Here is a 288358-nt window from a genome sequence, read left to right as displayed (position 1 = left end):
TGGCTGCTCCCGTTGGTGAGCTTTGCAAAAAAAAATTTTTGCGTTCTGGAGAGGGTACTTACTGTCAGAGCCACCCGTCTGGTCCCAGCTCACAAGAGACCCAACTCCAATCCGGTTTATTTACAGAAAGCCTTTATTGAAGATCATGGTTGCGTTTGCATTCCATCTTTGTGACTCTACGTCTGTAACGTTAGACCGCTGAAGTACCCTCTGAATCTGTACCGCCTCGGCACCAATTTAAGAGGCTTGTGCTGGACCACCTCTTCCTCTCCTTCCTTTTCCGCAGGGTCTTTCTGCCCCCCTGGGTTCCCCCTCGCCGGGACTCGCCCGAGGCTGAATCCTCTGATGCCTCTGCCCCCCTCCTTCTCGCTTTGGGGCCGGGCTCCTCCCCAGGGCTCTCCTCACTTCCGCGCGCCTCTACATTTGAACTTGGCGCGCGTACGTTGCTTCTGACCTTTCTCTCGACCGCTACACTGCTCCCGGTGCTACTCTCCACCCCCTCCGGCTGAGCGCCCTGCTCCGATCTCCTCCCCCTGTCTCCTTCTCGCTCTGCTCCCTCTGACACACTGGTAACTCCACCCCCTTCACTCCGTTCCGGCTGAGAAGCCGGCTCCTGTGTCCAACTCCTACTGGGGCTTCTCCCTTCGCTCCCCTGCTCCTCACTGCTTCCCCCTTGGCCTCCCTTTGGTCTGATCAGGGGGGCTCCCTTCTGGGAGTCCTCTGACTCACTGGACAGACTCATGGACGACCTTTGGTCATCGTCATCCTCCTCCTCATCTCTCTGGGATTCTTCCCCCTCGCTCTCTGTCTCCTCCCCCATCTGCTCTTCTCTCCCTGAAACCCTGACAACGTGTTTGCAAGCACACCTATCATATGAGTAAGGCGGTGGGAGATAAATTGCATTTCCCATCTCTTCCATGTTAAGCAGTTCCTTAGAGGATGCCTTGTCTGAGAGCCTCCAAAATCTTAAATAGAGGACCATCCAATCTCTATTTGAAAACCTCCAGTGAAGGAGTCTACCACCTTCCAAGGCAGTCCACTTCATTTTGAGACTGGTGTTTGCTACACCTTCTCAAAATTCCAAATAGCCCCTTCTAAACTTCCCAACTGCCCCAATCTACCCAATGGCAGGGCCAGACCTGTGATTCTGGACTGGCCCCAGAGAAATGATGATTAGGCACAAGAAAACACATGTTGACCAGAATTTTGCATTTTAGTGTACTAAGCAAACTCTTCCTTTAAACAAAACCTCGGCACTTTGACGTGGCACTTTGACGTGGTAGACTTTTAATTCTTTTCATCCTAGTCCATATCAGCCTTTGCAATCCTTTAAATGTCAGCTTAACTTATGATGTGTTAGCTAGGGAGAAAAAAGAGCTAGCAGGTTCACGTCTGGTCACATTTACCTTTGGATGAGTCATCACTGTTCCATTCCCAGACAGTTTTCTTTGGTTTTTGTCTGATCCAATTGGTTTAATAAATCACTCACTTAAAAAAAAAAAAGAGCAAACAGAACCTTTGGCCATGCTTGTCCAAGTCATTGGTAATCAAGACTGTGTCTCTGCCAAAGGAAAACACGTGGTTCGAAAAAGTTCTTGTTGGTGTTCCAGAAAAATATCAGGATCTTTAATCCTGTGATACATGCACGTATTGCAGTAACCTGCTTTGGCTTATCACTGCCAGTATGTTCCCCTTCCATGTGGAAGAATTGCACAGAATGCCCGTTAGCTCGTGGGCTAAGTTCAAGGTGCTGAATTTGGTGTCTAAAGCCCTATATAGGTTTGGGAGCAAGATACCTGAAAGATCATCTCACCCATTGTATATACAGCCAGTCACTGTGCTCTGCAGATGTGGCCCTCCTACGGAAACCATCTTACCATCGGCCTTGCAATAAAAGTTGTTTATGCTTATACTCTTCCTCTGCCTTCAGAAGCAGCCATAACTGTATGATAATGGTTGACGTGGACTGGCCCTCTTCTTAATACTGGCTGGCTCACTTTTTATATAACTAGTCAATCACTGCCCTCTGCAGATGAGGTCCTCCTGCACATACTATCTTATCATAGGGTTAAAAAGGTAAAGGTAAAGGACCCCGACAGTTAAGTCCAATCACAGACGACTCTGGGGTTGCAGCACGCATCTCGTTTTACAGGCCGAGGGAGCTGGCATTTGTCTGCAGACAGTTTTTCCAGGTCATGCGGCCAGCATGACTAAGCAGCTTCTGGCGCAACGGAACACCGAAAACAAAGCAGTAAATAGAAACGCCATTTACCTTCCTGCCGGAGCGGTACTTATATACCTACTTGCACTTTGATGTGTTTTCGAACTGCTAGGTTGGCAGGAGCTGGGACAAAGCAACTGGAGCTTACTCTGTCGTGGGGATTCAAACATCCAACCTTCTGATTGGCAAGCCCAAGAGGCTCAGTGGTTTAGACCCTATCATAGGGTTGCCATATTTCAAAAAGTGAAAACCCAGACACAAAAGTTGTTGAGCTTTTTTTCCAGACATTTCAGCAATTTCCACCTGGACACTGCTTCTGACTGCAGTATTCTGGCTATGTCCAGGAAATTTTGGACATATAGCAACCCTATGTTATGAGGAGGAATTGGATCTTTAGTGTGGTGGGCCTTGTTGGTGGGCAAGGGGGCGGAGAAGGTATATAAATGAAAATTCTTAGATGCCAAGATCCAAGTTGGGGGTGAGTATTTGTCAGGTTTAGCACTTCTTCCACACCAGACACAACATGCCGGCAGTTCAACTAGTTAAAGTTCATTTATCAACAACAGGCTTTCACCATTCCGAGCTTCCCACAACTCACACCTCACTGTCAGAGTCAGTTGACTCAAATGGCTTCCAGCCTCTTTCAAGGCCAGATATACGCCAAGCCCGCCCCGGCTTCCTGCTGGTCCTCCTTTGTTCTAATCGCTTGCTTCGCCTCGTACTTCTTGGAGACTCAGGTGCCGCCAATTCTTCCTCCTCTGGCATTGAATCCAACCCCTTACTACCACTCGCATCCTGCTCCTTCATCTCTGTGCTGCTGCGAAAACTTACAGGCAGCCATCCAGCATGAGTTCTTGTTTTCCTCGGCCTCTTCCTCCCCCTCTGGAGAGTCCTCTCTGCCGGCCATGTCTCTGACAGTACTCTTTGATGAGAGAACCCCAGCAGAGATTTAACATCACAAAACATGCAGCAAGGTAAAGTGTGAATATATAGGCTGTTAGACCTTTAAAACACACCCTTGGAATTCCTTCCAAAGGTTCCCTCTCCCACTAGCATATGAAAAGACCACACATTTGTTAAGTTAAAATGGTTTACTTACAAACTCTCCAAAGGTCAGATTTATGTGCTTTGCCATACAATGTCCGGGAAACGTTGCACAGGCAGTAAAACTTGGCTTAGTTACAGTGGTGAAAGATTCTAAATTATTGTATAGAACTCAAGAAAGTCTTGTTAGGGCCATGTGGTCTGAATGCATAGGTGAAAACAACAATGGCTTATGTAATACAGGAAATTGCTTTGAGAAATCATGTATATTAAGCAAAATCGCATGCATACATGTGAATATTACAGGACATTAGCACCAAAATGGTGGTGAATTTTTATGAGGATTAAAAAAAAAAAGAAAGAAAGCAAACTGGTGTGGAAATGTGAACAACTGAATTCAAGGTTGGGGGAAGGAGAAACTGAGTCAAAGTCAAAACATAAGTTCCAGTTACAGATAGGTAGCCGTGTTGGTCTGCCATAGTCAAAACAAACAAACAAAAATCCTTCCAGTAGCACCTTAAAGACCAACTAAGTTAGTTCTTGGTATGAGCTTTCGTGTGCATTGGTATCTGAAGAAGTGTGCATGCACACGAAAGCTCATACCAAGAACTAACTTAGTTGGTCTTTAAGGTGCTACTGGAAGGAATTTTTTTTTTGTCAAAACATAAGATTAGTCCATTCATACCTATGTGTCTCCACAGACAAAACCAAGAAAACATTGTGACCAGGGATAAGACATCAAAAGAGGGGGAATCAGAGCTAAATCAACTGTTTCATAGAAACCTAGAATTGCAGAGATGGCAAAGTTGTCTAAGTCAAGCCTTTCAGATTGTGGCAGAACTGTCTGTACCAGATGATGCCAAGCAGGTTTGCTCGTACTGCAGCTGAAGACAGAAGGGATCAAAGGTCAGGAAACTCAAGGAAAAGCAAGGCATGAATTTTATGCTGAGGCTATGTCAGGACTGGGGAATCTGCATGGCTCCAGTTCCAGGACTGTAAGCCCTACCTCCCCGTTCACTGCCTTGGTTTCTGAGGCTGATGGAAGGCTACAGATTCCTTGAGCCAACTGGACTTGTGGGGTGTCTGGATGAGCGACCACCTGGGAGCCATATTTATTTATTAGATTTTACCCTACCTGGACTCCCAACAAACTCTGGGTGGCATATGTGGATATCCTGTAATTATTAAAATGCCCTTCGCATGTGCACTCCCAGGTTCACCCCACTGTGGTATAGCGATTAGAATGTCAGGCTGCCCTAACTTTTCATTTCTGCATTATATTTCAGCTTTTGTGTGATTTAAAAGCCTCTTCTAGAAAACGAATGCAACATAGTGCATGTCTAGTGTTCAGTTCTGTGTTATTTTATTCCAGAATGGTTTAACAATCCATTCTTCTTCTCAGGAGCACTGTGAGGAGAATAGGGGTCTCCTAGCAACTATCCACGCCATTAACAAACCACAGTTCCCAGGATTCTCTAGTGGAAACCATGACTGTTTGAAGTGGTATGATACTGCTTTAAATGTTTAGCGCTGATAGATCCAAGGCTAGGACTTCAGTTTGTGTTGAAATTTACATTTAAGGCTACAATCCTTTGTACATTCACTCGTGGAATAATCTCTACTGAACACAGTGGGACTTATTTCAACATTTTTAGATGAATGGGCATCTCATCATCTTCTCCAGCTTCTCAAATCTGCAGCTCAGGAAGGAGCAACCTCTTGCAAATTGTCCAGTGTTTAAAACGATCACCCCAGTATCTTCATGGGACGTGATAGCATTTGTATGTCTGCCAGTTCTCTAATTTTCTCCAAAAGTGTTTTAAGGTTATGGAAGCTTGTTTATGTTTTATACCTCATGCTTGCAAGGTCTAAGATTTACTTGTCTGCTAACTGATAAAATGTTTTCGGTTCAGGGTGCTGGTCTGTGGAAGAAGAGATAAGAAAGAAAACCACATCAGCCTTCAGACTGTGACAAAGGGTTGGGTGGAATTCTGTTGTCGCACTCCTGGCATAAACCAGTAGAATAACCAGTATTCACATAATACATACTCAAACAAGAGTTTCTAGCGCTGGAGATAGCTGTGTCTGTTGCTGCTGCAATAAAGGTAAAGGTAAAGGGACCCCTGACCATTACATCCAGTCGTGACCAACTCTGGGGTTGCGGCGCTCATCTCGCTTTATTGGCCGAGGGAGCCGGCGTACAGCTTCCGGGTCATGTGGCCAGCATGACTAAGCCGCTTCTGGTGAACCAGAGCAGCACACAGATACGCCGTTTACCTTCCCGCTGGAGCGGTACCTATTTATCTACTTGCACTTTGATGTGCTTTCGAACTGCTAGGTTGGCAGGAGCAGGGACCGAGCAATGGGAGCTCACCCCGTCATGGGGATTTTAACCACCGACCTTCTGATCGACAAGTCCTAGGCTCTGTAGTTTAGACCACAGCACCACCTGCGTCCCTTTGCTGCTGCAATACTTGTTGCTAATAAGCCAAATGTGCTTTCAGGAGACGACAGTGTTGCTCTGCATTAAATGTGCTTTGTGTATTTTTTTAAAGGATCCAAACTGGCAGAGCAATCCAGAACCCCCCTTCTCTAGGCCTGAGGTAGATGGGGGATTTAGTGGAGGTATCCATCTGTCCAACCCTCCCTCCACCCAGCTTTGCTGGCTGTGCCAGCCTCCCACCAGCTGCTGGTCTCGAATTGATGCTTCTCTCTGTCAGGGCAGTATTCAACCTTTCACCCATTGAACGGGTGGGTGGGATAGCAGCCAGGCTGCCTACCGACAGCAGCTAGCAGAAGGCTCCCAAATGCAGTGGCATAGCATGCATTGGCATCGCCTGGGGCAAGGCAAGGATTGCACCCCCATACCTCCTTGCAGGCATTGTGTGGGAGTTTGCTGTGCCCCTGCTGCTGGTTGCTACTCACGGAGGTCGCTTGCTGGTCTCTGCATTCGTCCTCTCAGCTCTACGAGCTCCCGGAGGAGAAACTGTGTAGTTATGGGAGATGCATTGGGCTGTCAGTGGGAAGAGGGCATAGGGACAGAGCAGCTAAGGCCCAGGAAAGGGTGGGTTAAGGTCGTTGGGGGCCCTGGTAAAGTTTCCAAAACATGCCCCCTTCTCCTGGGAAGCAGGGCTTTTTACCAGTCAGAACTCACCAGAACTCAGTTCCAGCACCTCTCAGGTGGGTGCAATTTGCCATTTTAAGAGAATAAGGGACAAGTACGTGGTGAGTTCTGTCACCTCTTTTTCTAGAAAAATAGCACTGGGTAACCCAAAACAAGCCTTGTGCTATCTTCAAGACTAACAAATTTATTATGGCATATGTTTTTGTGGGCTACAGAAAAAATATCAGCATCATGGGTGCTTCAGAATAATTTCCTCAGAGAGGAATTCCTAAAGCCTGGTGCCCAAATAACCTGTACTCATCAATCACAGCTTTGACTTCACGTGCTAGCTTTTTGGCAGCCAAGCTGGTTCGTCTCACAATAATGACTTAAAATGATGGTTGCCAACTTTTTTGAGCCCAGGAGCACGTTCAGGTTTTTTGAAAGAGTGCCACAGACACCATTCACACAACTGCCGCCACAGGGTGTGGCCTAACACAAAATGGCTGCTGACAGGTCTCTCTTTTTCTCTTTCTCTCTCTCTTTCTCTATTACACACACACACACAACCTCTCCCACTTGATTGTCTAGAAATGATGTGGTTTTAGTAAAAACCAAGCAGGAATCAGATGCAGCAGAGAGGATGCAAGAGGCAAAATCTGGCATGCTTAAATTTTACACATTGGACAACACTGCAAACCTCATTGATGCAGAGATCTTAAAAGTCATCTGCTTACAGTGCAGTCCTAACCATGTCTACTCTGGAAATCTTTTTGCATGTGTGTGTTTTCCATTTCACTCTCATGGTGACTTGTTGCCTCTATTCTACGGAAAGACAAATCCCTAAAACTTTCCCCAAACTACTTCAAAAAAAAAAAAAAAAAAAAGGATCAGTACTTGGCTTCCTTTAATTTCCATCCACCAAAAATGTGTGATCAATAAAAGAACTGTTGCAACAAATATGACTTGAAATAGTAAGCTGGTTAAAATGTACTAATTTTGTACCCTCAAAGAGCACACTTACCCAACAGGCACATTAAAACCCAGTGGAAGAAAGAATGCTAACTTTAAAAACTTTAAAATAATAAATTAAAATTTCTAACACTGATGGATGTGAATTATATGCTTTTGTTCCAGGTGTCATACTTAAGAGAAATTAATTTCCGGAAATACTTCAGATTTAGTTATGAAGGCTAGATCCATCTACCCTGAAAATGTGTGAGCTGTCTGGTCTGAATAGCTGTGATTATAATTAGGTAATTGCTACAGCAATGTTGTACTCTTGTGCAAAATGAAGAGATGACCCTCTTCCTTGCTAGCTGGTTGCACAGCCTGGTGTTTGGTAGCGCTGTCTCAAAAGATGTCCATCAGTTTCCCCCCCCTGAAAGTTTTATTTCCCTGCGAACAAGGCTTCCGTCATTCACAGGGCACTTTTGAACTGCTTCTGAATTTCAGTGGTCGCAGGGCTAAGCTTACTCTCACGAGGCGGCTAGGAATGGACAAATCTGTCAATTTCATTTTCTCTCTGTGTCTCATTTTTCAAATCTCAAATGCAGTTCTCCACTTTTTGTAAGGAAAATAAAATATTCATGAAAATTCATCAGCATCTTGGTGTGAATTTCTCCTAATGAAAACACTTTATTGTAACACAGTTTTGATTAATATATATGTTTTTGCAATAAGTTTTCCCAAATACAAGGCATTTTTGCACGTCCTTTTCTTGTGTAGCTAGGTGGGCAAGGTGTCCCCATTGTGCAGGCCCTGAGGTCCTTGGACATAGTCCCCTTTCGTTGACCTCCTCCTTCTCCTCCTCTTTGTCCCAGAGATCAAACACTTAAGCAGCAGGCAGAGAACGCCAGAGATGATGGATTCCACAAAGTCTTGTTTAATAAGAATGAATTTCTCAACTACAATGACATTTAAAAGGTTAAGCAGGAGGAGGTTGAAGACAGATGGCAGCCATCTGAAAATGGAGATGATGTATGTACTATGGGAACCCAAGAAAATCTTTAATAAAAGCATTTTTTAAAAAAGATAGCCTAAATGCATGACTCACTATTTTCCCCGATACAATGCAAGCATCTCATCAGGGTGGGAGGAGAGACACTGTTCCTTATGATATCAAATCCTTGCCAATAAATGCTACGTTGAGGTGAAAGATAGATGATTTGTCTCACGCTAGTTTCCAGAACATGGAACTCCTGCACCCCCTTCCATTAACTCCAGATGCATTTTGAAGTGAACCGTATCGCGTCTTCTGTATAGCTGTATAATTAATGGTAATAATAAACTGGTTGCCTTCAGTCAAGTTTTGATGTCCCAGTCTAACTGCACAGGGGCTCTCCAATGTGCTCACAGAGGGTTGCAGCCAATTAAAGTCCAACTCAGAGTAGACCCATTTAAATTAATGAACCTAAGATAGCCACGTCCATTAACTTTAATGGGTCTCCTCTAAATACTCCCCAGAGCGTCTTTCACACCATACGTTGAAAGAACTATGACACCACTTTAAACAGTCATGGCTTTCCCCAAAGAATTTTGGGAGCAGTAGTTTGTCAAGGGTGCTGAGAGTTGTTTGTCCCATCACAGAGCTACAATTCCCAGAGCGGTTTAATCATCAATCCTTCTACCAAGGGAGCTCCAAGAATTGTAGCTTTGTGAGGGGGAATAGACATCTTCTAACAGCTCTCAGCAACTATGACTACTGTGACTACAGTTCCCATAATTCATTGGGGAAAGCCATGACTCTTTAAAGTGCTCTCATGGTGCTTTAAATGCCCGGTATGTGACTGTAATTTATTTCATGGTTGGTATTGAACCTTGATTAGTCACTCAGGTTCTAAATGCATGTTGACGATGTAACGAGTTCATTTTGCTTGCTTAAAATATTCTTGGGGGTGGGGTGGGGGTGTGAGATTATCTTATTGTTGTAACTGTTGTAATTGTTGTAACCCATCCTCCTGTGAGCTTAGGCACAAGAGAAATGAACCAAATACGTCACAGAATAAAACATAAAAACTAAAATATTTATAAAGTAATGATCATTAAAAACACAAATCCTCAAACTGCTTTTAGGAATAAAATTGCAATATCAATCTGGAAAGACCTCAGAGAACAGAAAACATCTTCAATGGGCATCTAGCAACAAAGCAATACAGTGGTACCTCGGGTTACAGACGCTTCAGATTACAGACTCCGCTAACCAAGAAATAGTACCTCATTCTCAGGATGAGAACAGAAATTGTGCTCCGGTGGTGTGGCGGCAGCAGGAGGCCCCATTAGCTAACGTGGTGCTTCAGGTTAAGAACAGTTTCAGGTTAAGAACGGACCTCCAGAACAAATTAGGTTCTTAACCCGAGGTATCACTGTAGTTGTAACCCCAGCAGGAGGTCAAAGGTGAGGACTCACAATGAGAAACACACTTTTACATATCCCTTATACAAAACAATCCCCCAAAACCTCTTGAGTGGACCACAAACATACTCACACCTGATCTAAGGTATTGAGTCAGGTGGTACTGCAGGAGGCACTGGAGCAATTTAGGGCTTTATAAAGCATCACCTACACTTTGAATCAGGCCCAGTAGTTCACAGGCAGAAAACACAGTTCTTTTGGGATTGATGTTACAATCTCCCATCTCTGCCTCTGCTAATAACCTGGCAGCCACATTCTTCACTAACTGCCACTTCTGGACCTTTCTTCAAGGGCAGCTGAACATAATGGGCTTTGCAATAATCCAAATGAGAACTTGCCAGAGCAAGAATTACTGATGCCAGACCGTCTTGGTCCAGGAATGGTTGTAGCTGGTCAACCAGCCATAGTTGGAAATGGGCACTGAATTTTGCAGCAGCAGCAACAACAAAAAACCTTTCCCAAGAAATTTTGACTCACAGTACTATCCCATGTCTCCTCAGAACCAAGTTCAGGGACACTTATTCCCAGGAAAGTGTGAATATAATCATAGCCAGTGCTGAGTGAAACTAGTGGTTGAAGGGAACAATGAACCAAGAGTGGGGATTAGGATTAGGGGCCAAGCCCATTGCTTCCTTTGGCAGTGTTAAAATAATATTAAGCAACCTTCAAACCGGATCCAGAGTTGCACCCCAAATTAACAGAATATTTCTAGAACTTTCCAGAATGTTCTCCAGAGGGCAGAAATTCTTGATCAGTTCAGCAGGTGATTGAAAAAGATTTTTAAAAAGCAAACAAACTGGGGAATTGTTTCGTGGAGAAATTTTGGCTCCGCTCAACTTGCCTCCTTACACATCAGAATGCAGTGCGTTTCATAATCTGCCTCAAGTTGTTTTCTTCAAGTGATGCCTGGAATGCTGCTACTATTTCAAGAGCTGTGTCTGTTTTCATTTCTTCCAGAACCCTTTAATTGAGACAATCCCTCTGCTTAACGCTTTTAAGCCAGAACCCTAGTTGGGACGTTTGTTATACGCTTGTCAGCTGCTCTTTTAAAGAGCTGCTACGGTCAGGGCTGGCTCCTGGTTTTGAGAGGCCCTGGGACAAGATGGCCTCAGGAGGCCCCTTCCCTTAGTGGATCCATGTCCTTCTTCCCAGGGTTGCCACTGCCCATTCATAGTTTCCTCATTTGGGCCCAATCCATGCAGCCACCCAGAGGGGCTAGAGGAGACTGCTCCTCCTCCTCCTTCTTGCTCTCATTGCTGCTTGTTATGTGGTCTGTGGTCTGTGTTTGCGTGAGTTTGAGTCTGGACTAAGGATTCTGAGCCCCTGTGTTCTGAATCAATACATGATATCCAATCACAGAACATATCAGGATATGGGCCTCTGTCGTTGGCCCTTAAACTCTTGAGTCATGATTTGCAGTTTGGAATTTTAGACAGCCAATCACGTTGGGAGTGGGAGTGGCTCAGGCCTTCAGAAATGTATATAAGAAGTTGCTTTGTCCCTGTTGTCCAGTTCTCTTCGTTCAGGCATGTCCAAACCAAAGTCCGTTCCCTGTGGCAGTCTATCTCCTGGAGTAAAATCCTTTAAAAAGCTCAACAACTTCAATCTTAAAAAGGTCAACAACTTTGGTCAGCCCTCACACATGTTCACTTCATCAAATCTGGCCCTCTTTGAAAAAGGTTTGGGCACCCCTTTTCAATAAAGGTTCTTGCTGATATCACTGTGTCTTGCTTTGTGCTAACCCACCTACATTTCACTGCTCACTTGCTTAGAGCAAGCATGTGAACAGGCAAGGACAGCAAGGAGGAGGAGGAGGAGCAGAATCACTGATTCCTCACTCCACCTTATAGATCTCCCCTCTTTTCTGGAGATGCCTGCTTCCAAAATAGATTGAGGGTGTGTTCAAGGCATAGCTGTCAACTTACAGATTTGAAAATAAGGGACCAGCAGCCTTGAAAATAAGGGATCAGCCGCCAAAATAAGGGACCTGCAACCTCACCTGTTCCAGGCACTCCAGTCTTCCTGTCCTCCTGCAGTCTGGTCAAATTCATGCTGGTAACTTCGAGAACACTGTCCAACCAACTTTGTAACCAGAGGTTCAACTGAATAGAATCTGAATCACATGCACCACAAGGCCTATGCAGCCTCACCTTAAGATGGCTCCCCGGCCTGGCTTTGCACTGCAAAGTTTGCAGCAGCACGTGCAACAAAATGGCGTCCAGCATTCAAAAAACCCCTCAGCTTGCATTAACTAGCCACACACACACAGCCTCCCCCCCCCCCCGCCACGAGATCGCCAGTCACACACCATTTTAGTCAACCAGCTCCTTTCTGTTCCCCCATAAGTCAATTGAAGGAGCCTCCAAAACATATTCAAAAGCCCCCCCTCCCACGAGATCTCCTTTCCTTTTCCCCCACCATGTGCCCCCACTCCAGAAAGACCTTTTTGCCGGCAAGGGTGAGTGGGCCGTCGATGACGTATCCATACGATTCCAATCTGAGCACTCAGCACAGGTATGTTCAACTTCTGAGCCCCTCTGAGCCAAAGGAAGAAAGCCCAGCCAGCAACCAAACGAAGCCTCAAGGAAAACCACCGTCACCTCTCCGCTGGGAAGCGCTTAGCAAAGGCGAGTCCCCAGGCAACGCAGCTGATTTGATTGGCACAAGGTATGCAAGCTCCACCCCCCAGTCGTTCTTAGATTTCTTATTGGGTGTGCAGCACAGCCAAGCAACACAGTTGGAGCCTCCCTCCTCCCTGGCCGGCAGGGAGGGAGGGAGAGGAGCTGCTTCCTTTGAAATTTAAGGGGCATCATTTAAGGGACATCCATCAATAAGGGACAGCAGCGGGACATGGCGCTGGAATAAGGGACTGTTTCTTCTAATAAGGGACGCTTGACAGCTATGAAGTTCAAGTAGCTGCCAGGTGTTTGTGGAAGGGTTATAGCTCAGTGGTAGAGCACCTACTTGTCCTGGAGAAATGAAATTGCAAACTGGCCTATCCCTCATTCCCAATGGCTGCACCCAGATTATGAAACACTTTGTGGGTGCTCCCCTCACTCACGCCCCCCACCCTTAAAAAAAATCTCAACAGGCTTCAATTTTAGAAGTCAGATGATGTTTGCATGTTTTTTGAAACTGCTGGCCCTGTCAGTCTCTTTTTGCAATTGTTTTATATATTGTTTCATGGAATTGCAATGTTCTGCCTTCTAAGCTGCCCCAAGTGGTGAGTTTGCACTACAGTGCTGGGATATAAATGTTTTAATAAAATAAAAGGTAAACAGCAACATTCAGCTCCTGAAAACAATGATAAATTGGACAAGCTGCGTGTTCTTTCCCATAAAGCAATATTGTCCAACTGAACAAATTTCCAGCCTAACTGAATTATGTCAGGCAAGTTGCAACAAGGCTGATTTAATAGCTTCATTTTTATCTCAAGCACAAGCCTATTAAGTGCCGCCAAACCCCCTGGACAGCGTTTAGCATTTTCACCGCACGGCATTACGGCATTCCAATTAGCAGCATGAGATTCAGATAGCCTTCTTAACTTGTTTTGCAAAAATTCTCAAAGGGGCATTTCAGCGATCCTGTTCTTTTGAAATCGGTTTGACAAAAAAATTAATGTCTCGTGTGGGATAGATGTGAAGAAAGCAAAGCAAGCAAATAAACAAACAAAACGTGGAGACCAAATTGGATGGAAATATCTCACATTTTTTCTGAGCCTCAGTGTGTGGGATACTCCTTACTCATCCAAAACTTAGCATTTTCGTACCTGGTGCTACTTGGGAATTTCAAGGAAATTCCAGAAATCCATGCTGTTGTGAAAGGTTCAGTCCACCATCTTGCTGCAAGACTACATTCAGTTGTATCCAAATATAGATGAAAATCTGCACCTTGATTTCAGGAACCACCATGTAAAATATGTTTTTTCTGTGGAGTGTGGGGTGGGAGACAGTCCCTATAGCAAGTTCTCCACTTCTGCCATGTGTGGTAAAACACCAGGACTCTGTCTTCTGCTGGTGCATTTGTTGCCCCCGCAAAATATGATAAGGCAAAGTTAAGCATCAGGAAAAGTTTCTCCTCCTTTATGTGGACCTTTGACTGTTAATTTAATTCACTGACATCTGGCTTTTGTTTCATTAGCCTTGGCTGCCCAATTTGCCTCATGGATATAGTTTATTGACAGTGGACCTAGAGCATTCTTCCATTCAGTTTTTTATGATGTCAGTTCTTGCTATTCTGCTTTGTGCTTTTATGATTCTTCTGAAATTTTGTGAAGCTTCCTTGAATGCCATTTACAGTAAGAGAAAGGTGGGGTGTGCTTTTAAAAATAAATAAACAAAGCAGGTTTGCTACACATCAGGAAGCGGGCACAGAGAGATACACCCACAGGTGTCATTTTTAGAAATATATTTTCAATATTTTTATTACCCTTAATATAGATAAACATACAATCATAAAATGAAATAATAGTAAATAATAGCAACATATAAAAAGGGGGTCACTTAAAATATGCAGTTGTGCCTCTGCGCCATTAATTCTCAAACAACAGGTGTGCTTTCCCAAGCCCATATTCCCAGCTTGTTCACAATCCTGTCTCAGCGAAGTCTACACTGGCTTAGTCATGTCCACAGAATGGAAGATGGCAGGATTCCCAAGGATGTGCTCTACGGGGAGCTGGCTTCAGTCATTTGACCCTGTAGCAGACTAGCTCTGCATAACAAGGTAAAGGTAAAGGGACCCCTGACCATTAGGTCCAGTCATGACCGACTCTGGGGTTGCGGCGCTCATCTTGCTTTATTGGCTGAGGGAGCCGGCGTACAGCTTCCGGGTCATGTGGCCAGCATGACTAAGCCACTTCTGGTGAACCAGAGCAGCGCACGGAAACGCCGTTTGCCTTCCCACCAGAGCGGTACCTTGCACTTTGACGTGCTTACGAACTGCTAGGTTGGCAGGAGCAGGGACTGAGCAACGGGAGCTCACCCTGTCGCGGGGATTCGAACCACCAACCTATTGATTGGCAAGTCCTAGGCTCTGTGGTTTAACCCACAGTGCCACCCATGTCCCACCTGCATAACAAATATGTCTGCAAACATGACATGAAGGCTGTCAGCATTAAACCCATCCTTGCAGACAACTACAGTGCTTGAAGACAGGCAGTCAGGTCATGCAGCCATAGCAGTGACCAGAGGAGGAAAGGCCATTGGGAGGAGCGTAGTGAGAAGAAATGTCATGGTGCATCTGCAGCAGCACAACCGGGTGCCTTCATCTGCAACAAAACATGTTTCTCCCACAACAGTCTCTACAGCCGCAGCTGGCATGGTAACCTTCCAACTGTTTGACTTCACCTCCATTGTCTGCTGAAATAGACTGATGCCAACAAGAACTAATTTTGCCTTTAGTGGTTACTTACTGCTTGACGTGGGTGGCGCTGTGGGTTAAACCACAGAGGCTAGATCTTGCCAATCAGAAGGTCGGAGGTTTGAATCCCCGCGATGGAGTGAGCACCCGTTCCTTGGTCCCTGCTCTTGCCAACCTAGCAGTTCAAAAGCACGTCAAAGTGCAAGTAGATAAATAGGTACTGCTCCGGCGGGAAGGAAAACGGCGTTTCCGTGCGCTGCTGTGGTTCACCAGAAGCAGCTTAGTCATGCTAGCCACATGCTAGCTGTACGCTGGCTCCCTCGGCCAATAAAGCGAGATGAGCGCCGCAACCCCAGAGTTGGCCACGACTGGACCTAATGGTCAGGGGTCCCTTTACCTTTACCTTACTGCTTGAACCAGCAACAAGTCTTCGGGTAACATAGCTTTCTTGGTAGAACACTAGCAACAATACAATTCAATTGTGATTCTTGGTGTATTTGATAAACACCTTGTTTATTTTCTCCTGCATCCCCAGGGATTTATTTTTAAAGGAAAAGTTCACATTACACTGTCAAAATACTCAAAATACCTAGAGTCAGAGCTCAATCATTTGTGTGCCAGCTTGACGGTATAAAAAGATTTGGGGGAAAATGTTTTAATCTATTTTTCACACCACTGACAAGGAATGGCCAATGACATCTAGAAAACAAGCCAGAAGAAATGGAACATAAAGTCTGTATTTCACAAACCAACCTCCTTCGTAGTTTGACTGCCGTGCCACTAATGTCTGTGGGAGTACATTTGCTCTGCTTGAATTGAGAGCAGTTTGTGGTTTGAAGGCTAGCAAGAACAAAATCCAGTCAAGGAGGGCTAGACCAATTCTGAAGTTCTGGTGAAGAGTTCAAGGTACATGCTTTAAAGCATGATTGGTGTGATCAATGCAAACATTAACACAAACATATACATTTCAACAAGTTTTTGTTTAATGCATCTGGTCCAATGGTACCACTAAAGCAGGACTTAGTGGGCTAATGCCCAGGACCACATTCAGCAGGATAAGCAGGAGATTCTTCCCCCCTCCCCCCGCCAAATATGCAGCTGCCTTACTACACTACGAAGTAAATGAAGTGATACAATTACCATCTAAAGAGCAGGCTGCCCTAAACCATTTAGCCCAGAGACTAAAATTACCTACATCCACCATTACTGATCATAGCTGTCAACTTTTCCCTTTTCTTGCGAGGAATCCTATTCGGAATAAGGGAATTTCCCTTTAAAAGGGGGGAAAGTTGACAGCTATGTTACTGATAGATCCATCTTGTCCAGAATTTTGTTTCATACAGCAGCCAATCTCCACCAAAGACGTTTTCAGAAGCTCACCTGCAGGGTTTGAAGATGATGACCAACCCCATCATTGGGTACCCAAGCTCTGAATACTGGGGTTCAATTTCACTATAAAAGCAAATAACAAGGTCCATTCCTGCACATCGTGGCATTTCACCAGGTGCTAGAGCCTATAGACTGCCTTAGCTGATTTAATGAAAGAGAATGATAAAAAAAAAGGTCAGTGTAGAGGTTAATTTCATCCACAGTGATGCAAAGATGAAGGTAGCACCAGCCTCCAATTACTTTACAGATGCATTATGTAATATTTGCTAAAGAAATATGGATAAATGCTAGAAACTGCCCTTTGCCCCTCAAAAACTCCCCCCCATTTATGTTCAAATATATCAACCAGGTAACAGGAAAAAGGGAGAGAAAGAGTCCCTCCATGTTGTATATTGAAGTATAGGTGAGGGTGTTGCTTGTGTTAGTTTTCCTGATTAGAATGCTAGCACTTCTGCCCGTTTTCTAATATTCCTTTCACACCACAATACTTGTTGTGTTATGGAACTGTGGCTTTTTGACCGACGTACCGCCATGCAGTGCTAAATTTCATTCACACCAATTTCATTCACACCAATTTCATTCACAACAGTGGGCATGGTAATCCACGACAAAAAACATCCTTGGACAACTGTTCCCTGACTCTTTCCACACACGCGTGCTTCTGTTCCTCCAGGATTTGACACCGGAAACTGCAGGAAAGAACCCCAAATTCCATAATTTTACTCCAATGATTTTCCAAGTTAAGGGAGCTTCAAGCGGATTTTTTTTCTGGAATGAAATAACACTGAACATGTGCTATATTCTGTTAGTTTTCCAGGAACGGCTTTTACATAACATGAAAGCTCAAATATAATATGGAAATTAACAGCTAGACAAATGTTGGGGAAATGGAATGAACAGGTGCATGCATGCAGACTTGATAATTTACCGTTCAAACCCTTCAGTGTTTCTTAACACAATAAATTCAGCAAAATGCTCACAGTAGTCTTTATTTTACTTCTTCCCCAGTCCCTGAGTGAAATACGCTGCTGGAGATCATTCACTTAGCAGAGTTCTTTGTGCTTGCCTTCTTGCTCAGATTAATCAGCCATATTCCCACGTGCTGCGTTGTAGCGGAGATTGCATCTTCCGAAGCATAAATACACAATAGATGATATGCACAAGATAAAATCTTCTATAATTTAATGATGACTCAGTGATGCCAAAAGATTGATTTTTCCAGTCTGAAAGAAATCCACGCTGAGAGTGAAGAGCTGAATGGCAGCAGCTGTCTTTCTGTTGGATAAATAGTAATTTTGCTTGCTGCTTGATAGTGCAATAGGACCTAGGGTCAGAGGGTTTCTAGCTATCAGCTTTCTCATAAGAACATAAGATGAACCTGCTGGATCAGGCCCATGGCCCATCTTGTCCAGCACCCTGTGGCCTATGGGAAACCAGCAAGCAGGATTTGAGCATAAAAAGGCTAGCAAGTGTTGGACAGAAGGACCACCCAACACAATCCCTTCACACTTCTTTTTCAGGACATGAGGAGGTTCAGGTGAAATCCCGTTTGATGTTGCTGTGATCATGAATGTAACAAAACCAGGGATGGAGAAACTGTGGCTCTGCAGATGCTATCAGACTACAATTCCCATCATGCCTGACCATCGATGAGGAGTTAGAATCCAACAACATCTGGCAGGTCTCATCCTTGTCTAAATGCTAGTTTTAGAATTTGCCCTTGTGGAAGGGAACAACAACTAATGACCTAGTCACCAGCTTTTCTGTGGTCTTTTTAAAGGCGACTTCCCAGCTATGTTCTGGGTAGAATCAGATACTTATTTATTATACTATATTATACTATATTTATTATACTATTTATTGTATTATATATATGAATTGATTCTAGAATGTATTTTAATTAATTGACTGTGCGATTTTATGTAAATGGTGCTATTTTTACCTATTGTTAGCCACTCTGAGCCCGGCTTTGGCCGGGGAGAGCGGGATACAAATAAAAATTTGTTGTTGTTGTTGTTGTTGTTACACTTTATGCATCACTTTTTCACTCCACAGCTGCTTAACTTCAGCTACCACACATCATTGTGTCAGCTGCTTAACTTCAGCTACCACACATCATTGTGTGTTCCTGTGCCATTTGCTAGACTCCCATGAATAGCCTGCAACTGAGATACACCTATCCAAGGCTCATTCTATTTGAATTAGCTAAATCATAGGTTACCTCTCTCCATTGCTTACAGGTATGAATGGAACAAGGTCTAAGGGCAGAGGGAGCCAAATGAGATCTGGAGACTCATGGGGATCAGTAGCTGAGAGGTCTGCCCTGAGGATAAAAGGCAATAGAGACAAGCTGCATGGAAGTTAAATAATGAATTTGCACCTGTAGGGTGCTGAGAGACTCTGAGAGAATTCTTGCTGCAAAAACGGCTAACCAAATGTATGACGTAATTAAGGCTTTTTCTCATTTTCTTTCCAGAGTAACAGATTAATTCAGTGCTCATTTTCAGTGCTGACACCCACATGTAATAGGTTCCCGCTGAGCCATTTGAAAACCCATTAGCCAGCTTCGTATAAATGAACACCGCATGGGACCCACCAAAAATGATAAAACTGCATGGGAGCTTCCAAACAGACTGAGCAATTTTTGAATATTCCGTCATGTGGGTAGTAATGAAAGATTAACATGGCCAACATACATAGACTGAAAGGTGAGATTAATCCAGCCCATTATGCAATCTGTGTGTGGGTATGCGTTTTTTGAGAGAAGCCCCCAACTGCGCTGAAAGAATATGATTCAAAGGAACACAAACAGCCTAATTAATTAATTGAACAGCACTGTTGGAGAATTGCAAATGTATAGGAATTAAAGGCTTTACAGTAAAGTCTGGTTGGCTGCACATACCCTCTCATTCGTGCAGGATATTGCCCTTTTAAGTGAGATAGGAGAAAAGTATCTAGCCCTTGGGGTACCATCAACAGCAATGTAAAATGTATCTCATCTTTGGAATAAAAACTACTTCTGGCTGATGATGAGGGGAGAAATTTGATTCATATCCTTTTGAAATTTGCTCTTCTCCAGATTTTGCCGTGTACCTCTCCAGCCAAGTGACGAGCACAAAAAACGGTGTATATTTGTGAAAATAACATGAAATGCCTTGTATATGGGGAAATTGCTTTGCCTTAATGTGTAGAATTAGGCAAAACTGCATTCATAAATATGTGTATTGGAGCAAATTGGCAATCGAATGCTTGTGAATATTCATGAAGGCTTGAAAAAGAACAGCAACAACATCTGGAAACTGATGTGGAAATCAGAGAGCAGATCTTAAGGTTGGGAAAATGAGATACTAAAAGTAACTGAAAGTGACAGATTCATCCATTTCTAGTTTCATCACAGTCCTTATTGATGGCGCTGTTCTCCCCTCTAATCCTGCTACACAACTTCCACCCCATATGAATTTCACATTTAAACAGAAAAATTTCTTCAAAGTTTTCGGGCGGAGAGAGAGAGAGACCATCTGATGCCTGTTTTAATGCTTGCCCCCTTTGCAGAGTCTCAATCATCAAGACTTTCATTGTGAACATGTATGGTTCAGCGTGGGCAAGTCAACAAGTCAGCATGCTGAAAAATCAGGCCTTGGACACATTGCCCCTCAAATCTTAGACTGTTGTGCGTAAGTCATTAGAGTTTCATTAGTTCAAGATGACCGAATCTAATTTCCGTCTGCGACCCACCTCTTCAAGTGACTCAGTATTATCTGTCAGGAGAACTGCTGAGATTGAAAAGCTTCAATATATATCTCCTCAGCCCACAGTTAATAGGAAAATGCCCTCATATGGCCTAACAATTTAGCCTGAGGCAAAAACTGATCAAGTTGGAGAATGCAAAGAAGAAGAAAGGCCCCTGAAAGCCAAGATGAAAAGGCCTTTCTAGCCCTTGTAGGAAGGGAAAGAGGGTAGCTAGTTGCCTGTTTTGCTGTAGATTGGTTGCCATGCCAACCAGTGGCAACGTACACGAACAGCTAACAAACATCCAAAAGCATATACTGTAGAAAGGTAGCATTCTTCCAACTCTACAATTCTATGATTCAATGATCCACTGGCTGTAGAACATATGCTTGCAACTGGTCAGAGATCCTTGGGAAATTTGGGGGTGGACAACTTGGGGCTGTTCCCAAAGATCACAGTTGCATATAGCCATAGGGTAGAAGTTCAACTGTGTTTGCAGTTTAATGAGAAATGACCTAATTTGCATTATTTGAACCAAAGCACAGCGAGAACCAAAATGCAGCTACCCATCATAACTGTGATATCATTCTCCAGTCAAAAAATATGTACAAAAAAACCCACGTACCTATCAGGGGAAAGTGCATACAATGCCTATATTAATGAATATAGATAATATTGTGTAAGATTGCTTGCAAAATGTGTATACTAGTCCAAACTACATACAAAACTGTGTGTATTAGATAAGATCCGCACTCAAGCACTGACAAATTTTAATAAGGATTTATTTTGTTAAAAAAATCACAGATTGTTGAGGAAATGTGGAGAACTGAATTTAAGATTGGGGGTGGGGAGAACGAGAGAAATGAAATTACATGAAAGCAGTTCTTCCAACTGACAGGTTTCAAATTATAATCTTAAATTCGGAAGTAAAACAATAAATAAAAATAGATTTTCCGTGGGAATGATGAAGAGATGACCTGCTTAGCCTAGAACTTTTACCGTTCCTGCTAAATTTCTCTAATAAAGCTTGCATTTAAAAACAAAACAATAGTTCTGGTATTTTTATCAGGACCTTAAGGAAGTAACATTGTTTTCAGATCCAAAGTTTGGCCAAGCCAAGTTAATTTCAAGGTTTCCCACTCTGCTGCTTCTTTTCCAATAGATTTTACCAGGAGGACATAGCTTCTTCTCTGCAACAGACACAAGATATTAGTAATGCCGACACCCAGGTAGCAAAACCTACCAGATAGTAATGAAAGGTCCAACACAGATTATAACTGAGCTTGTTCAGGCAGTGAAGCAAGGAATCTCCAACTTCCAAGACCAGTATGTTTTTATGTGTGTTGCTGTGATAGACCACATTCAAGATACATCAAATTGTATCTGGAAGTTGCTGCTGAAGCAGTCTAATCACCCAATCTGATAAAATATCAATTGTATTGCAGCAGATAAAATATGAGGAGCCAAGCCTGGAGAAGATGTTGCACAAATAATTTTTACATAATTTCCAATGTACACCATTATCTGGGTCAAGTTTGAGATGAACAGGAGAAGAGTATGGCATCATTGGAGTCTTCTGAGCTGGTGTTTGGGTAATATTCCAAACATTTGTTTCAAATTACCACATTCAGTACATTCCTTTAGAGCTGTAAGCTTATTAATTCTGCTGAACTATGGAAGCAATAAAGCAACAAAATTGATTGCAGCATGTCTCTCCATGTTTGGAGCACACCCCGTGAATATAATACAGATGCGCGCATAGTCTATTTTGCATTGTGAAAGTGAGGTCTGATCTAGAGATCAGTGTTGGGTAAACACTTAGGTAAGGCAGCAAGAAATCTCAAGAATATGAAGTGTCCACTCCAAGCACCGTGACTGATTGTTGCTTTGAGGGAGTGGAGAAGGTGGAAGAGAGACAGTGTACAACCTCTAGCTGTGCTCAGGCTCAGTTCTTTGCTGTAAAACCAAACCATGGTTTAGCATTAAGTCTGAACACATCCAGCAAGTGTGGGACTAAATAATTCTGTGCAAAGTTCACATTCAGAATGATAGCGCCTGCAACAGCAGAAGTGTGTGTGGGGGGGGTTACATGTACACACAGCTGCTCACACACCAGTGCACTGGTTTGAAGTGAGGGAAAGGCAAAAAAACATCCTTTCCAAGAACACCATTAACTCAGGATATTTTGCTTTGTATCAACAGCACCCTGCTTTTCAAAGTGGCAGTAAGTTCCAAGATAGACTCTTTACAGGGCCTGTTTTCTTGCGATGAAGCACCAAAGACTTACATAGTCTTTGTAATACCTGTTTACAGTGGTACCTTGGTTCTCAAACGCCATGTTTTTGAATGTTTTTTGAAAGCCGAATGTCCGATGCATCTGTTGGCTATTGTTTTCGGGGCATCTGCACCAATCAGAAGCTGCGCCTTGGTTTTCAAACATTTCGGAAGTCAAATGGACTTCCGGAATGGATTAAATTTGGCGCTTTTGTTTTTGCTATTTATTTTGCGTTTTTATTTTTGAAGATTTTCCGGTTAATTTGTTTTTGTGACTGTGTGAAATCCAGTTCAGCTATTGATTGATTGAGACTGCGGAAATGGATAAAAGCCCCCCACCCAAAAAATGACTATCATCAGTGCAGGTAAGAGAGGGGAAAAATTATTTTTATCATCTATAATTCTGTCTTATTTATTTTATAGTACAGTACATTGATTATTGCTTTAATTTAATGGATCAATGGTCTCGTTAGATAGGAAAAGTCACATTAAATTGCTGTTTTAGGGGTTGTTTTTAAAAGTCTGGAACGGATTAATCCAATTTGCATTACTTTCTATGGGAAAGCATGCCTTGGTTTTGGAACGCTTTGGTTTTGGAACAGACTTCTGGAACAGATTAAGTTTGAGATCCAAGGTACCACTGTATTTATAAATATTCAAGCAGAGCATATTGGAAGCAAAAAGTCTCCTGAACCAGGCAGCACAACTACTAAGCCTGTGTTAAATTCCCAGATCAATCTAAGTGCCCTTGAAGGTCCCAGATACTGTTGTACTGTATCTTCTTGCAAGCCAGCTGTAAATAAATAAATAAATAGATAAAAATCACGGGAAGCTGCCAGATGTCAAGTCAGACCACTGGCCTATCGAGCTCAGTATTGTCGAAACTTATCAACAGGAATCTTCCTACCCGTACCAGAGATGCCAGAGTTTGAACTTGGACCTTTTTGCACGCAACACATGTTCTTGCTACAAAGTTGGAGCCTGTTCCCAATCAGACCCAGCACTCCTACTGGCTCAATTCCACCTCTAGAAATCTTTTAGTGTCTCAAGAGGACCATAGTACACTGATAAGCAATCAAACTCCCAAGGTCCAAACGCTCAGCTAAAATCGAAGCAGGAGCGTGAGAGATGCCAAGACAAACAGGATGCCAAGACAAAATCAATCCTGGCCGTGTTGCTTGATTGCTTTGCCAGCTGTAGGGTTTTGAAAAGAGGCATCGTGTTTGAAATGGGCAGTATTCACATCTCCTTGAGAAGTTCAAATGGCCAGGCTAATAGAACTCTTAAACCAATTACCCTGGGCTGCGACAACTGGAGCTTGCCTGAATTGTGGATTTCTGCCTACTTTTATCCCAAGTGCTAAAAATATATATATCTGTCTGTTGCCTTCAAATCAATAAAGAAAATGGTGAAATTCTGAAATGGTCCCTCCTGCAAAGACTTTTTGTACTACCTAAGCCCTTTTAGTAACTTGTACTTTGATTATATGCATTAAAGTTGTCGTGGTCATGCAGTGATAATGCCTAAACATTTCTTGGTATGGATCTACTCCTATTTTAAACTAAACGAGTTTTAATTTTGCACCTTTTGCTTATAAATATGCTCTCAAGTGAATGTTCCCAATGGAAGGTCCTGAAGGAATTAGAACCACAGTAATTGAATGGATATGCATAAACAATAAACACAGAACAAGATGTGCTTTATGTTCACATTCTTCACATGATATGAATATGATAAATGCCAGAGCATGTCTGTGGGAAACGATTTTTTTAATCACCACTGAGCTAATATTTAAGATATATTAGGATATATTAATATTTAATATATTTAATATTTAAGATATATTAACGTCAAGCATTCATAACTGAAAAACAAACTTGCAAATTTATTGGTCATGGCTCAGGACTGTAAAACCTCAAGGACTGCTTCCATATTAACCTACCTGGACCCTGGGATTATCCTCTGAGGCCCTTCTTCATATGCCTCAATAATAATAATAATAATAATAATAATAATAATAATAATAATAATAATAATAATAATAATAATAATAATAATAATAATTTATTATTTATACCCCGCCCATCTGGCTGAGTTTCCCCAGCTACTCTGGGTGGCTCCCAATCAAGTGTTAAAAACAGTACAGCGTTAAATATTAAAAACTTCCCTGAACAGGGCTGCCTTCAGATGTCTTCTGAATGTCAGGTAGTTATTTATCTCTTTGACATCTGATGGGAGGGTGTTCCACAGGGCGGGCACCACTACTGAGAAGGCCCTATAAGTGGAAACATGAGAATGAGATTTTCCTGCAGCAGCTCTCAATTTGTGGAATGTTCTCCCTGGGGAGACTCACCAGTTGCTTTCATTATATACCTTTAGGCGCCGGGTGAAAATGTTCTTCTTCAAGCAATTAGCTGCTTGACATCTAATACACTTTTAGATGTGTTTGTGGGCATGGGGGTTCCTGTCTTCATTATGCATTTTGTTTTTTTAATCTTGTGAACTGCCCTGAGATCTACAGATGAAGGCTAGTATTCAAATTTAATTTATTATTATTATTGATTCTATATTACGGGATATAAATATAATTATGATTATTATGCCCCATGTTTCTGCTGTTTGGCTATAACCACATGATTATGGTCACCTACTGTACTAATTTTATAGATCAACTGGAAAGCTAGAAACTTGGTTCTGTTTACAGCATATATTCATTGTGGTGAGCTTTGTCCTCCCTGACAGATTGCACACATTGTGTGCTGTTTGAGAGCTACCTGCATTGGAGAAATAGTCCCAAGGGATTGTGCCTTGCTTCCTTAACTTTGCACAGTACATTTCCAAGCACAATTCAAAGTGTTGGTGCTGACCTTTAAAGCCCTAAACAGCCTCAGCCCAGTATACCTGTAGAAGCGTCTCCACCCCCATCGTTCATCCTGGACACTGAGGCCCAGCTCCGAGGGCCTTCTGGCGGTTCCCTCACTGCGAGAAGCGAGGTTACAGGGAACCAGGCAGAGGGCCTTCTTGGTGGTGGCGCCCGCCTTGTGGAACACCCTCCCATCAGATGTCAAGGAAATAAGCAACTATCTGACTTTTAGAAGACATCTGAAAGCATCTCTGAAACCAAGTTTCTAATGTTTTATGTTTTATCATGTTTTTAATATTCTGTTGGGAGTTGCCTAGAGTGGCTGGGGAAACCCAGCCAGATGGGCGGGGTATAAATAAATAATAATAATTTTTATTACAATCTACTGGTTCTGTTTACAGAAATACTACAAACCTTTCAGGTAGCGCCATGTGTGTGTTTGGACTTTTGCCTGTGTCAGAAATGCACCTGTGAGATCTGGAAATGTGTTCCAAGCTGACTTTTTAACCTTTCCCAGAAAAGAATGAGATCACATCACACCCAGTGAATGCATTGGGCCCAATATGTCAGCGATCGCATGCCCTGCAATATGCCTGAGGTTCTTTGCTCACCCCAAACCCCAGTCACTGGAACGTGCTACAGATTGAAAACAGCAATGACAACCACAACTGAGATAGATCTGGGAAGACCCAGAAGTCCCAGTAAAGGAAGAATGGATACAAAAACTTATAGAATATTCAGATATGACGAAACTTACTGGAAGAATAAGAAATCAAGATACAATAACAAACTTTTTATAAAAGAATGGAAATGGTTTATTGAATATTTACAGATAAATTGTAAACAGATAAAAACATTAGCAGGATTATTGTAACAACCTGCAGTTTTATAAGAGTATATATTTACAGTAGATAATTAAATGAGCAAGTTACGGTAAATGAATTTGGATATGCAGAAGATAAGAAAAAATAAATTTAAGGAAAGAGGGGGATGGAAGTCAAATTTTGAAATGTTAAATGGATTGTAAAATTAATGAAATGTATAAATAAAAAACTAAAAGAGAGAGAGAGAGAGAGAGAGAGAGAGAGAGATCTGGCCACGATCTTTTGCTGCCCACTTTGTGCTTCATCTGCATTTATAGAAATCTCCAAGCCAGTTTACATAAAATCAGCCCAATGGAAAATAAGATTCATTAAACAATGACAAAAGTCTGAACAAAAAAAGAAAACACAACCTGAAAACAAAGCTGTCCAAAAGCTTTTTAAAATATTGTTTGTCACAATAACTGCTGGCAGCTCTTAACTGAACAGCATTTCTTCCTCGATCTCTTCTTCCCACATACATACCGTATTTTTCGCTCGATAACATGCACCTGACCATAACACACACATAGTTTTTAGAGGAGGAAAACAAGAAAAAAAATTCTGAATGAAGCAGTGGATGTATCATTTTTCTGCTTCATGCTGTGGCCACAGACATGTGATTTGACGGTGAGTTTGGGGTAGCCCAATGCAAAAATCCTGAGAATCCATGTGGATCCATGCTTTGTAACCACGTTTTTGCACCATTGCAGCCCCAGGCAACAGTGGGTGCATGATTTTTTTGGTGCAGGCTGCAGCCATGGACATGCTATGTGATCTGATGGTGAATTTGGGGTGACCCAATGCAAAGATCCTGAGGATCCATGTGGATCCGTGCTTTGTAACCACATTTTAAGTGGGGAGGGAAGGAAAAACATAGAAGGGACAAGGAGCACGAGAGGGGTGTGCGGAGAAGCAGCTGGCTAAGAATGCAGGAAAGGGGTTTAACGGGAAGGAAGAAAGGAAGGCATGGAGAGGAATTAGAAGGAAGGACCCGATCCTTTCCTTTCCCCTCTGCTTGCCGGGAGGGGAGGAGAGGGGATTTCCCTGCTCTTTCTCCATTTGAGCAAACAGCAACCGAAACAGAACAGGGTGGGCAGTAAGACCCTGAGGCAGAATGCAGGAAAGCAGCAGCTTCCTCTTTTCAGGTTTCCCTCCTCCTGTGACGGCGCGATATGATTTTTGCCCCTGCACTCAGGACAGTTGGCTCCAGGGACCACACATTCGCTCAATAACATGCACAGACATTTCCCCTTACTTTTTAGGGGAAAAAAAATCTGCGTGTTATAGAGGGGGAAATATGGTGCTTCACATATTCAAGAAGAACGGCACACTTTGAGACGTCTGTTGACTCATCTAATTGCACTGCAAAATGCGTGTTTTTGTTTTCTGTAGCAAACTACTGGTATTCTTAAATACCAGTATATTAAGATGCCTGTAAGCTGCCTTTCATCAAAGCTATCAAGGTGACAAATGATAATTATAACCAAAAGCAGTCATACCACCTTAAAACATTAAAATGCAATCATAAAGTAGGACTGAAAGGCAGAATAAAAAGACAACTGGGCAAACTGAACAGCTTAAAAGACTCCAGCAACAGAAAAGCTTTAACCTGCTACTGAAAGCATTGCAGGGTCAGTGCTAATTAGGCCTCAAATGGGAGCATGTTCCAGAGCCAGCAACACAACCAGAAGGGACACCAGTTATTTCACTATATCTGAATTCAGACATAAGGCTTGTTTACTGACAGGCATGCCAACTCTAGGGAAGTGAAGGCCCTTTGGCCCCCTCAATATTTGTTTTAGGCCCCCTCAGTCGTGTGGGGACCCTCATTCCTCAACCCCTGAGGTAAGCCCTTGTTTGCTTCTGTGCCATTTCCCCACCAGGTATGGGCATATTATTTATCTTCCATTGCTGCCCTATTTTAACATCAAAGCAAGAGTGTGCGCACACAGCTGTTGCCCTTACAGGAAAGAAACGAAGAGTGCAGATGGCCCTGCTATGTGATCTCCTTGCAGAGTTGCCGACCAGCCAGATTTTTACGGGCCAGAATTTTATCCTTTGGGCTGATCGCCAAGATGAGAGCATGGAAAGCCAAAAATAAAGGTCAAGAGAGGGGTTTCTTGATGCACAGTGCCTGAGCAACCAACATATGCCAACATAGTATGAATGGTGTGATGCTTCCTTTTGCAGCACACTTTGAACACTGTACAGTGGTACCTCGGGTTAAGTACTTAATTTGTTCCAGAGGTCCGTACTTAACCTGAAACTGTTCTTAACCTGAAGCACCACTTTAGCTAATGGCGCCTCCTGCTGTTGCCCCACTGCCGGAGCACGATTTCTGTTCTCATCCTGAAGCAAAGTTCTTAACCTGAAGCACTATTTCTGGGTTAGCGGAGTCTGTAACCTGAAGCGTATGTAACCCGAGGTACCACTGTATATGCTATGCATACATTGCATGTTGCACGCTTTTCCCCTAATGCACGCTTCCAGAAACAGTGTGCATGCCAGAACGCAGATCTGCATGGAATTTTCTCTGAATTTTGCGATGCAGTTCTCTAATGAGAAAATGTGTACCAGAAATGTGCATATTTTAAGGAAAGGTGAGCACAAAAATGCACCCATTAGTGAAAATAGCATATTCTCTTCATCTGTTTTTAGTTTCTCGTTATTTTAATTTCTCGAAAGATTTAAATTGTAGTTGGTAATTTTTCACAGTGATATTCTTATAATCTTATCTTTTTTGTAAACCACTCAGGGTTTGTTTTTTTTGGGTTTTTTTACAACCAAGTGGTATATAAATTTTGTGAAATACATACATACATACATACATACATACATACAGCTTGGGCAAAACTGCAAGCAAGCATATGTCTATTAGGAGAAATGGACACTAAAATGCTGGTGAATTTTCAAACTCACATCACAAATTTCAGCTTCAGCCTGCAGGTTCCCTGCCCTTGTCTAAGCTTGCAGTGCAATGGAGTAAAAGTTCAATAGGACTCTTTAAAATTACCTCATTCCCCAACATCTCTTTATCAGCTCATCTTATATTTCTTGAAAGAGGTTCTTTCATCAACCAACTACATATTCATGCAAGAAAACAGAAACATTGCACCCATGTGATTCCTTGCTGTGCTCCGAATATGAATAAAAGGGGAATATATTTGTTGCGCAACAGCCTGGAGCAATATCCAAACATTATTTTTATTATTATTTTGAATGTGAAAAAATGTAACCCAGCAATTGCAACACCTCAGCTTACTAGGCAATGAATAATACATTCAGCTCACTAGCCAAACTGAATCCAATTGAGAAACGAAAGCAGAGAAATAAAGGGGGACAAGCCAAACCTCACCCTGCTAACCTGGGAGTAAGCCCCATTGAATACTTCAGGACTTATAACTGAGTAAACATGGTGTGCTGTTAATATAAAATCAGCACTTTGCAACCTGATCCTATGCATGTTTGCTTAGAGGTCTCTCTGAATTAAATGGGACTTACCTCCAAGTAATAGGGCACAGGATTACTGCTTTAATGCTCCACTGATTTCAGTGGGATCAATTTACTTGGGAGTAAGTGCCTCTGATCTTAAGTTATGTACTTTCAATGAAACATATAACTCCAAAACTGCAAGAATGTAAGAAAATGTATTTTGTGTGTTACACACCATTAACCATAAGATGGTGTCTTAGTTTGGTGATCTAAACTGCGTTTGAATCTGCACTTTAGTGATGCAGTAAGTCAAGGGAGAAAAGCATGTTGTTGTTGAGTCGTTTAGTCGTGTCCGACTCTTCGTGACCCCATGGACCAGAGCACGCCAGGCACTCCTGTCTTCCACTACCTCCCGCAGTTTGGTCAAACTCATGCTGGTAGCTTCGAGAATACTGTCCAACCATCTCCTCCTCTGTCGTCCCCTTCTCCTTGTGCCCTCCATCTTTCCCAACATCAGGGTCCTCCATCTTTCCCAACATCAGGGTCTTTTCCAGGGAGTCTTCTCTTCTCATGAAGTGGCCAAAGTATTGGAGCCTCAGCTTCAGGATCTGTCCTTCCAGTGAGTACTCAGGGTTGATTTCCTTAAGAATGGATAGGTTTGATCTTCTTGCAGTCCATGGGACTCTCAAGAGTCTCCTCCAGCACCATAATTCAAAGGCATCAATTCTTCAGCGATCAGCCTTCTTTATGGTCCAGCTCTCACTTCCATACATCACTACTAGGAAAACCATAGCTTTGACTATATGGGCCTTTGTTGGCAAGGTGATGTCTCTGCTTTTTAAGATGCTGTCTAGGTTTGTCATTGCTTTTCTCCCAAGAACGAGAAAAGGATAACAAGTACTAAAGATTGCAGACTCAAGAAGCATTGTGTATCAGTAAGCAAAGCACTCCCGAGTATGTGGTCTTTTCCACCAGTTATGCTTCTCTTCAGCCTTTGTCAACCAGCTGCCCTCCAGATGTGCTGGCTGTGACCAATGAGAAGCTGAACATCTGGAGGCCACCAGCTTGGGAAAGGCTTCTTTACACATTGATCCACGGGACTGCTGAATTTGAACCCAAGTTAGCCCACCAGATTAACTTAACAAATCTTACACAGTAAACACAGGACAGGTCTGTGTACTACAGATGCTCAACTCTACCACTCAGAACAATATGACAGGATCATCCACATGGGCTAGTTTCTACAGCCTCTTTGTTAGGTGCTACTAGAAGCAGTTGGTTTTCCCTTTTCCGATTTATAAGCATGTTTTCTCTGTGCGGAATTGTGCACCAGCAATTACTGTCCTCGCCCTTGCATTGCAAGTTCTCAGAGAAAATAATAATACTTGAGTCCATCAAGTTCCTTCTTATGCCCACCGAAGATTGCTTCTTGTAAGAGTTTTGTTTCTTCCATTTCCACTCAAGCTTTAAATGCTTTCGTGAACACAAAACATGAACCTTCAAGCTTTCCCACAATTTATTCACAGAATCATAGAACTGTGGAGTTGGAAGGGACCCGACGGTTATCTAGCCCAACCGCCTTGCAGTGTAGGAATCACAGCTGGGAATCTCTCCTGAGAATAGCAGCTCTGCAGCCGGGTTCCTTATCCCTGAGCCTTAGCCATGTGTGTCTTAATTCACAAAAGCCTGATGGCACATCAAGGACATGCTCAGCCTCATCAACTATCACTGTTGTAAATGGACACATTGCTTATCTTGAGCTTTACATAAAATTCTCAGAGACTATATTTTTTTGCATATCATGGCTATATCAATCTCACAGTTTAAATTTCCCCCTCTACATCCATGCCCAAGGGCAAGTGAAGCAGGGAAGAATTTGGCCTGTGCCTGGATGGATTCGGGGGCACTTAGGAACCCCATTTGAGTTCTACAATGGAGGAAAGGAGGAGAGAACTTTATTTAACAAGCCAACAAACAAGCCAGCCAACTGAAAAGAACACCAGGCAAATCTAATGAAGTGGATTCTAGGTTACAACAGCATGTATGCCGTAATAAATCTGCTGGTCACAAGCCTCTTGTCTTGTTGTTGTTACACGCCACATCTCTGTAAACATGGTGTCTGCCAGATGTTGTCGGACTCCACACCAAAAGCCCCAGACAGCCTGGCTATTGGCCAGGGATGATGGGAGTTGTAGTCCCAACATCTAGGGGGGCACCAAGTTGGGGGAAGCTGCTGCAGAGCAATGCTGAGCAGTCCTGCTTTTCCTTTGATTTTTTTTCTTACATTAGGAAATTCCATTATTAATACAATGCTGTAGGCAAAGCACAAGCTGGGGAGTGCAGAGGTTATTTCCTTTTATGAAAATAGTTAGATCATGGAAGCTGGAAAATAAAATCCAAAGTCGCTCTTGGAAGCTCTTTGTGTGTTGGCGGGGGGTTGGGGGGTTGGGTTGGAATGGCAGGGAAAGAAACTCTCAAGAAAGCAAGGCAGGCTAAGAAAGCCAAAGGGATAAGGCTTAATATTCAGTTTCCCAACAGCCGTGATTTGGCCTAGCTGTGTCTGTGTGGTTCTTCCAGAATGTGTATAAGCACAACAGCATGGGAAGTGTTTTTCTCTGTGATCTGATGCTGTTCCATAATTGCACATCAGTCTTACATTATCAGCATGACTTCATTCTCAGCCTCTACGGAAATTCTGAACCGCTGACAATTTTTGAAAGAAGATGCACTGCTGGTATTCATAACATGCAGTGGCGAGAGAGAGAGAGAACTGGAGGGTCTTTGTACCAGTTTATAAAACTGCAAAGTGTGAACAATTTGGACAGAGAGGAAGCTCGGATTCTCCAGCCTTCTAAACTGTGTGAGGAACCTCTGTAACTATAGGAGACTCCCCACTTCACAGTTGCTCAATGGAGGGCAACAGGAAAGTTGCAGAATCGTAGTAGAGCTGTAAGAGACCTGTGGGACATCTAGCCCAACCCCCTGCAATGCAGAAAACTCAACTAAAGCATCCCAAAAAATTCAACAGGGAACAGCTTGCATACTCATCTTAACGCTTTCATATTTCTTTATTGAACAGTTAATAGGAATGTCTCAAGATAGGTCATATAAATGCAGGAAGCTGGTAATACTGTTTGTTCGGCATTTTATTGTCTACTCTGAGCCCCTCCATGCATGATGATTTGTGCTCATCAGTGGCGTAGCGTGGGGGGTGCAGAGGGGGCCGGCCGCACCGGGCACAACATCTGGGGGTTAGGGTTAGGGGGCGCAAATCCACGGGTTAGGGGGCACAAATTACTTGCCTTGCCCCGGGTGCTGGCAACCCACGCTATGCCACTGGTGCTCGTGCTGGCACTGGGGCAGCTATGCAGGAGTCCACTTTCAAAGGTTTTTGGGTAGACATCCCTCTTCGTACCCTGTTGGTGCATGCCCATTGTATCCTGCTGAAAAATATTCTGCAGCACATTGTCCATTATTTCACTTATTATAGTTGATTTTTTTAATGCCAGAGGTGAGGTGTGGAGTTTTCAGTCTTGTGTGCAAAAAAATAACTTTGCTGGCCTTGGGTATGCTACATCTTGCCTTGGGAAGGGGTGGAAAGGGTGCTGTTTGCTGCCCTGACAAACTGGGCCTTTGGGGTGAAATAAAGCCTAGTTTGGCCCTCTGGGCCATAGAAAGGACTGTGAGTGTGTAGCAGCAGCAGCAGCAGCAGCAGCAGCAGCAGCAGGTGGGTCTTCCCCAAACTGTTAATATTCAACTCAATTCCTAGCCAGAGTGCAAAATGAGATCTTCCGTCCAATATATTCCCCATGTGTTCATTTCAAACGCACAAAGGAGAATTCAGGGTTATGAGGTTGGCAAAACACTAGAAGATCTGGATTGTTGTTTTCAAGTCTGCCTCCTAAATCTGTAAAGGCTTGAAAGGCCTTTTGACCCAGTAGAGCAGGAGTCAGCAAACTTGTTCAGCAGGGGGCCGGTCCACTGTCCCTTAGACCTTGTGGGTGGCCAAACTATATTTTTTTTGGGGGGGGGATGAACGAACTCCTATGCCCCACAAATAACCCAGAGATGCATTTAAAATAAAAGCACACATTCTACTCATGTAAAAACACCAGGCAGGCCCCACAAATAATCCCGAGCTGCATTTTAAATAAAAGGACACGTTCCACTCATGTAAAAACACGCTGATTCCTGGGCCGTCCGTGGGTCAGATTGAGAAGGCGATTGGGCTGGATCCAACCTCCAGGCCTTAGTTTGCCCACCCATGCAGTAGAGGGACTCTCCAGCAGACCATTCTACGCAGTCCTCCACAAGCAGAGGAGAACAGCGGCACTGCAAAGGCTGCCTCTACACAGCAGTGGCTCAAAGCAACTCAGACACAGGCTCAACAAATCAGGAGAGCTTTTGCATATAAAAACAACTCCCAGTCCTTTGGGGACCAAAAGTCAGCAACATTTAGGTGTCTGCTCGGTGCCATACAACTAGCAAGGAGACTAACCCCCCGCCCATGGAAGCTCCACAATCAACACCTTAACTTTTAAAATACATTTTTAAATGTATAATTTTAGGAGGTTTGCATGCCTGCAAGGGGAAATGTGTTTTCATTGCTGCAGCTATGGTGGGGAAGCGGGTCTGGATCCAAGCCAGCTAAGTGCACAAACTCTGTTGTTTGGATAAACGCTTCCTTTCCAAGCTGGCTGGCTGGCTGACTTTTCCTGAATCCGCTCGCAGGGTCAGCCAGCTGCAACATCTGAGGTTAACTCAGTCAGTCCTGGGCTACACCATACATTTAAAGCACAATGACACCACTTTGAACAGTTAAGGCTCCCCTATAAAAATCCTGGGAGCTGTGGTGTTCAGAGTTCTTAGGAGACCCCATTCATTCCCCCTATGGTATGACTATTTTTCACCTTCCCATTTCGACTCTCTGGCACCCTATCTGAATAACCTAGCAATTCCAAAATATAGGGGCGCTTTTACTCTTGCAAGATGAGCCCTTGGCTGTACCTGAGGGACGATTCCAACAGATTCCACACGAAAAGCGCTTATGTCCCTGTGGAGATGGCAGTACTGAATCGGTGGCGCATGCCCTTCTGGCTTTATAAAGACTTGAGGAATGAGATTATCACCCCTCTTTTATTGTCCATTCCGGGTCACCCAACCACTGCCACAGTGTCCTTTCTCTTGGCAGATCAAGATGAGCAGGTGACAGCAAAGGTTGCAAGCTTTTTAGCTGGGGTAATCAGAATAAGATCCACTATTGGACTATTGATTCAAAACCCTAAAATATATTTTATATAATTGACTTTTTATTTCTATTCTTTGTATATCATATTGCTGTTTTATTGCTATGGCCAATGGCTGACGCCAATAAAAATTCACTCATTCGTTCATTCCCTTCACCGAGTTACGATTCCCAGAGTTCCCTGGGGCGAGGGATTGGTTGCCTCAGGGAACTCAGGGAATTGTAATGCTGCGAGGAAGGAATTGTAAGACCTCTCACCACCCTGAACAAACTATGCTTTCCTGAATTCTTTGAAGGAAGGCACAGCTGTTTCAAGTGCTATGATACTGTTTCAAATGTAAGGTACAGAAGGGGCCCGAGTCTGGTTCAAAACTAAAGAGCCACAGAAAAGCAAAACAAGAGGGGTCATGAACTGCCCATCAACAGCAGCTGGCAAGCAGGTTGCTGCCTTCCCCAATAAGGTGAGTTGTACTTTATTTCTATTTTACTAGCAGCAGTTGTTTCTAAATCTAAATTTATACATATAAATCAGCACATGAAAATTTTATACAAATATTTACCCTTGTCCCCCATTTTGTTGATACATTTTCTCTCTCTCTCTCTCTCTCTCTCTCTCTCTCTCTCTCTCTCTCTCTCTCTCTCTCTTGGTGAAGTGGGGACTGCTACTGGTTTTTTTTCAGAGATTTATTTATTTAGAATATTTTTTTATATTTCCTGTAACAAGAAGTTCTCAAAGCAGTTTACATAGGAAAAGGTAGCAGAATAGTGAAGTTGCTCACAGTCTTAGTAAGGGTGTGTGTGTGTGTCTGTGTGTGAAAGAGAGAGAGAAATAGAGAGACTTTCCCTTCCTTCTCCCCCCCCCATTTAATATTAAAAGTAGAACACCACCCACCCCAATCTACAGCCAAAGGTCCATTTAGAAGGCTTCTTTAGTTCAAAACCTTTCAGTGATATGATTCTTAAGATGGCTTGCACAGGTTGCAGTTGTTTAATACAACTTCCTAAATAAATTGTCACTCAGGGTGTGTGTGTTTAAACCCTGTAAGTGGCATATATAAAACAACTAACAATGTGTGGAAGGGTGAATCTGTCAATTTCAGTTACTCTTTCATTCCGGTATTTATTTCGCAAATCAGTTTGTGGATATTTTTTTAAGTCCTCATGAAAATTCACCAGCACCTCTGTGCAAATTTCTCCTGCTATGCAGTTTTACCTCAGAGCACATTTTGACAAAGCACATTTCCCCTGATATTTACTTTCCCTAGCAGAATGCATGTTTTTTCTATTTTATTTCACTGCTATGTGCATTTTTATGCCCACTTCAGCAGAGTAAATACATATTTATATAAATTACTTGGCTGGAGAACTGCATTTGCAAACATTGAAGAAGTTGTGAAGGATGGCTGTACTTCAGTTCATATATTGTTTCAGAAAGTGGAAATTAGGTCTGTTTGCTTTTCAGTGCAAACCGAATAAAACAAATCTCCCATCCCTATCAATAATACACAGATAAAACCAGCAAATTTTAAAAATATGTTATCTCAGCTCGTAAATAACTAAATTATGTGTCTGGACAGAACTGCTGAAATAAAATAGTTTTTAGCAGGCAAGTAGAACATTATAGCATAGTCCCTTCCAAATGTTAGTAGACAGTTTCAATGCGTAGTTTCTCCTGCACTAAAAGATCAGCTTCCAATGCATTAAATCCACACACAACTCGGCAGGTCCTCCAGCTGATGGCAAAGGCTAGTACAGTATATGTTTCCCTTTGATTCTGTAACCCCAGGGCTACTGGCAATTGGAGTCAAGTGTCCTTTCTGGCAAGATGAGCTGGGAAAAAAGCACCCTATAGCTGTTCCTTCTATATGGCTGGTGAACAGAGTATTCCCCTTGCTATTACAATGTTCTTGAGAAGCAAGGAAGGCAAACTCCCAGGGACCTTTGGGTCATCTGACCGATGGATGGGGCCGGAGTGTTCCCCCCCCCTTCTGCTTTGCAGTCTCAGGGCAACTGGCTTCTGTACTTCATTCACTTCTGGCTTGACTTAAACGAGGCTTTAAATCAATTAATGTAACCCACGGCAATCAAAACCTTTTGGGGGCAATGGCACATTTGGAATTTCGAAAAAGTTCTGTGGGCACTAGTCAAAAAATGGCTGCCACAGGTATGTGGCATAACACAAAATGGTGGCCATATATAAAAGGGGGGGGGGGAAGGATACAGGATTTTGTGAAATGGTGCAGGCATCCCCTCTACTGATGGGGAAAAGCGCTTGTATCAGCCATTGTCACACTCGTTCACAGAGAGAAGCTCTATGCACTTCTACTCTCTTCAGAAATGAGGGCAGGTGTCCAGTGCTGTTATCCAGCGGCATATTTAAAGGTGTATGTTCAATGCAGAAGATTGCAATAAGTGCAAACACAAAGTGATCAGGAAGAGCAAGCATTCTCTCATGCACTGTGTATTTTTGAGGGGACCTTTCATGGGACCATAGGAGGTAGTGGATATACTGGTGCCCAAAGGCACCAATAATAATAATAAATTTTTATTTCTACCCCGCCGTCCCCGGCCGGAGCCAGGCTCAGGGAAGCTAACATCATAAAACTAACACAGTATACAAAGGACATAAAAAAGGCAATCAGTTAATTAAAATACATCTTTAAATTAGTTCAGAACAAATTAAAATCTGGACAGATGGCAGTCCACGGGTAAAATTGAGAGTGGTTAATATTCTCCAGGGCCAACTGTTACCACTGGTCTTTAAAGGACCTCTGAGTAGGCTAGGAGGCCTCTTTAATGCTTGTTCTTATACAGAAATAAAAGAATCAGACTGAACCCTAACCAAAGGCCTGGTGGAACAGCTCTGTCTTGCAGGCCCTGTGGAAAAATGTCAAATCCCGCAGGGCCCTGGTCTCTTGTGAGAGAGCGTTCCACCAGGCCGGGGGCCACGGTCAACACCTGATCTAACTGATAAATCCAACAAATAGTTATCAATAACATATCTATAACCACATAGAAATAACCTCTGAAGAGCAGGTTTCACATTAAGCATTGTCACAATGTGACTTTAAGGCCAGGCTATACAGGTGGCATAGAGGAAGAATGGACATGTGCCACCAGCCTTTGATTTAATGATGGGTTGTCTTGATTTGTATATTACAAATTTACTGCTGACCCCAGATTTCCCATCAAAAAAATGTCATTTTTGTTTGTTTAACCTGGCCCCGAAATGAAGCAATATTTGACTTTTCTTGGAAAGGCCAGAGTCTAGCCTCACCATCCAACCCTTTTATTTACCATTATGATAATTCTTCAATTCTTTATATTTGCCAAGGTGTCAAATCAATGCTACGCACCTTTGACCAAAAAACAAAGTGCACAAAGAACTGGTTGTTCCTTAAGCAGCAGCATCACAGGCAACACAGGCCAGCTATTAATATCATGTCATAAAAGCAGCATGTGAGTCTTGAACTCTACATCACAAAGTCCCTAGGGGACAATTCCTTACCCCATATCTTGTACACAGAATTGGAATACTTTTTAAACTGTTTTCCTGAGACGTTGAAGACTGCAAATATAAGATGAGGAGAAAGAATAGCTAGTCTGTAGCATTGCATCATAGCTAAGTGTATTCTTCTAAATTTGTGGGTGTCAGACTCCCCTAAATTCCTGGGTCCAGTAGTTTGTGTGCATTTAACCAAGTCTTTGAGAGTTAAACTGGATGCCAAACTCCTAATTCCTGTGTTCAGGAAATCACCTGGGGTGATGGGCCATTAGGAGAACATAATTAAGGCGATGAGCCATTAGGAAAGCCAACGAGAGGGGGCTGTGTGCCAGATGGCAAACTCAGAGTTCGTTAGAAGGAAAAGGCAGAGTGTGAAGTAGTCTGAGAGTTGGCTGGGATGGGACCTAGAAGGATAAGGTTGCAGGCTGGTAAAGATGGCAAGCTGGAAAGAAGGTCAGGACATGAGGGTTGATTTCTTGTGGGATCTAAGGCTGCAGCTGTGGGAGAAACAAAACCCCTCCACCGAAGACTCAGGTTGTATATAATAATAATAATAATTTATTTATACCCCGCCCATCTGGCTGGGTTTCCCCAGCCACTCTGGGCGGCTTCCAACTGAATATTACAAACAATACAGCATTAGACATTAAAAACTTCCCTAAAGAGGGCTGCCTTCAGTTGTCTTTTAAAAGTAAAATAGTTGTTTATTGCCTTGACATCTGCTGGGAGGGCGTTCCACAGGGCAGGCGCCACTACCAAGAAGGCCCTCTGCCTGGTTCCCTGTAACCTTACTTCTCGCAATGAGGGAACCGCCAGAAGGCCCTCGGCGCTGGATCTCAGTGTCTGGGCTGAATGATGGCGGTGGAGACGCTCCTTCAGGTATACAGGACCAAAGACACCACAGTCTCTGCTGTGGCTCATTTCCAAAAGGAAACACAGACCCTGGGCGAGTGCCTGGAACCCCTGGAATCTCGTACAGCTGTGAAATTGGGGTGGTGTGCAACGGTGATCAAATATACTCTAGTATTGAAGTATCTATGGAGTCTCTGTGAATACTGGACTCAAAGTTGTTCCAGACACTGTCCTATGTTTCAAGTTCAAAGCAGAAAGTGGAATGGAATGCTCGGTTGACTTCCAGTATATTTGGCCTACAGACCATAAACAAGTGATGATATGGAAGCCTCTTGAAAGGAGGGATTGCTGCCTGGCTGGAGCCCTGAACTGGAACATTCCATGCTGCAATATCTGTTGCAAGTCTCTCTTGTCGTGGCTAATAGCTATTGACGGAAGTGCCCTCCATGGATGTGCCTAATCCTTAATTTATTTATTCTTTGAAAAATAAAGCTCCAAATAAGGGGTTAGGCTTTTTTTTGCAAGAGATAAATTGCTATGTTGTGGCTACGCAAAATTATTCCAAAATACGCATTACACATCAGGACAAAACAAAACATTTGGTAAGAGAAAGGATTGCTCCTGTGGTTCTGTATTCTGCTCGATAAAGGACCAAGGCAAGGAGACTGGAAGATGCAGCCAATAAACACATGATCTTCTAGATGAGTGTGGGGGGGGGGAGAGGGAATGGACATCTTTAGCATGTCCCTGCTTCTGGTGTTCCAGAGACCTGTTCGGACTTTGGAGTTAACAGTTTTACCCATACTGGGTATGGGGTGGGCTTTTCAGGTAGGAATATGTATTAATTCACATATTTCAAAATGTGGTAACCAACCCTGGCTGTATTTGCTCCCCCTTACAGTGGTACCTCGGGTTAAGTACTTAATTCGTTCCGGAGGTCCATTCTTAACCTGAAACTGTTCTTAACCTGAAGCACCACTTTAGCTAATGGTGCCTCCTGCTGCCGCCGCGCCGCCAGAGCCCGATTTCTGTTCTCATCCTGAAGCAAAGTTCTTAACCCGAGGTACTATTTCTGGGTTAGCGGAGTCTGTAACCTGAAGCGTATGTAACCTGAAGTGTATGTAACTCGAGGTATCACTGAATCCTCTGAATGAGACTCTGGGCATCTTCCTTCCCTGATGATACTACTGCCAGAGTTATCTTTTGTTTCAGACAGCAAACATCCGCTTGCCTGCTGCTGGGTACAAAATCCCATGATTTGATAGGCCTTGGTCTGATTCAACAAGGCCATTCTTTTGTTACTATGTCATTTTTATACTTGGCCCTGGGAACGCGAAATTATTGCTTTTTTCGCTTCTGGAAGTGAATGCAGTCCTTCAGTAACTTGGGCTGAACGGGGGCCGGGGGGGGGGATTTGCACACAAAGATTGCACAGAATGGAGATGAAATAGCCCCCATTGATTGGTTCTCTCTGAGACCAAGATACTGAGAACAACTGGAATAAAGAGTGCTAGCTAGCATTAAACCTTTTGTGGAGTAATTGCTGTAATTTGAAACAAAATGGGAGATAGGAATGAAGGGCGGTGGTGGGGGGAAGCTGGCATAAATGCTGCTAATATAATTGGCCTGGTGGTATTAGTGCATCCTAGCAACTCCTGTCATTCTGGGGAGCCAAAAGGGAGACAAAGGGGGCTGATGTTCTGTGTTGTCGTTCAATCGAGCATTTGCTTCTGCCTTGCAAATACTCTCAGATACGGTAATTGAAAAGGCTTTTTTTAAAAACACACACAACCTAGCTAGACTTTAACTGAAGAATTCAGAAGAGCGTTTGGTGATGGAAAACTCATCTACAGTCACACCTCATGTTACGTTTGCTTCATGTTACATTCTTTCAGGTAACGACCCACGGCAACCCAGAAGTACTGGAAAGGGTTACTTCCGGGTTTTGTCGCTCGCGCATGCGCAGAAGCGCTAAATTGAGCTCTGTGCATGCGCACAAGTGGCAAATCGCACCGCGCACCTGTGCAGATACGGCACTTCAGGTTGCGCTCTTTTCATATTGCAAATGGGCCTCCAGAAGAGATCCCATTCGCAACCAGAGGTAGGTACCACTGTACTAGGGACCCACCATTTCAGCTTGAGAAGTGTAGCTGTTGGGGACGGATGCCTTTGGGGTAAACAAGTTGTGTACTGGCAGAAGACCAAAGTGTTAGGTTGCTTCCATATAGCCTAATTTGTATGCATGTGTCTTGATTTGTTTGTAAAAGGTAAAGGACCCCTTTTTACCTTACCTTTGATTTGTATGTACGACGTGCGTAGGGATGTTAGAACACAATGGCTCTTTCCTGAGCATGCCTTCTGATTTGTTTACTGGGAGACGAGTGGTACATTCAGACGTGGGGAACATTGCATTAGTTTTCTGGGCTATAATGCAAGTGCTTCTGTTTTCCAATGTTCCTTTCACACCTGCTGTGTTATAGAACTGGGGCTTTCTAACTGATATACCAGCATGTCACACTAAATTTCATTCACACAATAAGGAACATCATCGGACAAGTTCATTACTCTCCCATCCGCCGCTCTGAGCCTGATCTTGGCTGGGGAGGGCGGGGTATAAATAAAAATCTATTATTATTATTATTATTATTATTATTATTATTATTATTATTATTATTATTTCTGCACATGCATGGTTCTCTTCCTCCATGAATCATCCAGGACAACAGCAGGAAAAGACTGTATGCTGGTATACTGCCCCAAATTTTGTCTTTTTCTGGGTTCCTGGGGGCTGCAAATGGAAATTTTCTGGAATCAAATAACACAAAAGCAAGCGCTAAATACGGACTATATGCCATTAGTTTCCCAGAAGTGGCTTTTATGACACAGGAAAGCTAAAATATAATGTGGAATAGAATGCTGTCATTGAGTACCACACTTGTCAAGGAACAAGTATCGTGTACTTTTAAGATCCTGTTTGTTCCTTCACTGCTGTGTCTTCACAGCTGGTGTCACAAGGTGTAGGGCAATTAGGCATGGCTTACAGAAAATCAGAAGCACTGCAGGGCTAAAAAAGGCCTGCTGGCCAGAGTTTCCTAAGAGTTCATTACACCATGACAGTTAAAGTGAGATGTCAGTTTGCAGGGGACCCTTGTGAACTGGCCTATTGCAGGCTGGATTGTCCTCCTGCCAATGAATTGGCCAATGGCGGCAGGAATTTAGGGGGCGTTCTCCTGGGTGCGGTGCCAACTGACCAGTAGCAGCGCTTGGCACTGCGCCCATAGCAAGAATAAATGCCCAGCCTGCAGGGCCTTTTGGCCTCTCACCATGCTGGTTCTCCCACCTGCCCACCCTCAGATTAGGGTTTTTGTGGATGGTAGCCAGATTTAGGGGTTGGGCAGGAATTTCCCCCCATCTGGCAAACCGGCTCTGCCATGTGGGTTTTCGCGTACCTCATAGCAATTGTCACAACTTTGTAAAGAGTATAGGCATTGGGTAAGCCTCGTTTTGGTTGGGGGGAAGGTTGTAGCCTCTGCCTGCCCCTCTACGGGTTAGGGTATCCTGTTAAAAGGATCTGGGATGAGTGGCTCCTGTCCAATGCCCAGATGGGGACTAGGGCCATACCACTCCTCCAACAGGGACCACTTAGGAGATGCCCTGATTTGACGTAGGTCATAGACAGTGTGCCCCCCCAGCTGGCTTCACCCTTAGAAACACTCCCAGTGGACAGACAGAGGAGTGACATACACAGTTGCTTACCTCAGTGCCTATGGCCAAACCTCCACATCTGTAACCCATAAAGTTGTGTCCTTATTTGATCCCAAACCAATATTCTGTGTGTTGTCTAGTTATTTGCACCTTGGGGAACAGGGTGGTCACGGGGCCTTGCCACGCAAGCAGATGATGTCAGAACAATATAACCAAGAGTGTGAATTCAGTTGATCTCAAAGATGGCTGTCTGCAAGGCTATCCCTGTGTTTCTTTTCTTTTTGTCCAGGACATGGTCATTTACTTTTTTTTCTGGGGAACCAAAAATCAGAAGAGCAACTCCTCTGCTGAAGATTTTGTAATATATAGTGGGGATTTTGGTGTACATACTTTGTTTGCAGGTGCTGTGAGAGCCTGGCACTCAATAAAGCATAAACCTTACCCTTTATCATAAAACAAATATTGTCCTCCTACTTAGTTTTATTTCAGCAGCAGGCTTTTCTTCCACTGCTCAAACATATATCTGAGTTCATGAAACACTAGCTGTGTGATTCTTTTCTCAAAAAGCATGGGAGCCATTTATTAATTTGCAGAAAAACTAGGATGCTTTGAAACAGCGAGATCCAGCAGATGGTAATTTCTGCCCATTAGACACTGGTGCAGATGTGAGCTTTCTGCATCTATGTTAGTATGAGGACTATTCAGTTCCTAACTGCAAAGTGCAATGCTGCAGAGGAAAAATATTTTCAGAGCTGGGAGGAAAATGCTGGGCATTCCATTGAAAAATACAAATATATTGGCATTTGGATCTTTAGCTACATGATCACTAAGGAACTCTAAAAGACGGTGTATCCACAAAGATTGCAGTGACAGAAAAACAGATCTCTTCTGTCTTCCTCAACCTGGTGCCCTCCATATGTTTTGGACTTCAACCCTCAATATACCATTGGCCATGTTGTGTGGGGCTGAAGGGGGTGGTAGTCCAAAATTTCAGGAAGGAACCAGGTTGGGGGAGGCTGCAACTGTAACAGAATAACATAAAAGAGATCCGCTAGATCAAAGGGCTGTGTACACATTATAGCTTTAGAACACATTCAAAGCACATTCCTTCCCTCAAAGAATTATGGGCACTGGAGTTTACCCCTCACAGAGTTACAATTACCAGTATTCCTAAATAAAAAAATTCCTTCCAGTAGCACCATAGAGACCAACTCAGTTTGTTATTGGTATGAGCTTTAGTGTGCATGCACACTTCTTCAGATACACTGAAACAGAAGTCACCAGACCCTTATATATATATATATGATGGCAAAAGTAAAGGGACCCCTGACCATTAGGTCCAGTCATGGCCGACTCTGGGGTTGCGGCGCTCATCTCGCTTTATTGGCCGAGGGAGCCAGCGTACAGCTTTCGGGTCATGTGGCCAGCATGACTAAGCCGCTTCTGGCAAACCAGCGCAGCACACAGAAACGCCGTTTACCTTCCTGCCGGAGTGGTACCTATTTATCTACTTGCACTTTGATGTGCTTTCAAACTGCTAGGTTGGTAGGAGCAGGGACTGAGCAACGGGAGCTTACCCTGTCACAGGGATTCGAACTGCTGACCTTCTGATCGACAAGTCCTAGGCTCTGTGGTTTAACCCACAGCACCACCCGCATCCCTTTTAAATATATATATATATAGTGTGAGGGTAACCAGTATTTCTAAAAATACTACAGTGCTCAGAATTCTTTGAGGGGGAAATTTGCCTCAAATGTGTTGTAAAGGTAACCATTGAGTCTAGCATCCTGCTTCCCACAGTGGTCGACCAGGAGCCCTTCGACAAGGATGACCCTCCAGATGTTCCAGTTACAGATAGGTAGCCGTGTTGGTCTGCCATAGTCAAAACAAAAAAATTTCCTTCCAGTAGCACCTTAAAGACCAACTAAGTTAGTTCTTGGTATGAGCTTTCGTGTGCATGCACACTTCTTCAGATACACAGTGTACCTCCAGATGTTGTTGGACTCCAACTTCCATCAGCCACAGCTAATCATCTGGGATGATGGGCATTGCAGCATACTGTCAGGAGCTGGAGCCAGACATAGGTCGGCAATAAAAAAACCACAGTGACCGTGAAGTTTGCTCTTTATTAGAAGAAACCAAAACAGTGCAGGCCTAGTGATCTCAGCAACTCTCCCCACAGGTCTTGCTCCAATGCGGCAGTTGCAAGGACTGACTTAACTTAACTTAACTTGACTTAACTGCAAGGACTGATGGCAACTGAAATCCAAGAACAGCTGGAAGGTGAAAGATTCCCCGACCCTGTTGTATAGAAAACCAATGCTACAAATGTTGTGCTGAATGTGATTATGGCCATAAAGCTAACAGCCCAGTTATTTGGTATATTGGTTAGAGTACTGAACCAGGAAGACCATCAATTCAATCCCCTCTCAGCTCATTGACGAGCTTGGGCAGGTCTCCATCTTTCAGCCTAACCATCTTGTCCTTTCCCTTCAGATATCAAAATGTCTTCAGCCAGCCTTGAACCAATCTCATCCGCACCATACATTAAAAACACTATTATACCACTTTGCTAGTCATGGAGAATCCCAGAAACTGTAGTTTTCTAAGGGCACTGGCAGTCACAGCTCTATGGGACCAGTGCTCTTAACTACAGTTCCCTGGGTTCTCCATGACTGTTAAAGTGGCATCACAGTGCTTTAAATCTATCATGTGTTGTGACTTCACTTCTTTCCCTGGTGCAGTGGGTGAAATTTGAAGCCCCACCCCTGTGTTGAGAAGTGAGGTGGCTTCACAGCCCGTTAATGAGGAGCTAAGGTTGGTGTTTTGATTAAGGCCGCATTAAAAACCATACCTTTAAACAGCCATGGCTTTTCCAAAAGAAATCTGGGAACTGCAGCTTGCTGAAAGTTGTTAGGAGGCTCTCTTCATAAGATACTGCAGCTCTGTGAAAGGAACAGGACCCTCCTAACAACTGTCATTGCTTTAGATGTAGCCTTGATTATCCAATATGTAACTCCTGAAATCTACCTTGTTACACTGCCAAATACATAGACTTCCCTCTTCCATCTCCACTGAATACTGAAATCTAAGATGGCACCCATATTCGTATGAGGACTATGGGTAAAAAGCGGGTGAGATAGGAAAGATATATTCAAGAGCGCCCTCTGAACTGATCTCAAAGGCTGCAGTAAACTTTTGCTGGTTGCTAAAACCCAAACTTTGGAAGTAATTCATTGGCCAGCACCAGGGTGGGGTGATGACTTCTAATCTCGGGTTTTGCCCTAGCTGAACTTAAACCTTTGCCGAATGCTTTTGTTGAGTTAGCGCTTTCATTTGTCATTGAAACAACTGGTTTTCTATGGTATCTCCAAGATAATAATTCACCCTCATGGTCACTTGGCACAACTATGGATGGTAAATAGTAGAGAATGGTCGAGGAGACCATGCTCAGGGTGACTCCTGATTAGAATTCGGTTCAAAGCCAAGAACGAATTGGGCTCACAGTAGAAATCTTAGATTACATTTTTACTAGAGAAGGCCAGATTGTAGGCTGGGGGTGGGCATGGGGGTCACTTGATTTTCCACCAGGTAGCTCAAGTCCCTTAGGCCATCTGCCACTATGTGCAAGTCCTTAGCACGGTGCATTTCTCTCTGTTTGTTCTGGGCAGTGTTCCGGATTGTTAGGAACATCGTACCCCTAATCAGGCATTTACCGTGAAAGCACGAGGACACAGTAAGTTGCTACCAGACTACTATGTCATTAAGCTATTCTCTTATTAAGAACCTTCATAAAATCAGAAGAGCCAAAGGCCCATCTAGTGCAGTCTCATATTGGTCACCTTCCTATAGTAAACCTGCAAGCAGGACTTGAGCTGCCATATTTGCAAAATATGAAAGTCGCTGATACCTTTTATTTTTTTTATAAAAAATTTTATTGAAAGTTTTTTGATACAATAAGCAAAGAAAAACAACATAAGCAAAAAACAAACAAAGAAAGAAAAACAAACATAAAATTTAACATCTTATAATAACCAACTTTTCTTCATTTTTGGACTTCCTCACGTCTCTCGCTCCTACTTTCCAAATTTATAGAACTTTAATCAGCAATTTATCCCCTTATTTCCATTCTTATTGTACACATTTCCAATGTTTTATCCCTAACTTTGAATATTTCCATTTAAGTTTTAGATACCTAATTTTACCATAATATTTATTCAAAATTTATTTTTCTCATATAGTTCACTCATTCTCATAGTCTTTTCACCAAACTTTATGGTGCCCTGTTAATTTCAAATCTCTCATCCTTCTTAGCACTCATATAGTTTACAGTGTTTTTGTAGGTAGTCCTTAAATTTCTTCCAATCCTCTTCCACTGATTCCTCTCCCAGGTCTCGGATTCTGCCAGTCATTTCTGCTAGCTCCATGTAGTCCATCAGTTGCATCTGCCGAAAGTCGCTGATACCTTTTAGAGTTGCTAGTGAATTTCCCCCAGTACGAACTTTGGAGCAAAACTACAGGCTCCTCCTCTTGATGAAACACCTGTTAGGGATTTGGACAGAAGACGAAACAGTATGAGGATTTCTTCTTTAATTAGCTGTTTCAAGTGCATCAGAAGCGGAATGTCAATCTGGGATAGCTCTTGGGTCAGAACAAAGAGCACTGTCTTCTGCGTTTGAAACATACGTATGGAAAAGCAGTAGGTGCTGGCTCATTCTTCCTGTTAGATTGTCACATTTGGTCCTTTATATTTTTTCCCCTTGGTCTCTAACAGAAAAATACTAATAGAAATGTAGGAGGAGGTTTTGACTTTATGGGGTGTACCTAGATTTGGAATTAAAATCTTCTCCCCTAAAGCGCTTGCAGTCTCATTCAGTTTTGTGTCGCCTTTTCATCATCCATTTTTCATGCTTTTCCTCATCCATCATAAAATGGCCTCTAGGCTCTGCTGTTCCAAGAGAACAGCAGTATAACGTCATCCTGGTAGTATATGTGGTCCAAGAATACAATCAATACTTTAGCTTGGAGGCAGGGGGCGGGGAAATAAAATAAACATATAAAAATCATTTCCAGAAACCTTCCTATGGGAAGACTTACAGCAAACAAAGACCTGAACTTCATTGACTCCAGGATAGCTGCAACATATAGATTAGAAATAGCTCCCTGTGTAACAACAATAAAATCAGAATCTTCCCCAGCATCTATCTAGCATCTTAAGCATTGATTTTCCTGTTTTTGATGCTAGTACTTTTGCCATTTTTGAACATTATATTTCACACTGCAGTACCTGTTGCACCATGAAACTGTAGCTTTATGGCCAATTTACCAGCAGGTCATGCTTAATTTCATTCACACTAGTGTGACACAATGAACATCATTGGACACATCATTACCTCCCACTGTTTACATGCATACATGTTTCTGTTCCCCCATGATTCATCCATGAAAACAACAGGAAAAAATGGTATGCTGCCCCCAAAATGGTATGCTGTCATTTTAAATGGGTGAAACTTAATTTTTGCAAATTTCTTCAGTGAGGGGTCTTAAAAATATGTTTTTGGGTGTGAGGAATTCAAATCTGTTATTATTTTTGTGGCTGTACAACATTTAGCTTGGATGTTTACGGTTGATGAAGAAGCACATAAACCGCTTTCAGTAAATGAAATAATTTTAATTTTACCCTCTGAAAATGTCAGGCAATGCTTAATAATAATAATAAAAACTGCAAGTACATGGCAATAATTTTTAATGATTTCTATTCAATTTTACACACATTTTACTTATCAAGCAAAACTAAATAAAATTAATTTAACAAAAACATATCTTGAATTTGCAAGTCATGTTACAACTTTGGAGCACCCCTCACTTTGGGAATTTGAAAGTTGAAAAACTCAACATGCCCTTGACACACACCAAATTTTGTCACTTTATTCCTGCAATTTTCTGGATTAATGGGGTTGCAAATGGATTGTTCCTGGAACCAATTTCATGGAAATGAGTGCTAGATGCCCACTAGATTCTGCTATGTTTCCACGACTGGCTTTCACCTTATGTGAAAACTCAGATATAATACAGAAATTAACAGTTAGGGAAACAGAATAAACTGCTGTATGGATGCAACAAATAGCTATGCTGTCTTCTATAACCAAGCACTCTAGCTCACCCATCTTGGCTCAGAGGCTTCTAGCCGAAACACTTATACATGCTTTACTAAAGCACAGAAAACCTGTCACAGAGAAAACTCAGCTAAAGCTCTCACTGATGAATCAAAGCCTTTTTTTGCCAACCACGGTATGCAGCCACCATGACAACAGATACTACTCAATAAGTGCTTGCAGTTTTTGTAGTTCATAGGACAGGATCCAAAGAAACAGGAAACTAATTCCATGAATCTTAAGGGTCTACTTTTATGAAACAGCGGATTCCCACAACATGGGGCAAATTGATTTTAAAACAAAAGGGGGAAACGTTGAACAAATTCCACACGGGCTAATTCAGGATCTTATACAACCCAAATTATGGTTGAAACATTTGCTCCTAAAATGTTTCCTAAAATCTCTTTTGCTGTTGTGTCTGGTTGGGAGAATATTCACTGAACTTTCTCTGAATATTTGTTGCCTGTGTCTGAAACCCAATTACCGTCCCCTCCAGATGACCTGTCTGCTGCGCATTCATCCTGATGTGTTTGCACATATTTGCAAGTGGGGCAGGGGGAGTTATGGCTTTGCCACTGCTTATTCACCATTCATTCCGGGGTTTGCTGGGCGGCTATATGACATCACATCCAGCAACTGTAATCCTTTTCCTGTCCATTTCCCCAACACTTTCCTTGCTGCAAAAAGCACAGGGTTTTTTAAAAGTGGGCTTGATGTATAGGAGCAACAAATCTACTTTAATTGCACACCCCAAATTTGCCGCATCTGCTTGAATCCCACCTGCAAAATAGCAGCAGTTTGTTTGATATCTATTTGTTGACTTCGCAAACTGCTGCCAGACTTTAAAATGAGTTTTGCAATCAGGTCATTCTGCTCCGAGGCAACCTCTCCATTTAAGGCTGCTTTTTCCACACAAAGGCAAGTGTGGCAGGGTGGCACGATTTTGATCCAAAAGTCCTTTTTCAATATTTACTTGCGTTCTTTAACTTCTAAAGAGTAACTAGAAGACCTACCAGTTGTATGCGACCTTGAAATGGATTAGCAATTTTGTCTCTGAAAGCAGCAACAATATGAAAAGAAGCAGACAGCATTGTGGGTGGGTTACACAACACTGATTACAATGTCACCTTATCATGTCCGGGGAGAAGAGTTTTAGCCCAGTCCTCTCTTTGACAGGTTCTCTATTCTCTTAGGAATGTATCTGTGTAGCATTTTTGGGTAAGGAGCAGCATCACACCCTCTATAGCAGGTGTCAGCAAACTTTTTCAGCAGGGGGCCGGTCCACTGTCCCTCAGACCTTGTGGGGGGCCGGACTATTTTTTTTGGGGGGGGGGGAATGAACGAATTCCTATGCTCCACAAATAACCCAGAGATGCATTTTAAATAAAAGGACACATTCTACTCAAGTAAAAACATGCTGATTCCCGGACCGTACGCGAGCCAGATTTAGAAGGCCTTAGTTTGCCCACCCATGCTCTATAGTCTTAAGTGGTACAGTCTAGTCACAGGCAACCTCATCTACTGATACCACATTTGGGTAGAGAGCCAGTGTGGTATAGTCTTTAAGAGCAGTAGTCTTGTAATCTGGGGAACCGGGTTCGCGTCTCCGCTCCTCCACATGCAGCTGCTGGGTGACCTTGGGCTAGTCACACTTCTCTGAAGTCTCTCAGCCCCACTCACCTCACAGAGTGTTTGTTGTGGGGGAGGAAGGGAAAGGAGAATGTTAGCCGCTTTGAGACTCCTGAAGGGGAGTGAAAGGCGGGATATCAAATCCAAACTATTCTTCTTCTTCTATCATTTTGATTCCCCTAATTGAGGCTATGAAAGTAGTACAGTATTGTCCTCACACTTACTCTGTTTTAGCTAAAGAATCCTTGCTTGTTTTTATGCTCATTTTGTGCCCTGCTCCTCAATACAAAGACATTATCAACTATCAATAAAGATAGAGTACAACACTGCAGCTACTAATCCAGATCTTTTAAAAATGCCATTCAAAATTTGCAAAGATAATTTATTTATTTCAGTGGATCCCAACCTTTTTTTGGCCATGCCCCACCTAAGCATCTCTAAAATCCTGATGTCCCACCGCCTTGTGACATATAATTCTTATTACAGTAGTACCTCTGGTTACGAACGGAATCCATTCTGGAGGTCCCTTCGTAACTGGAAACCGTTCGTAACCTGTGCCCGACGTTGGGAACCATGGATTTATTTGCTTAAGAATTTATAAACCACTTTGCAAAAATAAACACATCTATTTCCCCGGCATGTTGGAAAGGCTGTAGAGGGATGGACTCCTTTTTTCAAGCTTGGTAGGGCTGTAAAATAGTCTATTCAGTCTGGGATAAGATCTTCCATCCAATCACCAATATTATGGAATATTATGCCCAATTGAGCCCTGGCACTGTTATCACTAGACCTAACCTTAAATGTTAATCTTAAATCTAAGAACCTAGTTTGTTTTCTGCTAATAGTAACAAAACAAACCCCTGTGTTGCAAAGAGAATGTCAGCAATGTCTAGGCAACACGATGACCATGCACATACGCAATAAACAATCTTTAGAGAATTCCTTCAAACCATAACAAGTACAAAATGAAATCTTTAGTTGAGATTGGTTATTGAGTATGTACATGGTCATCATGTTGTATAGACATTTCTGATGTTTTCTGCTAATGGCGGCTTGCTCAGCAATCACCCAGCAATGGGGAAATACTACTGTAGTCCCAGTTGAAATCTCGATAAACAATATATGAGGGATATTGCGCTTTCAGAACACCTCACCTGCCATAAGAAGGTAACCAAAGGTACCTCAGAGAAGGATAATTTGGGTGAAATGGATTCCCTTTCTTTCTCTTTGATAAATGAAAAGGAAAATACCCTTCGTCCACCCTCCACACAGGAAGGTTTATGCCGAAGATATAATACTTTACAATGGAGTATATTATCAGATAAGTGTTGTCTGAATGCTTTACGAGATTATCCTACTGGACATATTTTTGCTACCAATGCTTTTTTATTGCAACTGTTAAAATGACAAAAAAAAAAATTATTTGGGAGGGAGGGAAATATCTTGCCTTGGGTGTCTCCTGCTGGGTCCCTGACAAGGGGTGGGGGAGACTCCTAGCAGCCATTGACTGTTGCTAGGGTATTAAATAGGGCCTTCCGGTAATAAATTAGAAAGATAAGACTTGCCCAGCAGGAAGAAAGCCACCTTTATTGACTGAGAGAGCCACAGCACACAGGAGAGGAGATTGGTGAAGCCTGTGTAACAAAGAGCGATTCTTTTCACTCAGACAACAGCTTCCTACTTGAATGTTTTCATGGTGTTCCCTCCACAACCACCCAATTTGCTTGTGAATTCACCTGCCTCCGCTTATGTTTTTCAGGTACTGCTATGCCGCCTGGGAGGCTGGCATTTGCAGAAGGAGCGCTGAGAGCAGGATGTGCAGTGAATTGTTGACATTCTGCTGCAAATGTCCCTTTGCCCACTCACCCCCCTCCGACACACGCATCCTGCACATAATCAAACTAGTCGCAGGCTGGGAGCCAACTCATGCAGACGTTTTGAGTGCTCTTGCTACAGCTGCCACATCCTCAGTGATCTTGTGAAAAGACCTTCTATATTCATTTCGGTCCCACCATCACTTGCTTTCACAGTCAGCGTTTAAAATGGAAAGGCCACACTGCATATGCTCAGATACACTCTCCTCGGGCCACAGCCCTCATTAACCACGCTCCAAGGGCATATCCCACACCAGCATTCCTCGAGTGCTGCTGCCTGGGTAGAATGTGTCCCTGAACTCTCTTAATATTTTGTTGTTGTTGTTTAGTCGTTTAGTCGTGTCCGACTCTTTGTGACCCCATGGACCAGAGCACGCCAGGCACTTCTGTCTTCCACTGCCCCCTGCAGTTTGGTCAAACTCATGCTGGTAGCTTCGAGAACACTGTCCAACCATCTTGTCCTCGGTCGTCCCCTTCTCCTTGTGCCCTCCATCTTTCCCAACATCAGAGTCTTTTCCAGGGAGTCTTCTCTTCTCATGAGGTGGCCAAAGTATTGGAGTCTCAGCTTCAGGATCTGTCCTTCCAGTGAGCACTCAGGGCTGATTTCCTTCAGAATGGATAGGTTTGTTCTTCTTGCAGTCCATGGGACTCACAAGAGTCTCCTCCCGCACCATAATTCAAAAGCATCAATTCTTTGGCGATCCTTTTAATATTACAAAGACAATATTTACATTTGTTGATAGGCCCACTTTTGTCTCTGGCCTCAACCATCACCGGCATTGGTCCCCCAAATGTTTCCCAGATAGGAATGGAACGGGTTCCCCATCTCTGCTGTAAGCCACTTCAGAACCTTTATAATTAAATTGGCACTGACATGCAACAATAAATTATTAGATTAAACGTCCTGCCAGCTAGCTAGCTGGCTTTACATATTCTCGGTAGTATTGCTCAATTCCCAAATTGCAAGAAAGACAACATTCCACTGGGCCTGCTATGGGAATGTTGAGGGTGGCAGGAGAGGATATATTGTTTATTAATATCCTTCCTAACTTGCGCTAGCAAGTTTCTTCACTTATCAGAGTGCATTTCCCTTCTTACGCAGCAGAAAGCTGCTTGCAAACTCGTGTGAGCTTCTTAAAACAATAAGCAATTCAATCTGGCTAGTCCAGATTGAGGTATGTTCTAATATTCCTGGTCAGACCCCTTTGGAATCCCTTCTAAAAGAATAAAGACACAAGAGTCTTATTCATAAGTAACAAAAAGTAGTTTTACTTGCTATCAGGCAGAGCACAGTGTGATCGATCCCTCAAGGCAGGCTTTAGGCTTAAAGTTACAAACATGTACAAACAGGTTTACCCCATATGGGAGATTACCTGGGGAACTGCTTGTGGCAGCCAGCAGTCCAGTCCAGGTGATGCAGGAAGCAGGCAAGGACAAACAGGAAGGTCAAAAAGAGGAAGGTAGCAGCGTGACTTGGCCTTTTACCAGGTCTGGAAAGGTCACACCCACCTGCTAATCACATGCAAGGAAGGATGCTCCAGGCCAGGAAGAACAGGAAGTTTTGACTGCCTGGACCAAACATTCCCTTGCATGTCCACTCTAGCAAAACAAGGAATGTTGTACTTGACTGCTCCCAGTGGATTACATCCCACACCTGCTTTAGAACCTCAGACATGGCATGAACTCGTAAATTGCTTCTCCAGAAACTAAAATGTAAGTTGTTAGAAACAGCAAGCTGAGAAACTTAATAAGCACTCAGCTAGAGAAGCAGAAACTTCTTCCTTCATTCACAAAACCATCACAGGGCTCTTTCAAGATTTACAGAGGAGGAACCCAGTTCTGAGCAATATTTTTAAGAACTGCATGTAGATTACCCATGTGTAATAAAAACATACAACTGATTCCCTTTATGGGCAGTGCCCCCCTCCCACAAAATATGCTTTAGCTAACATGTAAGTGTGATAATGGGGAAAAACTACATCTGCTGAGGTTCTTGTATTAGAAGAACAATGCTATCTTTTAAAAGATGATGCATACACTATGTATTGTAGGATCCGTTTTACCTAGATGGCAGGAAACAGTCAGTTTCTCCTTTAATCAATCAGGTGCACATTCTTCATTGAATAAAAGTGTTTTAAACAGATTAATTGACTTTAATCCAAGATATACTGACCACTCCTCTTCCCTCAAAGAAGTTGGAATACAAATATTCTCATGAATTTGTTGTCTGAGCGCTCAGGTTACTCATATATTCCATGATGTCACAACAACTCAGCCAATCAGCGACAGAGGCTTTACACAACATAGATAAATGAGTAGGTTGAATGGCTACAGATGGACTCTCTTCTGGGAGGAACAACTGGTCCTAAGCCCACCTAGGCCAAAGTTTCTATAAGTTTCCCGGAGCAATGGCCACTGGGATAAATTTGAACTTCGCAGACACAGAACTATGGCTGCTATCCTATGCAAAGTTATTTAGAAGTGAATCTCACTAAACTGAAGCTGTCTTTGTGTGTTCAGAAGAAAAGGCTTAAAGTGAAGCTCATCCCATTGCCCCTGTGAGCTCTGGCTACTTTCCTGACCTTTGCACACTGGGCAGTGCGCTGAAGGGGATTTCAGTTGAGCAATGTTAGAATTTGGAACGCAGTGCAATAAGGTTTACTGACTGAAGGGGCAGCATGGTTAGAATCTCCCTGGAGATGTCTGAATAAATGCCACAGGGCAGCACCCATAGAGACTATCAGGGGTAGGGGGTGAGAATGTCACACTGCATCCTCTATTCAGCCCTCATGCAATATTTTGAATGCTGGAAGAGAGTTTTAGTGGGACTTGCTGCTGAGTTAACCAATGAAGGATTGGGTGGCTAGTCAATTTATTTTCTCTCTGTTTCATAGTAATGATTTTTAAAATGTATCATTCATACCCTGCCCATCTGGCTGGGTTTCCCCAGCCACTCTGGGTGGCTTCCAGCACATATAAAAGCATAATAAAACGTCAAACATTTAAAATTTCCCAATACTTCTCATTCTTCCAGTGTTAGATTCAGCTCTCCAGATTTCTGCAGCCATTTGCATAAAAAAAAATCCTCATCAATATTCTTCAGCATTTTTGTGTGGATAAACACATTTTTAGATGCACTTTTGATTAATGTACACATTTTTGTAACCATTTTTTCTTATGATAACTCATTTTAGTATCCTACATTCATTTTAGGCACATTTCCTAGAATATATGCATTTTTGTAAACATTGTTGGTTGGAGAACGACACTGCAAGTGTGAATTTTGAAGGATGGGTTTGGTTTGGTTCTCATATTGCATAGATGTTCCAATCCTTTCCAATTTTGTGCCTCTAGTAGGAGTGCTACTGCTAAAAGCAAAGGAATTACTAAAATATAAAAGTTTTAAAAAAGGAAAAGGAAATACAGAGGTACCTCGGGTTAAGTACTTAATTCGTTCCGGAGGTCCATTCTTAACCTGAAACTGTTCTTAACCTGAAGCACCACTTTAGCTAATGGGGCCTCCTGCTGCCGCGGCACGATTTCTGTTCTCATCCTGAAGCAAAGTTCTTAACCCGAGGTACTATTTCTGGGTTAGCGGAGTCTGTAACCTGAAGCGTATGTAACCTGAAGCATATGGAACCCGAGGTACCACTGTACATTGGTGTATCTCTTATCGGACACAGAATGTATGGCCTATTCCTGTCTCAGAAAAATTAACAGAGAGATTACATGCATTGAATAAAAGAAATGATGTAGACAATTTTGTTGAAATTTGGCATCCTTTTATAAAATAGTTTACTGATAATCCTGAAGAATGGCAACTACTGAAATCACAAACTAGACTTTAGCAAACTTAACTAGGTTGATCTGTCCTGGAGTGGAAAGTGGGGGGCGAATTGGGATTTCATTTTTGTATCCTTTTCTCTCTTTTGTGAAGGAAAATCAATAAAACTATATATTAAAGAGAGAGAGAGAATATTCTAAAGCACGCCCCTCGAAATGATTATTTTAATCCATGCAGGATTGCAACAAGCAAAGCTGGGGCTGGTATTCCTTCTGTATTAATGACACTGAAAGAAAATTATGTCCTTGTAAGCACTGTTTTCGCTTCTCTGTCCCTGACCATTGCAAAATAATGTGGTGGCTCTCAGGAATACGCTTTTTTAAAGTACTTGCTTTGTCTGTCTTTTTCTTTCTTTCTTTTTAATCTACAGTGTTCCAGTTTTGAAGGACACTTTTTTCAGACACCTCATACCTCTTAACAGTTTCTGTACATTCCCACAATAACCATGTTTTTCTTCCTTCCTTTAAAAACAAAACACCGTTTTACATGCGTAATGTACATCCTCCAGCACGTACTACTAGTCAAAATGTGGTCAGGATGTGCATATTATATGTGAATCTAGAGAGTGCCAAAGCAAGATAATTCCAAGGGCATTTCGGTCCCTAATCAATGTGCGGCAGAACTGAGACGAAGGAATGTTTCTGTTTTTCTATCTTCACCTTGCAATGGATAAGAGAATTTTACTGCAAAGCTTTATTGGGTGAATTAACCCTTTGGAAACCTCACAGCAGATTACTTTTTTTTCTAACACTGTTTTTAAAAGGGTTGCTCATGTGCAGTACACAAGGGATGGAGAAGCTGCGGCCCAGCAGGTGTTGTTGGGACTACAGCTTCCATTATCCCTAACCATTGACTATGCTGGCTGAGGCTGCTAAGAGTCCCAACAACTTTTACAGGCCGCAGGTTGCTTGCTCTGGGATGCAACGTATTTTATTTAGCTGCATTATTAAATGCATTGTGAGAGGAGTGGAAGAGCAAACATCTGGGTTTTCCTAAGCCAGCTGTTGTGCCTGGATGGCTGCATAAGGACCTGCTATCAGAGAGTCAGTTTTCTATCTTTAAAGGTAAAGGTAAAGGGACCCCTAACCATTAGGTCCAGTTGTGACCGACTCTGGGGTTGTGGCGCTCATCTCGCTTTATTGGCCAAGGGAGCCGGCGTACAGCTTCCGGGTCATGTGGCCAACATGACTAAGCCGCTTCTGGTGAACCAGAGCAGCGCACGGAAACGCCGTTTACCTTCCCGCCGGAGTGGTACCTATTTATCTACTTGAACTTTGACATGCTTTCGAACTGCTAGGTTGGCAGGAGCAGGGACCGAGCAAAGGGAGCTCACCCCGTCACGGGGATTCGAACTGCCGACCTTCTGATTGGCAAGTCCTAGGCTCTGTGGTTTAACCCACAGCACCACCCACGTCCCTTGCTATCTTTACTTAGTCCCAAAGCAGAATCTGAGTGCAAGAACACTCTCCCTGGTACATAGCCCTATGTCCATTTGTATAATTTAATAACCTCATTTACGACTACTTGTGGTGGTGCCTGGTGTTCTTTGGGATGGAAGGCAGGGAGGCCAACAGTAGGTGGAGCCAGAGCTAATGACAGACTGCGCCAGTTAACCCCACACTGCTTCTCTGTTTAGTCCTGCCTCTCCTTCCCCTGCTATTTTCCCCGTGCCTCGGTATAGATTGCAAGCCGCTCTTTGGTGCAGAGATCTCCCCTCTTTTGTAAAGCTGTTGGTGCAAAATGAATACAACGAAAGGACTGTATTTCTTACAACTCTTGGCACTGAGGATGTGGTAGCAGTGAAGCTGGCCACAGGTAAAGGTGCTTCTGAGGAATAACTGGTTCCCGCAGTACTGAAGTCAGACTAGACACCTGTGTTTTCCAAAACTAACAAAAGCCAAGAATGACATGAGTACAGAAATGTCCTGGAGGGCCACAGGTTTCCCCCTCCCTGATCTTTATACCTAGCAATCAGAGCAATGGTGAATGGTTATGGTGCAGGACCTGGGGGTAAAGTTAAAGGGACCATGCTTTCGAACTGCTGGTTTAACCCACAGCGCCACCCACGTCCCAGGACCTGGGGGACCCGGGTTCAAATCCTCACTTGGCCATGAAGCTCACTCGATGACTGTCGGTGACTCGGCTGGTCGCTACCTCTTAGCCTAACCTGCACAGTTTCTGCATTGTAGTGGTTTCCCATGCTTGCTTCACATGCAAAGGTCACTGGTTCATAAGTGGGGAGGAACCTACGGAAAGGGACATAGCTCAGTGGCAGAGCATTTTCTGTGCATGCAGAAGGTACCAGATTTGATCCCGGGAACCCTCAGGTAGGGCTGGAAGAGAGTCCCTGCCTGAAATCCTGGGCAGCCGCTGCCAGTTAGTGTGGACAAGTCTGCCCTAGATGGGCCAGCATCCTGACTCTGTAGGAGGCAGCTTTGTATGTATGTGCCTATCTCACAGGGTTGCTGTGGGGATTCAATGCGGAGGGGGGAAGCTATGCATACCACCTCGAGCTCCTTGCGGAATACAACGCAATACATAAATAGTGCTATATCGGTGGCCCAAATGAAATGTAAAGAAACGGAGATGGGCAGGTCCTGCTTTCATTCTGCCCCACAAGGGCATTGCAGGGGGTTGGACTAGTTCACTCTCGGCATCCCTTCCAACTCTTCAATTCTACGGCATCGAGTATATATATCGCCCCCCTTTCCCACCCCTCTTAAAAAACAAAACGAAACTGTAAAATAAACTTGAATGTCCACCTTCCTCGGTTCGGAATGGGAAAATACAAGCCCTGCAGTCGCGAAGTTCTCTCTCTAGGTGGAGCCCCGAAAAAAGAAAAAAAAGGGGGGGAGAAATTATTTTGGACGGGGGGGGCGGGATCCAGGCAAAAAAGAGACGCGCGCTAAGGCGCACCTCCTCCCGGGCTGGGCAGCAACACGAGCTTGCCAGCGCTTGCCTCCTCCCTGCCTCGCAGCCCCCCCCCGCTTCGCCCCTCCGCCCGGAGCAGAAAGTGCCGAGCAGATCCCTTCTTAAAAGAAGCCGCTCCCCTCGGCGGACATAAAGCCCGCCTCTCCCTCCAGGCACAACTCTCTCCGACGCTTTCCAACTCTCCAACAGCAACGGCGGCTACGGCCATGGGAAGAAGGAGAGGCGGCGGCGGCTGCGGAAGAAGAGGAGGGTGCCTTGGGGGCGACAAGTGAGATCCCGGCAGCCTGGGTCGGGGTACGCGCAGCCAGGGGCGTAGCTGTTTGTCTGCCCTGGCGAGAGCGCAGCGTCCACGAAGACAAGGGAGCGCGCTGGACTTCTGCGCCTCGTTGGCAAGGCAGGTAAAGGAGGGCGCACGAGGGGCGCATTCTTATTCCGGGGTTTCCTTCGCGTCTTCCCCCGTAGGGGGTCGACTTTCCCCGTCCTCCCTCAGCCCCCACGGGAGGCAAGTGGTAATCTGATCTCCGTCGTGGAGGCTTGGAGGTTGGAGAGACTCTTTTCCTCTGCGCTCTCCGCCTCCGACGATCCCTGCGTTTCCAATCGCGCTCGCTCGCTGGAAGGCAAAGTTTCTTGAGTGCGCAGCGACTTCGCCTTGTCCCAGGTGAACGTGCAAACGAACGCCTGTTGATTGCAAACTTCGAGGAAGTTGGGGAGAGCGAAGGAACTGTTGGGCAGGATTCGCTTCCTCGGGCAATGGGAAGTTGGGAGTGTGTGTGTGCAAGGCCAGCTTCTGTAGGGAGAGGCACGGGTTGTTGTTTTTTGAGGGGGCGGTTGTTCTCAGTAGTTGAGAATTGTAGCAAGCGCCCCCTCCTTCTGAAAGAAAGAGGCGTCCTTTTCCTCCCAGCTTTGACAGCTTGAAGCGAGGTGGATGCCGCTTGTTAGGTGGAAATAGAGGTTTCTTTCTGGTGGAACACCCCCCCCGAAAGCCGTGTCACGTCTGTTGCAACAGGAACAACAAAGGTCTCGTGGCACCTCTTAAGACGTAACACATTTCTGACGGCGGAATCCTTTGTGGACTACAGCTTGTCTCAGGACTCTTTGATAGCCCACGGAAGTTTATACCGTCATAAATGCGGTAGTAGTCCTTAAAGTGCCACAAGTCTCTTCGTGGTGGATGTTTGGTTTTTCTCCTGACTTCTACTTTTGTCTGCTTGCTTGTTTAGGGTTCGGGGTGTTGCTTGCTGTTGTAAGCCAGAAGAGCTATTGCAACAAAGGTAGATTTCGATGAGGATGCTTAGTTGCATGGCTAACGAGGGCTTTTTCACTTTTAGACCAGTTTTTGACAAACTAGCTCACTTCACCTGTTGTTCTGGATGGGGCGGGATTTATTGCACCTGATATGAAACTGGCGTCCCTCCGCCAACTTTATATGAATTCTTGGCCACTCTGATCTCCCCCAAATTCAACACACTCTTGTGTTGTCCCAGCTCTCCATAAGAACACAGAATGCCCAGCCTAGCAGAACAGCACCGTTGCAGAATAACACCCAAGGAGCAAATATCCTTGCAGCTCAACCCAATCCATGTTTCCTTAGATATCATAGAGTTGGGAGGAACACAGAAGGCCATCTAGTCTAAGCCCCTGCAATACAGGACTCTTTTGCGCAGCATGGGACTCAAACCCACGACGTTGAGATGAAGAGTCTCATGCTGTAAGAGGCTGAGCTATCTGCTCCACTGTGTTCAGTGAGGCTAAGTAAAAGTGCATAGAATCACAGCTTTAATGTCCCCTGTCGGCACCAATAAAATGTTGAATACTGATGTTAGCTAGAATGGTATAGCTGCCTGCTTAATTACAGTCTTTCTATCCAGGCATTGTGTCGTTAAGGGTATTCATTTACTCAGCGCTATTAAAGATTCCCCAGGTAAACTCAAATTAAGTTTCATTGACGGGCTTACAGATTGCATTGATAGGTAATTGATATGCAGTTGCACTTTACCCACAATTACAATAATTACTCTTGTCTGCTTTCGCGCAAATAAAGCCGGGAGGTCACAATCCGGCTAAAGTTCAGCACCGCTGAGCCTGCAAGCCTGTGCACACTTACCTAGGAGTTAATGCCATTGAGCACAAGTGGGATTTGTTTCTGAAGAAATGCAAATGCGATTGTTCTGTTGTCTAGTAGATTTCAATGGGATGGAGAGAACTAAGCATATGATTAAGAACACAATTATGCACATTGAACGCAGTTCGACTGAATGTGGTGGTAACTACTTCCACACGAATACACATAGGTTTGTGGTCCATCAACAACAGTGGGGTTTTTGAAGTTCCTACCTTTGGTAGAATCGTGCCCATGAAGTCTTTTTAGACCACTGAAGGCGGATTTCCCCCCTCTACTCAAGATGGTTTATATAAAATGGAAGATCAAGCCTCTTAAGTCAGCCTTTTCAGCCCCCACTCCTGCCCTCTGCAGACATTCCATCCCCAGCACAGGGGGCTGTGTGAATAACAAAAGGGGTTTCAGGATGGGGGACGGGGGGGGGCAACAGGCTTTCCCCCTTGTGCAGTGTGTAATTGTGTAGTGAATAATCACGAAGGGAACCTTCGCGCAGAGTTATGGTGAGATAAGGAATGGAAGGTTAAGTTACACAGATTTCTGAACCTGGATTCGAAAAGATTTTCTGTGAGTGCACCAACATTCTGATCTGTATACACACATTCCTGTTTACTCTGGCTCCAGTGCACTCCCACTGCTGGTGTTCAAAGCAGAGCACATGTTAGATTAGGGTGTGTTGAATTTTCCAGCTCTCAGCCTCCCAAAATGAGGGGGTGGGTGGGCTCAAAAGTTGTGACATTAGTTGGGAATTTAAAAGGCGTTTTGGTTAAATAAAAAAAAAAGTTTTACTTGGTAGGTAAAACCTGTGTACGATTTCATAGAAATCATTAAAAATTATTGTTGAAGTACTTGCAGTTCTGTATCTATATTATTTATTTATCTGCTTACTATTTAGCATTATAGTATTTAGCATTATGACATTTTCAGACGGTAAAATTAAAATGTGTTGGTTTTTCCGAAAGGATCTTCCGTGCTTCTTCATCAGGTGTAGACTTAGCAAGCTAAACGTTGTCCAGTCACAAAAATAGAAGCAGATTTGAATTCCTCACACCCAAAAACATATTTTTAAGACCCCCTCACTGAATAATTTTGCAAACATTACGGTAACTTTCACCCCCTAAAATGGAATGCCAATCCATATGTATCCTGTTGTTCCTTGAGAAATACTGCTGTTCGATGAGTTTTCCTGCAAACCAGCTTCTATCTGATTTGAAAATGTCAGTGGAGGTGTATACATTTGAGATACCTGCTGCACTGCATGTAGGACAGCACATTGGAGAAGCACCTGTATTAATCTACCAAATGCCTTGCTTTGTTTAGAATTATACATATATTTCTAGACGGCTTCCCTCCCACCAGAAAGGACTTGCATATTACAAATGTACCGTAGAATATAAAAAAATCCAGAAGTAGAAAAATATATGTATACAAGCAGTTACCGTATTTTTCGCTCTATAAGACGCACTTCTTCCCTCCTAAAAAGTACAGTAAGGGGAAATGTGTGTGCATCTTATGGAGCGAATGCAGGCTGCACAGCTATCCCAGAAGCCAGAACAGCGAGAGGGATCACTGCGCAGCACTCCCTCTCACTGTTCTAGCTTCTGGGATAGCCACGCAAAGCCTCCTCAGGGCAGCGGGATGAAGGCTCCCCCTGCCCTGAAGAGGCTTCGCACGGCTATCCCAGAAGCCAGAACAGCAAGAGGCTATCCCAGAAGCCAGATTCCTCTTGCTGTTCTGGCTTCTGGGATTCAGAATTTTTTTCTTCTTGTTTTCCTCCTCCAAAAACTAGGTGCATCTTATGGTCTGGTGCGTCTTATAGAGCGAAAAATATGGTAAATGTTACCTATTCATTAATCAATCAAGGAGGAAAGATGTACACTGTGTATAAAAAGTAAATGACCGAGCAGGAAAACAAAAGCAGAGCAAGAAAAATTTAACTGCACATCAGGGGTAACAGAACAGCACTCTGTGTGGCTGTGTAGACACTGGGCCTTTTAAGCACATTTGAAACACATTTCCCTCTCAAAGAATTCTGGGCACTGTAGTTTACTAAAGGTTGCTGGGAATTCTGACTCCGTGAGGGTTAAAATGCAATGTTCAGAATTCTTTGAGGGAAGTAATGTGCTTTGAATGCACTTTAAAATTATGGCGTGGGCACAGCCTTTGGCCAAAGGCCCGCTGAAACAGGCTGGCTTTTAATAAGTGGTGAAGTGGATGTTTCTTTGATATGCTCCTTTTAAAAAGCGAATATTTATTTATTTACTAAATTTATATCCCACAGGAGGCAAACAAGCACTGAAACAATAAAAATTTCTATAAAACAATTGCGATGACTGGGGAAAACTTTGGGTTAAAAGGCTTGTTGACAGAAGGCCTTCTTCAGTAGGTGCTGAAAAGATGGCGCCCGCCTAGTATTCAAGGGGAGGGAAATCTCAAGGATAGGTTCCACCATAGTAAAGGGGCAATTCCTACATTATGCACAAGAAACCTCCTGATAAGATGGTACCAGCAGGAGGTCCTCGCCTGCAGAGCACAGGCATAGATTGGGAACATAAGGCATGGTGGGAATTGTAGGCAACAATATCAAGATGGCCACAGATTCCCTGTCACATGTAACAAGCATATAACTGTCAACTTTTCCCTTTTCTTGCGAGGAATCCTATTCGGAATAAGGGAATTTCCCTTAAAAAAAGGGAAACGTTGACAGCTATGGTAACAAGCTCCCCAAAGATCTCAGTTCGTGTTCAGAACGCCAGGTTTCATAATCTTCTGTTTACAGAGTTCGAGTAAATTAGTACATGAAAGAAGAGAGAAGAAGGCATCTTCTGTTGAAACTTAAAATTTTAAAAGCTGCCCCACTGCCAAGATGTGTTGAAAATGTGATGTGTGCCAATTCCGGGCTTGCTTAGCTCTGAGCATCCTTGTCTCTTCTAAATGTGAGGCTCTCTGAAATGAGTAAAACAACATATCCCTTGTAGCTGCAACTAGGCTTTCAAAGCTTCGTTTTGCTCCAGGAGATCTACACAAAGCACATTTTCAACCTGGGAGGGAGTATGAAACACCCACAGTTGTGAGCGGCAATGTAGCCAGAGAGCTCCTGACCACCTGGTGCTCAATGTCATAAAGAAATGTGGAGAAAGGGGTTTCTTTAAACCTCATTATTAAAGAAACAAACTCCACCAAATCTATTCATTTATTCATTTTCTGCATTTATATCCCATGTGCAGAAACCACCTTCTTGACCGTTGGGCCCACTATTGGACCATTCACCTCTTTCTTTCTTTTTTTAGATACAATTTATTAATTTTATAATAACAAAAAAACCCCATCACAATCAAGAATTTACATCTTAATTGACTCTCCTTCACTCCCCCTCCTGGTTCCATTATTTTATACTTATTCATGCATGTCCATAAGGTCTTATATTCTTAGCAGTCCATTTTTAAAACCTTATTCATGTTGTTACAGGTGCCCTTTAAAAATTCAGATAATGTAAAACCTATACACAAAGCTTGCAAGATGTGCATTAAACCAGGCTTCCTCAACCTCGGCCCTCCAGATGTTTTGAGACTACAATTCCCATCATCCCTGACCACTGGTCCTGCTAGCTAGGGATCATGGCAGTTGTAGGCCAAAAACATCTGGAGGGCCATGGTTGAGGAAGCCTGCATTAAACATTTCCCCCTTTTTTAAAAGAAAAAAACAAAAAGGAGAGAGAGAAAAATCAATGTCCTTTCTTTCTTGGGTTTCAAATTATCCAGTATGTCCTGCATAGTTCATTAGTTTGTTTTGCCAATCTTCCTTATCTTCTTTGGCGGTGGCTTCTTCCTTCTCTGGGGATGGGCTGGTCTTGGCTTGGCATCCACTCTCAGATACTGGAACAAAGTCCTTTGCACAGTAAATCCATTAAGTCCTTACCTTTCAGAACCATAGCTTCTAAGTCATTTTCAACATTCTCTTCAAATCTTTATATATCACTTCCCAGGCCTAGTTGCATCAGCTCAATCCACGGGGCCTATCTTCACATGCAGGGAAAGTCCCTGACTCACCGAGGGTTTGAGACCCATCGGCTACCCTTGCCTGGTTTAGCCAGCCATTCCCAGAATGTGGAGTTACGCGGGTGGCGTTGTGGATTAAACCACAGAGCCTAGGGCTTGCCGATCAGAAGGTCGGCAGTTCGAATCTCCGCGACGGGGTGAGCTCCCGTTGCTCAGTCCCTGCTCTTGCCCATCTAGCAGTTCGAAAGCACGTCAAAGTGCAAGTAGATAAATAGGTACCGCTCCAGCGGGAAGGTAAACAATGTTTCCGTGTGCTGCTCTGGTTCGCCAGAAGTGGCTTAGTTATGCTGGCCACATGACCCGGAAGCTCTCTGCAGACAAACGCCAGCTCCCTCAGCCAGTAAAGCGAGATGAGCGCCACAACCCCAGAGTCTTCCGTGACTGGACCTAATGGTCAGGGGTCCCTTTACCTTTACCCAAAATGTGGCCGCTATTGCATGCTGACTGCTTCTAGGAGCCACAGGTGAGAGCTGAGTGCTGGGTGTGGACCAAAGTTGGACAAACGACCCCAGAAGGAGCACGACATGCCCCCACCAAAGGTTTTACCCCTCCCCTAACTAGTGGCTAATAATAATAATAAGACACAACAGGTGTTGTTTTCTTTGTATGACTTGCTGTACTGTTAGTTGCACCTTGCTACTGTCTGGAAGTGCCGGGAAATAATTGCAATCCTGCTCCAAAGAACTGGCAGGCTGTTCAGGCATGTTACAAGGATATGTTATGTTTACTATACAATATAAACATACTTGTGCCTGCCTGCCTTCCTGTCATTTCTTTCAGTAAATACTTCTTGGATGAAAAACAATGCCTTCTGAAATGGCACACATTAGGACCCCATCCGCACTATACATTTAAAACAGTATCATACCACTTTAAACACCCATGGCTTCCCCCAAAGGATCCTGGGAACTGTCGTTTGCTAAGGGTGCTGAGAGTTGTTAGGAAGCCCCTATTCCCCACTGTTTTAGATCATTTTAGGGTGCTTTGTTGTTTTACTGCGTTAATGCATTTTGTGTCGTTTTAAGTTGCCTTGAGGATAGGCTGCAATAACAAAAACTGTAAATGGCTGTTGTGGTTGGTTTCTAAATAGTAATTTGTGTTTGGGTCTGGCTGGATTGCTTCATCGCATCCACTTTTGATACTTTTGATAAACAATCATCCTGCCTGAATGGCAAGCCCCCAAAGGGGTAATTTACACATGATCTTGTTTAGGCCTCAATTTTCTCATGCTTTCTGGCAAATAACTGTGTTTAGAATTGCAGGCTATGCCTGTTTACTGCTTTAAATGCAGCAAAATAAAAGATTTTTGTGGAATCTAGCACTGCTATTTTGTAGGAAACCTGCTGGGATAAATACATGGGTGAGCAGTTTATTCCAAAATTTAACTTTATTTTGATAATGGTGATTGAGAATTTTAAATTCCTTCTTAGGCTTCCCACCACAACACTCAACATTGCAGAGGATGCAAGTCTCGCCCAGCCCACAGCTAAGTGATGGTGCTGAATTAACTGTTGTGGAAAGTGGAGGACAATGTACAATCCCACCAAACAGCCCCCGTGATTATCTAATTACCTGTGGGGGGTGGTTTATTTCTAGCAAAGAAACTCAGGTTGCAATACTGGAGGTAAGCCCCATGAAACACAGTGGGACTTGTTTCTAAGTAAAACTTGCATCAGAATATTACTGGTACTCAACATTCCTTCTTTGGTCACTGCCATGGGCTCCTTTAAATTTAATTTGGATTTACTTTTGTCATGATTAGTAGATTTTAGATTGGTAGAATTACTAGATTTCTGCAGAAACGGTAAATCTGAGTTTGATGGGAAAATAATACATGGCATTTTGACGAGTACAAAGTTTTGAGCAAACTACAGATGATGGATACACAAAAAGTTCAAATCAGTGTTTGAAATTCTCAAGGCACCAGGCATGTTCAGTTGTGACCACATGGGGATTTCTGGATGCCAGGTTGGTGCTTGACATCTCCATCTGGCTGGTCCCTTCAGCTTTCTTCAGCAGGTAATCAGAAGAGCTTATTTATTGCATGTATATCCCACTTTTTCCTCCAAGGAGTGCATTGTTCACCCCTGTCCTCAATTAATCTCTCCAACAACTCCACAAAGTAGGGTACGAGGCTGTGACTGGCCCAAGGTCACCTAGTGAGTGGGGATTTGAACCCTGATCTCCCAGGTCCTAGTCCAACGCTCTAACCACTACACCACACTGGCTTCCTGGAGAACTTCTGCTATAGGACAGTTATATTAATTAAGTAGGTAAATAAATATGGGGAAAACAACATGTCAATAAGAGAAGGATCCAAATGTGTTTTATTATGGATTGTACGGTTGATATTTCAATGTGTTGTAAACTACTTTGAGATTTTTTCTTTAAAATATAAATAGTTAATAGATAGTAATAAATAATAACAATAGTAATAATAATAATAATAGTTTTTTAAAAAAAATGGAAAAAGGTGCCTAGACATTCTGTTGTGGCAACCGTAACCTAGGTTTAATGTTCCATTGGTTGATTAGCTTTATATATTAATTTCTAACACTGGTTCACATTCACGAAAAGAAAAGAACCGCTCCATTTATATATCCAAAGTATTTATCAAGATAGAATCCATAATCTGTAAAAATGCATCTGTGGTGGAAGAAAGAATAGGTGGAAGAAACAATAGTACTCTATCAGCAGAGCTTTTTTTTCCTTTAAAGAACCTATCCACATGATGCTGACACAGAACTCCACATATACACTCTGCAAAAGAAGGAAATAATGCTACCCCCTTCTCACCCCCCCACCTCTCTCCCCCCAACTCGAAATGCCTATGATAGCAATATTTCACACCAAATGTAACTGACCTGTAGAAAAGACAATGTGAACTGAAAACAGAGGTGCCGTATGTATCTTTGTTGTCCATGAAAATCTTTCAATACAAAACTTTTTTTAAAAAAAAGAAGTCCGAAAATATGTCAGGAAAAAGCTTTCTGCTAATCAAGCAGAGTCCAAAGTATGCAGGCAAGATTAGCTTCCACCCAGTAATTGCATCATGCGGCTACCAGGCTCTCCTGCTTAGGAGCTGGAAAGCTGCACAGTAAGAGGTTGCTGGTACCAACATCACGTAGGCTTCCCTCTGCCTTCCTTCCTCCCTCTGCCTAGTGTCAGCTGTTTCCACCCTCTTATGCTTTGCACAGTGCACTGTATATGTATCTCTGACCCAGTAATAAGCCTGGCGTTCTTTGCATGGAAGATAAAATAGCAAAGATTTAAAGCTGAACTGGGAATGTGATTGGTTTAATGATCTGGAGGGTGTGGAGAATGAAGGAAGGGAGCCTCACCTTCTTTGCTGTATTCAACAGGAATCTGAGCTCTAGGAGGTTTTAGTGCAGCTGACTCCCAACTAAGTTAGCTTACTTCAGGCTGCAGGACACCAGAGTCAGCTGCGGATGTTCATACTTTGGGATTCATCGTAGAATGCATCAGAAAGAAGCTTCTTAGCATAGAATATGAAGCTTCCCCCAAGCAGGGGGACCTTGTTAGGGTGCCAGGGGTAGGGCATCTGAAGGTTCTGGGTTCAATCCCTAGTATGTCCAGGGTAAGCCACTGCCAGATAGTTGCATAGAATCTGTAAAGTAAAGGTAAAGGGACCCCTGACCATTAGGTCCAGTCAAGGCCGACTTGGGGTTGCGGGGCTCATCTTGCTTTATTGGCTGAGGGAGCCGGCGTACAGCTTTCGGGTCATGAGGCCAGTATGACTAAGCCGCTTCTGGCGAACCAGAGCAGCTCACAGAAACGCCGTTTACCTTCCCGCCAGAGCGGTATCTATTTATCTACATGCACTTTGATGTGCTTTTGAACTGCTCAGTTGGCAGGAATAGAATCTGTAGACAAAAGCTAATACTGAGCTAGATGTGTCGTGGTTTTTAATGAGTGGTTTGTAAGGAGTTATCCCAAAAGGCAGCTTTAATAAAACAAACAAATGCTTTGATTCAGCATAGGATAGCTTCCTAAGCCTGAGCCTGCCTCTGGCTGGCATGGATTGTAAAATCTGTATGCAAAAACTTGCACAAGTGCGCCACGACCGAAACTGCAGGTAGCACTAGCTGCATGATTAGCAATCACATCGTATTCTTTTAACAAAATGAAATACCAGTTGCTTGGTATTGTCTGCACTGCAGCGCTCAGGAAGGTGAAGTTTAAGCTTTGTCTTGCCGACTGTGATTTCAGTAAGAATTATCCTTCCACCTGGTGTGACAGTTACTGTTTAGATAAGGAGGGGAAAGCACTCTCTTTCCCCAGTTGTGTGTAATTAGCAGATGAGGTCTAAGGATGAGGAATGTTGCCTGCTTGGCCAGAACAGAAGCATCTCACTGCCCACGATGGCTACACCAGAGCCAGTGTTTATATCTGGTATGCAGGAATACCGCATTCAGCTTTTTAGCCTACGATGCAGGGACTGTAAGCAGGGTGGACAGTGTGCATCTGCAGCATAGCAAAATGTAGTTGTGCCTGTCCTTCGAGAGATCTTTCATTTGTATGTATGTAAGTTTTTTTAAATCATCCCAGAGCAAACACAGTGTTACAAAGTTTTTGTGTGTGTGGTGTGGGTAAGTAGGCTGTATGAAGAGACCCTCCTAAACTCTGGATCCATCAAGTCTTAAAAAATAAGCCAGGCTAGCTTCCTGATGAGATGATCGCCTGGGTGATGGGACATTAAGGGAAACAAAGGAAAGGTGCTCTGTGTGAGATGGCAAATGAGTGGGGTTTGGTAGAATAAAAGGCCGGAGTTGAGCTTAGAAGCTGGATGCCAAAGCTGAAGGGTGGACTGGAAGAGAGGGCGAGCCATTCCTGGAATACTAGGCTGTGGCTATGGGAGAAGCAGGACTTTCTTGGGGTGTTGATGCTGTGAGTCCACCCCCCCCCATCATAGGCTCAGATTGTATATATGTGTAAATAAACCATATATCATAAAAGCACCACAGTCACTGCTGTGCCTCATTCCTGAAAGGAAACATGAACCCTGGGCAAGCATTTGGAACCCCTGGAATCTTACACCACTCAGAGATTGGGGTGGTGTGCAGCAATGTTTTAGGAAATGCATGAAAGCCAGAGAGACAGAAATCTGACTTTTATCTCCAGGAAAGTGGCAAAACACTCAATATTTCAGAGGATTCTGGGCAGGTTCCAGCAGCGAGATTAGAATGGCACTGCAGAGTTGCCTGTGGCAATCAGTCTTGCTGATTCACATCAAGACTGCAAACTAAGGCTTTGCTTGGCTCTCGGTCAGTAAAGTATCCCCATGGTGCTTACCAGGGGATTAGGGTAATAACTGTGAGGTCTGGGCTAAGCTGTTCACTGCACCCCACCTTCAGTCCTAACTGTTGTTTATAAGACTTAGCAAAGATAAATATGATCCGGTCCAGAGTTCTGATTGGGCAACTGTGGGGATGGTCCCTGCGGTCTGTTGCAAAACGAGAATGTTCTCTCCCCAGTCTCTGACATTGTCAAATTAGCAAACCCTGCCAATACGAGCAATAATGAATCCAGTTTCTGAAATACTTGGAAAAGGATATTGACATTTGGGTACATGGGGTCATTGTTCTCATTAAGTGCAATCATGTTGCAGAGCTGCCCAGCTGCCTCTGTGCTTCACATTGGCCATTTGTTCTCTTCTCTGTCAGAGGGACGTTGTTGGGTTTTGCCTTGCTTCCCACCCCCCCTGGAAAAGCGGTTCTAATCTAAACAGTGCAAAAGGGTGAGCAGCCTCTTTGGGTGGAAGGCAGTGGAGGCATAAGGAAGGATGGGTGGCCTATGTCTTTTAAAAGCATGGCAAGTGGTTTCTAGAACAGGTTGGGAGCTGTGGCCAGATCCAGGCCTGGACATTGTGCTGTATTGTGCCAAGTTAGACCATGGGCCAGTATTGTCTGCTGTAAGGCCCCACCTTCACCATACATTTACATCACTTCAAACAATCATGACTTCCCCCAGAGAATCCTGGTTTGTTAAGAGTACTGAGAATTGTTAGGAGACCTTTATTACCCTCACAAATCTACAGTTTTCAAGCGTTCCCTGGGGAAGGGAACAATTGTTAACCCACTCTGTGAATTGTATCTCTGTGGGGGGAATAGGGGTCTTCTAACATCTCTCAGCACTCTTAACAAACTACAGTTCCCAGCATTCTTTGGGAGTGACACCATGACTGTTCAAAGCAATTTGACAGTGTGGCCTGAATGACAGAGCTGCTTTCCAGAGTCTCAGGCAGAGATACTGTATTTCCCATCACCTTCCATCTGGTCTTTCTGGATATGCATTGAACGAAGGCTCTTCTGTTTCCAGGGCATGTGCTATACCATTGGCCTATGGTCGTTCTCAAGCATTTGACTCCAACCCCAGGTTTCTCCTATGAGATGCTAGAGCTGGAGAAGCTGAAACTGCTGCCAGAAAAGTTCTTCTCTGTTGACAAGACAGGGGCAGAATTCCAGTCATAGATAGTGATGTGGATTTTGCAGGAAAATTTGGGATTGGCTTGATTTGCATAGGGAAAGGTCAAGTATGTATCTGAAAATGTCTTGGTGCCCTAATTTAGCATGTTTGCTTGACTTATTTTTTAGTAAACAAAGCTAAAAGCTTTGGAGCTGTCAAGCTTAACTAATATGTTCAATTGACATCCATTTATCGCTACTAATGAAAGTTGGTGACTGAATTTCCCCCCACAAAAAAACTCCCCAGTACTGCAGCCATTTCTGTCCCATATCACTCTTTGTGATCAGAGTTGTGGTTAACCTGTTTATACACTGGTGGCATTTTACACCAATACATTTGTGCTCAAAGTGGTATGCAGAATATAGCCTAAAGAGAATAATATCACAATGACCATAATGTAACAATATTGAATGCCAGACCCAGCAATTAACATTCCATTTAACATTGGGTTTTGTTGCATTTTGATTTCCTTGACTGCTAGAATGGCAGCGTTGCATGGCCCCTGGAGAAACTAAGGGCCAAAATGGACATCTCTGGGTTTCTGAATGTGTAAGGCTGCAGCCTACTCATTATCATAGGTTGCTGTCAACTTTTAATAGCTGTATTCAGTTTGCAGTCATGTAGAGTCTGAAGATTATTTTCGTGAGTGCTGCTATTTCCTAGTGTGGAAGAGATGAAAAGAAGAAAACATTGTTGTTGCCTTCCCTTAGCAGGATTCTGTTTTCGATGATCAATCACCTCATCCAATGCCTGTGGTGGACATAAAGGTCATTTCTTAATGGAATTTTACCAGACAAACCTTACAGGAAGTGTGTGTGTGTGTGTGTGTGAGAGAGAGAGAGAGAGAGAGAGAGAGAGAGAGAGAGAGAGAGAGAGAGACTGTTTATGAACCTATAAACAAATGGCCAAATTAAATATCAGGCCAAAGTGGTCAGAAAGCAAAACCAGCAAGACCGATGAGAACAGAAAGGCAAAGAAGTGCTTGAGTGAGTTTCAAAAGCACTAAGAGGGTACCTGAAGGTTCTGAAGACGTACAGCTGCTACACCCGCTCGAAATGCACTTGCATGAAAAGCCACTCAGATCTGGCTGGAAGATGAAAGGTATACAAAATCATATCCCTCTAATAGCAAACTCAAGTAGTGAGCGGTGACAGTATTGGAGCCAAGATAGGGCTACTGAGGGTGGCATCAAGCATGTGAGCTGGCAGCATGTTCCGGATCAGGGCCCCACAGCCGCTTTGTCTTCAAAGTAGAAGTGGCCATTTTTAAGCCCACTTTAAAACAAAAGTGTGTTTATTGTGAAATGTAATCCGGCCCTTTGTTGCAGGTACTACTTGTACCATAAATAAGAAATAAACAGTGCTATGGCATTGGGGGGCATCGGCGGCAGCTCTACTTTATATCCTAAAGCATCTTGGGTAAAATCCTAACCAGAGTCAACAAAGTCCTGACTTTTGGCTTGAAGTGAGACATCGTTTCTCTCCTAATGCACCGAAAAAAAGCCAAAAATCAATTGAGACAGATAATATTTGCCCAAATCTGCAGTCTAGCAACTATCCATTATTCATAGCAGGCAAATGTTTAAAAATGCCTTCCCATAAAGTAATTGGTATTGTTCCCGCAAATATCCCACTCCTTAATACATGGGAATCTTCTTTACACTAAGTCAGACCGTTCCTTTATCTAGCTCAGGATCGCCTACAGTGATTGACAGCTCTTACCAGGTTCTCAGCCTGGGGAAAGCTGGAGATTGAATCTGGGACCTTCTGGACTCACAGGGGCCAACCAGATGCCCACGGGAAATCCAGAAGCAGGACTTGAGTGGCCAGCACTCCTTGGGAATCCTGGCACCTGGCGTTCAGAGGCATACTGCCTTTGATGGTGGAAGTAGAACATAGCCATTGTGCCCAGCAGCCGTGTCACTCTCTGCTCCCGAATGTCTTCGGTGTTCTAAGGGATTTGCCAGGGATGTGATAAGCACACTTCTTAACAACACAGCTGTCTCTCTTGAGCATTTTTCAGCCTACAACATGGGTTCCAGTGAATCCTGCTTAATAATTTTTCCGATGGGTAACTATACTATATCTTCTGGCGGTTCCCTCGCTGCAAGAAGCCAAGTTAGAGGGAACCCGGCAGAGGGCTTTCTCGATAGTGGCATCCGCCCTGTGGAACGCCCTCCCTCCAGATGTCAAAGAGAAAAATAACTACCAAACTTTTAGAAGATATCTGAAGGCAGCCCTGTTTAGGAAAGCTTTTAATGTTTGACGGCCTATTGTATTTTAATATTTTGTTGGAAGCCACCCAGAGTAGCTGGGGAAACCCAGCCAGATGGGCATTGTATTAATAATAATATATTATTATTATTATTATTATTATTATTATTATTATTATTATTATTATTATTATTATGTCTCCTGCAGCAAAAAACAGGGTGGTAGGGTTACCTTAAAGACTTAACACATTTCCCATGTTTTAAGCTTCCATTTCATTGCAATACATCAAAAAGGTTTGATGCTATCTCTTGCAGACAGAGCAGAGAGAAAAGTTTTTTTTAGCATATTATATATAGTGTTAACTGGCTTACCATTGCCTGGAGGTCTTGAGTTTAACAACAACTGTTTTTGTGACTAACCATGGTTCATGGCATAATTATCAAGGTGTGTACAGCAGTGTTAGAAACATGTGTATATATAAGCTAGATGCCAAATGGCTTCTTAAACAGTGCCAAAACAGAATCCTTGGTTGTCATTTTTGGGCCAGACAAGCTCAACAGTCGTATTTTTCAATAGGACTTCTTGATTCCTGAAATTCATTCTGATTATGCAGATAAATTATAACAGATGGAATTCTACAAGATGTGTTGCTGGTGTTTGAAATCAGTCGAGAACCAAGAATCCCCAGGCATGTACGTCCAGAAAAGAGCTGGGATCCAGAAAACAGGACACCGAGTAAGGTGAAGGCCAAGCTAATGTTTGTTTATGCTAAACTGACTGCGGCAATCAATAACCATGTTTCAAAGGAACTTTAAAAAGAGGTCTAGTCAATAGGCATTGTGTTAAGTTGGGACGTGGGTGGCTCTGTGGTCTAAACCACTGTGCCTAGGGCTTGCCGATTGGAAGGTCGGTGGTTCGAATCCCTGTGATGGGGTGAGCTCCCATTGCTAGGTCCCAGCTCCTGCCCACCTGGCAGTTCAAAAGCACGTCAAGCGCAAGTAGATAAATAGGTACCGCTCTGGCGGGAAGGTAAACGGTGTTTCCGTGCGCTGCTCTGGTTCGCCAGAAGTGCCTTAGTCATGCTGGCCACATGACCTGGAAAATCTGTCTGCGGACAAACGTCGGCTCCCTCAGCCAGTAAAGTGAGATGAGCGCCACACCCCAGAGTTGTTTGCAACTGGACTTACCGTAACTGTCAGGGGTCCGTTACCATTTTTATCAGAAACAAGAAGGAACATTTTATCAGAAACAAGAAGGAAAGACATCTGAAGGCAGCCCTGTTTCGGGAAGTTTTTAATATTTAATGCTGTATTGTTTTTAACACTTGATTGGAAGCCGCCCAGAGTGGCTGGGGAAACTCAGCCAGATGGGCGGGGTATAAATAATCAATTATTATTATTAATTATTATTATTATTAAGAGGCCAGTGGCCTATCCAGCTCAGCATCCCAGTGGCCCTGTGGGAAATCCACAAGCAGGAGTCAAGCAGAAGAGCACTCTCCCCTCCTACAGTTTCCAGAGCATCATCTCCATCATGGATGACTATTAGCCATCAATAGACTTGTCTTCTGTGAATTTGTCTAATCCTCTTTTAAAGCCATCCAGGTTGGCGGACATCTCTCTCTCTCTCTCTCTCTCTCTCTCTCTCTCTCTCTCTCTCTCTCTCTCTGTCTCTCTCTCTCCACAGTTTAACTATGGGTTGCAGTTGAATCTTGGGTCACCTTAAAGCATGGGTAGGCTAACTAAGGCCCGGGGGCTGGATCCAGCCCAATCACCTTCTAAATCCGGTGCGCAGATGGTCCGGGAATCAGTGTGCTTTTACATGACTAGAATGTGTCCTTTTATTTAAAATGTATCTCTGGGTTATTTGTGGGGCACAGGAACTCGTTCATCCCCCCCCCCATATAGTCTGGCCACGCACAAGGTATGAGGGACAGTGGACTAGCCCCCTGCTGAAAAAGTTTGCTGACCCCTGCCTTAAAGAGTCATCATCAGATCTTTATTACGGTCATAGACCAGCACAAGTGGGCTACAATAATCTGTAAAATGTTTTGGAAAGCTAAAAAAGTATTAAAACAGAAGGTATATCTAAAGGACTATTGCATAAGAATATAAAGGGTTAGAAGCATTAAACGGATGTGGAAGAGCATAAAAGTGTATATAAAAGACTATAACTATCAATTTAGAGAGCACTGTGATGTGAGTGTTCATTAAATCTAGTTTGTGGCACAGGTCATCATCTGATGAATTTTGAACGTTGCTGTGCAGAACCTGGCAAGTGTGTGTGTGTTGTTTTCTGGTGTGGGGGCACTGAGGTCTAAGCACTGAGGTCAGGGGGAAATTAAACAGCAAATAAAACAGAAATTCAGAGGAATAAAACAGGGGCCAGTCCTACAGATCAAAGAAAGCCTGAGGGATGCCTTTGCCAAGCAGATGCCCTCAAGATGTTGTGTGGCAGCAGTTTCCATCACCACCCACAACTCTTCCAGCTGGGGCTGGTGGGGGCTGTAGTCCAACAACATCTTGAGGGCACCTGTTTGGCAAAGGCTGCCTTAAAGGATCAGGTTTGCTCTTCAAGCCTGGCGTCCTGGCTCTGGCACGATTGATACGTGGTTGCTGAGGAGCAAAAGCATTTCCTAACCAGAATTGCAGTGCTAAGCATTTTTATATCTCCAGAGCCTTGTGCAAACATCAAATAATGAGTTGCTAGTGAATTCTTACCTAGTCACCTCCTCTGTTCTGGGAATGGGCTATGCGAATGCTCTTCCCAACCCTCTTGTAGTCAATAAACTTTCGGAAGCTGGCATCTCTGTGAATTTATTCTGCTGTCAGCTTGCTTGATGGATGGAGCCTTGCTCGCCCTGGGTTCTTTCCCTTTTCAGACTCTTAATTGTAGTGATCTTGGAGCAGCAAAAGCTGTCGAGAAGAACGTTGGATCCATTACAGAAAGAGAGGGACACGCGTCACTTTTCTATCCTAGTTTTCCTCCTAGGACCTCAGAGCAGCATGGATGTATTTATTTGCAGTGGTACCTTGGTTCTCAAACTTAATCCATTCTGAAAGTCCTTTCCAAAACCAAAGCGTTCCAAAACTGAGGCACGCTTTCCCATAGAAAGTAATGCAAAATGGATTAATCTGTTCTAGACTTTTAAAAACAACCCCTAAAGCAGCAATTTAACATGAATTTTAGTATCTAACAAGACCATTGATTCATAAAATGAAAGCAATAAACAATGTACTGCAGTCACACAGTCAATCAATCAGTAGCTGAACTGGGTTACACACAGTCACAAAAACAAAACAAAAAGAGCTGCAAAAACAAAAATGCAAAATAAATAGCAAAAACAGACAGACCTCAGCGTAACAATCAAGATGGAAGTATGGCCCTCAAAACGGAGCATGTTTGGCTTCCGAATAAAGTTTGCAAACCAGAACACTTACTTCTGGGTTTGCCGTGTTTGGGTTCCAAGTTGTTTGAGTACCAAGGTGTTTGAGGAGCAAGGTATCACTGTATTGCCTAAGTGGAGATGTCTCCCTTGATCTACTCCTGAAATAAACCCAACAATAAATGGAGCCAGAACCAATGGCAGGCAGAGCCCATTATTACTCCCTTGGCTCACACCGACCTTCCTGCTATGTTCTGCAAGGGCGATGCTGAGCTGAAGGAGGAAGAAGCTCAATGGGCAGTGCCACCCTCTCGACTGGTTGTAAGTAAGAAGGCAGGCAGACTGAAGAAGGACTGAGGTTGGTGGGGCAATGCCCCATTTGCCCGAATGGGTCCGCCTTTGCTGAAATCCTCTTCTGTTTCCAAAATGCAAAACAAACAAACAAACAAACAACAACAAAAAACAAGAAACACTTGGAAGAACCATCTTCCAAGCCCCTGCATGTTCAAAATGCATTGGGAATGCATTAGGAAGGAACATAGGCTATACAAGGGGTCACCATGTTGTGCCAGCCAGATGTTGGTAAGAAAACACCTCCCATCGCCTCTGACCTTTGGCACTGCTGGCTGGGGCTGGTGGGAGTTGAAGTCTACTGCGTTTGCTACCTGTGGCAAGGCAAAGTACTCACATGATGCCAGTGATGTGCTTAAACTGGCTTCCTTTCTATTTTGGAGAAAGGGTGGCTGCAGAATTCTAGCTGGGAATGTGCTCCAAGTCCGAATCATAGACACATAGAGTGGGAAGAGGCCGTGGAGATTGTCTAGTCCAGCTCCCCCTGAAGTCTGAATTTTGACTTCCATACCTTCAGAGGGCACAGTGCCTGCAAGCACCTGGCCATGCTATTACAGGTCCAAGAAGACTGGGACAGTGAAGCAGGAAGCAATTGCCCTGCCTTTATTAATCTGTTAATGACATGTTAGCAACTCCTGGAGGGATAGATCATCCATTGAGAGAGGAAATCTCTACAACCCATTTGGACCATGCCTTTTCAAATTCTGGAAAGTAACTGGAAAGAATCACTCCCAGTGGAAGTGATTTAAAAAATAATAATACTTTTAATGATCGGAGCCGTATAAGTGTGGGAGATTTTAGCACAACACCATGGCAGGCAATTGACATTCTGGCACGTTAATGGTTTTTCTCATTTTCCAGGGGTGTGGGCATGTGTGGTTTAAAAAAAAAAAAGTAAATGAAAAACTTGAGTATATTACATTTCTGCTGATGTCTTGTAGGTATTAAACCGTTCTGAAATGCTTAAATGGAGCGTGTAATTAATCCCTCCTGTTGAACTCAAGCCTAGCCATGCATCTCCTCTGCCTTAACAGCACACGATTTGGGGCCATGCGCAATACATGAATCCCCTCATGCTTTGGATTCCAAGGCATTTGCAGGCAGGAAAAGCTACCCCAAAGCACATTGCTGCTGTTATTATGGTTTTGGTGGCTGACGTGATTTGCACATGAACAAGGATATATATTCTTCCTAATCTCCTTATAAAATCAGCCTGCCTCATAAATAAGCCCATAACAGTTACCGTACTAGCCTACAATGTTGGAGCAGCATGCTAAGAAGTGTGGGCAGTACTCGACAAACTCATTCCGTCAGCTCAAGCATTTCGGCTTGTGCAATGGAATTTTTTCTCACGACCCTCCTAAAAGACGCTAAAGACATCCTACACTTGTAGAGATTGTGCTACCCTTCCGTTCTTCTGGAGAAAGTAATGCTTTCACAGAAGCTTTTGAGAAAAGATGGAGGTACCACAGGAAACAATGCAGAAGGGTGATGGTGGGAAGTTGAGTCACTTGCGGACTGAACTCGCAGTGTGCCCACCCCAGTGCCCAACCCGAACTGGCAAGCCCCACATCTGCATCACACATTTAACACACATGGCTTCCACTAAGGAATCCCGGAATCTGAAGCTCAAGGGTCCTGGGAATTGTACCTTACAGTCCCCAGGATTTGTTGGGGGCAGATGTGACCTTTAAAAGTGTGTTGCAGTGGGAAGTGCTCTTTGGTAAGGATCCTGGCTACTCCATTCTTTCCACCTTTCTCTCAGTTTTCCTCTTCCCCTTGCCTTCCAGCAAGCAGTTAGCATTCCACGGATACTGAACATGCTCAGTCACCATTGGGCTATTTTTGGGTTCTCACCCACCCAGCCGTTTTAAGCTTTCTGCGCCCCAGATTTGTTACACTTTAGTGAAAGCTCGGAGGTTCGTTGATGGGAAAGAAAGCAGTACTTTTTGTGTGGGAGTGGTGTCATGAAGGATAAATAAGCAATGGCGCTTGCAGCCTGAGCATCGCAAATAAAGGGAACGATAGCAGCAGAGAAGGACAGCATTGTTAGTCTTTCATCATCTTCTCCTGTTCCCTGTCAGATCATCGCACTGGTACACGGGATGCAGTTTCCAATTACGAAACATTGAGTGGCTAATAGGTGTCCCAAATTGTCCCGGGTGCCTGGATTGACAGGCTATTAGACAAGCTGGTGTTAGAGACGAGAGTGCATCAGGCTTCGACTAATGAACAGACTGCTACAAATCAGTGTGACAGTGTTCTACTAAAAGACATTTCAGATGTTGTTTTTTGACCTCATGGGTTCTGAGATCTGTGTCAATGGCACTTTGGAGTTATTAGATGCCTGTCTCTTGTGTCAATCTCCACGATGGAGGCGCAGGTGGACTGGCTTCCGTGTGGTTTTTGTTTTGTTCCGGGGATTGAGCTGCAGAGTGAAACTGCATGTTGGACCTAAACATCTTTTCATGTCATTGTGGGTTTAAGGCCACATCTGTTTAAAGGCACTTTTAACAGTCATGTTTCTCCCCCAAAAAAGAATATTGGGGACTGTATTTAAGGGTTCTGAGAGTTGCTAAGAGACCTCTTCTCCTCTCACAAAGTTACAGTTCCCAGTGTGATTTCACAGCCAAACCCTTTTCCCAGAGATTTTGGGAAATTGCAACTTTGTGACGGAAATAAGGGTCTCTTGACAACTTTGCTGAGCAAGTGGAAGTCCTTGCACAGAACTTCTCACTAGTGGGACTCATTAGTTGAATGATCCTACCTTTTGTCTAGGGTTGCGGATGGCGCTGTGGTCTAAACCACTGAGCCTCTTGGGCTTTCTGATCAGAGGTTCGGCAGTTTGTATCCGCACAACAAGGTGAGCTCCTGTTGCTCTGTCCCAGCTCCTGCCTACCTAGCAGTTCGAAAGCCTGCCAGTCAAGTATATAAATAGGTACCACTGCGGCGGGAAGGTAAATGGCATTTCTGTGCGCTCTGGTTTCTGTCCCGGTGTTCCGTTGTGCCAGAAGCGGTTTAGTCCTGTTGGCCACATGACCTGGAAAGTTGTCTGTGGACAAACGCCGGCTCCCTCGGCCTGGAAGCAAGATGAGGGCCGCAACCCCATAGTCGCCTTTGACTGGACGTAACCGTCCGGGGGTCCTTTACCTTTACCTACCTTTTGTCTCTACCTTCCCTCCCCCCAAAAAAATTTTGCATCAGATTGTGTTGGTGCAAAAAGAAAGTGCTTGCTGTTGATGAATCCTGTGGCTTGCTTAAAGTCTGGATCACCACTAAGATACATCCGTTCATAGATATCCTGCCACGTTGCTTCCACAGCAGCAAGCAAATCCAGCCTACCCAGGAAGCAGGATCCACAGGGGCAGTAGAATGCATCACCTGCTGCCACCGCTGCCTCTAACACAGTGGCAGCTGCAGCTGTGGCGCACTCCTTGGGAGCTGGATCTTCTGCCTCCTCGGCAGCCGCGTCCTGCCCACATGCTGCCTCTACAATGTCCTCTTGGCAAGTCGAGGGAGCTACTTGTCTTCTCCCACCCTTGTTCCCAATGTAGATCTTTACTCCCCCCTGCTTGGAGAGACTGGACATGCCATTTTGTGTTTGCCTCAGGTGTCAAAATGTCTGGGAGTAAACGTGTCAATGTTCATATTGTGCTCTCATCAGCTTTCTGCCAGGCAGAACAGCTCCAATGTCCTTTCCAGAAGGATGGCATTATTGCGTTAGTATGGTGGTTTGACGTCGCCTTGTTCCTGTGCGTACACCGTTTTAAGGGAATTCTTAAGAGCTGGAGGTGGGGGCCCATTCGAGGGGGGGGTTGTTGGTCTGTGTGGCAGAAGGGAACATACCATACAGAAATAGCAAGGTTGTTGATGCTCTGCAAGTAATGGCCTGTCCACACTATAAATACAAGGATACCAGAGAATCCAGTTACACGCTGTCGCCATAACTAGTCACAATATACTACTAAACGGTATGCAAGGAGGATGACATTCGGTAACATAAAGTGCCAAGTGCAATAGATAATGTTTGCAATGAGCTGGGACTTGGGGAGTTATTTGTGTGAAACCGACCATGGCTCCGTGCAAATTCGCTTTTTAAAAAAGGGTGGAATTGGAGCACAAGAAGAGGCCTGCTATGTTTCCCAAACTTGGGTCTTCAGCTGTTGTACGACTACAACTCCCATCATCCCTAGCTAGCAAGACCTGTGGTTAGGGATGATGGGAGTTGTAGTCCAACAAACACATCGGGACCCAAGTTTGGGAAACCCCGATCTTGTTCTCTTGCCTCTGGGAACCCCACAAGCAGGACCTAGTGTTAGAAACTGAGATATGGAAGCTAGGAGCTAAATGACACCTTAAACTTAGATTATGGGCACAACAATGGAATGTCTAGGCACACTTTTTTATAACAAGAATACAAAATTGAAAATGAATGAACTGCAGCGAAAATCTTACATTCATTTTTCACAAGTTCTAGTCCTCATCTGAAGACAACAAAAAACAAAGCCACGCTCCACCTGCCCACCCCCTAATATTCTTAAGAGGGTCTCTTCTCCAGTCTTCAGAAGGTGGCTGGAAGTCGAGAGGCAGAAAAAAGTCCTCCTTTCCCTCCACCCTGCAGTTTTAATCTGAAATCTTAGGTGCAGTACTGCGCTCAGAACTCAGAAACTGCTGGCACTAATGAAATTCCTTGTTGCAAAATGTGCCTAGAACAATGGGAGTTTCGAGCGCTGGCATAACCTGGATGCAACAGCCCTTTCCTCACTCGTGATTCCAAGCAGCTGTTCTTCTGGAGATAGAGCAAAGCCATTGTAGCTAGAACATTTCTAAAAACACCGAATGCAAACAGCCCATAGAATAAACCTCACATCTAACCATGCCAGCGGTTTCTTCTCTGTATTTGGAACAGAAAGTGCCTTCAACATTTGCCTCCCAACCTGATTTTCGTCTCTCTCTTTGCAATCTTTATTTACTCCTTATTTATGATCTTCCTTCCCTTCCCTCGCTTGCCACCCGTGGTGTTTCTCTGTACCTTCTGCTCTCCTCTGTCAGTTCCTTCTCTGGCTCTTCGGCATTTTGGTTGTAGAAGTAGCCTTGAAGCATGTGTTAATTATTCCTCAAACAGTCTGAATATCGTGTGCTGTGCTGCAGCTGTTGCCCAGCTAGGGAAGTCGCTTGCTAAAGGCACAGCAGCGTGAGCCACTTAATAAGAAAATTATCTCAGTAAAAGGCAGTCATTCGTAGATAGGGGTGTATGTTGGGAGGTGGGAAAATGAGGAAAGGAGTTTTTATGTTCTGTTTGAACTTCCCTGCAAGAAATGTTCAGAGCCGAATTGCCCTGCGATTAAAAAGCTTCCCTTGTGCTTTGGTTGCCAGTTGACAAAGACTGGGCTGACCAGCTGTTATGCCTTTAAAAGCAACATCTTATATCTTTCCCCCCTTACATCTATCTTTCTTCCATCATGGAACCCATAGGTGTTCACTCAACTTGGCACTGACCAGACATCCAGGCCAAACCGTCCAACATTTCTCCGATGAAAATAGGGATGTCCAAAGGAAAAGTGGGGACGTGGGTGGAGCTGTGGGTTAAACCACAGAGCCTAGGACTTGCTGATCAGAAGGTCGGCAGTTCGAATCCCTGTGACGGAGTGAGCTCGCGTTGCTCAGTCCCTGCTCCTGTCCATCTAACACTTCGAAAGCATGTCAAAGTGCAAGTAGATAAATAGGTACCGCTCCGGCGGGAAGGTAAACGGCGTTTTCATGCTCTGCTCTGGTTCGCCAGAAGTGGCTTAGTCATGCTGGCCACATGACCCGGAAGCTGTACGCCGGCTACCTCGGCCAATAAAGCGAGATGAGCGCTGCAACCCCAGAGTCGGTCATGACTGGACCTGATGGTCAGGGGTCCCTTTACCTTTACTTTAAGGAAAAGTGGGACTTTCTAGGATCAAATCAGACACTGGGACGGCACTGTAAATCAGACACGGTAAATCTGAGACTGTCCCTGGAAAATAGGGACACTGGGAGGGTCTGCAAGGCTTGCTTAGCTCCAACAAGGTGGTGATCTCCTGTATCTTTGCACCATGCCCTGGGACATGACTGGCACAGATTAGCAGGGTATGCTTTTCACAGCATTATTGCCTGCTAATATTGTGTACCATGCTGCTGTTAGATATGTAGTCACAGGGGCAGGCTGAAAGGCTGGCAGCTCTAAGCGCCTATTATTTACCCGAATTTACCACGCTTATCCTCCTGCTCTTTCTCCAAAGACTTCACAGCAGTTTAACATATAGTTCACAGGCAGTATCTCATTGAGGTAACTCTCAGGGGCAGACCTGCTTAGCCTTGGAAGTAGATTTTGCACTGTTGATGTTATTCTTCTGGGCATATAGCAAAAGCAGGTACTCTGTGGTACGTTGAGGCCCATTCAAAAATGGCTCTAACTCTGCCCCCCTCATTGGCATTCTCAAATAGCACAAGCCACTCTTGTCACCTCATTTTCCTGCCTGGGTGAGCCAGGCCTGTGACCTTGTTCCAGGGGAAGGTTATTGCACAATCCAATGTTGCGTATTGGATTACTGCAGTGCACTTTATGTGGGGCCTGCCCTTATAGCTGGTCCAAAAGCTGCCACTGTTACAGAATGCAACAGCTCATTAATGGAGTGGAGTTTATTTCTACCAGCATGCAACACCTCTGCTGCATTTATGAATTATCAAATGGTATCCAAATTTTCAAGATGATTAAAGCAAAAAAGGGGGATTCTGAGGATCTTGGAAAGGATCTTTGCAAACTAAGGGAATGGGCAGTAAAATGGCAAATTAAGTTAGGATGCAGATATATCATGCACATTCCACCCCTCAAAAAATAAAAAGGAACTGTAGTTTATACCTCCCAGAGCTGCAATTCCCAACACCCTTAAACTTCAGTTCCCATAATTCTTTGGGAGGAGGGAATATGCTTTAAATGTATGGTGTGTGCACCATACATGTAAGCACATGTAAAATGTTCCAAACACCCTCACCCCTTATTTTTACATATATGATCATAGGACCTGAACTGGCAGTATTGACCAGGAATGAGACCTTGGCATTGTAGCAGGTTAATTCTATCATAGAGATCATTAGGTGAGGAATTGAAAATGAATGCCCTTTTACGAATGCATGGTTCTACTGCACTTTGGGTACTGTGCGCAGTTCTGGTTTATTGTAGACTTGGAAACGCTTTTGAGAAAGATACAGTCAGAGCACCAAGCTCAGTTGATGCTAAGAGAGAGAAAGCGGGATGGAGGCAAGGAGAAGTGTTATGTACTGAGTTGAATAGGATCCAGAATGCAGCAGTCTGATTGGTCCTAGAACAATAGGATCCAGAATGCAGCAGTCTGATTGGTCCTAGAACAATAGGATCCAGAATGCAGCAGTCTGATTGGTCCACAGGAGCCACCCAATCCAGCTCCAGGTGGAAGTGAATCCACAACCTGATTGGCCTACAGGTGAATCCCGGAATTAGCCAATCACGTGGGGCCCATTGTGTAAATAATGCATATAAAGCAGACATTCTGGGGGAACTTCCATTCCTCCTCACCACTATGAGCTGAATAAAGAGCATGAAATCCACGCTCGACTCTGAGTATATTTCAAGAAGAGATATCTTTTGTGTTTTCAAGTGACCAATTGGCTTAATTGATCTTGGGAGGACAAGTACAGTACTGGCTTACACTACCCACTACGTGACAAATTGCAGCACAAAATTGCAGTAATGAGACTTCTGTTGGAAGAGGGGCTTAAACAGCCACAGAGCCTATTAATTACCAGGCATTATTGTTGTGTTTTTTGTAGGCAAGCCTCTTCCTGCCCAGGTTCCAGGATCAGATTAAGCACCTTCCTGGGCTATAATCAGTGAAACACCTCAACTTCCTATAATCCTGGGATCTGTTGAAAAAGGGCTAAGTGACTGAATTTGATGTCAGTCCCTGGGCTATTAAGGAACCAGAGTGGACAATGAAGGCCAAAGTCTCCAGGGAGAGCCTCTATCTGTAGCCAGATACAGTACACTTAGTAGTGTACTAGTTGTTTGTGCAAGAGGAAGCGCCGGAAAGCAGCATGGCTCCCATGGCTGGTTGTGCATCAGATTGCTGTAGCTCTGATACTTCCTGTTACACAACTGGCAGCATTGGGTTTCATATTGCGCGACTATTATTTTAGCCCGTACACTGGTGCAATAGCCTGTGCACTGGCGGTCAGAGAACGCTGGATCCGGGCCTGTGGTACGATCGACGGAATAAGCAGAATGCAGCAGTACTGGCTTATTCCATTTTGCACACATTGCCATCTAAAGAGAGGGCTCCCAGCCTCTGCAACTGGTCAGGTGAATTTGCGTCTGTGCGCAAATAGTACCACAGTTCCACAGACATACAGGAGGTGTGATCCAGTAGCTGTTGTGGAAACCGTGTCATCTTACGCGAGATGAATCAGTCACTGCGCTACACTCTCCACCAGTGGCAATCCGATTATGTGTTTACTCACTTGAAGCATTCAAACCAGCTGTATCCCTAAAGGCTTGGGATGGTTCCCAAGGCTCAAGGTCCTTCCAGTCAGCCTTCTTACATCACAACAGATGCAGAGTGGGTGCTTGTGGGTTATGCCGGAGGCATTCAAGGAAAAGTTTCCTTAGGGGGGATTTCAGATTTGCCCCCAGTTCAATGCCCTATATTGTTCATTGGGCAAATGGAGCTAATAGGCCAAGTAGCAGGGCCATTGGAATCTGGAGTGCTATCTAGAATCCAGTTGCTTCAGTGTTACAGATATCTATTGGGTAGCACCTGTGTTTTGCCACTGATGGAGTGCAACATGACTCCTGCCCCGTCCATTTTCCAACTGGAGTGGACCAGAGAGCAGATCTTAGTCTCCAGTTGCTTGAAATCAAGGCGGCATTTGCTCCCCGACTTGGATTTTCAATTATCTCTGTTTATTTTATTTTAAATTTTTTGATGTACTGCTGTTTCATAGAAAAATATCTGTGTGTCTTACAATAAGACATAAAACCGTGCAGTAAAAGCCATTTTAAAAACTAAAATCATACATTAAAGGTAAAGGTACAGGGATCCAAGACCATTAGGTCCAGTCGTGGCCGACTCTGGGGTTGCGGGGCTCATCTCGCTTTATTGGCTGAGGGAGCCAGTGTACAGCTTCCGGGTCATGTGGCCAGCATGACTAAGCCGCTTTTGGTGAACCAGAGCAGCGCACGGAAACGCTGTTTACCTTCTCACCAGAGTGCTACCTATTTATCTACTTGCACTTTGACATGCTTTCGAACTGCTAGGTTAGCAGGAGCAGGGACCAAGCCATGGGAGCTCAGCCCGTCGCGGGGATTCGAACCACCGACCTTCTGATCGGCAAGTCCTAGGCTCTGTGGCTTAACCCACAGTGCCACTTAACAATTAATTGCCTGCATAGGCCAGGCAGAATAGAATAGTTTCCAAAAGGCATTTAGAAGCTAAAACAAAAGGTGCCTGCTGAATCTCCGTTGGCAGAGTATTCCACAATAGGGGGCCAGTGACACTAAGGCTCAGCTTTGTCATGTTGTCAGGTGAGCCACGCGAGGCCAGGGAACAACCAGTGGTGCTCCTGCAGATATTTATGTAAGAAATGAAATTTCCAGTCCTATGGAACAATTTCTAGGTGTGTTAAAATAAGTTCCACCGATGCGTTCATTGCATGTGTGTTTGTTGTTATGTTATTGTTAGTAGATTTCCTAATCCTAATGTGCAAATCTTACCTGTCCTCCTCCCACCCAAGAGGTGGGTTTTCCAGAAAGTGGTGAATTGGAAATTCCATTTTCCTATGCAAATTACACTATACAAACCAGCCTTGGGAAATCGGCACTTTGCACTGGAAAACTGTTGCCCTAGAGAATTATCAAATTTAGCATGCATATTTTAGTTGAATTTTGGGAGGTTCCAGATGATTTGCTTATTGAGATAGATTTGCTTGCACAAAGCTTATCCAAAGGGTAGATTTTATCAAGTCCTTATTGAGCATTCATTCTGATTTGTTTGTGGGAAGGTTATGTAACGAGGAACATTCGCTTGTGGGTAGTTTGCACGTCTTTCTGTTAGTAATTGGTTCACCTCACACTTCTCTACGTGTTTCCCCATCACTTCCCTAACTGAAAAAAAGTCCATTTCTTTCTTTAAAGTGGGTTTGATGGTGTGCTAAGGTGTGCTTTAAAGGTAAAGGTAAAGGTACCCCTGCCCGTACGGGCCAGTCTTGACAGACCCTGGGGTTGTGCGCCCATCTCACTTAAGAGGCCAGGGGCCAGCGCTGTCCGGAGACACTTCCGGGTCACGTGGCCAGCGTGACATCGCTGCTCTGGCGAGCCAGAGCCGCACACGGAAACGCCGTTTACCTTCCCGCTGGTAAGCGGTCCCTATTTATCTACTTGCACCCGGAGGTGCTTTCGAACTGCTAGGTTGGCAGGCGCTGGGACCGAGCAGCGGGAGCGCACCCCGCCGCAGGGATTCGAACCGCCGACCTTTCAATCGGCAAGTCCTAGGCGCTGAGGCTTTAACCCACAGCGCCACCTGCGTCCCAAGGTGTGCTTTAACCCACTTTAATTGTGCAAACCTAAATATCCCAGTACGGACATTCATCCCTTCTGCAAAATGCAGAGAGTCTGGAGGTGACCTTTGGTAAACAAAGCTCAGAACTTCGAAGCTGCCAGGCCTGCCTAATATTGTATCTGCAATTGGTATCTTTTCATTGTCAGCAATGCATTTATGAAATAGACAGAAAACAAAAGCATTGGAAAAGTTTAAAGCACTGGAGAAATCATCTTGGAAAGTTTTCCACAGCACAGCACAGCCTCCCACGCTGCTTTCTGCTGTTCCTGCGGATATGAAGTTATATATTACAAATCCTTTGGCCAGGGGCTTTTATCAGTGGTGTCCAGTTCATTTTTTAAAATATTGGCTTCTTTTGTATTGTTGCTTTCTTGTGGGAATGCTGTCTTTTAATTGTGGTAGCCTACTCTGAGTAGTGTTAAAGCACTTGTAGGGGAGGAGATAAATTTCTTCAATAAGTCCCTGGCTTTGCTACAAAAGCCCTTTAAGTGCAAAAAATCAAAATGAATAAATCTTGTGTGGGTAGACGCTCAAGCTGCCTTTCTCATACTATGGTGCCAATCAGAAGACGCCAATCTCTAGGCTCATTCACCAGTCAGAACAATACATACCCGGCTTGCGCATCTTCCTCCTTAAAGATGCACTTTAGTTGTTTGATCTTGAAGACGGTGATTGGGATTCTTAATGACGCTTTCCATTGACTCCTACACTTTCTCTTGAATCAATGGTGTTTTTGCTCCATCTAACAGCTTTATAATGTGTTTCAAGCTATTGCCTGTGGGAGTTAATTGGATTTGTCAGCAATATAGTAGGGAAAGAAATGAGATGTTGCTGCAGCTTATTTTCTACAAGGGGGGAAAAACACACATGGCTTTCGGTCATTTATGATTGAGCTTTTAAAGGTCAGCTTTTAACTCTCTCCATAGGAGGCCAGCTCATCTCACTGCACCGTTTTTCGTTTGTTGTTGTCTTGGCTGTGTACCTTCAACCAGTTCTGTGTTTTGAACATTTGCAACACAGCCCTGTTCACGCTTACTGAGAAGGAAGACCCACTGTGTGTGTGTGTGTGTGTGTGTGTGTGTGTGTTTAAGTTATGATATTCACCTTATAGGGCTGTTGTAAGAATTACTGATAAGAAGTTGCTGCAGCACTCGAAAGCACTATATATAGAAACATAAGAAGAAACTGTCTTTTACCAAGTCAGACCAATTGTCTGTCTAGCTCAGTATGGTCTACAGCAATGTTAGAAATTTGCCAGGCGCATTTTGCAACTGGTAAGGGTCCAATTGCGACCACGTGGAGATCTCTGGATGCTAGGTTGGTGACAGACATCTCCATCTGGCTGGCCCCTTCAGCTTTCTTAAGCAGGTCAGCAGAAGAGCTTATTTATTGCGTTTCTGACCTACCCTTTTTCTGCAAGGAATACATGGTTCACTCTCCTCCTCAGTTAATCCTGACAACGACCCTGTGAGGTGGTTTAAGAGGCTGTGACTGGCCCAAGGTCACCCAGTGAGCTTCATGACTGAGTGGGGATTTAAACCCTGATCGCCCAGGTCCTGGCTGACACTCACAGACTACTTCTGCTATGGGGCAGCTCTATAAATTAAGTAGGTAGAGAAATATGGGGAAAGCAAAATGTCACTTAGAGGAGGATCTGAACTGTTTTCCTTGAAGCTTGAATTTGTTTTATTCTGGATTGTTGTATTTGATGTTTTCATGTGTTGTAAACCACTAAGATTTCCCCCCCCCTTTAAAATATGTAACGTTATAGAAACAAAATGAATAACGACAACTGCTACTACAGTGGTACCTCGGTTTAAGAACAGTCCTGTTTATGAACGATTCGGTTTTTGAACTCCACAAAACCAGAAGTAGTGTCCCAGTTTGCGAACTTTACCTCAGACCAAGAGCGGAAGTCGAACGGTGGAAGGGCACCGGCAGCAGGAGGCCTTATTAGGGAAAGTGCACCTCTGAACGGTTTGGTTTAAGAACGGATTTCCAGAACGGATTAAGTTCATAAACCGAGGTACCACTGTACTACTACAAATTTCATTGGGGGGAAATGGCAGCTAGACATTCTGTTGTGGCAACCGTAACCTAGGTTTAAGGGGCCCTGACTGGCTTATATGTCTGAGTTCCTAACACTGGTCTACACTGGCTGCCAGTAGCTCTCTGGGTTTTCAGGATGGGTTTTCTCCCAAGTATATACACAAAGTATCAAATGTGGTGACAGTAATAATAATGCAACAAAACAACAACACCACAAACTGGCTTATAAGTATAAAACCAAATTTACTAGAATAGAGATAGACTTGTAACCATTCAAGCAACAAACATACTAAGGTGCCATGTGCAAAACAAAGCCTAGAGATACTGTAAACATGTAGTGGATAAATGTACAACTGTATCTTAACAAGTGACATGGCCATTGTGGCGGCACGGGGTTGCCGTTCTGTGATTGGACTTGCGCTACTTGTTGAACGGTTCATTTATCCAGTCTGTATAACATTTATTGCATGTGTAATTGTTAAGATACAGTTGTACATTTATCCACTCCATGTTTGCAGTATCTCCAGGCTTTGTTTTGCACATGGCACCTTAGTATGTTTGTTGCTTGAATGGTTACAAGTCTATCTCTATTCTAGTAAATTTGGTTTTCTACTATAAGCCAGTTTGTAGTGTTGTTTTGTTGGGTTTTCTCCCAAGCCTCCTTGGAGAAGCTGGATATGGAACCTGCGACCTTCTGCACGCAAAGCTATGGCCCTTCCTCTAAAATGCAAACATAAATGCTAGGTATTATTTATGCATGGTCTTGTAAAACCCTTTTCTGCGTGGTTACCTATTACACAAGCTATTGCCATTCAATCTTATACCTGCAGGAATTCTCCGCGCTATCAATGGTGAAGAAGCCCTGCCCTCTACTGTGTTGTCTGCTGAAACTTTGCTGCTGATTAACAATGCAGTCTGATGCTTGTCTGCTCAGAAGTAATCCTGGCTGAAGTCAGTGTGACTTACACCCAGGCAAATGTGCATAGGATTGCAGCTGTAATGGCTGCACACGTGTTAGCTAACAGTACAGATTTTCCTTTTTGGTGCTTGTTATAAATTCCCACTTTGTCTTGCGTATATTTTGATGTTTGTGCTTGAATAACAAGGAGAATTTGAAGTCATAAACAGAACATTATTTTTAGAAAAGAAAATTGTTAGCAATTATCTTATTCTGCATATTGTGTAATGGCTGTGATGGCAGATCTTGGAATTGTTAAATGCTAAATGGTCTATGTAAAGGGGTTGTTGTTGTTGTTGTTGTTGGGGTTTTTTCCCGTAACTGTTGCTTGATTTGTCAATAACCCCCCTGCTGAAACACACATACACTAAACTTGATAATATTTTGCTTGTTTGCAACGTCAAAATTCAAGCTGAGCATTTTGTTCTGAGTTTTTTTATATACCCCAAATTTTGGATTGATTTAATTACAGCTTTCTATTTTGAAATCCATGTATATCTTGAAAAAGCATACCGGTTGCTATTAGTTTGCAACCAAATAAAGAATTTATAACAATCTAGGGAAAATAATTCAAAACCTCTGGTCCTCCGGCCTAAATGCAAGGATACTGAGCATTATCATTTACTTGGCTTAGCGTCCAAACTTTTGCATAAACGAGGCTACTTTAAGTGTTAAATCTCTTTGGTATTACTTACTGAACATTTTGCATACCACTATAAATTATCTGCAGCACTGTAAAACTGTTATTACTATAAAAATGAAAAAAGGAATGAAGTGTGTATGTATAATGTTCTTTAAACATTCAAAATCTGGTTGTAAAAAAGATATAGCAGATTAACTCACCCTGCCTGAGGAAAGGTGCTTCCTTGAGTTCATTTAGAATGCTGTTACTTTATTTTCATAATTTAAACAGATGAGGAGAGCAAATAAGTCTACATTGGCAGAGATGTAATGGGCTGTAGATGAGCATCGCTCAGCCTTTAAATTAATGCTTCTTCTGTGTTTACCTTGTGAGATACAGAAAAAGTGTATGCTTAAGAAATACTGAGACCCAGTATTTAAAGTCGGCTCTAGGAGGGAGAGAAGCGGGGGGAGACTCGCTCAAAAGCACTGACTGTCTTGCATGCCAGCGTAATGAAAAGCTGCATTTTCCGTGGCCCAACCACGTTGCCCTGAAACAGATGGTGATGTTTATGGAGACTGAAGCAGGCTCTGGAAGAATTATTCAGAAAAAAATGCTTAGCGCTTCATCCTCAAACCGCTCTCTGAGGTTAATGAGACAACTCAGGTGGCCTCGGTGGCACAGATTGAGTGTCTTCCATCAGCTTCGGCTGGTGCCACAGCTGCGCCCTTACTTGGACAGAGGCAGCCTAACTACTGTTGTCTGTGCTCTGGTAACCTCGAGGTTAGATAACTGCAACACGTAGAGCTGCCTCCGAAGATAGTTTGGAAACCTCAGCTAGTACACTGGGGCATGATGGCTTGAGCATATTATACCGATACTAGGCTGGCTGCATTGGCTGCCAATTAGTTTCTGGCCCCAATTCAAAGTGCTGGTTTTGACCTCTAAAGCCTTAAGCAGCTCAGGACCACAATACCTCAAGAACCACCTTTCCCCATATGAACCTACTCAGACCCCGGGATTATCTTCTGAGGCCCTTCTTCGTGTGCCTCCTCTGTGTGAGGTCCACTGAAGAAGAAGAGAAGAAGAGTTTGGATTTGATATCCCGCTTTATCACTACCCTAAGGAGCCTCAAAGCGGCTAACATTCTCCTTTCCCTTCCTCCCCCACAACAAACACTCTGTGAGGTTAATGGGGCTGAGAGACTTCAGCCCAAGGTCACCCAGCAGCTGCATGTGGAGGAGCAGAGAAGCGAACCTGGTTCCCCAGATTATGAGTCTACCACTCTTAATCACTACACCACACTGGCTCTATTGTCAAGTCAAGAACACTTACAGAATGCACCCACAATAAATACTGGTCTAGAGAGGCCCCTGACACACAAAAGATCAATCCAAATGCCTTACTCAAAGCCATGGGTTGTCCTAGTATGAAACTATAGCAGACATAGCAACTGTCTTGAGCATTGCACGGCATTAAGCTTACCAAAGTGATTATATAATCATCTGTGTGTATTTCATGCAGCAGGGAGTGGGGAGAAAAGGCAGAGCCAATTTAATAAAGTTTCTGCGGCGGGAAGCAAATTGAATATTTGCCCTATCAACCCAATCAGCGACGATAGCCTCTGCCAAGCACGACTGTCTTTTTCTGTAGTACAAATGAACCTTAAGCTCAGTGAGTGTAAACCATCTGTGACCATTCAAAGCCTTCTTTCTATAAATAAGATTTTCATGGGACAGCATGAAACAATAATCCTGCAGGCACAAAGCAGATTTGCCTGATTGGCAAGGAATCAACTGCATTTCCTTTTCCTGAAAGGGTAATTTGAGAAGCACAGTGATGGACTCTGGTTTCTTTGATGTGCCATTGGCCCCAAGCAGGAGTTCCTAGACTGGTGGTTTTGGTTTTTGGTTTTGTTTTGTTTTACCAGACATTCCTTTCTCTCCAATAAATGAAACCCAGCAAATCTGGATATTCTTCTAGAGATGTGAAGGCTTTTTTTTGGAGGGGGGAACCAAAAACTGGGGGGCAAACAGATTTTCCCCCCCCCCCCAGGCCTTCACATCTCCATTTTGAAAACCCCAAATAGGCCTGTTTTGGACCAATTCATATGTTAGAGAAAGAGCCCAGTAGTAGACTATTCCGGGCTCAGTGTCCCTTGTTATAAATCCCTAGCATCTTCAGGCTGGACCAGAAATGATCCCTGCCTGAAACCTTTGAGAACCATTGATAGTCAATGGGGTTAGTACTGAACTAGATGAGCCAAAGGAGAATAAGGCAGCAGGTTGAGGCTGATGGGAATTGTAGTCCAAAACCTCTGGAGTGCACCAGGTTGTGAAGACAAGTCTAGATGGGAGGCTCTGTATGTCCTTTCCTTTGGCCAGTGCAGCAGGGTGGCAGACCACTTGACTGTCCACCTGACATGCTTCAGATAACTTTATGACCACTACTCCATAGCAATTGTTATACAATTCCATTCACCATATAGATGGGTTTATGAAGCATTCCTGTATCCTTCTGCTGTGCTGAAGAAGAATTCCACGAAACAGTGGGTATATCCGGAATCACTGTTCACTATGTCTGTTTGCGGACTACTTCGGCAGTGTTGGACGTCATAAAACAAAGCTTTACGGCTTGTTTTCACCAGATAGGAATCTGACCCACTGCTTCTTTCAGAGACTTGCGTAGTCTACAAAGACTTTCAGAGACTTATAAGACTTTCATTTGGTTCTATGTTTTCAAGAGAATCCATCAAGAGTGCATATTTTGTGACTTTCAGAGATTTATAAGATTTCTGTTGATTTGGTTTTGCAGAGAGTGCATATAATATATTTCATACTGCTCAATGTTCTGTATAGATCATATAAAGAGTTTATATTGACATTGCATTGTTGTACTTGGTCAACGTGTTGCTTTGGATATTACTTGATCCCTCAGAACCTGACATGGGCTTGAGCCAACGCAAGACTTGAGTTTTTCAAGGAGCAGTGGTTCCTGCCCAGTGCTTGTTAAAAGCAGAGTGGGATCTAAAATAGAATTTGTGAATAAATCTCTTGAAGCCCCTTCTTAAGTGTGACTCCAGATGATCAGCATTTTGCTGCAGGGATTGAAGCTCATACCAGATTTTTAAGTTTGTGCATTTCAAGTGAATTAAAGCTCTTGCCTTGCTCCAGCACAACAAAAACCCAGACTTTTGCAATGATGGGGAAACGCATCAAAAACTGTGAGATGAGCAAATGATTAGAGGGAAGACCTGTAAACAATTCTGGATGGATGGTTGTTGTGAATGAACCTTCCTCTAAGCAAATCAGGAGAATGCTCAGTAAAGACCATACATAATCTAACCTCTAAATGAGCTTTGTGCAAACAAATCAGAATAAATGCTGAATAAAAGTTTGCCTGTCAGCATTTAAGCTTACCATACCTTCATTAAACCAAAGTAACAGGGTTTTAAGAGAAAGAGAGGGAGATATGTTTGTATTTTACTGGTTGGTTCCAAGGTTGGCTCTCCAAGGTTCATGCTGCTGTTGAATTTATTCAGAAAATCAATTGTGCCAAGACACCTCACCATCCCTAATCGGTTTACGGTTGCAGAAATTAACTCCTCGGGCAATAAATGAGATCATCACACGCCTGCAAGTTTCCTGGCTGTGAAACATTTATAAAAAATCAATTGACCACTGTAGAATGAAATGAACTCTTTTTGTTCTTGTTTTTTTTTAAAGTATAATATGCAAAGTAGTTTTATTATGTCACCCGCAGCCTTTTCTTTATTTGACTTAGTGTATCTTAATTACGTTTACTCCAAGGTAAGATCCCTTGAGTTCATCGGGACTCAACTCCCCCCCCCCCAACCAAAAGGAACATAGGGAGCTGTCTTTTACTGAGTGATTTAGCACATTGGTCCATCTCACTCTGTATTGCCAACAGTGATGGGCATTGGCAGTCTGTGCTTTCAGACAACGGTTTCTAATAGTCTATCTGGAGACACAGGAGATGGAACATGGACCTTTTGAATGCAAAGCATATTCCTCAAAAATCGATCTGCACATCTGCCAAGTTTGTAACTGCCACTTCCCATCATTCAGCCCAGGAGCAGCCTTAAGGGGGGTTACTCTCTACATGTTGTTTGACTTACATTGTCCCTGACAGTGTGGCAGATGGTCAGGAATGCTGGCAGCAGCTAGAGAGAGGACCAAGTTGTCTACCCAGCTTCAGGCTCTACTGCTGCATACTTTAGATGAGGGCAGAAGACACCAAGCACTGAGCTGTGACTCTTAATCAGATTCTGGCAGTAACTGGTCATGCTAGATCATTAGTCTGCCTTCTAGCTTAAGGTACACATGGCTGATTGTATGTTATAGAATCACAGAATTGTAGGGTTGGAAGGGACCACAAGGACCATCTAGTCCATGGGTAGGCAAACTAAGGCCCAGGGGCCGGATCCGGCCCAGTCTCCTTCTAAATCCGGCCCACAGATGGTCTGGGAATTGGTGTGTTTTTACATGTGTAGAATGTGCCATTATACAGTGGTACCTCGGGTTACATAAGCTTCAGGTTACAGACTCCACTAACCCAGAAATAGTACCTCGGGTTAAAAATTTTGCTTCAGGATGAGAACAGAAATCATGCAACAGCAGTGGGAGGCCCCATTAGCTAAAGTGGTGCTTCAGGTTAAGAACAGTTTCAGGTTAAGAATGGACCTCCGGAATGAATTAAGTACCGGTACTTAACCTGAGGTACCACTGTATTTAAAATGCATCTCTGGCTTATTTGTGGGGCCTGCCTGGTGTTTTTACATGAGTAGAATGTGTGCTTTTATTTAAAATGCATCTCTGGGTTATTTGTGGGGCCTAGGAATTCGTTCATCTCCCCCCCCCCAAAAAAAAGTATAGTCAAGCCCCCCCACAAGGTCTGAGGGTCAGTGGACCGGCCCCCTACTGAAAAAGTTTCCTGACCCCTGATCTAGTCCAACCCCCTGCAGTACAGGAATCTTTTTGCCCAGCGTGAGGCTCAAACCCACGACCCTGAGATTTAGCATCTCATGCTCTACCAAACTGAGTTGCTGGCCCACTATTTTGGCAGAGTTTCCCCCGCCCTGCCTTTTGCTCTGCCTTTTGACTGTTGCTGAATGTTTGAAGATTCTGGACAGATTAAAATAAAGTACTTCTTCACACAGCTCATAGTTAAACTATGGAACTCCCTCCTGCAGGACGCAGTGATGGGGCCACCAACCTGAATGGCCTTAAAATAGGATTGGACAAATTCATGGAGGATAAAGCTACCAATTGCCACTAGCCGTGATTGTTATGCTCTGTCTTCATGATTGGAGGCAGTAAATGCTTCTGAATACCAGTTGCTCGGAAGCACAAGAGGTATTCTGCTTCAGTGTTTCCTATCTGGGTGGTCACTGTGAGAACAAGGTGCTGGTCCGGCAGGCTCTGCTTACGTTTTTTATGACTGCAAGTGGCACGCAGGTTCCACAGTGTGCAAAACCGGTGGTGGCAAAATGAGTCAGAAATCCTTACTCCGCGATATGATCCAGCGCGGTAGTTCTCATGCTCTTACGGCCTCCGTCTGCAGCCGAGCCAGGATTTGTTCAACGCAAACTATTCACCAGACTCTGCTGGCTCGCTGGTTTGCAGACATCCAGGGGCCTGTTAATCAGTGCATTCATTAAGCTGCACTTAATTGCCCGGCAAAGATGCATCCTGTTCTACACAGAACATAGTAGCTCTTTCTGTTTACATGGAAATCGAAAGGATGCATTAATTTGGGGGTTATGAAATAGTCAAAGACCATTCTTTAAAACAAAATAAGAAATGTAAGAGTATAAGAAGAGCCTGCTGGATCAGGCCAGCAGCCCATCTACTGTGGCGGGGAGTTCCATAGCTTAATTATGTGCTGGGTACTTTTTTTATTCATCCCGAATCTTCCAACATTCAGATTTCATTGGATGTACAGTACACAAATTCTAGCATTATAAGTGAGGGAGAATAAGTTTCCCCTGTCCATTTTCTTCATCCCATGCATGGTACTTTCCTTTTCTCTAAACTAAAAAGTCCCAAGTAGTGCAAGCTATCCTCAAAGGGGAGTCGTTCCTTCCTGTTGATCATTTTCGCTGCTCTTTTCTACAGCAATCTGTATTTATTAGTAAAGCAAAACACAGGAACTGGGAAGCTCTTAAAACGGGATTGTTATAAATCTAGTGTCGGCAATTATGCTGAAAAAGCTGCTCCGTTTTTTGGCAGAGTTTTCATTTATTTACTAACAGTATTTCTATGCCATCTTCGTACAGTGGTACCTCGGGTTACATACGCTTCAGGTTAAATACGCTTCAGGTTACAGACTCCGCTAACTTCAGGTTAAGAACTTTGCTTCAGGATAAGAGCAGAAATCGGGCTCCGGCGGCATGGCAGCAGCAGGAGGCCCCATTAGCTAAAGTGGTGCTTCAGGTTAAGAACAGTTTCAGGTTAAGAACAGACCTCTGGAACGAATTAAGTACTTAACCTGAGGCACCACTGTAGTTTTCCCAGACCCCGGTAAGCAAGCCCTCCGCCTCGCAGGATGGCAATTCAGGGGGCTCCTGACTTTGCACAATTTTCACCTTTGTGCGTGGACCCCCAGAGCCGAACCCTCGCAAAAGTGGTGGGTCTACTGTACACCTTTAATTGTTCAGTGCATGCAAGCCTGGCTCTAAGGCATTCCAGCTAAACGGGTCTGGGCGCCTTTAACACTTTCAGCTACTTCAGATCATGCTCTGCATCTCTTCTTCACCCACTCAAATTGTGATTCCCTAGAGTGGTTGCTGACAACACACAATATGTAAAGCAGGAGGTCCCTGTGAGTCTGAGGAAGAGGCCACTGAGGAGTTTAATAGTATATAATTGGGGGGACAGAACAGATATAGAAAAGGCAACCTGTACACGAAGAAATATGGCTTTGCAGTTGAGGCCTTTGTGTGTGTGGCTCAGCTGAAAGGAGAAATGGTCTCCTTGTTGCCCGTGTCATCTCATCCTCCGAAGAAGTATTTGAGAGCTCCTCCGTGGTGTGTTTCCTTATCGGGTTTCGCAAAAGCTACCTAGCTCCATCACAGCAGCTTCTGGTAGTGACAGAATGTTATCAGATCATGTGAGGTTCAGCTGGGGCTGTTATTGAAGCTGACATCTGCAGTGCCTGGTTCTTCCTGGAAAGCGAGGCTCTGATTGCAGGCTGTGTTCAATAAACTGCGTACTTGAAAGGTCATTCAAGTGGCAGGGTGAGAATTTCTTGCTTCACAGAAACTGTCGCTGTTGCGTGCGCCCATTTCAGTGGCCCTCCCGTAGGTGGCAAGGATTCCTTATGGTCCTTATTTGTATTGGAGGCGGCCCCCCGTCCTGCTTGAGACTCGCTGGAGAACAACAGAGAGTGCAAAAGAAAACAAGAATTCCCTTGCTGGCTTGGAGCAAAGTTCCGTCACATCCAGAATTCCAGGCTTGGGTTTTGTTTTGGTTTTTTGAAGCAGCCAAGCTGATGCTTCTGGGCACGTTTGCAAGCTGGACATTAAGGTGAGAGCTGCCTGGTGTTTGTCTCCAGTATCTAGTACTCAAGAGGTAAACTGCTTCTGACTATGGAGGTTCATTTATCTATCATACCAAATAGCCTCTAAGAGATCTATCCCCCCTTTGAATTCGTTGAATCCTTTTTTCAAAACCATCGTAGAATAAGTAAAGGGTAAAGGGACCCCTGACCATTAGGTCCAGTCGTGACCGACTCTGGGGTTGTGGTGCTCATCTCGCTTTATTGGCTGAGGGAGCCGGCGTACAGCTTCCAGGTCATGTGGCCAGCATGACTAAGCCACTTCTGGCGAACCAGAGCAGCACACGGAAATGCCATTTACCTCCCTGCCGGAGGGAAGGTAAACTTGCTACGTGCTTTCGAACTGCTAGGTTGGCAGGAGCAGGGACCGAGCAACGGGAGCTCACCCTGTCACGGGGATTTGAACCGCCAACCTTCTGATCAGCAAGTCCTAGGCTCTGTGGTTTAACCCACAGTGCCACCCGTGTCCCTGATCATCATAGAATAGAAACATAGAATTGTAGAATTAGAAGGGACCCTGTAGGGTTGTTTAGTGCCGCTTCAAAAATGGGGCCCGAACCCACAGCCCTGAGATTAAGAGTCTCATGCTCTAATGACTGAGCTATTCCAACAACCCATCAAAGGGCTTTAAAAGGCTCTTTGGGGATTCCTTAAGATACCTGTGTGCAGAAATAAGACATAGATGTGTCATAGAGTTGGAAGGGATCCCAAGGGTCATCTAGTCCAACCCCCTGCAATGCAGGAATCGCCTGCCCAATGTGGGCAAATGCTTCTGGATTGGTTAAACACCACCTGACTTGCTTGGTCATCAGCTGTAGTGCACAAGATCACTCGTGTAGAGAGAGAGAGAGAGAGAGAGAGAGAGAGAGAGAGAGAGAGAGAGAGAGATGGGACTGCAGTTGACTATCAAGGGTAATTAGTAAGTAATCCAGTGATTAAGAGTGATATAGATGGGGGCAGAGTTGTCATATATCTCAGTATCAACACTAGACGTATGGGGTTTGGCTAGCTCCCAAAATCTATTAATAGAATCTATAAATAGAAGGAAAAAGCAACAGAACACTTAGCTCTCATCCAGAACTAATGAAAGTCTTCTCTTTCTCCATTCCCAGTCTTTCATCTGAAATTGCATTGTGTGAACGACTGAATGCTTTGTCAGGAGGGGGAAATGGATGTGAACCACTTACTAGTAGGAGCAGTTCTGGCTTGTGGATTAGAAGTGTCACTGGGCATGAGAAGACCCTGTTCCCACCTGAACTGGTGTTTGGGCAAACCTCAAGCCTGATGATGCCACCTTTTTGTATCCTGTTTTGTTTACAGTCCTGTCAGCACTAACCAATGGAGTTTGCTGTTGTAGCGTTTAAAATACCCTATGAGGTATGAGCAACCCTATGTAGAAGACACATGCAATGTCCACTACATACAGAAGGAAGAAATCATTTTATAAAACCTCTGTTCGTGAAGGAAATCAATTTAACCAAAGCTGGGAGAGGTTGAAATGGCTGCTGAGCGGTCAATGACTTTGTAACTTAGAAAATAGCTCTCCATGCCTTGGCAGCTAGGAAATTAGGGCAAAAGAACTAGAGGTAAAGTGCAAAGGGGATTCGCGGATTTAGTTTGTACATTTTATATGAGATCTGCCTTTTATTCTATGCAACGAAGAATATTAGTAGATCTGGATGTGGTTTTACAATATATTTAGTGACTGTTGAATGTATTAGATGTTTTAGGCTACTGCAGTAAAAGTTTATGATGATGTAGAGTTATTTAATTGTAAGGGACCAAAGGCGTGCCTCATCCTTATCTCTGCCTGAAGACAGAACTACTCACTCATCAGCCTTCACTAGGGATGGGCAATTGGTCACCATAGCATCTGATGTGAAGGACCCATGCGCTCCCACAAGAGGAAAAGAGGTTCTTTAGAAATGCCCCAGTAGGAACAGCCATTGATGTTCCCTGCCAGAGAAAATTCTCCCCTCCTCCTGCAGCTCTGCTGCTCTGCCTTCTGTGTGAGAGCCAAGAGACAACCAAAAGGCAGGCAAGGAAGAAATTCTGGTGGACCTCTAGTTATGGTTCATATTGCGGGAGGAAAGGTCTTGAAGAGAGCTAACCCTGGGCTTTAACTGGTGCAGGAGTGAGTCAGTGTGCAAAACCAAGGTTGCTGAGCCTTTAGACATTGCTCAAGGCCAAACAGGACCCTGCCAAAAGAGGGGGGGAGTTGATTGATTGGCAAGCAATGGCAGCAACTAGGAGGAGCCTGGCAGGATCATTCTTGGGTGGGCAGCTCTCTCTCCCAAGATGGTCCTAGCGCTGTTTTGAGAGAGAAGGAAAAGAGGGCCTGCAGCAAAGAGGAACCAGGAGCCAAACCTATTAACTGGCTTTGGTCAGCTGCGGCACTAACTCTGTACCATAGCTGTCAACGTTTCCCTTTTTTAAAAGCGAAATTCCCTTATTCCGAATAGGATTCCTTGCAAGAAAAGGGAAAAGTTGACAGCTATGCTCTGTACCCTCATGGGGGGCTTTTGCCTGGCTGGAATGTGTCCTTGAAGATACAAGTCTCATCCATTGCTCCACCCACTTTCGTCTCTGGTCCTGCCCACCACAAATGGCACCTGGAAGCCTCCATAAAGGAAGGTGAGTCTCTGGGATGATGGTGATGATGATGATGGTGGTGGTGGTGGTGATGGTGGTGATGATGATGGTGGTGATGATGATCCTCATCCTTGCCTCATATGGACAAAGCATTTCCAGTAGGCTCCACTCCAGCTTTTGCCTGGGCACTGGCATTTTCATTTCTTTATTTCGGGGGTTGGCAGCCCTGCACCGAGATTGTGCGTCTTAAGTGAGACTTCAAGCTTTGCTTCTTCAGGCTTTAGCTGTGCCCCTGGCTGGAGTCCAGCCCAGGCACGGCGCCAGTCCCAGGCACAGCTGAGCTGCTTTGGCCCAGCCAGTACTCAGACACGCCTAGGGTGTAAATAAACCCTTTCCCTGACAGGCCCAAGGATCTCTGCAGCCTCTCCCGGAGAAAAATAATAATATTCTGGAGCCCATTCCTTGTTTTATTATGTAGATCCTTTTAACATGCAGGCCAATTTTCCCCTTTAAAAATGAGCCTTTCCTAAAAGGGAGGTAGCATAAAATACAGTGCGCTGGCCAAAAGAGGACCAGGGTTCCTACACCTTTAAACAGAATTGCAAACCAGAAAAAGTATGAGGTGGGTCAGGGAAAGAAAAGAACAGATGACTTGTGTGGCTTCTTCCAAGGATTCTACCAATTCCCTAGTGAGGTACAAGGAACTGTTAAGCTTTCGAGAAGTGTAGCACAGTGCCTCAAGTTGCTTCCAGACAACCTGTTTATTGAGCATTTATCCTGATTTGTTTGCAGAGAGGTCAATCAATTAATCACATGCCTTGAGACACACATGTCTCAAGACGATGTACGTAATGCAATAAAAACAGCACGGAAAATAGCAACAGATACATTTTAAAACTGTACAAAGTAGACACCCCTGGCAGAGACCCCTGCGTCCAGCTGGGAAGTCGGGTCAAAAAAAATGTCCTCAATTGTTTGTTTGAGAGCCTGTCGTATCTCGACAGGAATGCTGTTCCACAGTACAGGGAAAGCCACACTTTAAAAGCCCAGCTCCAAGTTACTGTGGTTTGACAGTGTTGTACCAAGCAAATGTTAATCAACACTTTCCAGTGCATTTCTTCCTCATGTTTCTCAGTGCAGAAAGTCCAATTTTGGGGGTGAGGGTGAGGAGAGAGAGTGGGTTTGTTGCACAAGAACACTAAATCAGCTGTAATTGCACCACCTGAATTTGCTTGTAGACGATTGAGTCCCGTCCAAAAATGGCAACGATCTAGAAGCACCCTAGAATGGAACTTCATGTTGTCTTGGCAGACTCAGGTCTGCTGAGATCCCGAATGTGCGGCTGTCGGTAGGGGTCCATTGTAGCAGAAAGTTGTTTGTGAGCAGGATGGAATGAGTGCTTAACACCTGCTGATTCTAAAAATTCCTCCAAAGGCTGTTCATCGCCCTGGCCAGACTTACCTCTGGAATTAGAGTCTAGCTTGGTAGTGCTGTGCTATGAGCTTTCTACAGATTGGGGAGGGGGAGAATCATGATGTTAGGTGACCTAAGCATCTGGCTGGCCGTCTTTCAGTCTGCTCAAAAAAGGGGTCATCCTATTTATAATGCAGCGAGGTTGGTGCCACTGTTCTTTGAAACGGTATCATGAGAGGCATCCCATAGATTCTCTAAAAATAACAGTGTGATTGGCTCGCTAATGCACTGATCTTTGCCACTCGAGTAATCTCAAATTTGCCCCCTTTCTGCGTCTGCACCGGGTTCACCGAATAAAAAGAGCACTTTGGCTGCAACCGCAACCGCTGAAACTCAGGAGATACCTTGCACTACATTCCTGAGCATGTGGACTGACTCAGAAGTAAGTTCTACTGAGTTCTGTTGGGATTACTCCCAATAGAATTGCAGCCTTAACTTATTTTTATTTTTCCTAAAGTTATGTTCAGCAGAACCCATTTGAGAATTCAGAAGCTGTTATGGATAGTAGGTAACACCATAAAAGTCACCCATTGCATTAAGACTCGCATCTCCTCCAAACAACCTGCTTGTTGCGCATTCCTCTGCTTGCACAGAACTTATGCAGAGGTTGGATTATAGTTGGTCTTTGCTGATTATTTGTTCCAGTTTGTTTGCGGGGAGGTCATACCACAATGAGCATTCCTCCTGATTTGCTTGTGGAGTGTTCATCGGCTCACCCCACACTTTCAGTGCATTTCCCCATCGCTCTCCTAACTGGAAAAAGTCAATTTCTTTTCTTTTTAAGTGGATTTGTTGCATTAGGGCAACAGAGCCCTTTAATCTGCTTCAACTGTGCAAACTTAACTTTCCTGGCATGTGCTTGAATCTCTCCCAATAAATACTGATGATCTGGAAGCACCCTTAAAGTACACTGTTCCAGCACTGCAAACTATACCTGTTGAAATTTCCTCTCTTTTTTACATAGCTTTTAAAGATGCACGAGCCTTGACCTTCTTTTTACATGATCAACCTAGGGAGAGCCTGGATCAGAATTGGGGGGGGGGAGGTTTGTCCTCATGTTGCAGCAGGGGTGGCCAGGGCAAAATAGGACCGGGCACCTTAATAAAACATAGAATTGTAGAGTTAGAAGGGATCTTGAGGGTCATCTAGTGTGGGAACCTGCCCACAGCTGTCCCTGCATGGGATCAAACCACCAACCTTCTGGTTAACAGCCAGGTACACTGACCCGTTGTGCCACTGGGAGAAACTGCACCTTGGATAGTTGTGCAGAATAGGTAATTTCAGCAGGTGTAGCTTGTGTGGCAAGTATACCACCCTACAAAGGCATAGGACAAAAGAGGTGGAGGGACACAGAAATTTCCACCCAGAAATGTCCTGTTTCATCACATGATCTTCTGTCTTTCCTATAAAGAAGTTCAGTAAAATAGTTTATACCAGTTATTTCATTATTATTACTATTATTATTATTTTGCATGCCTTGAATCTGATGAGTAAGTAGCATTTCCACAGCATTGTGTAGCTACAACGGGCCTGATCCGATCACCATCTGCATTCGTCCTACCCCTTCTTACTTGCATTGCTCTGTTTTCTACTGCCAACACCCTTTCTTGTTGAAGAGTTGTGTGTCTCTAAATGTGCACATGAGACTCCAGTTCTGAGTCTCCTCAGGGCACCGTTTATATTGTGCGTGCATTATGGTATTGAGGCAGTTATACACAATCCCACTTCCAATACTGCTTGTGCCTGCAAAAGTTTTGGGGCAAGCACGCTGCTTTGTTGCTAATCCTGGAACTTTGCATATCACAAATATTTGAGGGTGTGGGCTTTTGGTCCTGTGTTAGTTGCACCATAAAGCAAGAACACCACCTCCAGATGGCTATAATGCTTAAAGCTGGGGAAAGCATTCCAGAACAACTCATAGATGTGCGGATGATGTGCTGATGGTCTGGTATCAATCCATTACTACTGCACTATTACTGTGTCAGAGGGACGCGGGTGGCGCTGTGGGTTAAACCACAGAGCCTAGGACTTGCCAATCAGAAAGTCGGCGGTTCGAATTGCCTCGACAGGGTGAGCTCCTGTTGCTTGGTCCCTGCTCCTGCCAACCTAGCAGTTCGAAAGCACGTCAAAGTGCAAGTAGATAAATAGGTACCACTCTGGCGGGAAGGTAAACGGTGTTTCCGTGCACTGCTGTGGTTTGCCAGAAGCAGCTTGGTGATGCTGGCCACATGACCCGGAAGCTGTACGCCGGCTCCCTAGGCAATAAAGCGAGATGAGCACCACAACCCCAGAGTCGGCCACGACTGGACCCTTTACCTTTTATTACTGTGTCAAAGACATCTTGCAGAACATACCACAAACCCCCACTGCCACCGGTTTGGAGGGGTCCATTTATCATCCATTTGGTCTGTTTTAATGCACCATGAAGCAGGTTCCTCAGTCCATCGGTAACTATAAACCTCCCTTCGTGTTCCTTTGTCTCATCCTTGCTTTGCTCTTGAAACATAGGCATGTATAAAGGCTATGTAGAAATGTGTCTCTATGATGAGATTCTTGACAAACTGCATTTGCTTTTTAAAAAGGAATCTTTGTATGTTTGAGGAGGAAAGAGAGATACCTTGCAGCATATTCCTAATGGCCAAGCTAGGCTTTGGCTATGCTGTTGAAATGGACCAGCTTTTCCTAACCTGGTGCCCTCCAGATATTATGGACCACAACTTCCCATCAGCTGCAGCCAGCCTAGTCAATGCTCAAGGGATGATGGGACTTGTAGTTCAGCCACATCTGGAAGCCACCAGGGTAGGGAAGGCTAAATTGGGTCAGTATGTACTCCTCCTTTTAGAAGTTATCCATTATGTGACCATAATCGTCGTCTAAAGGCTAGCCAGGAATTCAGTATATGTAGTGAGGTCCAGAACACTTTGATTTTGAATGCAAAAAAAGAACAGGAAAAAAGTTTTGTGCATCTGTTTTAAGCATAGCTGAGCTTGATCTAATGAGGAGAATTCTGACATTGCTGGCATTGAGCCACTTACCATTGGCCTCTGCTGTCAGCTGTGGGAGAGGAATAGCTGTGAGGCCTGAGGGCTTTTGCAACTGTGGAAGTTTGTGGAGGGATTTAATTCCTTCCAGCTGGCGAAGAGTTCTGTCTCGTTTCCATTGGGCAAGGGAAAGCCTTCAAAATCGGTCCCATTATGTGGAAATCTGTGCGCATTTCATTTTTCAAGGGCAAGAACTGAGACTTGCTTTCTTCTGTTTTCTTTTTTGCTGTTGCAAGTCTTGCCATGAGTTGTTTGGGGAGAATGCATAAATATATTTGCAAAGGACAGCACAAAAGTCTTTTCCCTAGGGGAAAAAGTGCAAAACGGAATAAGTTCTTAGTTCTTCTTTTACACTATATAATAGTGGATACCCAAAAACATTATTCATGATTTTATTTGGACTAGCTTATGACTTTACGCTCATTCTCATACAAATGGTCAATTTCACTGTACCTACAGTTGTACACTCTGGAAACTTTCTGGATCGATGGTTGCCATGCATTGTCCATGTGACTGCCCTTGAAGGCAATTTGGAAACTTCAGCTAATGCAGACCATAGTTGCTAGAACAGCGAAGCCAGATGGGATCACATAATACTGATTCTGAAAGTTCTAGCTTGACTGCCCATTCAGCTCCCAATCCCAATTCAAGGTGGTGGAACTTAAATGGGTTGGGACTAAAATACCTGAAGGACTGCCTCTCCCTATCCTAATCTGCCTGTGTCTTAAGAGCTTCAGGGAAGGTTTTTCTCCAAGTCTCATTGCCATGAGGTGTTTCTTCCATGGCAAAGAGGGACAGAGCCTTCTCTGCAGTGTCACCCCATCTGTGGAAAGCTCTGCAAAGGGACTGTAACAGTTGCATTCACCTTGTTTTTATATGGTTCTTTGTTGACCTTTTTTCACGGGCATTATATTCCATTTTAATGTTGTTGTTTATTATTATTATTTTGTACACTAAGTGATTTTTAAAAAATAAAGTATTATGTGGTTTATAAATGCTTATAAATAAATAAATTGTAAGAAGAATTAAAACATTGCTAAAGTCCATTGATTTCACCGGGAAAGATTTAGGTACATGCTGGGTGTTCTCTCTGAAATCAGCAGGGCATAAAAGTGCTTAATTTTTGCTGGATCATATCCACTCTATTCTTGTTCTCTGAAATTGGCTAGACTGACGCCATATATCTGTACTGGTTTAATACTCCCCTCCCGCCCCTTGCCAGGAAACAATAGTTATATGGGTATGGCAGATGGATCGCTAATGGAATCGGGTCCATCTTCACCCAGCTACAACCCCCGGACTTCTTTGTTGATGGTTATACCCTTATTAAACCAATATAGCTCATGGAAATTGTTCATTGCCTGCAGTAATTCCTGGCCCAGTAGCCTCCCTCCAAGAGTGGGATTTACTGTCGTGTACAGTGTATAATAGGCAGTAATATTTTACAAGGCAATAACGTTTATTATAATCTCCTCCTCAACTCCATCCAGCCACCCAATAAACTAGGAGATGGGTGAAACAGAATTTTACATCTTACAAGTGGTTAATGTAATGAGCTTGACATTATTGTCTCTTTTCACAGTTGTGGAATCCAGAGGCATGGAGCTTCGTCTCTTGCTGTTTATTCTGGCACTGGTGTCTGCGAGCGATTCCTCCTCCACGGACAAGGGTGAGTGTTGGTGAAGAAAAGCTTTTGATGCACTGTTGCTGAGCTCCATGTGATGTACTTGACACTAGATACTTGCTCACCATAGTTTTCATGCTAGGGCTGCTGTTTTTACCTTGCTTGGTTCAATGATTTAGCGCTGAACCGTACTTCAGAGAGCACTTCTCCTCATCTGAACCTGATGTTATTGGTTGAGGTCATCATCAAGGGACACGGCCAGTGTACCCTAGAGGACAGGAATAGGAAACCATCTGCAACCGAGGATTAGGCCTTTTCAGTTGTGACTCCAGTGTTACGGACTGACCTTAAAGATTGTGTACTTCGCTGCCTGTCTTTTAAGTGATTTTGTAAAGCTCACTTATCGGTAAAGCCTGGTGGCATTAAGACCTACTAGTTGTTTTGTTTTCATTTTTGTGCTTTTCATTTTGAGAGCTAAGGTGATGTTTCTGGTAATGATAACATTGTTGCTTGTATATATCAAGTTCTGATATATTGTGAGGGGACTGCCTTATCCTCTAATCCAACTTTTCCCTAACCAAAAGCTTCTTTTCAGCACAGGAATTATTTCTTCTTTTAATGGGTAGCCAGACCACAAAAAGGGGGAGTTATAGGGGGGAAATGGGCAGTTCAAAAATTCAAGTCATGGTGATGTAATAAGTGATAACATTGTGAAAAGTGCTTCCCTGCAGACTCTATTGCTGCCCTCCACAGAGTGGTACAGTTTGAGTATACATTTTACAAACAGTAGCTGTGGATATGAGTTAAATGCATCTATCTGCCTGTGACATTTAGTTGGGACTTTGGTTGACTAAAATGGAATATATTTGTGGAATAGGTAGCTTCTATCTTCCTTACAGTTCCTAGATTCAGGGTTTTGGGGCAAAATTGGGGCCGTGATATCCTGAGGGCTATTTCCAGAGGGCTAGCCATATTGTAGTGCTATCATAAGTAAGTTCCAGCGGAACTTACTTTTGAGTAAACATGTTGAAGATTACCTGGGAGTGAGCCCCATAGTGGGACATACTTTTGATCAAGACTTCTCTACTCTTTGTGCTTCTTTCGTAAATCACGTTGCTCCTTCCAAATAATCCTGGGAAGCGTATTTTACCCATTCTAGAGCTACAATTCCCAGCACCCTTAACAAACTGTAGCGCCCAGAAATTCATTGGGAGTGGCGGAGGGGGCGGGTCTCCCTGGGTGCCACTCTGGGGGGGGGGTGACAAGATGGCCCCTGTCTCCCCCCATCTGTAGAGCGGCCGAGGGCACGCACAGTCCGTTCAAGATCCTCGAGAGCCTAAGAGGCTTGGGGGATTAGGAAAAACAGATAAATAGTTTCTCTCCAAGGGAGGTACAATCCTGAAAGTGCTTGATGCTGAGAGGTCTGGAGAGGGGAGTATTAGGTGGAATTTATTTGCGTACGACTAACTAGAATGGGTTTCCGCATATCGAGTTGCCCGAAAGAGTACTTGTGTCTTGTCTGATTTATAAAGCTGCATGCTAATTTTTGTTTTTTAACGTGGGGGCTGTGTTTGCCAGGCAGCTGGAATGCCTCTCGACTGCCAAAACTGTGGAGAGGCCTCTTAGATGTGGAACCAAGCAAAGGAGCACAGTCTATTTGTTCCAGTATGCTGCACTGAAAGGAAGATATTTTCCGGCCTGTCTTGTGTGGGACGTTTTTTAAACTATTCTTAACATTGTTCACATGTGTTTTAAGAATGGACGAACAGTACTTTTCAGATCACTTAATGCTCTTTAGGGGCTAAAAAGGCTGGGGGGGCCTTTTATCAACCTTCACAGGAATTTGCCCAAGCCAAGGAGCTGTAGGGAATCTTTTGCTACTGTTGTTAGCATAGCTGCGGTTTTTAATGGGCACTATAAAAAAAATAGGCATTGCACCTTTTCGTTTCCCACCTTCTGTTGCAAATAGTAAAATTCGAGTTGTTCACAAGGAAAGAAAGGCCTGGAATGCTCCACACGGTTGCTCCAGATTCAGAGCCATATTCTGTGGCCTCGGGGTGCTAGGGGTGGGAACAAACCTGAACTCTACTGAGATATTTATCTGAACCATTCTCAACGCTGTGTCACATTTATGCAATAGATAAGAGGCCAGCCTGAAGCCAAAGTGCTACAAGAAGCACAGGCAGTGGACTGCCAAGACAAAAGCAAAACCTGGAATACTGTGTCCAGTTCTGGGTGCCATAATTTAAGAAGGATATTGACAAGCTTGAGGGCAAAGAGGGCAACCAAGATGATCAAGGATCTGGAAAATAAGCCCTATGAGGAACAATTGAAGGAGCTGGGTTAAGTGTAGCCTGGAAAAGAGGAGACTTGAGAAGAGATATGATAGCCATCTTCAAAACTTAAGGGCTGTCACATGGAGGATGGAATAAGGTTGTTTTCTTCTGCTTTGGAGGGTAGGACTTGAACCAATAGCTTCAAGTTACAAGAAAGGGGATTCCAACTAAACGTCAGAAGGAACTTTCTGACAGTAAGAGCTGATCGACAGTGGAACGGACTCCCTTGGGAGGTTGTGCTCTCCTTCATAGGAGGTTTTTAAGCAGAAATTGGATGGCCATCTGTCATGGATGCTTTATCTGAGATTCCTGCATTTCAGGACAGTTGGATTGGATGACCCTCAGGGTCTCTTCCAACTTAGCAATTCTATTATTCTAAGAGAGCCAATGGGAAAGTACAGAGGTAGAGGGGCCACTTTGCATGTCGGAGGTCTCAAGTTCATTCACCAGCATCTTCCCATTTTGTTGCTTGAGGTGAAATGGGATGTGCCACCATGCCACCACCTCCCCCCGTCCCTGCTAAAGCATCATGTACCTACGTTGCGTGGTGGTGACTTCTGGCAAGATCTCGCTGAAATCTCATGAGCCCTGTTTTCCTCCTTCACATGATGGTAAGACTCGGAACACCTGGAAAGGGATTTTGCCTGAACTTAATCAGTTTACAGTGGTACCTCGGGTTACATATGCTTCAGGTTACATACGCTTCAGGTTACAGACTCCGCTAACCCAGAAATAATACCTCGGGTTAAGAACTTTGCTTCAGGATGAGAACAGAAATTGTGCTCCAGTGGCGTGGCAGCAGCAGGAAGCTCCATTAGCTAAAGTGGTGCTTCAGGTTAAGAACAGTTTCAGGTTAAGTATGGACCCCCGGAATGAATTAAGTACTTAACCCGAGGTACCACTGTATCTGGTTTGTATAAGAAACTACTTTGGTATCAGCTCAGGGTTAGAAGCCTACAGGGTAATTTCATGTAGGTTTCAGAGGGGGAATCCAAGAGGGAAAGTGTGGGTGTGGGGGGAGAGAGAGAGAGAGAGAGAGAGAGAGAGAGAGAGAGAGAGAGAGAGAGAAACAAAATTGAAAGAGTCAGAGGTAGGCTTCCATAAGGGAGCAGGTCAAACATCTGTCAAGAGTGAACTGACAAGGTGGCCAATTGGGCAGAGGCAAAGAGATAGACTGAAAGAAAAAGGGGTGACAAAATGGAGAGAAAAATGACAAAATAAGGTCTCGACAAAATAAGGTTTTCTGTCCCTGCATTTAAGGCAGGGGAAATAAGAGCTTGGGAATGAGTCCCAGCTCATGGAACTATATGCAAGCAAGGATAGGCCCTTTTGAAACATGATCTCTTGTCAGGGGAAGAAGCTGGACACATCCTCTTTTGTTTTGCTTCTGTAATAAACTTTGGTCCATTTAAAACCCCTGTTGCGCTGCCCTTAGGAGAGTAATAATTCATCACTCTGGAGGAGAAATGTTTTGCAAGAGCGCATGATAAAGGGAAGAGCACATGATAAAGGAAAACAAAGCAGCATTTGGACAAGATGATCCTTGCAAAAGAAGAGCTTTTGGTGTGCTACATCTCCACAAATCATTATCTGTTGTAGGTTTCCTCCCTTCCTACTGCAAACCTGACTTTGCTGCCATAACAATCTATCTCTTAGATTTGTGATGAAACAATGCAGCTGCCTTAAAGGCTCAGTGGTAGAGCACGTGATTTGCAGGCTATAGACTCCACAAGTTCAATCATTGGCGTCTCCAGGTAGCATTGGCAAAAGGTCTTGTCTGAAAGCCTGGAGAGCTGCTGTCTAGTCAGTGGAAACAATACTGAGCTTGGTAGGCCAGTGTTCTGACTTGGTGCAAGACAGCTTCTCTTTGCTGTTGTGTTTCTCAGCGCTAGCTGTTCGAAGACAAGTCAGGACTTGACAACTAGCCATGCTGTGCCTCCACAATTGGAGGCAGTCATGTTGCTGAATGCCAGTTGTTGGAAACCACAGGAGGGGATAAGTGTTCTTCTGACTGAGTCCAGCTTGCAGGCTTCCCACAGGTTTCTAGTTGGGCACAGTGAGCACAGAATGCTGGCCTAGAGGGGCCACTGTCTTGATCCATCTGGCTCTTAGGTTCTAGTGGCTTCCTTCTTCTCCTCCTAGTGCTCCTCTATGACTGTTTCTTCAAGGTCTAATAGAGATTACTTGCTTAGAATTCCATCCATGAGGCTGGGCTGCTGAGGGCTCACATTAGGACCTTCCTTGCTGTAGCCCAAATCCCCTAGAATTGCTTATCCACCAGCATCTATCTTATCTTGTTCCTTCGGGAGAGAAGCCAGTGGAATGTTCGGCATTCGATAGCATCTCTTCTGTTTTCTGTTCCGTTTAGTTTTGTTAGCCTTATTGGCTGACATCTTCTAAGTTTTATGTGGAACTTATTGGAAGGACGCTAGGATTCTTGTAATTTATGTTGGGTAGATGTTACTGGTGTCGGCTGAAGAAAAAGGCAAGAGAAATAATTTTCCTCCACTAAGTTGGTTGCTGCCGTTCCTTCCCCTGCAAGATGGAAGATATTCTGAGGGTCACTCAAAAATTCTCATTAGAACTTGTTAACAAAAAACTTTTCCCTGAGACTTCTTCTTCTCTTCCCTCCCAATCCATTTTTCTTTCGTATGATGTCTTTCTTTCTTTTTTAAGCCTTTTAAATTATCCGTAAGCTTCTCTAGGAGGAATTTTTGACCGTATATTAGGATAAAAAATATATTTCAATAAATAAGAAAATAAAATGTAACAGTACTTACACTTTGAGCCTGGTTCTTGACTTATTCCTTGATTTATTGTGCTGGTTAGCTCTTCAATCCTGACTTATCCTTTTGTTGCGAGTTCTGGCTTTCTCTTCTGTCCTATGTCCTGGTTGCTTTTCAGTCCTGGCTACTGCATTCATCCAATGCATACTGATTCCCAGCTCAGCTCAGACCACTGACTATAGCCCACACTCATCAGCAACCACTTCTTGTGAGTTCTCTGAGGGAATGTCCCAGTGGCTCTTTTGGCAAATAACCACTGGCTTGTTTGTTGGAAGAGTACTGGTTTCCACACGGGCTCCTCACTGAGGCAGTTTGTCCTCTCTCCCCTGTGTATGTTGCTGTTGTTTAGTCATTTAGTTGTGTCCGACTCTTCGTGACTCCATGGACCAGAGCACACCAGGCACTCCTGTCTTCCACTGCCTCCCGCAGTTTGGTCAAACTCATGCTGGTAGCTTCGAGAACACTGTCCAACCATCTCGTCCTCTGTTGTCCCCTTCTCCTTGTGCCCTCCATCTTTCCCAACATCAGGGTCTTTTCCAGGGAGTCTTCTCTTCTCATGAGGTGGCCAAAGTATTGGAGCCTCAGCTTCACGATCTGTCCTTCCAGTGAGCACTCAGGGCTGATTTCCTTCAGAATGAATAGGTTTGATCTTCTTGCAGTTCGTGGGACTCTCAAGAGTCTCCTCCAGCACCATAATTCAAAAGCATCAATACTTCGGCGAAGTGGTCCAGCTCTCACTTCCATAGATCACTACTGGGAAAATAGTCCTTTTAAAAAAAGTCATCTGCATTCCTTTTCCACACCTTCACTGAATGCACCAAGGGTCAGAGCAGGATCACACCCGTTGGTCTCATGCCACACTTCTGTGCACTCAGCGGAAGATGTGAAGAGGCTTTTATGAATGCACAGTTGTAGACACCCAGGCTTTTCACACAGGGGTTTCCCCTATCACTTGAAAGAACCCAGCAGCTCTATGCACATAGAAGCCCCTTTAACACCTTCTGCAGAGGTTGAGAGTAGAGCGAGTGGATGTGATCCTGCAGGATTGCAAGTGTGAAAATCCCTTTTGCTCAGGGTTAATCACAACATCCTGGGCACCATGGAAGGGTTGACTCTGACCTCATGGCTTTTTATGGTGCTGAATTAATTTCTATTCAGTGTGAATTCATGGGTCTGTTTCTCAGATTATGAACCAATTACGAGTCTCTTTCATACAATATTATGATGTTCTCTTTAACACTTCTTCAGAGTAAGGTAAAAATAAAGTTGCCCTGCAAAACAGCAATCTTTTAGACTGCAAACTTTCCCATCCGTTTCTGACACTATTGCTGGCAGAATAACTCCCTCTCTCTCTTTAACTAGATGGCAATGATTCATTGCTTCTTCTTCTACGTTTGTTTTCTGTTCATATTTGATTGCGCTTGATTTTCAGAGGTTCTCCTGTAAGCCATTATAACCCCCTCCCCCGATTCATTACAAAGGTAGAAGGGATTTAATTGCACCTTGGTCAATTTTGTTGCATCTCTTAGATCAGAAGGCAAGTTAACATTATTAAACCCCCATTGCTGATTCATTTTAGCAGACTTTAGCAAAGTTAAGGGCTTTCAGATTCTTACTGCAGTTGTCTTTTCAATCAGCATGGAATGGCTTTCGATCTGTGACTCCTATTCGGCAGTTGGGAAACTAAGATTGCAAACATACAGTAGTGGGCTGCTAGGGCTTGGAAGTGAGGGGTTAGTTAGACCTATTGGAGTCGATCTAGGGCCATTGATCCACGCCTAAGTGCACACCTGTTGCATGTTCCCTGATCTCAGTTGCAGGGGTCTGGGCTGCAGTGGTAAGAAGGTCGTCTTCTTCTTCTTTGGTGATCACCCATAGCCAAGTAAGATTGTCTTCCATAAACATGGTTTTAACAGTGAGTCCATAAGTGACTGTGGAGGCCAGTTCTGGATCCACACGTCCTTCCACAGTGGGGACATTGGTTTCTGGGTGGGAGTTGATCATGGTGTGGATTTGCCAAGCATGCCTTCCTCTTAGCACGTTTCTCGATTGTGTCCTGAGTTTGAGTGTCTTCAAAGCCCATGACACCTTTGGTAAAGGCTGTTCTCCAATTGGAGCGCTCACAGGCAAGCGTTTCCCAATTGTTGGTGTTTATAACTACATTGTTTTAGATTTGCCTTGAGACAGCCTTTAAACCTCTTTTATTGATCACTTCCGACCACTTACTACTCTTTCGACAAGTAAGGGTAGAAATCTTGGTCAGTTGAGAAGGTTCACAATTGGATGAGATGATGGGAAGGAACAGGAGCTTGTGAAAAGGGTTCCAAGTCAATGCTCACCCCCAGTACCTCAGTAGACTGGGTAGAGAGATCACAGTCCCCAATGAGATGCCTGAAGACAATAAGAAATTCTTGTGTGTGGTGTGCATACACTGTTTATTACACAGTGTCCTTGGAGTCCTACAATTGAAGGGTGGCGTATGTACTTATTAGGTGGAATAGATAAGCAGTCTTGTTGTCCAGGTTTTTTCCTCCAGTATTTAAAAAATAATAATCTTGCAAGACTTTGTTGATCGCAGGCAATAGCTGGAGAAAAGAATTGACCATTGGAAAAGATGCCACTGTTATGGCAACCTACCGATTGCTTCTGCTGTGGTCAGCACCCTAAACTGTTAAATGTCACTGACGTTGCCAACCGCTCCATGGAATAGTACTCAAGACCTGAAGTCTGTCAGACTTGACCAACAAACTTCCTCCGCTCAGGTTAGGCTTGGGCTCTCATAGTGTGACAAGTCTTCATAGAGGTCAGCTTTCAAACTAACTACGCCATGGCCATTTCCCCCAACGTCATATTTTAAATAGCAATCAGATTTTTATGTTTCTCTCTGTGTTTTTTAGCGAAATTCGCTAGCAATTGCCAGGCATTTAATACATATGGCTGTGGTGATGAAGTAAAAAAGGCAGCTGAAGAGCATTTTTGAAAGCATCTAATCTCTTCTGCAGAGATGGATCCATTATATGCAAATATACCCTGTAAATGTGCTCCCATTGCGGCCAGCACTCCTGCTATTTACAAGGTTATGCTTGCTCAGAGCCAACTGCTGTACCACCCATGGCAACCAATGACGTTTGACTTTACTCCCCATGCTAGAGCTGCAGAATAGTTTGTGGCACATAAATTATTATACAACTCTCTGATAGGGAGATGGGCTGTTGCCAGGGCTCGTTCCTAGGTCTCAATCCTAGCAGACTTTGCAATAGCTGTGTTTTGAAATGCTTGTGAGCTGACTGAGCCTGCAGCTTGACCTTGTGTAGACATAACGGCTTACGTCCAAGCTATCTGAAAGGCCGTATTTCCTCATCCAATCCTGCCTGGGTTTTGATATCTTTGGGGACGCCCTTCTCTCAGACCCACCGCCCTCAAAGGAACTCTTGGCGGGGACACAGGAGAAGGCCTCTCGGTGGCTTCTCCCAGACTTTGGAACTCCCTCCATAGAGAATTTAGACTGGCTCCCTCCTTGCTGTCCTTCCACTGGCAGGTAAAGACTTTTTTGTTGCAACAGGCTCTTTAGGAACCAACTGCTTTTAATGAGAGGGCTGGTGCTGTGCCGTTTTTATTGTAATTCATAGAATTGTGGAGTTGTAAGGGACCCTGAGGATGGTCTAAGTCCAACCCCCAGAAATGCACAAATATGCAGCTTTCCCATATGGAGATTGAATCTGCAACCTTGGCATTATCAGCACCATGCTCTAACCATATTGTTTTCATAGATTTATGTAGGTGTATGGTTTTACTTCTAGCAATCTTTAATTGTTTTTAATGACTGGGGGTTTTTCTGTTCTTTTTTTGCGGCACTCACTTTTAACTGTAAACTGCCTTGAGTTCCATCAGGGTAAAAGTGGGGGATAAATGAATGGATGAATGGATGATAATGATTATCATCATCATGATGTATTAGATTACTTACCCATTAATCACCATAGAATCCAGGGCAAGTTACAACAATATTTAAAAAATGCAACATTAAAATCTGTTAAAACAATTTGCAATCAGAAGAGTAGGATGGATCCTATATGTGTGTCTGTGTGTGTATACAGGTGTCACAAGCTAAGGTAAACAGTAGTAGTAGTAGTAGTAGTAGTAGTAATGATGATAATAATAATAATAATAATAATAATAATAATAATAATAATAATAATAATAATGTATTTATACCCCGCCCATCTGCTGGGTTTCCCCAGCCACTCTGGGCGCCTCCCAACAGTTACATGTTGAGTATACAATGCTTTTCCCAGAGAGATGTGCCTGGCATAACCTTTTAGTTTTTAATTGCCAGGCCATGGCTTTTATGTTTAACCAGGTCTTTGTTTTACTGTATTCACGTTGCCTCCTGGTGGTGCTCCGCTTTTAGTGGGGGTAGGTAGGACTTGTGCAACACAGTGAAAGCCATGCAGCACATTGTGAAACTCTGTGGCAGAAGCTGGGTATTATTTATTGAGCTTCACAAACAAAATGCTGGAACAAACATTGCAACAGTGATTTCTATAATATTTTATAGTGGGGGTTTCTTGTGTGTGTTTTTAAAGGTCAAGTTAGCTATCACGATTTAAAGTAACATGAAATCTTTTTTAAAAAGCCTTTGTTGTTCGTTTTCATTCTTGAAGAAAACAATAATAGTTGGAGAAAATATTGTTTGGAATTTTGCTACCATGGCATGACCACTGGTTAAGATGGCTTTAAAACAGGCATAGGCAAACTCAGCCCTCCAGATGTTTTGTGACTACAACTCCCATCATCCCTAGCTAACAGGACCAGTGGTCAGGGCTGATGGGAGTTGTAGCTCCAAAACATCTGGAGGGCCAAGTTTGCCTATTCCTGCTTTAAAAGGTATTGAGACAAATTCATGGAGGTCTTGCCTGTCAATTTCCAGTCAGTGTTAACCATGGTTTATTGTTACATTCAAATACCAAACTGTGGCTAGTCTTAACTATGTCTATAGACAAACAAGGCAGAGTCATCATCAAAGTTTGAAGTTGGCTTGTCTACCTGAAACATAATTAAGGCTAGCTACAGTTTTTTCTATGCGCCCTAATGGTGGCCAAGAGTTTGATATTGATGAACTGGAAGAACAGAGATATGATACTCTATAATCAGCGGATTGACAATATGACATCACTTGCAACTTATGAATGGACTGCTTATGCACAGACTTTGTCTGAATAAATGCGATAGCATTTGGAGTGAGTTTATACAGAATGTAGTAGGCAATTGACATTAGGATTATTAGGATAGTAACACTATATCAGTTTATATAAGAATGTATGGGAGTATCCTCCAACATTCAGTTTCAACGAAGGTCCACAAATTCTAGTACTATGTCCACTTTTTCCATGCCATAAATGATTTTATAAAATTCTGTTACCTCTCACTCGCTTAAATTAAAAAGTCTTTTGCTCTTTTGTTGTTTGTGTTTTTGACATTGTTTCAAAATCCCACGATAGAAAGAGGCTGAGCAATGAATCAGGAAACTCCTCTTGAATCCTACCTCTTCCATCATCTAACTTTGAGCATGCAAAATCACTTGGCAAAAGGCTGCTATGATGACCTCCTGGATTTTCCGCTTAGTGGCTTACAGGGGTAGACAGTTGAATATTTTGAACCAATCGTTTTATGTTGTGCATAGAATGTGTTTTAAGCATAGATTTTTAAGAAACACCTGTTGGTGGCTCTAAATTCATTTACTTTATTTACCAAAGACAAGCTAAGACAGCAGTCCCTCTTGCTGAATTTTCACTTACGCTGAATATAAGGAGGCTAATTTTCCCCCAACCTGCTGCCTGTATTAATTCATTCACTGGCTCAGATTCCTTCCATCCATAATTAAACATGAGGCAAGGGCTTTTGATTCACCTTCCCTGCTGTACATCTACATCCTTAATATTACTATTTTTGTCTAATGCAGAAAAATAAAATTGCCAGGCAAAAACATGTCTAGACATTCTAATTTGTTTTTGAAATATAATGGGTGGTTTCAAATTGGTCCAGTCAGTATGCATGTTAGTATTATTCCTTTGTAGCTAGTGCACAAATAATGGCAGTGTTTGAGCACATAGAATATATGGTCAGAATGCAGAATGAAACAACTTGCTAGAGAGATGCATAGCACTTAGTCATTAGGAAGAGGTTTGTTGTTTCAAGGAAAAAGCTTCCCAATTGGTTGTTAGGGATGGAGAGAGAAAATGTGAAGCCTTTCTGCTATCAGGAGCTGGTGAAGTCCAATGCTACCAGATTTGTTGGCAGTGGCAGCTGAGGTTGTTGGGGTTTTACCAATATCACTTTGCATCAGTGATAATTTGGGATCTGGGTACAAAATGAAGTATTTACATAAGAAGCTCTTTGTACGTGGTGTTTTGTGTTTTACAAGAGGACATGGGGTGGCTCCAGGAGATATTTGATTTGGCTCACATTCAAAGGTGAGCTTACATAATTTGCAGTTTCCCAAACAATATGCAAACCGAAACACGGCTATCCTTGCAAATTCTCACTTCGGTGAATTTTTCAATGCAGTTGTCTAGCCATGTAATGTGTGTGTGTTTAGATAGACAGATGAGTAATGTGCATGCAAATTAACAGTAAAAATGCATTACATTGGGGGAATTGCCTTGCAGAGATGTGTATCGTGGGAGAAATTTGTGCAAATGTGCTTATGAATTTTCATGAGAACTTCCTGAATAAATCACAAACCAATGGAGAGAACTAAACCTAATGTAGGAAAAACGAGAAACTGAAGTTGACGTATTTTTCCATCCTTAAAGAGGACTGATTCCCTGCCCCAAGGAGCTTACAGTGTGCTATCGGGGGGGGGGGAGAGGCAACAGAGGAAGGAGAAGGGAGACAGGAAAGTATATGTATTTGTTTCAGATACTTGTAGACAGTGGGGTGTGGGAAGTAAGAGACTCACAGGGGAAAGGAGGGTTATGAGAATGGTTTCAAGTGAAGGGGGAATGGCGTACTATAGGTGTTAAAGGAAGTACTCCCGGGCATAAGAACAGCTAATGTGGTGGAGCTTGAGGAGCAAAGAAACTCTGCAAATCCCTGGGCTACAAATCCACTGAAAAATCCTATGCAGTTAGGTTTTTGTACAGTTAACTGGAGGGACTGGAATAGCATTCAGTAGCCTAGAGTTGGGCAATGCCTTTCAGCCCAAGCAGGGGGGGACCTTGGTGGTGTGGCAACTTGTGTGAAGCCAAAATTTGACACCTCCTTCCCAAAGCCCTGGTAAGCACCAGAAGGAGGACTCTAGGACCCTGTCAGAGCCCTCACACCTCCATCCTGATGATGGAACAACTGTGCTTGTGTCCACCTTATATTTCTGCATTATTTCTTGCATGGTGCTTACCTCCAGACAGATTTGTCTCTTCGTACAAATTTGACCATTATTTGCCTTTTCCGTGTATGAATGTTTCATTATTAACTTGTGTTTGAGTTGAACAAAACATACGTGTGCACGCACAAACACACGATAACTTTAGGGGGGCAGTATGAGGCTGTGTAAGGGAAGAAAGTTCTAGAAGGGATGCCTGTTAAACAGTGGACAATCTTAGCTCTGTTTGATACTTGGAAGCTTCAAGAAAACCTCTTTAATTTGATACAAGACATCAGGCAATGTCTGATGTTGCTATGGCTATGGAGAACATCGTGACATTTATCTTGAAGTCAGAATAGTATAACCCCAGATTTCAAGAGTGTCACAAGCAGTGTCTGGTTAGAGTGCTCATCTTAGACCAGATAAATAGATGCCTTTGAAAATCATAATGACAGAGTTCTCTTGGGGGGGGGGCATTCGACTTCTCAGGTGGGTCGACAAATTGGAATGCACTCTTGCATTCTGTCCGTGAGACTTTTTAGCTTGGTCTCAAAACTTTATTTAAGATGTCTGGTTGGAGGAGACATTTGCAACTGCTGTTGCTGTATGAATATGAATTAAAACATTTGCAAATGAGGTTATGTGTGCCTGAGATTGTCCGGGGAGGCTCTCTTGAATGTTCTTTCAGTGGGGACAATCTTGTTCAGTGGGGACACGCAGTCAGCCCTTTTCTGTGCCCCTGCCCACAAACTGTATAAATCCCTGCTCTCTGAAACAGTGCTAACTTTCAATGGCCAGATTATTTCTAAAATTGCATCTATACATATAAATTGCTGTATGCACAAAGTATGAAAATTGGTGTCCTCTCTTGTCCCCCTTTTTGATTAGGTATTTCTTCTTCTTTTTGTGAAGAAGGAAATTCCCCTTTTTGTGAGGGGAATCACTTATGTGTGAGTGGCCACTCAGCAGTCAGACAGGCATTGGTTGAAATGACTGCAGTTTCTCAATGGCTACATCTCCTCTCCAAGCCAGAACCTTCACTGGCCTAACTCCATGCCTTCCTTGCAAGCTTTTGCTTGGCTAGAATGTTTTCTTGAACTTTGATAATCCACTGTTTGACTTTTGCGTAGCCTGCGATACCAAAAGGGACGCGGGTGGCACTGTGGGTTAAACCACAGAGCCTAGGACTTGCCGATCAGAAGGTTGGTGGTTCGAATCCCCACGATGGGGTGAGCTCCTGATGCTCGGTCCCTGCTCCTGCCCACCTAGCAGTTCAAAAGCATGTCAAAAGTGCAAGTAGATAAATAGGGGTCCCTTTACCTTTACTTTTACCATACCAAAGCTATGAATGACACACAGTCGTACTTTGGAACTTGAATGGAATCCATTCTGGAAGTCCATTACACTTCCAAAACGTTCAGAAAACAAAGCATGGCTTCTGATTACAGCCAATCAAAAGTTGCGCCGGACATTTGGCTTTTGAAAATCATTCGGAAACGGGAACTCTCACTTCTGGTTTTCGATTGTTCGGGAGCCAATTTGTTCAGGAGCCAAGGTGTTTGAGATCCAAGGTATGGCTATATTCTGCTCTTTTACCATAACCTCTCAGCACCCAAAATTGAATGCTCAGTTATCTGTAATTTGTATCTATTTGTGTCTGTTAGGGGCCTCCGGCACCACCTGCCCCTAGCACGTGGCCCCCAGACAGTTGCCCACACCATAATGCTCTGTGGGTAGCGATCCTCCTTGAAGATCCTGCTGAAGCAAACAGAGATAATCAATTCATCATTCATCAGTCCTGAAGCTGTTTTGGGATTAATGCTGCAGTTTTAATGCTTAGATTATTTGGGAAAGAGAGGTTAGCTGGTTGGCATTTTGGATAAAGTGTGGAAGGAAGGGGATTGGCAGTCACCCGGCCATTACAGAGATCCTTTAACCATAGGAGGAAAACATTGGCCCCTTTGCTAAGCTGACCAAACATGTTCCTGGCAGAAAAAGTCGTATACCTATGTTCTTTCAAAAATCTGCCTTCTGCCAGAGAAAGCAAAGCCAGGGGCCTAACTGAAGAAATGGTCTCTTGATGCCCAACATAGACAAAGATTATAACTTGCCCCCATACCAAAAAAAAGCACTTATCAAATTGTCAACAAACATGTGCAGAAGATGTGTGGCAGCCGCTTCAAAAAGGAGATTAATTTTAAAAGGCTCTGCAATCTTGTCAACACATTAGGATGACGGGCTGAGGAAACTGTTCAGGACCAGTTCCACAGTAGTTAAAGGATATTCTACTGTGCCTTATGCAGTGGCTGCAAAAAATATTAAGTTCTGCCCTCGCTCTGAAGCCACGTTCATTCCACTTGAATGATTTGAAGTAGTTGTTACAGTCCTCCTTTCAAAGTGCTTGTTTTCCTCAATGATGACGATGAAGAAGAAGAAGAAGAATTTGAGTTAGTTGTATGCAGTGTTGCATAAGCAAAGGGTGGGATACTGGATGATAATTTCACAAACCCTCCCAGAGCCTTGTTGCTTTGCCTCACTGTGTCCAACTTTATCAGGATAGAAGAGGACTTGGGAAATTTCACGAAGACTTTTGGTGTTTTATTTTTGCTTGCCACCATTACTACCTCTTTTTAAAAACAAATTAATTTTTATTGATTTTTTCCATGTATACTTCTTCTAACAATATATCTTTAACAATTTTTCATATTTTGACCCTCCTCCCCTAGATTTTCCCCATACTCCCGTTTTGTTTTATTTCCATATTGTTCACTCTGCGTATCGTTTCCCCAAAATTTTCTGAATACATGTAGTCTTATTTTTTGTTGTATACAGTTGTGATTGTTTACTCAAACCCTGCCAATGAGTCCATTTCTTTATGTTGCCTCTTCATATTTGTTGTAAATGGTTCCCATTCTCTTATAAAGTCTTTGTTGTCCTTTTCATGTAGTTTTTCTGTTAGTTTTGCCAGTTCTGCACATTCCATAAGTTTCCCTTGCCATTGTTCTTTCATTGGTATTTCATCGCCATTACTACCTCTTTTATTATTGTGGCAGCAGTATAAATAATTGCACTCCTGGGACTGCAATGAGTACCATTTTGTCCTCCATGTCATGTGGGGAGCCAAGTCTGGTTCAGTGGTCAGAGCTGACTGCTGGACATAGGGAGACCATTGTGCCTGAGGCTGTTGGACAGGAGCTCCCAAAGGAAACTCCCAGACCACCAGGGTCTGGACCCTCCATTCGCCCTGGCTCTGAAGAACCAGATGTCTCCCACCACACAGCACCAGTCTGGTGGCACAGGGAGCACACCAGAATGGAAGCTATGAGATGCAGGAGGAGGGCCTTCCTTTGGCTCAGAGGGTTGGTCCTTGAAGGCTCTGCAGTACTCTACAGAGAGGTGGAGTCTGGAGGAGGTATGTACCGGTAGTTCTTAAGATGGAGGCTTCAATCTGTCCCCAACCTTTGTTGGAGCAAGGTGCTCATTCAGAATTGGCTGTGGTCCAGTGGCCTTGGCACTTTCTTGATTGGATCAGTCATTGGACTAGATCCCAGCATTCAGTCTTGCTTGGCTTTACGATGACACCATATCATCGCATGGTGCCATCATGAAGAAGCAAGGGTCCCTAGGAGTGTGGGTGTCCATTGCCAGGAAGTTTAGACCACACTTCAGCCCTGTTCATTCTCCATTCATTCTCCATTCTCAAAAAGCCTACCAACTTTACCACTTGCAAACATGGTGACAAAATTGTGGGTGGGTTGGGGGGGGGGAATTCAAATGAGCACTATCCTAAATGAAGGATGTTTATTTTCTGGTGCTTAACCAAGCTCTACTCCTTATGAACATTCATTTCCCTCCCTCCCCTCCCCCCATAAATATTTCTGATGGCTGAACAAATATTGTGAAATGTGCAGCTACTCTTTTCTTTTAAGCTCGATGTCATGTGGTCTTTTGTTTGCTTCTCTGTTTTCTTTTGCTGGTGTTTCTTTTCAGGATAACACCTACGCATTTTTTTATTTATGTGTTTTAATTTAGTTCAATTTATTTGTCTAAGCACAAAGGTCAGTTTCACCAAGAGACCTTGAGCATAAATCATAGCATCATAAACTAAGTGGTGTGCCAAGTCCTCATGCACACTCCTGTGCTTCATCTTTTGGTGGTGCAGCAGCAGATAAAAAAGATTTGACAGATCAATGAATGCTGCAGATAGAAAAAAAGACCGGCCTCGGTCTAGTATACCTCAAGGAGCGTCTTCACCTCCATCGTTCTGCCGAGACACTGAGGTTCAGCGCTGAGGGCCTTCTGGTGGTTCCCTCACTGCGAGAAGCCAAGTTACAGGGAACCAGTCAGAGGGCCTTCTCAGTAGTGGCACCCGCCCTGTGGAATGCCCTCCCACCAGATGTCAAAGTGAAGAACAACTACCAGACTTTTAGAAGACATCGGAAGGCGGCCTTGTTTAGGGAAGCTTTTAATGTTGAACAGACCACTGTATTTTAATACTTTGTTGGAAGCCGCCCAGAGTGGCTGGGGAAACCCAGCCAGATGGGTGGGGTATAAATAATAAATAATTAATAATAAGCTGGACAGGTGCACAAATCAAACCAAAATAAACAAAAGGGCCTTTTCTTGGCTAAGCCTCAGCTCCAAGAACACTGACTGAATGTGCTTTTGTTCTTCTGGCAAGAGAAATGGAAGAGTTGCACAGATGTGTGTTCTGGTGTCCTGGCCAGAAATTACATGCTTCCCATCTGCTTGCCTCTTGCTCGTGAACACATAAAAGAAAGGAAGGAAGGACTTCAAATGCCCCTTCAGTTTTATTAGCTGAAGCCCAGAATTTGGAAAAAGCAAGAGACAGTAGCTGGCATTAATTGGTAACATGATGCCCTCTACATGCCGCAGGATGTGTCAAAGCATTTAAGAGAACATACCAGAAAGATCCGTGCCAGACTGGAGGGGGAGCACATGATGCCAGGCAGGCAGAGGGGAGAGAGCGAAGAGGAGACATTTTAAAGAGGAGTGGTTAAGTAGCCCTGCAGACCAGACTTTTCCATGTGAGGGAGTGACTCTGCTGGTTTTGCTTCACGGTGTTTGCTTTTAAACCATGGGGCTCTCCAAACTGGTTTTTATTTCTTCTCCACCGCCTCCACAGAGGCGAGGGACCATTCAACATTCCCCAATATGAGCCTTTCTCTATTTTTTGGACTACAGTTCCCAGCAGCCTCAGCCAGCATAGCTGTTCCAAGCTGGGGCTGATGGGAATTGTAGTCCAAAACATCTGAACATTCAGCATAGGTCATTTGCAAGTGGGGAATTAGTATCAACTGTACTAGAGTGATCCTCAATGCTTTTTTTTTTTTAGACCCAGAATTTAGAATCTAGGCACAACCTGCAACTTTTTTGTTTGTTTGTTTCTTTTTAAACAACTTCTCTTTCTTTTCTTTTCCATCTCTGCATACAGACAACCCCTTATTTGCACTGGGGTTGAGCTCTTGCGTGAAATTGCATGGAATCAAAACCTCCCTGCCCTGCCCACCCCTGTTCCACCGTTTGAGTGACGTATTTTATGACGCTTCCAGATCACTTCTGGGTTCAGCGTTATGCGCAGGTGCGCAATTGCGCACATATTGGTTGCCCCTAAAACGGGGGTGTGGCGTTTGCCCCCTAGGTGTGTGACATCATATTGGGTCATAAGGAAAGGGTTAACTAAGTGTAAAATGATTAACCAATAGGAACCCAAGGGGAGGAGCTAGAGTTAGAGTTAGAGTGGTTAAAAAGTCAGTCTGGAGTTAGAGAAGGGAGAGGGAGGATAAGTCTGTGGGTTGGGCTAGTTTGATGTGAGAGAGTGAGAGAATCTGTTAAGAGGAGTCAGTTAAACAGTTGGGATAATCAGTTAGAAGGTATTAGGAAGGTATATGCCGGTAAAGAAAATAAGGATAAGAAACTGACAAGAAAAATTATCTGAAACCATCAACTTGTTAATGCTTATAAAATAAACTTGTTTATTTGATTTAATTTTAACAACTGTCTGGACTCTGTGTGTACCCGAGAGAAATGGGTCGGTGGGAGCAGGGAAGCGATCAATAGACCGTCAAGCGTCCGGGGACCCTGTGTGATCGCCACAGGGGGTTGCGTGTATCTTTCTCCCTCTTCTTCTTTTTCCTTCATTAGAAACAGCCCTAAATAACAAAAGGAAGAAGTGGTGATACCACAGTCCTTTAACTGAGGTGTGCATAGGAAACAGCCTAAACCTGAGGCAGACATGTTACCTTTTGCATCTAAAGCATGTTCTCTGTCTCTGAGCTACAGCCCTTCTCTAATCAAATGTCAAGCCACCAGCTGAAGAGCAGTGCCCTAAAACAGTCTTCCCCAACCTGGTGCTCTCCAGATGTTTTGGACTACAACTCCCATCAGCCCCTGTCAGAATATCCAGTTATCTCTCCTTCAAAATGCTATTCCTCAGCGCTTCATAGTTATATTCAGGTAGCGTCTTCATCGTGTCTTCACAGCCAGGATTTCAAGTTCATTCATAAATAGCGTACTCTTGAGCGGGAAAGAAACTCGTTGCTCTGGAAACCGCATAATAATCCATGGTTTTTCATGGACCTTGCCCACCTGCTTCATTTATGTTTAGTTTAATTACAAGCTGTTCAGTTGCCTGTTTTGTATAGATCCTGAAGAGTGGAACATGTGGTCAGTTATTCAGGTCTGTTACAGAGATGTTTATAAAGGGGATAAATGACAAAGATTTTCCGAGCCTGAAAAATAATCAATTTTGTATATTCATAGAGTGTTCCCGCTGCCCCAGTCCTAAGGAAGATGTTCATTTAAAAAGTGAAATGAAATAATGCTAGCGTTGAGGAATTTCTCTCCTGATGACAAATTGCTTCTTTGCAAAATGGCCCCAGGTGGCATGTTGCTCTTATCTGAACCGATTTCAGTCGCTGGATATCAATTGCATATTAAACTACATAACCATGCGCTGGCCAGTGTAAACGACTGGTTGAACTGAAACAAAAAACATTCCCTGCATCAGACCTGATGTGGCCCCTCCTGCAAACAGGAAGAAGCATGGTGGTGCTGCCAGCAAGAGTGAAGGAGGCACTTTCCCACTGCTTTGCTCTGCATCCACCTCTCATAGCTGTCAACTGTCCCTTATTTGGTGGGAAAGTCCCTTATCCCAGCGCCGTGTCCCGCTGCTGTCCCTTATTGATGATATCCCTTAAATTTCCCGGGTTTCAAAGGAAGCAGCTCCTGCCGGCCAAGGAGGAGGGAGGCTCCAACTGTGTTGCTTGGCTGCATAAGGAGTTTACCTTTTTAAAGACTTGCCTGGCTTTCCAAATAGTTTTGAACTGGGACCATATGTTGCATTGAGCAAGGACAGAAAGTCCAGCAAAACTGGCTGCAGCCACTATTTCACTTCTACACTGGAGCAAAAGAGACAACTTGGTGGGGAAAATAGCAATCATTAATGAAGCAGTAAATTACCCAACCCATTGTGGTGGGAACCTCGTTTAAGGGCACAGTGATTTGGTTTCTGGGTGCCCCAGGAAAGGTCTCTACTAAAACACACTGAGCAATTTACTAGTTCATTAAAGCTCTTTAATATTTTTCACCACCGTTTGCCACTTCTTTTGCTCTGATGTTCCCCACTTCCCCATCGCCCCAAACACACTTAGCATACGAGCCAAGCAAAGGCTGACCAAACCTCAGGAGTGTGAGGAGGAACCACCAGAAATGCCCCATCAGAAGATCCCAGTGACTGAGGTGGAGTGTAAGAAACCAGGCAATCCTTAAGGGCTCAAGTTGTTTAGGGCTTTATGAATTCCCTGTGGTTGTGGCCTGATTATGGATCTCTCCCCCTAAGAATGTCTGCTCATCAGGCACCATCTCTTTTTGCATTTTTCTCACAGGCTTTGAAGGGTCAGCAGCAGTGATGCTCACTTCTTGTTGTGTTTTGTTGATTGACTATTGTACACCTGGGCCATAATTTTTCTTATCTGACTGCTCTATATAATTAAAATTGGTGGTTCTAATGGTTTTTATCTCCTGATTAAGTTACTGGCAGAGTTTCTGCTGTTGGTTTTATTACTCTGTTTTTATGAGTCTTGTAATCCACCCTGAATAATATTTGGTGGAAGGGCAGGGTTAAATATTTTTATTTTTTTTAAATGCATACTGTTCAAGAATAGCATTTCACAGTCCATACCATCTTCTGTTCTGATGTTTTTTTTACACAGGTTATATTGCCAAGTTTTGAAACCACCCAGCTGTTTAAACTACAATAAGTTGATTCTACTCCTCCAAGTATGGGTCCAGTGACTTTGCTGGCTGTTTTCCAGACGAAAACACAATTTAATGAACCCTTTTGCAACAGTCAACATGTCATGGATAACTCCGAGGAATGTACCTGAAAGTTGGCCACTGAAGCATCAGTAATACAGTGGTACCTCAGGTTACATATGCTTCAGGTTACATACTGTCAGGGGTTCAGGAGCAGAGGGACAGGGAAGGGAGGAATTAGAGACCGAGGGAGAGGAATCCGAGGGAGAAGTCAGCGATGATAGCCGTCCGAGGTCTCTAAGTCTCTCCAGCGAATCAGAGGATTCACAGAAAGGGGCTCCCGTGATCAGAGCAAGGGGGTTGCCAAGGGGAACACCCCAGGAGGGAGGGGCCAGAGAGGGCTCAGAGAGCAGCAGCTGGAAATCGGGACCAGCTTCCCCACCGGAGAGCAGTAGGGGGGAGGAGCCCCAGGCATCGGGAGCAGGCAGCTCTCCGTCAGCGGAAGGACAGGAGTCAGGGTTAGCCACGCCTGCATCAGAGAGCGAGGAAACGGTCAAAAGGAAGGTCAGGGGCAGCGCGCGCGCGCCAAGTTCAAATGTACAAGAGGGTGGCGCCATAAGCAGCCCGGAGAGGGAGCCGGGTCCCAAAGCCCGCCGAAGAGAGGGGGAGGAGTCCGAGGGGTCCGCATCCGAAGCGTCCAGGAAGGAAGGCACCCAGGGGGGTAGTAGGACCCAGAGGCGGAAGGAGAAACGCAGAAGGTGGAGTAAGGCTAGAGTGTTGAACTGGTGTACAGGGGGCGGAGACTCAGATGAGGCTTCGCTGGTCTAGGGTCTAGACGTAGAGATGCACGCTAGGGTTTGAAAATGGGAACTAAACTTCAATAAAGACTTTGTACAGTTCCGCTGGCTAGCGTTGGTCTTCTGTGAGCTGGGACCTGGAGGCAGTCTATGACAGTAAGCCTCATCCCAAATTTTCACCGGTTTTCTTCGCCTCAAGCATCGCTACGGGAGCGAGGCAGGGAGGGCAGAAGACTGGTGCCTTGCGAGCTCACAAAAGTCAGGCGAGATGACTACAGAACAGAAAATAGCTTCCCTGCAAGAAGCGGTGACACAACTCAGCGCTGAAATAATCGCATCCAGGAAGAGAGAGGAAGAAGCGGCGGCTGCCTGCAGAGATCTTCAAGCCAGGTTAGAGGGGCTTGCGAAGCAGGGGCTACCGGGACCCAGATCCGAGGGGATTGGGTTGGGGAAAAGAGGAGCCAGCATTGTATCTCATTTTGATGGGAATTTGCAGCAGTACCCCAATTTCCGAGCAGACGTGCTGTTTGCGCTGCAGCTGTTGGAGAGAGACTTTAGAGATGAGCAAGAGAAAGTGGGGTTCATCCTGTCCCATTTGCATGGGGACGCGAAAGCATGGCTGCGAAATCTGTGGAGGGACAAGGATCCAGCGCTCCAAAGCGCAGATGCATTCATTAAGGCGATGGATTCCTGTTTCTTATCAAACATAGACATTGATATTGCCAGAAAGGACATATTTGGGCTAAGACAAGGGAAAGCCAGCGTCAGGCAGTATCATTCCAGGTTTTTTGCATTGGTCAACGCGCTGAATTGGGATAAGGATTCTCCGCCAGTTAGAGACCTTTTTTTGGAGGGATTGAGCCCACAGATCAAAGATGAGATGGCACGGGGAGAGAGACCCACAACCACTCAGCAAGTGGTGGAAAGAGCGCTGTCGATTGGGGTGAGGCAGGAAGAACGGCCATGGAGCAAAGAAGAAGGACGTTGGGGACGCACACCAGGGAGGGTGCCCCCCCTCTTGTCTAGAGAGACAGCGCGTGCGCAGTCCACGCCTCCATAGGGAGGGGGCGAAGAGCAGATGGAGATTGGAGGTGCTAGGGCTCTCTCAGCTAATAGAGCCTTAACACCGGGAGCAGTAAAACCGAAGCTGCCTAGAAGGAACAGGAAGTGCTATATATGTGAGAGTGAGGAGCATCTGGCGAAAGAGTGTCCCCAGAGGCTCCGCAAGCAAACTGCAGCCTCAGTGACAGTATTGGAAACAACTCAGCAGAGAGAACCACAGCAGGGAAACGACGAAGTCTGGCTGGAATAGGAGGCACTGGGGCCCAGCCAGACAAGTCAGTGAAGAAGTCCCCGAAGATTTTGCAGCCCACAGACCCCCTCCCGCCCAAACCAGTGGTGCAGCTCACCGCATCGCTCCAGCTGCCCAATGGACTCACCTTAGAAGTGCCTATCACAATTGACTCTGGCAGTAATGCAGACTTTATAGGACTGGAGTTCATTCAACGACACAACATAGCTTTACTGCCAGCCACGCTGCCCCTGAAGGTTGTCACGGTGGATGGCAGGGAACTGCTAGGGGGGCAGGTGGTGCAGCAGACGCCGCCGATGGTGATGCAAATTGGGAATCACCGGGAGGTCATCAGCTTCAATGTCACCCAACTGTCAGACACGCCTGTAGTATTAGGCATGAGTTGGCTGCACAGGCACAGCCCAGCGTTGGCTTGGTACCAGCGCCAACTAACGTTTGGATCCTCCTACTGTGCAGAACACTGCATCATACCCAGCCCAGAGGAGGAAGAGGAGGACCCGCAGTTACAGTTGGGCACGCTGCAAGCAGTACCCCACAAGTATGCGGAGTTTTTGGAGGTTTTCTGCGAGAAGGAGGCGGACAAGCTACCTCCTCACAGACCCTATGATTGCAAGATTGACCTCCTGCCGGGGGCAACGCTGCCAATGGGGAAACTGTACTCCATGTCTGAGGATGAACTGCAGGAACTCAGGGAGTTCATAGATCACAATTTGCAGCGTGGGTTCATCCGGGAGTCGAAAGCGGTGGGAGGCAGTCCAGTATTCTTTGTGAAGAAGCGGGACACGCCCCAACGGAGGCTGGTGGTGGATTTCAGGATCTTAAACTCGAAAACCAAGCCCTCAGCTTTCCCCATGCCCAAGATAGACGACCTGCTCGCGACGGTGCGGAAAGGACGCGTTTTCACCAAGTTGGATCTACGTGGGGCGTACAACCTGATTCGCATGCGCGAGGGCGATGAGTGGAAGACGGCCATGTTCACGCCACTGGGCACCTACGAATACAGAGTTATGCCCTTCGGATTGCAAAATGGCTCTCACACTTTCCAAGCCTTTATGCATCATGTGCTGGCGGGGCTCCTTTACAAGAAGTGCGTATGCTTCCTGGACGACATCCTGATTTTTTCAGAATCGCGCGAGGCGCACGAGAGGGATGTCAGGGAAGTTCTGCAGAGACTGAAGGAGCACAGGCTGTACGCCAAGCTGGAGAAGTGCCAGTTCGACGTGACGGAGGTGGATTTCCTGGGCTACAAGCTGTCAGACAAGGGGCTCGCCATGGACAGCGCCAAGGTTAGCGCAGTTTTGGACTGGAAAAGCCCACGCAATCGGAAGGAAGTCCAGCGGTTTGTCGGCTTTGCCAACTTTTACCGCAAGTTCATCAAGGGATTTGCCATGCAGACAGCGGCCATCACCGACACGCTCAGCTCCAAGAAGAAGAAATTCATCTGGACGGAGCAAGCGGAGCAGTCCTTTCAGAGACTCAAGCGGCTCTTCGCGTCAGAGGAGCAGCTGCTGCATGTGAATCCCAGCAGACCCATGAGGGTGGAGACAGACGCCTCAGACAGAGCCGTGGGAGCTGTCCTGTTGCAACAAGACCAGCAGGGGGACTGGAGGCCGTGCGCCTTCTACTCGAGGAAGCTCAGCAAGTCGGAGCAGAATTATACCATCTGGGACAGGGAGTTGCTAGCCATCCATGCAGCGTTCAAGGCATGGCGGCACTTCCTTATCGGAGCCAGACACACAGTGCAGGTCCACACGGACCACAAGAATCTGGAGTACTGGCGCACGGCTAGGTTCCTCAACCAGCGACACATTAGATGGGCGGAGTTCTTCGCGGACTTCGACTTTAAGATAGAGTACATTCCGGGCAACAACAACGTGATGGCGGATGCTTTGTCCAGAAAGCCGCAATACCTGGAGGAGGCGGCACCGCCGGCGGCCAAGCACATTTTCGCACCGGAAGCGTGGGCATGCGCGTCGGCAACCGTGGACCTGGAGGCCGTCCGTCGAGCGCTGCGGGAAGACCCCTTCGCACAGGCCAGGATGGAGGAGGTGCACAGGGGCACAGCGAGGGCCGACGAGTTCCAGATACGCGATGGGTTGCTCCTCCACAAGGGAGCACTCTACGTGCCGGGAGACGACCTCCGCGCAAGGGTTCTGCAGCAGCTACACGACGCTCCCACAGCCGGGCACTTTGGCAAAGAAAAGACTGTCGAACTAGTAGCCAGAGACTTTTGGTGGCCCAAGATGCGGGGGGAAGTCGCGGATTACGTCGCGAGATGTGACACCTGCCAAAGGGCCAAGTCAGTTCACAAACCGCCGGCGGGATTGCTGGAACCGCTGCAAACACCGGCTGAACCGTGGGAGAGGGTGGCCCTGGACTTCGTCACGGATCTGCCCAGTTCGAGGGGAAAGACAGCAGTGCTAGTGGTGGTGGACATGTTTACTAAAATGGCACACTTCATTCCGTGTGCGAAGGTAGCCACGGCAGAGCAGACCGCCAAACTGTTCATTGACCACGTGTTCAAGGTTCACGGTCTGCCACGATCTATTCTCTCCGACCGGGGGCGACAGTTCATCTCGAACTTCTGGCAGAAGCTGATGGGCATTCTGAACGTCAAGGTCAATTTGGCGTCGGCGAGACACCCACAGACCAACGGACAAGCGGAGAGGGTCAACGCCATCATGCAGCAGTACCTGAGATGCTACGCCAATCAGCAGCCCACGACATGGGTGGACTACCTGCCACTCGCTGAGTTCGCTTACAACAATACGAAGCACGTGTCGACGGGGGTGACGCCGTTCTTTGCCAACAACGGGAGGCATCCCAGAACCTTCCCGAGTTTAGAGAGAGTGGGGGAGGGGGAGCCACAGGCAGCGGAAGCCTTAGCGTCGGAGTTGCAGGAAGTCCACGAACAGCTCAGGAGGCAGTTAGAACTCGCAAAACACGCATACAAAGTGCAGGCAGACAGACACAGAAGAGTTGGGGAAGACATACAGGTGGGAGACTGGGTCTGGTTAGCAGCGCAAGCAGTGCCGACCAGATCGTTAGCGAAGAAGAAGCTAGGACATAAGCAGCTAGGACCTTACCAAGTCCAGGCACAGGTCAATCCAGTGGCCTTCCGGTTAGCGCTTCCGGAGGGTTCCAGGATGCATCCGGTGTTCCATAGATCAGTGCTCACGCCCTACAAAGCACCTCATAGATTTCAGGAGCCAGACACAGCACCGGACCCGCCAAGAGAAGGGCCCAGACAGGGGGGGTCGCCAAGGAGGGGGCACATCAACGAGGTCACAGAGATTTTAGACTCGAGATGGGGGGAAGAAGGAGTAGAATATCTCCTAGCCAGAGAGGGTACCCCGGCCACTGCGAACAGCTGGGTTCCGGACTATGCTTTGGAGGAGCCTCTGCTCAAAGAGGAGTTTCATGCCCTCTTCCCACACAGGCCCATGCCAGCCGAGTATTTCGACGACTGGCTCTTCACAACCACTCTTTCGGCCAGCACATTCCAGGGGTTCGACTCGGACGAAGAACAGGCCCCAGTCCCGAGCTCCCGGGTGGGTTCGCCACCGGGGTCTGCCTCAGACAGCTCTTATTGGTGGGACGATCGACCAGAGGAGCAGTGGCGCAGGAAGTGGCTGAGTGGTCCTTGGCTGGGATCACCCGAAGAGGGGGAGGGGGGCGAGACGGACATGGACGTGTTGGGGGAAGACGTGGGGTTCGAGCACGGAGACAGAGAGATGGAAGCAGAGGAGAGAGATGTCGACGAGTACATGGGGGACGAACTGTATCCTGCACGCACCCCCGCTACGACGGAGCACCCAGTACCCACACCGGAAGGAGGGGAGGGGGGAAGGGGGGGCTTCGAGGGGGGGATGGATGTCAGGGGTTCAGGAGCAGAGGGACAGGGAAGGGAGGAATTAGAGACCGAGGGAGAGGAATCCGAGGGAGAAGTCAGCGATGATAGCCGTCCGAGGTCTCTAAGTCTCTCCAGCGAATCAGAGGATTCACAGAAAGGGGCTCCCGTGATCAGAGCAAGGGGGTTGCCAAGGGGAACACCCCAGGAGGGAGGGGCCAGAGAGGGCTCAGAGAGCAGCAGCTGGAAATCGGGACCAGCTTCCCCACCGGAGAGCAGTAGGGGGGAGGAGCCCCAGGCATCGGGAGCAGGCAGCTCTCCGTCAGCGGAAGGACAGGAGTCAGGGTTAGCCACGCCTGCATCAGAGAGCGAGGAAACGGTCAAAAGGAAGGTCAGGGGCAGCGCGCGCGCGCCAAGTTCAAATGTACAAGAGGGTGGCGCCATAAGCAGCCCGGAGAGGGAGCCGGGTCCCAAAGCCCGCCGAAGAGAGGGGGAGGAGTCCGAGGGGTCCGCATCCGAAGCGTCCAGGAAGGAAGGCACCCAGGGGGGTAGTAGGACCCAGAGGCAGAAGGAGAAACGCAGAAGGTGGAGTAAGGCTAGAGTGTTGAACTGGTGTACAGGGGGCAGAGACTCAGATGAGGCTTCGCTGGTCTAGGGTCTAGACGTAGAGATGCACGCTAGGGTTTGAAAATGGGAACTAAACTTCAATAAAGACTTTGTACAGTTCCGCTGGCTAGCGTTGGTCTTCTGTGAGCTGGGACCTGGAGGCAGTCTATGACACATACGCTTCAGGTTACAGACTCCGCTAACCCAGAAATATTACCTTGGGTTAAGAACTTTGCTTCAGGATGAGAACAGAAATCGTGCGGCAGCAGCGGGAGGCCCCATTAGCTAAAGTGGTTCTTCACGTTAAGAACAGTTTTAGGTTAAGAACGGACCTCCAGAACGAATTAAGTACATAACCAGAGATCCACTGTACCTTAAAAAAAACAGACAATGCATTTAGCCACTGTTTCATGAACAGCTTGCAAAATATAATTCCTAAAATGGATCTCTAGGGATGTTTTCTGTCACTGTATCATCTTCTTTTTGATAGCTTGGATAAATGACTGTTGATTTGTCATTTAATGATATTGTTATCAATATTGTTGCCTGTTTCAGTAAAATGAATAGGTAGAAACTGGCTAGTACCTGTTGTTGTTGTTGTTCTTGTTGTTATTACTGAAATTGGCCAGTTGGTGGTTTTTTGCTACCTTTGATTAGTTATTAGTAGGGCTGGCCAATGTCTGGTTTTCAACATCAGAATATATCACCAGCTAAATATCACGATAAATTGATATATCACAGTATCTGAAATAAGAATGGAGCTATGTTGACACACTGGCTTCATGGTTTTCCCTGCGTTGTGATTTCTGCCGCGCCTGCTCTTGTGATTCACTGCCGCCCTGCAAGAAAGCTGTGTAGGCAGAGTTAACAGGGGCTGCAGGAATCAAGCTGGTTTCATGGTTTTCCCTACATGGTTATTCTTGCTTAGCGCGCCCACACACATACATCATGATTTGCAATATATTTCCAGGTCAAAAATTATGAAACCAATATCATGAGATGGACTTCAACCCAGTTTTGGACAATACATTGATATATCACCCAGCCTGAATTATTAGTATGTTGCAATTGACTTGATTGCTGTTGAATGTTGATAGTAGTGATGTCGTCACTACCATATTTGCAAATCGCTTTGAGTGCGGTATGTGCAAAAAAAGGGGGGGTAGACAAATAACCCTGACAACTTCGCTTCTTTTTCTGACTTCTTTTTCAAGGAGGCAAAAGTATAAGCTTCAGTGTGTTGCGAAGGCTGTTCAAAATACTTTCTGGCTGTGTTCCCCTGGACTGCATTCACGTAGACTTGGCAGAAAGCCTTCCTCATGTTTAGGATGGCTTTTTCCAGAAGTCACGTAAGACTTCTTTTCCTTTTAAGCGAGCTTTCAGTGAGAAAAGCTGAGCAACAGAGCATCTGCTTTGTATGCAGAAGGTTCCGGGTTCAAGCCTTGTCATCTCCATCCTAAGGGCTAGGCATGTGAATAGTCTGAAACCCTGGAGAGCTGCTGCCAGTCTGTGTAGACAGCACTGAGCTGACTTGGTAGACGGCAACTTCCTGTGTTCCTATGACTGAGGAAACAGACTGGTAATACTTTGGCCGTGTTTCCATTTTACAGGGGCGCCGTGTTATGAAGGGGCTGTTAACTACTTCTGGCCTCTCTGAGCTTAATTTATAATGTGCAAGGAAATGTTAATAAGTAAACGCATTTCCCGGGTTTGGGGAATCAACTTCTGCGGCATCCTAACAACCTCACTCGGAGACGGACCTCGCAGAAAGCGAATGTGAGGCGCTGTTTGTTCCCTTCCTTCCCTCAAGTGGGGTTTTGCCAATTACGGTTTTATGAGCTGAAAGCTAGATGCTTGGAAACTGGCAAGGGGAAGGAAGAGGAAACAGGCCAGCTGGAGAGAATTTCTTTCATAAATCCTCACAGTTTCGCTTCCAACATGCATATCTCGTTGTTTATGAAGTATAAGCATAACACAGGATTCTGGTGCCTTTACGTTGTGTGACTAAGCAGTACTGTTTGGAGGCAGCCTTGTGAAAACAGCCTGGGAATCAGCTTAAAATCCTTTGCATGGTAACTGGTGTTTTCTATAAACTCATTTTTTAAAAAAAATAGAATTAGAATTAGAACTAAAAATAGAACGTCCAGTTCAGCATATCCATCTTCAAATATCTATAGGGCTGTCAAATATCTATAGGGCTGTCACATGGAAGATGGAGCAAGCTTTTTTTCCTCCCCTGCTCTGGAGGGTAGGACCTGAAGCAACAGAAAAAAGGAGATTCTGACTAAGCATCAGGAAGAACTTACTGACAGTAGGAGCTGTTTGACAATGGACAAACTCCCACGAGAGGTTGTGGACTCTCTTTCCTTGGTGGTTTTTAAGTAGAAGTTGGATGGCCATCTGCCATGGATGTTCTAGTTGAGATTCCTGCATTGCAGGGGGTTGAACTAACTTATCCTCAGGGTCCCTTCCAACTCTGCAATTCTATGATTCTGATTTGTTTTTTAAATTGTATATATAATAAAAACCCCACAAGCTACAGGCCAAAAGGAGGTGGCTGTAAAAAAATTTCAAAATGGTATAACTGAGATTCCTGACATTAAGATCATCCCTGTTTTGATTTTATACTAGTTCCCTTTGCACATTGTAAGGAGAGTGTCAAGTGCTTTGGAGGTAGTTTACAGGACGAGTGACTAGACCACGGTTGGACAACCTGTGACCCTCCAGATGTTGTTGAACCACGGCTCCCATCACCCCCAATTATTGATCCCAATGTCTGGGACTGATGGGAGTTGTTTGCCATACCTGGACTATAAGTATAGTTATCCAGATGGTGGCTAAGAGTATATTTACTCTCTAGATTTTATTTGCTTTCACCAGGAACCCCTGGGAACTATAGGTCACTGATCTCTCTCTCTCTCTCTCTCTCTCTCTCTCTCTCTCTCTCTCTCTCTCTCTCTCTCTGTGTGTGTGTGTGTGTGTGTATCTCTGGCAGAGAATTCCCAACACCATCACCAAACCACAATTCCATAAATTATTTGAGGGAAACCATGACATATGTCCCAAGCTAATCGCTGATTTAAGTTGGGGAGATCAAATCTGTTGCTCCACCTGCTTTTCACCTCTTGCCACACCTGACATTCGCATGTGGCCCCCAGAAAATGCCCCACAAAGAAATGCGGCCCTTAGGTTGGCAGACATTCTCCTCTCCCGCTGTCCATGATTTGGGCAGCTCTGTGTTTAAACATGGTGGAACTGGCGCCATTTGCATCTTGCTGCAGCCTCAGCATGGAAGATACATCTGACATCTCTTCTATTCCAGTCATAGTGCTAGAGAGTTTTGCTGAGCTTAGTCGGGGAGGGAGGGAGATGCTTTGCATACGGACAGTGCTTGGAAATTGCTTGCTCAGCAATATCTAAAAGAAGACAGGGCACCGGGAGCGGGTGCACACCTTGTGGCTGCTTTCTGCAGCCAGGTGAAGATCAATCTGTCAGCATTTCCCTGCTGTTCTAAGAATGTTACATCGTGTGCCCTTCGGCCTGTGCTTCTGGGACTTCATCCAGGTTTACTCCCCGGTTCGGTTTCCTAGCTCATATAACAAAGTGTGGGCCTTGCCAATATCCTAGGACCTACAGTAACCTACAGCATCATTATATAAGCTGTTGTAATAATAGAAATAATGTCACAAGGGTGATTCCACACCCCAGCCCCTCTGTGTATAAACACTAGGAATAAAAACTGTATGGTGACAAAAATTTTGGAAGTGATTTTTTAATTTTTTAATTTTTGCATCTGGGGAAAATCTCTTTCTAGCCTTAATAGTTCAAACTCTGAGAAAGAAAGATGCAGACTGCAGCACATGTGACAATTACACCATAAAGGTAGAAAGATGTTGAACCATACATAGGGAATGTAAGAAAGCAGCAATTTTGATTCCGACCTGTGTTTGACGCAATCAGCGCCGTTTCTCTTCCGCTGCAATTCGGTTTCTGCAAAATACTATATTATTCGTATCTCTCTGCCCACTATGTCTTTGTCCCTGTGTGTTCCACTCATGCCTGCCAGCCTTCACACATTCATAGAGTTCATAGAATTGTAGAGTTGGAGGAGGAAATAAATGCTGAACATCTTTGCAATCTAAAATAACTCAAAAGCAATTTGTAATATCTGGAAGCGAAGTTTCACAGAAAAACACAATTGCAGTAAGTGCTGCAAAATTGTTTAGATGATTTCTAAACCATTTTCAGCCATTTTTGTAGTGCCATTGTTCCCTGTTAGGCACTGATAATGTTCACTCCTTTGACAGATTGCTTAGAATTGTGGCCTAATGTTCCTGAGCTGATTCAGAGCTATGCGAGATGTGGTAATTTCAAGTTGGGTTTAGATACTGTCTCATGCTGGCATCTGGCTTACTGCCATAGAAGTGGCAAGTGGCAAGTGCCAGGCCCTGAGGAAAGCGAAAGAGAAGCATCTGGCTTCCGCTGTCAGCGACAGGGGAGGAGATTGAAGGCTAATGGGTAGGAGGGAAGGGGTTTAGTGCAGAATTGTGTGCCAGCTGAGATTAGAAGGCCCATAGCTCAGTGGTAGAACATCTGCTTTGAATGCTGGAGGTTCCAGGTTCAACCCTCAGCATCTCTCGGTAAAACTTGGCAGTCCTCAGTCTGGAATCTTGGAGAGCGGCTGCCTGTAAGAGTAGACAATACTGAGACAGATGGCCCCAATTGTCTGAATCAGTATGACAGCTTCCCAGGTTCCTAAAATCCAAGCTGCGGAAGAATACACATGCCACCTTGTATTTGAGGTGAGCATTGTATGTGTGGCAGGAAACAGTTTTCAACTGTCCCCGTTTGAATGGTATTATAGCCATTCATCAATCCTCCAACTATTCATGCAGTTGATCAGTAGCATCATAAAAATGCATTTTTGAGAAACTGAATATGTCCAACCCCCTCACGCACTTCGTGACAAAGCAGGGCAGAGGTTGCACATGTGAACTCTGCACTGCAACATAAAAAAGCCTGTGAGAGCTTCGGATGTTGAAGAAATGTGTTCATCTCACACCCACAAGTGCCTTTTCCTTTCTTAATTGTAGAGGAGCAGTAAGTGGAAGTGCAAATGAGTATTGCTGGTGGTTGTAGATGCAAAGACCATCCCGTATTACTGATGGGCTGGTATTTCTTAAACCAGGGTTTCCCTAGCACTGTATAGATCGGGGTTTCCCAAACTAGGGTCTCCAGCTATTGTTGGACTACAACTCCCATCACCCCTAGCTAGCAGGACCAGTGGTCAGGGATGATGGGAACTGTAGTCCCAGAAAAGCAGGAGACTCAAGTTTGGGAATAGATCGTAGGAGACAGGCAAAACCAGCAGTAAGAACATAGGAAGCTGCCTTATCCTGACTCAGACCATTGGCCTACAGTAGGTATCTCAGTATGGTCTACACTGACTGGCAGAGGTTCTCCAGGGTTTCAGAAAAGGGGACTCTTTCAACTCTAGCTGGAGGTGCCATGGGTTTAACCTGGGACATGCAAAGCCAGATCTCTACTGCTGAGCTGCATATGGACCTTTCCCACCAATAAATCACTTGTTTACTCCTTGGTTTACAAATCAGGATGAAGGCTTAAGCTCACAGCATTCATTATCCCACATTGTACGTGCTGTTCCTTCCGGTTAATTAAATCACTGTCTAATGTGATGCTCTGCTTAATCTGAAAACTTTGTAATCTTTTGTGCTAATAAGACCATCGCTTCTCTTTTGATGCTGCCTGCAACATCGGGCGGGTGCCATACAGGAGGGCAGCCTTGGCCAGCCTTGGCCAGCCTTGCATTCTCTGGGTGTTTTGGACTACAGCTTGGGCTGAAGGGAGTTGTGCTCCAGAGCAACAGGTTTGCTGCTCTATCATATGTTTTCTTCTCAAGGCTGTCTTTCAAGGCCAAAAAGTGATAGAATGAATCCAAGCCAACAAGAGAAGCAGCAAGAAAAGGTCCTTAAAACTAAAATGCAAAGAGAAAGCAAGGAAGTGTGTGTCAGGGGAGAGAACAACGCAGTTAGAAAGATCAATATCGGATAGGCTACAATTGCAGCTCATTTCTGCTCCCACAAATTGTTTCTGGCTGCAAAATGGTGCAAAGTGGATTGCATCTGGCACCTTGTTTGAAAAAGCCCAAACCTTAGCACAAAATACCCTCTTGAAGGTGTTTACCAAAGGAAGGTTAACAAAGCGAATGCAGCTCATTATGCCATGGACATTTTTCGTTTCCTGGGAATTGTTGGGCATGAAGTTGCCCTTTTGGCAGTACGTGTTAAGAGCACACACACACATCCCGAGAAAGGCCCGGTACAGACAGCCATCCATAAAGAATTGGAAGCCAACAGACTGGGACTGAACTTCACAAACTCTAAAGTGCTTGTTTTCTCAAGATCTTGGAATCCTCATAGGTGGGAGATCAGTGGAAACATGTTGGAACAGGTTAAAAACTTCAAATACCTAGGCATCCACTTCCAATATAACGCTTCTTGAAAATATCATTGTAAGCTTGCACTTAACGGAGCGGATACTCTAGCTCTGGCTATAACCCATTTCTTCTTTAACAGAGGGAAGCCGTTTGTCCCAGCTGCGCTAATGGTCTTTAATGCCAAAGTAGCCCCAAAACTCCTGTATCACACCCCATTATGGATTGGTGCAGTTAACCTATCGTCGGAACGCATCCAATCCAAATTTCTGTGCAAAATCCTGAGGCTGCCAGATTGTGTGCCATATGCAGCCATGTGTCTGGAAACTGGTCAAGGGCTGCTGGAAACCAAAGCGTGGCTCACCACTGTAAAATTCTGGTTCCACCTACATTTAATGTCCGATAGGTCTTCTTTAACTTTCCACGTGCTGGCAGAATCACACCACTCCAAATGGCTAGCTTGCATTGAGAGCAAAATCAGAACCTGTGGCCTATCACTCGAGTCGCTGCTTATGCTCCCAGAATTGGAAGCATTCCCGACAATCAAGTGCAGAATCCTTGAGATTGAATTCCAAGCCCTTTGCAGTGCAGCCAATAAAACCTGTTCCCCATTGGAATTGGGAATTCCACCCTTGTTTGTCCAGGACACTCCATATTTACACCAGCTCTATGATCGCCACCTACGCAGAGCTCTTTCCCACGCAAGATTTAACATCTTACCGTCTGCAGTTTTGCAAGAGTTTTTGATTCTTGGAAATCCCATACTCTGAAAGATACTGCCCTTGTGGCACAAAACAGGTCGAATCCATCACACACATTTTAATTTATTGCCCATTTTATGTAAAAATATATGATAAGTATTTGGCCCCCTTCTTGAAGGAGGGGATTTATTGCACTGATTATTCCAGGGTGTCTTATCTGCTGAACAATTGTAGTAACGACATTGTGGAAAATGTGGCAAGATTTTTGAGCGATGCTATGAAATTACATCCCCATAGATCCTAAGAGCCATTTTCATACCTCACGATTTCTGGACAGTTTTATCCTAAAGTATCTCCTACTATGTTTCGTTAACTGTGTCGTGTTCTGATCCATGTATATGATGCACTTTTTCTGTGCCAATAAAGGGAGATTGATTGATTGAAACTGATTGAATTGGAAGCAATTTCCCCCTTTGAAGCTCCATCCATGCCACTAAAATCTCATCTAGCAATGGTAGATTGATAGCTGTGCAAATAATCGGAGGTGGCTGTGGGGAGAGATTTGTTGAATGAGATCAAACCTTTTCAAATTGCAGCCCTAGGCCTGCACAGGTTGTGTGAGACATCGAGACAAACAAAGCCCATCAGCCGTGCAAGGTGACATTTTGAGTCACAAATAAGCCTCCTAATTTTATTCCCTGTATGAGACAATCATTTGGTGCGTCACAATGCATGGCTGGTAGACGGCATTCAGCTTGGGGAGTCACAAATCGTGCATATCTGCCTTCACCGTACACCAGTTAACGGAGCGTTGATACTGGCAAGAGAGGATCGTAAGCAGCTCCTGGTCTGGTCAATACGCTCCTGGTGTGGGGTTGTGAGGGGTGCTCAAGTACGTTCTGTGTGTGTGGTGGAGAGAGATGCACTTGGACAGAAAGAAAGGGAGAGATGCATGTGTGGTCTGTGTGAGAGAGGGGGAGATGCGTTTGGGCAAAGGACAGTGACACATGTGAGAAAGATAAAAGAGAAGGAAGTATATTTGTGGGTGGGTGGTCTCTGTGAGTGGACTGTGAGAAAGAGGGAGCAATGCACATGTTCAGAGAGAGAGAGGGGACAGATGTGTGGCTGTCTGTAAGTGCAGTGTATGAGCATGTATGAGAGAGAGATGCATGTCTCGTATATGTGCAGGGCATACATGAGCATGTGTGTGTGCAAGGGAAAATAAATATGGTGTGGCCACCTTGTGCCTTTTTTTCCAGTGTCACTACTAGACAGTAACTGCATTGTGTGTGAGAGAGAGAAACAGAGACAGAGAGGAATCAATATTGGGTGATCTTCATAATCAGGACCAGCATGGTCCTGAATAATCACTGTAAGCATCAGGTTGTTGGTTGAGAGGTGGGGAGAGGCAGCAATGACTCTCTCTCTTTCTCTCTAATTCTGGGTTATGGCATGCCCCCCCCAGCAGTTATGTCATGTGATGCCACACTGCCATGGCAGCCATTTTGTGACTGGTGCCTGCAGCACTTTCTTACCATTTGAAATGTGCTTGCTGCTCCAAAAAGGTTGCTAACCCCTGAGTCTGAAGCCAAGCAAGGAAATTCTGCCAGCTGTGTGGCTTCAGCAGTCATTGTAATACTGTGACCCCCAAGGGAAGCAACAAAGCTCAAGGAAAACAGCTGGAAGTGAGGCTGGCCTGAATTTTGCATACTCGTTTGAGTTAGCCAGCCTGTTCTTTGGCTGTTGGCTTCCATTCTTGCCTCTGACATTGTGGTCCAAAGGTCCCATTATCTGAGAACGTTGATCATCCTTCTGATTGTTATAAACAAAATCATGCTAGAAGAGGTCAGCATGACCCAGTTAATTACATATATGGATTTCTCCCCCTTAAATGACTGTGATAACAGATTCCAATCCCAGCCTTTTCCTGTATATAAAACTTATCTTCGGTTTTCAGTCTTCCCTTTCACATAACTAGTTCGTGCCAGGGACAAAGAAACAAGGGGATCCATGCCAAAGAAATAATATATCTATGTGCTCATAATAACTGGAAATATCATGAGTAGGCTTGGTTCAGAGAAATCTTGAAGTTAAGTGGTTTGTGTCCGCAGTTTCCCCCTTACCCTGGTTACACCATATACAGCACGGAACAGAGGAAGCTGCCTTATTCGAAGTCAGGTCATCAATTTATCCATCCCTATACCAACTTCTCAGACTGCTGACAACTTTCCAAGGTCCTTCCCAATCCAGCTACCTACAATTTTTTAAACTGGAGATTCAAGCTGTCTTCTGCACCGAGGTTTCATTTCCCCATGATGTAAAAGTTGGGGTTTCCAAACCCTTCGAGCCTTGTGCTATTTAAACCCTGGCAGACCTCAACAAATGAACCACAGCCTCAGTCTCTTGTCTAGGGTCAATATCTTTTAAGAAATCCTGACAACAGCAACTCTGGTATCATGTGGTACCTGCATATCTGGCTTATCAGCTCAATCCTGCCTAGGTTCTGGTTTACCATAACCACACCCATCATTGGGAATAAGGCAGAGGGTTTTCTGTAGCCTCCATAGCTGCTTGTATTTTTAACGGCTGGGTTTCTTGTGCCTTTTTGCTCACCAGCTCGAATGTTCATTTTACTCACTGTTTCAAATTGCTTGCAGTTCAGGGTTCCCTTCTCGTTGTAAAGAGCTTTTAAAGTTTTATCTTTTTGCAAATCACTTTGTGATTTTATTACAACCAAATAAACCAATTCACAATGTCACTTTGGACTGTTTGCTTGATACATCTATATAATCACAGTAAGAAAGCCAGTTGCATTAACAAATATTTACTTTAGATTAAATCTTTTTGCGGCTGGGAGGGAGATTTAAAGTTTCTCTTTCATGTGTGCACTTGTGAGATTTGTTGTCATCTGGGTCCCCAAAACATGAGGCAGGAGTTTTGTTGGTAGTTGCTGCACTAGTTTTGTTGATACACTGAAATCTTCCAAGGCAAAATAGAACAAATTGGAACTAAGTAACTACCAGCCAGTTGCCAATCTCTCCTTCTTGGGCAAGGTTCTTGAATGGGTAGTCACAAACTAGATCTAGGCATTCTTGAAGGTAACTTATTTTCTAGATCCATTTCAGTTGGGGTTCAGGCCCAGTTTTGGCACAGAAACCGCTTTGGTGATGACCTTGGAAATTAGTGAGCCTAAATATTTAGCTTCATGAGCGCTGGGGAAAACAGAACAAATTTGGAACTGCTTTGTTGGGAAAAGTTGTGCAATCAATCTAAGATCTGGAGAGGAACTCTAAGCAGATTTGGTATCATCATATTACCATTGAAGCATTTTCCAAGTCTCTAAATGTGTGTGTGTGAGAGAGTGAGAGAGTGACAGAGAGAGAGAGAGAGAGAGAGAGAGAGAGAGAGAGAGAGAGAGAGATCGTGTTAAAAATTCCAGATGTTTGCCAAAGCTCAAAACCGTGGGGTTTGGCCCATGACTTCCTGATCCGCCTTGACAAAATGAGGCCAAAATATATTAGCCGCCCTTGGGCAAATAGCCCAGCTAACATACCACAGCAAGTGATTTAATCTATACAAGGCTGCCCTTGTGGCAGGAAGGCCACTGACACCAATTGCCTGACTGACCTAGAATGTTCAGTTGCCTGGTTTGAAGTTACGAAAGACTGTGATGAAAACCAGTGGCATCACGAAAGAGCCACTTGGTTTGGTGAACGTACCATACCTGTGCTAAACACTTATTAATCCCCTGATGCATGCCTCTGCTTCTGCTTGTCATCTCCCTCACCACAAGGTATATTTGTGTCCCCTGCCCCATTTTATGGCAACCACTGCAAATATTTCCTGCCATCTAGTGTAGCTGGGTATAATACCGTAGCATCGATTAACATGCATAGGGACATAAGAAGCTGCCTGATACCAAAAAATCAGGGCATTTCTCCATCTAGATCACAGTGGCTCTGTGAAAGCAGTGGCTCTCCTTCAGGCAGAATTCTCTCCCAACCTTACCTGCAGGTTGTTGTTTAGTCATTTAGTTGTGTCCAACTCTTTGTGACCCCTTGGGCCAGAGCACGCCAGGCACTCCTGTCTTCCACTGCTTCTTGCAGTTTGGTCAAACTCTTGCTGGTAGCTTCGAGAACACTATCCAACCTTCTCGTCCTCAGTCGTCCCCTTCTCCTTGTGCCCTCCATCTTTCCCAACATCAGGGTCTTTTCCAGGGAGTCTTCTCTTCTCATGAGGTGGCCAAAGTATTGGAGCCTCAGCTTCAGGATCTGTCCTTCCAGTGAGCACTCAGGGCTGATTTCCCTCAGAATGGAGAGGTTTGATCTTCTTGCAGTCCATGGGACTCTCAAGAGTCATCTCCAGCACCATAATTCAAAAGCATCAATTCTTCGGCAATCAGCCTTGTTTATGGTCCAGCTCTCACTTCCATACATCACTACTGGTAAAACCATAGCTTTAACTATGCGGACTAAACCTGGGACCTTTGTCACGCATTGCAAATTCTCTACCACTGAGCAGTGGCCCCTCAGTTTCAAACCTGCCTGCTACCGCTCCAAGGTTGGTTATTTGGTTGGTATTTTTACTGCCCTCAGTGAATTAAAATTTCCTTGATAAATTCACACACACACATCTTAGTGCATGCTAAACTCCAGTAGAATAACAATAGAATATCAAAAGTACAGGAGACTCCCCATTTACGCAGGGGTTGTGTGGAGCCCTGCGTACATAAGTGAAATGCGCTTAAATGGGGAGGGTCCCTCTGCACCTCCAACTTGTGAGGCCTTCCCCAGAGCCCAAAGAAAACGTCCTCTTTGGGCTCCAGAGAGTTTCCTCATGAGCAGGAGGCTGAACGCTCGTATTAAGAGTTGACCAGGGTAGTATGCAGACCAATTCTCTACCCCTCTTTGGGTCAAACTACACTATTACTACTATTCACAATATTATTAATACATAATTAGCAACTACATCTGTGGTTTCTTTTAACTGAGGTCCATGATTCACAGTTGCATAAACTGAGGCAGAAAGAAAGGCTTTGGAAAACAGGGCTACAGGAAACGGCTGTGTTTTTCTATCTATATTCTTTTCTTTTGACCATTTCCCTGCCATTTCTCTTCGGTCTTTCACAAAATGGCGGAGGACCATTTGCCCTCCAGATGTGATTGGTTTACAGCTCCCTGCAACCAACAAGAGCAATGGTCAGGGATGGCAGAAGTTGTGTTCCAGCAAATATTCTGGCCGTCCGCAGATTAACTGCCAATGGCCTAGAGCACTGGCCTTCAACTGGTGGATCCCCCTAAACCAAGGAAGGTTGCAACAGGAGCACTTCCATGAGGCAAATGTACAGTAAAGAGTTAAGAAATACGTCACCAAATGCATGTTTGGGTCTGAGAAGGTTGACGATACCTGCTCTAGAGGTAACAGGAGGGTTAATTGGTCGACTGCACTATGTGAAGACTTAAGAGGCAACCTGCATTGGAAATCAAAAGTAGAATAAGGCTTTACAGTGGTACCTCTGGTTATGAACTTATTTGGTCTGGAGGTCCGTTCTTAAGCTGAAACCGTTTTTATCCTGAGGCGCGCTTTCGCTAATGGGGCCTCCTGCTGTGCGTGCGCCTCCTGCACACGATTTCCGCTCACATCCCGGGACAAAGTTCACAACCAGAAGCAGCTAATTCCGGGTTAGGGGAGCTCATAACCCGAAGCGTGCGTAACCAGAAGCGTTCGTAACCAGGGGTACTACTGTATTTGCAAAGTGTCATCTAATGGCACCACCATATCACATACAGAGTGCAACAGCACTCCAGTTGGGAAGGGTTAAAAAGATGTAAATGAATAAATAAAAATAGTCTGGGAAAAGCAAAGCAAAAGGACAGCTTTTTCCAGGACCTCTCTGGTGTGCTGCCACTTACAAATTAAGGCTGCTCAGAATGTCCCCGGGGGATTAGCGGCTTATGTAGCCATTGTGATCCCACAGACAGAATCCCGGCAAAAACCATCAGAGCCTGTTTCTTTGTTGTTGTTCTTGTTTTATTATGGCCATGGGTTTTAGCTGCGGCCTGCACTCTAGACAAGCTGCAAAGCAGCTGGTGCCAGTTCAGTAGCACCGAATAATTGTGCATTTAGCCGACATAATTCAGAAAGCAAGTGTGTCACCTTCTCTCTGAAGGTTATCTTGGGATCATCGCTGTGTTCTTTTCCACTCCTTGGCAATTATGGCATAGCCAACCCTAATATAACACTATAAAACCGTGACACTGCAGCTCTGTGAAGCCAGGCCAGCACAGCATGAAACTTGGGAAGCCAAACGCAACTCTACAGTACAGAAGTTGACAGCAGGAGTCCTAAACTTCCTCTACAGTAGAGGCAGACTGAATATTACTTGAGAGGGAGCTTCATAGGTGAGGTGACACCAGTGAGGATGCCCTGTCTCATGTCACCACCCAGGACCTGTCCAGATGTCCTTTCCTTGGCCATTTGCAATGATTTGTGCTCATGCTGCTACTGGAGTAAGCATATATGATCCCGCTTTCAATACTGTTTTGTGCCTGCAGAAGCTTCCTGGGGGACATGTTGTTGAATATCCTGTAACTTTCTGCTGAAATCCTGTAACTTTTCATGCCACAAATGTTTTGGGGTAGGAGGTTGCCCCACTTTTGTTGTGCTGTAACCCCTTCAGACAGTAATAAAGTGGTGGCATTTGTGGAAGCATCACATAATGAATCTACCACTAATGTACTATCGTTGTGTTAAGTACAGAATAAACCTAAAATAAAAAATAAGTCTGGAGGGTGGGTCTGACAAGAAAGCCCTGAATGGGGAAAGGCAATAAAAGGTTGAGAAACTCTTCACTGCAAATACTAGGCTGTGAATTTTTTTAGGGTGCTGGTTTATTTAAATATAGCATTGTATGTTACAGTTCTTCCCATATGAGCTGTCTGGTGAGGGCTTTGTCCTGAAAGCCAGCCTAGAAATATTGAAACTCGGGAACACAGGGCAGCGTTGTATAGAACATCATCCCACAACCTGGTTGCCTCCAGATATTGTTGGACTGCCTCTCCCGACAGCCTCAGCCAATATGGCCAATGGTCAGGCATGATGAGAACTACAGTCAAAGCATATGGAGGAAACCTCATGGGGGCAGCTGGTATGAGAGGTGGAATGTTTTGAGCAAGGGTCGGCAACGTTTTTTGAGGCTCAGCTGGTCCACTCCCTGGCAGACCTCTCGGTGGGCCAGAGCACACAAGCCCGTGTTTGCGCTCAAGCTATTTCCAGTGCTCTTCCGGGTCGGAAGAGCACCGGAAATAGTGTGTGCACACGGGTGCTCCTCCAACCCGGAAGTGCGCAGGAACTAGGGTGAGGAGCGCCCGTGTGCATGCGCACATGCTATTTCCAGCGCTCTTCCGACCCGGAAGTCGGTCCCCGCAGCAAGAATAAAAATGATGCCGCGAAAAAAAGCACAGAATCCCCATACCGATCCACAGAACGGCTATGGGCTGGTTCCAGGAAGCTCATGGGCCGGAACCAGCTCATGGGCCTTAGGTTGCCAAATTCTGGTTTTGAGCATCTGCAAATGTCACAGTCAATATGCTACAAAGCAGGAATATTTGTGACTATGCCTGTTTGTGGTGCCATTATGTGAGGGGAATGACATGGCACGGGGACATTAATTTTAGTTTGGAGTCTCCGTTGCTATTTTAATCCCTCGATTGCTGTATTTGATCTGTTTGAAAACATACTCACTCTTTCCTTTTCTTTCTCCCTCTCCACTGTTTACATACAGATTCGCCAGGAAAACCACAGTTTATTAAGTGCCGGTCACCCGAACTGGAAACCTTTTCATGTTACTGGAAGAATGGCAACTTTTCCCATTTAACAGCTGCTGGAGCCGTGAAATTGGTGTATGCGAAAAGCAACGTAAAAAAGTACGTTGAGGAATTGCTGTCTAAAATGTGTGTTCCGTGTCATAGCACCAGAAATGAGTATCTGGATGAAGGTTATGAAACTGGGGGGGGGGGGGACAGTTCCTCACACCATAACCTACGCCATTCATGGATCTCCAAGACCCTGAATCTCATGAGGTCAGTATGGAAAAGTACAGAGGACAATAATTACAGTATTAACAGTGACCATTCACAAAAAACAGGCACGTTGATAACAGGGACCCTGTCATCAGTAAGCAAATTAATACACATACCTGTAATGTGAAAACACTGAATTATCAATACATGCACTGGATGTGTTAATAAGGTTTCAAGGGTTTGGGGTTGTTGCTGGGTTTTTTGTGGTTGTTATTTTTGCAAACAGGTGGTCTTCTGCTTTATAACCTTTTATCAATCAATCAGTCTGCTCCAAACCCTACGTAGCCACTCTTTTCCCTAAAAGGGGTTGGAGGAGAGGATGCTCATAATATCCTTATTTTTTCACAGTTCTTTCTTCCTATCCTTCTAGGCTGGGCGAATGGAAAGAATGTCCTGATTATGTAACCGCCGGTGAAAACAGCTGTTATTTCAACAAAACCTACACCTCCATTTGGGTTCCTTATTGTGTCAGGCTGGTTAATGGAAGCAAGATGTATGACGAATTATGTTTCCGCGTGGAGGACCTAGGTATGTTTCCGCTACGTGCTTCCATTGCAGCCTTGTAACCAAAGGTTAATTTGCATATTAGTTTGAAGCAGCTCCTGGCCCTACCATTAGGCAGAAGTAGGCATGTTTCTTCAGGAAGCTGATTTTGAGCATTGCGTAAGGGCAGCTGTTTTATTGAATTTCTTGTTATTTTAGTTATTGGAACTTTGGGATCTGGGGATGGGAGTCATACTCCAAAACATCTAGAGGGCACCAGTTTGTCACAGTACTCCAGATGAGATACAATTGCAGCATACGTCACCATGGCCGGATCCAGCACGGTTTGCCACAGTGGCCTTAGTTAAGCAAAAATACACCTGGGAATCCAGATCCAGGCCTTCTCTCAAATCCTAAACCTGAGTCTTTCAGGGTTGTACAGTCCGGTTCAAGACTAGTTGAACTCTAGTTCCCTGATACGTCTTTCTACTGACCAGGAGCTCCTCGGGCTTGTCCAGGAAGTTCAAAGGATCCCTTTGCACATTCATTGAACACCTGGAAACAGGGGTTAGGGTTTAGTCCAGGGGTCAGCAAACTTTTTCAGCAGGGGGCCGGTCCACTGTCCCTCAGACCTTGTGGGAGGCGGATTATATTGGGGGGGGGAATGAACGAATTCCTATGCCCCACAAATAACCCAGAGATGCATTTTAATCAAAAGGGCACATTCTACTCATGTAAAAACACACAGATTCCTGGACTGTCCATTGGCCTAATATAGAAATCGATTAGCTCGCATCCGGCCCCCGGGCCTTAGTTTGCCTACCCATGGTTTAGTCCATTAGCCACATCCATAAATATGTACCTGCGTAGGCAGTCTCTTTTGAAGATCCCACTTGCAAGAAGGAGATCCTGTGTACAGGCATCTGTACTTACATAGGGTCCAGTGTTTGAAATTAGCCAGCTCCCAGGTGCATTACGCACCTGGATATTGACCACTTGTGACCAAGTGAAGATGCCTGGGCACCAGGAGGTGCATGCCTGGGGATCATTGGATCTTGACTGTTTTCACACCCTGGTACCACTTCCTGTAGAATTCTATCAGTTATCTGCACAACTGGAAAGAAAATGCGTCTTTTGTGCAGAAGCAGTGAACGACGTTATAGTTAATTGTTGTAGCTTGCCTTCACTTGCCCCACCCCACTGCCCCTCTCGCAGTTGTGAAAAATATTCCTACATTATTGAATGGTCCGTGTCACCATTAAGAAACAGAGGTAGGAATAGGCCAATATCTATGTGGACTGTCCCTGTATAACGTGGCTTTTCTTCTTTAGGTTCTCAAATTTCTTAACTTAGGTTGTCATCTGAACTAGCCAGATTTTTAACATGAGAATCAATCACTGTCAGTCCGTCATCTGAAAAATAAAACTTTAGCGCCATCTTTCCCCCAAATGGCAACTAGACATTCTGTTTTGGCGACTGCAACATTGGTTTAAGGAGCCATTTGGTGCCTAGTTTAAATATCTTAAGTTTCTAACACTGAACAAGTGTCCATTGGGGGGAAAGGGCCAGCAGCCACATCAGCATTGGGCTAGCAGTCACAGGAATGGTCCTACTCACTAATACATGCATTCTGTGGACCTACTGGGAATGCTTTGTTTTGTTTTTTTAAAAAAGCACTCCTTTCTGTCATTGGATATTGGGAAATTTCAAAAAATGATATTTGCTCGTTGGGGTAAAAATGCGTTTTAATTCACAGTCATACCAGACCCTCCCATCGAACTCAACTGGACTGTTCTGAACACCAGCCCAATAGGCATCTATACCGATATCCAGGTCACCTGGAAGCCTCCACCTTCTGCAGACGTTCAGAATGGATGGATCACCCTCCACTACCAGCTGCAGTACAAAGAAGTCAATGAGACAGAGTGGAAGAAGGTATGTGTACTAGGAGCAAGCCCCAGAGAATGTCAAGTTTTGGGGTTGGCTAACCCCTGATCCAAGGGACGCGGGTGGCGCTGTGGGTTAAACCACAGAGCCTAGGACTTGCCGATCAGAAGGTCGGTGGTTCGAATGCCCACGACAGGGTGAGCTCCCGTTGCTCGGTCCCAGCTCCTGCCAACCTAGCAGTTTGAAAGCACGTCAAAGTACAAGTAGATAAATAGGTACCACTCTGGCAGGAAGGTAAACGGCATTTCTGTGCGCTGCTCTGGTTTACCAGAAGCAGCTTAGTTATGCTGGTCACATGACCTAGAAGCTGTCTGCGGACAAACGCCGGCTCCCTCGGCCAATAAACCGAGATGAGCGCCGCAACCCCAGAGTCTGCCACGACTGGACCTAATGGTCAGGGGTCCCTTTACCTTTTAACCCCTGATCCAGCCCCTGAAGAGGTTTCCTGTGGCCCCTGAAGAGCGCTTGAGAATTGGGTGGCAACAGGGGTGCAAAAAAAAAGGAACGGAAACCTTCCGACTACCAGTGGAGTAGATGATGTATGTTTCTGCTATCCTGAGATTGGCTCTGGAGCCACAAGTTCAGATCCTACCCAGAATTCCACATGTGTGCCCTGGGCTGGGTGGGTGCGCGCACATATGTGCAAAAGCATGGTCTGGCCATTTCTTTAGCCACACACACACTTCTTTGGCTACCAGCATGTGGCCCTTGGATTGCAGTGTGGCCCCTGGACCGAAAAAGGTTAACCACCATAGCCAGCTCTGGATCAGTGTCACCCCTTGATCCAAGGACAGCACAGCACTAACTGGAGTTTTCGACAGCGTCTAGTTTCTGCAGATTTGACGTTGTTCATTTATTTGGTTATGGCAAAGGACGCAGACAATGGTGCTGCCTGTCAGAGCAGGATGAAAGGCACACACATAAAGAATAAATAAACCCAACACTTGTTAAGGAAAGCTTATTTAAACCCTAAGACTGCAATCCAGGCCTAACACACCTTGGAATAAGCCTCGCTGAGTTCAGTAGGGCTTACTTCTGAATAGATGTGATTAAGATTGTGCTGCAAATGTTGGCACGTCTTATCTACATTGAACTTTCAGTGAAATAGGTAAGTTTCCCTTAATTGTTTTGTCCCAACAGCTTTCCTATATTATTGATTCTCCGTGTTGTTGTTAATATTTTCTCCTTTGTGTTGCAATAATTGCTCATCTACTCCCTGCGTTGCCTCTTATTTTAAACCGTCGTGGGTGGTTTTAATTGCAGCCGCTTCAATCTCAGTTGGGCTTTAATGCATTTCTAATGCATTATTCAAGAAAACATTTGACTTTAAAATTATTAACGATTTGTTTTGAGATGTAAATTTATTTCAGTCCATTGTCTCCTTTTTTAATTGCAGCATATTAACTGAAGATTATGGCCCTTGTTAATTCTTTAAATCAGATTCAAGTTGTGTACTATTCAATGCCTTTTCAAACCCAGTCCATAATAATAATAATAGCCATTACTGGAATGAGCTCCCCTGAATTTAGGGCTGCTTACACCTGACTGCCAAACTCCCTCAGGAGGCTGTGGACTCTGCTTCAAGCAGAGGTTGGATAGCCATCTGTCATGGATGCTTTACCTGAGATTCCTGCATTGCAGGGGGTGGAACTAGATGACCCTAGGGGTCCCTTCCAACTCCGCAGTTCTGTGAATCTGTAATTCTAAGACCCCCTCCCCCCATAAGTGTTTTGCTTATGAGCAAAGAGCAGCCTTTCTCGTAAGACTGCTCAGAAAACCGCTCCGTTTATTTTTCCAGCTGGAGCCAAAGGCCGCCACGATGTTTCCTGTATATTCTTTGAAGACGTGCCGCGATTACGAGATACGAGTCCGGGCGCAAGGGGTTGCTGAAATGTATGGGGACTTCAGTGACACCCTCTACGTATCTTTTGACTCCGCAGGCCAGGTGCCATGTGATGACGAAGGTAAGTGGGGTGGAAAAGAGATCTTATTTGAAATATCTCCACTTCATGCCCGACTTCTATGCCCTGGCCTCACTGCAGACATGATATGCGCGCCAGGGTGGGCTTCTGCAGCACCCCTCAGGCTCCAAAGTCTGCCACACACCCCCAAAACAAATACCGTACTTTTCTGTGTATAAGACTGGGGTTTTTTCTTTAAAAATTACACTAAAAAGTGGGGGTCGTGTTATACATGGATAGTGCATAGGGTGGACGTTTGATTGGTTGCTGCCACTGCTGTCAGCAGCTATTGGGCGTGTTATTGGTTGCTGCGTCAATGGCTGGTGTTGATTGGCTGATGCTGCGGCAATTGGGTGGGCGATTGGCAGCTTCTGCCGGAGAGAGAACAGAGGCACATTTAGTGACGCATGCGGGTGACTGATTTTTGGCAATCCCTGTTTTAAAAAGCTCAACAACTTTGTGCCATCCCCCCCCCATTTTCTTAAATTTGAGTCCCCAAAAATAGGGGCATCTTATACATGGAAAATACAGTATATGTGGGTTTCTCTCTCTCCTTCTCTCTCTCTCTTTCTTTCTCTCTCTCTCTCTCTCTCTCTCTGTGTGTGTGTATGTGTTTGTGTGTGTGTATCAGCATGAGATCATCAAAGAATACTAAAGAGTACCCAAATAACTGAAAAAACTCACAGTTCTTGCTTCTTTCTTGTTTCAGAATTCTCATTTCCTTGGCCTATGGTGTTTGCCTTTGGTACGCTTGGCGTAATGGTGATGTTAACTGTGGCGCTCTTTTCTAAGCAGAAGAAGTAAGTTATTTGCAAGATTGCATGTGACAATGTGTCACGCTTTGAACAACCAGTTGTCCTAAACCTTCTCCCATACTTCAGTAAAAATGGATCCAATGTTGGTCCTCTTCAACGTAGCAGGCCCATTAAAATGAACGGACATGAGTAACATAGGTCCATTCATTCCAGTGAGCCTACTCTGGACCACATTCAACCCATCAGACCTAAGGAGCCCTGCCACTGGATTAGACTGCTAGTTGTCTGTTTTGCACTAACAGAAAGCTCATGTGAACATTCTGTTCATGTTGCATCCTATAACGTTGGAGCCACAACCTCAAGTCAGTTCATAGCTCGTGCATTTCATGTGAATTCATGACTGACATCACACAAACAGCCTGCTCACATCAGCTTTGGCCAATGCCTCGCTGTTGTATTAAACTGTTAATACAGACAGACCAGTGAGAAAATCCATTCCCAGTTTCTGTAACGTTCCGTGACACATGTACACAAAACTCCTCAAGGCAACAGTTTAAAAAGCAGTGGTTCCAGGAAAAGTGAGAGGAAGCAAGGCTCAAGCCATGAGGAAGGCGAGAACCTTTTCACATTAGTATGTTTTTTAAAAATGGGAGCAGTTACTTCCAGATTGGCTTGATGACCTCAGCAATGAAATCAGCATTAGTGGGGATAAAAAGCTTGCAGCCTAATTCTCTGGATGCAGCGATCCCAGTACAGAGCATAGCTTAAACTACACATGATGTTAAAGGCATCTTTGAATTTCATATGTAAGGGGTGGGGCTTTTAAACTGCATATATCATCAGCTGGGAGGCTGATAGTTATTCGGATTGCAGCAAGCATGGAAGCGTGGTATGGCACTATGAAGAGATACCCTTCCAATGCAGATATTAACTTCCATGGAGGGATTTTCCCCAGGATCACTGCAGGGGAGGAAGAGTTAAATTCCTCCTTCTTCCTTCCTCCTCCCCCATTTATTTATTTCAGTTAATAACCAGTTGAGATTGAGTGGGGAAAACCAAAATCATAAGACACAGTATGGCACATTAAGCTCTGATCTGCATGATTATCACACACACACAACACAACACACTAGATGGTATTTGCAATTTCTAAAAACTGCATGCTAAATGCATTTAACATTGACATGTGCTTTGGGTTTTCACTGCACAGGCATTATATGAAGAAGTGAATGTGCCCATTGCACAGGTCTCCTTTTTTTACAAGGCCAATCAACTGATTTTGGAATAATTAAATGTCTTTCCTCCAATTATTTTATTGCTTTGCATTCATATCCATTTGCATGCATCCATATCTAATATCAGTACCTCTGTGAAATAGTGAAGGAAGATAACCTCTTTTACACTTGTCCATGATCAAAAGATACCACTGAGGTGTCAGAAAGAAGACCATCTCTCTGATGATTTTTCTTTCTTATTCCTTATTACAATAACACACCAGTACCAAAACAGCCTTAAATTATAAATGTGAGCCTTTGACAATCCTACCACCTCACTGATCACCTTCACCACTCAGCCCAAGAGCTGTCCAAATTTAGATTTGATCCCATCCCTTAAAAGAGTTGGGAAAGAATTATCAGTTAAAGCTTTGGTCCGCTCATCTAATTGATCAATGCTTGCAGTGTTCTGTCTGCACTGTTAATACAGGCTTCCTAAACAGCAGGATATGAAGCTGTTTGCAGGATCTGCTAGCACACAGAGCTAATTCTGGGGGAGGAAATTGAACAGCTCATGGGTTGAGTGGCAAACATGACGTGCAATTACTTCACCCTACAGTTTGTAACTCAACACACATTGCCCATGCTACTGGAAAGCTGCCAAAAGCTGAAGGACCAGAAGTATTTGTAAGGTGGATTGCACTCAGGGCTAGTAGAGGCAATTGCCTTGCAGTTTCTGCCTATGCTTAATGCAACCCACATTCTCCATCCAACCTGCTTACTTAACTGTGTTTAGTTGATGGTGTGAATTGGTCTTTAGTCAAGTTTATTGCAGGGTTGGCATGGTTCTTGCCCTAGAGCAGAGGCAACCAACATGGCGCCCTACAGATCTTGCTGAACTACAACTCCCATAATCCCTGATCATTGGCCATGCCAACTAGGATCTAAAGGAATTGGGATCCAACAACATCTGGAAGGGACGACATTGACCAGACTTTAAATCCCTGCTTAGCCATGAACTTAGTGTGTCATCCTGGCAACTCATCCTCAGTTTCTCATCTGTACAAAGGAACTGTTACTTGATGACAGAGGGTTATCGGGCAATAAATCTGTCTGTGGTGTTACATCTGTGATAGCTGTGTTACCCATACATGTTGCCAGGTGATTGAATGGATGAATCATAGAAATAACAGGAACTTCCAAGGGCCTCCATATTTAACCTCCCAGTGAGGATTTTATCCCCATTGGTTATATATAGTAAACAGATGTTCAAAACAGAACAAAAACAAGAGAAGGAAATTTACCCATCCTTGTATTTGACATCAGTTACTTGATTCAGAAAGTACTAAAGATGGCTTTTGAAATTCTCATAGGCTGCAAATCACCCTTTGCTAAAGACCAGAATTCATGCTGACTTAATTCCCAATGATTTGTGCATGCCCCTTTTTTTGCTGGCTTTCACTGAAGGCCAATGTCACTAGTGAGAAGAATTATATCCTCAACAGCAACCAACCCTTTATTTATAGAACTGGATGACCTCCCTTCCATTTCTCTCCAACATGTCTTTCGACTTTCGTAAGAAAGGCACTCTGCACAATATTGAGTAATCCCATCCTGGTCACATACCCAAATGCACATTGTTTTCCTAAAACGTTGCTAGTTATGACATTTATTATTTCAGTCTCCCAGTTTCAAGATAAGAATCTTGCAGCCATTCATTCTCAAGTTATGCAAAATGAAAGGGCTGTATCATTTCAAACTGGGAGTGGGGGGTTCCATAATAATTTTGAATGCTTTCCCACTTAAGACTCCTTGCCTTTAATAAACAGTATATCACTGAGAGGACTACAGTGAGCCTTTCTCTTTGCTATTTTAGTTTTACACATGAAGGGTGCTTTATTTTGAAATACAGTTTAGAATGCAAACAACAAAACATGTGCATGCACACACATACAAAAATGCAACAAGATCACTAAAGGAATAAATAAATGAATTGATTACAATTCTTAACATACCATGCTTATGGGACGACTTGCTCACTAGATACACAGACAGATGTGCGCACATATCTGTACTTGATTGGAATTTGATCAGAAATTTAAGGGGCTTCCACACAGGAAACCATAGTACCATTTTGTTTGCTTGCTTATTTAGTAAAATGTATACACTCCTTGGTTGTTGGTCTTGTTTTTTCTCAAGGCAGAGGAAAAGTGGAATATAAATGTAAGAAATAAAATAAAGAAGCATGGTTCTGGAGACTTAATTCTGGTCTAATGTGGAAAAATTCCTGGCAGTAATCAGCAACCATTTCCAAAATCCTTCCCTATTAGACACTCCCACCAAATGCAGGGATTTTTTTACTCAAGGGAAAGGCCAAAAATATAGCCCCCTATAAACAGACAGAAGTGGCGCAGTCCAGAATTTTGCAACTTCAGAATTCTATATAACTTGCAGAAAAGCTCCTACAGAAGAAGTAAAAATGTCCTTCAAACCCCAGTTTGGAATATTGTCAGGTTTGTGCAAATGCTACCCAAGTATTCAACAACATGTTACCAAAACACACATTTTAGTTTTTATTATTCATGATATACGTTTTTGTGTTTCTTCTGTAGCCACAAAAGGTTTCTTTCTGTTAAAAGTTGCTATTTCTTTTCAAGGTTAAAGATACTGATTCTTCCTCCTGTTCCAGTTCCCAAAATTAAAGGAATCGATCCAGACCTCTTTAAGGTAATTTGTTGTGGGGAAGCTATGGAAGAGTGTTCAGAATGATCAGAGTAACTGACTGTAGTGACACTAAACAGTCTAAAATGGTGTACTACCTAAGAAATTTGGCTGTGTGACGGCTTTCTTGAGGATTGTGAGATCATGTCTTCCACTCTTGGCACAAGCACCAGTGCTGTGGGGAGAATACTATAAATACTATGGAAATCAAATAGCAATACAATAAAATTTAGCATATATGAAATAAAAGAAGGAATGAATCACAATTACAAATCATACAGCATATGGCACAGCACATTACAATTGCTACAATAGGCAGAACAATGGTCCACCAAGACCCTAAGCAATTTGATGTGAGGAAAAGTTTGGGAATCAGTTGTCTAGGGCAGTGATGGCCAATCCTGGCCCTCCAGCTGTTTTGAGACTACAATTCCCATCATCCCTGACCACTGGTCCTGTTAGCTAGGGATGATGGGAGTTGTAGTCCCAAAGCAGCTGGAGGGCCAAGTTTGGCTATCCCTGGTCTAGGGCAATGGCACTCAGGAGCCTTCAATTATGAACCTGATCTCTTTTTCACAGCACACTAGCAGTTCTCTCCCAGCCATCTAGTGTGCTCTAACACAAAGTTCGGACATAGCTGTCAATGTTTCCCTTTTTAAAAAAGAAATTCCCTTATTCCGAATACGATTCCTCGCAAGAAAAGGGAAAAGTTGACAGCTATGAGTTTGGGACTTCAGCTGGCCTTTCTATTGAACACATATAATACTGGCATATTTAATCATTCAGATAACTGTTGCTCCTCTCTTGCAATTTGTCATTATTTTTTTTAATTGTCTCTATAGAAAGGAAAACTTGACGAAGTCAACTCCATCTTAGCCAGTCATGGGAGCTGCATGCCACCACTGTATGGAGACGACTCTTGGGTGGAATTCATTGAGCTGGATATAGACGAGGCAGAAGAGAGGAACGAAGGATTGGATACTGACAGGCTCCTCAGCGACGACCGCTTGAAGTCTCAAGGCTGCCTTGGCGTAAGGGATGACGATTCTGGGAGAGCCAGCTGCTGTGAGCCGGATATCCCAGAGACCGACTTCAGCGCTAGCGACACCTGCGACGGAACCTCAGACATCGACCAGTCCAAGAAGGCAAACCACAAAGAGGAGGATCTCTTGGGCCTTGACCAGAAAGACAACGAGAAGCCAGCGTCAGGTCTTGAGGGGGTGCCTGATCGCCCGGGAGAAGACGAGCAGCCCAAAGCACTTGTCTCTGTTGCTGACACTATCGAGACGACCAGCCCGCCTGTCAAGACCCAGCTGAGCAACCAGAATTCAATGGCCAACATTGACTTTTACACGCTGGTCAGCGACATTACACCGGGAGGGAGGGTTGTGCTTTCCCCAGGACAAAAGGTTAAGATGGGGAGAGATCCGAGTGAGACTCCGAAAGAACCAGTTGCCCAGTGCCAACCCAGCTTCGACATGGACAATGCCTATTTCTGTGAGCTGGATGTGAAAAAATGTGTCCCCACCACGCTTCACAAAGAGGCCGAGCCAGAAGTTCAAGACCAGAGCTTTCCTGAAAACGCTTACTTCACCGCCGAGAGCCTTACCCCTACAGCTGTGAATCCTGCGAGGGCAGCAGTTCAGGAAGAGCCAGGAAGTGCCGAGGTGCTTGTGGCAGACTATACCTCCATCCATGTAGTGCAATCTCCGCAAGGCCTTGTGCTCAACGCCACCGCTCTCCCAGTGCCAGACAAGGAATTCATCGCGTCCTGTGGTTACGTGAGCACAGACCAACTAAACAAAATGCTGCCCTAGTTTTCCTTGGACTGAGTAGGAAGTGGCGCCATCCCCCCCCCCCCGCTTCCCCACTCCTCAGTCCATGCCTCTGTGAGGCTCTGAAACACATGCAGAGCTCCCTGTGAGTAGAGGTTTCAATGCTCAATTTGGTGTGGAGCTCCGTGTTCACATTGGAGGCCGTCCATGCTCACCTAGAGCCTTTGAATTGGGGAGTGTATATATTTCAATGGCATGGAGTTGGCTTGGGGAGTGTGTATGCTTCAACCAAAACAAACGCGTTCAGTATTTTCAGAGGGGTGTCGGCTAGTGCAGTCCCTTCTCCGTTTACCTGAGATGTTGAATCAATCACAGTATTGCTGTCGTGTCTTGTAAATATTGTCTTATGAAATGTCGGTGGGGTTGGTTCAGTAGCAGTGAGTGTCTTTTGTTATTTGTAGGTGTTGATTTGGGGTCATTCTTAATGCATTGGACGGCATTGTAACGTTACGTAAATCATCTTTATTCAAAAAGCTAATGTCAGGTGTTTTCTGCAGTTTGAGCAAGTTCATGTTAAAATTCTACCATATGCAGAGATGTTGATACTGGGAATTGAAGAATGAAATTCTGGGAAGGACAGGGGGGAATTGTTGGGCTAAATAATACATTTATTTTGATTTATATAAATATACATATTTTAATACTTTAGACAAGCCGGCATGGATATTTTATATTTACACTGCACACTGTAGTTTAATTATAATGATCCGTCTATGGAATGTATCTGCTGCAATCATTGTAGCAACTTTAAAAGAAGAAAAGAATATAAGGAGAATATTATTTTTTACAGAAAGTTTTTATACCTCCACAAAAGCTATAGAGAACTAGTTGCTACACTAGTTTGTTGAGGCCTATTCGTTTATTAAAAGTGCTATTCATGCTTCTGTATTTTACATGTAGCAAATCAGAACATGTACAAACCATACAAGATCTGTCACAAGAGTCTGTTGTTGTAACAAGACATAACACAGTTTGTATAGCAGTAAAAACTACAATGGGTTTGGATTTTTCAGGGCCTTTCAAGAACACTATCCACTTTTATGGGACGTTTAGAAATACACACTGACTTGACAACACTATGCTTCACAATATATCCTGAAGTCCTTTCCTCAAAAAACTGTTGAGGACCTCTCAGCGCTAATATTCTCAGTGGAAGCTGGGCAGGGGGCTCCAGGTTGTTTGTAAAGCTCAGACTCCAAATCAAATGAAGCTATAGAACTCAGTACAGTATTGTTAACAGTGTAGTTTGTTTGTGTGTTTGTGTTTGGCATATTCTGCACGTCAGTTGTTCAGAGGCTTTAAAGAAGTCACTTACGCCTCATTTACAATTTACCTGTTTTTCTCTCTCAAGGGTACGCCTTAACATACTTCAATCTCAAATTTTGTTTACATAATCAGGGGCTAAATTCAAAGACCCTGCAAACACGCCCCCACCCCCCGCTTACTTTCTCCATGCTGCCCTTATATGCAGCTGTTTTTAGACCCAAAGCGTCTCCAGCTCAAAATTTCTGGAGTCCAGTGTTCTGAGCTGTGGGGCGCAGGACGCAGTGCCCACTTCAAGCCGGGGGAATCATACAAATCTGCCTTAACTGAGCCCACATCCTGGATGCATCTAGTTCAATATTGCCTACTCTTGAGTAGCAGCAGCTCTCCGGGAGTTTAGGCAAAGAACTTTAGCATAACCTACTACCTAATTGTTTCTTTTAAAAAGTGGAGATGAGAGAGATCAAACCTGGAGCCTTCTGCCACTGAGCTGTGGGTACAAATCCGTACCATACCAAAACATTGCTGTGAACTAGGCAGAACTCAAGAGCCTGCTACTGCTGTTCCTTGACCACAGGTCGCACATTCAACCGATAAAACGGTTGCTGGCTGTTGCATTGCCATCTCCACACTAATGCGCAGCCGAGTGGAGGAAATAAGCAGGACTCTCATGGGTGAATCATGTCCCACTGTGTTTGGTGTGTTAAAATGTATTTCATGATTTCAACACTGCCTCACAGAACTCTGTGGGACTTGCTTCTGAATAAACTTGCTTAGGATCACACTGAAGCAGCAACAGCATGGTTACTTGTGGCTCCTTGATGATTTAGGGCACGGGTGTCAAACACAAGGCCCGCAAGCCGAATCTGGCCCACCAGACCTTGTCATGTGGCCTGTGTAGCCGCCGGCCACCAGCCTTCACCTTTTATTCTCGGTTGTGTGTTTTTTTGACACAAGAAAGCCGCCTCTTCAGCGCATGCGCGGCAGCCTACAAGCTAGAGAACGTCTGCCCTCTAGCGGCGCCAGCTGTTCTACACAGGAAACCTCCACTTTACATGCATTCAGGAAACCTCCACTTGTTTTTATATTGAGCGCATGCCATCCTGTGATGTGAGAGATCCAACGGCTGTCTGAACCCTTCTCTCCTGTACTGTAAGTCCTACAGATACAATCGGCCCTTTGAGGGTGACCAAACTGCTGGTGCGGCCCCCAATGAATTTGAGTTAGACACCCCTGATTTAGGGTATCAAAAGCTCTGTCCCAAGTTGTCAAGGAAAGCCATGAAGTCATCCTGAGCAGGAAAGAGGAGATGCTGCTGGACCTTATGTTATTGGTAGCTTTCTTAAAGGTAAGGGTAAAGGGACCCCTGACCATTAGGTCCAGTCACGGATGACTCTGGGGTTGCAGTGCTCATCTCGCTTTATTGGCCAAGGGAGCCGGTGTTTGTCCACAGACAACTTCTGGATCATGTGGCCAGCATGACTAAGCCGCTTCTGGCGATCCAGAGCAGCGCACGGAAACACCATTTACCTTCCCGCCGGAATGGTAGCCATTTATCTACTTGCACTTTGATGTGCTTTCGAACTGCTAGGTTGGCAGGAGCAGGGACCGAGCAACGGGAGCTCACCCTGTTGCGGGGATTCGAACCACCGACCTTCTGATCGGCAAGCCCTAGACTCTGTGGTTTAACCCACAGTGCCACCCTCATCCCTGGTAGCTTTCTTACTAGTCTCCTTTAGCAGTTGGGGTGGGGAAGAGGAGGGGAGATTAGCTGGAGATAACAGAAGGGGTAAACCTGAAGTATCCCTTTCTCACATCATCTGGTTGCCTTCTAGGCTGTGATTATACATTACATTATCCAAAGGACTGTGTCAATAGTAACAGCCTTTGTCTCAGGTGAGTAGAGCTCTGTGAAAGCAGATCACAGCAAGCTGCAGTATGTGGCCTGAAACCACGTGTAAATGAAAACAAAATACTGAGTTTTATTATAGACCACAGTTGTGAATTTTAAAATCCACGCATCTTGGATCATGTAAGCAAGCTTTGAGAAGCAAAGCAAGTTAGAGGGGAAGACTTTGCCATAAGCATTTCTAAAGAAAAAAAAATGTAGCTCAGAAACAAATCATGATTTGCTTCAGAAGTCAACGTAGTTTTTTATGTACTTGCTATTTTAACAAATATAAATATTTTAAGGCACAAATAAGAGCAAGGGTGTGTTGCCTTCCAAATGTTTGAAACTGGGAAATTCTGCATTTGGCTCGTACTTTTAAGCTGATGTTTATTAGATACTCTGCTAATTTGCTGTTAAATTTTTCTAAGAGCTGCCTTCTTTAGTTCTAGGCCCTATTGCCATTGAAGCTATGTGAGTCTTTCTTGGGGACAAGCAAGTCTTATTGACAAAAGTGTTTCTATCACCAAAAACTAGTTAAATACCTCAATCAATCTCAGAATGTCATTTTGGTACTTTGCTGGTTACACAAGCCATTATACCCCAGTATAAAAATTTGTGTCCTTCTGTTTATATTTAACTTGCCTTCTGTCAGTGTTCCTTATTTCAATAAATTTATTTTCTTCAATCCATTATGACATCATTGCATATTTTATTGCACAAACTTTACAGAGGGCGAAAACACATTTAATATTTTATTCTTTGACCATCACAATGCCACAGGTGTCATTCCTGTCCTGTAATCCTCACGTATGTAAGTGGGGCTTAGAGAGGGCATGACTGACAGCCACGATCTGAGAAAATTCAAGTGGCACAAGCTCTTCCACCTACTTTGAAAAATTGTGGAGAAGAGATGAACCCTGCCCCACTCCAGCCCTCCACTCTCATCCCCGTGGAAACTGCAGCCTCAGCCAGTGAAACTTCATTGGAGACATTTCAGGGCCAAACTAGTTGCAAGCCAATTGTGTTGATAAAATGAGTATGCACTTTTAAAACAACTTAAATCGTCTTGGGAAAACCTAAGCAAGGATTTTACTCTGCCACCGTCCCAAGAAAAATTGCCCCTCCTAAACTGCTACATGTATTTAATGGGAAGCCTCCATTGGTGCCTATGAGAGCTGCCCTTGAAATGCAAATAGCAGCTTTGGGGAGGATTTTTGTTTTTGTTGGGACTCTGGCAGGGAGAGAAAGAGTTAAGCTTCCTTTTACCACTGCGATCCCAAGGCAGCTGAAACTTTCAATGCACTCTTACTGTGTTGGGTGCTCCTTTGCCTACACGTCTACAAGTAACTTAAGGATTTTGCTTTAAAAACAAAGTAGAGTTCAGGAGGACACAGCCTACGCAATGCCAACATTTCCTAATGTTGCACAGAAGGACGAGGGTTTTTCCCCCTCCTGACTTGACACTGAAAGCACACTTTGTTCTTGCATTTCTCAAAGCTTCATTTTTACTGCAACAGTGTACTTACTGGCCACCCTCTGAGGAGTACATCATCTCCCTTGAGTCACAGTGGTGAAGCACACACGCTAGCAAACACGTGAGGGGTTCACAGGACTCTGCAGACTCTTCCTGCCTCTCCTGCCAACATGCACAACAGCCATGCACCACACCATCATAAGACATACATTTGGCCAGTGTGTGTGAAGACAGAGGTGTTGATGTAAGGGTATAGAGCTACTACATGCAAGGAGGTGGTGAATCCTGCCACAATCGGCTCCCCCTCTTGCATGGAACAGGTCAACATGCATGCACCAGCATATATTTAAACCTTCATATACTGGCTACTGCAGTGCACAGGGTTCACAACCCTCCTAGTGCAATATTTTAACCCATGGGGAGGGGTTGCCTGAAAACGCCCCCCCCCTCAGGTACCCCTGGGTAACATATTGCTGTAGGTTCTATCCTTTCTGCTGTACATGGTATCTTACTGTTCTAAAAGTCAAGAGAACCCTCCTTCAAGCATCCCCGCTAAATGATCGTATGGAGATAAACAATCATATGGGGGGGGGATATAGAGCAGGGTCGTGTCACATCTGCAGTGTCTCTGCCCCTCGGCTGCCCACATGCTGGAGCGATGTTTGCAAACAGGGAAGCCTGCCCGAAGCATATGGGTGCTTTCTGTCATCTGAATAGGGTGGTCATGGGTCTCAGGCTGTGTACAGACTAATGTAGCACACAACTGTAGTTTTTCTCAATCCATGATCATTCGTCCTCAACACGCAGCTTTTGATCTAGATTTGTTCTAGATCCTGCCGTCCACAAGAGTGGATGTGGTTACTTGATACCATTTGAAACTCCCCGCCTTGATTAGATTATCAACCACATCGGTTCCTGCACATGCCCACGCTGAGTGAAGAAGGAAGTATATGCCCACTCACAACATCATTGGACAGGCCTGCATCTGTTTTCAGATGGACACATTGCACGTAATGCAGAATCAATCTGCAAGGAACTGTTGTTTTTCGGAATGAAACCAGTTTCTCCAGAAGGAGCGAAAAATATGCAATAGAATTAGACTGTGTATGGACTGTACAGGGCAGGGGGACAATCAGGCTACATTGATTCTAGAATAAAATGTGTATTACACAGCCTTGCTTTACAGAGAACAGTATTCCATACTGAAGGGCTGTCAGTGAAGGGGTCCTTGGTTTAAAGATAAGGAACCGTAAAAGGAACGAGCAGGAGGGGTCTTTAAGGTGCCCATCAGCACTGAGTGGCACCTGGCTAGCAGACTGAGCTAAGAGACAAGTGTTGAATTTCTATTTAAATAAATTACAGTGGTACCTCAAGTTACATACGCTTCAGGTTGCATACACTTCAGGTTACAGACTCCGCTAACCCAGAAATAGTGCTTCAGGTTAAGAACTTTGCTTCAGATGAGAACAGAAATTGTGCTCCAGCAGTGCGGCGGCAGCAGGAGGCCCCATTAGCTAAAGTGGTGCTTCAGGTTAAGAACAGTTTCAGGTTAAGAACGGACCTCCAGAACGAATTAAGTACTTAACCCGAGGTACCACTGTATTTACAGATTTGTGTCTTTGCATGTAAATCGCCATATACCAATTGGATGGCATTTCGGAGGGAGATGCAAAGTTTCTTTGGGGACAATGTCTTACTGGCCACCCTAAATCTAGAAGACTTATCACACAGGCTTCCCCGTCTATGAGGGTCATCTGAGCCTCCCTATGGTCAGTGATCTTTTGTATGAGAAGAGGGTGGTTAAACGTTCCTTTAATTTTATATGTGATATACTAGTCTGATGGTGTGCTCTAAACAGCATGCTGGAAGCCTTCCCACTGCTGGACTTAACTCCCAATTACTTGGCCTGCCATTTTACAGGGTCATTGGCTGACAGTTTCTGACAACAAAGGCCAAAATAAAGTTATGTCCACAACACAAGCAGAATAACAAATGTGTTTGCTTTTTTTTTGTCCCTAGAATCTCTGGCTAGCAACAATTAAGCTGGTTCCCTGCAATTTGTTCAATTAAGCAACCTTGAAAGGTGCCATTTAGCATTTGCAAACATTAAAATATGCAGGCACTTGCTTAAGCTTGCAAGCAGGTGTTCTAATGAGCATAATTAGTGTTCCCTGAGCTTGGAAAACAAACTGTTGGGGTTGTGGAGTTTGCTGGTTGTGAACATGCATATACAGACTCAATTATAAAATGACATTATTGACCGTTTTAGAAAACAAGGCTTCTGTTGCCAGTAAGGAAGCCGCTTGCAAAGGAACAGCAAGTGGTGCCACACAAGATTAGATTCTCTTGCTTAACAGCTGTTCAGAGGGAGGATCCAATCCTTTGCAGTGCCAGTGCACCCCTCGACCTTTTCAAAACCTTACTTTAAGGGTTGCCTTTCAAATGCAGCTTTGATAAATTGCTTTCTCCAAGGAGAAGTGCTAGCTTCCAAACATGTGCGCAAAGTACAGTACTGCGTTCTGTTCTAGAAATATGTGTGAAAATTAACGCTATTAATTTTATCCGAACCAGTACTGTCTTAAAAACAAGATCTATGCAAAGAAATGGGTTCTGAACAACAACAACAAAAATCTATCATGGGAACTGGGTGCTGGGAACTATAGCTCTATGAGGGACAAACTACAGTTCCCAGAATTCTTAGGAACAGCATGTGCTTTAAATGTATGGTGTGCAGGCAGCTCTCTTCTAGAAAAGTTTCTTTCGGGTGCAGCTCAAAACCCGGGCGAGGGGTGTCCATATTCCTTTCCCAACCACTTGGAATGTATGGATGAACCTATTATCTGGCTAGCACAGGGGAAACGCCCCTCTCGTTCTATTTAAGCCATGAGTGGTATGCTCCATCCGTTGGTTCCTGAGGCAGAGATTTTTCCCGCCTTTTCTGGGCAGCAAGCTATGTGGGTTTTCTGTTGAGAGGGAAGCAACTGTTACTCTGAGGGAAACGTTCTCAGAAGCAGTTTTGTGGGAATTCTCTTTGTAAAGGGGAACCTGTCTCAGAAAAAAATAATAATAATAAATATAGGTAGTGGCTTAGTTTTGCCCTAGGTTTCGAGCCAACTCTGCTTCCTATTTCCAACAAGTCACTTCAGGATGCCGAAGTTCCTCATGGCCCAAACACCAACCTCCCCTCAAACTTGTGTCTCTGAGTCCTCAGTCAATGCATTTCCTCCCTGTTCCCTATACAATTTGTCACTCAATACTAACACATTCACTGACTCCGAAATGTATTCCGAATGAGTGTATCCTTTTGAATATTGCCCTCTGAGCAGGAAAACACCAGGCCAGCATGCTCTTCTGCCTTTTAAGATACTTTCGATATATAGAAATAAGCTGGTGGTAAAGCATCCATTTCTTCCTTTCTTTTTTATGTAGCTACTACCTTTCCTCAAAAAACCCAACAACTCAAGTTCTTACATGGTTCTTATCTCACAATTTTGTGAGGTAGGTTAAGAAAATAGGGATTAGGCTAAGGTCACCCAGTGAACTTTCTGGCTGACTATGGCTAAACATGATCACCAGCTCATTGCCACAAGCAAGTCCAAACAACCTGCTTCTAAAAGAACCAGTTCCAAATTTGTCAGCCTCACTCACAATGCATGATGGTCCTTTCTCATAAAAATAATGCATCCATCTTATTGTTCCTTGATTATTATTCTTTTTAAAATAATTTTTATTAAGGTTTTCCAAATTAAAACAAATAAAATCCAATTCATAAACTTTTTCCAATATCCAGGACTTCCCCTCCCCTCCCCCTCTTGTGTTCCAAATCTTCCAAAAAAGCAATAATATTCAACAAATTCTTATTCCCAAAATACACTCATCATCAATAACTCAATTTATCCAAATTTCCATCCCCTAAGGTCGACCTATTCCCTTCCACGAGTTCCCCCCTTTCAAATATAGTACAGATAAAAATAGAATAAAAACAAACAATAATTTTACAACCTTTGGATTCCAAATTTCCCTCCCCTCTTTCCCTGTTGCGTTCCTCCTATCCCTCCACTTCTAATGTCTTCCTGATGAACCCACATTTCACTAAACCCACATCCCTCTGGTTCTTTACCGGTCTTTTTTTTTTTAAATTACAGATGTCCAATCATAGAAGGAGTCTATCAAAGGGGGCCCATTTCTTCTATCCAGATTTTTATATCCAGGAGTATAAACTCCAATTTTATATCCATAAGCTTGTCAAATCTGGATATCCCAAATGTTCCCACTCCAGTTCTGTCCAGTTCTTGTTGTTTCCTTGTTCTTGTCAATCACTCTCCTCCTTTTTACATCCCTGTTCCCTCACAGAAATGTTCTTTTTCCAAAGGCTTCTAGTGTCTCTACAGAGGCTTGTTATTCAGGAGCAAAACATTACATCATGTTCCTTTCATTTTTCAACAGATTAATCCATTGTTTCCAGTAAAGTGTAGGCCTCTGTAGACAAAATAATGTTCCATTTCTGCAGTTTCCCAGGAGATTAAAAGTTCTATCCAACTGTTCAAGTTTCCCGTCGAAAACACATGCAATGTCCCTCAGCTCCTCTAGGTGGATTACAATAACAAAGTTCCCTTCCAGATCACATCCGCCAGACCAAATAACTTATAAATCCTTATTTGAAACAATTTATCTCCAATTTATAACAAATGTAACCGGCAAAGTCCTCATAACAAAGTCTCAATTTCATTCTTCCGTTTTGACAGCTCTTTGACAGCTGTCAAAACCTCCGTTATTCTTCTCCAGGCATTTTCACGAATCGCTCCAGGGATTCCGGGGGGGTTGCTTTTTAATCCGAATTCCACTTTTCTCCTCCAGCTCAATCTTATAAATTTCCCTCGCGAAGTTGCTAGTTTGGCAAGATAAGGTTCCTCTCGATCTTAGTTATCCAGTCCTTTGTTTTGGCTCTTCTACAATTTTGGGGGGGGCTGACTTCCTTTTTTCCACCTCCCCCGTTCGCTCCAAATTCTAAAAATTTATCCCTCTTTTTAGTCCATATTCCAATTACTCACGGGTTCTTCTTTTGGGTCCAAATTTTCAATAGAAGAAGTCAGCGCTCTCCGCCGGATGGCATGCGGCTGCGCTCGGCAGGGATAGCAGAGGACTCAAAGCACCACGCTCCTCCCCGGCACCCGATCCGTAGCCTTTAAAAAGGCTCCTTCACGAATCGAGAGGGCGCTGATGGTGCCAGCCGAGTCTCCATGTCCACGGCCTCCGTGGCCGTGGTTTTTAAGGGTCCCCGCATCGCCGGTGCGGTAGGACCCAGCCCCTGCCGAGCAGGCTCCCTCCGGAGCTCGGAGGGAGCCCGCCATTCGGCGATGGCGCCGACCCGGAAGTCCCTTGATTAAACTGAGCCATGCTTTTAGTGGGAGGATGAACAGGCATTCCTAGTGATTGACCAGTGAGGAATGTCTTGTTTATTTGGTTTAGGATTTTGAGTAACCTTGCTGTTGCTCTGGAGGGATAGTTCATTCCAGAAAGAAATGCCTTATGCATTTGGACAAAAATTTCAAGAAGAAAATCTACAAATGCTAGCGATCAACCTGGCAGGGAATATCTTTGGCTTCCCTTGGGGCAGCTTTGGCTGGTATTGAAGTGTTTGCTGCCGCCATGAAGATAACAAGGCATTTAAGTGAGACGAGAATTACAGGGTGTTTTGTAAACTGCAATGCCATGTAGAAAAATATAATAGTGAATAACAAGATTCTGCAAAAGAATCACAGTTCTCTGGTTCCCGTAAAGACTAATACACTTGTTGCGGTGTATCAATATTAGTTTTGGCCATGAAAGCTGGATGCCGCAATAAATAACAAATCACAGGGCTCTGTGGGCTTGTTTTTGCTACTATAGATTATAGCACTTTATACTTTTCATACTCCAGAAAACCCTGCTGTCAGGGCTGGCCCAAGACATACTGGCACCTGAGGTGAACTACAAAATGGCGCGCACACACAAACCCCGCCAGGCAAGAAGCAGGGAGTGGAGATCTGCATCCAGAAAAGGGGCAGGGAATCAAATCAACCTTACCCTGTGGTTGAACTGCGAATCAATGGTCATTTGGGGGGGCACTCTGAATCACACTGGGCTTAGCAGAGTTTAGGGACCCCAGAAGGCAGCCCCCACCATTTTACAGGGTCACTAAGTTATAAAGGGGCTGTTAAGTACTTCTGGCCTCTCTGAGCATAATTTATAAGGTGCAGGAAAATGTTAATAAGTAAACGCATTTCCCAGATTTGGGGAATCAACTTCTGCAGCATCCTAACAACCTCACTCAGAGATAGACTTGAGGAGCTGTTTGTTCCCTTCCCTCCATTCTTATCATCAGATAGTTCTTCCTGATGTTTGGTTGGAATCTCCTTTCTTGTAACCTGAAGCCACTGGTTTGAGTCCTACCCTCCAGAGTAGGAGAAAACAAGCTTGTTCTATCTTCCATGTGACAGCTCTTTAGATATTGGAAGAGGGCTATCACATCTTCTCTCAAATGAAGCAATGACTTATTTTTTAACTAGGGCACATCGTTATTTTTGTATTAATGGAGTGGAGAATCTTCTTCATTGTGGAGGCTGAACTCACATCTAGGCAACCTTCAGAGGGCCATGTGTCAGTCATGAGCTGGTTAAGAGGGCAGAACATTTAATATAAATTTTCCCTTTGTACAGGCTAGTTTTCGTGCACTCAAACACCCCTCTCTAGCCTCTAGCCAGGCAAGCAAGAAGCATTATCAGAGTTCAAGGACACTCAGGCAAAAGCACTTAAGGAGCTTGTAAAGAAGGGCCAGTGAAGAGTTGGGCTAGGGAGAGTTCCAAGGGCCAAACAGAGAAGCCTGAATATCCCCATTTGCCCCCCGAACCTGAGATTCCCCATCTCTGTTGTATGATACGGTTGATATAAAATAGTGTGATTTGTCAAGGGAGGGAACATAACTCAGTAGTACATCTGCTTTGCATGCAGAAATCCCCGGGTTCAATTTCCCAGGCCTCTCCAGGCAGAGCTGTCAGTGTCCCTCCCTAGTCAGTAAACTAGTCAGTAAACGTTACTGAGATAGGTGGACCAATGGTCTGACTTGATCTAAGATCCTATGTTCCTGTGCCATCCAATGAGTTCATAGCTGAGAAGGCCTTACAATGCAGCAAATGCAATCCTGTAAATGTTTGCTCAGATGTTTTTGCTATCCGTTGTTGTTTTCTTCTCTTTAAATACACTGTATATTACACAGGAGACAGCTGGGCAATTGTGCAGCTAAGCAGTCATGAAGAAAATCAGTGTGGTGAATCTTGATGCACTTTTAGAGGGCTTTTTAAATATAGAAAAGGTAAGAAGAGTATAGATCCTGTAAGTGTTATGCCAATGTGTATACACACACAGTGCTTTTTTCTGGGGGAACACAGGGGTACGCAAACCCCTAAACATTTTGTGAATCTTTGTACTTTTGTCCATTTACTATATTTATTTTTCCTGATTTGAACTATAAAATGGTGATTTTCTTGAGTCAAAATGAGAGTACCCCTAAACATTTTTTAGAAAAAAAGCACTGTATATGTGTGTGTGTGTTTAATTGTTTTATATATGCAGTTGTTACACACACACACACACACACACACACGGTGTTATGTATTGAAGTCCTCACACTGGCCACCAGGAGTATTGTGTATATAGTTTTCACTCAGGTCCACGTCAGTTACTTTAGGCGGGAAACCCTGGGTTGTTGTTGCTACAATGTTGACAGGCGGCTGCCTATAAAAGCAGGCCGGGTGAACTGTTTGCTGTTCAGTTGTGTTCCAGCTTACAAATAAAGAGCTGCTTTGGAGAAATCACTGCGTCGTCTGCTATGTCTACGCACTATTTAACACACACCACACATATACATATACATATATATATACATATACATATACATATACATATAATGTATATGTATTGTGAATTGCTTTAGGATGCCTCATGGGAAGTGATTTATAAATGAAATAAATAAATAATACAAGAAATAATTGCAAAATGAAAGCCAGCTTAAAAAAAAGTAAAGTACAAAGTCAGCAGATGAATTCAGACATCACCCAAAACACAGCTGTATGTTCTCTAAGAAACCTTTCCATAATTGGTCTGAGGTACCGGTAACTTTTTGTGGTTAATGCTCTCAAGTCTCTAATTAATTGTTGCCTAAACAGCACATGGCTAGACTTTATTGCCTAGCCCCTAGAGCAACTGTGAAGATGGGAGGGTAATGTTAGACAATTTGTTAAATTTTGAATTCTCAACTTTTCTTACAGAAAATTTCAGGGCTTCATGGAAAAAATAATATTCTTAGTCTTCAGTTAGATGAAACAAACAAGTTACTGACAGCAAGCCAAATGAAGGAAGAGTCAGCTAAAGAAGGTAAGCATTCCTTGGCATTGTTTTTATAACCACAGATTTGATGAGGTGGACTTGTGCCCATTAAAGTTTATTCCATAATAAATTTGTTAGCCTCCACGGTGCTACATGGCTTTATGTTGAGTTTGCTGCCACAGACTAACCTGGTTAACTCTCTCAAAGTTTATTAGGTGTATTAAGATAACCAGGCTCTCCAGAACACTTCATCAGGTTAGACAGTAAAGAAAGGGGGTGGGCAGAAGATGTGGCTGATGATAATGCTGTGAGTCTGCAACTGGTCAAAGTACAGTGGTGCCCCGCAAGACGAATGCCTCGAAAGACTGAAAACCCGCAAGACGAAAGGGTTTTCCGTTTGCGAGTTGCTTCGCAAGACGAATTTCCCTATGGGCTTGCTTCGCAAGAAGAAAGCCCATAGGGAAATCTCCGGGGACCTCTTTTAAATGCTGGCGGTGGGGAGCAAAGCCTTTCCCCCCCCCTCCGGCCTTCAGAAGGGGTCCAGGAAGGCCGGTGGGGGCCGAAAGGCTTTGCTCCCCACCGCCAGCATTTTAAAAGCAGTCCGGGATAGCAGGGAACCGCTTCCCACTATCCCGGACGGCTTTTGAAGGCAGCCGGGGGAGCAAAGACTTTTGCCCCCCGCCGGCCTTCAGAAGAGGTCCTCTTCTGAAGGCCGGCGGGGGGCGAAAGTCTTTGCTCCCCCCTGCCTGCCTTCCCGGGAGAGTGGAGAAACGCAGCGTGTTTAAAATGCCGCTCGCCAGCATTTTAAGATCGCCCCGGGACAGCGGAGGACTTCTCCGCTGTCCCAGGGCAATTTAAAAGCCCCCGGGAAGGCAGGCGGGGGGGGACAAAGACTTTTGCCCCCCGCCAGCCTTCAGAAGAGGTCCTGGACCTCTTCTGAAGGCCGGCGGGGGGGGGCGAAAGTCTTTGCTCCCCCCCCGCCTGCCTTCAAAAGCCGTCCGGGATAGTGGAGAAACACGCTGCGTTTCTCCACTCTCCCGGGAAGGCAGGCGGGGGGGAGCAAAGACTTTCGCCCCCCGCCAGCCTTCAAAAGAGGTCCCGGGGTTTTTTAAAATGCTGGCGGGCGGCAGCGAAGGCTTCTGAAGGCGGTTTCCATAGGAACGCATTGATTGATTTTCAATGCATTCCTATGGGAAACCGTGCTTCGCAAGACGAAAAACTCGCAAGAAGAAAAAACTTGCGGAACGAATTAATTTCGTCTTGCGAGGCACCACTGTATTAAAACAGAATGTGGGAGAATGCAGTATAACCTCCAACATTTATCCGATGAAAATTAGGACGTCCCATTCCATAATGCTAATTTTACTATTTATACCCCACACATCTTACTTGATTGCCCCAGACACTCTGGGCAGCGTCCAACATACATAAAAACATAATAAAACATTAAACATTTAAAAAAAACCTTCCCTATACAAGATTGCTCAGGGGTTGGATAACTCTATACCCTCCAATATATCTCCAATGAAAATAGGGACATCCTAAGGAAAAGAGGGGTGGCGCTGTGGGTTAAACTACAGAGCCTAGGACTTGCTGATCAGAAGGTCAGCAGTTCGAATCCCCGCGATGGGATGGGCTCCCGTTGCTCGATCCCTGCTCCTGCCAACCTAGCAGTTCAAAAGCACGTCAAAGTGCAAGTAGATAAATAGGTACCGCTCCGGCGGGAAGGTAAACGGCATTTCCGTGCACTGCTCTGGTTCGCCAGAAGCGGCTTAGTCATGCTGGCCACATGACCCGGAAGCTGTATGCTGGCTCCCTCGGCCAATAAAGCGAGATGAGCGCCGCAACCCCAGAGTTGGCCACAACTGGACCTAATGGTCAGGGGTCCCTTTACCTTAAGGAAAAGTGGGACATTCCGGGATCAAATCAGAAAACGGGATGGCTTATCTAAATCAAGGAGGTCCCTGGAAAATGCAAACACCTGGAGGGTCTGAGGCAGCTGACACTCAAATGAGACTCTGCAAAGTGTTGTGCAGGTATCATGTTGTCTGCTAGGAAGAAAAATAGATTCCACATATCTGGATATATGAAAACTGAGTGCTGTCCAGGTCTACTAGCATCCTTAGGTGAAACACTAGGAAGTTTTAATATTAATAAAGGTGAAAATTAATTTATATACTATGGTAGGTAAAAAAAAAAAAGTCCACAGAAGTCAAACTGTAACTTAGCAGTTGTGGAGATGTATCTGTTATGTACTGAAGTTCTCACCCTGGGCCAGCAGGGGGATACTGTAGATAGTTCAGGTCCACATATGCAAATAAGGGATCGAAAGTGACGTTCAGTGATTGGATAGTTACAGAAAATGGTTACTGTTGCATTCTAGTGGAGCTCTATATAAGCAGGCTGGCTGAACCCTTCAGTTCAGTTCTGTTCTGGCCTGTGAATAAACAAGAGCTGTTTGAAGAATCGCTGTGTAGTCTGATATGTTCACCCACAGCTTAACAGTTTCTTCTAAGAATAAAGCCCCTTTTCTATTGAAAAGCAGTTTATGACCTCAAACATATGCATTCATGATGGTGTAGATAAGTAGATAACCTGTGAGGAGCTTTTTTTTCTTCTTCTGCTCTTCAGTCCAATCATTTGCAGGTTTTCTTGTAAGTAAGCCCAGTGAGTTACCGGTAAATAGGACTTGTGCCTCCTTGTTAAGTGTGCATAGAATAGCAGGTCTTGTGTAATATATCACAAGAATAATGGGTCGCCTGTCTTTACTGCAAGAATTCATTTCACAATGTAAAAAGTACTAAAAGTGTGAAGCATTTTAGGATGAATGCTTAAAATCGATTATATTTTTCTGTGAAGGGCTATCTGGATTATGTCTTTTGTAAAATAAATGTTCTTTTAGTGTGTCTGATCTCAGTGATCTGCAAATCTGCAGATGAGCTTAGAAGGACTGTAATGGGGGGGGCATGGAACAATTTACGGCCTATGAAGTATGCTTCAAATGCTATAGCAGACTGGGGAAAAACTGCCTTTAATCATAGATATTTTGACAGGGCAAATGATATATTTGACCAACCATTCCAACTTCTGCTAATCCAAAGGCTTTTCTTGCAAAGAAAGGGAATGATATAAAAACACAATGGCAGCTTTTGACTTATTAAGGCCTGGTTTTTTACATTCCTGGTTTAGACAGGGACCAGCAAGTCACTGGAGTCCTCCAATAAATAATGTTATGGAAGCAATCAATGCAGATATTAATGCAATCTTCTCCATAAATTAGGGCTGCTGCAGGTCTGAGGGGTCCCTAGGCAATAAGCTCCATAGTCCAAAAAGTTCTGCCCATTATACACTTGATCCTCCAGCTTTGCCCATGAGCCTCCGAATTCTGTCTTGGCTTTGCCTGCCCTTGTTCCAGGGCTAGCTAGAATTTTAAAAAATATTAAAAGTTTGCAATAGGATGTTAACATAGGATAAGTATCTGATTATGGAACAGTGCTTCCTGACTTGGTTGCACTACATTTGATGCATTCCAGATTTAAGACCAAAATATGTGACTTATTTTGCAAAATGGTATTGTGAATTGGCATGCCATGCTGACATGTTTTCCTTTGACTTTATTGTTTTTGCTACTTGTATTGTTATGGAAAAAATAAAAAAGCAATAAAGGTAAAGGACACCTGGCAGTTAAGTCCAGCTGCGAACAACTCTGGGGTTGCGGCGCTCATCTCACTTTACGGCTGTGGGAGCCAACATTTTTCCGGGTCATGTGGCCATCATGACTAAGCCACTTCTGGTGAACCAGAGCAGCACACGGAAACACCGTTTACCTTCCCACCGGAGCAGTACCTATTTATCTACTTGCACTTTGACGTGCTTTCGAACTGCTAGGTTGGCAGGAGCTAGGACCGAGCAGACATTAACAAGATGACTTTGATGGTGAAAAGTGCTGGATAGTCTTCCTAAAGTAATGCTATCACATGATTAATTGATCTTTTCAAAAATCAAATAAAATTTCTTATCCATTAAGTCTCTGTGTTAATAAAACAATAGCAATGAAGGCAGAATGTTTTTAATGTAATGCATGTGTGCACTACATCAATACCATATAAAAATAATTTCTGCTACCTGCATTTTTTTGTAAGTGCATGCATTAAAAATACCTTAAAACCCACACACTGCTGTCTTTTAGCTGCTCAGTTTATTTGTCCAATCTGCCTGCTTAGAAGCCTTACCCCTGCTTGATATTATACAGCATAATTATACGTATAAGCAGCCTTTATTAACAGCGCACTGTCACCTTTTGAATGTTAGGATTCTATTTCCTTTGGGCAAATTGTAAACAATGGGGCATAGGAGGAGCCAACTCCAGGGGGCCATATAATTGTGGGGGCCAGGCACCCACAAAGTCAATGAGAAAAGCTAGCAGGTGGAGGGGTTCTGGGATGCTAAGGCAGTGTCTCTCTGTCTCTGTCTCTGTGTCTGAGTCCCTCCTCCTGGAAAAGGGTGCCTCGCTGGCTGCGGAGAGGAGGTGGTAGAGGAGCCGCTGCCATCAGCCACTGCAATGCGGACAGGTAATGTCACATGCACATGTCTGCACATAGTGCATGTGACATCACAATCCTGAGGGCAAGTTGGCACCCCTGCAATGGGGTGCTCTTTTTAAAAATAAAAAAGTCAAAACAAGGAATCAAAATCAGTTAATAATCTCCAAGGTGCGTTTTTCCAATATGTTCAATCTGGGAGATGGTTTGGAAACTAGAACAGGTGCAAAGGCATTGGCTGTTCTCATCTAGACAATTTTGCAGGGGGTGGGATTAGGAAGAGCAGGGCCACTGGAGCTTTTCCTATGAGGTACAGAAAAGATATCACTTTAATATGAGTTGTCGCATACGTTGTTATGCTGCAAGTAAGGGAAAAGGAAAGAGAATGAGTCTATAATGCTACGTGGAGATGTTCCTCTGTACATGCATCTCAATATAAAGCAATGCTTTGTATTTTTATAAGTAGACTATAGAAGGCATGAACGATATGGGGGTGTCAGAGGTCCATCTTGTGTTCACTTCTTGAAACTGCATGAAGTCCATAGAAACTTGAGAACACCTCTTTAAATGCAATTATTTTGCTCATTCTTAACTAGTGGGCAAACTTGTAAAATTTCAATGATGTCTACAAAGAAGATGCATAATTTAGAAAGACAGCATCCTGTATAATACTTCTTCATTACACCAGAACAAGGAAGTATTTATTGCTGATGACTAAGATAACTTTGTGGGATGCGGGTGGTGCTGTGGTCTAAACCACTGAGCCTAGGGCTTGCCGATAGGAAGGTCGGTGATTTGAATCCCCACAACGGGGTGAGCTCCTGTTGTTCAGTCCCACCTCCTGCCCACCTAGCAGTTCAAAAGCACACCAGTGCAAGTAGATAAATAGGTACCGAGATGAGCGCTGCAACCCCAGAGTTGTCCGTGACTGGACCTAATGGTCAGGGGTACATTTACCTTTACCTTAAGATAACTTTGAATGTTATGATGCAGTTTAATAATTATTAAATTATTGCAGTAATTCAAGTGTACCAATTTCTCTCTTTTTCTTTTTAAAAGAATGTGCTACACTCCAAAATGTGATTAAAGGTCTCCAACAAACTATAGAAAACCAGTATAATTTGAGAGGTAAAAAAAAGCTAGCTGCAGTGTTGATGTTGTTCTTAATGTGCTTAGAGACTGCTCTTGTGTGGACTAGAACACAGTATTTGGAATAGTGCTTCCAATAATGGTTGACTACAGCAGTGTTTTTCAACCACTGTTCCGCGGCACACTAGTGTGCTGCGAGATGTTGCCTGGTGTGCCGTGGGAAAAATTGAAAAATTCGAAAGATTTAAAAATAAAGTATTTTATAATTTTTCATATTTCTGTTTACTTACTATTTCATAATAAAGTAATTATAAAATACTTTATTTGTGTTTATTTGATTCCTATTCAAGAGAATTACTTTATATATAGTCAATATAGGCACAGAGTTAAATTTTTTAACATTTTCTAATGGTGGTGTGCCTCATGATTTTTTTCATGAAACAAGTGTGCCTTTGCCCAAAAAAGGTTGAAAAACACTGGACTACAGTATGCATATAGATATGCATCAGCAAAAGTAGTTGTATTTAGGCATCTCTATTAAACTTCTTCAATGCAAGTTGCATACAGCTCAGTCTTGTGTGTCTGGCATAGGATGCTGCTTTGGTTGAAAACCTCTGCTTGTGCATCATTGGCAGATGTTGCACAAGGCTATTTCCATGTCTTTATCCATTTTTTTTGCTGGCATAGTCACCTGGGTGGTTGGGGAGATAATCCAGCACAATGCTGGTGAGTGCATAGGTCTGGAAAATGACAAGGTGTTCATAAAGTTCCTGACTCTCCCACTTCTTACCTCTTTTGCTCACTTGCATAGACATTTATTTAGTTATTCAATCTGTTAGTTGCTTTATATCAAAGAAAGTTTCAAAGCAACTTAACAAGATAAAATGCAAACTGGTAAAATCAATAAAAAGCCAAAGAAAAATATATATATATACCATACAGAATTCCTAAAATGATCATCCAACAATAGAATAAGAAGGGGAAGTTTTCTTAACTTTTTTAAGGCCCCATGCATATATGCTCTAGAAAGCATTCAAGATGTCAAAGGCTGTTATTCGGTCCATATACACCTCCCTCTCTCTTTCTTTCTTTCTTTCTTTCTTTCTTTCTTTCTTTCTTTCTTTCTACAGAACCTGTCCAAAATTTCTCTTCCAGTCTGACTGTCAACAATTCCCTTACACAGATGAAAGTGAGAGACTGAAGAACACAGCATATAATTTAGAAGAGAAACTAAAATCCCATGAACAGGTGAGAGCATCTATCTTCAAAACCTTAGGTTTCTTTCTATGGAAGACTGTATAGAGAATCAACCTACTTTCTAGAGAGAGGAGTTGTCTTTTGACAATTTCTCATATTGATTTTTCTTTCTTTCTTATATCGGCATTGTCATGTTCATTGCTATGAGCTACTTAACAATAATCAGATTAGAGTGTTGGTTTCAAATACTTGGTCTTAATCTGTTTCTGGCTCATCTTCTGACATCACAAACATTTGTTCCCATGTATCTATCCAAAAGAGCAGGGTGATATATTAACTGCTTCATTCTGTGTGGCATTATACAATCATGGTGGAAGTCACAACAGTTTCAATACGTATAATCCTGCATAGCAACAATAAATTGCAAGTGTGTAATCTCCTTCATTTTGGAAAGGAAGGACCACAGTCACATGGTATGCTTTGAATGCAAACCCAGGTTCATCCCCTATTAAAAGGGCTTGGAAAGACACCTGACCAAGAAGTTCGTCTAGTAGTCTGATGTGCCATATAGCAGTTTTACATTTTCTAAGTCTTTTTTCAAGTTTCATTTAAAGTTATAAACTGCAAACAAGTTCAGCCAAAGTAATTTTGTTCCACTGACAACTGGAGTAAGGCTGCAATCAGTCAGAAAAGTTGCAGAGGCAGTAAAACATGGCTTAGTTACAAAATGGTAGAAGTTCCCAAACGGTTGGTAAAGGAAAACACAAGAGAGGCTTGTGAAAGCCATGCAGCTGAATTGGAGCAACCACCTCAGACTTCCTCACACATCAAGTTCACAGGTAGACTGGGTGGTAACAAAGGCTTGGTTACCTATATTCTTCCCAAGGGGAAGTGACATAGCTAAGCCTGGTGGGACAATTTATGGTACTCTATGGTATTAACACCTTTGTGCATTAATTATACTTAGGGATGCTGGTTATATGAGGCTCGTTATCCCATAGATCTTCCCTTGCTGGTGATCTTGCTTGGATAGAGGTGCTGCAACTGATCCAGCAGCCTCATTTCCTCAGGCTGCTATGATTCCTTCACTTCTGCAATCTGAAGGCAACTGGTAGTTGGAATCAAGTGTTTTTCCAGCTGAGAGCCCAGAGTAAACTCCTGTTTGGCTACTCCTCTCTGGCCAGTGGATAGGTCCAGGCTGGTCTTCACCTTGGCATGATGTTCCTGGGAGGTACAAGTCCAACCAACAATCTCCCAGCAGCCCTCTAGCCAATGGATGGATTAGCCATAGTGAATGAGACCATAGTGTGCCTTCCTCCTGTTCTGCAATCCCACTGATAGTTGAGCAACTATAGTTATTTTTCCGGAAGGAGTGGGAAAGCAAACAAGCTTTGTGGTGTGTGAATTGGCCCCATAATCTGAGGGTTAAATTAACTTAAATCCAGTTGTTGCAGCTAAAGTTGTGATCTTATGTGCTCTTAAAGTAAGACTTATTGAGCTAAAAATGACTGGTTTTTTTAAAGGATTGTCACTGTAAACTAGGTGATGGGAGCGGCTGCATTATTCCTGTTCTATAAATTGAAACCTTGGATTCTTTGGCCTCTGAATGAATCCATTACTTCCAAAGTTAATTGTGAAAGGAGTGTTGGTAGTTCAAATACATGACAAAAAGAGGATTCAGGGAATTTTGTGGCAACTGAAATCTGTTTAGACAGATCAGTTGCTTATTCTTTTATAATCTCTGCTGCTGGAAAGCTTTATGCTACATTATATAGTCTCGTGATTTTAATTGTATTGTTATTTTAAACTACCTAGAGAATTTGGCTGTTGGGTGTTTTGTTTTAAAAGATTGCTTAAATCAATTTATAGGAACATAAAAATATGGTTGATAGACTCATGAGAGAAATGGAAAAGAAGGAGGAGGAACACAAGCTTGAACAATGGAAGCTGCACTATGACATGAATAAAAAATGTAAGCATAAATTGTGTACACTATATGTGAGTGATGCTGAGATTTCTCATACTTTAAAGCAAAATATTTGGTACTACATACGGTAGTTCTTTTTCACTAATGAACAGTAGTCTCGGAATTAAATATGGTGGATAAATTCCAGCTTATCTGGATCCCCTAAAATTGTTGTGTATTAACCGGCATCATCTTTGATGAATCTTCTCCTCCAAGGTGTTTGTAAATAATGTTTACATATTGATTATTTTTGTATCTAAAATTAAAAAGTTTCTTATTTATTATCCCAGCTTTTCTTGCAAATGTTTTGAGTAACATTTTCAAACGTACAGCTTCTCATCACCTTAAAGCCATTTGATTAAATGTAATGAATTTTTACATTATTTTAATTTTGTTCAAGTTGAAGCCATGGAGAAAGAGCACAAGCTACTAATAGAGAAAAAAGATATGGAGATTTTAGAATTAACTAAACAACTCAGAGCACAAGAAAAAGAAAAACAGGATGAGATAATCAAATTGCAAATAGAGGTACAGTATGCACTAGAAACTCAAGATAGAAGCCAGAAGATAAAAGATTGGGTCTGTTTTATAAAGAAGTATATGCAAATACAAGTCGTAACTTGTGAATAGGAAGTATAACTTTTTAGGAAGAGCCTAGCTTGTTGTTTTACTGGATAAATGATAAGAGCCTTATAGCAGGCTGTTATTCTGCCATAACTGAGAATAATTTCCACTGAAATTAATTAGATGTAATCTAAATAAATGAGTTTCAGATTGAGCTATTAGAATTATGTCGCTTATAATTTTTGTTTCCTTGTTATACTTCTGAAAAAGCAGTGGGAGCAAGAAAAATATTTTGAGGTGGTTTGTTTGTTTTTGTTTTTGTTTTTCTCCTAGCAGCACTGAAAATGTACTCATACTTTGAATGTTTTAATATCTACCTTACGCTCTTTTGTCACATGGTTGCAAATTTCCCCACTGCTGCCTATGAATTTAATTATAAACTTCAAAACACGCATGACCCAGCCAATAAATTTATATTACATTTAACAACATAAGAAGTACCCGGCTGAATTAGACCAAAAGTCTATCTAGTCCAGCATTCTGATCCTACAGGGGCCAACCACATGCCTATGGGATGTCCACAAGCGGGATTGGAGTATAGCAATGCTCTCCCACTCCTGTCCCCTAGCAACTGGGGTGCTGAGATGCACCATCTCTGATACGTAGGTAGTACAGCCATCTTGGTTAGTATCCATTACTGGCTTTATCCTCCATGAGTTTAATTCCCTTTAAAGCCATCCAAGTTGGTAGCCTTTACTATCTCTCATGGTATCAACGTCCAGAATTTAACTATGCACTGTGTAATAATCTTCTCAACACCATGCATAATTTTTGCACCTCTCTCTTATCCCTTTGGAAGCCCACCCCCCCCCCCCTAGTCAGAATAGCTCCAAGTAGCCTTTTCTCATGCAAGTTTCTCCATTTTGGTCACCCTTATGTAGCTGCAATATCCTCCTTGCATTATGGTGAACAAAACTGTAGAGTTTTCCAAACAACCCTCTTAGGTAGATTAGGCCCAAGGGGGTGCTTGGCCCAAGGTAACCCACTGAGCTTCATGGCTAAGTGGGATGGCTCAAGAATAGTTAAAGTAGAAATATTTGTATAGGTTTTTCCTCGTCCTCCATTATGAACATACTTACATGTGTTTTTATTTCAGTTCAATGCTGAATTGGTAAAGCTTCAGACCAAAATGCCCAAGTCCTATCCAAATCCCACTTCGCTGCCTCAAAACATTTACAGAAGGGTATGTTTTCCAGCACTTTCTATCTGGGTTTCATTAAATACTTGGATGGCGCACAGTATTTCTGACAATGAGATTTGACTTTAAATGTTGTGTCTTGCCCTCATCACTATATATTAATATCTCTGAAAGTGTTAACACATTGGCCCAGTTCTCCTATTCCTCTGAGGAGTGCCAACCATTGGGAAAATCCCCTACCTAAAATGGCTTCTCTGTTCATTTTTAAGACTGACCTGATCTATATGAACACCCTCATTTTTAATGACATGTAAGCACTGTGTACACATGCATCAGGGTGACATTGTCTGCAATTCCCATCCATTTCTGTAACACTGAAAAATATGCAATAATTAATGTACCCTGGTTGTGGTATTTTAAATTTCAGGCTTTGCAGAATTATTAAAAGAAGCTTTTAAAATTCCTTTGGCTGTAGAATAGAAGTGGCAAGATAGGTACAGAAAGAAATGTAGCAACTTTTGAGCATCAGGAGGCGCTTATCATAGGTCTCGTCCTCGTTGATTGTGCTATTTTTTAGGCAAAAACCATTATGGAGTTAGTTAATTAAGTGCTCTAACTTCCAGTGGGACCACCAAGCTGACTCAGTGCCTGGATGTCATATAATACATACAAACTTTTGAAAAGTATTTGAAGATTTTTTTTCAAAAGCAATGACACCTTTGTTTATATACACTATCTTGGAACCAAGTTCTAATGGGAAATAAAGCATTTCCTTTAATCTTTGCAGAAGCTTCAGCACCTTCAAGAAGAGAAGAATAAGGAAATTGAAGTTCTCCGTAATACCATCAGAAACTTGGAACAGAGGCTTGGCAAAGGTGAAGGTGTCCATTTCAAATGTTGACAGTTTTGAAAATTACATGAAAACACAAGTTGTCTGTTTAGGAAGTGTAGCTGACAAGTATCACAAGAGGTTAATTGCTTGTTTTGGTTTATTAAAAGTTCTCTTATCCATCATCAACAAAACATGCTTTCCAGTTATATTCCTAACTACTTTCATGCTTAACAAGTGTTCACCATAAAAAATATTCAAGTTTGTAGGGCAGTGACTTTCCCTATGAAACCATCATGAACTATAGCAAGCACCATCTAAGCAGTTTCTGTGTTGAACATTTTCTTTCATGCCTAAATCCTCCACACACAAACACTCAAAAATTCATTTCAGAAAGACAAGGTGTTAACAATGAGACATGCTGTTTAGCTAGAGAAACATACAAGCTTCATTAATCTGTTATAAAAGTAACCAAAACCAGTCCAAGAATGACAAACCAACAGGAACTGTGAGATAGATAGATCAAGACTTAAATCTGATCAACAGATGTTTTTGACCCTGTTCCATGTTTCATTCTATCACAGCTTCACCTTGCACCCCAAACAGCTGTGATACTTAGCTTTGGTGAGATTTTCACAAAAACACAAAAAGATTCATGGTCTATTCTAATCTTCTTGCCACAGGATCTTAAATGTGCCTGTCCAAAATCTTACTTAGGTGTTAGAAATTCTGGCAAATCCCTTTGTTTGGAATATCAGCCATCACACACAAACTTTAAAATTACATCAACTTCTACAATACAGTTTGATCATTAAGTGGCTCTAAAGTTTTAGTGGGGGGAAATTCACATTTTTATATATTTACTTGGTTTTTTTAAAAAAAAAACCCAGAGTTGTTTTTAAGTAGTTAACACATCTTTATTCTCCTCCCCTGTTCTTGGTTGCTATACATCAAACAGAAGCCCCTAGGTTATAGTTTATGCTTCTGTCTTCACAAATGCAAACAGAATGGTAGAAGAGGAAACCAGAAAGATGAGATAACTAAATGTAGCAAAGACTTTAAATGGGCACCGAAAAACAAAAATCTGTACCATTACAAGAATGTCATTGTTGTTTTTTAAAGGCAAATCAGCTTACCCAAACAACTCAGTACAAAGCCAATTAAGCAATAGCACTCAACTACAGTTGCAAAACATGAAACTCAAGTACTCCGGCTTAATTGGTTCATGGACTTAGCTGCGTAAGTTGCCTTCTTTCAGACATTCACATAACGGTACCAGATGGGAAGCTCACTGATGTAACAGTCACTCAATGTATTTTAACTCTCTTTGGCTCTTGCCAATAAGTGCTTCCAATCAACTTGGAAAAATCTGATGATACCAATGCCTGCATTATGAATGAATGCATTCTACATTGAGGACTCTTCCTTAGTGTCTTAAGATGCTTAGTTTGTTTTTCAGGCTCAGTTTTCTGCCCTTTCTACTCACTGTCAGGCATCTGAAGTTGCAAGCTCACCTGCTGCTGCTGGCTGTCAAGCAGCCGTTGGCAGTCGTCACTGGCAAGACTCAATGACATTCTCTGCCAACAGCTGCCCACGTCACCTGCAGGAAGATGGGAGCTCACCACGACAGTGTCAGGAGGCTATGCTATTTAGATCTTCAAACAGCAAGTGCCGACAATGTCAGCATCAGTTACCTGTAGTGGGCCTTGTCAGCTCCTGCCAGTTTCAGCTCAACTGCCTCTGGCAAATAGCATTCCCCTTTCGTCAAAGCCTCTTTCTCTGGGGGGAATCCTCCACAGCTGGTTGCTGTGAGGCAGCTTCTACAACATCCTCACTACCTGCCTGACCGCCTCTATTTTGATGGCGCCGGTTGTTATGCCGATGCCCATGTCTACGGTGATGGGGTTTCTGGCCTTGATGGCCAAGGGGAGGTGACTGGTCGTGCTGAGAGGGAGGAGGTTCTGCCTCTTCTGGCTTTTCATCTGGCTTTTTTGAAATGTTCCTGCATATTTCTTCAATCTCTGGTGTCTGGAAGGAAAAAGTGCAGACAACATAAATGCACCGTTTAGGTAGACAAGTATGTGGCTCTTTAAATACATATGCAAAATATTAGCCTATTCTTATATACCTGCTGTGTAAAATTACAACCTTAAAATTAATGCACTTATATTGAATGGTGGTAAAGCATTTAACGATTTTCTCTCTCCATAGCAACTTGTAAAATTTCACAATACTACAATAAACACGAAACACGTTAAGAAAATGCAGGTTTCGGCTCTTTGGTATCATGCGGGAGGCATTAAAAAGATGAGACTTTCTATTTGCATGATGGCTGTAGAGCCAAAGGGTTGTAACCCATGCTAGCCCTAGTATGAGTAGACAAACTGAAGTCAATGGACAGGACTAAATTAGGTTCATGAATTTAAGTGAGTCGACTGTGAGTAGGATTTCATTGGCTACAACCCACTCATTTTATTTATTTATTCAGTTATCCTGGCTTTCCAATGAGCTTCCAAATGGGTTTCAGGAGGGCTCCCATACTTAGCTCCAGAGAAGGAGCCACAAAGTGCTTTCCGGTACAAAGTTTGTCAAGACGTGCCTGCACAATGGTTCAGCAGTACGGAATATGTAAGTTAGAATCCAGTGGTGTGGGAGTACTTCAGCTGTATGCATTATAGCAGGTTTCCACCACAAATTAAGCCCATAGCAGCCAAGGACCTTTCAAAATTTTCAAAAATCACGTTCAGAATCTAAGCTAAAACATGCTTGATTAGGTTTCTGTTTATTCAATTAAATGCACAAACAATGGGAAAAGAATTTTGTAAAAAAAAAAAAAGTACCAGATAAGAGCAGTTTCCACACTTGGATTCACAGTATGTGATCTGAATGGCTTCTTCCACATACGGAAAACTCAGAAAAGAGTAAGGCAAACCAAGATGATACACTAGACGGCCACACCTAGAAAGAATGTTACCTGGGTTTTAATATCAATGTGAAATAAATTCATGGGGTGGTACTGTATTCAACTATTAGTCATATTCATTAATTTCAATGCATCTACTTGGAATAAAACTTAAGTTTATTATCACCCATTACGTGGAGTTTTTTGGAAATGAGAAATGAATTTCTGTTGTGCTAGATGTCCTGTGTTTTGTTATAATCCATAAAAAATCTACTGCAAGCATTTCACAGCTGCCTCAATCCTATATAGCTAGGTTGCAGGGGTGGAAATGCCATTTGCACGGGCTCTTACAACAGCAAATCATGAGAACTTTTTCTCCCTGTGAGCATGTTTCTGTTGGAAATCCAGGCACCCTCTCACTTCTCAAGCCTTTTTTCAGAGTACAGGGAGCTCTCTGCCAAGAGCAGCAAAGTTTGTCCCGAAGCAATAAACCCATGTCTGGGTTGCAGATGGGGACTCACATAAATGAATGTGCTTCCTTATTTTCAAAATCAATACACATACAGTACCTATATATTAAAAAGTAGCATGTGCAAGGGACAGCTAAGCTACTAGAACTCTTCTCCCTATCTATGTGCCTGTTGGCTACAAGCTAGCATCCTATTTATGGTGGAAATAAGGTTGATATGGATGGGAAGCAGGGCTTTCTCAGCCCTATTCTCCTTAGTGCTATGGAAAACCTTGCCCCATGAGGTTCATTTAGATCTCCTAGCTTTTCCATTATATACAGACCTGTCATAGATGAGGAAGTCATCCTTCTTTCCACTTAGTGTAGTCCAGACATCAGGTTGTTTTGTATCTTGCTGGTATACAGGAATGTGCTCCGAAACCTTCTCTCTTAGCTGGTTATATTTCAGCTGGGAATGGTGTCCTTGGTGATTGATCACCATAAATGAAACATTTACCAAGCCATCACTTTCAAGCTTCAGTTGCAGATCTTCCAATCTAACAGGAGACAGAGAGAGAAAAATGTTTTTATGTGCATTATCCTCCTTCAGGACAGTTTATATTGTTTGTTAAGATGAAATGGTGGCTTCTCAGAATCTATAAACTCCCACTGTTATTACTGGATTTATTTGTTTCTGGACAACTTAGAATTTAAAACAAGCGATCAGCATACAACAACACAACTGTAAAATATTAGTCGTGTATGCTATCTTGTTGTCAGAAATGAGTGACACTGACCTTTTATGGATAGTTCAAATTACCACATACTGTATGTGGCTCTGGAGATATTTGCAATGGAGTTTGCTTGCTTGTTGTGATTAGAAAACAGAACATTTGGCCAAGTGGTATTAATATTATTGCATGTGAAGATTTTAATGCCATGTGAGACAAACGTGGTTCTTGCCTACTCAAAGAATTTAAGATTTTAAAATATATCCTTGACAAATCGCTTTACTGTTTAACTGGTTGTGTTAAAAGTAAAAAAAAAAAAAGCAATTGCCATTCTAAAGGCTTTTTCATATGTCTGCCAAAAAAGCCTTTGATCCATCCCCTACTCAAAAAGTACTGTACTTGAAAATTAGTAGCAATATGCTGCTTTTTTAAAAGTGGAGATAATGTGCAAATGGATCATTTTCCTCCTCCTTTCTGTAACTGTCACAGAAGCTGCAAATTGTATGCCCTTGGAGGACAAGAAACTGGAAAAGCAGAAGTTAATTTGGCAACTCAGGTTTTCCTTGCTCACTGCAGCCTGAACAATCTGGGTCTCTTTTGCAAGGCATCAGCAGTTCTGTCTCCCACCACCCCCTCATATAAGGCTTTGGAGGTCATTCACCCCAATCTGACGAATGCAGGGCACTGTGGACTTTCACACTCCTAATATCTGAACAGCTGTATTTTATTTACTAAAGAAACAATACATATGAGAAGTGGAATGGATCGATGTCCCCCTGAAGCTAGCCAAGGAAGTTTATAATGGGACAGTGTGCAAGAGACAAGCTCTGGATGAAATCCAAAAATGAAGAATGAAGCTTATAGGAGGAGTTTTGTTATTACAAACAGCAGTACAGAATCCAAGCAGTGAAGCCAGAAATTTCAGTTTGTGAGCCAAAAATAACTTTTATAACAGAAACACTTTTGGGAGTCATGGAAAAGTAGAGACACCATAAATCTGAAAGAAAATAAGGAGACAATCCCACCCCGTCCTGTATAAACATGCCTCTTATTTTTGACAAGATCCGATCTCCCCCACCAAAATGCGGATGCAAACACGGGGTGTCCTTACCTAGAAGCCTGCAACAGGCACATGAATCAGCTGGCTTGAAGAAGGGCTACCACTGTGACGGTACCCCTGGAATCCAGCATAGGATCTTCTTCCCCGATTCGCCATTCTGGAGCCTCTCTGCAACGGCTGCTGGTACCCTGGCTCTCCGTCCCTCCTCCTGGGAGGAGACAGAGAGCCAGGGCAAGTCCAAGGCCAACCCACATGGCAGGGCTTTGGCAGAAAAGAAAAGAAAACAAGTTGAACGCTTCACCCACAACCCCACCGATCACAGAACATGCCTCCTGCCCCTAGCTCCTCCAGAGCAGCAGAATAAACAGACTCCCAATAAATCTGTCCCACTTCTTGTTTTCAAAGGACTCCAACCCCACCCCTCGCCTTTCCCTTTCTTTGGGCACCACTGCAGTTATAGCAAACATCTGTTTAAGCTTGCTATATTCAGTTTAATTGAGGCAAATGTCAAAATTCAAACTGTGCAATCATTCCCCGTTTGCATTTATTTCAAAAATACAAGGTTGTGTTCAACTAACTTTTACTCTGGTCTATTAAATTCAGTGGGTGTGGTCTAAGTTAGCTGTCACCATTAGTTTTAATGGGTCTACTCTGAGTAAAAGCCAGTTGATGTCAACCCCCACTAAAACTACAGTGTGTTTGGAAACCACGGGACTCGCACAACAGCCTGATCCTATGCATATTTACTTGTGAGTAAGCCTGAACGAGAGGGGATGCCCATTGCGTAGACTTCTTAAACTGCAATCCTGTAAACACTTTCATGGGAGCAAAGTGGACTCGACTGTGCTTACTTCTGAGTAACCATGCATAGGATTGCACTGTTAATGTCAAGCTTTAAAATTGATTTTCCCCCTTTCCCCCTCTGTTCCGGCAGCTCTGAACCCGATACATTCTGGAAGAATATATATATATACTGTATTCTTTTCCAAAAAAACCCTTTATGGAAACAAATAACCAAAGCCTGACAACTCAGCCTCTCAGGAGGCAAACTTGAGGAATCACACTTTGTAGACTAAAGTATCGCTTTGCGCGCGCACAAGATATATAAAACCGATTCCCGATTCGACACACAAAGAAGACAAAAAATGACTTTTGCAGAAATCGGGAAAGCGAATTTGACAAGGAAACAACAGACTTACCCGTGCCCCACCCTTCGCTTGGCTGCTCCTCGACTTCGCTTGTGCTCTCTCCAGCTACACCATGCAAAGAAAACAAATCTAGCTATCTAGTTAGCAGCTGCAGTTCTCCGATATTTATACTCCGCCTGTTTATCACTTGCAGGCGTGGTTCAAAGTTCAGGGGACTCTTTTGCAATGTCCTTGCAAGCTCCCTGGAGCGAAACCTAGCCAAACGTTTGTTTTCGTTAACTAACTGGAAGTAACAAGAGCTTTTCCTGCCGTCCTGGGGAAAAGATATGTGCAGGAAAAGTGGCTTTTTTGGGTGGTGCAATGTCTAAACTCCCCCCAGTAACTCCGAGCTAGTGGTAGAGTCAAAACGTGTGTGGGGAGGACATTCCAAAAAAACTTATTACTTGTTTTTAAGGAAAGGAGTATCCGCTGAGCCCGCAAGTTTTGTTGTGTCCTTGCCTTCACCCTATCCTGACATGGGAGCCTGAGCAAATTTCCCTGTCCAACAGCTGGCTTTTGTTTGTATCAGCCTACTTTGAAATCTATTGGCAATACTGATCCAAAGGTTCACAAAGCCTTTGGTGCAGGCGAGGGAGACCCAAACACTCCCTAGGGAGGTCTCCACTGGCTGCGTTGTTGTTGTTAAAGTTTGAGCTGCAACAAAATATTGCAGTATGAAATTGCCATCCCTTCTCCAGAATACACCTTTGTGTTCTCCTAGCCCAGAGACTGTTTCATGTGCACTGACCATCTTCAGTCCTAAGGATAGGCACTCACAGAATGAGTTAGCTGGGTTTTTATTATTGACTATTATATTGCTTTTCACAACCAAGGAAACTCACTGCAAAGAAATTAAAATGCAAAAAAGAAAGAAAAATGCATAGCAAGCATATCCATTAAAACAAGGTTATTTCAGGTGCCGAAATGTATTGAGCCGGCCCTAATACTCATAATAATAACATTGGAATTTATTTTTTTCCCATCAGGAACAAGGGTGGGCAGTGACAAAGCACCACAACTTATTTCACAGAAAGTGATGATGTCATCTCCTGGGCACAATTTGCCATCCCCTGCGTTCCAGGTAGCTAACATTTTTCTCAGATAAACCCACCAAATAAGGTAAGTTGAGGAAGAGGTAGGTACATTAGCACACCTGGCTAACAGTCCAAATGGCCAGTTTTTATTCTGAAAAATTTTGAAGCTTCTTTTTTCATGACAAAAAAAAAGAATGTCCCAAAATAGCGAGCAAGCTTTTGAGTCCACCAGAACACTGCTTCAGGCTGGATGTTAAATGAAATAGGAGGGATGGCGAGAAAAAAAGGCCATCTTGATACTGATGACATAATGTCTGCATTAATCAGAGGTGCATTTTTGTATTGGAAAGGGCATAGTTCTGGCGATTGCCATAATGAGTGCCTGCCCTTCTGAATGTACCACTACACCACTGTTTTTCATACATGACAATCAGGCTCTCTGGGCCTCTCTTGTGCTATTTGTGTGCATGTGGGGCAGAAAGTGGGGGACGCGGGTGGCGCTGTGGGTTAAACCACAGAGCGTAGGACTAGAAGGTCGACGGTTCGAATCCCCACGATGGGGTGAGCTCCCGTTGCTCGGTCCCTGCTCCTGCCAACCTAGCAGTTCAAAAGCATGTCAAAGTGCAAGTAGATAAATAGGTACCGCTCTGGCGGAAAGGTGAACGGCGTTTTCGTGCGCTGCTCTGGTTCGCCAAAAGAAGCTTAGTCATGCTGGCCACATGACCCAGAAGCTGTACACCGGCTCCCTCGGCCAATAAAGCGAGATGAGCGCTGCAACCCGAGTTGGCCATGACTGGACCTAATGGTCAGGGGTCCCTTTACCCTTTTTTATGGGGCAGAAAGTAGCTTAAAAGCAAATACACATTTTAGCCACTATAGATAAAATAAACAGGCAGACAGAAAAAAATAAATGCCAAACTATTGTTATAATTAGGGGAAAGAGAGAGAAAAATTATTCTTAAATGAGCAATTTTTAGTCTGAAGGCAAAGCGCCCACAGGTCCCTGATCTGGAATGTGCCCCTGATCTGTACTGGGAGCACTGAAATGGCTGGTTTAAACATGCTTTTTAAATATATATATATATATATATCCGTGTGTGTGTGTGAGAGAGAGAGAGAGAGAGAGAGATGTGAACTGAAAGTATCCTCTTCCTTCCATGATTTGCTTTCAGAGACAATCATCAAATGAAAGCAAATGAAATCTCAGAGAGAGAGAGAGAGAGAGAGAGAGAGAGAGAGCGCACTTCGGACAACTAATGCCACTGATGTTCGATATTCACAGCCATTTCTCATTACGTAAGTTTTCCATTGGTTGTCTATCATCTGGAAGTGACCCTCTCTCTGAGTGCTCCAACACACTGTGAGGTCACACAGTTGGGAGCACCATGTCCTGTTGCAACTTGACTCTTTAAAGGGATTCTAGGAACGTCACATCCTTGTGCCAAAATTAAGAGGAAAGTAAACTCATGGTGAATTTGCCTGGACAAAAGTCTATAAGCCATTGCTTTTCTCCAAGGGCACATCCAGACATCCTGTTTATTGTGCACTCATCCTGATTTTGTTTGCAGGGATATTAGATGCTGGCTATTTAATGAGCATTGCAGGTCAGTCAAAATGAGTGTTATCCCGCACTTCCCACTGCATTTTCCCATCACTTTTCTTACCACAAAGTCTGATATTTGGGGGCAAAGCAGGTTTGTTGCACAAGACCTCCCAATTGCACAGTCTGGATTTGCCAATAAGTGATTTAATACCACACAAACATAGGCTGGATATGCCTCCAATCTTAAACCCTAACTCCTTTTTCTGTTCTAAGGCAATGTACACACTAGCAGCTTAAAATGCAGCAAGGCTGTGTTTCAAGTCACATTCTTAAATTGCTGTGCACACCAAAGTAGAGGTGGGGATGTCTTCACCCAATGCACATTGCCTGTTTGGTTTCCCCATGCGTACACTCCTGCAACTCCTATTCATGAAACTGCATTCACAAAGGTGATCTCAAGTACACACACCTCAGCTTAACTGCGAAATGAATGTGGCTTATGTTTGCAAATCAGATGGAAGATGATTTGAGAGGGAGCACACCAAACAACCGTGTTTCTCAGGAAACTACAGCACATATATGGCTTGTGGCAAACACCACATGTACACAGCTTCAAACACCAGCAGTGGGAGCGCAATGGAGCCTGAGTAAACAGCAATGTGTACACAGCCTCTGACCACCAGCTCATCCTAGAGGGTCAAGGGTGAGCTCAATATTTCCCATCCTCCCCTCTCTCTCTTGCACAGCTGATTTGCTGGGAGGAATAAAGCCCAAAGGTCACATTGTAGAATCAGGCACTGCTTGCGTCCCTGGTAAATGAACAAAAAGTGAGCAAACAGCCTCCAACCTGTATCGTTTATTTCTCTTTTCCTCCCTGAATGTTAACAATGTAGGCTGTGATTTGGCTCAGGGCTGCTCGGCTTAGCTGTGCTTAGCATAATGGCTTGACAGCCTTGAGAAAATTAAAAGCTGGAACTCAGATTAAATTGGCCACAATTGCTCCTTTACATCTCTCTGTTTAGGGGACAAAAGCTTAACTGAATCAGTAGACTGTTAAATTGCAGGAACCTATTCCAGCTGTTTCGTGCTTCTCTGCCTGTGATCCCTACATTGCCTTGAGAGTATGGCTGGGACCCAAAGAGCAAGTTCAAGTATGCTACATGTCCTTGTGTGCCCAGTTGTGTTCCAGTGGGGCAGTTAGGAAGCTGTGGCACTTACAGAGCAGATTCCCAGGGTATCTCAACAGTTTGCCATGTAGCCGGGGTGTGGGTAAAAGGCAGGGCAGGCCCACCATTAAAGCAGAATGAACCATCTTTCCTTGGGGGCAAAACCATAGAGTTGGAAGGGACCCGGATTGTCTTCTAGTTCAACCCCCTGCAATGCAGGAATCTCAACTAGCACATCCATGACAGCTGGCCATTCAACCTCTGCCTAAAAACCTCCAATGAAAGAGAGTCCACCACCTTCCGAAGGAGACTGTTCCACTGTCAAATAGCTCTTACCGTCAGAAAATCATTCATGATGTTTAGTCAAAATCTCCTTTCTTGTAACTTGATTCGGGTCCTACACTCTGCAGCAACAGAAAACGAGCTTGCTCCATCTCCCATGTGACAGCCCTTAAGATATTTGAAAATGGCTATCATATCTCCTTTCAGTCTTCTTTTACCCAGGCTAAACATACCCAATTCCCTCAACTGTCCCTCCTAAGGCTTGGTTTCCCTTCTCTGCACATGTTCCAGATTGTTAATATCCTTCTTAAACTGTGGCATCCAGAACGGGACATAGTACTCCAGGTGTGGACCCTTGATCATCTTGGTTTCCCTCTGCACACATTCCAGCTTGTCAATATCCTTCTTAAATTATGTTTTATAGGTGACTGTACGACATGCTGCTGAAATCGCAATAGCTTCACTCCTCCCTGCTACGCCATGGTTTGGAATAGTGTTGTTTCTGAATGTAGCCTTGTGGTTTGTCTCCTTCCAAATGAACTATGAGCTGTGTCCACGGTTTGTTCTTGACTTACTGCTTGAGATTTCTTTGGGGAAGACAAACCATGAACCCAGGATCAGACATAACGAGACCATGGCCTAGATCCTGGCAGCACTGCAGTACCCAGAGTTGTGGAGGGGCAAAGTGCATGTGCCTTCATTTCTCAACAATAGTTTAGTTTAAGTGGTTTAGAGTGGCCTGTGAATGTGGAATTTTGGAATAATTTTCAAATGTGCCTTATTTTCAAACCCAGCAGAATTCAGAGTATGGTACAACCACTTTCACATTCTGTCCCAACGAAAAGCACAAAGGTGCTTTTTAAAATGGAGTCTCAAAATAGAAGATTGGAAGAAAGATACATTTCTTAACATTGCAAAGGTTTCCCCAGATAGGCCCTTGAGCCAATAAAGATTTATGCCAGTGTGATATAGATAAGGTGGATAATCCCAGATGGTCCTCTTTGATAGCTGCATTTGCTAGACATAAAATAGGACAATGTTCAGACAATTCATCAGGGCAAGTATTAATCTTAATTTCTTATCATTCTGGAGGACGTGCAATGAGTAACTCTTCATGAAATACAGAGGTTAAAACTGGCTAGTTAACAGCTGACTCACCAAGATGAGTTTAGCCTATCAATCATGTACAGCAGCCCAATAAACCTTTCCCTACCACCACCACTTGAGGGGAAAAAACACTGATTGTCAAGCACCTCCTAGAATGGTTGAAGGGTTACGGTTGGTTTGGTGGGCCACAAGTTGTTTGCAGGAACAGTTCCAAGTCCATATCTGAATTTACTAGCTTCCTTTGCTGACTTGAGATTCTGAGAAGTCTGGCTCTGAGGAATATCAGATGATATTCTGGATCTCACAGACTTTGCCCCAAGCAAAGTTTTGTCTTATGCTTTCAGTGTCTGAAACTATCTTACCCACTCTCTTCTCCTTTTGTGGGTACTTCCAAACAAGGCCTTAATTTGGAAATGTGGCAACAGAGGTTTACTTCTTCTTCTTCTTGTTGTTGTTGTTTTGTTTGTACCCCAACATCTGACAGGGCTGCCCCAGCCACTCTGGGCAGCTTCCAGCATATACAAAAAACCTTCCCTATAGAGGGCTGCCTTCAGATATCTTCCAAAGGTTGTATAGTTACTTATTCCCTTAATAGCTGATGGGAGGGCATTCCACTTCCCTTAACACAAAAAAACTGTTTTGGCATACGGGATGGATAGGAATAAGTTTGACACACAACAGCTCCAAATTGACTTGAATTACACAACCTGAATTTGCCAGGATGTGATTGAAAATAGTCACCTGAAAATAGTGACCAGCATCATTGTCTTCTAGATGGTAAGCCTGAGGGCAGGGTCAGTCTTCTTGATGGTTCTAAGCCAACTCAAGTGTGTGTGTGTAAAAATGCTTCAAATAAACAAAGGAATTGGGCAGTAAAGGCTGCAATCCTTTGCACACATTTGGAAACAAGTCTACTGAAGAAAACAACATACAACAGGAAAGGTAATAAAGGAAAATTCGTAGCCCCCAATATCACCTGCCAGAGCGAGTCTGATCTAGTAGAAGACCAATTCCTTTACAGATCACTGAGCATGGGAAAAATATAACAGGTCATTTTTTTCCTCTGAGAGGTAAAGGAGCAGGTGACCTAAAATGGCATTTGCCAGACCAAGACCTTGTTAATAATTTATTTCCAAGGGATAGCGTGCCTGGATCCACAACCAAAGAATGTGAAAAGGAAGCACAGAGAGAAATGGCGCAGGTATGCATTCTCCCTCTTTCCCCATCCTCACCATTACAGATAAGCTAGCAAAACACCTGAGCAAAGTGCAGGTAGATGCTCACATTTATAAGTCACAGAGCACAAGTTTTGCATGTGGAAAGTTCGAGGTTCAATCCCTGGCATCTGCAGGTAAGGCTTGGAAAAACCAGAGAGCTGCAGCTCATAAGTGTAGGCCAGTGATGAGGAACCTGTGTTGAGATTTCCATTCCACCTTAAGGAGCAGACGTGTGGAACTGTTGCGTGTCACATGTCTGTTTACATTCTAGCACAGCTTGCTGGGTACTTCCATTGTGTATAGCTTTTGCTTTTCCTGTTCTCTCTGAGAAGACGAGAGAGAGAGACGACATGTTTCTTTGTCCTGATTTATGATTAATAAATCTGTAGTTGTAGTATGCTTCCACAAGCCTCACGCCTATTCTGTTGATAGTGTGCCCTGGCTTTGAAGCCCGGGTTGCTGATTTACGTCAGGGCAGAGGCTGTTGGGCTACGCAGTGGGACTGCTGGAAGGGGACAGCCCGGCTGGGGCTAGCCAGCTGGCCTCCCGGCCCTCTGCATGTCAACAACCTGTGGCCCTCCAGATATGTTGGGCTACAGCTTCCATCATCCCTCACTGGCTGGGGCTGATGGATAATGAAGGTCAGCATTATCTGGAGGTCCACAAATTCATGGAGGATAAGGCTGTCAGTGGTTATTAACCACAATGGCTATGTTCCATCTTCACTGTTGGATGCAGTGCAAGTCTGCTTTCAGGCTTCCCACAGGTATCAGATTGGCCACCATGATGTAGACAGTACTGAGTACATTTTATTGCATCACTCATTATTTGTTCATTTGATGGACATGAAGAATCTTACCTGTGAGACACATTACCTGTTTGCACAATTAATATTCAGTGTGAGCAATTGCCTACTAATACCCAATGAAAGGAGGCAGATGTATGTTAAATGTTAGGAAGGATAACTGCTTAACTGACTGGATACCCACATGTCAACCCTCAGGAGTATGCAATTGCATTTCATTGAGACTTTTAAAACGTTACAATTTAGATGTTATATTTTCAGATCAGCCACAAGGACAGAAAGGACAAAATATACATTAAAGGTGGTGAGGGATGAAGCTGATTTCTTTGCCTCCAAAGGCATTTGCCGAGGAGAATTGGCTGTAAGAAGCACTTCCCACAACAACAACAAAAGCATGATCCCAGTATTGCAACAAGGTGATTTTATGTTATTTTTGAATTATTGTTTTTTTGTTTTCATAACTATAAAATGCAATAAATGTTACAAATCTAATACATCATTAGTTAAAAGTTCTGTCCATTGCAAATTCACACGTTTATCTTTTTAATCCTTTTCAGGCATTTCTAGATTGACCAAATATATTGGTCCTGTTTCAACACAAACAAGCAGTAAAAAGTACCAGATCAGGTGGCACTCCATCATTGTCCTTTTTTTAAGCTACATAAGAAAATCAAGCAGCCAGGTAATTTTAGTTGGTGGATCTTGGGGTGGGGGCACAGCAGGAGGGTGGAGAGCTTTAGATAGCTATGTACTTTAGTTATGAAGCACACAATTAACATTCCTTCACGTGCCTTCACTGTGTTAGAGAAAATTACCTAATAATAATAATAATAATTTTTAAAAATTGGGCAGTCCTGATTTTAAAAAAAAGAAAGAAATACTTCGAGACAGAGGTGCAGCTTGGACCCAACATTGGGGGATCTAAGCACCTGTGATGTCACACAAACACACAACACTGGGAGGAGGCCAAGGACCTAGCCCAGCACACCAAACCTGGTGGTGGGCTGGGCAAGAATAGACAAACGTGAGAAGGATCCTGCTGGATGAAGTCAAAGGCCCATCTAGTCAAGCTTTGCATTGACCAGATGCCTATGGGAAGTCCACAAACAGGACCTGACCTACTTGCGACTCCCAGAAACTAGCATTCCTTAAGAAGCATATGGCCTCCAATGTTGTAAGGAGAACATCCCCATCATGGCTAGATACAATAGATGGACTTATCCCCCATAAATGTGTCTAATCCTCTTCTAAAGCCATCCAACCTGATGGCCATCGCTGCATCTTGTGGGGGGGGGGGATTCCACATGCTATGTACTTGGAGTACTTTTGCCAGTCCTGAATCTTCTAATCTGCCCTTTCATTGGAAGCAGTGGAGGCTGCTCTGCTTGGGCAAATGGGACAATGCCCCACCACCAACTTCAGTCTGCTCACCTGCCTGTCTTATTAATTACAACCAGTCGTGGAGGGGTCAGCTTCCTCCTCCTTGATAAGGTTGCCCTTATTGAACTCAACAGGGAAAAGGAAGAGGAAGTAAAAGCTAGAATTGGTTAGGTGTGCCTGTGATTGGCTCTGACTCTTGTTGGTCTCACTACCTTCTGCCCTGCCAGTCTCAATGGTCCCCAGCCACCATGGGTTGGGTGGTCCCAACCAAATTCTCATACACTCCAAACATTCTGCCGATAAAAATCAGGACAGGGGCCTCATGCCTCTTTCCCAAAGCTCTGTAAACTTCTGCCTGATGTTGGGAAGAAGGCAGGAGGGCTCCAGGATCCTACCAGAGGTCTTGACGCCTCCTTCCCAAAGTCTAGGAAGCTTCTGTCCAGCATAGGGAAAGAGGCAGGTGCTCTGCTAGGGTGCAAGAGACCCCAAACTCCTTCCCCAAGCCCCTTAAGTGCTTGCTGGCTTTGGGAAGGAGGCAGGAGGGCTCCAGGAGCCCATCACAGTCTTGTGCCTCCTTCACAAAGGCTGGCAACTGCTCCTTCACAATGCTGCTGCTGCTGCTACAAGAGCTGCTTCTGTGAGCCTCATCCACAGCTGGTGTGAAATTGGGGCACCTTGGAACAAAGGCAGAGCCCGGGGTGCCTTCAAGGAAAGTGTGGCTGTCCTGGTTAAAGCAGGGCACTTGGGAGGTATGAGTTCTAGTGACGGGAATGCATGTGCAGAAGGCAACCTTTTGGATCGGGCCCATTTTTTTAATCCTATCCAGTGTTCCTCACCCGATGTGATCAAAACAATGCAACCCCCCAGCATGTCACAAAGCAAAACAGCTGTCTTTAATTAATGCTAATTGCATGGTTGCTAAAGGTTTTGACAAGAAATGCCCGAAGAACATAACTGTGTGCTTTTTGAGCTAGTTTAAAGTTGCACTTCTCTGAACTTTTGCCAGTTGGAAGCAGAAAAACAGGATAAGGTTTCTGCTGACACTGCAGCCCAGAACCACTGCCAAACTTCCTCTGAGCGCATAGAAGACTGAAGCAAAATGTATCTGAGATTTTATTTCATTATTTCACTTTGTTTTCTTGAGAAGCAAGGATGGTCGGGGGCAGAAGGGTCATCGGCTGTGTATCCAAGGCAGATAACATTTAAACCTGACACCAAAAGGAAAGGAAGCTCTCTTGTTCCGTAAGAGAAGTTCAGAAATCCCCAGTCACACGATATATCTATTGGGACCAAACTTTCACAGATCAGCAAGCCAGCTTTATAATATGATCACAATATGATTGTAAGGATACTGAGTTGATTTGGGGGCAGGGAGGAAACTCCATAGGTGAAAAACAGCTCCTATTTGCTTGGTCTATTTTTACCTCTATTAGGTGGACTCCTCTACGGGTGTCCAAAAATTTGCTTTAGGTTTCTGGAACTTGGTAGGTAGGGGAGGGAAATAAAGCTGTGTTTGTGGAGCAAGTCCGGAGATCAAGTCCTCCATCACAGTGAGTTGCTTTTCAGTTCAAAGAGCCCTTGTGGTGCAGCCATTATGTGGAGCACATATTGACTTGAACCAGGGTCACAATGGAGAATAATACGCCTCTGCTTTAAATGATAATATTAGTGAACAAGTGTATTCTGGCACAAACTTTCAGGAAATCTTACTCTCCTTGTATTAGACTGCAATCTCTACACATTTATTGTGGGATTTCCCCCCTGAGCAGGCATGCAGGGGGTTGTGCTGTTAGTCTTTGAAGTGCTACAAGGCACTCTGTCCTTTCCTTTAATAAATCTGATATAAAAGGAGACTCTGTTCTTTTGATAGCTCTGTAGATGAGTCGCTGTCCTATCAAGCCAGACTATTAGTTAGCTAGCTCAGTGTTGTTGGCACTGGCTGGCAGCAGCTCTCCTGGATTTCAGACTAGAATCATGACATGGGAGTGGTGGGAGGCACCAGCTGGGGAACTCCCAAGGGAAGAAGACTCTGAGCCAGGGAGTTGGTGGTGGGTTGAAGATGAGTGGTCAGAAGGAAAATAGGGAGCAGAGTGGGAAGAGGTGGTGTTGGAAGCTGAAGAGGCAACCAGGTTTAGAGAGCAGGAAGAGGCTGGGGCAGAGCGCAGTGCAGACTTGGATGCAGGAGAGGAGTGGGGCCAGGATACAGAGATGAGGCAGGTTGCTGAAGAATCCAGGGAGTCTCCCCCTCCTGCTGCGACCTGCTCGCCTCCCCCTGGTCTCCCAGAACATGCAGAGAAATGAAGGAGGCGCAAAGAGAGGCAAGACAATGGAGCCTTAGGCTGCTGGGGAAGAAACCGGGGAAAGCGCCTTAGAGAGTGGTAGGAAGGCAGGGACCTTCAGTCCTTGCAACTGCCTCACTGGGGCAAGACCTACTGGGAAGGGTTGCTGCAACCAACTAGGTCTGAGCTGTTTTGTTTCTTTGATAAAGAGTTCACTGACATCGGGTGCTTTATTATTTTATTGCTGACCTGCGCCTGACACCAGCTTCTGACAAATCATTCCTAGCCCTAGGTGGAGATAGAGCATGAGACTTTCTGCAAGGAAAGCACACGCTCCATCACCGAGCTACATACACCCCTTTCAATTGCAGTGCATTATCGGAGCATATCTACACTAATAATTTATAACGTTAAAAATGCATTATTAAAATTTTACTCCAGTGGGTGCTGCAGAGCAGCGAGCCACTGGCAATGGAAAAAACTGCCATTAAGTGTTTGAAACGCTATTAAATACAATGTTCTATAAGATCAAGGTAGATCCAGCCTTGCTCTTCTCTGCTTTGTGGCATTGTGCAGAATCATGCGATGCAAGATCACCTCCAGACTGTCACTTTTTTGTGGGATGGATTCAATCACATACAGGCAATCGTAAATTTGTGCAAGTATAGAAATTTCGTAAAATCGTTAAAATAAACCTTAGTACTGTGAGAAACTAGTCTACCAACAATTTGTGGGTGCCAAGACCAGAGCGGGGATTGGCATGTTTCTTCAAGCAGGCTGTGGCATGCTGATGAAGCACCTATATTTAGAGTACAATGAGTGTTTCAAACCAGTAGTGGCTATTGAGCCCAGTTTGCCTGTGAATGTTTTCCAAAAGGCTTTGGTTTCAGGTCAGTGAGGGTCAGGATGGTCTGAAAACAACCTTGGCTGCCCATGGGAGATTAACATAATGATACAACATCAGAATGTATTAAGAAGAAGATCTGTATGCTTCTGGACAGTTCTTTGCCTGGACAGAGAGTGGAATGCCTCCACTCTCATTAAAATAATTAGACTCTTCAGTAGTGGAATTAATCCGTCATATGCTTCCTAGGATAAAAGGAAGTCAAGTAAATTAGAAGAAGTAAAAAACACTTTTTTGCTGTGCTAGGAAATCCACTGTGGTAAAAGAGTAAACAAGGACTCTCAGATCACTGTGGGCAGTTAGACTATTTCTGGATCGGGGCTTCATAAACAAGGCTGGAATCAGTTCTTGCTAACCGTTGAACCTTGTAAACCAGGTTTTTCCAGACTTCTGAGTTCATTGGCCCCTTGATGAGCTTTTAAAATTGTCATGGAGACCAACCCCAATTCTTGGGAATGCAAATGAAATAAAGTCAAGCGATATCAATACATAATCAACATTTATTAATCATCCATCACCATTACTTGGTAGGCATCTATCTGTCTCAGGAGACAATGGAAGAGTACACTTTCAGGAGTGAAGTCAAACCATTGGAAGCTCACAGCGCCTGCTGTGGCTGAATACGAGAGAGACATGTTTTGTTGCAGCGGAGCAGATAAAGGCATCCTAGGAATCATCAAATGTAAAAAATAAGGAATACTATTATTGTATTGTGGAATCTTCTTATTAAATACAGAGGTTCCCCACTGACAAGGGAGGTGCACTCTGTATATGCCCATGCCATTTATTTATGAGGCTTATAGTTCCTAATTAAATGTTTTGCACTATATATCTACAAACCTATTTTCTGCCCCTAGGCTCATTTAAACCTCATTTCAACTCATAGGTCTTTATTCACCCCTTGCAGTCTTATAGACCTAAAGGGGTCAATATCAATCACTATGGGAAAACCTGTTCTAAATGGAGAAAATCTAAATAAATGTGCTCTTCTTTCTTAAGTATACAGAGTAAATCAGGAGTGAGGAACCTTTCCAAATGCTGCTGTATTAAAACTCCCATCAACCACAGCCAACGTTCCTGGTAACCCCATTTACCTGTTTTATGTTTAAAATGGCAAAAAGGGGCTATCAAAATATATTGGGATGAATGAAAACAAGTTGTACACTCTTGAGAGGTATTTAAAAAAGAAATGCATACCAAAGCACTTTCCAAGAGAAGAGCTTGAGCCACAGTAAAATATTCCAGGCACTCATTTTGCTGAAGTACACATTTCATCAAAACTACAAAACCAAGTTAAAGAGTGTTCCTGTTTCGCATAAGTTGTTCAGTGCCAAAGGACCTTGACCTAGAACAGGGAGGCTCACCCAGTGGTTGGAAAAGGAGATGTAAGTGAGTACATGAATCCAAGCACACTGAAAAGACAAACTGTTTTAGCCAAGGAGATACAAATTATTTCCTAGCCTGGAGATACATTTGCTCCTGTAAACAGTTTTGCAATCATTTGGCATATTTCCTAGGTTGAAAAGCTGATAGGAAAAACAACAACTTTTGAATATACTCAGATTTAATATATTCAGAGGAACCCTATTTTCCAGACTATCTGCTGCATAATGAATATTTGGTGGGTGTGGGGGATATATGTTAATAAATAGTAATGAAGGAGATTTCCCATTCCGCAGTTTGGTAACTGAAAGACTTATATCTTAGGGATCCTTTTCACAGTATGGGAGAAACGTAAGAGTAGATCTGTGGGATCAGATCAAAGGCTTGTCTAGCTCAGCATTCTGTTTCCCAAAGGAGCCAAACACAAAATGTCTTTGGGAACCCTATGAACAAGACATGAGGAGAACAGTCCTCTATGGTTATTGTTCCCCAGAAATTGGTTTGAAAGCATGCCAGTGCAAGTAGATAAATAGGTACCACTCCGGCGGGAAGGTAACGGCATTTCCGTGCGCTGCTCTGGTTTCAGTGTTCCGTTGCACCAGAAGCGGCTTTGTCATGCTGGTCACACGACCCGGAAAAACTGTCTGTGACAAACGCCAGCTTCCTCGGACTGTAAAGCAAGATGAGCGCCGCAACCCCAGAGTCGTCTGTGACTGGACAATTGTCAGGGGTCCTTTTCCTTTTTAAATACCCATTGTTTACTCTTATCCCCTATGAATTTCTCTAACAATCCCCTTTCAAAGCTTTCTAACTTGGTAACCATCAATTCTTGAGGCAGGGAGTTCCATAGTTTAACTGTCCACAATATACACCAATAATGCAGAAACATCTAACTGTGCTTCCTTCATAAGGCACATTAACAGAGGAAGCTGTGTTAGATATAAGTTAAATCATTGGTTCACCTAGCTCAGTACTGTCCACACTTAACTCACAGCGTCTCTCCCAGGTTCAGAAAGGTTTCAGTCCTTGCTCTACCTGGAGATGCCAGGGATTGAAAAGCAGGTGTTCTGCCACTGTGCTGTGGCTTGTTCCCAAAATGTGACAGTAAGGATGGTTGGCACCTGCAGGAAGGTACATAAGGATTCATCTCCCTCCCCACAAACCCCAACTTTCATTACTAGCCAGGTGAGGGAGGGTCACAGAGCAACTTCCTTGCTTATACTAATTGACCCATACTTAGGGGCCATTATGGCCCTTGCCTGGCTAATTCAACAATGGGCTCCTCCATTAGATTTTAACTCTTGCCGGATCCAGGAATTAGAAAAAAAACCCTCAAAAAACTATGCTTGGAACAGGTTACAGTGGTACCTCGGGTTACATACGCTTCAGGTTACAGACTCTGCTAACCCAGAAATAGTGCTTCAGGTTAAGAACTTTGCTTCAGGATGAGAACAGAAATCATGCTCTGGCGGCGCGGCAGCAGCAGGAGCCCCATTAGCTAAAGTGGTGCTTCAGGTTAAGTACAGTTTCAGGTTAAGTATGGACCTGCAGAACGAATTAAGTACTTAACTTGAGGTACCACTGTACTTAGAACATGGTTATATATCCAATACTTTCTGAGGATTGCACTATCAGGGCAAAAGTAAAACATGAAGAAGTAATCTTCAGACATGTTGAAAGGTTCTTGACATTTTAAGAAATGATTTTTTTAAAGCGACAAGTTACAAAGACATTGAACATGCTTATAAATACGTTCTGTGACTTTATTATGTAAAGCTTGCATAAAATAGCCCTAACGGCCTCGGCCCAGTATACCTGAAGGAGCGTCTCCACCCCCATCGTTCAACCTGGACACTGAGGTCCAGCACTGAAGGCCTTCTGGCGGTTCCCTCCCTGCGATAAGTGTGGTTACAAGGAACCAGGCAGAGGGCCTTCTTGGTGGTGGCACCCGCCCTGTGGAACACCCTTCCATCAGATGTCAAGGAAATAAGCAACTATCTGACTTTTAGAAGACCTCTGAAAGCAGCCTTGTTTGGGGGAGTTTTTAATGTTTGATGTTTTATTCTGTTTAATATTCTGTTAGGAGCCGCCCAAAGTGATTGGGAAACCCAGCCAGAGGGGTGGGGTATAAATTATTATTATTATTATTACTGGAAAGAAAACCTTTTGAGATTAGGAACTAGCAATATTCATCACAAAAACATTGGAGCTTGATTAAAAGGAGATCTTGAGCACATGCTTGGTTGTGTACTTTTTGAAGTGTTTTGTTTATTGTTTTATGGCTTTTGTAGTTTGTAATTATGTAAATCTTTTCATACTGTAAGCCACCTTGAGCATAGTTTTAACTACGGAAAAGCGGCACACCAAATAAAATTGTGGTAAAGACATGTTTGGTAAACAGGGCACGTCTCTTTGTCGAATTTTCTGTTGAAGAGAGAACGTTTTATAATAAATGTGATTTCTTCTTCCAATAACTCTCCCAGTATGTCCAGGTGTTGTTTTGCATCCATAAGAATTAGATAATACGTATTCATAAATAGCAAAATGATGCCAAATATTAAGCAGAGTGCTTTTACTAACAGAAAGCAAGCAAGCAAGTTGCCACCTGCAACAGAGGCAGCAGCAGAAACAGCAGCGCGGCGCCTACTACGACTACCGGCATGCATCTCGCGGCACAGCGAATGGGACTCGGGCAGCCGCTCAAAGCAGGCACCTCAAAACTCCCATCATGCACTTGGGCCCGCCAATTTCCCTAGAGCGCCCCGGCAGGTAAAGGAGGTCAACGAGCTCGCCATTTCCGGCGCGCGGTGCAGGACGGGAATGCGAGTAGCGCTATTGGCCGGCGCTTGCCCCGCTTTTCGGCAAGCAGGAAGCGATAGCGGCGGCTGAGGAGGCTCGGCGGGGCGGGAGGCTCCTCCAGGTGAGTGTTTCTCGGACCCTTCCGATTTTCTCGAGGTCGGCGCTCGCCTCTGGCCGAGGCTGGCGTCGAGAAGGGATCGATTTAATGCGCGATTTGATGACGTAATAACGGCTCTGGAGACAGGGCCGCCGCCGGGGTTGCGCCGGTCTGTGCGCCGGCTGCCTTATGGCGTCTTTCCGCCCGCGCCGGCCAGTGCGGGGACCTCCCGCTCCGTTCTCTTTTTTCCCCTTCAGGGAGGCCCTTTCGCTTCTCGTCGCCCCTCGACGGTTAGGCCTTCCGCTTAGCCCGCTTTAGCAGCTTATTGGCCCGCTTCTCTACCTTCCAGTGCTGCGATTGGCTGGCTAGCCGATGATTGACGTGCGTGCCCCCCAGTGGACTCCAGTGCCGTGTGGCTCTCCTAAGGAGAGATGCTCCTGAGCCTGTTTGAGGGGCACGTTCTGCTCCTGGGGTCTCCTGGCTTCTAAGCTAGGAAAGCAGCAGGGCTTTTATTGCAGCTTAAGAGGTGTTATGATTTCTTGCCGGAAATAAGAGCTGCCCTTTCATTTAAGAAACTCAAGGTAGCTGACAGCAGCATCAAACCATAATTTAGTAGTGGTTAAGATTCAAAAGAAGCTTTTTTTTTTTAAGGAACCTGGCCCTTGTCAAAAAGCAGTTTTGTCTTCAAGACAGGACTGAGAGCAGAGAATCGCAGCTCTTTCAAAGCCTTCCCATCGACCCCCTGAATGGAGCTTGCAGAGTGCAGTTTGAGAAACTTTGCATTAGAGTCCAGTGGATGTAGCATGTGATACTTATTTGACAGAGAGAAATAAGCCTGTGGCACGTGGTTGCAAACCTCAGCACACACATGACAGAGAGAATCCATGATAAACAGCTGTGAAGTGCAGCACAGCAGTGACATTTCGATGCAAAATCAAATGTACGCAAAGATGCATGAGACAGTTGGGTGAAGAAATACAGGAAACCTGTATTCTGACACAGCAATCCTAATGGGGCAGAAGCCTGACACATCCAAAGTCCTGCCCTGTACTGTGGCCCCCTCTCCCCACTCTTATTTTTCATTTTCTGTTCCATTGGTTCCTGGAGTTGGTGTACTTCTGTTTCTCCCGTTTGTTAGCAGGGGGCAGGGGGTGGCCAATGAAGGAGACTGCATCAAATTCCCCCAACATGCCCTGATATGCCCCATGCCTCCTTTGAGCTCAACATCTCTTGAGCACCAACAGCACTGGAATACTATTTTTACCTCAGGATCTTCAAATTGGGGTTTGTTATCCTGGCTATTACAAATTTGAAATAATCTCTCATTTGGATGATCCCAGGCCCTGCTGAAGCAAGAGACCTAGGTTGAGTCCGTGCCTGGATGGCACTGAGAACTTAGGATACATACGGCACCTTGAATTCCATGATGGAGGAACAGGGGGATATAAACATAATGAACATTCCTAAATACTTCCTAGCTGTATGGAATTGAGCCATAGAAAAGTGGCAATCGTACCACCATGCACAGTGGTACCTTAATTCGTTCCGGCAGTGCGTTCTTAACCTGAAACTGTTCTTAACCTGAAGCACCACTTTAGCTAATGGGGTCTCCTGCTGTCGCCGCGCCGCCGGAGCCCGATTTCTGTTCTTATTCTGAAGCAAAGTTCTTAGCCTGAAGCACTATTTCTGGGTTAGCGGAGTGTGTAATCTGAAGCGTATGTAACCCAAGATACCACTGTATGTGGGTGTATAGTTTATCTGTATGTATGTACATACTGTCTCTGTACTGTGTGTGCTTGTACAGAATCTGATCCCATTTTAGTTTTAACTTCCAGTAATCCATCGTCTTAGTGGATTATGTACAGCTTGCAACCCCAAAACCTATTTAGCTACTCTCTGGGCTCCTGTGGCCACACAAGCTCCAAATGCATAATTTCTTTTCTTTCTATGCCTCTGCTCTCTTGTCTGTAGCATTGGCAATATAAATGCATGTTGCCCATGATTCTGATGAATGAAACACTTAGTTAAAGGAGGTAATGAAAACCTAGCCTGTTCAGTTTTTTAAAAAAAAACCTTAAAAGTTAAGAAATGCAGGTGCTTCAGGTTTCTATGGCTGGAAACCAAAATCTCCCGCCATACAACAGCGTTTTTCTCTCCAATAATCCACACCTTTTCTTACTGCCATCACTTCCTTTCCCCTCAACTGATAGTGTTTCTCTGCTGCTGTTGGCCTCCTTGGTTCTATTGTGACTGGGGTTCTTCATCTCCCCTTGTACCATGGGCTTCATAATGTCGTTCAGCTATCTATGCACTGTGTTTTTATATACTGAGTCTTGTATTTGCTATAGCTTCTCCAGATGTGGTAGGTGTAATACTGTGTGCTTCTAACTTTACTCATCGTTTTATAGGACCCGCTTCTGAGTCTGGATACCTATTGCTGATGAATATCCTTGCTTACTGTAACCATTTATGGCTATGGACTGTGGAGTTCTCATTACGACTGATGATCTTTCCTAGACAAATCTATTAGCCATGGAAGCTGAAGAGACGATGGAATGCATTCAGGAATTTCCAGAACATTACAAAGTAATGTTGGACAGACTGAATGAACAGCGGGAGCAGGATCAGTTCACAGACATCACTTTGATTGTGGATGGTATGTCATGACGCAAACTGGGTCTCTCACAAACATATCGTCCATAATTTGAATTAAGGCACAAGGCATCTGGACTTAAGCCAGTTCAGTTTCATTGAAGCTGAGTGATGGTCAACTGAAATTCGAATACCATGGCTTGTTTCGTTTACAGCTTTAGGCCACTTACATATACACCTGCTTAGGTTGCAGTCCCATTCAACTCAGGACTTAAAATTCCCAATTGACTGGCATAAGATCAGGCTGCACAAATATTGTAGAAGGCAAAACATTTTTCTGCTTGTTTTATTATTTGTATTACCACCACCTTTCACAATTTAAAATGATTTTTCTGATAATTGAATCTATTTTGCAAGAGTATGCAGCAAACTGAAATGCTGAATTCTTCCCTAAATCATTTGATAAAATAGATTTCTGCACTGTATTAGTTTGTGAAGAAACTGGATGCTGCATTCTCTTCCCTCTCACCCATCCAAAGCCCACATCCAGTGGGGTAGCTAGCTGCTTGGGCACCCGGGGCGGCACAAATGCCCTGCACCCGGGGGTGGGGCAGAGCATGCTGCGCGGAACCTCCACGTAGTCCGCAAGCCCCACATTGCTGTTTCGGGCAGCGCGGAGCCTGCAGCTGCCTGAGCCACCATGTCACTCCCCAAGAGAGACATGTGGCTCAGGCTCACTGCAGGCCAGGCTCTGCAGTCACCCCCCTCAGTGATGACACCCGGAGCAGCCTACTGCACCCCCCTTCCTAAGCCACCATCCACATCCCACCCTGATGTGCTTTTTCATAACATTCAGTACAGTCGTACCTCGGGTTGAAGTAGCTTCGGGTTGAGCATTTTCGCGGTGACCCGGAAGTAACCGAGCGCGCTACTTCTGGGTTTCGCCGCTCGCGCATGTGCAGACGCTCAAAATGACATCATGCATGTGTGGAAGCAGCGAATTGTGACGCGCAGATGTGGGTTGTGTTCGCTTCAGGATGTGAATGGCGCTCTGGAACGGATCCCATTCGCATCCAGAGGTACTACTGTACGTGCAATCCTCATTTTGCACAGGAGTTAGGTTCTGGGGCCCCACGCATTTCGGTGGGCCCACGTAAAGTGTTGCACCCTGCCCCCATTCCAACCTTTTAGGGTCACTTCTAGGTTCAGCACTGTGCGTGCCTCCGCGATCACACACCAGTCAGACGTGCATAAAACAGTTGTTGCCTGTATTGTTCAATCACCATGTCCAAATGAGACCTCCACTAAAGAGGTCTAAATACCTAGTGTGTTTAGATCTACTGTTTGACGTGAAATTTGGAGACACATACTCTGTGGGAAGACTTGACACTGCAGTGTTCTTGGTCTTGTTAATATAGAAGGCTGTATATCACAATGTTTTCCTCTCCACTATGACCATCTAACATATATTTATATCCAGTTCTTTCTCTCCTCCTAGGTCACCATTTTAAAGCCCATAAAGCTGTTCTTGCTGCCTGTAGCCAGTTTTTCTACAAATTCTTCCAAGACTTCACTCAGGAACCTCTAGTAGAGATAGAAGGTAACTTACTGATTCTGTTAGATCCAGAACTCTTGCGTGAAAAGAACTAGAAAAACAAAAACCCTGCTATGTCTTTCACTTGTCTTCCCATTCTCATAGGCATACTTTCAGTTTAGGACTCAGATATATTTTCCTGGGAAGTGTTTCATTTTAGTCATATCCCACCAGTTCTTAGGTCTAGATCATATAACAAAGTGGAATGGGGTTAATACATGTACACATTACGTTCAGTTATTAAATACTGAGAGCAGACAGCAGGAAGTGGCCATAAAACATAGCCCGGCTAGTTATTGTTCCTAGTATGAATTGAACAGAGTTGAAAATGATCTTTCAATGCTTTTAATGCTGTGAATCGCCCTGAGATCTTTGGATGAAGGGCAGTATACAAATTTAATTAATAATAATAATAATAATAATAAGGCAGTTGTTTAGGTATTTACTAGCAAAGCCTCTTTGCAAAGCCTAGGTTTCATTTTGTTCTTTGCTATCATTAGGTGTAAGTAACATGGCATTTCGTCACTTAATTGAGTTCACGTACACCGCCAAGCTGATGGTGCAAGGGGAAGAGGAAGCAAGTGATGTCTGGAAAGCAGCGGAGTATCTTCAGATGCTGGAAGCCATTAAAGCACTCGAAATCAGGTGAGTGTGGTTTCTCAGAGGACTGTGCCTTGGGAAGGCATGTTAGAACTATCTTTACCCATCTTCGATGCACTGGCCAGGTTCTCTTCTTGTTGGCTTTCCATGATCATGACTACTGCATTATCCTGGGTCTTCATGATAAATAAGTGGGTCTGTTCTGGAAGCTTCAGCCACTGCAGAATGCTACAGCCAGACTCATGATAGAAACTGCTGCAAGCAAAAGTTGCTGCTGTTAAAAGACCTGGTTCAAGGTTCTTTTACTAGGGTACAAAGTGCTGAACAACTTAGGCCCAGGATGATTTAAGTACCGCCTTACCCGCCATGTCCCAGGGCACAGGATCATGCTCTCCTTCCCTTTAGGAGCATAAATTCCTGCCACTAGGTCTAACTTACATCTTCAGCAACAGTGAACTGTATTTGGAATAGCCAGTTTTTTCATTTAAAGCCGGCTACGGATTCTGAGTTAAAATGAGAAGCCTGGTTAGCCTTAAGTGCAACAGAACTGCCCTTTTGATGTTATGCACTGTGTTGTGTATAATTTTTCTAGGAACAAAGAAAATTCATTGCCGCCCGAATCGGATCAGGCAGAAGATAAGAGTATAGCCAAAAAGAGGAAGATAGCAGAGACCTCCAATGTTATTACTGAAACACTGCCCTGCGCAGAATCTGAGCCTGTTGAAATTGAGGTGGAGATTACAGAAGGGGCTATCGACGTGGAAGAAAATAACGTTGAAGCACTTGAGGAGGTCGCTTCTGCTGAACAGTCGATAAAGTACATACAAACCACGGGTACATCAGATGAGTCTGCTTTGGCTCTCCTGGCAGATATTACCAGCAAGTTCCGCCATGGGGAGAGGAAAAGTGAAATTCAGGAGGAGTGTGACGACGGATCTGATCCAACAGGCAAGCAGGTGGAAGGCATTGAGATAATGGAACTTCAGTTGTCGCACGTCAACAATCTTTTCCACTGTGAAAAGTGCAACCGTACATTTAAGTTGTTTTACCACTTTAAGGAGCACATGAAAACGCACTCCACAGAAACTTACAAGTGTGACCTATGCAACAAAAGGTACCTGCGTGAGAGTGCACTGAAGCAGCACCTTACCTGTTACCACCTTGATGAAGGTGGTGCTAACAAGAAGCAGAGACCTGGCAAAAAAATACATGTCTGTCAGTACTGCGATAAGCAATTTGACCACTTTGGACATTTCAAAGAGCACCTTCGGAAGCACACAGGTAACTGCAGTTCTCTTCCCCCTTCCAGTTGCAGACAATTCACACCACTTCTTGTGGTTCTCGCCTCCCCACAGTGATTCTCACCATAACATTTTGTACAGCCTTCATTGGTAGTGGAATAAGAATGGTGTAAATGTTGATTAAAGCCTTTATAAATGGAAGGTAATCTAGGAACCATTTAAGGCTGGCCTGCATAACTTGCCACCCACCCAAATGTCAGTTGATTCTATTATTATTATTATTATTATTATTATTTAATGTTCTTTGTAGAGGAAACCCCGTCTCTGTTCCAAGGCCTCTGGCAAGCACAGAGAACTTTTCAAGATAGGCTGAGGCTTGCCTTGCTTGCACAGAGATCTGGATAAGGATAAAAATAGCCTAGCTTCTTTTTTTTACTCAAACCGCTGCATGTATCAGGGACTGCTCCGAGGCCTTAGAGGACACTATTAGTTGCTTAGCTGTGCTTTTTGATCCTGGGATTTTAGCATGTTTCTCCCAATCAGAAAGCAGCAGGATAGCACGCTAAGTTTTGTTGTGTGTCTGTGGTTGTTAGAGGATGGGAATCAATCATCTCTTGCATATTGCTCCTTCATCAAAATGACACTGTCTCTTGGAAGGGTCTCCCTGTCCCACAACCAATTTCAATAGGTACAGTACACATTGGCAAATACAAAGTGAAAATGGTGGAAGGGAAATGTGCCTTTTTGTGTCTTCAGTGTTGGATCAGAAGTACTGGGGATGTGGCTTTTTCAACCCATTGTCAAATTTATTTGTTTATTGGTCAGTCGTACAGTTTTGCAGAATAATGTTCTACTTTGATAGAAAAATATACTGCATGATGACATCAGACTTGGTCTCTATGGATTTGGGAACACATAATGGACATTGATTTGGAAAAACTCTGGCCCTGTCAAGTTTGAGCTGCCTCCCCCAGGCCTATATCTGGCTTAGTTACTAGTTTGTGTTTAGCCATCCTCAACTTGGTGCCCCCTCCAGAGAGATTTGGACTACAGCTTCCATTATCCTTGACTAATAGACATGTTGGCTGAGGCTGATGGGAGTTTGTAATCCAAAGCCTCTGGAGGGCTCTAGGTTGGAGAAGGCTAACTCAGTTCTGATTTTTCATTGAAATGCCCCCTTTATAGGACTGTGTGTATCCACAAATTCATCACACAAGCATAGTAAAGGTAAAGGGACCCCTGACCATTAGGTCCAGTTGTGACCGACTCTGGGGTTGCAGCACTCATCTCGCTGTATTGGCCAAGGAAGCCGGCGTACAGCTTCCGGGTCATGTGGCCAGCATGACTAAGCCGCTTCTGGTGAACCAGAGCAGCGCATGGAAACGCCGTTTACCTTCCCGCCGGAGCGGTACCTATTTATCTACTTGCACTTTGACGTGCTTTCGAACTGCTAGGTTGGCAGGAGTCACACAAGCATAGCATTTGTTAAAGAAGGGGAAACTAGTTGGATAGCCTTGGATTGTGCGGAGAAGGGAGAATTTGTTGTGACAGAAGAGATGGAGAAGGATGAACAGGTGGATATTTTGAGTGTACTGAATTGGGAAGAAGAGTTAGGAGGATAATGTGGGTTTTCCTTTGGCTTTAATGCTAGTTAGTGAGTTAGAATGAACAAAGAATATATTAGGAATTATTTGTGAAGTGCTTCTTAAATGCATTTTACAGATGGATAATCTCAGGCTGCACTTGAAAAGATTACGTATATAGTGTTAAAGTTGGATGAGCAACCGATCGGAGAGGAACAGGAGTGCAATAAAACCAATTGCCCAGGCTTGGTCGATGCTCCTAGCCCTAGATGTATCGCCACCCAGTTATGCTTTATAACGTGAGAGAGCTTGCTGACATAAATGAATGTGGTTGTGCCTGCAGAACTCAACCCCCCACCTTTGACAGCAATGCTCTGCACAGCAAGGCTTTCACCTGTGTTTGTAAAACAGCTCCATTCATGTTGCGTGTTGCTCTTGCATCCCGGTACGCAGAGCCACAATTGGGAAAAATACAGAAGCTTAGGTGGTAGATTGTTCAATACAGTACAGGAGGCCCCCATTTACGTGAGAGTTACATTCCAAGGCACTGTGCGCATCAGTGAAATTGTGTGCATTTGAAACACCACTGGAAAAGCCTGCAAACAGCCCGTCCTGTTCTGCCCCTTTTTGTGACACTTTTGGGTCACTTCCGGGTTCGGTGTGATATGCAGGCCCGTGGTCACAACATATTGAATGTGTGTAAATGGAGGGTTGCCTGTAATTCAATTTGCAGTGCCCTTATTGCCGGGAATGGCTGGATTATGTATTCAAGAGACGTTTTGATTTGCAGATCTTCAGTGCCTGCATAGGTTTCTCTCTATACCACGAAAACGTGAACTTTGCTTCCTCCATAAAAATGATAGCTGAGATCAATCTGAAGTTAACAATCTTCTTTACCAGCAGTCAGACGTTGTGCAATGCTCTGCTTACTGCGTTAAGGAAAGTATGCTTTGCCCCTAAGAAAGTTACATAAATAGCTTTAACCTATCTGTTCTTTTTGTGTATCAAGATCTACAATGTGCATTGACTGCAGTGTGCATTATATTTCAATTGGTGTCTAACCTTAGACTAGGTACTAGTGTGAGTTGTTTCTCCACAGCACTGCTGAATGGTTTAGGAGATAATGCAATAGATGAATGGGAAACCCTTCACAATTTGCAAGGGGTATTATTATTATTATTATTTATTATTATTATTAAACACTTCAGTAAGATGTAAGTTATAAATCCTGCTCAGTGTCACTTAGAAAGGGAAAGCATTCCGCTTCTATATCCAGGAATGTTGAGCCCTCCAATGGCTCCAGTGGGAGACAAGCATGATGTGCACACAATAAAAAATTTTAATGATGCATAACTAATCCATGACTATCAGGGCAGAATTGCATGTCATGAAGCAGCACACAGTTATCAAATAGTGATTTCCCTTTAAGGTGAATAGTGTGAATGGGAAAATTATGCAGGAGAGAATTGCCAAATGCAGATGTGCACTGAATGATCCTGTTCCTCACTTGTGCCAGTTCTCTGCTGCAAATGCATCTCTGGTGGGCTCTGAAGCTTGACATAAACCTGACTGTGTGGGGAGTGGCCTGGGGTGTGTGTCTGTGTCAGCATTTGCAAGGGAAGATTGGAGACATTCAACATCCCTCTCCCAAATGCCACACTTGTATTACTTTCGCAAACAGTATTTGGGGAAAACTGCTTGCCAAGGTAGCATGTAATTCCACCCTCAGGTTATAGCCTTACCTGCTTTTACATGTGAATGAGCCACATTGTGCACAGCGGTGCTTGTTTCCTGTGCCATCCTATTTGCTGTGCTCTTAAGGGTGAGCTATAAAAGGGAATAGATGAATCTATGAAGGGATAGGTATGTTCTTGGCTAATAGCCGTAGCAGATCATCTGTTTTCAGAGATGGACGGATAATCAGGGATGTTGCTCCGTTTATGAACACAGCAACCTAGATGGCTAATATCACAAGATAGAAAGATGGCCCTGCTTAGTAGTCTAATATCACTGATCTAACCCTACTTAGTAGTCCCTAAACTCTTTATTCTTGTACTTCTACTCCTCTTGGATAGCTGACGTTCGGGAATGGGAAACTGGCAAAATCCCACCTAATTACGGGGGTGGGGAGGTGAGTTTGTAGCAGTGAAAAAGCTGAACCTGAGGCAACCTGCTTTTCATTTTTTGGTCATGCCTTGATATTTGCCTTGATAGGTGAAAAACCATTTGAGTGTCCAAACTGCCGTGAACGTTTTGCTCGAAACAGCACACTCAAATGCCACCTGACAGCATGCCAGTCCAGCGCTGGTGCTAAAAAGGGACGGAAGAAACTTTATGAATGTCAGGTATGTAATTTTGCCCATCGTGATTCTGGTCTAGCGAATTTGACCATGTAGACAGCCTGTGTTGTCGACAAGGTAGCCGGGGCTGGGTTGTGGGAGCTGATCTCCAGTTTGGCTTTGCTGCAGAACACTTAGGACTGGGTTGTTGCAGCAATATGTGGTGCTAAGCTACACAGGACCCTGTAGTAATAGTTAGAAGCCTGGAGCCCTTAAAGTGTCAGAAGAGAAGAGAGATGTGTCAAAGCCATTCTCCCTGTTTCCAGAGTTTATCTTAAAGTTGTTTGTGTAAAGCCCATGCTGCTAGCTGAATTGGTTTTAACTGAAATAGTATTGTTTCTTCTCAGTGCTTTAATATAATAGTTTGTTGTTTCTCCAAAATTTAATGCTGGGGTGTGAGTGAAGATCCACTTGGACTAATTGCAATGGGGATGTTTTTGGACCTAGTATCTGCTTGTTTTTATACCATATCTAGAATTTGGTGGATAGTAAGAAATTATTCTTAGCTGCTGTAGCTTTATTAAGTTCTATTTCCCCACAGTATTTTATGCAATGATGATTTATGGAGTGATGATGTTAGTAAAGTCTCTTCAAATTGTGAGATTAAAGTTGGAGTCTAATATACAGTCCACCAGAGAATCTTTACAGCTTATTGTATAGTATACTTTCAAATTTGGTATGAAAAAACCCTCTTGTTTTCTCATGTAGAATTGTATATTTGCTTTAATTCTTGGAGTTTTTTTTATTACAACAAATAAATTTGAGTAGAATATCTTGCGATTTTGCAAATTCAGATATGCGAGTTTGAAATGGGAAATTGATTTTTGGTAACACTGCTATTTTCAAAGTGGAGATTGTTCCAGAAAAGACTAAGTTTAATTTTCCTCACTGATACTTTGTCTTTAGCACTATGTTCATTTTTGTTGTTGTTGTTGTTAAAGATGGCCACAGAAGCAGTTTCCCCCCCTTTATTTTATTGCTATTGCAGAAGACTAATCAACGTTATTCTTCTGGCTTTCCCTCACTTGCTTGGCAAGAGATCCTGCTTCCTCTCTTTCTGGCATGTGCTCCAGTGACAGCACCCTTAGGGGATGGCTGTTAGGATGTCCTGCCTTTTGTGTAGCACACCTGCAGCAAGATTCTTGCAAAATGTTTGTCTGGTCATGATTAAAAAAATGTCGTTCCTCTGCAGTTCACCACTTTACTACTCACTGAGCATGGGGAGCACCCACAGTCCTCCCTGGTTGGTCCTCAGACCACAGGCAGATTGCACCACAGAGATGTAATGTTTTTAAGCATTGATCTCTATAGTAAACTCTATATAAACAATTTTCCATGTTGAGTTTATATTTATTTTCTTTAAAATATTTATATACTAGATTTTGTTTCAGAGTGATTTGCAACTTTAAAAAGCAATAAAACCAAATATTAAAGATATAAGCACAGGGAGCTGGCAATGTATTAAATGCCTTGAATACTGGGAGAAAGGGCTTTGTCTGGTACAGCACCTGAAAGAAACAGTTGGAACCAGGCAAAACCTTCTTGGGGAGGGAATGCCATGGAGGAAGGCCAAAAAACAAACCTTTGAGTGAATGGCTGTCAGACTAAAAGAAGCTGAGTTGCTTAGTGATTGTGCATTTGAAGATGGACAGAAGAACCTATTAAACAGCCTTGCAAAAAGCCCACAAAAGTTACAAGCATGCAGTATTTTTGCTAGCCTGCTGGGAGCTATCCCAGAAGGGATGAGAGTCCCATCCCTCCTGCAGTAACTTGCTGCATTTCTGTGATGGGCGTGGAGAAGAAGGCCTCCCTTCTAGGACAGCCCACTTAGATTCTGTGCTGGCCATAGAGGAGGGATTCAGTTTTTCTCTCCTCTGCTTGTCTATCCAGTCGCCTGCTTCCAATTCCTTGTTACCTATAGCTGCCAGGCGAGTGCTTCAATGCAAGGTGCATTACTATAACATTTTTTAGAAGAGAGAAGTGTAATGATTTTACTAATGATAAAAATGTTTAAGGTGCTAAATAAGTCTTATTGCAATAGCTTTCCAAAAGACTAGGTGCACATGCATGCAGTCATTGGTTGTGTCATTCTATGGAGCTAATCCAGTGTAAGGATCCGCTGTGCAGTTCCGCATAATGCCTTTGGAGGTCCCCTTAACTATTATTTAGTTAGTTAGCGGGTTGCTTGTAACTGTGAACTGATTTATAGTTAGCCCAATTGGCTGACGCAGGGAAAGTTAGGTCCTAAGCAGTGGAATTGTTTTGTTGCCACCTGGGGTTTTAAAGAAATAAACTGAATTGAAAAGAATGATCCGAAGACATACAATGAACTTTGGTTAGCATTCCTACAGCTGTTGTGTTTTGTTCTTTTAGGTCTGCAACAGTATATTTAACAGCTGGGATCAATTCAAGGATCACTTGGTAATACACACAGGTGACAAGCCCAACCACTGTACCTTATGTGACGTGTGGTTTATGCAAGGCAGTGAACTGCGGAGGCACCTGCAAGAAATGCATAACATCACAGAACGGCTTGTGACCGAGGACATTCTTCCAGTGGACAGCGACCCAGTGGCTTCCATGACTATCATAGAGCAAGTGGAACAAGTCCATGTCCTGCCCGTAATCCAGGTCCAGGTGGATCCAGCACAAGTGACTGTAGAGCAGGTGCATCCGGATTTGATACAGAATAATCAAGTGAAAGGTGAACAAATAGCGGAGCTACAAGAGCAGGTGGAGATAAGCTACTTAGAAGTGGAGCACATTCAGACTGAGCAAAGTGCTGAAGTGCACATGGAGGAGCTAGACGTGGAGCATGTGAACCAGTTACAAATGGAAGAGGTTCAGGCGCAGCTTATAGAGGAGACTGATATAGAGCAGGTAGAATCGGGACATGTGGATCAAGGAGAGCTGGAAGCAAACCCGCCTGTTCAGGCAGAGGAGGTGGAAGCACACACAGCAGATCATGAAGAATCTGATGATTTAAAAACTCAGCCAATAGTGGATATGCAAGAGGAAAAGGTGGAGACCTAGGAAATGTTGACTGCAGTACCTGTGATTTGGGGGGTGGGGTGGGAAATGTAATACCAAACTATTTTTGTTAATTTACTTGTATGACTTTTGCACCACCAATGGGTGGCTCTCTTGTATCGATGCTGTTGGGGAAGTGGACAGGTGGACCAAAGTTAGGATATTTGATTAAACTGCCCTTCTTGAGTTTTTTTGGGGGGGGATGGGGGATAATCCCCCTTTCCTATCAAACAAACAAAAACAAAAACAAAAAAAACCACGGAACAAAGCCTATTCTAGAGATGAACAAGCTTTGTGTGAAGTTTAATAGTAGAGTTTTGCTAGATTGTACCATTTAGGTCATACTGTTGTCATTGGGAGAGACTTCCGGAGCAAGTTCTGTTTTCTTTTCCGAGTATGAGTTTAGTGTTAAAACAGCAAGGTTCCAACATTCAGATGGATTATATAAGGACTGCAGACAATTTATCCCCTTTCCCCCTCTAATATTAATTTTTGCAGTAGCTGCAGTCTTTGCTTTATTTATCTTCTTCAGGTTAGCCACAGATCCAATTCACGCATCACAGCAAATGCAGCCGTCTCTCCTGCTTCACGCTTCCAGCAAGAGCAAAAAACCACAGTCCCTGGTTAAATGCTATGTCTGAACTGGTTAACTATGGTTTACTGTGACATGTGAACACACTCCTTGTCTTTAAGCCTGGAAGTGGATTGGTATGGAAGTAGAGTGTGTTACAGGTTTTCTTTTTGTTAAAAAAAAAAAAGAACCCTTGTGCCTTCTCAGAACTAAAAGAATTAAACTTCCACAAAGCTTTTAGGACATTTACAAAGCTAATGCAGAAGAGACAGTGTAGATATTGCTGTACAGTGCTTTGTAATTTTGTTTACAATTGTCAGCTACCAGGGTTTTTTGCATTACAATAAACTTAAGATGGGGGGGGGAATTAGTTCAACACGGGCAGTTTTGTTTTGATTCAAAGGGCCAATTATAATAGGAAAATTTTGGCTGCATCTGTAGCAAGGAATGAGTTGGCTGAAAGGTTGCACTGGCATCTTATCACCAGATTTTTATTTTTAGAAAAAAAGGTACATTTTATATTTAAAGAAAATGCGTTTTAAAAAAATACAAAGTAAATGTGTCTGCTCAATGCATCAGGCTACTGTTTTATTATTTAAACTTTTTTGAACCTTTACAGAAAGATCTTGTGCTTAAAAGATTTGGGGGGGGATTAAAAGCCATAGGTATGAGTGTTTTAACTGTGGATTTATAAGAGTAGGAGTGTAAATATTTAATCAGTATTATTGGACAATAAAACAGTACCAACCACAAAATTCTCAGTTAATGTAGTATTTGTTCCTTCTTAGGGCCGTTTTGGATGTTATACAGAAAAGTTGGGCTGGTCCAGGAGTGTAAGCTTTTCAGGGAGCTGTGGCCAATCCTGTCCTTACAATATGTGCATTCAGCTTGTTGCCAGTACCAGCACTAGAAACTTTGCCGCCTGATATGCCACCCTCCCCTCCTTCATTGGGCCAACACTTTAAAAAGTCTTGCTTCACCATTGAGACACCAATGCCTGCCTTCATCAGATGGGTCCCTCCTGATGCTGTTGAACTCCAGCTCCCAGCATAAGTGGTAGTTGGGTGTGATGGGATTCTGTCGTCCAACAGCATCTAAAGGACCACAGATGGCCCATCCCTGATCTAAGTGCCCCATCCCCATATCACCTGAAGCACCTGTTTGCATGGCAGAGCTGGCCCTGTTTGTTGTTTTTTCACATTAGATCTTACCAGAAGTATTTAGCACATGGGAAAGCCTTGCAATTGGGTTGAATTGGGCTTCTTTAAGTGAAGGTATTGACCCCCTTGGAGATGTTTTGCTGCAGTTTTATCCTGTTTTTCCTCTAAGCAGCTCAAGCAAGCATCCATGTTTTTGCCCTCGCAGGCAAGTTAAGGTGATAGATGTTAATTGGTATGAGGTTACACAATGGGTCTCCTGACCTGAGTGGGGAATTGAACCCAGGTCTCCTAATTCCTAGTCATTACACACCAACCACTACACTACACTACACTACACTACACTACACTACACTACACTACACCCATGTCTCTTGGGAAGCCTAGGCCTGTGGAGAGGCTCAAACAGTGATTGAGTTGAAAATGTGAGCAGTTGCCTGGCGAGCAGAATGCTCAGGAAAAGCAATGCAAATAAACTAAGGGCATCATAGAGATTTCAGGTTAGAGTGGCTGCATTCAAATGGAAAGGGGAAAAGAAGACTCCAATTTTTGACTATCTTCTGTGGCCAGCGTCAAGACACTCCCATACTGGAGTTCAGAGTGATTGGAGATGTGCTTGTGCTTTCTCCACAAACTGCTCGCACCATCTTCTAAAGCTTTTATCTCCTACACTGAGCCACGGGTGATGTAAAAGTGTACCCCACCCGCCGCTCATTGCTGAAGGTGCTTATAAGGAAGGCACTTTTCACATACAAATTGTAAATTGAAGTATATGCTGCTGGGAGTTTCAATGTAGTAGTAATAATAATAAATTTTATTTATACCCTGCCCTCCCTGCCAGAGCCAGGCTCAGCGCAGCTAACACCAGTAAAATTATAGTAAAAATATAATGGGGGGGGAACCAATTTAAAATACAGGTTAAAATGGAGCCTCATTTTAAAAGTAGCCCATAGATCAAAACCCTAAAGGGAGGGAAGCATAAGGGTCAGACTGAGTCCAAACCAAAGGCCAGGTGGAACAGCTCTGTCTTGCAGGCCCTGTGGGAAGATGTCAAGTCCCGCAGAATCCTAGTCTCTTGTGGCAGAGCGTTCCACCATGTAAGGCTTCTGTCCTAAGTATTCCTGGTTGGAACTTAACTCTTCTCACACTCCATAGGACTGACTTCAGAGAAGGTAAGTTAAGGATAGGGCTGTTACTGCAAAATACATTTTAACAAGTCTTTTAAAAAAATGGGGGGGGGACCTTGTCCCCATAATGGTCTTCCCAATACATTTTCCCCCCTGATGCCATCACTGCAGTGATAGCTGTATGTCTAGAACTAAATACTCAAAGCTGGAGGTAGGTAACCGGAAATCTGCTCTGGAAAAAGATGGGAGGATAACGCAGAAGACACCGGAATGGACCAGGGAGGCAATGATATCTGAATTCTCTATTTAAAAAATATGTGAACTTGGGGGAGTTCCAATGACTTGGTGGCATTGCAAACTGTATAACGAAGTATGCAACATTTATGACAGGCTGTATCAAGCGTTGGATCTACAGCGTAAGGAAAGGTGGTGTTTACACTTAAGTAGGCTAGAGGGCAGCACTGCGTGTTTTCGAGGAGGATCAGGAGCAACATGTAAGCAAAGAAGTAGCTGTCTGTTGTACAAATCCAACATACTACCATTTGGGCTAGCTTTTTTGTGTGTGGGAGTGCTTTGCAGTACATCTTGGCTGCTGATTCCTGCCTGTTTACACATCTTCATTCAAGGACAACAGTTTTCTTCCATACCTGGGATGAGTTAACAATGTTTTAATGATATGCCGTTGTGTGTGCATTGTATGTGATAATGTACTGGCAGCTACTGCTCAGTGCTCTCATTGGGAAGAAGAGTACAAGCTATAAGCACAAGGAAACGACATACAAAATGTTGTTGGCGTTTTTCTTTTAGTGACTGGGTTTACTTGCTATGATGTGAGTTGCATTCTTTTGCCCCCTGCTGTTTCCTGCATTCAGATATGTTTAGAAACAATGCATGCTTAGCAGCGGCAGAAGTGGGAATGACTGCACATAACATGAGTGGTGATCCCTCTTTCAAGCCACCCTCAGTTTTTAAAACTTCATCTCCATCTGATTTGTGCAAGGAACTTTGTACTACCTGATAGCTTAGTATTGCATCTGTACAGCAATTCTTTCTTAGGAAAGAATATTGTGTGTGGAGCTGTCCATGGTTTCTAGGAACAGTGATTCCTTGAAGAGTGAGCAGAGTCGACACTTCTGCATCCACCTTGGTTTTGAACCTACCCAGGGACTGTATATTTTTAGGCAGTGACATCTCTGCCTAAAATACACCTAGAAATAAAGTGCCACATTTGTGGATTTGGGAAACCTGGGTTTAACTCCTTGCTTTCAGCCTGCCCCTCTCATTCTCTGTTTGTGTGGAAGAGAGAATATTGCAAGGGTTTTGCAGAACAGGAAGGGTCATAGCTCACTAGTACAGCATCTGCTATCATGCAGGATGTCCCTGGAATCTCCAGCTAGGACTGGGAGAGACTCTGAAACTCTGGAGATCTGCTGCCAGTCAGTGTAGACAATGCTAGAGGCAGCAATGGTCTCATTTGGTATAAGCCAGTTTCCTATGTTCCTAGCATGCATGAAATAATACCAGAGTCTCTGAGTACACGCAGAACACATTTCCCTTAGAATTGTATATCTGTACCTAATGACTCTGTTTTTTGTTTTTGTTTTTAAAACAGCACTAGAGATGCAACTTGCAGGAAAACTTGAAGTCAACCTTCCCCACTATGTAAGCCTCACCTACCTGATATACAAAGCATCTGGGATCTGGGCTTCGAAATATGTTTTCGTCACAGCCAATGGCATAGTGGTAGATTCTGAACTGTAGGCGCACTTCATAACAACTCCCATAGCTAGAGCCCTTCTAAGACAGTGCAACAAACAATAACCAGTGTGGTCTAGTGATTTGTTGCTGCTATTATTATTATTATTATTATTATTATTCACTACTACATCATTAGCCACAGCATCTACCACCAGGCATGGCCAAACTTGGCCCTCCAGCTCTTTTTGGGACTACAATTCCCATCATCCCTGACCACTGGTCCTGTTAGCTAGGGATGGTGGGAGTTGTAGTCCCAAAACATCTGGAGGGCCAAGTTTGGACATGTCTGATTTACCATCAATATCAAAAGCAACCACCCTTATAATTTCTAGGGTTGCCCAACCTGGCCCTGTCCTACCATTAGGCAGAGGGTGGCAGCTCTTGTTGGCTGCCACATTGTAAAGGGTGGTTATTTAATATGTTTGCTGAATTACTGCTGCCAAGGGAGAGGCATTTCTAGGATTTTCTGCCTCTGGTGACAAATTAACTCAGCCAGTCTTATATAATATATATATATTGTATTGCCCCACCTTGAGCGGGGGGGGGGGATGAGGGCATTGCTGCTCCCAGTTTTCCAGTTTGCCTCTTCTCTCCCTCCACCCAGCTTAACAATACTAGTATATTTATTATTATTATTATTATTATTATTATTATTATTATTATTATTATTATTATTATTATTATTATTATTATTATTATTATTATTATTATTATTAACGATGAATAACGAGGCAGGCAGAAACCCAACAGGTGAATCCTTTTCGCAGCCACGCTATTGCGCACGCGCTGCTATAGCAACCAGCCCAAGGCGCGCGGCCGGTCACGCCCTCCCTGCGCGCCGATTGGTTCTCCCGGCGGTTCTCCCTCCCCCTTCCCGGGGCTCCCTCCGTTCTGCACGCTCTCCCACGCCGCCGCCGCCCCGCCTTTCCCCTCGTGCCTGCGCCTCCCGGCCATGCGCGCACGCGACTTCTCTCTTTGGCTTTCCTGGCGGCGGAGCAAGCGCCTTTCATTGGCTCCCGAGTGGCGGCTGCAATGAACACCCTGCGGCGCGCGGCTGCCCGCCTGCTCCTCCTGGCTCCACCTGCCCGGCAGGTAAGAGGCGGGAAGGGCGCTGCGCGAAACCTCCAGAGCTCAGCAGGGCTTACCTGCAAGGAAGGGGACGCCGGCGGCATGCTGAGGGATGGAGTGGAGCGGGAAGGAGCGTGGGTGGAAGGTCCCGGGTTCAACCCCCGGCGTCTCCAGGTAGGACTTGGGGGCGGTGGGGGTGTCCCCTGCCTGCAACTGTGGATGGAGAGCAGCTGCACTGAGTCCTGGGTTCAAATCCCCACTCAGCCACCATGAAGCCCGTGGGTGACCTCAGTCCCGCCTACCTCACAGGGTTGTTGGGAGGAAAGCAAGGGGAGGAGTGGGGGGGGGACCATAAACGCCACCTTGAGCTCCTTGGAGGAGACGTAAAAGGCAGGATATAACACTGTGATGCAATACTGAATGGGCACATAAGGCAGCTCTCTCTCTCTGTCCTACACACCTACAAATATTTGGGACGAAGGGCTCCCAAATTAGGAACCCCGAGGTATTGTATGCACACTTGAAATAATGGACTTTGTGGTCTGCCTACAATGCACTCTATTTAAGTTGCTTTGGGCAGCTGTGGTGCATCTTGCAAATTAACTGTGGAAGCAATCATTGGGATCAAGAACAGGTGGTGAACTGGGTGTTTGTGTGTGTGTACACATCTATACTTGCCAGCTGAAGTGGATTCTAGTCTGCAAAAGCTTTGCTGTAATCCACCTCTAGGAATGCTACAGGAACTCCTTACTGTTCTTTCTCTCTCCTGGTGGTTAAAGGTGGATGGAGGGGGGACATAGTTTTATTATGTGGTGGATATGCAGCCGTGCTCCTGGGACCATGTCACCCAGACAGAAACTCAGTTGTTGTTTTTTGCAAAAATTTTATTAGTTTTTACAATATCAACGACAAACAAAAACATAAAACAAACAAAACGTAACAAACATAAACCTTATTGAAAATAACAGTTATTTATTTGTAAAACGACTTCCTCGTTTCCCCTTAGTTGAATTTCATTGCATATCCTTATAACGGTTTTCCAAATCCCAATTTTAATACCGGACAGAAACTCAGTTTTGCCTTGGTGCATATGCCATCTCTTTTGTTAGTTCTGCATGTGGCAAATGTGATCTGCTTCGGGTAGTAGTTACGAACCAGCTAAGGGTTGGCTATGGACATGCATCCTGCGACCCTGGCTCAATCAGGTTAGCTCACTATCACTACTTACACATGAGTGGGTATCTATGCCATCCCTTCAGCACAATATTGTTTTGGACAATACTGTTGTGCATGCAGGAAACCTGTTGTGCATAGAATTGAGGACTGTATCTGTGTGGTGTATTTGTTTTACTTTCAAACACCTCAAAGTAAACACATCAACACATTATATTTTTAGGGATATGTTGTTGTTGTTTAAAAAAACACATTAGAACCCGTTGGATGAAGAGACCCACAACCCTTTTATGGAGGATGCACCTATGGTATTTTTATTTTTGTACTCCTCTACTGCTTATGATTTGACTGGCAGACCTGCTCCTCTAGGACTTCAATAGTCATCCTGTTGGCCTCTGTGAGAATAGAGTTCACACTAGATGGGCCACTGGACCTGATCCTGTAGGTGGTTCTTAAGTTCTTATTCAAACCTGTCTCTCTCTCTCTCCCTTCTTGAGTTAAACTTCATGGAAAAAACTTCTCATTGTTATTATTTTTAATGGCTACAATTTTACAGCATGTGTTTTTACAGCTCAATGAACCTGGGCTCCCTTTGTTACACATGTACCCAATGAAAGCAACAAACGAACAATAATAAATTTCATTGGATTGACTTTGCTGGAAACATGTCCTGGGTGTTGTTGCTGTGTTGGAAGCAGATTTCTTCTGAGAGGATTAATAAGATGCAATTTCTATTTGTTGTCCTGACAACCATGACTCCACATCCCCGTTTGTTCATCCACGCAGGTTAATCTAATTTCAGGATTAGCTCATCAGTATCAAGCCGCAGTGGGGAAAACATCTGGGATCGATGCCATGGGATTAATTAAAAGGAGTAACACGCTCATATAGGGCTATTACACTCTGTAATCCAGGGAAGTATTAGCAATGGACTTTCAGTGTCCTCAAACTCTGTTTTGGGTATTAATAGGATTCCTTTCAAGCTTATCAGGGGGTGGGGGGTCAGTATTTGTGTACTTTCTTTGTTTGATACACCACTCTTTTTTAAATCATCAGAATCCCAGAGCAGCCTACACAATGAAACATTAAAATAGGATAAAAAACATAATGTTACAAAAATTGGGTGTCACCTCCCCCACTCTCTGCCGAGACTCCAGGCACCCGCCCAGGGTGGCAAAGTTTACAGAGAAGCTCAGAGACAATGACAGTGAGAAATTGAAAAAAGATTGGGAAACATTTATTGTATATGTACAAAAATATGGTATACAAATAGAAACATTGGCAGGCTTTGATTAAACAGTTGCAAGTGTTAAATAATGAGTCTAACATAGGCAATTTGAAATATTAATGTATGGTGGTAGTTTGTTAAACATTGATAATATAAGAAAAATAAGAAAAAGAGGTTTTATATAAGAAACCATACTTATTAAGAAAAATGAACCAGAAAAATAGGAGGAGCGAAGTCAGGAAGTTAAGGAGAACCTCCAAAATATGTTTATATATACTGAAAATGTGTCATGACTAAGGTTTATTTATATTCTCTGTTTTATTTTTTGCTTTATTTCCCTTTTATTCCCCCCCCCCAAATTGTATTATCTCTATGGAGAATACTTGGTGAAGTTTAAATTGTAAAATCAATAAAAATTATTTAATAATAATAATGATAATAAATTGAAGACGCGGCAGGGACCGTCATAGCTTTAAGAAATATGATTTATTCACATATTCGCACCTTCAGTCTGCCCTCCCTGTGTGTGTGTGTGTGTGTGTGCACGCGCACACACACCAAACACAAGGAATCTCATTCTGCAACTACCTAACATTTCTCAGTTTGTGGGAACGGCAGCAGAAACCAGAGGTTTCTTTGCCTCTCAAGCACAACGGAGTTGGGTAGCTTTGGACAGTCAACTTCTCCTGTCAGAGGCAATATGCCTCTGGGTACTGCTTGCTGGGAATCTCAACTATGTGTATATGCTGTAGGGGGCACTGTTGTGCTCAGGTTTTGCTTGCAAGTTTCTCATGAGGATCTGATTGACCACTGTGAGAACAGAATGCTGGGCTAGATGGGCCTTCAGCCTGATTCAGTAGAATATTCCTACGTTCTTAGCTTTGTCCCTTTTGCTGAGTGCAGGATGCAGATCTTACCCGCAGTTGCACATGAAGACCCTGCTTGTGACTTTGCTGCATCTGAAGCAGCCTCCCAGTTTGGGGCAGCGAGGCAACTTCTTTCATTGCATAGTCTTTACTTCAGCAGACTACGGATATACTCCCTCCCCCTGCCCCTAGGAGGAACATGGAGTTGTATAGGCTCATAAATGCCTATGACGGGAAAGTTGGCTCTATAGGGCTGATGGATTAATGTGTCTCGTTCCCCTTTGTTCTCTCTTGAATAATATGGACTCAGGATGAGGCAGACAGCTAATCTCTGGAGCATTAAGTAATTGCTCTCAGAACTGCGCCTTCCAGCTCGCCTTTTGCTGCTGGGCGCACATGTGAAAAAACAGCGCCGGGTTGTGGGAATTCTCTAAGGGTTATGGGAACTTTCTAAAGCAGCTCTTTCAAACCGAGGACCCTTTGCTTGTAATCTCACGGAGGAGCCCAAACCTCGTAACTGAGGGGTAGGCAATTTGCATCTTAATGGGCTCAGTGCATGCCTGTAGTATTATACTTGAAGTTGTTGCCTCCTTCTCCTGCACGGCCACCCCGCAACGCACTCCAGATCAATGGGGCAGAATCTAATAAGGGGCTATAAGGCCAGTGAGAGCCCAGCTTCTTTTCTCTCTCACACACAGTGTGGATTCAGCAGCAGCTTACAAATGACTGCTTCTTCACCTCCTCCTCCTCCGTTTCTTGCTCCTTCTCTCTCTGGAACTCAGGACACCGTACTGGAGGTTGCCAAGCATCCTTTCGTTTCAGGAACCGGCGCTGCTGCACCCAATCCTGCTTTGCTTCAGAAATGTCACAAAGCAGGGTGCGATTCCAAGGGGGTAGTTTGAACATACGCAGCTGGCGTGCTTTGTTTTGCGGCCACAAGGCAACTGGCGCAGTTTGATGAAATGCACCCTATTTTAGGCCACCCCTGTTTCCCATCACTCCCTCCGCTGCACCTGATGGTGCAGCTGCTGCCAAGTGGCATGTTAAACATGTCCTGTGGGAGCGCCTGGGGTTCTCTTATCCAGTTCCCTCCTCTGTATCTAGCCTCAGTTCTGGAGCCGTATTCAAGGGTTATAGAAACGGGGAAATTCCATTCACAAGGAGGCAGAGGAGGAATAGTTTATGGGGAAAGTGTGCTAGCCTTGGGTTGAAGAGTAGTGAGCATGTGAACTGGGCAGCCAACTTCTTCTTGCTTGGGCTCCTTGCATGATATAGGGACCCTAATTTTTCACAGCTTCTATCTTGCATGTGCAACCACCATGCGTTCAGGAGGGTCTCTGCTTCAGGCAGTGGCCCTCCAACTTGAGGAGGAGGGGGTGGAGGAGGAAGGGGGCTGGATTTAGCACACTCTGCTCCACAACCACCCCTCCTTTTCTGCGTGTAGCTCCCAAATTTCTACCATGCCCAAATATTGATCATGTCATCTGTAAGCTTTATTCAGGTTCCTGTGACTTTTTGAAATATTGGGTGATGAAAGAATTCTCCTGGTCTTCAGGTAAGACTGGTGTGTGGCACAATGGGCCTAGCAGTCCCCATTTGCCACTTTTCAAATTTCCCCTCTGCTATGTTTTAGATCAGGGGTCGGCAATGTGCGGCCCATGGGCTGGATGCAGCCCACGAAGACAGTTTTACCGACCCACGAGCCGCCCCCCAAACCGAGCTGCCAGCTCAGTGAATCCCCCGCACGCTGCACTATACCGGCTATGGGGTTGTGGCACTCATCTCGCTTTCAGGCTAAGAGAGCCAGTGTTTGTCCACAGACAGCTTTCTGGGTCATGTGGCCAGCATGACTAAACTGCTTCTGGTGCAACAGAATACCATGACGGAAGCCAGAGTGCATGAAAATGCCGTTTACCTTCCTGCCATAGTGGTACCTATTTATCTCCTAGCATTGGTTTGCTTTTCAAACTGCTAGGTTTGCAGGAGCTGGGACAAAGCAATGGGGAGCTCACTCCATCACATGAATTCGAACTGCCGACCTTCCGATCAGCAAGCCCAAGAGGCTCAGTGGTTTAGACCGCAGCGCCACCCTCATCCCTCTAATTAATGCCCTTTGTAAGAGTAATTAATACCCTCTGAAATATGGCTTGCCTGATATGGAAAGTGCATGGATTTAAAATCCAAGCCAGTGGAGGATGGAGCAACATGCAGAACTGTCAACTTCGCAAATACAGTGCAGTATCACTAGAAGAAGTTAAGCTGGTTGTTTTTTAAAAAATAAGTATCCGCAAGGATACTTGTGTCTTTGTAGTAATAGTTCTGCACAGCAGCCGTCTTCAGTGGTTTTTGTGCTCCAGGTGTTTTGGACTATAACTCCCACGAAGTTGCTATCGCTCAAGTTCATGGTTTCTAAGGTGGAACAGAGGACACCTGCACCAGCTCACTGCAACAGCTCTTAACTTTAAAACTTGTTGTTTGGGTTTCTTGTCTTGTAGAACATTGTGGGACGTTGGGACAAAAGACATCATGGCTTTGACAGCAGAGGTAACCAGATAGATGTTCTGGCATACTGCCCAAGTGGGAAAATTTTGGTTCTCGAAATGTTCCTGTGGATTGATGATAAGCCATGTACTTTAAAGGCTGTGCCAGAAGTTAAGAGGTTTGATTATGTCTGCAGGCAGGTGAAGAAGAAAATGGCCCCAATTCTGAATCCTGCATTTACGAATCTTAACAAACGTTGACCTTTGGAGTATGAATACTACGTGATGATTTTAAAAATGGATAAGATGGAATAGCAATACAGTACATCTTGACTCTAAAGATAGCATTAAAAAATAACAAGAGCCAGAACAACGTAACTTGAACAGCAGTAAGATCTCAAAGGGCTTAATGAGAAAGCATGGTTTTTCAGTGCTGCCAGAACACAAGCAAAGAGAGGGAGATAATCTAATCTCTCGGGGGCAAATAAGTTCCATGAATGTAGTAGGAGGCTTTGTTCAATAAAAGGCACTCTTTGCATGTTGCTGCCAAACACACCTTAAAAAGCTGATATTGAAAGATAGGTGGGTTCACATGGGGGAAGATGGTTCTTCAGTATCTTGGCCCTAAGCTGTTTAGGGCTTTAAAGGTAATTAACAGCACTATGTGTATAAACTTTTTTTTTTAAAGTATTGCAGGGAGGATCCAGGAAAACACAAGCCAGTTTATTAAACATCTGTTCTGGGCGAATTGGTGGGATCATTTATTAAACGCAACACTAAATGAAGCACACTGAAGAACAAGCCTTGCTGCAGAGGAATCAGGGTGTCTTTTGCCATAGAAAGTCCTGCCTCCTCAACCTTAACTGTTCTTGGTGTAAACACACAAAAAATTCCTTCAAGTAGCACCTTAAAGACCAACTAAGTTAGTTCTTGGTATGAGCTTTCGTGTGCATGCACACTTCTTCAGATACACTGAAACAGAAGTTTCCAGACCCTTCTATATAGTGAGAAGGTGGGGAGGGGTATTACTCAGAAGGATGGTGGGAATGGGTGATTGGCAGATAGCTGTGATGAGCCTGTTGACGACTCTTCAATTTTTTTTGTTTTCACTATGGCAGACCAACACGGCTACCTATCTGTAACTGTTCTTGGTGTGTGTTGATAAGCACATGCGCAGGAATGGCCCAGTCAGGGCTGGATTTACATATAGGCTGAGTGGGTTGCACCCCATGGCCTCCTAGTCTAGGGAGTCCTTGGCCTCCTGCCAATTTTTTATTATTTTTTTTTAAATACAAGCAGATTTTACTGTCTGGGCCCAGTTGCTTAGTAACAGTAAAGAAGTATGAGGTTTTGTTTTCATGATCAAATGCTATTAAATTTGGACCTCCCAAGGTCTCCTAGTCGAGGGCCTTCCGTTGTTTTAACCCAGGCCTGAGTAAATTTAGCAGTCAAGGAGTAGGCAGATTAGTAACTGGTTAAAGAAGAGGAAGCAGGGAGCCAGTAGCAGAAAGCCAGGATTTTGTTTTTTTTTCAGCTCCTTTCCAACTTGTATATTTTTCTTCATCCTTCATACTGATTCCCATTCTATCTCACACTCAGTTTTCCTTCACCTACCTTAAAGAGGTACGTGGAAAGTACCTTCCAGGGTAGTATAAGGTTGTCTTTATTAAAAGCAATGAAATGTACCTGTCAGCAAGGGCTCTCTTGTAATGTATGATAAATATAAGCTACATTTCCATTCATGAATTGTTTTTTGTTGGCTTCTGTTGTTATTTGAGATGTTCTGCTGAGTTTTTAAAAAGCTATATAAACAAATTGTAAGGACGTGGTCACGCTGCAATTTGTCTTGCTGCTGATAGGCAGCCTGGGCAGGCAAGCAGGCAGAGCAAGTGAGCGGGCACAGCATGGACCAGGTGAGCTGCAGAGGAATAGGCAGGGCAGGCTGGGCCAGCTCCCCAGCAATGGTCCTACTCTACTACCACTGCCTGCCTCACATCAACGCTACTGTTTTGGCCTCAGCAGTGTTGGAGGCCAAGGAAGGAAGCCACAGCAAAGCAGGAAGGCTGTTGGGGAGCTGTCCTACTCTGTTCTTCATGTTCCTCTGGAGCTCACCTATGCCATGGTTTGGGATATCTGTAAGGGGAGGAGGGGTGCACTTTGGGCATTCTGTAAGGGAAGGAAGGGGTGGTACCCGCTGCTCAACTTATATTTAAAGTGCGCTGCACTGTTTTTAATGTTTTCCCACAAAATCACGGAAACAGAATTGTGGAGATGGAAGGAACCCTAAGGTTCTTCAAACTCCTGTAATGCAGCAATCACCTAGGGGTGGTTCGTGTCTATGTTTTCGGAGGCACTGAGTGGGGAAGCAATTTATTATTAGAACTGAATAAATGTGTTTGCTAAACGGGATTGTCTTCACTGAGTTTTCGCACAAGGTTTTCCCCTCTGAGGTTTTGAGGTCCCTAAATATCTGAGGCCACTAGACAGCTGCTTAGCCCGCCTCCTGGTATATCCAGCCCTCCTGCTGCCTCCCTATAATATTTGGAGGCTACCAAACAGGTGTCATTACTTGTGGCAGGCTGATATGGGAACAGCATTAAGCAAATCCAGGGTGGATTAGTCAGTGAATGAAATGCCAGAAGTACTGTATTAACATGGATGTAAAAATAGCTTTGGCTATTTCAGAGCTTCGGTTGCTCTGTATTAGCTTGCAGGCTCCGTTCCACGTTAGAGGCTGCCTGTCACTCTGATAATTTGGAACTCTGGGGGGCAAAGGATTCTGACTTGCTTTTTACAGAGGCTCCAAACATTTTCCATTTTGGATCAAATCTGTTTCTGGGTACAGAGAAATATAGTGAGTGCTTCACTCAGGATGCAGATTGGCGGACATTGACAGGTAAATGGAATGGGAATAGTGAGCTGTAGCTGGTGTGGATTAGGGCAGAGTTTGGGTATGTTCCTGTGTGTTCAGTGGATTCGATGAACAGAGAAGCTATTAATTTCTCATACGTTAATAGTGATTGTTTTAGTGCCATTAACAAGTACGTTTATGTTATATCAAAAGCTTGTTTAATTTCACAGATGCAATTAACTTCAGAGGTTTTTATCTCTTTAATTTCTGTGTGTGCAGTGGATGCGATGGAACGGAAGCAGAAAGAAAAGTGGTGCGTTTCTCAGACGCTAAATAATGAATGTTGACATTTTAAAATGCTGTTATTAAATCATGATAGGGTTAGGGTCTGCTCAGGATAACCTGTTTCTTGAGCACTCATCCTGGTTTGCTTTTGCAAAGCTCACATGGAGGTTAAATTATATCTGGTTTTTAGTGAGCATGCATTCAGATTTGTTTTCAGAGTGGTTATGCAACAATGAGCATTCATCCCAATTTGCCTGCTTCCCATTAATCATTCATCCATCCCACAGTTTTTGGTACATTTCATCACCACATTCCAAACCGCAAAAGCTCTGCTTTTTAATAAGTGGCTTTGTTGCATTAGGATGTACAAACCTAAAGTTCTGATATGCACTTTAATGTCTCCAGCAAAATAGTGACAATCTGGAAGCACTGTTTGCATTGGATTAAAAACCTGCAAAGTTTCACAGGAGAAATGGACCTCAGTGGCTTTTATCTCTTTCTTGCATTTGAGATTGCAATTGGACACCCAGGAAGAGATCCAACCCACCCTTTTTTAAGGCTCGGAGGTCCAAATTTGCCAACGTAGCGCATTCTTGGCTTTCGCAATAGTAGCTTATTTTAGGCTATGTTTCAAATGCCCACGTGCTGCATTTTAGGGGAGAAGGCCCACCCATTGCATCATGTGGAACAGTGTGGGACTGGGAGATGGGATCTTTTCACCTTTGTTCATTATCCCATTGAGCGTATTTAGGCACAAGGTTCAGAAGATCATGGTTCACCAGTCTTTTTATGGGAGGCTTGTGGATCTGCTTGCTCTTGGATTTGGTCTCTTAATTGCTCTTCATTTTTGTTGCTGCTGCTGGCTGTTTTCTCAGGTTTTTCTTTGGATCTTATCTTAATAATAATAATAAGTAATAAATCTTTATTGTCATTACACGACCTGTGTGCAGTGAAATTAAACAAGCCCCCCCCACACACACATACACTTGCTGCAGTGCTGGGTTGGTTTTATTTTGATTTGTTAGCCACCCAGATGATCCCATTTGAGACGGAAGACTATAGGATACTAAACAAATGCTATGGTTGACAGCTCACTCCCCTATAAGGACCAAGTGGTGGTGCTGGGGAGCTTTCTGACCTTGGGTAAGATCAACGTAATGCCATGCATGAGCTCAGTCAGCTATTTTTTCCCCTCTTTCCCATCCCTCTTTTAGCTTGAACACCCAACTGTATGAAAAGTTCTGTGCAATTTGCAAGCTTTCATCTTTTTACCTGGCTCATAGAAAAGGTATCGTCTTGCCCGTTAAATCACCTGGGGTATATTTTTTTATATTATGGTAAGTGGAGAAGAAAGATGCCCCTCTACATATGGCAAATAACCCAGCAGATTGTAAGGGGAGGAGGTCATATTTGTCTCGTCTCTGGCCATGGAGGGAATTGCTGATCAAAAAGGCTGTTGTTTACTTTTCATTTCTTCCATTAGTAAGCAGCCAGGAAAGTTTCTTCTGACCTGTTGGGAGCTTCTTTGTTTTGCCCAGCTGTTTTCTCCCATGATCTTTGGCTGAACTAAACATCCCATAGACTTTGGAGTGCTGAGATTTCCCAATGCCCCGCTTCCAGCTATCTCCAGCCACCCAGAATGACTGGGGCAACCCAGTCACATGGGCAGGGTGTAAATCATCATCATATGGGTTGTCCAGGGCTTATTAGGCTCCCTATTATGACATTGGTGTGATATCAGAGCAGTTGAGTCGATGGGAGCCACATAGAGTGACAGTGACACATCAACAGACCATAGGCCCCAGCAGAGCTGAAATCTCTGAAAAAGCATTTTGACAGGTTTAATGGTTGCATTTGCAAGAGTACGAGCAAAGAAGGAAGGTAGCGAACTACTTCAGAGAGTGTTATTGTTGAAGAACTAGCTCAGTCGGTAGAGCATGAGACTCTTAATCTCAGGATCGTGGGTTTGAGCCCCATGTTGGGCACAAGACTCCTACATTGCAGGGGGTTGGACTAGATCACCCTTGTGGTCCCTTCCAACTCTAGGTAAAGGGGTAAAGGGGACCTCTGACCATTAGGTCCAGTCGTGGCCGACTCTGGGGTTGCGGCGCTCATCTCGCTTTATTGGCCGAGGGAGCCAGCGTACATCTTCCGGGTCATGTGGCTAGCATGACTAAGCAGCTTCTGGCGAACAGAGCAGCGCACGGAAACGCCGTTTACCTTCCCACAGGAGCGGTACCTATTAATCTACTTGCACTTTGACGTGCTTTCGAAATGCTAGGTTGGCAGGAGCAGGGACCAAGCAATGGGAGCTCACCCCGTGGCGGGGATTCGAACATCCAACCTTCTGATCGGCAAGTCCTAGGCTCTGTGGTTTAACCCACAGCGCCACCCGCGTCCCAACTCTACAGCTTCCAACTCTACAGCTCAATTATTCAAGCAATGTGGTAAGCCAAACTATGGCTTACCGAGATGGCACAAACACACAGGCTGTTGGCTGCATCTTGTGGTTAGCACAGCAAGAGCTTAACTGTGAGACCCAGTTCAGATAACATGCTAAGCCAAGGCTTGGCTTAGCTTAGCTCAGCAGAGCACTGCAAGAGAAGGACCAGGGAGGAACAAAGCAGCTATGGAGAGCTTCTTTTCTGCATGTTAGCTGAGTCTCATGCAACCTATGTCTCAACTAGGTTTCAAACCTAAATAATTCTGCAGAAGAGGGACGTGTTTTCATTCGTTTCAGCCATAGTTTATAAGAAGACATAACCATGGAAATGCAAGTGAAAATAACATAAATATATTAATGGTTCATCATACTACTTGCTTGGCAGAGAAGTTTACGTATCACTTTGAGAGTTTTTGCATGGTAGTTCTCCAAAGAGGGGTGGGGGAGTGTTCTAACAACTCTCATCATTCTTAACAAGCTACAGTTCCCAGGATAATTTGGGGGAAGCCATGACTGTCTAAAGTGGTGCAATGCTGCTTTAAATGCATAGTGCAGATGGGGCCAAACCCTCCAGTACTCCCTCTGCTAAATGAACCTTGTAAATACAGTGGACCCTCAAGTTACATACTGCTCTGGATACATACCTTTTGCGTTGCGAACATGGCAAACCCGGAAGTGTATACTTTTGGGTTTTGCCATGCGCAGAAGCGCTCTGCGCACCGCACTCATGCACAGAAGCACTCTATTGTGCCACGTGCATGCACAGAAGCAGCACCTCCAGTTACGGACTTTTCAGGTTAAGTACGGACCCCCGAAACGAATTTAATTCGTATCCAGAGGGTCCACTGTACAGAGCTGGGCTTTCTCACTACTGAGGAAGGCTGGCAAGCAGAGGGAGTGAAAAATTACATTTGCAATATTTCATGAGGATGATTAGCAAAAGTAATTTCAAAAGACTAAAGGCGATCTGAAGGGAGGCAATGTTAAGATGTATTCTGTTTTATTAGAACCCACACTGATGTAGGCGTGAACTCTGCATTTCAAAGGAATCGAATAAATCTCATCTAAGGCTTTGATAAACCAAAAATCTGGAAAAGTAATGAGATACAGTCATGAGAGGCTCAAATGCTAGGTAGGTCGCACCTGGTTGTATTTTATCATGTAGAGTAGCTAAAATATTTAGACGAAAGGAGGTCATAGTTTTGCAGACTTTCTGGGTTGTAGGCTTTGAAAATCAAATAAAATTCTCCTCTTTTTAAAGCTAGCTTAGGATTTAACCTTTTTTTAAAAAAAACAAAAAAACTATATTCTTTGTGGACTTTGTATGAATGGAAATTTTGCTTGGATCAGTGATTTAGCACCACACTGCGAGTTAGGGTAAAGTTAGCCTAGGGTAGATTAGAGCTGGTATGGTTAGAGCAGGGATAGCCAATGGAGTGACCTCCAAATGCTTTTGGCACGTCTCCCATCATCCCTGATATCAAAAAGCTGGGGAAGCAGGGTTGCTTCGGGGATCCAACTTGGCTGAGTTCTCTTCCAAACAGAGCTACTGGTCCTCCAAACCTGTCTCCCCCAACCTGGTGCCCCACTCTCTTCCACATTTTGGACTGAAACCATCGCTGACTGCATGGAAGGCTACTTCAAAGGCTCCTCTGAACTTTATACCTCTTCAGCAGAGGAAGAAAAACACTCCTAGTAATTGCAGTTTCACTTTGTGTTAAAACACACACAGTTGCGTCTTCTTGAGTTGAAAGCAGTGAAAGCTGGGATTATTGTAGCAGGCTGTTTAAAAGCCAGTCTTGCCAACTGCATTCAGAGATTTAAGAGCCTGTCAAAGGGTTGTCGCTGGTGCTTTGGTAATTGGTGTGCGGATTGCCCCACTGCTGACTATTTTTCTTTGGCGGTGTTTTTATCGTTGGGTGAGTTTAAAAATGAATGAGAGGCAAGCTCAGTTTTCTTGAGGTAGTCTGCATTATCTGTATGCAGTGATGGACCAATTCTGGGCTCCGAATAATTTTCCGTGTATATTTATTCATTTAGAAAACCAGCTCCATTTAAGCTGTTTTCTAAATACAGTGGTACCTTGGGTTAAGTACTTAATTCGTTCCGGAGGTCCGTTCTTAACCTGAAACTGTTCTTAATCTAAAGCACCACTTTAGCTAATGGGGCCTCCTGCTGCCGCCGCGCCACCGGAGCACAATTTCTGTTCTCATCCTGAAGCACAGTTCTTAACCTGAAGCACTATTTCTGGATTAGCAGAGTCTGTAACCTGAAGCGTATGTAACCTGAAGTACCACTGTATGGAAATAAACGGGAAATTATTGTGAGCCCAAATCAAACCTCATTGGGATCCCAATGCTTCCAGAAGTGTGATGGGTTCCGAAAACCTCCCTAGTCTGCACCCATGAGACCCTCTGGCCTGTTTGACATCTTTCCCCTATCTGGTCCGGAAGCAGTGGCAGAGAAGTTGTTGGAAGCCAGCCTGCTAACTGCTGGAACATTGCTACAACCACTGCCTTAGTGTGCCAGGGAGCCTGGGAAATGTGATTTCCATGATGCCCAATGCCCCTATTGGGGACTTGGGCACCCTAAGAAAATCACATACCCAGGCTCCCTGGCACACGGAAATAAATAAATAGGTACTGCTGCAGCGGGAAGGTAAACAGCGTTTCGTGTGCTCTGCTTTCCGTCACGGTGTTCCGTTGTGCCAGAAGCGGTTTAGTCATGCTGGCCACATGACCTGGAAAGCTGCCTGTGAACAAACGCTGGCACCCTCGGCCTGAAAGTGAGATGAGCGCCGCAAACCCATAGTTGCCTTTGACTGGACTTAACCATCCAGGGGTCCATTACCTTTACCTTTTTTTTACCCCACAACTTCTGTGCCTATAAGTTTGGCAGCACAGTAGCAGCAACCTACAACAGGAGCCCTACAAGTCAAAGGGCGTGAATAATGTGCCAAGCTTGTGGTGCAGTCAGCTAAGGGATTTACTTGTAGCTCAGTGGCAGAGCTTTTGCAAAACATCTCGGGATCAATCCCTTCCAGGCACAGCTGGGCAAGGCCCTCGTCCTGAGCTGTATATGAGGCTGCTTCCCATCTCTCCCTGCTTCAGATCTTAAACCAATGCAGCAGACAAAGAACTAGGAGGCGAGCTGTGTCTGAAATCTCAGTCGCACAGCACGGCTGCAGTTTTAGAAGTTGCCATTGTCAAATAAACTGCTGCACAATCTTTTGTTAGGAGCTCAGGCGTGTGTTTGGGTTACGTAACGGTGAGAACGAATGCTGCCCTGCCCATGATGCGCCCTTTTCACAATCGTACATGGCGTGTGCAGCGGGATTAACATCAGTGGTGAAGCAGAAACACAAAAATAGAATCTGAATAATGAATGTGCCGGAGGGCAGAACTGTCTCCTCCTCTGCTATATCCATCTGCCACTCTTGTCCTAAGCTGCACTGCCTTTAAGCTGGTTCTGCTATTTCTGTCCCCTTCGCCACATATATAGAAAAGCCAGCACTGAGTGTCTGGTTTTGCTTTGTCAGAAACCTTAGAGTCCCAAGCGTTTCTGAGTCTTAACAGTGATGTGGCAAATTTCATAAATAAAAGGCAGCAATAGTAGGATTGGCAGGACACATGATGCTGTCATAGCAGGCCTTACATAGCCTGGGGATGGAGCAGGGATGGGGGGGGGAAGCAGATCGCCGATAAAGCCCTTACTTAGGCTGATTGTATTTGTCCGCATGCAGTGGCTATTCTCTTGAGATTGAGTCAGGGGATTTTCTGTCTGAATGCTGCTGTTCTGAAAATGGTCCCCAATTTGAAGAGAGAGTGTGTGTCTCTGTGCAGAACTCCACAAGGGTAAATCTGCTAGTGTTTCCAGATCTGTTTGTGAATAGAATATTGGGGAGGGCAGGTAAGCCCTGTCCCACATAATCGATCACATGATGGGGCTCACCCCCTCCCATTTGAATGGCAGTGCCCAAATATTTTATGGGAGGGCCTCATACCCTAGGAATTGGCTCCTATGATCTGTACACAGCTATATACATGAACCTGACATGTGTGTTCACAGAGCAAGTATTGCTTCCTATGCAGGAGACGAAGAGCCTTCCAGACTTGCCATTATTTTTGCGGGAGAGATCTATGCACAATGAAAGTGGATTAAAGTGCTCTGTTGCCCTAGTGCAACAAATCCTCTTTAAAAAAAACCCGGACCTTTTGTGGTTAGGAAAGTGACAAGGAGATGCACTGAAAAGTGTGGGTAGGTAAAAATATTAACCGGAAGGCGTGCAAGCACCCGAAAGCAAATGAGGACGTCTGCTCATTGGTCATATGACTGCCCTGTACACAATTAAGAACGAATGCTCAGTGAAGACTGGATCTATTTGAACCACTGTGTAAGCTTTGTGTGAACAATTCAGGATGAATGGTGAATAAACAGGTTGTCTGGAGAACTATGTCGCAGTACAAGTGTTGGATACACCAAAGAGTAACAGGGGGGTTGGGAGGGGTCTTCCAATCCAAAATCTCAGGCTGGTGGCTGAGGTGTCTTGTGAAGCAAGGTGGATGTGGCGATCACACAGGGCCCCCGGACCTTTCACGGTCTATTGACCCTGTGCCACCACTGCGGTTGCTTTCTTCGCTGCCGCCACCCCGCTTCTCACGGGGACACACGGAGTCCAGACAGTTGTTAACATAAACAAATATCAAGTTTATTTTTAAGTGCAGGAATAAGCATATGGTTTCAGTTTATTTCTCTCTTGTCCGTTTCTTAAATCTTAGTTCCTACAATTTCAAACTGAATTATTCCCAACTATCTATCTAACTCCCTAACAATTCCTCTCACTCTTTCACAATACAACTCAAGCAACCCACTGCCTATTCCACCCTCTTCCTTCTCCAACACCCAAGCCTCAACTCCCAACTGACAAACCTCAACTCCCAACTCCCAAACCTCAACTGACTTTTCAAAACCTCCCACTCTATCTTTTACTCCCCCCTCGCATTCTCACTGGCCAATCACCTCACACCCATTTTAACCCTTTCCTTGACACATCCTAGGGCAACCGCCACAGTGGAGGTATTCCAGTTATCAGTGGGAGAAACTTTCTAGAAAATGCCTCATTTGTTACTCTCCCAGATTTAACTAAGGACCTCTACTTGCATTTGGTAGGGTAAGGGTTCTATGGAGTTAATTTAGCTCTTTGCACTTAGGGTAATCCAAAGGTTTATTCTGTAAATCGGTTCTTGAGCAGCAGGACAATTCCCAGTAAAACAGCTACTGTGGAGAGGATATTTAACAAGAATCACAGGAGCTTCCACTGTTGGAGAGATGCTTCCTTTGACCCACTGTGGCTTTCTTCCAATTTCTTGCAGTGGAACCACTCTCGTTGCTCAGAACAAAGCCAACATAAATACTTCATTCACCTTGGGGAATGTGGAAGCTGCTTTATATGAAGTCAGCGCTGTCTAGCTCAGCATTGTCCACACTGACTGGCAGCTGCTCTCCAGGGTTTCAGGCAGGGGAGCTGCCCAGCTTTGCCTGGCGATGCCAGGGATTGATCCTGGGGGTTTGTGCATGCAAAAGCAAGACGCTCTGCCCCTGAGCTACGGCCCTTTCCCCATGCAGAATTGCTGTTCATCTGAGCTTCTTGGTAACATTAGATGAGCTGCTTGGTCTTTGCAGTGGAATCTTTAAGATGCTTTGTTTAGATCTTTGCATTGCTGTTACCTTAGCTGTATGTGTAGGATTGATCTGGGCTCAAATCATTGTCTCCTGGTGTGCTTGTTACTAGATCCAAATATATTAGCTTTGCTCAGAGAAACCTACCAAATGAGCTACATTAGCATCCATGGCTAAGGGTTAAACTGCCAAGGGCTGCCCATGCCTAAGGGTGACACATTTTTACAAATAAACCCCAAACTAAAACCCCACTAAAAAGGGAGAGGCTGGAAAGAAGAGAAAGAGGGAAAGAGATGGGTGGCACCCCATAACTGTTCTGCGAACACATTCTAGACTTGACAGTTGGCAGGGAGAGTGGTTGAAGTTCTTCAAGTAAGCAGAGGGTTTGGTGCTCATTCACAGACAAAACAAACAAGTAAAAATCAGCAGTTGGTCTGGAGGAGTGAAGGTCATGCTCAAGAGTGGGGAGACGGGACCTGTGGCCATCCAGATGTTGCTGAACTCCCAACTCCCACCCCCCTTAGCCATTGGCCATTACTTCCTGGGGCTGCTGGGAGTTGATGTTCAGGAACATCTGGCAGGCCAAAGATTCCTCACCCTGGGTCTAGTGCAGGAACTGGTTATGATCTGTGGTCCTCCAGATGTTGCTGGTAAAGGTAAAGGGACCCCTGACCATTAGGTACAGTCATGACCGACTCTGGGGTTGCGGCGCTCATCTCACTTTATTGGCCGAGGGATCTGGTGTACAGCTTCCAGATCATGTGGCCAGCATGACTAAGCCGCTTCTGGCGAACCAGAGCAGCGCACGTAAACGCCGTTTACCTTCCCGCTGGAGTGGTACCTATTTATCTACTTGCACTTTGACGTGCTTTCAAAATGCTAGGTTGGCAGGAGCAGGGACCAAGCAATGGGAGCTCACCCCGTGGCGGGGATTCGAACCGCCGACCTTCTGATTGGCAAGTCCTAGGCTCTGTGGTTTAACCCACAGCGCCACCCACGTCCCTAGATGTTGCTGGACTACAACTCTAATCATCCATGGCCATGCTGCCTGTGGCTGTTGGGTGTTGTGGTCTACAACAACTGGAGGGACACAGATTATAGCCACCCCTGGAATAGGAGCCTATTTTGGAAACGAGGCTTGAAAGATGCCATGGTGCAAGGCCACAGAGATTGTAACTCGGTAGGTAAGTGTCGGGGAAATAGGAATACTAAGATAGTTAAGAAGTTAAGCAAGCACAGCTGAAAGATTTCCAGGGCCAGGCTCTGTACACCTCTGGATCTCACGAAGAAGTGACTGAGCTGCTGAAAGGATTATTTAATGGGTTATGTAAAGCTATCTCCCTGCCCTTGTGAAAGGGAAGAGAGCACAGCAGCTCTGTTCCTCCAGCAGATGCTTGCTGATATGGGCTGGAGGATGTTGGTGATCCATAGATAGCCTTGCAACCTCTTGATGCCTGGTTAAGAGGAGGAAACAGGAGAGAGTGAGCAAGTTCCCTGATTACTTGGAGTAGTGTTAAAGTGCAGGATGCAACTGGTGATGATTTCTAAAACAGCAGAGGGAGAAAAAGCGACTGCGCAGTGGGAACGCTTAAAGCAAAGGCTTTAACTGATTTTTATTCCTCCTCTTAGGAACACATTACATCTATGAGAAGGCTCAAGCCTTCAAAGAAGGAGGGGTGAAGTAACTGCAGTTCGTTAATCCTTCGCTGCGACTTCCGTGCTACTGAAGAAAGGGTGGTTTCATCGCTCGTCTTCGTCTTCTGTCAGCATACAGCCTTTGCCTTCACCCTCCAGTGCCAGCCTTCTGCCAACAATGGCAGCGCCAAAGAGCACAGGTGTGTTATTTGCAGCAGGGATCCGAGGAAGCACCCTGACACTTCAAAGCCGGAGCAGAAGTGTTGCCGGCTAAAGAACATAGCGATGAAAGAATCGCAGCTTTCGGCTCTTGAACTGGGACCTGAATCAAGGAGGGAGGATCTGATCATCTCCTGCCTGATGAGGTCAGCTGTTCAAAGGGACCTGGACATATTCAAAGCAGCAGCAGCAGCAGACGCTGAGTCAAGCACTTTGTTTGTATGCCTGGAGAGAGAATGTGAGAAAAGGATGCCCTTGTATTTTGCACAGCCCTCCTTGCTTTTGTGATGTAGAGTTTACACCTTTAATTGCAAATCTTCCATTAAGCCTGCAGATCGTGACCCTTGTTGAAGTGGCTGCTTAAATGTGGATACAAGTTGGGTCTTCGCTTCCTAAGTTTTATTTGGAGTAAACGGAGTGATGCATTTGCTGGAAGCTAACGCCGCAAATAAGACTTAGTGCCGAGCCTGATGTTTTGGAGCCCTCTCTAGCTTTCTGTTTTAAATGGTCATGGGCTTTGTCATGTCTGCATCCGTGTCACAGAGGTCTTCCCGCAGAGCAGCTCGCTAAAGCCGATGGATACGTGATCGCCCCCTGGACTATGACCACAGGATATGCGAATGGCGGTCTAGGGAGCCACCGGTATGTTAGATGGAACCGGGAAGACAGTGCAGAGGACTATACAAAGAGCGAGGTCTACGCAGAGGATGAGCAGGGCAGGCAGCGCCGGTTGACGCCTTTGGAGAAACTGACTCTGGATATGTCCCAGGATGAAAAGGTGGTTAAAGAGTTAACTCTGGGGAAGAGGATTGGGTTTTACCGCATCAGAGGGGAAATAGGGAGTGGGAACTTCTCCCAAGTGAAGCTTGGAATCCATGCTCTGACCAAAGGTAGGCTCTGCGGTGTGTGGAACAAGCGGTTGTGTGGGGTTGTGTAGAGATATATATACAAGGTGTTTCCAGATGGGTGTTTGTGGGATTGGTGCATCAGACACATGTAAGGTTTTTTTTGGGGGGAGGGTGTTCCTACAGCATCCATGTGTCATTGACATCCAATTGCCAGGCTATATATCTTCCCCTCCCTTCCAATTTCATCCAGATTTATCCTTTCCTGAGGAAAATCCAGTAAGTTTTTTTTTTTAAAAAAAGCAACCTGTTTGCAACATCTCATTGATTGGTTTGCAAATTCAGCTCCTGTCTGGAAGCACCCATAGAACAGATAACTAAGTGGGGCAGTGGGTGGGTGCACAATGTAATACGCCATCCCTTGCATTAGCATTGAAGGCAGTGTCCTGAGCTGGTCTCTCCTTGTTCAGGCTCCTGTACCATCTGCCTCGCATGCCAAGACCAGAGAGTTAAAAGTGAGTTCGCTGCACTTTTGAGCGTGCTTCTGAACACCCTCTTGGGACAGAGAACAGCTAAGATGGGAGACTTCCCCTCCTCTACCTGTTTTCCAGGACATGTTGTTTTTGTCAGGAATGACTATTCCATTCAGTATTCATGATGATACCAAGGAGCATTGGTTATTTTAGAAGAGGACTGGGCAGCCCCTTTAGACGTTTATGCCAATTTCCCCTAGGTGGGTGGGTGGGAGAAATTAGGAGCTTTAAGCTGGTGGTGGACAAGGGCAGAGCCCAAAGTGAGCCGGGCTGAAGCCAGAAGTGGGTCAGAACAGCCCTCCTGTCCCCCTCTCCTTCCCCTTCATCATGCATACACAAATCCCATCCTGCATACACAAATCCCATCCCCACTGCTCCCACTAACCTTTCTTTCCGTTTCTAGATCACAGGCCAAGCATTATAGAAATGAGTGGTACTATAAATCTGGGTGGGAAACCTGTGGCCTTTCTGATGCTGTTGTTGGACTACAACTCCCATCATTCCCTGACCACCGGCCATGGTGACTAGGGATGATGGAAGCCGGAGTCCAACAACAATGTCTGGAAGGCCACATGTCCCTTCCACCTCTATAATTTATATGGTTTTTAGAAGTGCCTTCCTGCTCCCAGAATTTGGATGCGAGCACTATTATCAGTTGTTCTTTATCCAAAACGTGCCGGGGGGGGGTGTCTTCTGACTCTGCTGTATTTGTTATCTCCCTTGCTGAGTTTAAATCACACTGAAGCGCTTTAGTGTTTATATTTTTAGCCATGTGTGTGTGTCACTTTCTCTGTATTTGCAATTCCTTCTGATACCATGTTTGTGTGCCTGTAGAAAGTCTTTCCTTGCTCACATCAGATTAATTGAAACCCCCCTCCCCCATCCCATCCTGTGAACCCAGACCTTCACTTCCTGGGGGCTGGATTCATGGGGCAATGGCAACAGAAGGAAGAGTGCGGGTGTGCTTTATACAGCAAGGATTAAAGAGAAGACTTGAGCATTTCAAATCGGGAGCCGAGGTGTTGCCTGCAGAAGAATGTAGCGATGGAAATTCCAGCTCAATTGCTGAATTATAATTAAATGAACTTGTAATTATTGCAGTGTTATTTCTTAGGAGCAGAGCGGGGCGTGTGTGTGTACTAACTTTGCAGTGTTAGCAGTTACAACAGTAGGATATACAGAGGAAAACTACCTGGTGAAAGGAACACTGAGGTTTGCAGCCTGTTGTCCTGTTGGAAATATGATAAATTATTTGCTGGTACAGCCGTACTTTGGAAGTCAAACGGAATCCATTCCGGAAGTCCGTTCGACTTCCAAAACGTTCGAAAACCAAATCACGGCTTCTGATTGGCTGCAAGAAGCTCCTGCAGCCAATCAGAAGCCGCAGAAGCCCCATCGGATGTTCTGGTTCCAAAAGAACGCTTGCAAACTGGAACAATCACTTCTGGGTTTGTGGAATTTGGGAGCCAAAACGTCCACGTTCCAGGGCATTCGAGATCCAAGGTATGACTGTATAGACTTCAGTCCTGTTAGTAATGCAGTTAATGACTTCCAACGGGCTACTCCAGAGAGTGTGTCTTTCAGATCTGGTTTCTTGGGGTTTCAGATGACTCGTTATCCTTCCAAGACAATAATGGTGCATGAAACCACCAAGTGGGGTCATCCGGAGCTTTGGAGTAATATGCTGATGACACACAGCTCTGCTTCTTCTTTACATCTGAAGATGTAGCAGTGGATGTGCTGGACCGCTGTCTTGCCTTGGTAATGGACTGAGAGCCAACAAACTTGAAGCTTAAGCCAGATTAGACTGAGACACTGTTAGTGAATGGTTCCCTAGACCCATATGGATGGGAGGTTGCCTGATCTGGATGGGGTTACACTCCTTCTGAAGGAGCGGGTATGCAGCTTGGGGGTACTTCTGAATCTTTTGCTGTTGCTTGAGGGTCGGGTGGCCTCGGTGGCAAGGAGTGCCTTCCATCAGTTTCGGCTGGTGGCCCAGCTGTGCCCCTATCTGGACAGGGATAGACTGACTTACATTGTCTGTGCTCTAGTAACCTCTCTGTTAGATTACCGCAATGTGTTATATGTAGGGCTGCTTCTGAAGATAGTTCGGAAACTTCAGCTGGTGTGGTTGGTTTGAGGGTATTACACTGGCTGCCAATAAGTTTCTGGGCCCAGTTCAAATTGCTGGTTTTGATCTATAAATCTCGGGACTGCAGTACAGTGGTACCTCGGGTTACATACACTTCAGGTTACACACGCTTCAGGTTACACACTCCACTAACCCAGAAATAGTACCTCAGGTTAAGAACTTTGCTTTAGGATGAGAACAGAAATCACACGGCAACGGCGCAGTGGCAGTGGGAGGCCCCATTAGTGGTCGTTATTCCCCTCCGATAAACAATTGGAGGTGCTTCAGGTTAAGAACAGTTTCAGGTTAAGAACAGACCTTCGGAACGAATTAAGTACTTAATTCGAGGTACCACTGTACCTCAAAGACCACCTCTCCCCATATGAACTGACCCAGAACCTGCAATTATCACCAGAGGCCCTTCTTTGTGTGCCTCCTCCATGAGTGTTTTGGAGGGTGGCAACATGAGAACAGGCCTTTTCTGCAGTGGCTCCCCATTTGTGGAATGCTCTCCCCAGGGAGGCTTGCCTGACGCTTTTTGTTACATATCTTTAGGCGCCAGGCAAAAACGTTTCTCTGTAACTAAGGCTTTGGCTGATTAACACTCTATGGCTTTTTAAATGTTTGTGGGAGGGAAGGAGTTATTGGTTTGCTTTTGTTCTCGTTTGTATTTTTATGTAGTAAACTGCCCTGTGATCTTTGGTTGAAAAGTGGCATGCTAATTTAACAAATAATAGTAATAAGAGGGAATCCTGTATCTCTCTGCTAAAAAACCGTATCAATAGCTGAAGCTCCACCCATGTGCGTGCCTGAATTCTGTGTTCCTGCATATGCAACAAAAGAACATCCTAGTATTTGGCTCATTTTCTAGATGATACCTGGCATGCCAATTGCAAGCTGCGTTTCAAACGGTTGCATCAGCAGCGAGGATTAGAGAGACTCTTGTCACTGATGGCACAGACAAGGTTATAACAACCTTTCCTTCTAAAAGTGTCTGGCTAGCTGGATTCTCAGGACGACCTGATCTCTCCTCCCTAAACTTCTTAAAACAAAGTGCAGAACCAAGGCTGCAGAAGCAAAATGCGGTGAGGTGAAATCTGGGCCATGCCTATCCTTAGAACCTTTTTTCCTTCTACCCTCTTTTTTCTGTAAATATTGTGCTTGAAAAGAACCCTGAATGAGAAAAGGCCTTTTGTTTCCCACTGTGTTGGTTGGCCTTTGTTTTTTTCTCTTCTGTAGTTTGTGGTGAGAATAGTGTTTTAAATTTACAAAACGCAAGAAACATCTTGCAGTGCCTTTGAAGCTTTCTTAACAGCAGTTGCACTTGGGGGATATTTAATAATTTTGTGTTGCTGTTTTATTGTTTATTGGAGGGGAATAACGCCCATATGTGCTACCCTGAGCTTCTTGGGAAAGGTGTGGGTGTAGCTCAGTCTCTCTTGTGGGGTGAAGATACTCACGGTCTCTCGGAAACGGGCTGTAGTCTGTTTCATTTGCAACAGTGATCATGTTTGCTGCAGTGGAAACCTGGTTCGCAATGCAATCCTATACATATTTACTTGAAAGTGAGCACCACTGTGCTCAGTGGGTCCTGCTCGCCAGTAAGTGTGTGTTGGGTTGCAGCAACAGTAGAGTTGAATACAGCCTTCACCAACCTAGCGCCCTCCAGATATTTGGGGCTGTAACAGCCTTCAGCTGCAGCCAGCATAACTGCACAGATAGGAATGGTAGTCTGACTGCTGTGTATCAGAAAAACAACACAACACAGCTCATTTCTGTTACAAACAATGTGGATTCTACATTCCGTTCAAGTTATTTTATTATTGTATTAAGTCATGTTTAAATACAGCTGCCTCATCACAGCAAAAATTAAAACAAATAGTGGAATGCAGATCCCTTTTGGCCTGTGACGCAGAGAGGCTGATTAGGGTCCCTTACAGTTGTGCATATGTGGAGTCCAAGGCCTGCTAGAGCAGTGTTTCCCAACCTTTTTTGGGCAAAGGCACACTTGTTTCATGAAAAAAATCTTGAGGCACACCACCATTAGAAAATGTTTAAAAAATTAACTGTGTGCCTATATTGACTATATATAAAGTAACTCTCTTTAATAGGCATCAAATAAAGACAAAGAAAGTATTTTATAATTACTTTATTATGAAATAGGACGCACCTACTTTTTTTGGGGGGGGGAAATAAAGGAAAAATTTTTTCCTTTATTTCCCCCCCCCCCAAACCAGGTCAGGGAACAGTGGGATGGCGGTGCTGCGCCTCCCCGCTGTCCCCCGAGCTTGTGGGGCTGGCCCATGTCTGCCTGGCGCGAGGGGCGCTCTGCTTCAGGGCGCCCCGCGCGTCGGGCGGCAGGCTACAGTCCGCAGCATGGGAACCCTCTGTTTCAGGGTGCCCCACGCGCCCCCCGGGTGCGCAAGGCTTGCCAACACCAGCGCGGAGCACGGGGCGTCCTCCGAAGGGCACCCCGTGCTCCGCGCTGCCAGCTCCCTCCCGCAAGCCTTGCGCTCTCGGGAGGGGGAGATCCCCCGGGTGCGCAAGGCTTGCCGACACCAGCGCCGAGCACGGGGCGTCCTCCGAAGGGCGCCCCGTGCTCCGCGCTGCCGGCTGCCGCCCGCAAGCCTTGCGCTCTCGGGGGGAGATCCCCCGGGTGCACAAGGCTGGCCAACAGCAGCGCGGAGCACGGGGCGTCCTCCGAAGGGCGCCCCGTGCTCCGCGCTGCCAGCTGCCGCCCGCAAACCTTGCGCTCTCGGGGGGAGATCCCCCGGGTGCGCAAGGCTTGCCGGCACCAGCGCGGAGCACGGGGCGTCCTCCGAAGGGCGCCCCGTGCTCCACGCTGCCAGCTGCCGCCCGCAAGCCTTGCGCTCTCGGGGGGAGATCCCCCGGGTGCGCAAGGCTGGCCAACAGCAGCGCGCCGCCCGACTCGCCCGCCTCCCTCCCACGGCACACCAGGCAACGCCGGAACACCGGTTGGGAAACACTGTGCTAGAGAATTTGATGGCTGCTCTGCTTGGTTCTTGCCATATTGAGCAAAGTTTCAGTTTCAAAGCCTGGTTAGTATGCGTAAATTTCTCACACAACTCCTCACAGCCCCTGGGGGAAACTGCTTTTTAGCGCTCAATCATACTGCAATTCAGGTTTTCTCCAGATTAACATTTGCTCAGATTTAGAGCTTAAAGAGTGGGTTTTCTTGGGGGAAAGGAGTGGGGCAAGGGGGAAAGGGCAAGTCAAAAAGGACAAGTGGAAGTGGGGACGAGCCCCTGAACTGAGCATGGAAGAAACCTAATTACAGTGGTACATCGGGTTAAGTACTTAATTCGTTCCGGAGGTCCGTTCTTAACCTGAAACTGTTCTTAACCTGAAGCACCACTTTAGCTAATGGGATCTTGCGCTGGCGCCGCACGATTTCTGTTCTCATCCTGAAGCAAAGTTCTTAACCCGAGATAATATTTCTGGGTTAGCGGAGTCTATAACCTGAAGCGTATGTAACCTGAGGTACCACTGTATCTGCCAGCACAAACCACTTCACTGCATTGTAATGTGGTAATGTGAACATCCCCTTGGGCACTGAAGACGTTCTGCCAGTTAACTTACGGGGCTAGATGAACAACTGTGCTGACCGAGTATACTTCTATTTATTATCAACATTTCTAAAGCACCCTTCATCCAAACAGAACCCAGGGTGCTGTGCAATAACAAAACAGCTGCCTATGTTCCTCCTCTTTTAATAGGTGAGTACGTTACATCGATGCCAACTGTTATGGGAATTTTGTTTTAAGATGTAATTATACAAGATGAAGCAGAAGGAGGGGACATAGCTCAGTGGCAGAGCAGAACCTTCCAGAGCAGAACCAGTCCCAGATTTAGCTGGTGCTATTTCCAGTTAAAAGGATCTTAGGTAGCTCGATGGGAAGGCCATTTGCCTGAGGCTCTGACGATCTCCTGCAAGTTGTAACTGATAGTCTTGAGCTTGCTGGATCAAGACTGTTCATATGACTTTTCTTCCTTTCTTAAGCATGTTATCAGCTGCCCTTGCTAACCCTATGAAATCAAACCACTGTCATTCCAGAAAAGGTAGCCATTAAGATTTTGGACAAGACAAAATTAGACCAGAAGACACAGAGATTACTCTCCCGCGAGATTTCCAGCATGGAGAAGCTGCACCACCCAAACATCATCAGGCTTTATGAGGTCATGGAGACACACTCCAAGCTGCACCTGGTGATGGAATATGCCAGTGGAGGGGAGCTATTTGCAAAAATCACGACAGAGGGGAAATTATTGGAAGTGGAGAGTAAGCACATCTTCTCCCAGATTGTGTCTGCTCTTAAGCACATGGTAAGTTCATTATTTTGGTCCCTTCAGCAGCTCTGCATTTCCCTGTGTGTGTCCCGCTTAAAGAGAAGCAGGATTAGTTTGAGATATCCACCAGTCTGTTAGGAGCAATAAAAGAGTATTATGTCCACATGGCAAGTGGCTCCAGCTTAGTGTGCCTGTGTATGAACAAACATTTGCTTAGGGTGCTTTTCTGCAGCTTGAGGTATGTTTTGTGTGGAATATCTTTTGCTGGAAACACGTGACCACCATGGGAGTGCAAGCAGTTTGTGTGTCTGTGTAAGCTCTGCTGTAATGTGTTCAGGGGCTAGTTAACAGCTCTGATTTTTCAGGCCTATAGCCAGAAATGTTGTGATGAGGATCCTATGTGGGTGGGGATTCATTACAGAATAGGAAGAATATACAGGTAGCTTGATAAAGAGCTCATAACTGCTTAATTGTATTAATATTTAGAGGGCAACTGGGCAGAATGCTGCCTTTGTCCTTTTCTGCATGTCTCCACAAACAAAATGGCTACAAAATTATTGGGATGTGGGAGGCAGGGGAAGAAGGGTTAAATGAAAGCTAAACATTCAAGGTAAAGGCTTGGAATAGCTTTCAGTGGTCCATACCTTCCTTCTCATCTGCGGCTATAGCCCTGCTGGTGGTTTTGTACAAAAGACTAGCTAAAATATACTTTGCTTTTAAAAGACTAACTGTTCTTATTTTAAAAGACTTCCACATTTCCATTTGCAGCACAGTGGAAAACATTTATGAAAGCTAAACATTAATTTTTATTCTTTGTTCTGCAGCATGAGAGCAACATAATTCACCGGGACCTAAAAGCTGAAAACGTATTTTACACCAGTAACACCTGTGTGAAAGTGGGGGATTTTGGATTCAGCACGATAAGTAAGAAAGAGGAAACACTGAACACTTTTTGCGGATCCCCTCCTTACGCTGCCCCAGAGCTCTTCAGGGACGAAAGCTACGTTGGGGCATATGTGGATATCTGGGCACTTGGAATTCTTCTGTATTTTATGACGACGGGGATGATGCCTTTTCGAGCAGACACAGTGGGCAAACTGAAGAAGACTATCCTCGAGGGCATGTATGTCCTGCCGCAGTTCCTCTCGGAACTGTGCCAGAAGCTGATTCGGGGAATCTTGCAGCCAGTACCGTCGGAACGCTATTCCATTGAGTACATTATGAACAGCGAATGGATGAAAGGAGTGGAGTATCCGAAGCCCCTGGAACCTTTCAAACTGGATCCAAAGTACTTGTCGGAGAGTGGAACACTCGGAGAGGAAGACGCCGAAGTGAAAAAAATCTTGCACAATTTGGGGATCACGGAGGAGCACATTCAGAACAACCGCGGGAGAGCTTCCCACAGCTCAGTAACTGGAATCTACCGAATTATTTTGCACAGGGTGCAAAAGAAAAGGGCCGTGGAAGCGGTTCATATAATCAGCCAACCGGAATTCAGGGAGCAAGAGTCAAAGAAAGAGCAGTCTACCTATCGCGGCCTCAAACACTCATCTAAGCTCTGTTTGATTTTATAAAAAATGCAGCTGTCTTGGTGTTTGGCAAACTTTGCCGAGACCTCTTTGTCTGCTACCAGTCAGCTCTTGTTCTTAGCATTTTTGTAATTTTGAATTAAATAAAAAAAAGATGCCTTAAAATTCCTCATGTAAGATGCACATTCTAGAGTTGACTAGTAAAGTTATCATTTGAGGGCTGTTGAGTTTTAAAGTTCTGCTGCAAGGAATTGGTCTGAAGTCATACTGTGTTTAGTTGGGGTTTAGTCCCACTCTCAAGTAGATGAACAATTTTAAGTATAGTTATCATGCAGCAAGTCCCAGTAGGACTTCAGAGTAAACATGCTTAGAATTTTGGCTCAGGCTGCTGTCTGGAACACAGTGCATTTCACTTGGATGAGTTTAGACAGCATGTTAAGGTCTGTTAATATAGGTGAACTCTTGCCTCACATGCATTGAGTAGTGTGGGAATCCTTTAGAAGGTCTTCCTGGTTATGTTTGCATTATAAGTAATGATAATAGTTAACACTATTATTAAATTTATTACCTGCTCTTCACTAGTAGGTCCCAGGACAAGTTACAACTATTTAAATTTCAGCATTAAAAACAGTTAAAGGAATTTTGTCACAGGAAGAAGGCAGGTCCTGAAAATACACATCTGCAGACACCTACTGAATAGCACCCATAAATAATATTTTACCCACTGTTTTTCTCCTCCTCCCATGCCTGTAACATTGTGATCTGTGATTTTGCTTTTTTTAAGGTTCAGCGAAGGGACTGCAAGGGTCATCTAAGTCCAACCTTCCCCCCCTGCAGTGCAGGAAATATTGAGGTTCACCCTGTTCCCTTCTAATTCCAGCAGGGTAAGTCTTGAACTGGCCACTGTAAGGCCACTGACAACACATCTGCTTGATCAGATCTGCCCTCTAGGCAGCCACAATTCATCCTCCTTGGTTTGGATACAAAGCATAACTACACCAACATGGGCAGTTCAGATAGCTCAGTGTTTATTTTGCAAGGCATCTGTTTCATTGCTTTTGAGGTTTATAAAACTTAGATTTGGTGCTGCTGTTTTTAGCCTGTCCATTGCCTGCAATGGACTTTATACATCGCCAACCTGTGAACAAAACCAAGCTTGGGATCCTCTCCTTTGTTTTATATAGCCACAGCACTTGGCACAAATGGACAAAAAGGTGGTGTAAATCAAACCTAAGTAATTTGCTTCAAGAAACAAACCAACTACAGAGCCCCCAAACACCGCATCTTGTAACTTAGCACAGTATGCATTAGTTAAGAAGTATTTCAAAGCAAAATAAAAACAGGACAAATTGTGTAAGTTTAGTGTAAACACAATGTATTTTACAAGCCAGGAGCTGTCTTTCCCTTTGCTTCCAGTTCATCCAGGCCCACCCAATATACTTGCAATGGCCAAAGCACTTACACTTCAGCAAGTGTATGATAATAAACAGGACCGTTCTAGAGCAGAACAACTTGCAGGCCAAAGGCACCCCTCACAAAGCCCTGTATATGCCCAGCCAGGTTCTCAACACATACCATTTTTTTTTTCAAGTCTCTGGCAGGCAACCAACACAGGTCAATTTTAGCAAGCACCCGACAAGCCATCACACATAGCTGGTGAGCAGTGTTCAACTCAATGGGTCACAAGTTGTTTATGCCTATTCTAAGGTAAGTGCTTTGAGGATTGCAGCCTTTTGAGTACTCCTTGCAGAAGTGAAATGGAGTTTTAAATATGTTTGAGATATGAAGCTATTTATACATGACCTCGGAGCTACAGCTTGCAGAACCCCACACCACACAGCTAAAACAATCGTGAGGAGCAAAAAGTTCAGGATCAAATCACGGCTCTTGGGCTGAGCTTTTGCATTTTTGTAGAAGCAGAGTATGGCAAAGCCTGCTCTTAAGCAACCTTTATAAAAGATTACATACAAGAGGTTCAAAAGGAATTAACTTTTCAACTATTTCTAAGTAGCCACCAAGAGCACTTTGGGGCAAGAGAGTGTTCTCTCCCCAAATGCATGCACTTCTTAGCTTTGCAAAATGATTTCTGGGAGGTGAGAGGAGCTTTTAATATTATAAGCATACAACTGGAAACCATGTCACAGACCTCCAACTTTCAAGATGGGTTTGAACCAATTAATAGCACCTTGAAAAACAAGCCAATTATCCCTTTTCAAATGCATAGCATGTTTTGAGGGGATGGAACAAGGCTTGTATTTAAAAGACCGGGTGCTTATACTGTTAAGGCACATAGGACCCTAACATTTAAGATAAAATGACTCACAAATAGCTTTAGGTCACATTAATTTCTCTCCATAATGGCTTTAAAAAGTCTCACCTCCACTCTGGATATTAATTCATTAAAATAGAGTAGGGCAAGCACAACTGAAGTCTTCCCAAGCTTAAACTAAACACAAAGATTCTTGTGGCACCTTAAAGATTAAGCAATATATTTTTACAGAATAAGCAACTGTAGACCTAAACTTAAGATGCCAAAAGGCTCTGCTGTCTTTTTTGCTGCAACAAACTAACATGGCTACCCCTCTGTAAATTTAAGTACCTATTCTTGAACCATTTGCTGTTGTTTTAAAACAGTTGTTTCTTAGAAAGAGCCCTTGGTCATTTCTGTTCCAAGAAGCTAGCAAACTTTTTTTAGTGTTATTTAACTACGTATCAACAAACTGCATCAAAAGACAGAGCCTCAAGATTAACAGTTTTTCATGCTCCCAACTAAGCAGTACTGTACAGCAAAACATGGGTATTAACAGTTACTCCCGTGTACATCCCCAGCCCTCCCCAACTTTTCCAACTCCCACCTCACAGAGGTCTCTTAATGCTCCCCATTGGAAAGGGAAACAGCAACGGCTTCTGAGTCTGTTTTTGCAGGAATTCTTGGTACTTTCTTGGCAGGGCTAGGGATATGCTGCAAGGGGTGGGGAGGGGGAGAAAAGCCACAGATTAGAACACATTATTAAAAAGCACAGCTGCCAATTATTTTAATTTTGTTTCAAGACTCATTGAGAAAGCCCAGGTATTAGGCAACAGTAACTTAGTTCCAAATACTTTGTCCAGACAATTCTCCATTGGAATCTATCCTGCACAATAAGAAGTTTTCAGAGTTGGACACAACATAGGTTATATTTAGATTTCTAGATCCAATTTGAGAACAGCAGAATTCCCGTCTTAGAAGTTGTTCAAAGAATGTCAGGTTACACAGCAGCCTTCTCCAACCTGTTAGGGCCATTGGAAATTGTAGTTCCAAACACCTGGAAGGCATGAGCTGGAGAACGCTGGGTTGAAGATTTGTGTCAATATTATCAAATTTGGTATTCTGTAATGGGGTTGATTACAATAAAATGGACAAGTATCTGAAATGGAGGAATCACTGACAGAAGAAAATCCAAAGAATATCATATCCCAGATTTATAGCGTATCCATCAATTGCAATGATTTTGGTAACTTTCAACAGCAGTATCATGAAATAGTTGGGCATGTTTTAGAACAGGGTAAAATTCTGCCATTACCCATGTCTAGATGTAATGAAAACCCAATCTACAAAGAGAGATGGAATATGAGGCTACAAAAACTAAGGCAGAATTTACAAAGTAAATACTATAAGCAGAGGAATTGTGTCTTCCTTAGTGCCAAGTATTTTTCTTTTTGCATTTTTGGTGTGGTTTCCCTAAAGTTTCTAGATATTGGGACAGGACTGCTGAGGTTACTTGTGAAATTTCATATTACAGACTTAAGAAAGGATTAAAAAAATATCTTGCTGGAACTGATAAAATATGTTAGTGTAAGGGAAATACCTGTTATTTTATCAATGACAGCAAAATACTTTGTATGCCCGACAATGGAAGTTGGGCAGACTGCACAAGGGGTGGGGGGAGAGAAAGAAAGAGACTGACAGACTGCAGAGGTAAGTGGGAGAAGAACCATATAACGTAAGAGCAGGGAAAGGGAGGGGATGTGTGATCTGACAGGGTTTATAAATTACTGAAGATTGTAACTTACTGGAAGAGCAGTTACACATCCGCTACATGTGCTTAATAGTCTGTAATTTAGTTTTGGTAACAAAAAGAAATAAAAAAAGGAAAGGTTAGCGAAGAGCCACCCTTTGCTGTGGCTGCTCCACCCATAATGGAGCAGGGAATCATTTTTAAAGAGATTGGAAGCAGACCACATCTTTGAACATTCCCTCCTGGAAAGCATGTTCCCCTCCTCCTTCCCAGGCCCATGTGCACCTTAGCTTCAGTCCATAGGTATGCCAGCACCAACTTCAAACAATAGTTAAGGGTTACTGGTTTCCCTGCTTAACCAGAAACTGAAGAGGGCAGGCAGAGGGCATTCCAGGTAGTGGTGTCCGCCCTGTGGAACACCTTCCCATCAGATGTCAATGTGATATATAACTATACAACTTTTGGAAGACCTCTGAAGGCAGGCCTGCATGGGCAAGTTTTTAATGCTTGATGTTTTATTATACTTTTATATCTGTTGGAAGCTGCCCATAATGGCTGGGGTACTATTATTCTGCTCAAGCAAGGAAACTGGTAAGCCTAAACAACTGTTCATATCAGTGCCAAGATATCTATGAATCACATTAAAGGCAGATTGGGGTGGGGGTAGTGTTCAATTCTGCGGTCTGCTCCTGATGTCTTTAGCCCACAAATAAGGGATCAACACCATTATGAGTGCACTAGCCCTTGGATGTTAAAAGGATGAATTAAAGAGACTTTTTACACTTACCTCATGAGCAAGGCCCATATGAACAACTTCCACTCCTGCTTCCAAGGGCCCATCACCCAGCACGGGGCGACGAGCATAGGTTCTTCTGTGTTTTTCATCCACTCGCACCAAATACCATGTTCCCTCATACAGATCATCCACTGAGCATTGTGGAATATAGTTGGCTATAAAAAGACAGAACGCAGAAGCTCTAAATAGACAGTTTACTCCTGGTGTTAGCTTAATCTTTGACCTCACTACATACAGAGTCATGCTGGAAAAGTTCTGATTTCTCTCATCTTGTGTGAGAGATACACACCATGAAGGGATTAGTGCTACGTCACATGGAAGTGCAGAGAACTGAAGCAAGCTGTGCTTCATCTTCAGATGCTTCAAGGGTATTGGGAAGGCAAGCGCCTTCACTGTCTTCTCTGTAAGAAGAAGGAGGCTTGCAACGCTCCCAAAGAAGAATATGAAATGCCTCCACCCCTCCATTATCACACTCTGGTGGAGCTGTGGAAATGGGGCACACAAGACACTTTTGTCAACTACTTCAGCGCTTACAGCACAATTAGATTTTCAGATCCACCATGAAGTTGTTAATCTGAAGACCTGAGAAGTTGAGAACCAGGTCCTGCTGTCCTCTTGATTGCAGTTTTAATTCATGGTTAATTTTTAAGCCCATGTTTGGCATGAAAAGAAAAGCCTTTTGCCAGTTCAATATGGACAGAATTACCCAAATATTTCAAGTCAAAGCTGTAACCATCAAGTTGGTTAACATCTCTTACAACAACCAGAAGGCTTGGAAGCCAACCTCATTATTTCAAAAAAGGAAATAAGCTTTTGGGGTGTGCTTTATCATCAACGGTTGCCTAATAGAGGCCATCACTGAATTTATGGCAGACATTTGCTGACCTTAATCCCACCATCACTTACCTAAGTGATGAGTATCTTGTCTAAGCATCATGTTTTCTGCAAACACCTCTGGTGAGATGCATTTCCTTGAATCGAGCCTTGCCTTCAGATCAGAGAGGCTTGCTGTTATTTTATCCAGAGAAGAGCCTGCAGTAGAAAGCAGTAACTTACGTTTTCTAAAAAGAATTATTAGTCCCTTCCAACACGACAATTCCATGATCTGACAATGAAGAATATAAGTCAGAAACAGCAGCATCTTGATTTCTTACTATACTGTGAAAAAGCGGGGGCTATTTTTCCAACATAACCCTCTTGTAATATAGCTAGCTGTGTAGTACCGTAGTAAAAGTTCATTGATTGTTATATCAAGACATAGCACACCCTTTCCTAAGTTCTCAAAACCTCATAAGAGGCCAGAGATGAGGCCAGATCTGTTTCAGCCCAGCAACACCTGGACATCAAATCCTTAACCACTGGCACCCAATAACCTGTGGAGGGCTAAGAACTTAATAAGAGCCTGCTGGAACAGGCTACAGGTTCCACAACCCAGGGCTAGACTCTGTTCAGAAGCAGGGGCTAGGTTCCTGCCAAAATGGCTCACAAGCTACAGCCTGCCCAAAACCAGCCTGCCAACATCACACTAAACAATGCTACACTTTAACACTGCAATTAGATTCACCATTACAGTGGTACATCTGGTTGCAATCGGGATCCGTTCCGGAGCCCCGTTCGCATCATGAGCAGAACGCAACCCGCATCTGCGGGTCACGATTCGCTGCTTCTGTGCATGCGTGTGACATCATTCATGCGTGTGACATCAAAACCCGGAAGTAACTAATTCCGTTACTTCTGGGTCGCTGTGGGATGCAACCTGAAAAGACGTAACCTGAACTGAACGTAACAAGAGGTATGACTGTATTACCATAAGCAATGCATTCAAATTTATGCAAGATGTTACATAGCAAGGCACCTTTCTTAACCCAGCTATTTAGGTTTTAGTGGCAACTTCCTCTATTCTTAAAAATTGCCCAGAAATGGATATTTATTTAAAAAAATATTTATATACTGCTGTATCCAGAAGTGGTTTATAAGAATAAAAACACAAAATCATACAAAAAAAAACTGTTAAAGCTAGCATTTCCTAAACTGGATCATCCATCTATGTAGATTAATAGCAGAGATTATTCAAGAAGTATAAAATAATATGTATTATAGCATTCCCTTATAACAGTATTTCTGCAATCATCACTGAGCATATAAATCATCCCCACTGTGCTATAACCCAAAGCTATATAGACACAGTGCTTTTTGTTGCACACTCTTAATTGTGCACAACAAGCCATTCTTGTCATAAATTACTGCTAATGGGTTCTTCAGCATGTTGCTTGTATGAACTCCCTATAAGAATTAAAATACTGGCTGGATACTGTCAGTGACACACTAACTTTAGAAGTGGTTGGGTATAGGAAACCTTGGTGGTTTTACTCACCAGGGGTTGCATCTTGGCTAACTTTGATGGAGTAGAGGGTAGCAGCAAACCCAGAGCCATAAGAGAAGACTCCAATCCTCTGTCCTGCCAGTTGCTGGGGAGAATACCTGCACGCCAGAGAACAAGGTGTTAGTGAAAAGCACATTAGAGAAGATTAATACACAAATATTAATAAGCTGTCTCCATCCTGTACTGCCTTCAAATCATTCCCTCTCTTTCTGCTAAAGCGAAACCACTGGCCATGTAATTATCTTCAAACATGTAGGAGGTTAGCTGAAGGCTATTGGTTCTGCCTCAAGTCAAAGATTACCAGTGTTCAGACTCTTCCCTCTTTCTTCAGCTGCCAAGTCTGGACTTGCACAAGTGAGTTATGCCAAATAACTTCTGGTACATGTGAATACTAAGGAAATGCAGAATCTGGTTACAAAGATACACAGATGTTGATAAAACAGGTGTGCTAGTCTTTGTTTGAAGCAGCAACAGCAGTGTGGAGTGTGTCTTATCAAAAGCACACAGATATTCTGCGAACTTAAGATTGTTCATGGAGCAGCTTAGTAGCCACAGTTCCTACTGCTGTCCGCCCAATATAGGTAGTTGCCACCTATATTGTTGGAGAAGTTTTAATCTACAATTAAGTCACCTTCATGCTTTAAATTTTGTCATTCAGCTCAAATATACGGTTCCAATTGTCACAGACTTTTCAACAACTTTGTACATCACCTTTAGATAGTGCTTAATTAGTTTCAAAAGGCAAGAAGCAGCAAGGTTCAGCACTGCTTGGTAGTTGCACTCATATCTGGGAATTATTTCCTTCTGAAGTGTGGTGTTAAAGTTCGTCACTCAGTGAAGAAAGGAAGGCACCCTGTGCATGCTCAAAGGCACTCTGCTTTTTACTAATTCACAAGAAGAATGTGGGGCTGAGCCATTGCCTAAAGCAAGCCTGTCCTTTAGGAATCTGATACCCAACGTCAGTCAGATCATTATACAAACACCTCAAACCCAGCTTCAGATCCTTCCTTCATACTTACTGTGCTAGGATAGAAGCAAGGCAGCCATAGACAGAAGGCGTGTACATATTTCCATTCTGATTGGATACAAGCAAGGAAGCTTTGGTTTTCTGATTGAAAATCTCAGCACTGGCCTTCATAAAAGCTTTTTCCACATCACGGTCAAAGTAGGTGTCTTCTAGTTTTACATCTCTGAAGATAGCAAAGGGAGCATTTAGAAGAAAAACTAATAACTTGAAAGACTACTAGAGCAGAAGGCTATGGAACCTATAAACATGCCTCATCTGCTCTATTTGATTTCTAAAGTTATCCCAGGTTGGTTGTTGTTTTTTAAGGCACCCAGATTGTGCTACACAAGAGATCACTTTTCCTTCAGTCATGCCTATTTCAATTTGATATAGCCAATTTATTATACTGAAGAACATGCACAATTTTAACTTGAAGTCACGCACCACAATATTTAGTTCCAATACTAACTTTCACATTGGCCGTGTTCAGGCAATAGTGAAGAAGCTGCTTCTCTCCTTCTGTTCTCAATGTGCCTCAATGCAATGTAAAAGTCTATAAAACCATTGTTTCCATTTTTTTTCTAAACCAGAAACTTTGGTTACAACCTTTGAACATTAAGAGACACCTACTGGATCAGGCTGATGGCCCATCTGATCCCGGATTCTGTTCTCAAATGGCCTGCCAGATACCTTTGGAAAGCCTACAAAACAGGGAATGAGTGCAATAGCCCTCTTCTGTTCACAATCCCCAGCAACTGGTGTTCAGAGGCATATTGCTTCAGATCCTGAAGGTAACATAGCCGCTGACAGCCTTGTCCTATCATCAGTTTGTCTAATCCCCTTTAAAGACTTCCAAGTTGGGAGCCATCACTAAATCTTCTATAATTTAACTATGTGCTATGTGAAGAGTTCTTCCTTCTGCTTGCCTTGTATCTTACAAACTTCAGGATCATTGTGTGTTATGAAAGCAATATTTGCTTTCTCCATACCATACATAACTCTACACACCTCTTTCATGTTTGCCCCACCCTTACTGACCTTTCCCCTAAACTAAGAAGCTTCAAAGGTTGCATTTTTTCTTCATAGAAGAAATGTTTCAGTCCCTTGTTCAGTTTGGTTGACCCTTTCTAACACCTTTTCTAGCTCTTCAATATCCTTTGAGAAGAAGCTGGGATCTTAAACTTTAAACCAGGTTTTTAAAATGCTAGCTTGTCTTGAAGCCAGTATCCAGGGATTCCCCATGTTTGGTCCAAAATGGAAACACTGGTTTTGCAGACTTTCCACAATGCATTCAGTCATATGGAGAAGGGGAGAGAGAAATAGTTGTGTGTGTAAATGAAAGCCTCATTCGCCTATCAGCTTATTATACAATCATCCAAACAAGGCCAAGAAATGTGTTAGCCTTGTTGGTGCGTTTGCTGCAACAGAATAAGATAGCAAAAGAGAGTCACTTACTAAAAAGTAAATTCCACACATGAACTTACTTCCAAGTAATGGTGATTAGGATTAAGCTACACCGCAGAATAACCTTATCCTCTTTAGGTTCCCGAGGCTATCTTCACATATTAAAATCAAGCTAACTACTCCCAGTTTGTCGACTATTGTTAAAAAATCAACCTAGTGATACGTTCTTTTCCACCTATTTTTTTCCAAGAAATCTTTGCATAAGATGAACCTTATCAAGACAAAGTTTCAGGCAGCTATGAAAGGGCATTCCAGATCCACTCCCTTAAATTTTAAGAGCTGTATAAAAAAGATCATACATAAAATAGATCAATGTCAGCTATGGAACTACTTCCAGATGCTTCGTAATGTTTCTTGTACTGAAGAATTTTCTTATTTACCTAAAAGCTTCCAGGCCACTATAGATGCCATTTTCTTTTGTGGGTGTCTGATCATTCAGAAAGTCATTCAGCAACAGACGAGCTACAGATTTCTGTACAAGTTTGCAGTATGGAGAGTGAAAGATCATGAAACCAAAGTCATTCAGGGTGAAGTCTTTGTCAACTCCCTCTGAAATAAAAAAAGAAACAGGACATGGATGCTATTCTGCCTAAGTCCTATGTACACTTACTTGGGAGAAAGAACTACTGAACGCAGCAAAGCTTATTTCCAAGTAAACAAGCAAAAGATCAGGCTACAAGTTTTAACATTTGTGTCTTCTTACTTCTGCAATATGAAATTCGTTTTATACTACCTTTTATTTAAAATCCCAACTAAAATTGGGATCGGCTCAGATCTTTGCTTAGAGCAGGGATGGGGAATTTATGGCTCTCCAAAACTTGGACTACACGTTCCATCATTCCTGACCAGTGGCTATGCTGGGTGGGGCTGATGTGAGTTGCAGTTGAACAACTTCTGAAAGTACATTTTAATCCTCTGCTCCAACAACTTCTCACATCTTAATCACCTTTGCATTTCTACTGTGTGACACAACTCATTTGCTTATGGCATCCTTGTCTACCTCCTACTCCCATGCTGTTGGATATGCTTGCAACCAACTCTTGTGTCTGTCAACCTGGCCTCAGAAGAGCCCTGGTGTATCAGACTACAACCCACCAAGCCTAGCATCCTGTGCTCTCAACAGAGGCCCACTAGATGCCTGTGGGAAGCTTGCAAGCACAACCCAAGTACTGTCCCCATTTGTGAGTCCCAGCAACTACCACTAAGCAGCATGGTGCCTCCAACAGTAAAGGCAGAACGGAGGTCAGTGTGGCTAGTAACCATGGATAGCCCGAGCCTAGATCTTCCTGCCCACACCCCCCTCTTGAAATAAAAAGATTTCCTCCTAATCAACCTAGCTGTTTCTTATCTATTGCTCCACTACTGCACTACTCATCTACCCCATTCTCACCACTCATTGTCAATTCCTTTAAAAATCCACCCCAGCCAGAAAAGGCTGCTTGACTACCTTAAGAATATCATGACAAAGGGCAAGAGACCACTGTGGCTCAACCAAACAAGGAGCTTCCCTGCTAGAAATATTATAGCAATGAATGCCTGCCTAGGTTTCCTTTTTTCCTCCTCCTTAAAGCCAATCTCTTTTCTTTTTGTCTTCTCTATTTTAGATTGTAAGCCTAGAGCAGGGACCTTCTTATTACTGATCACCACAGGCCACCCCGGAAGCCGTTTGCAGCTGAAGAACAGGGAAAAAATACTTTTCAAAATGAAATCTAATATAGGGCATGTTCAGCAGTAACCCCACGCTGCAGGGGCAGCTGTGTGAACAACAGTCTAAAGTGTGCTTGTGGTAGGCAATCAAACACAAGATACTCTGCTCTCCTGAACCAGCAGCAGAATTCTGTGCAGTCGTTTGCCATAACTGGCAGAATGGTTTTAAGTCTGTGACAGTTTTCCAAATTCTGTGGAAGAGGACAGGATCCAAGAAGATGGGGAAAAAAGAAACACCTTGATTCTGCAATGGTACTTTCTAGCAAGACATACCTTTCTGCCACTGAGCATGGATTTTCTTGCGATAGACAGTGTAGCAGCGATCTAATGCACTGAGGTAGCATTGTATGGACAGTTTCCCATCAACCACAGGATACTCAGATACCATATCAGGCTTATAGAAATCATAGGCATGCTGCATGTGGGTCCCTCGCAATCCTAGGGAAAAGAAGCCAGACTTGAAAGAAATGCCGCAGTGAAGTCCATTAATAATGTACTCTTCTTACCTCAAAACATGACTGACATCCTATGCCCTTTTAAAATGTGGGGGTTTTTTGGGGGGAGGGTATATTGGGTTTATTATCATTATTATTTTATTCTGTGAACCACCCTGAGACCTCCAGGCATGGGCAGTATATAAATTCAATAAATCATAATAATAATAAAAATAAGATACATTGTACAACCAAAGATTAATCTGGTGGATGTGGGAGGTGGTGCTGAACAGAAAAGTTACACCACTTCCCAATGTGATCAGGAAAAAGAATACTAGAATACTAAATGCCGAGCAGTACAGATAGCTATTTGTTAATATTTTAACAGGCTGATGTTCCAGGCAGCTCACTTGCAGAGATTACTGCTCACATAAGCAGTCCACAGTGGTGCCCCGCAAGACGAACGCCTCGCAAGACAAAAAACCCACTAGACGAAAGGGTTTTCTGTTTTGGAGGCGCTTCGCAAAACGAATTTCCCTATGGGGTTGCTTCACAAGACGAAAAAATCTTGCGTCCCCCGGCGGGTTTTTTTTTTGCTTTTTTTGCCCTTTTCCTAAGCCGCTAAGCCGCTTACCAGCTGTTCCACTGATAAGCCGCTTAACAGCTGATCACTGGAAGCTGCTTGACAGCTCTAGCACTAATCCACTAAGCTGTCAATGGGCTTGCTTCGCAAGATGAAAAAACCGCTAGACGAAGAGAATCGCGGAATGGATTCTTTTCGTCTAGCGAGGCACCACTGTACTCATATGAGCTGCAGAGGAGTGAACACATTGCAGGTTTATGGCTTTCATTCTGTGAACTGGAAAATTGCTTAATTTTCCCCATAAGGGCAAACCAGCATAGTTTGCAATCTAGGAAAAGGCAATCTAGCACTAGCTTGCTCTTGTGGCATTTCACAAGTGAAGAATGCTTGCACAAGCTGTTCATTTGAACTAAAATACTGCTGGAATCTGCTCTGTGAATAATATTTAGCCTGCCAGAGAAAACTAACCTCTCTCAAAAATAAGAGGTGCATTTGGTCCCACAAGCATAGCAACAGCACCGGCTCCTCCAGTTGGCCTAGCATTTCCAGTGGCATACACTGCTATGTCTCCAGCAACAACAAGTGCATAACGCCCTGAAAAACACAAACAAATGCTGTAAAAAAGCTGCATAAAAGTCATTTTTAGTTGAGGCAACTGCTGACTACATTGACTGCAATACTATATACACATGTACTTGGAAGCAAATCCTTTAACAGTAAGCCCTACAGAATTCTAAGTACAGTAAATATGCAAATAACTGGGCTGCGTGGTCACTGGGGAAAAGATTACAAGAAGTCAATCTTAAACTCCCACAGCCACCAATTAACATGCACAATATTTAATGCGTACTAAGTTCTTCTCACACAATTCTATACAAACATCCTGTTAAGAAGATCATTTTTGAGCAAGGAACAAAATTGAGGGCAATTGCAGATGGGCAGCTTAGGAGTCACCAGAAAGTTTGGAAGGGGGGGGAGAGGTTCCAATTAGCATAAGCATTGAATGCTACAGTCGCTGATTCAAAATATGTTATGCAACCTGATTCCACCAGCTAGTTTGCATTGCAACCAATAGTATGATCAGTACAGATGAGTGAAGTGCTGGCTCAGTATAAGAAACTATTAACAGGTTTAGTGGGATATAAGCTCATTTTCACAAGCCAATTGTATTCCTGCAAAATCTTACTCCCCTGCTTGGTATTTGCAAAGGATCGCTGCCCTCTTTTTTTAAAAAAAAAAACTTCTGAACACTAATATGGTTTCCTCTAGTAATATCCACTAAGCAAGAATGAGCATAGTAGACTAGGAATTAGCTTTTATCAAGCCTTCCTGAAATCACAAGAATGTGACAGCCAGGACTTCATAGTCCTGAAGTGACTATTATTTACAGGATTACATTTAATAACATTTAAATTCCATATCTCTGCATGCCTTGTCTGTCTTTCTTTCCTTTTCTTTTTTTGGAAAATTCTAAGAACTACTGCTTGCTTGAGATGTCAAACTTACCATCCCAGGAACTGGATTCAACCCAGTTGATAGCATTGAAGAGTGCAGCAGTGCCACCATAGCATGCATTGGTTGTGTCAATGCCTTCCACGTCTGTGTTGCCAGATTCTTCAAAAAGCTGCATCAGGACAGTCTTTACCGATTTGGACTTGTCGATGATCGTCTCCGTTCCAACTTCAAGTCTCCCAATGCAGTTGTAGGAGAGACTGTTCCTTTCCATAAGCTTCTGGACTGCAGTGAGGCAAAGCGAATTGATATCCTCCCTATCCGAGCAGAAGCCCATCTTGGACTGACCCAAGCCAATGGTGTATTTCCCTGCATCCACGCCATCAAACTTCTCTAACTCTGCCTGGTCAACATATTGGGAAGGGAAGTAGATCTCCAAAGCAACTATTCCCACATCTTTTGGCCAGCAGGCCTCAGCATTCACAGGAAGAGATCCAGGCATGGTGGTGCAGCTGAAAGAAAAGAAGTTAATAGTGCTTATTTGAATAAAGTGAGCAAAGCTCGATCCTGTGCATGCTTACTTAGATTGAAGTACCAATGCATTCAGTGAGGCTTACTGAAAGCACAAGGGCTGGAGATTAAAAGTTTTGATAAAATATTTTGACTCACAAGCAGTCCAACAACTAATAGGGCAATGATCATAAAAACAGGTACATAGAATAACAGAATTAGGAGTGAATCCAAAGGTCATCTAGTCCAACCCCTCAAAGCAGGAAAGACACCTGGCAGAGTGTTCAAAGTAAGAAAAGCTACTTGGGAGCAGGAGAGGAATCTGACAGTTACACTATAGTCTGCACAGCTGTAATTCTGCCCACACTAATCACTGATTTTAAAGAGACCAGGGCTACAGCTGCTATCCCAAGCACATTTTAACAAATTGCCATGTATGTAGAACTGGAGCAGAGCTATTTTATCCCAACCTCTGCTGTCCAGCTGATATATAGGCCATTATTAGCTCACACTACAAGTCTGTACTTGCAACTGTACTATTCAGATTGAGAAGATCTCTTACGTCAGACACTCCCAAACCAATTTAAACAAGTAGTCTTCTAGTGGGGAACAGCACTGTGTACAGCCCCATAACCACAGACATTCCAACCTGCAGCAAAGAGGCCGTGCCTTTCTAGTCAGCGTTTTAAAAACACTGTACCACCAGGGTCCTCTTGTCTCTGTATTACATAGAATAGAATCTTGGTTAACCTCATTATACCATCTACTGGCAGTTACCCCCCCCCCCAATGAAGAAAAAACAACAATCTGACTGTTGCAGAAAGGGGAGGGGAATAAAGGCTTGCAGCTGCTCCCTAAAAGTAATATAAACCCATCCCTTTGTAATGAACTGTGGAGCAGCCTTTCAGATGTGAAGAGCAACTGAAAATCATATGGTATCTGCATGAGCATGTATTTCGTTCTTTCCCAACTGCGAAGCTTGGAGGCAGAGGAAAAATGCCAATAATATTCCATATGAAGTTGCCCTAAACTGAGTGAGACCACGTCCATTAACCTAGAAAAGTATACTCCAGGGATAAGGAACCCATGACCATCCATGGGAGTTGTAATCCAACTTCAGTTAGTGAACCAGAGCTTCCCTATCCCTGGACCACTCCAACTGACAGAGGCATTCCAAGGTCTCAAACAGGGTTTCCCTACCCCCACCCCCCTGTCCAACCACTGAAGAAAGTCATTCATTCACAGACTGGGGGTGAATTGGGGACATTCAGCATGTTCAGCTCTTTTTACTGGACACCAAAGAGATTCTGAAGGAGTAAAGCAACATGTACCAGCAGTTTTGCGTAATTATTTTGAATGGCAAATCCAGACATGATATTTATCTACGAACATGGAACATTCTGTATGAAATGCAAACTTCAGAGAACTGCCAAATGGATAGGAGATAAAAGGCATTTCATCCGATGTGGTATTGGAATGAAGAGAACTTTATTTCAAGTGGGTAGATCATGTAAATTCCTTAGGGCAATAGAAATCCTAATCAAGATAAAGCAAAGAGGCAGGTAGGCAGCTGAAAGTGATGGGTAGAACTCTTTACTCTACATGACTTCTGGGGCTCCCCTTCTGTGGTCATTGATCGTTCTGCAGACTGGAACCCACAAGAGGAACACCAACTCTGTCCTAGTGCCCATCTGCCTCATCCAACATGCATACAATGGCACAGAAATTTGTATCGTGTGCTTGGAACATTCAGATGTGCTCCTTAGTTGTATGGGACCACCACACACAGCTCTCACCACTGTGCAAATGAAGTATGGAGACTTGGGAATAGGAAGGCCAGAAGGAAAAATCTGTTATTGAATTAATTCTTGCAGATTTGATAGTCTGGTATTATATTGTTGTTTGGACTAGTTTTCACATTTTTAAGTATGTTTTTTTTTAAAATACTGAATATTAGGGTAATAACTTTTTTGTCATTACAACTTTTTAAATACTATCTGGAACTTAATAACTGTTAATTCCTACTGTTAATTCAAGACTGGCAGAAGGAAGAACTGATCCACACAGTACATAACTTACAGAATTTGCTGCAACAAGATATGACCATGAGTCTTCTAAAAAAGAATCATGGTTAGAGCATGGTGCTGATAATGCCAAGGTTGCAGGTTCAATCCCCATACAGGCCACCTGCATATTCCTGCATTGCAGGGGGCTGGACTAGATGATTCCCAGGATCCCTTCCAACTCTACAATTCTATGGCTTAAATTCAGAGATTAGACAAATTTTACAGAGGTCAGTCTAATCAATAATTATTGGTCCAAACAGCTTGTTAGTTACTGATGGATTGTGGGGATAAACATACAAGGTTTATATGTTTGCTTTCACAGCCCAATAGTTTATACAAAATTTCGTTGCACTGGGTCCCGTGTGCTAGAGACCACTTATGCTACAATGAAGCTCAGCCTAGCTGTTTGAATTTTTGTGTTCAATAGTTTTTAGAAAATGAGTTTAACAGATCAACTGACATAGCTAAGTGGAACCTCCAGATCGAAGGCAGTACTGTATCTCTCTGAAAATTAATTGCTGGGAAACAAGAGCAGGGCAGGGCCTGCTACCTACACGTCAGCACCACACTCTAACCAGCTGAGTTAAGTCAAGCCCTAGTTGTGGAAAACGGAGTTGTTGAAAAAACAACCTTCATATCAATGACAACTTAAGAAGAAAACAAAGTAATATGGAGTCATGACTCTGAACATCCATAAAGACAGCAGTCATTTGCCTGCAGTATCAGCTTCTTCTTGGCCAGTAGTTCGCCAAACCATTCCTCATATCCATTATGAAAATGTATCATTGTAGAATGGTTGAAATTAATGTCATCAAATCACCCCACCAGTAATAAAAATGCCCAATAATGCAGTAAGACCTTGTTTCTTTCTCCATCTGAAAAGAAGATTGAAACCCTTCCTGACTCATGCATTCTTTAACTAAAAACTAGTAATTTGAGAATGCCCAACATCCTGCAGAACAAAAACACAACACAGAAACCATCTCAGCCACCCAATCAGTTGCTCACCTACAACCATCAGTACTCCAAGACAGCCCTTTGCTACAGCCCTCCATTGGCACCAATCTCTGAGAAAATTGGTGATGGCTTTTAAATACAGCCCTTGCTAGGGAGGTGTATGCTCCTCCCAAGCGAGTCTCCATTGGACAAAAGGCAGAATGATGCCTACTTAAATTTACCTGATCTGTGCTTGTCTTGGTTTGACATGGCCTTAATCTTACCAGCTCTCCATTCTTTTTGTGCTGCTTACCTCCAACCCAGGGAAAATAGCAACTATCAGTCAAAACAATTTATCTACTCACTCTTAGAAAGTTTATACAATGCTTTGCTGACTAAGGACCCAAAACAACAGTTTGACAGCCTCTCCAGGAACGAGGATTGACAATGGGCAACTGCCAAATATCACACTGCCGAAGTTAACACTACATGTTCCTCAGTGCTATATGGTCACTGAAAAAGTGTGTCTGAGTTTCAGCCTGTTAGTGTCACAGCAAATCTGCTTCACTGGTGTGTTCTTCAGGAAAAAAAACAGTGAGTCGCACTCACTGCCTGCTTCAATATGTATACACAAGAAGCCCTTTATCAATGGTTTGGGTCTCTTAGGGGGCAAACGACTATGTTGGCAAATGATGAAACAAATCCCTTCACAAACTGAAAATCTAATTGGAAAACAACTGTTTATATCAATTATCTCTGCTATCCTGAGTCACTTCAGAAAACATTTTGTTACGAAACAAACAAATATAAAAATAAAATGTAAAGCCCACACAAGCAGCAGATCATTCAACTATCCACAACTGGACTAATGTTCTGCACACCAATCATAGCCCTAAATACCAGAAGCCTGCCTGGATCATCTAGTTTCATATCCAGATATAACAAGCCCTGGCAACTCAATTCTGGCCGAAAGCACAGAAGTGTGGCAGTCATTTGCCACGTATGTTATGTTAGTGGAAGGATACCAGTGCATACATGACAGAAATACAACCGGTGAACCCTTCTTCCACTGCTAAGGAAATCTCCTCCAGTCAAATGTCAGTTGGCTGCTAAAACCAGAGAAGGGCAGGTAACAGGCACAAAGAAAACATGAACACAGTGGGGATTGCTTCCAAGTAAACACACAAGCACGCAGTGAGGTTTTTTTTGTGGGGGGCGGGGTGGAGAGCAAATAGCTTGGCAGCATGTCACATGCTTAAGGTCCCCAGTGCAGAGTTGGAAGGGACCTCAAGGAGCATCTAGTCCAACCCGCTGCACCCAGCTGAACCCCTAGAGCGCTGTTGCCAGTCGGTGCAAGAAAACACTGAACTGGAAGGATTAATGGCCCAACTAGACAAGGCTCTTGTGAGGGAAAGTAGAAGAGAAAGGGGAATTGCGAAGGAAAGAAGCCACTCCACACCCACCCTAAATTATCCCAGAGAGCTCTGTACTGTAACTCCACTTCCGTGGTAAGGGACCCTTTGCCTAGTTTCCCTGTCAGGCAGCCAGAGCACCCTCCCACCCATATAATTGAAAGGGCGGTGGCAGGTCCCATTTTCCTTATGACCCCCACTCCACCTCACCCCTAGGCCTCAAGTAGCCAGATAATGGCTTCCATTCGCAACTGAGGCCTTTGCCTCAGTTTCCCTGTCAGGCAGGGCGGCCCCACGTCCTTCCCTCATATATAAGCCAGCCAGATGAAAGTCCCCACCACCGCCACATCCCTCAGGAAACACCGGGGCAGAAGCTTCCGCGTCCTCACCGAGGTCAAGGCCAGCGCGGTTGCCCCCGCCCCTGCCCACCCCCAGCCGCGCTTCACTCACACGCAGTGAAACCCCATCACCGGACGGCACCGGGTCGGCCCAGCGCGCATGCGCTCCTCATGGCGGGCCCTCTGGCTCCAGCCCGCCGCCGTCACCTTGAAAACGCGGCGCGCGGCCGCCCGCTCGCTGCCTCCCTCGGCCGCGCCCACTTCCCTCTTCATTCTGACGGGCAGGGCAAGCCACGCCCCTCCCTGGCTCGAGGGCGTTCTGCGCTCGCTCGCGCGCCCCCTCACTCCGCCGCGCGGAGGAGCCCGAGCCGCCGCCTTTTCCTGGGGCTACTACTACGCGTTCGCTTCTGAGAAGCGGCGCACGGATGTGTAGGCGGGCGGCGGCGGCTGCTGCCGAGGACGATACGAAACTAGCACACAGGGAACGCGTGGAAAGGAGGGAGGGGAAGTCCCTGCCTCCGAGATCACGCGCGGCGACCTTTCACACGTGACGCAGGGCAAACCCGGATCGGCACCTCAAAATGTAGGCAACGCCTCCTCCGCGTGTACTGTACCTAAAGAAATGGTGTCGCCTTTAGTTTCTTTGCCTTGAGCTGAGCTAGAACTCCTCCTGTGTATTAAAACAAGCAAGCAAGCACACAACCCCCTGCCACTATGTTTGCCATATTAGACGCATCACAAACACACCTCTGCCGCTGCTGCTCAAGTTTCCTGACCTCAGTATTAAGTAGGAGCATGCCATCAGAGCAGGGATGGGGAACCCGCGACTCCACTATTTATCTAGAATATGTCTTGCTGGCCTTTCATCAAAAGGCCCTAGGGAGGGTTGCAAGAGGACTATTGCCGCTTCCATCACCCATGAGCCCTGGATGTTGGGAGTTGAAAGTCCCACAACTAGAGGCACAGGTTTCTCCCTGTAAATTTATATGAGAAATATTAAAATATTTTTTAAAATCTCATTTCCGTTTCGCAGCCCTACAGGTTTATTACTTGAGCTGTGGCTGAAATTCTGATTCCTGAGAGGTCACTTTATGAAATAAATGGGGATTCTTTCAAGCTACATACCGGTAGTTGGCTAAAGAGGGATGTATTTCAATAGAGGTTACTGTTGTGCAGAGCTTTGTTTTGTAAGCTTGCTGCTTTGCAATAATAAGACGAGATGACTGAAAGATCCTATTTGTAGAAGGGTCACTTTAGAACACCTTTTAAAAAATGTATTACCATGAGCAATTAGAAGATTAAAACTGATATATGAGCAACAGCCTGAATTCTGCAAATTTCCTTTCCAGGAAATCATTAAGCAATTGACTTAATCTACTTATACTATGCCAATCAGTACATCTAGTACATATTCTGTGGTTGGGGTTTTAAGGAAAGGGATATGTATGTGTAAAAGAATTATACATTTTCCCCTTCCCATCTTTGGCAAGAACCAAACATCATTGTAGAAGCTTAATGCACTGTTTCATGTAAATAGCCTAGAGGTTTTTGATGATTCAGTGAGCACAGTAATCCTGTTAATAATTTAATTGATAAATTTTATTATTACTTGCCTTTAATCATACGGTCTCAGGGCATGTTACAGCAATTTTAAAACACCTTTATGGAAAATTGTCTTTTCCACAAAAAGGTTTGGGGCTATGGGCCACCAACCTTGTATTCACTTTGTCTTCCAATCACAGCAACTTGTATTCACTGCAACTTGTATTCACTGCCTGTGGCTCAGGCAGTGAATCCACTGCGATAGGAAGCAGTGCTCTAGCGCAGTGTTTTTCAACCACTGTTCCGCGGCACACTAGTGTGCCGCGAGATGTTGCCTGGTGTGCCGTGGGAAAAATTGAAAAATTCGAAAGATTTAAAAATAAAGTATTTTATAATTTTTCATATTTCTGTTTACTTACTATTTCATAATAAAGTAATTACAAAATACTTTCTTTGTGTTTATTTGATTCCTATTCAAGAGAATTACTTTATATATAGTCAATATAGGCGCAGAGTTAAATTTTTTAACAATTTCTAATGGTGGTGTGCCTTGTGATTTTTTTTCATGAAACAAGTGTGCCTTTGCCCAAAAAAGGTTGAAAAACACTGCTCTAGCGACATCCTCACCAAGATACTATGGAAGAGCTTTTAGCGAGTGGCTAAAGTTTATCCTTCCCCAGTCTGGTGCCTTCCATATATGCTTTGGACAACCCATCAATCCCACCATTTGGACAACCCATCAATCCCAGCCAACACAACAGGGGTAGGTTGAGCTTTGGGCTGTGAATATTTCTCTTGTCTCCAACTCCCAGCTTGCATCTCTCCCCCCGCCCCTCATCCGCCAGGAGTTTCTTCTACAGGCTTGTTCTAATGATATCCAATTCATATACCCATCAGACATATGGGAAAGCCCCGTCCCTCCACCGTCGCATGCAGCATTTTGCTTTTCTACTTATCCCATAAATGCTCAGAATGCATTGTAGAGCCACTTCAAGCATCAGTTACACCAGGGAACATAGTTAAGAAATGTTTAAAATAAATAAAAGGAATGGAAATAGAATATAATGTGCCCAAAGCGAAACCAGCACATGACTTGAGATTGCCACAAGTTGGTAAACAGTATGCACCAGCTGTTGACGTAGCTACCAAGTGTCCAGAAAATGCTCACATGGATCTTTCAAGTATGCTAAAGGCCTGGACAAGAGACAGCAGACAAGTCCACTTCTGTTCACATAACCATAAAAATCATAACTGCGAGGGGCCATTAGTCATCATTTGCTAACTTACTGTAAGTTCTGCTGCTCCAGAAGTACTTGGTGTTCAAAGATTTTGTACATCTCAAAATCTAGCACTAAAAACAGCCACAAGGCGTCACTGTCTCACAACTACAAGGGTCACTATATATCTATGAGCAAACCTGGCAAGACCCTCTCTCACCCAGATGTAGAATCTGAAAGCCTAAGCAGCCTTCATTTCCTTTTCTTCATGAGAGTCGGGAACGCTCCACCCCAGCCTGGGGTAGTCACTGTCCACAACCTGCATTGCTATGTTGTCAGACTACATTGCTCATAGTTTGGGCCTGGCTTGCCACAGCAATGGCAGCCTCAGGCGAGCGGACATGTCCTGCAGCTTATTTTTTGCTGGTTTCCCCCATTTCTTCACCCAGAGGCATCAGGAGCCCACACGGGGAAATGCAACCCTATGAAAGTGAGGCTCTTACAAAACCTCCCTGCTGCCAGACCTGAAACAATTCAGAGAAGCATTTTCATCTACTTGCAGCTCACGTTTTTAGGCAGCAGCAGAATACTTCTGAGCCAAACAAGGAAGAACTGTATGCAGTCCAATTTCTCTAGTCATCTCAGGGAAAGGGGGAGGGGGGAGAAGAAGAGAATGAGGACACATTAAGATTAATATAAAATAAGAGTTTTCAGAAGAGAAGCTTTCAATTTCTGAGCTGCCAGCTGCAGCAAAACACAAATTTTAGCAAGAAAAAAAATACATGGAAAGGAAAAAAAAGCATCATCCTTAAATCTAGAAAGCCTCTTGAAGTTTCAGGTTTATGCCAGAATAAATCTACTAGGCACGACACAGCATCCTTTTTCCTTCTTGTCCTACTGACAGGCTACCCTCAGGGGGGAAATCTCAAGAGGCACTTGCTGTCCCAATGTACTTCAGAGGCTGATACAAGAATGCCTCGGCCTTTCAAAACCAAACAATACAATGAAATCATGATGAAATACTAAGGCGTGCTATATGATCAGTTGAAAAACAGACTGCATGGTACAGAAAGATTAAATGGGCAGGTACCTTCTGAAAACTGGAGGTACACTAAGCACTAAATCCATTAAAGAAATGACAATGACATCACCTACTCTGTCTAGTAAAGATCAGGGTCCACAGAAGAAGAGCAACAGGGTGCACGACGCAACCACAACTACGCAGTCCCACGGATTTAATTGGTAGCGATAGAACTCTTTCCACTGTGATCAGAGACTTTGCTGTAACTAGATGAAGCCAATCAATCTTTTTTTAAAAAAACAGACAAGCCGCACTTGATAAATAAAAGGTAAAGGTAAAGGTACCCCTGCCCGTACGGGCCAGTCTTGACAGACTCTGGGGTTGTGCGCCCATCTCACTTAAGAGGCCAGGGGCCAGCGTTGTCCGGAGACACTTCCGGGTCACGTGGCCAGTGTGACATCGCTGCTCTGGCGAGCCAGAGCCGCACACGGAAACGCCGTTTACCTTCCCGCTAGTAAGCGGTCCCTATTTATCTACTTGCACCCGGAGGTGCTTTCGAACTGCTAGGTTGGCAGGCGCTGGGACCGAGCAGCGGGAGCGCACCCCGCCGCAGGGATTCGAACCGCCGACCTTTCGATCGGCAAGTCCTAGGCGCTGAGGCTTTAACCCACAGCGCCACCTGCGTCCTACTTGATAAATACTCTGCCCTTATTTTAAAACTCAGCATAGTAGTGATCCTAGAAATTTAACAGCAGGCATCATGTTGGCCTCCCTATGGCAGTCTGTGGAAACAGGAGGTCACAATCCAACACAAAAGTGGAACACTTCACAAATTTGCATATCCTTGCGCACCAGTCTCCATGGAGATCCCTCGGAAAGATCTGTTAAGATGGACCGTGGAATCCTTAAGCAAAACCCCTGACATGTCTGAAAGAGGACTCTCTGCTAGAAGTATTTTCCCCAAGATCAATTCCTCCCCACACCATATGCAGGGATTTTAAAAAAAAATAATCCTAGGGAAGATAACTGCAGACAGAAGTGGGCAATTTAACACCAGCAGGCATACCTGCCAACTCCTAATCCAGTTCTGGTCCTTGGTCAATATGCACATTGATGAAAGCACACATGGTCGTTTTTAATGCTCTAGAAGAGAGGCATTCAGTGTGGCACCTGCCAGATCCTATGAACTACAATTCCCATCATCCCTGATGATGATGTCATGATGACTCAGCTGAAGTTGGAGTCCAAAACTTGTGGAAAGTACAATGTTTATGACCAGTACTGTAGAAGGACCTGATCCAGCCACTAAAACTGAACTTCTCTCTCTGCTAGAGTTCAGGGACTTCCCTATGGAACTGCTAGTCCCGAGGCTACACCCCCAGAGTAGGGTTGCCAAGGTAGATTTCAACGACAGTCACCACAAAGCTCTAGCAACAGAGAGCTCATCCACCTTTGCTCCACATTTCTATGCAAAGGTCTGGGCTTTCCAGGTCTGGTTCAAGTGGGGTTTGTTTGTTGTTGTTTTGCCCCCTCCCCCTTTCCCCACAGAAACCTGTGCTTTACTACTGAATCAGAGCAAATAGGAATCTTGCTCCAATTCAGCGGTAAAGACTGGGTTTTCTTGGAGAAAGCTTTGGGCAAAAAAGAAAATGATTTAGCACAAACCAGGGAACCAGAAACCTGTGCCCAGAAAATGTGAGTCAAAAATTAAGTGTGGATGAGCCCTTAATTGCTCTAGGGTTATATGTCTGACCAGAAGCAAGAAATGCCCACTAGGTTCACAGAAACCATTTACCGTACTTCTTAAGACAGCAAGATCTATCAGCTTTAGAGTTCTCCTGTCTATCCTAGAATGAAAGCCGATCACTAAATCTCACTTGGTAGATGTACTCTACAGTAATTAGCAAGTCAGCTGGGCAGATTTATATTTTACAATTAAAATTACTCTGGTTTTAAATATCTGGTTGACCAGAGGCTGCAGCTGGCTTGTAATGAAAGAAAGCAGGGTTCCTAAAGTAGAAATAATTCTGGTTGGGTGGGACATTATAAGCTTCCAAACACGGATTTTAAAAAGCTGAGAGGTTCTGGTTTTTATTCCAGAGCTCACAAACTCTAGTGAGACACAAGTTCCCCACCACTCAACAAAGACATTGGTGGGTGGAGGGCTGTGAGATGAACTGGTGTTCAGTTAATAGGAAAAAAAAAAAAAAAAACTTCTCAGAAGATCTCCAGATCTAACAAGGCAGCCTATCTGGATGATCGGGAAAAGGATTTCCTCACAATTTTTTGTTTCCCATGGCTTCCTTGCAGAAGTTAACTGCAGCTGCCATTCCCAGATACAGTACTCACTTTTGGAGAGGCAAACCCCACTGAACCTAGTGGAAATAAAAATAATAACTGAGTAAATATATTCCATAGGGCTGCACTGTTCAACAGCAAGCAATTCTTTGACTTGCCGTGTCTTACTGACTTCTGTACTTTGGGGGTGTGCTGTCGTACTGGATCACTTTGGGCTAGTATGGGGGGGGGAACTGGCCCAAGCCTTGCTCTCACATTAGTACAGACCCCCACCCCCAAAGCTGTTGAAGTGCAACAGCCACTATTTTCAGTAGAGACTTGCCTCCTTGCTCTGTGCCACATGCAACACCAATGCCCCATCTTTCCTGCCCAGAGAACAGCTGCCACTGGTTTGTCTGCAAAAATGGGCAAACTGAACAACAGGTTTTGAGGGGTACCTGCCTGCCCCCTCTCTTTGGATCAGGGCTTGGATTTGTCATAACATCCAGGGGAAGAGCAGAGAATAGATTATTCTGCCTCTGCCACCTTACCTCCCTCTCTCTGGGCAACACAGTAGAGGAGAGGGAGAGTTAAGGGCAATAAACACATTCAATCAGTTTTTTCCGCTAGTTCAGCCTCCCTGTCTAGGTGCCATAAGGTGCCATATCTGTACTTCTTCAGAGGAAGGATGCAAGTGAGGGAGGGAGAGACTCCTGTTCCCTTTTGCTCACCCCCTTTCTCTCTGGGTGGAGCAGTGGAAAAAAATGGCTCAGCCCCACCCCATAGAGAGAGATCTGAGGGACAGCCCCAAAGAACCCTGGCAAGAGGCCTTCCACACCTATGCTCGCCCATTAGGCAGGGTGGACAGGGTTCAGTAGAGAGAGGCCACCCAGAGAGAGTGGGTGAGCAAGCAAGCCAGAAGCAGCTGCTCCCAGCAGGGCAGCCACTGCCCCACCTAAAGTGACGATAAGGCGTTCAAACTGGCAGAGCTGCTCTCTCTTGCTTACTGCCTCTCTCTGGGCAACCTTGCTGGATTAAATCCAGGTAAGTAGTCTCTTACCTGATAGAAGAGCCTCCTTAAGGGAATGGGGAGGTGAGGAATCAGAGGTAGCTGCTCCTTGCAATCACCACTTGCTCAATTCTACCACCACCGCCACCCCTGGCAACTTAACTGCTCTTTCTCTTGAGGAACAGTGGCATGATAAGGAGGTTCCACCAGAGACATGTTGCCCAGCCTCCCTGCCCAAACAAGCCTGCTGAGTAGAAAATTATTCTCTTTAGCAGAAGCACTGGGCATGATGACATCCTGGGTCTTATTTAGTACTGGAGAACAGGTGTGGGGGACCTTTGGCCCTCCAGGTGTTGCTGATCTGCAACTCCCATTATCCCTGCCCAGCTGCCACAGCTGCTGGGGCTGTTCACCAATATCTGGAAAGCTAAACGTTCCCCACCCTTGCCCCAGAACAATTATATTCCTTTTAAATGTAACATATTACTACCACCACCATCCCAGAAAACACTCAGCTCTAGAATTGCAAGTACCCCTAAACTTTGATCTCACCACCTTAAAAAACCTAATGGTCTTTGGAAAAACCAAGGACCTAGGTGGCAATCCTGTTCAGGTCTACTCAGAAGTAAGATCCTCTGAATGCGATGGGGCTTACACCCAAGCTAAGCTCGTGCAGGATTCCAGCCTTCGCCTGCAACCCTAAGCACAATTTACCTGGTGACTTCTGCGGGGCTTACTTCTGAGTAGACACAGGTGCGATTTCTGGGTTGGCGCACCTGGTCCTGGAGGAGGCGGGGCGGGAGAGCTTCAATTTAACACCAAAACCAGGCAGGTGCTCCCTATGCACCGGACGGAAATAAGATCCCACCCACCTGTGTGCGGCGATGGCTCGTTCTCTGCAGGGTCCGCGCGCTGTCTCTCAGCTCCTCGTCCTGAATGGGAAGCAGCCGCGGCTGGAGATGCGCCTTTAAACCAGCCCCGCCGCCCAAGCTAGCCGCTTGAAACCGGTGAGCGGCAGGTCTCGCTGCCCAATCGGAGGCCGGCGCGCCGGAGCCTGCCCCTCTTCCCGTTCCTGGCCAATGAGCGAGGCGAGGCGGGGAAAGGAGGCGAGGGGAGGGCGAGAGGAGTGGTGTGAGAAAATGACGCCGCGTGGCCAGAGGGAGGGCGCCCAATGGGCGCGCCGCTGAGGCCTGGACCGGCGAATGAAGCGCGTGACGCGGGTGCCCGGCGGCCAATGGGAGCCTCGCTGCCGACTGCGCGGTGAGGGCAGTCGCTGCTGCAGGTCCTCTGGTGAGAAAGAGGAGATGGTCGCTTAGCAACGGGAGGAAGGCGCGCATCTCAGCGAGGCAGCATCGTGTTACCCGAAGAAGGGAGCGAAGGCGAGCCCTGGTGTCTGCGCTGGCTGCAGCACAGCGAGGAGTGGCAGTTAGGCAGGGAGCTGAAAACTATATACGAACTTCATATAGGGTGGAAGGAGGCTCTTGCTTATTATATTATGAACTGTTTGGGTTTTTTAAAGCCTTATTGATAGCCGCATCAAGAAAAATGGCCCACCAGCTCCAGGTTCTCAGGGAAAGAGTCTGGTGGTTTTTCATAGTTTATTTAACAACACACACGGATTACAAATGCTATCCAAATACAATGTTTTTTGGTGCTGTCATTGGTTAAATGAGGCTTCTGATATGCCTTTATGGCTTGTAATGCTGCTAATTTTGCCTGTTTTGTACAAGTTTCTTTTAACGTTTTTCTTTATGTCTTTCTTTTTCTTTATAAACCTGTGATCATCATCTGAGGCCTTTCTTCTTGGGGCCCCTTCCGTGAGAGGTCTGGAGGGCGGTAACATGAGAAAAGACTTTTTCTGCAGTGGCTTTCTGCTTGTGGAATGCTCTTCCCCATCTGCCCTACCGCTTTCCCCTGGAAAAGCTGCTCTTTAGGGCTGTTATAAAATATTAGGGTACACACATGTAGCAGACACACACTCCACAGAAAACCAATCCTCCATCCTACAAAATTTATGAACTATTCCCTGAGAAAATTACATATTATTTTAGCACACACAACAATGCCCCCAAAAGCCATCTTGGCTCTCCTAATTACTCAAAATATTTCCTTTACGGAAGGAGATATCTTGGAGAAACCCTTCCCAGTACCGTGGTTCTTTTCACTTACAAATCCTTGCTTAAGGTCATATTTTGTGTATGAATAGGGTGAGCCCGTGACCTGGATTCAAGAACTAAAGTATTTACCATCTCAAAAGAATGACTACACTGCCCAGGTAATGCAACCAGTAAAACATCAGATATCCTGGCAGACAGGAGAGAAGCCACACACTCAAATTTATTTGGGAGACCACCTCTGTGATGTATGTATGATGATTTTAGGGTGGTCTTTGGGGTTGGGCAATGTCTAAAGTCTTTAGAGGTTCCTGCACACTTTGTGCTTTTGGTCTCTCTCACTTCCTTGAGGTGGGGGCGGGGCTCTGTTGCAACTGAAAAATAAAAATCTGCCTTGCTTTCACTGGATCCTGCCTCCATCCATTCTTCATTGACCAGTCATGGACTTAGGGGACTCAGAGTCCCTTGGGGAGTTGGGCAGCAAAAGCCAACCCCCAATTTTTCTACAACAGCGCTAATCAGAGCAGTTGGCAGAAAACCCACTTGACAATTTGCTCCAATTCAACAGTAAAGAGCAGGTTTTCCATTGGGGAAAGCAAAACGGAAGTCTGGTTGAGCCATCAATGCCAGCAGCAGCAACAACAATAAAAATGCCCTCCACTCACCTAGACTAGATGATCCTTGGTTAGATTAAGTGGGTCTCCTATACATTTTTAACCTAAGTTTCCAACCAGGAAGTAACAATAATTAGCATCTACATAGTCTACATAGTGAGGTTTAGAGTGATCAAAATCCTTTGCATACCTGTTCTCAGTAATTATGCCAATAGCCTTGTAAAGTAGATCAGTGTTACTATCCCCTTATTTAATAGTATTTGCTTGTGTGTCCGCCAGAGATGAGTAATAATAAGTGTTACAGTAAGTGCCACACTTTTTAACGTCAAAAAAGAGGTGCCAGTACTTTGTACTATTGAGAACCCCTAAAAAAAGGCACTGGTAAGGAGACCGGGCAAAGAAGTACTTTTAACTGGAAGAAAATTGTTTCAATTTGGACTCATCTACACTTCCTTTTGTGCTGCGTTTCTTGGCACAGGTTAAGGCTTCCTGGGTCCACATCCAAGTGGGTTGTTTTGTTTGTTTGTTTGTTTTTTGTCCCAGCGCTTTCCCTGAAAAGTTGTATTGTCACTGAATCAGAGCAAATGGCAATTGGGTTTTCTGTGGATCACTGTTTGCTCCGATTCAGCAGAAAAACATGAGTTTTCCCACAGAAAGCTCCGGGACAACACCCCCCCCAAAAAAAACCCCCGCTCAGATACAGACCTGGAAAGCTCAGACCTGTGCCTAGAAAGCTTGGAGCAAACATAAGTGTAGATGAGCCCTTTGTGCACCAGGCCATTTATGTGCTACAGAGCCAGACATTTGCCAGTCCTTTTATGAACTTATTCACAAAGCTGCATTTGTCTTGAAGTGTAAGTTTTCTTGTATTTTATTCTGCAAACTGCCTGAGATCTTTTGATGAAGGGTGGTATATAAATTTAATAAATAAATAAATAAATAAATACCATATTTTCCCATTTATAAGACTAGGTTTTTTCCCTAAAAAATAATGTCCAAAATTTGGGGGTGTCTTATACACAGATAGATCTCTCCCTCCCCCCATTTTCTTAAATCGGAGTCCCCCAAAATAGGGGGCGTCTTATGCATGGGGGCATCTTATAGACGGAAAAATACAGTAAATAAGTTTTAAGAGTCTTTTGTTGCTGCTGCTATTTTTCTTAATTCTCTTCTGCTTTTTAAATTCAAACCTCAACTTACTGGAGGCTTTGCGTTATCTGAAAGCAAAAGACCCAACTTCCTAAAGGGGATCTGCAATTTGACCTGGCAGTTCAGCCCTGGCAAACCTTCTCTCATTTACCTTAACCTATAGAGAAGGTGAAAGTTCCATTTTTATTTAGCAGCTCAGTGCTTGCAAAGTTTGTATGTTGTCAGTTGAAAATGTTGTGTTTCTTAATCAATATTCAGTCACACCAATGATGAAAACTGACACTCCAGAACAAGAACAGCAGGATGCAGGTGGTATTTAAATCTAGTTCCTCATACATGACTTAAACTCGCCTTTCAGTAATCAATCTTGTCAACAAGTAATGTCACATTTTCCTTGACATTGTGAAAATGTGTCCTTTTCTTTCCGCCTCAGTAATGAACATGTTAGTTCATTTTATAGTCTAGTCTACGGATAGCCAACATGGTGCCCTTCAGACATTGCTAGACTATGTTCCCCCCCCCCCCGCCCTTATATTGGCCATGGCTTCTGGGAATTGGAATCCAACAACATCTAGCTCAGTCAGTAGAGCATGAGACTCTTAATTAATTAAGTTGTCAATTGAAGTTTGTCGACACAGAATGACATAGGCACAGCTTTGTCAATGCCATACATATAAAGGTGTTGTGCCTGTGTGACATCAAAAAAGCACCAGGAAGCACATTGCAGATACATGTGAATCTGAGACCCCAATATCAGGTAGACAGTGTGTGTGACTGGTTAGGAAAGTAGTCATAACTGCCCCAAACTATGGTGCTCATTCTGGCCCCTGGAATATGTGGCATGAGTGCTGCAGCTTTCAGCCAGAGACTTTTGTTGAGTTCCACAACAAGGCCTATTGGGTTCAAGAGGCTGTCTGCCACCAGATTATCCAATAGTTCTAGGAACAAACAACTCTGACCTGTTTCTGTTACTATTAGATAGTTATGCGGGGCATTGCAAGAGTGGGTAACCATATTCATGCTCATTCCTGCCTTCTCAGTAGTGGTGCCTGCCCTGTGGAACCTCCTCCCATCAGATGTCAAAGAGATAAACAACTACCTGACATTTAGAAGACATCTGAAGGCAGTCCTGTTCAGGGAAGATTTTTAATGTGTGACATTTTAATGTATTTTTAATCTTGGTGGGAGGCCGCCCAGGGTGGCTGGGAGACCCAGCCAGATGGGTGGGGTACAAATAATAAATTATTATTATTATTATTATTATTATTATTATTATTATATCCAAGAATATAAATGAGCAGTGTTCGGTCAGTGTAGAGGATGACAGGGCTACCATCCATCTACCAAGAAACTGGAGATTAAATGTTCATGTAGGAGAAGAAAACAGCCTTGTGGCACCATAAAGACTAAACCTACCTTAGCAGTCAAGAGCAGTCAAGAGAAGTAGACAAAAGAACTTTCAGACTGGTCAATACAAGAATCCATAACATATGTAAGATGAAGTCAAGTGAATACATACATTGAGACCTTTGCTTACCTCTGTTTTTTCTCAGTTAGTGCCTTTTTATGGATATGTAAGATATTTTAGAAATGGTGCATTTTTTTGCCATACACTAATTATTTACCATACACTAATTGCCATACATTAGTTGCCATACACTAATTGGGAAAGGCGTACAACAAGGCTGTATATTGTCTCCCTGCTTATTTAACTTATATGCAGAATTCATTATGCGAAAGGCTGGGCTGGATGAATCCCAAGCCGGAATCAAGATTGCCGGAAGAAATATCAACAGCCTCAGATATGCTGGTGACACAACCTTGATGGCAGAAAGTGAGGAGGAATTAAATAACCTTTTAATGAGGGTGAAAGAGGAGAGCGCAAAATATGGAAGACATCTGAAGGCAGCCCTGTTTAGGGAAGCTATTAATGTTCGATGTATTATAGTATTTCAATATTTTTTTGGAAGCCGCCCAGGGTGGCTGGGGTAGCCCGGCCAGATGGGCAGGGTGTAAATAATAAAATTATTATTATTATTATTAATTATTATTATTATCTGAAGCTCAACATCAAAAAAACGAAAATCATGGCCACTGGGCCCATCACCTCCTGGCAAATTGAAGGGGAAGAAATGGAGGCAGTGAGAAATTTTACTTTCTTGGGCTCCATTATCATCGCAGATGGTGACTGTCACGTAATTAAAAGACGCCTCTTTCTTGGGAGAAAAGCAATGACAAACCTAGACAGCATCTTAAAAAGCAGAGACATCACTTTGCCAACAAAGGTCCGTATAGTTAAAGCTATGGCTTTCCCAGTAGTGATGTATGGAAGTGAGAGCTGGACCATAAAGAAGGCTGATCGCTGAAGAATTGATGCTTTTGAATTATGGTGCTGGAGGAGACTCTTGAGAGTCCCATGGACTGCAAGAAGATCAAACCTATCCATTCTGAAGGAAACCAGCCCTGAGTGCTCACTGGAAGGACAGATCCTGAAGCTGAGGCTCCAATACTTTGGCCACCTCATGAGAAGAGAAGACTCCCTGGAAAAGACCCTGATGTTGGGAAAGATGGAGGGCACAAGGAGAAATGGACGACAGAGGACGAGATGGTTGGACAGTGTTCTTGAAGCTACGAACATGAGTTTGACCAAACTGTGGGAGGCAGTGGAAGACAGGAGTGCCTGGCGTGCTC

The 288358-nt window shown here is 44.0% G+C and overlaps 6 protein-coding genes and 3 long non-coding RNA genes across 22 annotated transcripts; 5 read left to right on the top strand and 4 right to left on the bottom strand.

The window, feature by feature from the left end:
* Nucleotides 1-59513: 59513 nt before the first annotated feature.
* On the top strand, nucleotides 59514-164126 carry GHR (growth hormone receptor). 5 transcript variants are annotated; one of them, XM_081929775.1, is made up of 9 exons: nucleotides 59514-59824; nucleotides 108551-108637; nucleotides 150861-151029; nucleotides 151529-151686; nucleotides 153398-153576; nucleotides 155387-155552; nucleotides 156259-156349; nucleotides 160176-160245; nucleotides 161082-164126. In XM_081929775.1, the coding sequence occupies exons 2-9, from the start codon at nucleotides 108568-108570 to the stop codon at nucleotides 162054-162056; spliced, it is 1878 nt and encodes a 625-aa protein (XP_081785901.1). In that variant the 5' UTR covers nucleotides 59514-59824; nucleotides 108551-108567; the 3' UTR covers nucleotides 162057-164126. The 5 variants fall into 5 exon arrangements, with proteins under 5 accessions (XP_081785901.1, XP_081785900.1, XP_081785903.1 ...); XM_081929774.1 differs by having other exon boundaries at nucleotides 59515-59828; XM_081929777.1 differs by having other exon boundaries at nucleotides 59516-59828; nucleotides 150861-151002.
* LOC309380211 lies at nucleotides 163961-165073 on the bottom strand. The gene is made up of 2 exons (XR_014172711.1): nucleotides 164567-165073; nucleotides 163961-164154 (listed from the first exon to the last, which is right to left on the bottom strand). It is a non-coding gene; the product is annotated as an uncharacterized lncRNA (long non-coding RNA).
* Nucleotides 164572-165917, top strand: LOC309380214. The gene is made up of 2 exons (XR_014172718.1): nucleotides 164572-164691; nucleotides 165067-165917. It is a non-coding gene; the product is annotated as an uncharacterized lncRNA (long non-coding RNA).
* Nucleotides 165918-173964: 8047 nt separating this feature from the next.
* Nucleotides 173965-187322, top strand: CCDC152 (coiled-coil domain containing 152). Of its 2 annotated transcripts, XM_081930033.1 has the most exons (8): nucleotides 173965-174053; nucleotides 175009-175114; nucleotides 180667-180735; nucleotides 181880-181944; nucleotides 183763-183865; nucleotides 184260-184387; nucleotides 185580-185666; nucleotides 186409-187322. In XM_081930033.1, exons 1-8 carry the CDS (start codon nucleotides 173991-173993, stop codon nucleotides 186520-186522), a joined length of 735 nt encoding a protein of 244 aa, XP_081786159.1. In that variant the 5' UTR covers nucleotides 173965-173990; the 3' UTR covers nucleotides 186523-187322. The 2 variants fall into 2 exon arrangements, with proteins under 2 accessions (XP_081786159.1, XP_081786160.1); XM_081930034.1 differs by lacking the exon at nucleotides 180667-180735.
* Nucleotides 186593-192939, bottom strand: SELENOP (selenoprotein P). Its single transcript, XM_081930021.1, has 5 exons — nucleotides 192791-192939; nucleotides 191643-191852; nucleotides 190145-190357; nucleotides 189291-189408; nucleotides 186593-188478 (listed from the first exon to the last, which is right to left on the bottom strand). Exons 2-5 carry the CDS (start codon nucleotides 191843-191845, stop codon nucleotides 188215-188217), a joined length of 798 nt encoding a protein of 265 aa, XP_081786147.1. The 5' UTR covers nucleotides 191846-191852; nucleotides 192791-192939; the 3' UTR covers nucleotides 186593-188214.
* Nucleotides 192940-208654: 15715 nt separating this feature from the next.
* ZNF131 (zinc finger protein 131) lies at nucleotides 208655-223079 on the top strand. Of its 2 annotated transcripts, none has more exons than XM_081929780.1 (7): nucleotides 208655-208798; nucleotides 211292-211430; nucleotides 212865-212966; nucleotides 213461-213605; nucleotides 214153-214841; nucleotides 218599-218729; nucleotides 221097-223079. In XM_081929780.1, the coding sequence occupies exons 2-7, from the start codon at nucleotides 211307-211309 to the stop codon at nucleotides 221754-221756; spliced, it is 1851 nt and encodes a 616-aa protein (XP_081785906.1). In that variant the 5' UTR covers nucleotides 208655-208798; nucleotides 211292-211306; the 3' UTR covers nucleotides 221757-223079. The 2 variants fall into 2 exon arrangements, with proteins under 2 accessions (XP_081785906.1, XP_081785905.1); XM_081929779.1 differs by having other exon boundaries at nucleotides 208666-208798; nucleotides 211183-211430.
* Nucleotides 223080-224630: 1551 nt separating this feature from the next.
* On the top strand, nucleotides 224631-255827 carry NIM1K (NIM1 serine/threonine protein kinase). Of its 6 annotated transcripts, none has more exons than XM_081929891.1 (4): nucleotides 224631-224653; nucleotides 246069-247183; nucleotides 253878-254146; nucleotides 254935-255827. In XM_081929891.1, exons 2-4 carry the CDS (start codon nucleotides 246895-246897, stop codon nucleotides 255682-255684), a joined length of 1308 nt encoding a protein of 435 aa, XP_081786017.1. In that variant the 5' UTR covers nucleotides 224631-224653; nucleotides 246069-246894; the 3' UTR covers nucleotides 255685-255827. The 6 variants fall into 6 exon arrangements, with proteins under 6 accessions (XP_081786017.1, XP_081786015.1, XP_081786014.1 ...); XM_081929889.1 differs by lacking the exon at nucleotides 224631-224653 and adding an exon at nucleotides 227331-227458; XM_081929888.1 differs by lacking the exon at nucleotides 224631-224653 and adding an exon at nucleotides 227476-227608.
* LOC309380243 lies at nucleotides 251604-253879 on the bottom strand. Its single transcript, XR_014172760.1, has 3 exons — nucleotides 253308-253879; nucleotides 252790-253090; nucleotides 251604-251766 (listed from the first exon to the last, which is right to left on the bottom strand). It is a non-coding gene; the product is annotated as an uncharacterized lncRNA (long non-coding RNA).
* A 1161-nt stretch (nucleotides 255828-256988) lies between the features above and the next one.
* On the bottom strand, nucleotides 256989-282819 carry HMGCS1 (3-hydroxy-3-methylglutaryl-CoA synthase 1). Of its 3 annotated transcripts, XM_081929788.1 has the most exons (11): nucleotides 274837-274979; nucleotides 269517-269974; nucleotides 268479-268604; nucleotides 267267-267431; nucleotides 265667-265835; nucleotides 263836-264006; nucleotides 262808-262914; nucleotides 261340-261465; nucleotides 260425-260588; nucleotides 259693-259732; nucleotides 256989-258601 (listed from the first exon to the last, which is right to left on the bottom strand). In XM_081929788.1, exons 1-10 carry the CDS (start codon nucleotides 274884-274886, stop codon nucleotides 259715-259717), a joined length of 1554 nt encoding a protein of 517 aa, XP_081785914.1. In that variant the 5' UTR covers nucleotides 274887-274979; the 3' UTR covers nucleotides 256989-258601; nucleotides 259693-259714. The 3 variants fall into 3 exon arrangements, with proteins under 3 accessions (XP_081785914.1, XP_081785915.1, XP_081785913.1); XM_081929789.1 differs by lacking the exons at nucleotides 259693-259732; nucleotides 274837-274979 and adding an exon at nucleotides 282663-282819; XM_081929787.1 differs by lacking the exon at nucleotides 259693-259732 and having other exon boundaries at nucleotides 274837-274978.
* Between the last annotated feature and the right edge of the window lie 5539 nt (nucleotides 282820-288358).

Source organism: Podarcis melisellensis (genome assembly GCF_964234715.1).
Source record: "Podarcis melisellensis genome assembly, chromosome: 11".
Classification (NCBI taxonomy): domain Eukaryota; kingdom Metazoa; phylum Chordata; class Lepidosauria; order Squamata; family Lacertidae; genus Podarcis; species Podarcis melisellensis.
The sequence above is the reverse complement of the archived record's forward strand: the minus strand, read 5'-3'. Positions and strand labels throughout refer to the sequence as shown.

What these genes read in the sequence shown, in the direction of transcription:
- GHR (XM_081929775.1), top strand. Translation starts at nt 108,568, where the DNA reads ATGGAGCTTCGTCTCTTGCTGTTTATTCTGGCACTGGTGTCTGCGAGC. An exon ending in GGTGCCATGTGATGACGAAG is followed by an intron (nt 155,553 to 156,258) that starts GTAAGTGGGGTG and finishes TTCTTGTTTCAG; the next exon opens with AATTCTCATTTCCTTGGCCT. An exon ending in CTCTTTTCTAAGCAGAAGAA is followed by an intron (nt 156,350 to 160,175) that starts GTAAGTTATTTG and finishes TTTCTTTTCAAG; the next exon opens with GTTAAAGATACTGATTCTTC.
- CCDC152 (XM_081930033.1), top strand. Translation starts at nt 173,991, where the DNA reads ATGAAGAAAATCAGTGTGGTGAATCTTGATGCACTTTTAGAGGGCTTT. An exon ending in AACTAAAATCCCATGAACAG is followed by an intron (nt 181,945 to 183,762) that starts GTGAGAGCATCT and finishes ATCAATTTATAG; the next exon opens with GAACATAAAAATATGGTTGA. An exon ending in TAATCAAATTGCAAATAGAG is followed by an intron (nt 184,388 to 185,579) that starts GTACAGTATGCA and finishes TTTTTATTTCAG; the next exon opens with TTCAATGCTGAATTGGTAAA.
- ZNF131 (XM_081929780.1), top strand. Translation starts at nt 211,307, where the DNA reads ATGGAAGCTGAAGAGACGATGGAATGCATTCAGGAATTTCCAGAACAT. An exon ending in GCACCTTCGGAAGCACACAG is followed by an intron (nt 214,842 to 218,598) that starts GTAACTGCAGTT and finishes TTGCCTTGATAG; the next exon opens with GTGAAAAACCATTTGAGTGT. An exon ending in AGAAACTTTATGAATGTCAG is followed by an intron (nt 218,730 to 221,096) that starts GTATGTAATTTT and finishes TTGTTCTTTTAG; the next exon opens with GTCTGCAACAGTATATTTAA.
- NIM1K (XM_081929891.1), top strand. Translation starts at nt 246,895, where the DNA reads ATGACCACAGGATATGCGAATGGCGGTCTAGGGAGCCACCGGTATGTT. An exon ending in AATCCATGCTCTGACCAAAG is followed by an intron (nt 247,184 to 253,877) that starts GTAGGCTCTGCG and finishes CTGTCATTCCAG; the next exon opens with AAAAGGTAGCCATTAAGATT. An exon ending in TGTCTGCTCTTAAGCACATG is followed by an intron (nt 254,147 to 254,934) that starts GTAAGTTCATTA and finishes TTTGTTCTGCAG; the next exon opens with CATGAGAGCAACATAATTCA.
- HMGCS1 (XM_081929787.1), bottom strand. Translation starts at nt 274,886, where the DNA reads ATGCGCGCTGGGCCGACCCGGTGCCGTCCGGTGATGGGGTTTCACTGC. An exon ending in TGAATCCAGTTCCTGGGATG is followed by an intron (nt 268,605 to 269,516) that starts GTAAGTTTGACA and finishes TGTGTTTTTCAG; the next exon opens with GGCGTTATGCACTTGTTGTT. An exon ending in TAGCCAAGATGCAACCCCTG is followed by an intron (nt 261,466 to 262,807) that starts GTGAGTAAAACC and finishes TTTCTACTGCAG; the next exon opens with GCTCTTCTCTGGATAAAATA.